The sequence below is a fragment of the Fusarium musae genome, chromosome 8, assembly GCF_019915245.1.
Source record: "Fusarium musae strain F31 chromosome 8, whole genome shotgun sequence".
NCBI classification, from domain to species: domain Eukaryota; kingdom Fungi; phylum Ascomycota; class Sordariomycetes; order Hypocreales; family Nectriaceae; genus Fusarium; species Fusarium musae.
In genome coordinates, this window is record NC_058394.1 from 2718859 (window position 1) to 2991528 (window position 272670).

The 272670-nt window shown below is 45.8% G+C and overlaps 89 protein-coding genes and 1 non-coding gene across 90 annotated transcripts in view; 43 read left to right on the forward strand and 47 right to left on the reverse strand.

The window, feature by feature from the left end:
- Positions 1-1666: 1666 nt before the first annotated feature.
- On the reverse strand, positions 1667-2899 carry J7337_011149 (uncharacterized protein; the record flags this gene model as incomplete). Its single annotated transcript, XM_044828699.1, has 1 exon — positions 1667-2899. The coding sequence occupies one exon, from the start codon at positions 2897-2899 to the stop codon at positions 1667-1669; it is 1233 nt and encodes a 410-aa protein (XP_044677253.1).
- Positions 2900-3755: 856 nt separating this feature from the next.
- Positions 3756-4820, forward strand: J7337_011150 (uncharacterized protein; the record flags this gene model as incomplete). Its single annotated transcript, XM_044828700.1, has 1 exon — positions 3756-4820. One exon carries the CDS (start codon positions 3756-3758, stop codon positions 4818-4820), a length of 1065 nt encoding a protein of 354 aa, XP_044677254.1.
- A 947-nt stretch (positions 4821-5767) lies between these two features.
- J7337_011151 (uncharacterized protein) lies at positions 5768-6118 on the forward strand (the record flags this gene model as incomplete). The annotated part of the gene is made up of 1 exon (XM_044828701.1): positions 5768-6118. One exon carries the CDS (start codon positions 5768-5770, stop codon positions 6116-6118), a length of 351 nt encoding a protein of 116 aa, XP_044677255.1.
- A 713-nt stretch (positions 6119-6831) lies between these two features.
- J7337_011152 (uncharacterized protein) lies at positions 6832-7447 on the forward strand (the record flags this gene model as incomplete). The annotated part of the gene is made up of 2 exons (XM_044828702.1): positions 6832-7259; positions 7438-7447. The coding sequence occupies 2 exons, from the start codon at positions 6832-6834 to the stop codon at positions 7445-7447; spliced, it is 438 nt and encodes a 145-aa protein (XP_044677256.1).
- Positions 7448-12161: 4714 nt separating this feature from the next.
- J7337_011153 (uncharacterized protein) lies at positions 12162-14386 on the reverse strand (the record flags this gene model as incomplete). Its single annotated transcript, XM_044828703.1, has 2 exons — positions 12162-14206; positions 14260-14386. The coding sequence occupies 2 exons, from the start codon at positions 14384-14386 to the stop codon at positions 12162-12164; spliced, it is 2172 nt and encodes a 723-aa protein (XP_044677257.1).
- A 2645-nt stretch (positions 14387-17031) lies between these two features.
- Positions 17032-17650, forward strand: J7337_011154 (uncharacterized protein; the record flags this gene model as incomplete). Its single annotated transcript, XM_044828704.1, has 3 exons — positions 17032-17166; positions 17227-17364; positions 17414-17650. 3 exons carry the CDS (start codon positions 17032-17034, stop codon positions 17648-17650), a joined length of 510 nt encoding a protein of 169 aa, XP_044677258.1.
- Positions 17651-18130: 480 nt separating this feature from the next.
- Positions 18131-21463, reverse strand: J7337_011155 (uncharacterized protein; the record flags this gene model as incomplete). The annotated part of the gene is made up of 4 exons (XM_044828705.1): positions 18131-19225; positions 19278-19565; positions 19615-21351; positions 21452-21463. 4 exons carry the CDS (start codon positions 21461-21463, stop codon positions 18131-18133), a joined length of 3132 nt encoding a protein of 1043 aa, XP_044677259.1.
- Positions 21464-24003: 2540 nt separating this feature from the next.
- J7337_011156 (uncharacterized protein) lies at positions 24004-24356 on the forward strand (the record flags this gene model as incomplete). Its single annotated transcript, XM_044828706.1, has 2 exons — positions 24004-24118; positions 24178-24356. 2 exons carry the CDS (start codon positions 24004-24006, stop codon positions 24354-24356), a joined length of 294 nt encoding a protein of 97 aa, XP_044677260.1.
- Positions 24357-32711: 8355 nt separating this feature from the next.
- Positions 32712-34045, forward strand: J7337_011157 (uncharacterized protein; the record flags this gene model as incomplete). Its single annotated transcript, XM_044828707.1, has 3 exons — positions 32712-32714; positions 32778-32815; positions 32875-34045. The coding sequence occupies 3 exons, from the start codon at positions 32712-32714 to the stop codon at positions 34043-34045; spliced, it is 1212 nt and encodes a 403-aa protein (XP_044677261.1).
- Positions 34046-34907: 862 nt separating this feature from the next.
- Positions 34908-38396, forward strand: J7337_011158 (uncharacterized protein; the record flags this gene model as incomplete). The annotated part of the gene is made up of 2 exons (XM_044828708.1): positions 34908-35940; positions 35989-38396. The coding sequence occupies 2 exons, from the start codon at positions 34908-34910 to the stop codon at positions 38394-38396; spliced, it is 3441 nt and encodes a 1146-aa protein (XP_044677262.1).
- Positions 38397-39037: 641 nt separating this feature from the next.
- J7337_011159 (uncharacterized protein) lies at positions 39038-39811 on the forward strand (the record flags this gene model as incomplete). The annotated part of the gene is made up of 1 exon (XM_044828709.1): positions 39038-39811. One exon carries the CDS (start codon positions 39038-39040, stop codon positions 39809-39811), a length of 774 nt encoding a protein of 257 aa, XP_044677263.1.
- Positions 39812-40216: 405 nt separating this feature from the next.
- On the forward strand, positions 40217-41281 carry J7337_011160 (uncharacterized protein; the record flags this gene model as incomplete). Its single annotated transcript, XM_044828710.1, has 4 exons — positions 40217-40321; positions 40377-40606; positions 40656-40990; positions 41040-41281. The coding sequence occupies 4 exons, from the start codon at positions 40217-40219 to the stop codon at positions 41279-41281; spliced, it is 912 nt and encodes a 303-aa protein (XP_044677264.1).
- A 615-nt stretch (positions 41282-41896) lies between these two features.
- J7337_011161 (uncharacterized protein) lies at positions 41897-43552 on the forward strand (the record flags this gene model as incomplete). Its single annotated transcript, XM_044828711.1, has 1 exon — positions 41897-43552. One exon carries the CDS (start codon positions 41897-41899, stop codon positions 43550-43552), a length of 1656 nt encoding a protein of 551 aa, XP_044677265.1.
- Positions 43553-43671: 119 nt separating this feature from the next.
- Positions 43672-44932, reverse strand: J7337_011162 (uncharacterized protein; the record flags this gene model as incomplete). Its single annotated transcript, XM_044828712.1, has 3 exons — positions 43672-44174; positions 44225-44760; positions 44808-44932. The coding sequence occupies 3 exons, from the start codon at positions 44930-44932 to the stop codon at positions 43672-43674; spliced, it is 1164 nt and encodes a 387-aa protein (XP_044677266.1).
- Positions 44933-45502: 570 nt separating this feature from the next.
- J7337_011163 (uncharacterized protein) lies at positions 45503-46484 on the forward strand (the record flags this gene model as incomplete). The annotated part of the gene is made up of 2 exons (XM_044828713.1): positions 45503-45982; positions 46035-46484. The coding sequence occupies 2 exons, from the start codon at positions 45503-45505 to the stop codon at positions 46482-46484; spliced, it is 930 nt and encodes a 309-aa protein (XP_044677267.1).
- A 370-nt stretch (positions 46485-46854) lies between these two features.
- Positions 46855-47970, reverse strand: J7337_011164 (uncharacterized protein; the record flags this gene model as incomplete). Its single annotated transcript, XM_044828714.1, has 2 exons — positions 46855-47860; positions 47888-47970. The coding sequence occupies 2 exons, from the start codon at positions 47968-47970 to the stop codon at positions 46855-46857; spliced, it is 1089 nt and encodes a 362-aa protein (XP_044677268.1).
- A 421-nt stretch (positions 47971-48391) lies between these two features.
- Positions 48392-49495, forward strand: J7337_011165 (uncharacterized protein; the record flags this gene model as incomplete). Its single annotated transcript, XM_044828715.1, has 3 exons — positions 48392-48474; positions 48524-49024; positions 49072-49495. 3 exons carry the CDS (start codon positions 48392-48394, stop codon positions 49493-49495), a joined length of 1008 nt encoding a protein of 335 aa, XP_044677269.1.
- Positions 49496-52629: 3134 nt separating this feature from the next.
- J7337_011166 (uncharacterized protein) lies at positions 52630-53765 on the forward strand (the record flags this gene model as incomplete). Its single annotated transcript, XM_044828716.1, is given in 3 exon segments — positions 52630-53159; positions 53179-53448; positions 53501-53765. The coding sequence occupies 3 exon segments, from the start codon at positions 52630-52632 to the stop codon at positions 53763-53765; spliced, it is 1065 nt and encodes a 354-aa protein (XP_044677270.1).
- A 1437-nt stretch (positions 53766-55202) lies between these two features.
- J7337_011167 (uncharacterized protein) lies at positions 55203-56533 on the reverse strand (the record flags this gene model as incomplete). The annotated part of the gene is made up of 3 exons (XM_044828717.1): positions 55203-55458; positions 55514-56186; positions 56326-56533. The coding sequence occupies 3 exons, from the start codon at positions 56531-56533 to the stop codon at positions 55203-55205; spliced, it is 1137 nt and encodes a 378-aa protein (XP_044677271.1).
- A 1848-nt stretch (positions 56534-58381) lies between these two features.
- Positions 58382-60106, reverse strand: J7337_011168 (uncharacterized protein; the record flags this gene model as incomplete). The annotated part of the gene is made up of 1 exon (XM_044828718.1): positions 58382-60106. The coding sequence occupies one exon, from the start codon at positions 60104-60106 to the stop codon at positions 58382-58384; it is 1725 nt and encodes a 574-aa protein (XP_044677272.1).
- A 7376-nt stretch (positions 60107-67482) lies between these two features.
- Positions 67483-70804, reverse strand: J7337_011169 (uncharacterized protein; the record flags this gene model as incomplete). The annotated part of the gene is made up of 2 exons (XM_044828719.1): positions 67483-69712; positions 69762-70804. The coding sequence occupies 2 exons, from the start codon at positions 70802-70804 to the stop codon at positions 67483-67485; spliced, it is 3273 nt and encodes a 1090-aa protein (XP_044677273.1).
- Positions 70805-73911: 3107 nt separating this feature from the next.
- Positions 73912-74337, reverse strand: J7337_011170 (uncharacterized protein; the record flags this gene model as incomplete). Its single annotated transcript, XM_044828720.1, has 1 exon — positions 73912-74337. One exon carries the CDS (start codon positions 74335-74337, stop codon positions 73912-73914), a length of 426 nt encoding a protein of 141 aa, XP_044677274.1.
- A 647-nt stretch (positions 74338-74984) lies between these two features.
- On the reverse strand, positions 74985-75332 carry J7337_011171 (uncharacterized protein; the record flags this gene model as incomplete). Its single annotated transcript, XM_044828721.1, has 2 exons — positions 74985-75180; positions 75268-75332. 2 exons carry the CDS (start codon positions 75330-75332, stop codon positions 74985-74987), a joined length of 261 nt encoding a protein of 86 aa, XP_044677275.1.
- Positions 75333-76740: 1408 nt separating this feature from the next.
- J7337_011172 (uncharacterized protein) lies at positions 76741-77070 on the forward strand (the record flags this gene model as incomplete). Its single annotated transcript, XM_044828722.1, is given in 2 exon segments — positions 76741-76747; positions 76766-77070. The coding sequence occupies 2 exon segments, from the start codon at positions 76741-76743 to the stop codon at positions 77068-77070; spliced, it is 312 nt and encodes a 103-aa protein (XP_044677276.1).
- Positions 77071-78250: 1180 nt separating this feature from the next.
- On the forward strand, positions 78251-78916 carry J7337_011173 (uncharacterized protein; the record flags this gene model as incomplete). The annotated part of the gene is made up of 2 exons (XM_044828723.1): positions 78251-78391; positions 78440-78916. 2 exons carry the CDS (start codon positions 78251-78253, stop codon positions 78914-78916), a joined length of 618 nt encoding a protein of 205 aa, XP_044677277.1.
- A 1053-nt stretch (positions 78917-79969) lies between these two features.
- Positions 79970-80959, reverse strand: J7337_011174 (uncharacterized protein; the record flags this gene model as incomplete). The annotated part of the gene is made up of 1 exon (XM_044828724.1): positions 79970-80959. The coding sequence occupies one exon, from the start codon at positions 80957-80959 to the stop codon at positions 79970-79972; it is 990 nt and encodes a 329-aa protein (XP_044677278.1).
- Positions 80960-82060: 1101 nt separating this feature from the next.
- On the reverse strand, positions 82061-83388 carry J7337_011175 (uncharacterized protein; the record flags this gene model as incomplete). Its single annotated transcript, XM_044828725.1, has 5 exons — positions 82061-82351; positions 82405-82861; positions 82909-83057; positions 83107-83271; positions 83326-83388. 5 exons carry the CDS (start codon positions 83386-83388, stop codon positions 82061-82063), a joined length of 1125 nt encoding a protein of 374 aa, XP_044677279.1.
- A 1961-nt stretch (positions 83389-85349) lies between these two features.
- On the reverse strand, positions 85350-86039 carry J7337_011176 (uncharacterized protein; the record flags this gene model as incomplete). Its single annotated transcript, XM_044828726.1, has 1 exon — positions 85350-86039. The coding sequence occupies one exon, from the start codon at positions 86037-86039 to the stop codon at positions 85350-85352; it is 690 nt and encodes a 229-aa protein (XP_044677280.1).
- Positions 86040-88517: 2478 nt separating this feature from the next.
- On the forward strand, positions 88518-89099 carry J7337_011177 (uncharacterized protein; the record flags this gene model as incomplete). Its single annotated transcript, XM_044828727.1, has 1 exon — positions 88518-89099. The coding sequence occupies one exon, from the start codon at positions 88518-88520 to the stop codon at positions 89097-89099; it is 582 nt and encodes a 193-aa protein (XP_044677281.1).
- Positions 89100-91538: 2439 nt separating this feature from the next.
- Positions 91539-92042, reverse strand: J7337_011178 (uncharacterized protein; the record flags this gene model as incomplete). Its single annotated transcript, XM_044828728.1, has 2 exons — positions 91539-91858; positions 91910-92042. The coding sequence occupies 2 exons, from the start codon at positions 92040-92042 to the stop codon at positions 91539-91541; spliced, it is 453 nt and encodes a 150-aa protein (XP_044677282.1).
- A 199-nt stretch (positions 92043-92241) lies between these two features.
- J7337_011179 (uncharacterized protein) lies at positions 92242-92861 on the reverse strand (the record flags this gene model as incomplete). Its single annotated transcript, XM_044828729.1, has 3 exons — positions 92242-92400; positions 92529-92774; positions 92829-92861. 3 exons carry the CDS (start codon positions 92859-92861, stop codon positions 92242-92244), a joined length of 438 nt encoding a protein of 145 aa, XP_044677283.1.
- A 3247-nt stretch (positions 92862-96108) lies between these two features.
- On the reverse strand, positions 96109-96813 carry J7337_011180 (uncharacterized protein; the record flags this gene model as incomplete). The annotated part of the gene is made up of 1 exon (XM_044828730.1): positions 96109-96813. The coding sequence occupies one exon, from the start codon at positions 96811-96813 to the stop codon at positions 96109-96111; it is 705 nt and encodes a 234-aa protein (XP_044677284.1).
- Positions 96814-98129: 1316 nt separating this feature from the next.
- J7337_011181 (uncharacterized protein) lies at positions 98130-99077 on the forward strand (the record flags this gene model as incomplete). Its single annotated transcript, XM_044828731.1, has 2 exons — positions 98130-98303; positions 98352-99077. The coding sequence occupies 2 exons, from the start codon at positions 98130-98132 to the stop codon at positions 99075-99077; spliced, it is 900 nt and encodes a 299-aa protein (XP_044677285.1).
- A 5334-nt stretch (positions 99078-104411) lies between these two features.
- Positions 104412-106047, forward strand: J7337_011182 (uncharacterized protein; the record flags this gene model as incomplete). Its single annotated transcript, XM_044828732.1, has 2 exons — positions 104412-104683; positions 105051-106047. The coding sequence occupies 2 exons, from the start codon at positions 104412-104414 to the stop codon at positions 106045-106047; spliced, it is 1269 nt and encodes a 422-aa protein (XP_044677286.1).
- Positions 106048-107612: 1565 nt separating this feature from the next.
- On the forward strand, positions 107613-108398 carry J7337_011183 (uncharacterized protein; the record flags this gene model as incomplete). The annotated part of the gene is made up of 2 exons (XM_044828733.1): positions 107613-107946; positions 108001-108398. The coding sequence occupies 2 exons, from the start codon at positions 107613-107615 to the stop codon at positions 108396-108398; spliced, it is 732 nt and encodes a 243-aa protein (XP_044677287.1).
- A 721-nt stretch (positions 108399-109119) lies between these two features.
- Positions 109120-109563, forward strand: J7337_011184 (uncharacterized protein; the record flags this gene model as incomplete). The annotated part of the gene is made up of 2 exons (XM_044828734.1): positions 109120-109376; positions 109419-109563. 2 exons carry the CDS (start codon positions 109120-109122, stop codon positions 109561-109563), a joined length of 402 nt encoding a protein of 133 aa, XP_044677288.1.
- An 848-nt stretch (positions 109564-110411) lies between these two features.
- Positions 110412-111548, forward strand: J7337_011185 (uncharacterized protein; the record flags this gene model as incomplete). The annotated part of the gene is made up of 2 exons (XM_044828735.1): positions 110412-110726; positions 110778-111548. The coding sequence occupies 2 exons, from the start codon at positions 110412-110414 to the stop codon at positions 111546-111548; spliced, it is 1086 nt and encodes a 361-aa protein (XP_044677289.1).
- Positions 111549-111677: 129 nt separating this feature from the next.
- J7337_011186 lies at positions 111678-111749 on the reverse strand. Its single transcript has one exon. It is a non-coding gene; the product is annotated as a tRNA-Thr (tRNA).
- A 3248-nt stretch (positions 111750-114997) lies between these two features.
- J7337_011187 (uncharacterized protein) lies at positions 114998-116644 on the reverse strand (the record flags this gene model as incomplete). Its single annotated transcript, XM_044828736.1, has 1 exon — positions 114998-116644. One exon carries the CDS (start codon positions 116642-116644, stop codon positions 114998-115000), a length of 1647 nt encoding a protein of 548 aa, XP_044677290.1.
- A 446-nt stretch (positions 116645-117090) lies between these two features.
- J7337_011188 (uncharacterized protein) lies at positions 117091-118879 on the reverse strand (the record flags this gene model as incomplete). The annotated part of the gene is made up of 2 exons (XM_044828737.1): positions 117091-117697; positions 117966-118879. The coding sequence occupies 2 exons, from the start codon at positions 118877-118879 to the stop codon at positions 117091-117093; spliced, it is 1521 nt and encodes a 506-aa protein (XP_044677291.1).
- Positions 118880-119444: 565 nt separating this feature from the next.
- Positions 119445-120767, forward strand: J7337_011189 (uncharacterized protein; the record flags this gene model as incomplete). The annotated part of the gene is made up of 1 exon (XM_044828738.1): positions 119445-120767. One exon carries the CDS (start codon positions 119445-119447, stop codon positions 120765-120767), a length of 1323 nt encoding a protein of 440 aa, XP_044677292.1.
- A 612-nt stretch (positions 120768-121379) lies between these two features.
- J7337_011190 (uncharacterized protein) lies at positions 121380-123042 on the reverse strand (the record flags this gene model as incomplete). The annotated part of the gene is made up of 4 exons (XM_044828739.1): positions 121380-121469; positions 121521-121627; positions 121680-122286; positions 122332-123042. The coding sequence occupies 4 exons, from the start codon at positions 123040-123042 to the stop codon at positions 121380-121382; spliced, it is 1515 nt and encodes a 504-aa protein (XP_044677293.1).
- A 1303-nt stretch (positions 123043-124345) lies between these two features.
- J7337_011191 (uncharacterized protein) lies at positions 124346-125047 on the forward strand (the record flags this gene model as incomplete). The annotated part of the gene is made up of 2 exons (XM_044828740.1): positions 124346-124610; positions 124707-125047. The coding sequence occupies 2 exons, from the start codon at positions 124346-124348 to the stop codon at positions 125045-125047; spliced, it is 606 nt and encodes a 201-aa protein (XP_044677294.1).
- Positions 125048-125774: 727 nt separating this feature from the next.
- On the forward strand, positions 125775-126490 carry J7337_011192 (uncharacterized protein; the record flags this gene model as incomplete). Its single annotated transcript, XM_044828741.1, has 2 exons — positions 125775-126158; positions 126368-126490. The coding sequence occupies 2 exons, from the start codon at positions 125775-125777 to the stop codon at positions 126488-126490; spliced, it is 507 nt and encodes a 168-aa protein (XP_044677295.1).
- A 1877-nt stretch (positions 126491-128367) lies between these two features.
- On the forward strand, positions 128368-128924 carry J7337_011193 (uncharacterized protein; the record flags this gene model as incomplete). Its single annotated transcript, XM_044828742.1, has 2 exons — positions 128368-128714; positions 128837-128924. The coding sequence occupies 2 exons, from the start codon at positions 128368-128370 to the stop codon at positions 128922-128924; spliced, it is 435 nt and encodes a 144-aa protein (XP_044677296.1).
- Positions 128925-134216: 5292 nt separating this feature from the next.
- Positions 134217-135644, forward strand: J7337_011194 (uncharacterized protein; the record flags this gene model as incomplete). The annotated part of the gene is made up of 3 exons (XM_044828743.1): positions 134217-134619; positions 134672-135106; positions 135163-135644. The coding sequence occupies 3 exons, from the start codon at positions 134217-134219 to the stop codon at positions 135642-135644; spliced, it is 1320 nt and encodes a 439-aa protein (XP_044677297.1).
- A 536-nt stretch (positions 135645-136180) lies between these two features.
- J7337_011195 (uncharacterized protein) lies at positions 136181-137117 on the reverse strand (the record flags this gene model as incomplete). Its single annotated transcript, XM_044828744.1, has 4 exons — positions 136181-136263; positions 136312-136406; positions 136453-136657; positions 136706-137117. 4 exons carry the CDS (start codon positions 137115-137117, stop codon positions 136181-136183), a joined length of 795 nt encoding a protein of 264 aa, XP_044677298.1.
- A 2123-nt stretch (positions 137118-139240) lies between these two features.
- On the forward strand, positions 139241-139909 carry J7337_011196 (uncharacterized protein; the record flags this gene model as incomplete). The annotated part of the gene is made up of 1 exon (XM_044828745.1): positions 139241-139909. The coding sequence occupies one exon, from the start codon at positions 139241-139243 to the stop codon at positions 139907-139909; it is 669 nt and encodes a 222-aa protein (XP_044677299.1).
- A 582-nt stretch (positions 139910-140491) lies between these two features.
- Positions 140492-140797, forward strand: J7337_011197 (uncharacterized protein; the record flags this gene model as incomplete). Its single annotated transcript, XM_044828746.1, has 1 exon — positions 140492-140797. The coding sequence occupies one exon, from the start codon at positions 140492-140494 to the stop codon at positions 140795-140797; it is 306 nt and encodes a 101-aa protein (XP_044677300.1).
- Positions 140798-141544: 747 nt separating this feature from the next.
- Positions 141545-143602, forward strand: J7337_011198 (uncharacterized protein; the record flags this gene model as incomplete). Its single annotated transcript, XM_044828747.1, has 2 exons — positions 141545-142326; positions 142675-143602. The coding sequence occupies 2 exons, from the start codon at positions 141545-141547 to the stop codon at positions 143600-143602; spliced, it is 1710 nt and encodes a 569-aa protein (XP_044677301.1).
- A 1702-nt stretch (positions 143603-145304) lies between these two features.
- Positions 145305-145619, reverse strand: J7337_011199 (uncharacterized protein; the record flags this gene model as incomplete). Its single annotated transcript, XM_044828748.1, has 1 exon — positions 145305-145619. One exon carries the CDS (start codon positions 145617-145619, stop codon positions 145305-145307), a length of 315 nt encoding a protein of 104 aa, XP_044677302.1.
- A 3627-nt stretch (positions 145620-149246) lies between these two features.
- J7337_011200 (uncharacterized protein) lies at positions 149247-150663 on the reverse strand (the record flags this gene model as incomplete). The annotated part of the gene is made up of 2 exons (XM_044828749.1): positions 149247-149625; positions 149678-150663. The coding sequence occupies 2 exons, from the start codon at positions 150661-150663 to the stop codon at positions 149247-149249; spliced, it is 1365 nt and encodes a 454-aa protein (XP_044677303.1).
- A 359-nt stretch (positions 150664-151022) lies between these two features.
- J7337_011201 (uncharacterized protein) lies at positions 151023-154936 on the reverse strand (the record flags this gene model as incomplete). The annotated part of the gene is made up of 5 exons (XM_044828750.1): positions 151023-151442; positions 151504-151605; positions 151668-151946; positions 152036-154713; positions 154915-154936. 5 exons carry the CDS (start codon positions 154934-154936, stop codon positions 151023-151025), a joined length of 3501 nt encoding a protein of 1166 aa, XP_044677304.1.
- Positions 154937-156416: 1480 nt separating this feature from the next.
- J7337_011202 (uncharacterized protein) lies at positions 156417-161503 on the forward strand (the record flags this gene model as incomplete). The annotated part of the gene is made up of 9 exons (XM_044828751.1): positions 156417-156981; positions 157045-157223; positions 157274-157339; positions 157480-157644; positions 157698-157765; positions 157828-157984; positions 158036-158789; positions 158848-159939; positions 159993-161503. The coding sequence occupies 9 exons, from the start codon at positions 156417-156419 to the stop codon at positions 161501-161503; spliced, it is 4557 nt and encodes a 1518-aa protein (XP_044677305.1).
- Positions 161504-162195: 692 nt separating this feature from the next.
- Positions 162196-163107, reverse strand: J7337_011203 (uncharacterized protein; the record flags this gene model as incomplete). Its single annotated transcript, XM_044828752.1, has 1 exon — positions 162196-163107. One exon carries the CDS (start codon positions 163105-163107, stop codon positions 162196-162198), a length of 912 nt encoding a protein of 303 aa, XP_044677306.1.
- Positions 163108-163985: 878 nt separating this feature from the next.
- Positions 163986-165411, reverse strand: J7337_011204 (uncharacterized protein; the record flags this gene model as incomplete). The annotated part of the gene is made up of 2 exons (XM_044828753.1): positions 163986-164952; positions 165014-165411. The coding sequence occupies 2 exons, from the start codon at positions 165409-165411 to the stop codon at positions 163986-163988; spliced, it is 1365 nt and encodes a 454-aa protein (XP_044677307.1).
- A 1613-nt stretch (positions 165412-167024) lies between these two features.
- On the forward strand, positions 167025-167741 carry J7337_011205 (uncharacterized protein; the record flags this gene model as incomplete). Its single annotated transcript, XM_044828754.1, has 1 exon — positions 167025-167741. One exon carries the CDS (start codon positions 167025-167027, stop codon positions 167739-167741), a length of 717 nt encoding a protein of 238 aa, XP_044677308.1.
- A 1025-nt stretch (positions 167742-168766) lies between these two features.
- On the forward strand, positions 168767-172133 carry J7337_011206 (uncharacterized protein; the record flags this gene model as incomplete). Its single annotated transcript, XM_044828755.1, has 8 exons — positions 168767-168844; positions 168900-169172; positions 169236-169383; positions 169435-169513; positions 169562-169697; positions 169749-169958; positions 170067-170309; positions 170358-172133. 8 exons carry the CDS (start codon positions 168767-168769, stop codon positions 172131-172133), a joined length of 2943 nt encoding a protein of 980 aa, XP_044677309.1.
- A 1265-nt stretch (positions 172134-173398) lies between these two features.
- J7337_011207 (uncharacterized protein) lies at positions 173399-175885 on the reverse strand (the record flags this gene model as incomplete). Its single annotated transcript, XM_044828756.1, has 1 exon — positions 173399-175885. One exon carries the CDS (start codon positions 175883-175885, stop codon positions 173399-173401), a length of 2487 nt encoding a protein of 828 aa, XP_044677310.1.
- A 607-nt stretch (positions 175886-176492) lies between these two features.
- Positions 176493-177575, reverse strand: J7337_011208 (uncharacterized protein; the record flags this gene model as incomplete). The annotated part of the gene is made up of 1 exon (XM_044828757.1): positions 176493-177575. One exon carries the CDS (start codon positions 177573-177575, stop codon positions 176493-176495), a length of 1083 nt encoding a protein of 360 aa, XP_044677311.1.
- A 957-nt stretch (positions 177576-178532) lies between these two features.
- J7337_011209 (uncharacterized protein) lies at positions 178533-180227 on the reverse strand (the record flags this gene model as incomplete). The annotated part of the gene is made up of 1 exon (XM_044828758.1): positions 178533-180227. The coding sequence occupies one exon, from the start codon at positions 180225-180227 to the stop codon at positions 178533-178535; it is 1695 nt and encodes a 564-aa protein (XP_044677312.1).
- A 15319-nt stretch (positions 180228-195546) lies between these two features.
- On the forward strand, positions 195547-197776 carry J7337_011210 (uncharacterized protein; the record flags this gene model as incomplete). Its single annotated transcript, XM_044828759.1, has 2 exons — positions 195547-197246; positions 197302-197776. The coding sequence occupies 2 exons, from the start codon at positions 195547-195549 to the stop codon at positions 197774-197776; spliced, it is 2175 nt and encodes a 724-aa protein (XP_044677313.1).
- A 518-nt stretch (positions 197777-198294) lies between these two features.
- Positions 198295-198948, forward strand: J7337_011211 (uncharacterized protein; the record flags this gene model as incomplete). Its single annotated transcript, XM_044828760.1, has 1 exon — positions 198295-198948. One exon carries the CDS (start codon positions 198295-198297, stop codon positions 198946-198948), a length of 654 nt encoding a protein of 217 aa, XP_044677314.1.
- Positions 198949-199199: 251 nt separating this feature from the next.
- J7337_011212 (uncharacterized protein) lies at positions 199200-200687 on the reverse strand (the record flags this gene model as incomplete). The annotated part of the gene is made up of 1 exon (XM_044828761.1): positions 199200-200687. One exon carries the CDS (start codon positions 200685-200687, stop codon positions 199200-199202), a length of 1488 nt encoding a protein of 495 aa, XP_044677315.1.
- Positions 200688-201934: 1247 nt separating this feature from the next.
- On the forward strand, positions 201935-203576 carry J7337_011213 (uncharacterized protein; the record flags this gene model as incomplete). The annotated part of the gene is made up of 4 exons (XM_044828762.1): positions 201935-202248; positions 202566-202775; positions 202831-203450; positions 203533-203576. 4 exons carry the CDS (start codon positions 201935-201937, stop codon positions 203574-203576), a joined length of 1188 nt encoding a protein of 395 aa, XP_044677316.1.
- A 1596-nt stretch (positions 203577-205172) lies between these two features.
- Positions 205173-205851, reverse strand: J7337_011214 (uncharacterized protein; the record flags this gene model as incomplete). The annotated part of the gene is made up of 2 exons (XM_044828763.1): positions 205173-205552; positions 205833-205851. 2 exons carry the CDS (start codon positions 205849-205851, stop codon positions 205173-205175), a joined length of 399 nt encoding a protein of 132 aa, XP_044677317.1.
- Positions 205852-206268: 417 nt separating this feature from the next.
- Positions 206269-207901, forward strand: J7337_011215 (uncharacterized protein; the record flags this gene model as incomplete). The annotated part of the gene is made up of 6 exons (XM_044828764.1): positions 206269-206503; positions 206693-207096; positions 207153-207375; positions 207428-207468; positions 207589-207846; positions 207893-207901. 6 exons carry the CDS (start codon positions 206269-206271, stop codon positions 207899-207901), a joined length of 1170 nt encoding a protein of 389 aa, XP_044677318.1.
- A 422-nt stretch (positions 207902-208323) lies between these two features.
- J7337_011216 (uncharacterized protein) lies at positions 208324-209244 on the reverse strand (the record flags this gene model as incomplete). The annotated part of the gene is made up of 1 exon (XM_044828765.1): positions 208324-209244. The coding sequence occupies one exon, from the start codon at positions 209242-209244 to the stop codon at positions 208324-208326; it is 921 nt and encodes a 306-aa protein (XP_044677319.1).
- A 1539-nt stretch (positions 209245-210783) lies between these two features.
- Positions 210784-211030, forward strand: J7337_011217 (uncharacterized protein; the record flags this gene model as incomplete). Its single annotated transcript, XM_044828766.1, has 2 exons — positions 210784-210955; positions 210981-211030. The coding sequence occupies 2 exons, from the start codon at positions 210784-210786 to the stop codon at positions 211028-211030; spliced, it is 222 nt and encodes a 73-aa protein (XP_044677320.1).
- A 4181-nt stretch (positions 211031-215211) lies between these two features.
- On the forward strand, positions 215212-215772 carry J7337_011218 (uncharacterized protein; the record flags this gene model as incomplete). The annotated part of the gene is made up of 1 exon (XM_044828767.1): positions 215212-215772. One exon carries the CDS (start codon positions 215212-215214, stop codon positions 215770-215772), a length of 561 nt encoding a protein of 186 aa, XP_044677321.1.
- A 385-nt stretch (positions 215773-216157) lies between these two features.
- Positions 216158-216688, reverse strand: J7337_011219 (uncharacterized protein; the record flags this gene model as incomplete). The annotated part of the gene is made up of 2 exons (XM_044828768.1): positions 216158-216474; positions 216646-216688. 2 exons carry the CDS (start codon positions 216686-216688, stop codon positions 216158-216160), a joined length of 360 nt encoding a protein of 119 aa, XP_044677322.1.
- A 1410-nt stretch (positions 216689-218098) lies between these two features.
- J7337_011220 (uncharacterized protein) lies at positions 218099-218599 on the reverse strand (the record flags this gene model as incomplete). Its single annotated transcript, XM_044828769.1, has 2 exons — positions 218099-218364; positions 218398-218599. The coding sequence occupies 2 exons, from the start codon at positions 218597-218599 to the stop codon at positions 218099-218101; spliced, it is 468 nt and encodes a 155-aa protein (XP_044677323.1).
- A 665-nt stretch (positions 218600-219264) lies between these two features.
- Positions 219265-219857, reverse strand: J7337_011221 (uncharacterized protein; the record flags this gene model as incomplete). Its single annotated transcript, XM_044828770.1, has 2 exons — positions 219265-219352; positions 219418-219857. 2 exons carry the CDS (start codon positions 219855-219857, stop codon positions 219265-219267), a joined length of 528 nt encoding a protein of 175 aa, XP_044677324.1.
- A 3245-nt stretch (positions 219858-223102) lies between these two features.
- J7337_011222 (uncharacterized protein) lies at positions 223103-224637 on the reverse strand (the record flags this gene model as incomplete). Its single annotated transcript, XM_044828771.1, has 2 exons — positions 223103-224393; positions 224465-224637. The coding sequence occupies 2 exons, from the start codon at positions 224635-224637 to the stop codon at positions 223103-223105; spliced, it is 1464 nt and encodes a 487-aa protein (XP_044677325.1).
- A 6541-nt stretch (positions 224638-231178) lies between these two features.
- On the forward strand, positions 231179-232255 carry J7337_011223 (uncharacterized protein; the record flags this gene model as incomplete). The annotated part of the gene is made up of 2 exons (XM_044828772.1): positions 231179-231557; positions 231804-232255. The coding sequence occupies 2 exons, from the start codon at positions 231179-231181 to the stop codon at positions 232253-232255; spliced, it is 831 nt and encodes a 276-aa protein (XP_044677326.1).
- A 2482-nt stretch (positions 232256-234737) lies between these two features.
- On the reverse strand, positions 234738-235864 carry J7337_011224 (uncharacterized protein; the record flags this gene model as incomplete). The annotated part of the gene is given in 3 exon segments (XM_044828773.1): positions 234738-235094; positions 235140-235812; positions 235824-235864. The coding sequence occupies 3 exon segments, from the start codon at positions 235862-235864 to the stop codon at positions 234738-234740; spliced, it is 1071 nt and encodes a 356-aa protein (XP_044677327.1).
- A 2641-nt stretch (positions 235865-238505) lies between these two features.
- On the reverse strand, positions 238506-239783 carry J7337_011225 (uncharacterized protein; the record flags this gene model as incomplete). Its single annotated transcript, XM_044828774.1, has 2 exons — positions 238506-239042; positions 239088-239783. 2 exons carry the CDS (start codon positions 239781-239783, stop codon positions 238506-238508), a joined length of 1233 nt encoding a protein of 410 aa, XP_044677328.1.
- A 633-nt stretch (positions 239784-240416) lies between these two features.
- J7337_011226 (uncharacterized protein) lies at positions 240417-241987 on the forward strand (the record flags this gene model as incomplete). Its single annotated transcript, XM_044828775.1, has 2 exons — positions 240417-240462; positions 240513-241987. 2 exons carry the CDS (start codon positions 240417-240419, stop codon positions 241985-241987), a joined length of 1521 nt encoding a protein of 506 aa, XP_044677329.1.
- A 1184-nt stretch (positions 241988-243171) lies between these two features.
- J7337_011227 (uncharacterized protein) lies at positions 243172-246614 on the reverse strand (the record flags this gene model as incomplete). Its single annotated transcript, XM_044828776.1, has 2 exons — positions 243172-244453; positions 244504-246614. The coding sequence occupies 2 exons, from the start codon at positions 246612-246614 to the stop codon at positions 243172-243174; spliced, it is 3393 nt and encodes a 1130-aa protein (XP_044677330.1).
- Positions 246615-247583: 969 nt separating this feature from the next.
- J7337_011228 (uncharacterized protein) lies at positions 247584-248906 on the reverse strand (the record flags this gene model as incomplete). The annotated part of the gene is made up of 2 exons (XM_044828777.1): positions 247584-248753; positions 248823-248906. 2 exons carry the CDS (start codon positions 248904-248906, stop codon positions 247584-247586), a joined length of 1254 nt encoding a protein of 417 aa, XP_044677331.1.
- Positions 248907-249340: 434 nt separating this feature from the next.
- On the reverse strand, positions 249341-251845 carry J7337_011229 (uncharacterized protein; the record flags this gene model as incomplete). The annotated part of the gene is made up of 1 exon (XM_044828778.1): positions 249341-251845. The coding sequence occupies one exon, from the start codon at positions 251843-251845 to the stop codon at positions 249341-249343; it is 2505 nt and encodes an 834-aa protein (XP_044677332.1).
- Positions 251846-252777: 932 nt separating this feature from the next.
- On the reverse strand, positions 252778-254391 carry J7337_011230 (uncharacterized protein; the record flags this gene model as incomplete). The annotated part of the gene is made up of 1 exon (XM_044828779.1): positions 252778-254391. The coding sequence occupies one exon, from the start codon at positions 254389-254391 to the stop codon at positions 252778-252780; it is 1614 nt and encodes a 537-aa protein (XP_044677333.1).
- A 1095-nt stretch (positions 254392-255486) lies between these two features.
- J7337_011231 (uncharacterized protein) lies at positions 255487-256944 on the forward strand (the record flags this gene model as incomplete). The annotated part of the gene is made up of 1 exon (XM_044828780.1): positions 255487-256944. One exon carries the CDS (start codon positions 255487-255489, stop codon positions 256942-256944), a length of 1458 nt encoding a protein of 485 aa, XP_044677334.1.
- A 1007-nt stretch (positions 256945-257951) lies between these two features.
- Positions 257952-258932, reverse strand: J7337_011232 (uncharacterized protein; the record flags this gene model as incomplete). The annotated part of the gene is made up of 1 exon (XM_044828781.1): positions 257952-258932. The coding sequence occupies one exon, from the start codon at positions 258930-258932 to the stop codon at positions 257952-257954; it is 981 nt and encodes a 326-aa protein (XP_044677335.1).
- A 1349-nt stretch (positions 258933-260281) lies between these two features.
- On the forward strand, positions 260282-261249 carry J7337_011233 (uncharacterized protein; the record flags this gene model as incomplete). Its single annotated transcript, XM_044828782.1, has 2 exons — positions 260282-260545; positions 260821-261249. The coding sequence occupies 2 exons, from the start codon at positions 260282-260284 to the stop codon at positions 261247-261249; spliced, it is 693 nt and encodes a 230-aa protein (XP_044677336.1).
- Positions 261250-261458: 209 nt separating this feature from the next.
- J7337_011234 (uncharacterized protein) lies at positions 261459-263762 on the reverse strand (the record flags this gene model as incomplete). The annotated part of the gene is made up of 1 exon (XM_044828783.1): positions 261459-263762. One exon carries the CDS (start codon positions 263760-263762, stop codon positions 261459-261461), a length of 2304 nt encoding a protein of 767 aa, XP_044677337.1.
- Positions 263763-264767: 1005 nt separating this feature from the next.
- On the reverse strand, positions 264768-265990 carry J7337_011235 (uncharacterized protein; the record flags this gene model as incomplete). The annotated part of the gene is made up of 2 exons (XM_044828784.1): positions 264768-264853; positions 264934-265990. 2 exons carry the CDS (start codon positions 265988-265990, stop codon positions 264768-264770), a joined length of 1143 nt encoding a protein of 380 aa, XP_044677338.1.
- A 583-nt stretch (positions 265991-266573) lies between these two features.
- On the reverse strand, positions 266574-268317 carry J7337_011236 (uncharacterized protein; the record flags this gene model as incomplete). Its single annotated transcript, XM_044828785.1, has 3 exons — positions 266574-267351; positions 267405-268218; positions 268272-268317. The coding sequence occupies 3 exons, from the start codon at positions 268315-268317 to the stop codon at positions 266574-266576; spliced, it is 1638 nt and encodes a 545-aa protein (XP_044677339.1).
- Positions 268318-269128: 811 nt separating this feature from the next.
- J7337_011237 (uncharacterized protein) lies at positions 269129-271081 on the reverse strand (the record flags this gene model as incomplete). The annotated part of the gene is made up of 2 exons (XM_044828786.1): positions 269129-270403; positions 270449-271081. 2 exons carry the CDS (start codon positions 271079-271081, stop codon positions 269129-269131), a joined length of 1908 nt encoding a protein of 635 aa, XP_044677340.1.
- A 1401-nt stretch (positions 271082-272482) lies between these two features.
- J7337_011238 (uncharacterized protein) overlaps positions 272483-272670 on the forward strand; it is a gene marked incomplete at both ends in the record, with an annotated part of 1519 nt that continues 1331 nt past the window's right edge. The window contains one exon of the mRNA XM_044828787.1: positions 272483-272670. This exon is cut by the window's right edge and continues 214 nt beyond it. Coding sequence (XP_044677341.1) covers positions 272483-272670 — 188 coding nt within the window.

Consider the following 272670-nt stretch of genomic DNA (forward strand, 5'->3'; position numbering starts at 1 on the left):
TTAACAATAACCCTAATAACTATATACTATTTACCTAAAATAAGCCAGAAAAAGGATCACAGATAGCAAGCAAGCTAAGATTAGTTTAAAAGACAGGGTCTACAGGTCTCCTTAATATCAGTATCTAGTAAAGTAAACAAGGGCTACTAGATATAACAGCTAATAGGATAACTACCTTTAAGTATAGCTCTCCTTTTAGAGATAAGACTATTATAGTCCTTAAAAGTAAGATTAAAATTAAAGAGTATAAAAATAGAAAGGTATATAGCTTTAAAGGTAGAGATATTTTTATACTACTATCCAGTTTAAAGGTTATATAGACTTCTATAAGGCTATTTATAAAGAAGTACTTTATAATAAGTACTTTATTATTATAAATAGCTAGAAAGCTAGCTAAATAGTTTATTTTTAAGTATATTAATAAAGAAATATAAATATTAATCCTTAGCTAAGATATAATAGATTAAAGCTTATAAAAAGTCTCAGTTAAATATAACAGTAGGCCTATTATAGGCTCTAATAAATGACATAATAGCGACTGGTTGATTGTCGGGCTAAGCGCGAGGGTTCCATATGAAATATCAGGATAAAACAACGGACGAGGACTTTCAGATAAACTGAGGATTAATTCTGGCAGACTACCTCAGTAACCTTCGCCGTCAGCCATTTGGGGGGTCTATAGTGCTCCAGTGAGCTGTGATCGAGGGTGCAGTAGAGCTAGTGAGAAAGTGCAAAACAGTACTTATGTTATCAGTCTGATCTTTTCAAGGGCTATACTACCTTTCTTAAAGAGACTAATACTAGAGAAAAGTTAACTCAAACACTAATAATAATTAGTTTTATTAAAAGAAACTCTTATTTTTCTAGCTCATCTTGTTAATGCTAGGCTTACTGAGTATATTTAAAAAGTTATAAAATATAAAGTCAAGAAGCCTCTTAATACCAAGCTATAAGTATTAAATTATTTATTATTACTAGATTGGATCGGGCCGCAAGGCAACGCAGAGCAGTATAAGGAATATAAATTAAAAGTAAACACAGCTAATAAATACTTGGGTTATTTTTACTATATCTATAAGCTTTTTCTTATACTTATTTTAAAAGATTTCTTCTTAGTCTTATCTAGGACTTATCTTATCTTATCTTATCTTACCTCTATCTTAAGTTTATCTTAACTTATTCTTAGCTGAACGTTGTCCTTGCTTAGTAGTTTACCTAATGTCTCGTGAACAAAACCAATCTTATCTCATCGACCGCCAAGGATAAGATAATTACTACATTAAAATTATCACCAAAGCGCGACCTACCTACCCTAGCTGCATTAAATTTCATCAACTTCACAAAGCCGACAGGCTTAGAAGTCATTCTCTTCAATGAACGTAATTAACTTTATCAAAATGGATCAAGAACAGTTTTTGATAAGTTACTTATCAATGATACTATACTCCAAATTACAAACACTACCAACTTCCTGGACCTCATTAACGGGATTCGTTATCACTTCTTATCATCAGCATCATCGAGTCATCAACAAAACCACTTGTCACGAAATGCAACCCCAGACGCCCCGAACCCCTGTTAAGCAAAACACAGACTGATGATAAAAGAAACCAACTCATTCGAAACTGACCTTCTGATTGAACATATTCCTGTCATTTCCAGCCTACTAACCGCCTAGCGAACACTTCGCATCCATAACAATCTTGTTAAGAGTCTCTTCAAGTCGTTTGCTCTTGTCAGCAAGGGCTGCATTCCGAATCGAAAGGTCATTATTATGAGCAGCTAAGAAATCCTTACTGCTGTCAAGGTCTTCGACCTGGGCGGCGCAGCGCTTGCTGTCGAGCTTCATGGCTGCAATTGCCTTCACGAGGGCTTTGCTTCTCCTCCTCAAGGCCTGGTTCTCTGCAACAAGAGTCTCCTCGTGCTTCTTCGTAGCCTCTGTCGAGAGTGCATGCTTATCCAGGAACTTCTGGGCCATAGTAATAAGAGTCTCGTGATCTGAACCCAGACGCTTGATTTCCGCATCAAAAGCTGCATTCTCAGTAAGGAGATCAAAATTACTCAACTCCAGCTTTTCAGTCTTCTTAACAAGATCTTTGTTCTCAGTGACGAGAGTCTTGTTACATGACTCCAACTGCGTATTCTTCTCAAGAAGCTCTTCGTTCTCCATAACGAGATCTGTGTTACATGACTTCAGCTCCTTGTTCTTCTCCACGAGGGACTCATTCTTACTGTTCACTACAGTAAGTGAACTTTGGAGTTGGCGAATCTCGCCATTGAGCTTCACCTTCACCTTCAGGTTATTCTCGTGGATTTTGCGTTTGGGGTCAAAAAGGGCACGGCGAAAAGACTGTGACTGGCGCTGAAGCGCTTCCACGTCGCGCTGAAGCTTGACATTCTCCCGGACAACAGACTCTTTTTCTTGCTCGGTTTGTCGGAGCTTCTTCTCAAGCTCCTTCATCTTCGCAACCCAGTGAGCTTCTCCCTTCATGGAGTGTGACAAGAATGACCCATTCGCATGAGCCTCAATGTCAGCCTCTGAGACCTCAGCCTCTGTGGGAGTGACTGTTGTCTGCGCAGGCTTCTCGTCCACAAGGGGTGTACTGCTCAGTTGCTTCGGGTCGATATCCCGTCTCCATTCACGAAGTGCAATGGCAAGGGCACCATCATCCTCAACCCACTCTCGGGGAAAGCCCAAGTCTGAGTGTCGGCGGTGGGATGTAACGTTGGTGACGAGGCTTAGCACACGCGCAACTTGGAGATCCTTTTCTGATACGCTAAGTCCTGGGACTGGATGGCCTTGGGACAAGAAATGGGCCAGATGCTGAAGTTGCTGTGCCATCTTCAGGATGTCAACGTTGGCCCCTGACTTGGGCTCCTCAAGAGATGCTGTAGTCATGATGAGATGCAGGCCAATCTCAAATGTCTCCAGTCTGGGGAAGGAAATCAGGGTCGTTGACAGTTATCAGAGTAAATTGGGAAGGTGTTGTAATGGGAAGGGTTGACGTGGGAAGCATGGCGGCAGAAAGTGTCTATTTATAACGTCAGTCTGCATGTTCAGAAATTAGATGTTCCAGCATTCACTTCGAGCTATCAAATAGGCAGCAGCCTTTCTGCCACTGTCATATCTACTGCCTCCCTTGTAGCGCACTAGAGGAAGCCATGATCCCGATACTTGTTACTCAACGGAAGTAATGGTTGCGTAGGTACAGTCAAGATCTTACTTCAGATCTGTTAATTTCCTTCTAGATGTAGACATTAATTTACGAATAAGATCAATTGATTAATACTCGGCTTGATGCTCCGTGGTTAAATTACTGTAGTAAGCTGGCCCACCAATATCATCATAAACCGAAGCTCGGGTTGTCTGCGCTTTATATCCTTTCCGACATATCCACCGCTGCACATCTTTGGTGTATGGAATCAAGAACATGCTGCCAGTGCATTTTGGTTAGATAGTCAAATTTCATTAAGCAGAACAGTATTCAAATTACTGAAATAAAAAATACAGAATTCACAGAACACGACGCGACTAAGCGGTCAAGGATCTGGACATGTATACTTACCTCACATCTCGAACAATCCATTGTCTTTACTAACACAAAACTTAAACATCCTCAGTTATAAATACATTCATGACCCCGGCAATGGTACTGCGTTTCAGCTTCTCGCTACAACACTACGTGACGTGACTCTTACCCTGATCACCCGAATCAGCAGGTGTCTGGTTTTAGTTCCTACGAGAACCCGTGATCATGGATTTTAATGAACTGGTAGACAGTAGGGCGGAGCTAGAAGTTGCAATTCGGGAGGTTCAGGGAAAGGTCACAGGTCTTTGGCGCATCAACCACGAGCAAGAGGAGAAGATCAAAGACTTGGAGAAGCAGAACGAAGATCGAAATGTCAAATATGAAGCCACGAAACACAAGCTCACACGGACGGAAATCACGATCCGAGCTCTCGAGTCGAAGGTTAAACTCCAAAAAGCCAATATTGAAGAGTTGAAAAAAAAGTCTCAACAGCAACGGGACGAGATCACGGCGCTCAAGACCCAGGAAAAGGCCGAAAAGCTAAAATATACTGCTCCTATCTCAGAGCTGAAGAAGCAGAATTTGATCCAAACGGCAAAGATCGCCGAGTTTCAGAAGTCAAAGTCTTGCGACGTCACAGGCGTCAAAGCCAACTTTTCCTTCCTCCAGTCCAAGCTTAGGCTCGCTGAATCAGAGCACAAAGATAAGATCAAAGAGCTGAACGACAAGCTTTTGAAGCAGAGAGTGAAAATGAGAGATTACATCAAGGAGTTACAAAGCCAGAAGGATGATCAAGTAGCTGAGATTGAAACTCTGAAGGATTTTCTTAAGGACAAGGAGGTTCTCATTTCTCAGCTACTACACGCCTCGCAAACAAAAGACTCATCATGCGAAACTCAATCGCATCGACTCGCCCTTCTGGAAATCCAAGTTGAAACTCTTGAGGCTGACAAACTACGCCAGGAATCCAGAAACCAAGAGCTTGAAACGAAATACAGTGTTGAGGCATTCCGACGTGAGAAACTACAAAAGCAACTCAAGCTCAACCAATATGATGTCGATCAGGTACATGATATTGCTCAGAGTCTGGAGTTCCATTTCAACAGCACCTATGTGAGGTTCTCTGGGGATAACAAGCTGCATACAAAAGCGGAATTGGAAGAAGCGTATATGGAATCGCAAAGACTGCAGGATAAGCGGAGAGCATTGGCTTTGGCGCGACGGATGCGTATGCAAGAGGAAGAGGACCGAGATAGAGATGCTTACGCGGAGGAAGAGCTATGTGGTTAGGGTATCTTGGGTAGGGATACATAGGTTTCTTTAGGTTATTGTACGATTGAACGATGATGTGGTACGAAGGGAGGGATGACTCACGATTACCCCTGGAGGGTATAACGAATTGCATGAAATAACAAATTTTGAGTATTGCCTTTAGCCGTCGAGTCTTGAGTTTTGAGAAGGGGTATGATTCGTGAATGTGAGCGGTGAATTTCGATGTGATCGACATCCTACAGCGTAATTATGCAACAACCCCTGTCAAGGCTGCTTACAGGTCGACATTTGAATACGCGCGGGATTGAATACGCGAAATATTCGATACGCCATTAAGGATTCAAGGGATTCAATTACGCCATGGACAAGTCGTTATGTTTACTTAGAATGGAGTCTTATTTAGCTGCCTGCGCTATCTAGGGTTACCACCCTCCACAATTTGATCTGACTCAATTCAATGTCATCTAACCCCTTACACTATTGCCGTTTAACCTTATAGGTAGGGAAAATCGGGCTTTATTTAATCCGGACTAATTACAGCTCTCTATTTCCTACACCCCTCTATAAATAACCTGCTGAATTAGCTACTAGTAGCTAATTAGACCCCCTATAACCCCTGGCATACTGTAGCTATAGCGGTAATGCTGAATTTTTTACCTTGGCCTCGGTTGGCGCGCTAGGCTACTTCCGGAGGCCTGCTCAACAAAAGGGTCAAACTGTGCCCCCTACGGGTTTCGAACCCGCTGCCTTCTGCGTTGCCGCAGGGCTTGCCTAGGTGCCTGACCACTGCACCAGAGGGCTTCGTTATGTTTACGTACCTACACTAAAGCCAAGATTGTTAGATAAATACACCTCTTTCCAGAATAAACCTTCAACTATCAGAACAGAACAGAATCAACAACATTGAACTACCTTTTCGAAAACGTAGTCATCGAACACGCCCAAAACTCCTCATTTCAGCCATCATGCATTTCTCTCAGCTCATCGCCACAGCCGCCCTCTTCACCCAGGGCACCCTAGCTGTTGGCATCAAGATCTACACTGGCCGCGACTGCACTGGCACGGAACAGACTCTCACTGTCGATCACAACGCAGCCTGCAATCCCAAAGTTCAACGTTTCCAGTCCTACAAGGAGAACGGATTCGGGCCCGGCAACGGGCAGAGAATTGCCTTCTACGCCCAGCCGAGTTGCTCTCAGGAGTCGTTCATCTATGACACATACTCTAACAATGGAGATTACTTCCATTCGAAGCAGTGCTACAATATCAATGGACACTCTCCTGTCAAGTACGCTCAGGGCGCTAAGCTCTATTAGCTAGGTACGTAGACGCAGTTGAACTAGACTCGCTGAAGACTGATGCTAACCTGGTCATGCAGATTACATCTTGACCCAGCCGCTGATGGCTCCAAGAGGGGGAGGTCCGGGCTGAACTAGCTCACTTTTGTCAGCAGTCGAGCCAGGATGAATCAAGGTCCATTCTTCGTGTTTAAAGACGCGCAACAAAGAACAAGAAGAAGCAGCAGAAGGGAGTTTAGAGAGGGAGGGAAGAACCCTTTAGGATAAAGATACATTTCTCTACTAAATTTCCACGAGAATACGCATTATTGCATGATTTCCAATCTATTTTTTTGATACCATCAAGGGACTGGATAACCTCTTGGTCCATCGTAACACTTCCAAGTATAGCCTAAACGTTACGCAATGGAGAACTTGCAAATAGACGTAGCATTGGGAGTTACTCCGTCTCTTTGATCACGTTTCTGGTTACATTCTTCTAGTATCATCAAGACACAGAGACTGGCTCCTTGACTCTTTGGATTTCAAGTACCTCATGCTCGCTTTCGGCTCTACACCCGGTTGGCTAGATGATGCTGCGGCGGAGCCGTCAAAATGGCTGCCAATTCTGACTCTCAATGGGCAATATCCACGTGACATAAGCCTGGGCGCCTAGGACTTGGGCATTCTTATGAGCGCAGAATCTTTTACCAATTCCTCCATTTCAACAGCGACAGACCTTTGCTAATAAAATGGCAGAAGTTGTTGGCTTAGTTGCTTCTATCGCCAGTTTACTTGACCTCGCTCTCAAGTCATCTAACGGATTATGTGACCTCCAGTTTCAGGTCAGAAACGCACCTCATCTTATCCAAGCGCTCGAAAACGAGACAGAGGCTATCAGGGCAGTTCTTGTTCACGTTGAGAACACGATACAATCTACAGCAACAGCTAGACTTCGAAACCCCTGCGGCTCTGCAATTCTCGGCGACTTGGCGATTGAACTTAGCAAAGGTGCCGCTGTCTTGAAGGATTTAGACTCATTCATCAGCGGTCTCAAGAATGAGACACCCACTTTGCAAAGAGTTAAATGGACTTGCAAAAAGGAGAAGGCAACAGAACTCATGAAACAGCTCAGAGAAGTGAGAATCCGTATCAGTGAGCTCCAGTTAGCTCATGGAAAGTATGTTCTTCAGAAGCATTTATTCAATCTGAGGCTGATACAAAGACCTAGCTCAAGCTTGACACGCATAGAACTTGTATTGCAGGATATCCAGACCACGCAGCGCAACCAATATGCCGCAACACAAAGTTTAACTACTTGTCTACTAGACACGAAGGACCAACTTACAGTTGATCAGAATGCGATAATTCAACGGCAAACAGACATCGTAGTAGCGCTAGAGGCTTTGCATACTACAACACCGAGGTTACCGACTGCTTGGGTAGAGACTATCAGCAATCAGCTGGTTGCTGCAGTAAACGATCTCCGACTTGAACCTGGAACGAACAATAACAAAACTGATTTGACCCAGTCCTCTCCCAGGCAGGAGAGGTTCCAAGCTTCATCTTTACCACTTCAGCAGCCTACACTAGGATTTCATCTAAGATTAGAGCAGTCCCAGTGCTCAAACAACTGTGTCTGCAGATGCCACGGTTCGCTATCTTTATACCGCCCTTTGAAGACACTTCCAAAAGCACTGCAAATGGTTTTGGGGTCAGTACTATTTGAGTACTCTAGCTTCCCTGTTTCCAGAATACCTTGTGACTTCGATTCATGTTACAAGTCACGTCTTACTCGCCTCAAACTTCGGTATGGCTTTCCATTCTGGTCTTTCAAGTACGCGATACATGTCTTCATGGAGAGACTATCTACCAGTTGTCTCACGTTGACGTTGGAAGTCAGACGAACGACGCCTCTGAAAGTATCCAAGGACAACATATTCTTCCAGATCTCATTTGGAAATCTCGATGCTATCAAACGGATCGTGTTTGAGAACCCAACTGCAGTACTGGACGTCGACTATAATGGTAATTCTGTCTTGCACGTCTCTGCTTACGGGTTTCATCCTTGGGAACTCTCGCTTCAAATATGGCAGGTCCTTCTCCAGGCGGGTGCAGACCCAGACCAGGTCGACGAACATGGCTTTTCATTTCGGCACAGAATCGCAAACCTGCTTCTTCGAAATAGCATACCATTAGACTTACAACCTCAAGTTGAAAGGCTGGTTCAGACTTCCCAGTGCTTAGAGGGCTTACACCTGAGCTTCATACATCAAATTGTTGTTAAACAATGCCCAATCGACATAGTTCCTGTCCTTGAGGCACACAAAGCAGAGATCCTGGCCCATGTCAATAGCGAGGACCGGTTCGGAATGACACCACTGATGTATGCTGTTTCCTTAGGGGATGCAAAAGCAGCCAGTGTTCACATCAAAGCCGGCGCCTCAGTTCACAAGCAAGGACCATCTGGTCGCAGCATTGTGGATTATGTTAGCCGCCTACTGGGGTAACGAAAGGACCTTCATAACACTGTCACAACTAAATATCAAAGGTTTAGATGTAGATCTCAAGGATGCGAAAGGGTTGACAGCAACCGATGTTTATGAAAACCGTGACGATAAGACGGACGAGCTGACGGTAGCATTCTACCATTTGAGAGATTCAATCAGATTGCAATTCTCACAGAGTTGTGAAGACGAAGACAAGTTTGAGGATATGGATGAATTCTTTGATGCATATGAGTTTTTGAATAATTACAGGGCTGCTTAGAATTATGATACGGAGCTTTGTGAGTAGGTTCGCAGAGCGATTGTGCAGATAGTCCATCCCGACAATTTCAAAAGCAGGGTGAACGAGACTTTACATCGTTTACAGCCTTAATTTCGCCTTTTCTCTAATGTGTGGCCTTAACGTGGGCGACTCTACTGTCAAGCCTTTGGCTTTGCCTTGGGCCTGGGACCAAGCAACATATTCCTCATTGGTCAAAGACAGAGTTCTCTTGCCTAAGTATTGTAAAGAATCAGGTAAATTTATCACATACTCGTAAAAGCTTTGATAATTTTTATGCCCTCCAGGATAAAGGCCCCAAGCTTTCACACCTGGCAGATGTCTGTGACTCGCGATGAGACAACCACCGGTTCCCTGAACTCGTTTTTACCAGCGCTAGAGCCCTTCAAAACAGCCGATGCAAATCTCGATGCCTACCAAAATGTCTCAACCGTCATCCTAACTACCACGCAAACGACCATCGCTTTTATAGCGATGATTATCGCCCTCTCGAGTTTGATCTGGATGATCTATTCCAAGAAGTAAGAATGGGAAATCGTAAAGGATGAAAGACACCGCCGCTGCGAAAGCAGTTACTAGAAAGGAGAGGAGCATGGGAATTTGAAGAATTGTTTGGGCAAGACTCTTGACGAGTTGAAACTGTATCCTCCCAGGACTACGCCGCCCTAAAGAATGCCCACGATCAATTGAGCAATTCACGCCCTTCATTATCTTATATTAAAGCAGTCAGAGAAGTCCCGATGTCAATGCAATGCTACCAAGCTCAAGGAACTCATCGATGACGTGTGTGGAAATCCAGATTCCAGACCCGCTCTGTACATCTTCTGATCCCAAGTCAACAGTTTAATACCGCTATCCTAAAAGTCTAAGTTTAGTCTAAGACTTGACAGATACTTACTAAATTTATCTGAGCTTCTATAATATTTAGGACATCGTACCTCAGGCTTCTTGTCTCTCACTCGGGATAAAGTGCCTTACTCAGGCAAAGTTATTGTCACTCTTTCCGTTATGACAGAACGACCAGACCTTCTGCAAATTATACGGCCCTCGAAAAGCACTACTAGAAGGATCCCAGACGTCTCACTAAAGAGAAAAAGATCATCAACGGTGGAGGAACCATCGACCCTGAGATCGAAGCAATCCACTCATTGCATCATTCAACGGCAGCAAGCTCAAAGTTCTCGTGTCGTCTCTGCAAAGTCAGGACTTCACTAACCAAGACTGCCTACAATGCCCATTGCCACACCCCAGGGCACCTCAAAAAGGTGGATTCTGAGAAAACTGTCGCTGTTACACGCCCCATCTCATCCTACTTCATCTCTGCGCCGAAGCCTACCATTTAATGACCAACTTTCATCATACATCACGAGGGTGGAATATGAGAACCTTTATATCGACATTAAATGTCTAACATTTTTGTCGACAAGAGAGTCCAAGAAGTGTGATCTCGCCCTCGGCTCATCAGGTCCACTCCAATAACTCTCATCCATAGTAACCATTGTATTGAACTTGATAAGCTCAGCTGTGGTTGCACAAGTTGGATCGCAGCACCAGGTAATGTGCATAGTTTCTGGATCCCGAAAGTGGCCATAGCTCTCTGGGTCCAAATTGTGAATCCAGTGCTTCGGAACAGGCCCATCGGCATCATTCGGCATGTACAGTACACGTCCCAGTTCCAAGCTGTCATTGTTGAATCCCAACACGTAGCCAACTGTACAATTGTCGGAGCATCTGCAATGTTCCCCTGATATCCCTGATATTGCCGCTTCAGGCTCCGCAAAGAACCTAGCTTGTAGCACACGACCTGGAGTTACATTGAATGCAGGACAGAAAGCTTGTGGATATGCTCTGTGTACCTCTTTTTTCTTGGCTATACATCGATCCATCAGAGGAGTATCACGGCTTGAGCCCTCGAGTGGTATGATCCAACTCACACAGACGGTACTATCAAGAAAAGAGAACTCCTCACTGATCCCTGTGTATCGGACCGCGATACCGCGACAGGGACAGGTTGTCTCTGTACAGTGTATCGATTGTGTCTCGACCACGTTTCGCCACAACCTAAGATCATCTAAGGAGATCTGCAAGTGGGGACAGACGGTAAGATGACCCTGGTGAGCAATGCAAAGTCTGGAAGAGGGATTTGCCCTTCGGGACGCGAAGGAGAATTGCACCGCGGGGTGTTCGGCTTCGCAGCCTGAGCACCACAGACGGCTCATCAGGTTTGCAACACGTTCATGATATCCTAGAGTATCTCTTGCATTGATACAATGGATACAATATGTGGTGCGAACAGGATCAACGGGGGGTTCTGCATCGTTTTCGTCCTGGTATATGTAGACTGTTGTTGAATCAATTCTGGGTGTACATGTTTTGCCCGATATTTGCGGCGATACAGCGTTCGCCTTCCTTCTCTTAAGAGTCTCAGGAAATTCAAGGGCGGAGCTGATCCCTGTTGCGACATAAGGGCTGCCCTTATTGCTCTCTCGACCGGCTGCGGAGATCATGTTCTAGTGGGCTGGGATGAATAAATCAGCTGGGTTAAATGCTCCGTTGGCGTGAGATTTTATGAGTGAAGTTGATAGATTTTATGTGGTTCGCGTACAGGGAATAAATGAGCAGGTGGGGATGAGTTGCATTTTATATGTTTGTCAACCAAACCTTGTCATTAGGGCTTACTTTAAGGTTCAACATTTCCCCCTCCTAGCTATCAGCTTCATGTAAAGCCATCAAGCATTTAACTTTCAATGTGGAGGCTTAAACAGTAAGGCTTCTTTAGTAGGCCAGCATCACAGCGGTCAATATCTTATAAGCTTCATCTGCCTTCGTGGCGCAATTGCTGCCTTGATTAAGTAGTATAGATATCACCCCTTGACAGCTGTGTTAATCTTCTTCCTTTACCGCAATGAGGGTTTGAAGGAATTGGGTTGAGTTTTGTGTAAGTTAGTCGGCGAAAGTCAAATTGATCTGAAGTTAATGACGACTCTCTCAATGGAATGCACGTTTCGGAGCATGTGGCCAATCGGCATCTGAGAACAGATAAACCAAAAGCAGTGTTTTAAACTGAGGAAGGTTCAACATACAAACATGTCAAAACTCAATGCACAGATCTACAACCAGGACGAACTTGCTAATGTGGATAAAATCATGAGCCTTGGTGAGACTTCAATGAGTTACATTCATTTTAACTGGCAGTACTATTGACAAAGGCTTACGTGGTATGAGGGAAACGGTGAAAATGTGCCTAATAACACAGAGCCGTTTCTGCCCAATTTACCCTCCCAAAGGTAGTTCCTTACCAGAGCTCACAAACAGGCTCCTTCTTAGGGCAGTTGAACGCCTTGTTAAATCCAACTGTGTTCTTCAGAGGCAGCTCGACTCTCGCAGGCGCTGGACTATGAATGTCATCCTGGAGCAGCGTCAAAGCCAACTTTGGCGGAACGTTAGAGCACCAAGTCTGGCCCCATTTGATGAAGAACAGTTGCTCGTGCGTAAAGTCTTGTAAACCAGGAAGATTCTTCGCCTTACCCTTTTCGCTTTCCCACTTCTTCCACGCCGCGTAGCTGGAAGTTACACCCCCAGCATCGGCGATGTTCTCGTCAAGCGTGAGGGTTCCATTGACAGGGACATCTGTACCATTGGGCGCTCGGATGGTGAAGTTGTTATACTGTTCGATGAAGCACTTGGTCTTTTCTTCAAAGGCCTTGATCGACTTCTCATCCCACCACACTGTCAAATTACCAGTCTCGTCAAAGTTACGGCCTGTGTTATCGAAACCGTGTGTGATCTCGTGTCCAACGACGCTGCCCATTCCACCGTAGAGGAGATAAGATGGGAATTCTACGTCGTAGATAGGGAATTGTTGGAAACCCGCGAATAGGACGATCTGGTTCAGAGAGCGCGCGTGATAAGCGTTGGCGGTGAGAGTGCTCAACACAAATTGACCCCTGTTGTACGGCTTTCCCAAAGTCATCCAGTTATTCTTAACCTTGGACTTGGCGAAGCTCAGCGCAGTTGAGGCTAGAGAAGGTTTGATCTCGACATCCAAGTAGTAGTCCTGGAGGGAAATTGGATCAACGGCATCAGGGAAGGTAGGAAGACCGATGATCTTCGCCATAGCTTCCACCTTCTCGATAGACGCCTTCTTGACCTCGTCCGTGGCCCAGTCGCGCGATTCGATGCGCTCTGAGAAGGAGTCTTTGATGTGTTGCACAAGATTAGATGTAAGCTCGCTAGCCTCAGGGCTGAAATGCTTGTCCACGAAGAACCGTGAGAGTATCCACGTCAGGCCCGTCGGGCCGATGTACTGCGACGTGTACTGGGAGCCCTGGGTCCAGGCAACGCCGTAATTCATCAAGTTGATGCAGCGCTTCCATCGTGGTATAGGGCTCTCAGGGTCTCTGTCCCTTATCTTGTTCACCAGGTCGTTGTACGCGTTGGTCAAATCGGACTCGACGTAGATGGAAATGGAAGTAATCGCCTTCCATACGAAGTATGCTTGGAGAATTGTAGTCGGAGTCTCAGATATAATCTGGGATGCATTGTTGAAGTAGGTGGGTGCAACGAGTTGGATGTCGCCTGTCCAATTGTTGGGAGCAAGCTGCTCGATCACATATTCATAGTTCAGCTCGGGGAATTGCTTCTGCACCTCATCAATCGAGACAATTTCAGATGGCGGTCCATTTTGTTGTGCCAAGGCATAAGCAGCTACTAATTTGCCTTCTAACTCAATCACTGCAGTGATGAGTTCAGTAGCTGCTGTCATGCTGATATTGGAAGGATGGACAGAGACGATAAGCTGAGATGCGATCTTGATGTACTCTTCGAGATGCTGCTCTGTAGCGGGAAGGACTACTTCTTCAGGCTGGAGAGGGAAAAGGTTCAGTTGGACCGCGTCAGGGTCAGTGTCCTTCTGTTTCTGTATGAACCGCTGGAAGGTCTGAATGCCGACGCTCTCGAAAAAGGTCAAAGTCTTGCCGAGTTCAACAGAATCGTCGGTTGTGTTTGTAGCTGTCCTGTTGCTCGATGGGGTAGTAGGATACAGCTCGACGACTGTCTTGACAACTTCTTGCAGAGTCTGAAGACCCTCTTCTTCCAGCGCTGTATAGTTAGTGCAGACCTGATACGTGTCTTGGATCTTAGAAAAGATCTCCCTGTCTGCCTTGGCCTGCTCCTTTGTCAAGTTGACAGTAATCCATCCAGCATCGTCGCCGGAAGGATATGGGCTCTCGAGGATCTGTCTCAAGGCACTCTCGACATTTTCCTGGGCAAGCGTGAGTCCATCTGTGGAGACTCCACCAGCGGGGATCTCGTGTCGAGCAGCCCAATTGCCGCAAACATCTGTGTTAGAGGTTAGACTTGAATGAAGGAGGTATGTGTGTGGTGAGCCTCACATTGTTCAAAGTCTTCGCAAGGGTCAATCTCGGTATAGTTTAATGCCAAACTTCCGAGAATCTCGGAAGCGATGTGTACGCAAGATGCTGATGTGCAGAGATTCGACCCCACAGCGCTTGGAGCCATGATGATGCTATGCAGCTACGAAACTGCGTAGACTTAGAGGCTTTAGAGAATAGATAGATAAAACGTCAAGAGGATAAGAAGAACAAGTAGGGGCTCTACAAATCGTGCAACTCCGCGTTTGGAATGGATGTAGACTGGAGAGATGATAGCACAACAGCGTTATCTTCTCTACACTTATATAAGTCCAGGCCAGGGGAAGAATAGCATAGCCATGATGACGTTCTGGTAAGGAGTAGACTCGAGGCACAGCTGTGCAGACGAGGCGGAGCTGAGCGGGCGATTTCACCCCAAGAATATGGTTAATTATGCTTACTGTACTAATATCATCCGTAGCGCTGACTTGCATGGTCTCCTAAAGATTTTAACCAATCGGACATCACAAGATGAGTTGAAGATCATCGCCAAGATGATGACACCCGAAAATATGCTTGGAACCCAACTGAGCTATGCCGTAAAGGGTATTTTCCACCGCTCTCACTCTCCTAGGCGTAAGATTACATCACTCTCAAGGAGTCAAGGGGCAAGAAAATACCAAGCCTCAAGATAGGGTGTCAAAATAAACTTAGTAAAGATTTACCTAAACTTAGACTAGACTTACCTAAATATTTTGATCTCTTAGGGTTAACATCCTGAGTTTTCTTTCCTCCCCTAGACAGTTTTTCTCAGCGCTGCAAAACCCCAAAGGTGGCAGGCGGTAAGTGCTTCTTGGCGATCGCAAAGTGGCTGTATAAAACACGCAGCCCGTGCTTTGTCTGACGTAGAACGAAAGTCCTCTGAATCAGTTATTCTATTGGCTGCAACACATCGTGCTTCTGTCCCTTCGTATCCGCCATGGGCCAGCAATACTCTCAGCCCCGACCAGGCACCAAGCTTCAAGTCATTGGCGCTGGCCTTCCCCGCACTGGAACTGCATCGATCAGCCGAGCGCTGGAGATCCTTCTCGATGGTCCTGTATATCACGGTGGGACACAAGCCTTCCTTGGTCCTGAAATCGAAATCAAGACATGAATTCAGGTGGTGAATCAATGGCGGCCAGAAGGCAATTCCATAACGCGCTCCAATCTAGATCTCATCAAAGAGCGCGTTGACGGGTTCGTCGCCATTACTGACTCACCCGGTTCAACGCTCGTACGAGAATTAATGGCAATCTACCCAGATGCCAAAGTCATCTGCACCGTGCGCGATGTTGAAGCGTGGGAACGAAGCATGGCGACCGTTAGTACCAAATCCACTCAATGGTTCCTACGCTTCGTCTTATTCCCTTTGCCCTCACTTCGATACTTTGTCAACTATATCAATGCGCTGCGTCAGCAGTGGTTCCTCAAGTTTGGAGAAACAGAGCCAGTGACGAGCAGTTCGTACAACCAGCACATCACCTGGCTGAAGGAAAATGTGCCAGAGAATCGGCTGGTGTTTATAGACGTTCGTGATGGTTGGGAGCCGTTGTGCAAGGCGTTGGATCTACCGGTCCCGAAGGATGTCCCCTTCCCGAAGATCAACGATAGTCAAGCTATTGATAGCTTTGCAAAGAAGCATATTAATAGAGGGTTGGTAAGATGGGGGGTAATACTGTGCGTTGCTGGGGCGAGCGCGTGGGCTTTTTTCTGGTGAAGTGTGGGGAGAGCACCACGTATGTATTTACCTCTTCGCCTTTCGCATTCTTTATGCCGCCATGAAAAAAGCTACCATGTATTCCATATCGACCTTTTGTCCTTAAACTCTGGTGCATCATCGTTGATGACAGGCTTCGGACCTGAAAGAGACCAGAAGACTAGATATTAGATAAGACGAAGATGCCGTTATGTGTGTAGATACCAGATATTATCCTACTTCTCGTTGGCGAGATACATAGACGTCCTTGTCGCATATGACAAACGAACTATAGCAGGAAGGAGACTAACTAAAACTCGCCTTAAGTCCTCTTCTTATCCCAGATATACTGCAAAGACACCGTGTTGCATTCCTACCTAGAAAACTCAGAGCTCTCTTAATCAGACGATCTGGCAAGTATCTGCCGGCTTGTATTGCACGAGGTGTACAACAAAGCCATGACAGTATTCAATGAGTCTGACGGAGGCCAACCGAGACAGTTGAGGATGATCAGTTGCATTAGGTTTCGCCCATGTTTAATCTAAATCAAACCGCAATTTCGGAACTCGGCTACCCGTGCATGAACATTTTGCCCTCCATCTACCGAGACACGACCGCATCCTCCATAGTCCTCGAGGTTCTAATTGGACCAAATTACGCCCGTGTGGACAAGAGAAATATTTAATGATTTATACTTCTCGCCGTAATTCCGGCAATCAGGTTAAACATGACTGACATGGAAAGCGGTGTGTTGACGTTGCATCAGGGTATTTAAACTTTTCGGCACCGAGGGACTGGTCCACGTCAATCGGCAGTTGTATACTTTCGGTCAATCCCAGTAGCTTGGAACTTTACCCCATAAGTGCATAATAATTCTTCCATATAACATACTTTTTAATTTCCCATAGACTCAACCTTTCTTTACCGCTATATGGGAAACGAGACTAACGTTCTCAAGTTAGAAGAGGACAGTATATATACCAAGCATATTCCATACATGAGCTCTGTACCCATAGACTCATTTCCATTACTGCACCAAGTCTACTGTCTCCAACATGAAGTTTATCACTCTCATCTCTGCCTTTGCGACTGCGACTCTCGTATCCGCGGACCAGAGGTCTCAACTTGAACATCCCAATTGGCCCCCGAGTCGCTTGAGTGCTCGGGGTAGCACTTGCCCCAGGCCCATGGTAAGAAATGTCCTGCTGGTAGTGCAGCTTCTATAGATACAATGCTCTAACACTCTCCAGTGCCAAACACCTGCTTCTCAGGGTCCAAATGACCCTCCCGCCTGCGGTGACTCTTACGCAGCGTGCAAGTTCGACCAGTTCCCTTGCGACGACTACATGACTCCCAAGGTCACCGACACTCATCACTGCTACTGCATCGTAAGTTCTACCCTCTCCAATACAAAAGATTCATCTGACTACTTTGTAGTTGGCCAACAAGCAGGCAATGGATGCGTACTGCCAGGAACGCGGATTCAAGAGTGGTAGCAACCCTTGGAAGTACTACTACGCCGTTGAGTGCCATGGCGCTGCCAACGATCAAATTTGCAACAAGGATTGTCATGATCAGGGCCGTGGCAATGGCCGGATCGACAAAGCTCATCCGAATGGAGCGTGTGCGTGCGACAAGCCTAACCCGCCTTATGATACATGCAAGCAGTCTTGAGGGACAACCTGTAACTAGCTAGTTTCAGCCAGTTCTGTCTTAGGGCTAGCGAGGAGGCTTGCGTTCATAGATTCCATTCTTTGCTCAATTTACAATTCTTTTGGTGCATTGATCAAGCTTCAAAGGTGATGGTGACCTGAACGCCCAATAAAAGTAGTTGACTTCAACGCTGGAGCATTTTTATCTCTTTCTCTGCCGTAGGTGGCTGAAGCGGTCTTGTACGCTGACTCGTCCGCCCTTACAAAGGGGCTTCCAAGTCTTATGGGTCATGAACCTTGAACTGATCTTGTTACTTGCCCATTAAGTATACGACCCTCCACTGTTCACAGTAGATTTTTATTGATGCGGAAGCTAGGCGCCACCAGGAGGTATCAAAAGCCTAGTCTCAGCTCTGATTACATCAATGTCCTTCTAAGAAAGCAAACCTCGCTACTCTTGCCCGAAGGCCTCCATTGACCCATACTCTGTACACAATCATCCTTAGTGAAGGATTGCCCACTCGGCGACCGTAGCGCCCGTACCGTTCCCAGCCTTGACATCAACCGCATCCAAAGCCTGGTTCCCCGCTATTAACAACGTGGCGTATCGAGACAAGGGAACAGGCTCTGGGAGAGTGACATTGGTAGTGTTCCCTGTGGGAATGACGACTGCATCTAGATTATCCGTCTTTGCGTTGTACGCATCCGAGAGTTTGACTTTCTTTATGGACACAACCACGTCATATCCCGAGTCGTGGCCTGATGTCCCATAGACCTTGGCCGGATCATCAATGGTCTTGTTGTGGAACAGAACTGTGACGTTGACAGGTGGCGCATCGGCCCAATCGAAGTAGAAGCCTTTGACTTTAGAACCAAAGTCCTCTTTCGCAAGGGAAACTGTCAGTGAGCTGATCTCAGCGGCCTTGGAGGGCTGCCACTTTGTCGAAGTAGCTCCGTCAACAGCCCCGAGAGGGAACTGTCCTGGCTCGTACGAGTTAGAAGACTTGACTGGTCGGCACTGAGCGAGGTTGCCATGCACTGTGTCGATGCTGCCTATCTGTCGGTTCCTGATAACAACAGGCTCGTCGAATGATAGATGATGAAGAGCAGAGCCTCCTTGCTTTCCAGCATAGACTGCAATGCTCTTATTTGCGTACCGAGAATCCGCAACATCAAGAGGCTTGGTCGTCGCATGTCGAGAAATAACAGTATGCGTGTAATTTGACCAAGCAGAGATAGGCCAGCCCCTCCAATAAAACGTTCGATACTTCAGATACGGAATCTGAGGAGGCAAGTTCGGATTTACGTGGAGGCCTTGATCAGGAATGAGTCGTAGGCCAAGGTATCCAAAGATAGTCACTTGGTTAGCGCCTCCATGGCCAGTGAGGAAGGGATATGCCGGATGCGTGCCACCATTTGTGGTCGCATTGTCGACCAACTGTTCAGAAAGCTGATAGAACGGGGGTCGTGTATAGGGCTTGTAGGAGTACTGTGCATAGGTGTACGCTGAGCAACCTGATGGTGAGAGCTCGTCGGCTACGATGGAGTAGATAGCCCAGGTCATGGCTGGTCCATCGGGAGACTGCTTGTTCGCGTACTAAGACATTCAAGTCAGTATTCTGTCGCTTTACTCATTTCAATAAGCTTACATAGTCGAGGTCATCCAGTCCGTTCTGGTCAGTGTAGTTATCGTTGTAACCCAACGGAAAGCTCATGAGCACCACATCAGCCTGCTTCACGATGGCGCTGCCATTCATGGTCGTAAACTCCAAGGTTATGCCGTTTTCTCTGATGAACAGTACATTAGAGGCTATTTCGTCCTGCGTCTTGTTCTCTGTCATTCCAAACTGTTGGCGGATCTTGTTGGCCTGGATTAAGGTCTCAGAAGCAAGGGCCATAGTGAAACCACCAGCGTCGATATGGTTCGCATACTCGTCCTATGTCACGTCAGTATTCGCAACAAAAGAAATACCAGATTGGACTTACGGGGTCAGTCATGTTCGTGATAGTCCACGATGATCCATTCGGCTTTAACAAATCCGCAAAGAGGTTCGCAACCGAGTCATAGATCGGCAGCAGTGTCTCCTTGAAGAAGTCGGTATCACCACTCGTAACCCACTGATTCACCAAAGAGATCCCAATATCGCCGTTTAAATGGTACTCATAGTCCCAACAAGGACCAGTCGCAGTACAATTCCCAAACCGGCCGCTAGTCCACGGGTACACAGCTGCCGAGTCAGAGAACTTGGTCTTGTTTTGAGACCCAGCATATGAAGTCGCGATGTTCTTCTTGGCTTGGTCATACTTAGCAACGCGGTAATTGGTTATACGCTGAGCAGCTTCGGGGTGTGATGTTGTGAGACCGGGTTGCATGAAGAGGTCTGCGTCCCAGAAGATTAGGCCGGCGTAGGAGTCGGATGTAAGCCCACCGACAGAGATACTGTCGACGTTGACGGGGGCTCCTGATACTTTTTTTTGTGCATTTTTGCCGACTGTGTTTTGGAGGAGGTAGTATGTGTTTGTGACTGCGATGATAGAAGAGTCGATGATGTACTCATCCTCAGAGAGCGTGTTGTTCTCGGGAGAGGCATAGCTATCCACAGAGTCACTCGGCATGACACTCTCCCATTCCTTTACATGCGACAAAAGAGACTTTTCGTATCCTTCCTCCATCGCTCGGCGTGAAGCCTCCTTCGCAATCTTTCCAGGGTCATCGAAGGCGTCGGAGGAAGCAGCTCCCACGTATTTGGTGATCTGAACGGGGACACCAGCTGAGAACTTGACAGGAATGGCTTGTGCAATAGATGATTCGTTGGTGTGCACATACGGCTTTCCATGGACCAATTGGCGCTTGGACAGGTCGAGAGATTTGGAACCGTTGACTTGTGCGTAGATGTAGGCGGTCACATTGGGGATTCCAACGGGTCGAACAGCTGAGAATACGGCGCCGTCGTCATCCTCGCCTGACTTGACAAAGTCTGAACGCACAGCCGAGTATCCATCAATTACGTTAACAATTGTCGCTTCGGAGTCGACGGATGGGACGACTGTTAGATCCACGATGGCCTGGTTGACGTGGAGTTTGTGCGCAAACAGGCGGTACTTGATCTTGTAAGAGTACTTCTGAGCCTTAGGCTTCCACGTATATGACCACTCCAAAACTCCGGCCTTGAAATCGTAGGTAGACGTAAAGTTATGAACAGCTCGATTATCCACCGTCGCATCAAGATAAACATCATCTCCCAAATCAAGAATAAGTCCGCTCCAATGCGGAACGCCACTGATGATACTCTCATAGCCATACTGCAAAAGCCAGGGAAAGTTTGTTCCATTCGTCTTGGGCTGCGCATCGTAAAAGCCAGCGATTGTTGCGAAGGTCTGGCGCCTCGAGAAGAGCGGCCAGCCGTTGATGACGCCACCTTTTTCGTCAAGGTCAATCTCGAAGAACGGGCCGACGGCAGCGACGTTGATGCCGAGATAGCCGTTTGCTACGGATCCGCGAGATTGGTAGTGGCCTTGGTCGAGATTGGTTGTGCTGAGGAGCCAATTATCGTTGTCCCATGTTACGCCGGGGAATGAGGTCTTGTAGATGTTGTTGCTGGCTTTGGCTGAGTGATTTGATGTGCTATGACGTTGATAGCAGTTCTTAACTCGGTCATGGCCGTGAGTGCTGGTTGCCACCTTTACTGAAGAGAGAAGTGCCAAAATGACATAATTAAGATACTAAATCAAAAGAATCAGCATTCAAGTGATGGAATGTTTTGAAAAGGAGTTATCTTGAGAACTTTAAGCCTGATAAATTTAAGAGTTTGTCTTGACGTACCGAGCAAAGCATCTTGTCAGTTACACCATTTGGTGGTTTACACTCAGTACCGGCAGACTTTACTAGATTTCTCTCACAGATGCACGGTACTATGAATAAACAATCTGTAAAAGAAGTCTTAAAGAATGAAAACAAGAGTTCAATGTTGTATTTGACATGGCGATCAAAACGAGCAAGAGATCGAAGACCGGGAATCAGACGATGCCAAAATCTTGGTTAACCCCGCAAATTAGCTCTGAGTTCGTGGAATTGCTAACGGAATTTGTTCAAGACTGCCAAGTCGGCCCGAGCTTGGCGCTCATCATTTCCTGATTGAGCTAAATTATGTCATTATTCAGTGGTTGATTGGTGACCCGGAGTAAGCGGCATTAATTCAATGCGGGGAGTGACGATGGCGGGGGAACGTTCTGGTGCATCAATGCTGGGCAGCCAGATGTTAATTCTTTAGAAAATCTTTACGACATTTCACAGAAGACAACGAATTTATATAACAGCATCGTAATAACAAAATATCTATACAATTTTTTACCTAATTCAATTCTCTCCTTCTGCTTCGCTAAGCTCTTTGTGCTTATGCCCAATGAGGCGGCCTAACAGTACAAGATTATAAAAAGTTGATCGGAACGCTTCATAAGATGATTACGTAACGAAGTTTAACGCGCTCAAATGCCTATCCCCAGGTCAATTTGTGAAGGAGAATCTTTTAATGCTGAATGAATAACACGTGATTTATTCAGCTACCATACCTGTGCCGTTGGGCGAGCTACCCTACACGATTGGGTTGAGATTCTAACAAATGACCGCTGGGGGTCAATTGACACGGCCCGCAGGTCTAAGTGAAGCCACGGAACAACAAGCAATGAATATCGAATGACCTCTTAATGAAGAAGATACTATAGACTGGTACAATCAAGATTCTAGGCCGAAATAATACTTTGTGGTCTCCCTGTAAAGGACGAAATCTGCATGACTTTACCTGATTGTTCAAGTGGCATGGTAATGAGCTTTGATGTTAGGAAACATGTGAAGTGAGGATCATCCTCGTGTCATTCTTAAACCCCTTGGACAGCCGAGGATAAATAAAATGGGTATTTGTGGACGTGAAGCAAATTTCAGGCAGGAGCTAAACGATAATCCAGGACAGGAAATGGCCAGAAGGGGAAGCTGCCAAAACCCCTTTTGCCTAATCCGTCGAAGCCAGAAAATGTCTGTGCCCGCCAAAGGGTCTAGATCTAGAATCTGTCTAGGACGGGTTCGCCCCGTCTTACCCGCTAGTTAGCCCGTCCAATGCGACATTTTCGCTTGACTCAACACAGACCGACAATTTACACAACCGTAATGGAAGAGCAAATAATCCTCCAGGCGTCATGGCCCGTTTCTAGAAAAACATGCGTCGTGTTGGCAGCAACCTGTTGATGAAACATGTTGAGAGAAATGAGTCGCCCTCGACGGTAACCCATCCAACTAACCCGGCTGTCGGCAAGGACCAAGCAGCTCGGAATATCGGCACATCAACTGCTGTAAAATAAATATACGATGCCACCAATCATATAAACGCTTATCGACAAGGGAACGAACCTAAATTGCCTCTAGCCATTTACAGATATGCTTAATGTAGTTAGGAAGAAACCCGTGTGGACAGGCATAGCGCGACTCCTGGCTAACGTGTTTGCAAAAAATGCGTCTTTTCCTCTAGACTGATTCTCAGAAATTATTACAAGAGCACGTACTCAGTAAGTAGCCACCGGGAAATTAAACTTCTATACGGAGTATAAAAGCAGCATTTCATTTTGAGAAGCTACTAGTCTTTGCTATGCTAATCTTCTAGGGTCAAGATCAGAGAGTTCTACCAAGAAATTACCGCATTGACTATTAAACTCAGACTTAAAAGACCCTTGTCCACCCTTAAAATGAGCTATAACAATCCACATTACTCTTGTTGACGACCAACAGTTGACCGTATCGTATGATTCTCAGTCGTGTGACTAACCGCTTGATGTTATGACCCTAGGAACTTTTGCCTTTGCGCTATGACTACTCCGTACTTCCCACATGAGTATGGAGTAAGCGAATTTTAAATAACAAAAGCGAACTTGCGGCTCACTTAGCAGCACACCTTGTTTTATTTCAGCATTGCGTCTTATTGCCATAGCTATAGCTTCATATAAATTTAGAAATAATCAGTTAATATTTTCTTACATTCTATTTAGAATTGCGATAGTAATTACTGTTCGGCCTCATATGTGTTCAGCCTACTACTAGCATACTAAACATCGACCTCCATAGTTACTTCATCCTGGAACTCTCGTGTATGCATGTTGGTTGTTGGTCGGAAGCTGTTGGTCGTTAGCCTGCTACTGGCATGGATACAAACAAGGGCAAACAAGTACGGAGGCTGCCGAATGACAGAGGAATTGATAAAGTTACACACAGACAGTTAATATCTCAATTGTTTATAAAAGCCATGTCCTGTCTCTGCTTAAACATTCTCATTCACTCCTCATCTTCCTCTTGAGCATCTCAATATTACTCAAACCCAATAAACCTTCAAAATGGTTAAGTTTACCGCGACCCTTGTTGCTGCTCTCGCTGTCTTCGCTCCCGCCGCCGAGGCCAAGACTTGCAAGAAGAGCTTGACCTACTGCGGTTACATTCTTCTTCAGAGAGGTAAAGCATAAGTTCCTCGAGTAGTAGTACTCTGTAAGAGTTAATAGCTAATTAATTAGGAAACTACTACGACCAGATCCGTGGGGCCCTCTCAGATGCTGGCAAGCCTAACAATGACCCCAACTGGATCAACCAATCCCGGTTCTATTGTGTTGGTGGCTCCGACGGATCCATCCGCTACGTTGACCATTGCTCCAACTGCAAGAATGGAGGAAACGGCCACAGCGACTTCTGCTAGATATCACGCAATGATAACAATCTGCAAGGGCAGCCAACGGGCCAATAAAGGATACTATTTATGTCCAGATAAACTCTTAAGATTATGTTAAATACTCAACTTGGAAACTTTTCTCGTTTCAATTCTATTCCCGCTTGATTCCCTCAATGTCCTATTGAGTCGCCGGGTTAAATGTCTCGCACAAGCTCAGGTCTCTCATATCCTTCAGGATATCGCTCATCAAGCCCTCTACTCGATGACTCATAATACTATCATTTCCACTGTCTCTGTTTCCTTTATCTAGTCTCGGGGTCTGAAATCTACTGGCGCAATATCGGTTTCATGGCCGATCCCACGGCGCAAGCGATTATTTTATTCGGCCTAACTGCTTTCATCAGTGTCTTCTGTATATTTGCTAGCTTGGGCGCACCGCTTCAGTTCCCTTGCTACACTTTATTCAGTTGGGGAGGAGACCTTGTCAATTGGCCCATTACTTTCATCTGTCGCCGATTGGGTCATCTATTTAGCTTCGATGCGGTATGACAACAAGAGGACCTGTCATGGCTCGACATCGAGAGCAGCGCATACCACGACAAGGAACTCAAGCGAAAGCTCAGCTCGCCCTCGGTCTCGCTGTTGAGTTCACCAAGAAGCTCCAGAGGAGGTTCACCTGTACGAAGATCTCGACTCGGCCGGTTTCTACACATACTGCCTTACCCGATTGTTACTCTTCTATTAACGGCACTTTTTATCCTTACTTTTATTCGACCAAAGGACCCTTCATTGATCGTCCTCTCTTGGACGACCGGGCTTTTACCTTTCGTCGACTTCGCCTTGTCACCATTCCTCAACAATCTCCCTTCGGTTTTCGGAATGGGAGTACAGCGAACCTGGGACGATCGAACCGCGCTTGTGCAACCTACCCCTTTCAGTTGGCTTCCGATGGACATCCCAGCTCTCGACGGGTTTAAAGATTGGTATCTCGAGCAACCGCACTACAGCGCCAAGTCAGACCCTATTATTAAAAGATAGGGTAGCCCTGATTAGTCTAGCTTACCTAACAAGGATCAGCACTCCTCTTATATATATATAGCATAGCTTCCCCTATTATATAAGAGAAATTAAGGCTCTTTTAACCCTTATATATACCTCTCTGCTATATATATTACAGTTATAAGCCTAGGTAGGTATAAGATTTAGTAACTTTATTATATTACTTAATATATATTTATTTATTTTATTTTATAAAATTAATATCTTTAAAAGGATTACTAAGCTTATAAAGTATAACTATTAATAAGTAAAGTGCTTTATATATTTCTATTAATATAATCTTTTATAATCTAGATAATTAAATTTTATAAATTTAGGAAATTAAATTATAGGCTAAAATATATAAAGTATAGCTATAAATTAACCCTAAGTATACTAATAAGGCTTTTAATAAGCTATAAGAACCTCTAGTTAAAGACTTTAATACTTTTATTAAAAGGAAGCTTATAAAGTATAAAATTAAAGTAACTATTACTAAAATTAAAGAAAAACTACTTTTTAAACTTTCTATAACTAATTTAAAGATCTTTTATAAAGTATCCTTTCTAGGATTATAATATATTTAAAGATAATATAAGTAATATATTAATAAATACTTATAAATCCTAGCTTATATTATAGAAAGTATTAACTCTAGTATTTTATTTTCTATACTTACTTAGGTTAAAGAAGATTACTTAAAGGGCTATATAATTTACTAGTTACTTTAAGGCTTAAAAAAAGATCTAGTATTAAGTATAATAACTATAATTAAGGAAATTACTTAAAAATATCTTAAAGTCTTTAATAATACTTCTAAAGCTTAATAGAGCCTTAAATAGTAGTTACTATAATAGTAAGAAGCTTATATATAAGCTAGATTTTATTATATCTTTAAGATCTTAAGAAACTTAGGAGTTAATTGCTTTTTAAAAGTAATTAAAAAAAAGATAGCCTTTTTATAAGTAAAAACTAAGTAAAATATACTCTTTAAAAAGGAAAAAACTAATAAAGAAATCTCTTTTATAAAGCTAGCTAGTAAGCTATATATAGTTATTAAGAAAAATATATTTAGTAAAAGCTATTTAGTTTATATAACCTTTAGTAATTATATAGATAAGCTAAAAAAGTATAATAACTGCCTTTATAAGTAAAATAACTATTAGTAAAAGGCTAAGGAATATACTTTCCTTATCTATATAGTTATTAGTATAGCTTTTTATTATATTAAAAAACCTTCTAATAGTAAGCTTAAGTAAATCTATAAGAAGCTTAATAAGCCTTTTTAAAAATAACTTAAGTTAAAAGTTATAAAAAATAGTAATAAAAGAAGCTTATAAGTTTAAGGAAACTAGAGTTTATTTACTTATTCTAGTAACCTAATAAACTTTATTTTATTACTTAATATTTTAGCTAAAGCTAAGTATAATATATAGCTTTATATTACTTATAAAAAACCCCTTTACTTACTTATATAAAGTACCTTATTAAATACCTATAGTATTACTTATTTAGTAAATATAATTACCTTATTTAAAAAAGGTTCTTTTATCTTAATAAATAGTAATTATATAAAAGTAGGAAATATAAGCTTCTTAATTTTAAAAAAAGGGATTAAGGTAATTTAAAAGATCTTAAATAGCTTAATAAAAGCAAAAACCTAGTTACTTACTTTAAATAATATTATTATTATTAAAAGATTCTATATAAATATTATATTAAAAGCTTTTTTATAATTATTAAAAGTATAGTATTTAGGGTTTAATTACTTTTTAAGATAAGGAAATCCTTTAAAAAGTATAATCTTTCTATAACTATAATATAAATATAATATTTTAATACTTTAATTTAAGCCTATTTTAGCTTATTTATCTATTAACTACTTAATACTTAAAAGTATAATTCTAATTAGTAATAAGGTAGTTTTCTAGTATAATAAAGTAAGTATAATGTATTTTTTTATTTTTAAAGTAAGAAGACTATTAAAAGATAAAAAGAAGGCCTATAATAGTAGTAGTGCCTTATAGTATATAAGATTAAGGCACTTAGGAAAAAAAATACTTAAAAAGCTTATAAATAAGGGAAAAAATATATAAATTATTAAAATAGTATATATTAACTATAAGACCTATACTTAAATATATATAATATAAGTTATTAGTTATTACCTATTAAAAGATTACTTCCTAAGACTTTTTTAAAGGATTTATTAAGACTTTTAAGAATATAAAATAGGGTATAATAGCTTAAATTACTTATTAGTAATAAAAGATAAATTTAGTAGCTAGCTATATACTATCTTATTAAAAAGTAAAAGAAAATTAGTAATCTTTAATATACTATTTTAATTTAAATACTAGGTAAAATGCTAGTTTAGACTAATTATTTATAAAATATATAATAATAATAAGCCTATTATAATTTATATATTAAGTAATATTAACTTCCTATAATAAGTATAATTTAAAGGTATAGATATAAAGCTTATATTACTTTATATAAAAAAACCTAATAGTAAGGTAGAATAAATAAGGAAGGAAGTATTAGAAAAGTTAAATATAATACTTAATAAAGTATAGTTACCTTATTTCTTATAGTTAGAGAGTATATAAACTATTACTTTCCTGCTTAATATAAGCCTAAAGGTAATTAAAGGATAGCAAATTCCTATAAAAGTATTATAAAATTGGTTTAGGTATAAAGCGCTATTATAGATAAAAGAGTATATAGTAGACCTTAGACTTAATTAGAGTAATATATAAGCTTATAGCTATTAAACTTATTTATTAAATTAAAATAGGGAAGCTAGGATATATAAAAAGGTATTTAAAATAAGCCTTAGAGGTTATATTAAGTATTTAATAGGCTATATAGTATATAATATATACTAAATATAAATACTTTAGCTTAAGAAAGTAGTAGTTATTTAAAATATTAGGTTTAATAAATATATCTTTTATTAACTAGAGAAAAAGTATATAAAAAAGCTCTTAAAAAGGGTATTTAAAGTATAAATCCTTAACTTAAAAGAAGATAATAATAAGGTTAACTTACTAAATAGACTTATCTAAATTATATATTTTAAGAGTCTAAACTTAAAGGTAAAAGTAACTAAAGAAAGTATAGTTACTTTTATAAAAAGCGCTAATAAATACTAAAACTAGTATATACTAATTTAAATTATTAATAGACTTTAGATCTTAAAAGTAATACTAAAGCTAAATAGGCCTAAAGCTAAAAGAGATAATAGAAATATTATAGATACTTATATAATATTTAAAAGCTTTATAATAACTAAAGTAAGTAAGTTACTAAGTATATAACTATAGATTAAGCTAGAAGCCTTTAAAAATATATAAAAAGTATCTTAAAGCCTAAAGTTATTACTATAATTACTAAAAATACTAATAGGTAATATAATTATTATAGCTAGCTATAAAAAAGAGGATATACTTATATTATCTCTTTAATAGTTTAAAAATAATAAAATAGATAACTAAAGTAATAATTAAAGATAGTAAATATAAAACTTAGTAATAAAGCTTAATAAAGTATTATAATTAGTAATATATAATAATTAAAATAGCTAAAATATAATACTACTACTACTACTTTTATAAAAAGCTCTTATACCTTAGATTAAAATAATAATATACTTAAAATTAAAAATAGTAACTTAAGTATAGTAATTTATAATATAAAATAATTAAAATATAGTAACTATAGGTCTAACTACCTATTTATACTTATAATAGGTATTTTATAGCTTTTTTATAACTAATTACTATAAAGATACTTAAAAGCCTAATAATAATACTAAAATAGCCTTTTTCTTTTTTATAAATATAATATATACCTATTAGTATATATACTAAGTATTTAGATTAGCTATTTATACTATATTAAAGCTAAAAACCTTAAAAAGAAATTTCTATAAAGATAAACTTTTGCCTCTATTAATAATATATAAAGAGTAGTAAAATTATATATTAAGTAATTAATTTTAACTAATAAAGTAGGTAAAAGTTAATAAGCTATACTTAAAGTATATATAAAGGCAGATTTAATAATTAATAGCTTAGTTAAAAATACTACCTTTAAAGTAAGTTTATACTTATAAATTTAATAAAAATAGTTACTTTAAGAAATATAAAATATATATTTATATAAAAAGTAATTTATAACCTATAATTATAATAAAAAATATATATATAGCTACCTTTATAGTATACTTTTTTTACTTAATTATAGCCCTAGCTACCTAATTTAACCTAGAAATTATATAACTAAATATAATAAATACTTTTATTAATACTAAATATAGTAAGTATAGTATACTAGTTATATATAAGCTTCCTCTAGGATTTAAAGTTACTAGAATATATATAAAGCTTAATTATATACTATATAGCCTTAGGGACTTACCTTAATTATAATTTAAGACCTTTATAGTAGTACTTAAAAAACTAGGTCTTAAAGCTAGTAAAAAAGAGCCTTGCTTCTATTACTTTATAAAGTAAGATATTTTCCTAGTTTTCTTTATAAATAATATTCTTATCTTATATTATAAAGATACTTTATTATAAGCTTTACTTATAGTAAATAGCCTTAAAAAGAGATTTAAGCTTAGTAAAAAAGGTAATATAAAGTAGTTTTTTAGTATAAGGATAGTTTATAATTACTAAGTATAGAAAATCTACCTTAATTATAATTTCTATATTAAGAAGATCTATATATAATTTAAAGTATATAATAAGGTCTTTTAACCTTTAATACTAATCCTAATTACCCTTTTTTATTAAAACCTAAGCTAAGCTATTAAAGGAAAGGTACTTTTATATTAAAAAAAGATTAAATTAATTCTTTATATAGTAATTATAATATACCCTAATATAGCTTTTATAGCTTCCCTCTTATTAAGATACCTTATAAACCCTTTAAAAAAGTACTATAGAGCTACTAACTAAATGCTATATTACTTATATCTTATAAAGCAATTTACGCTTTAATATAGAGATAGTAATAAGCTTTAAGTACTATAAATAGCTAGTAATATATCTTTTATAGATAATAAAAGTATAAAAAGGTCTTTATAAGGCTATTTAATTACTCTCTTTAAAGGACTAATTATTTAAAAGGCTTCTTACTAAGCTACAGTTACTATTTCTATAATAAAAGTAAAGCTACTCTCTTTAATATAAATAGCTAAGGAATTAATAGCTTTTAAATACCTTTTTAAGGAAATATACTTTAATCTAAAAGCCCTTTAAAATATATATTATAATAATTAATAAACTATATATTTAGTTATACTAAAAAGTATATAAATAGATACTTATCTATATTATATTAATATCTATAACCTTTAGCTAAAATAAGAATATTAAAAAGGATTATTTAAGATTACCTATCTTTTTATAAAGGATATACCTATAAATAGACTTATAAAAGCCCTATTAAAGTAATACTTTAAGTACTTTAAAGCCTTTCTAAATATAATAAGAATTAAGGTTATAAAAAATTAAATATAATAATAAATAGGTAAATATAATTTCTTTTATTTATATAGTAAAACTTAAATTATATACTATATTACTACCTTATAGTATTATTATACTTTATTACCTAGGAATTACTAGTACTTACTAGGTTTTAAAAGCTTAAATAAAGTAATAAGTAAAACTTAAAAATAATAGCTATAACTTATATTACTTAAGCTTAAAGTAAAGTACTAAATATATAAATAAGCTTATAAGTAGCTTCTTTTTAATTAGCTAAAGACTTACCTTAAGGCTAAGTATTAATATTAGCTTTAGCTAAACTTTACTCTAACTCTTAAGCTAATACTTTACTAATTATATAAAGGGGCTTTCTAGCCTAGTTATAAGTAAAAAAGAATCCTATAGTATCTTTATTATATAAAGAATCTAAAATAAAATATAATATAATATAAGTATTAGAGATTACTTATAATAAAAGTTAGTTAAGTATAAAAGTAATAAAAATATATAGTATAAAACTTATAGTTTTTTTATTATTTTAAAGATTTTTCTTTAAAATATATATAAAAAGTTTAATTATATTAAGACTATTTTAAAGTTAGCTAGCTACTAAAATTAATTATTATAAGGTATATATATAAGATTATAAATATAACTATTACTTTTATAAAAGGTATAGTATTTTATATAATAATCTAGATTAACTTTATAATACTTAAGTTTACTTTTATTAATAATATAAAAGTAAATATAATTAAGGTAAAAAAGCTTATAATAGTTATTAGTAAAAACTATAATAAGAGATAGATTAGATTTAATAATCTCTAAATAGTTATTATAATTATAAAAAGAAAGACTATTTTCTTTTTAACTTAAATAATTAGTTTTATAAAGATTATTTTATATAAGTTAAAGTATATTAAAAAGTAAAGGGAAAAGATAAGCTTACTTAAACCTATTATTTAATATAATAATAAATAAGCTTCTTTTTCTTAAGTATAGCTAAAGTAAAGGATAAAAATAGTAAAGGAAAGAAAAAGTAAAGTAAAGTATTTACCTTTAAGCTAAGTAGGCTTACTCCTTTTACTAGCTAATACTATAGCTATAGTAAATAACTTATCCCTATAAAGGGCTTAAAAGCTATTATAGGTTTTTACTTAATATTAATTAAGTTAAATATAAAGTATAAGAAAGGGTATTATATAATAAAAAGGAATATAGAAAAAGGGGTTATAGGCTAAAAAAGGTATTAGGGAATAAGGGTTAGAATACTTAAAAATTATATTAAGAAATAACTTACTATTTTAATAAAAAAATAAAGAAAAAAGGTCTTACTTTATAAGATAAAAAGGGAGTATTTATACTTTTTTAAAAGTAATTTAAAGGCTAAAAGGGTTTCTATAATTATTTTCTACTACTAAATACTATAATAGTACTTTTAATATTTACTTTATATTTTACTATATATAATATAATTACTTAAAGCCCTTTTTAAATATTATAGCTTTAACTAGGGGGTATATTAAAAGATAAGGTAGCCCTAATTAATCTAGCTTACTTAATAAGGATTAGCGCTCCTTTTATATATATATAGTATAGCTTCCCCTATTATACAAGAGAAATTAAGGCTCTTTTAACCCTTATATATGCCCCTCTACTATACGTGCCACACCTATAAGAGTGTCAAATCGAGACAAGCCCTTACGAGATTCTGTCCAAGGGAAGTTGGAAAAACTCAACATCCGACATGTAGTTCTATTCTTCCTGGAAAGTACCCGACACGATGTATTTCCTATCAAAAAAGATGGACTAGTCTGGAATCGCTTTGCTGAGACCTTTCCGCATGGTCTGCCACTAGAAGTTCAGGAGAAGCTTGCCAACTTAACACCAACAGCAAACTACATTACAGGCGATTATTCAGACGGTTTCGAGCACGCCAGTAAACCGGTACGAGGAGGGATTCGCTTCACCAACGCACATACATCAGGAACATACACCCTAAAAAGCCTAACAGGTTCAATCTGCGGTTTATCCCCTCTAGCAGCAGATTTCAACCTCGATTACAGCCATCATATCTACCAACCTTGCCTGCCGCATATCTTCAACGCACTCAACAAAGCAGAGGAGAAACAAGCCCGTACAAAGGAAGCTAGTCAGAAGGACAAGTGGAAGTCTTACTTTTTCCAAGCTGCGAAACTCAACTATGATAGTCATGGTGCTTTGATGTCTGCGATGGGATTCCCGGATGAGGGGATAATTGGCCAGGAATATCTTCGCAGTGCTAACGCGAGGCATGGAGCGGTCACGTTGGAGAACATTAATGACTTTGCTTTTGAGGAAGATCCGCTGGAGGACTATATTACCGATGTCTTCGAAAACGCCAACAAAGAGAACAACCGCGTATTTTTGAGCCATATTACATCGACCAGCCATCATCGGTTTCACATGCCCAAGAGAGAAAAGTATACACCTCTAGCCAACGGCGGCCACCTCGATATGATGTCAAGATATATCAACACAATCGGTTACGAAGACAGATGGATTCGAAAGGTGCTCGATATCTTGGACAAGCAAGGAGTTGCCAACGAAACCCTGGTCATCTTTCAAGGCGACCACGGTGTATCTCTCCCAGAGAATGATATCGCCTCGCCATATTACAACCCCAATGTCGGTGTTGAGCATGTCCCCCTCGTTCTCTCCCACCCGCAACTCCCAGCCTTCGACGTGGATGAAGGCGTGCACGCAACTCAAATCCTCCCCACAATTTTAGACATCCTTCTCGAAACAGGCTCCCTCAGCAAAACAAGCCGACAAGCAGCCCAGGACCTAATACGGAATTACGAAGGACAATCGCTCCTACGGCCTTTGGCTACAGGCGATGGACAATGGCAGTTCACCATCACCAATCCTGGGCGCGCTATGCTTAGCATCCGAGATGGTCGGTATCCAGAGCGTCATCTTGTTGTGCCGATAATAGAACACGTGGCTTGGAAACTGGCGGACTTGACGAAGGATCCTTATGAACAGAACCCTGTACAGGCGTTGGATTTTAAATCGTTCTTGGAGGAGGTGGAACAAAGGTTTGGGAGGGATGTTGCGGAGTGGGCGGAAGAAGGTGCTTTTATGACGAGATGGTTTGTCAAGGAAAACAGCAAGCGTTGGCGTTTTGATCTTTAATATTTGTGTATAATACTGTGCAGGGAGAATAGATAAAAATACATAGAAAGATATCTATACGATGGTAAACCATCTCTTGTCTGATCAGTAAGTGGCATACAAATATGGAAGAGAAGATCTCCTATGGTCTGATACACAAGGCATATTACCCAAGGCTTTCGAAACCGAATTGAATGGTTCTGCCTGTTGATTATAAATCTTGCACCGAGAAGCATCCTTGGTTCATCGTTGGCCATCCGTCAACGGACCGGGCCGGGCCTAGCATGCTAGGAACAACTTGCATAAAAGCGCAAATCTCATGTAACTCGTTACCTGCACCTTAAATTACTCACAGTCAACTTGAATCATTAACACCCGAGCTTCCCTGTGCCTTTTGTATCCTACATATCGCTGATCCAATAACATTTCAAGTCCTGACAATTTCGCGCACATGCTTTGTTTTCGCTCGGATCACGAGAACCCAGATACTGTATCAGACCAAAGTCTGACTGGTAGGGCGCCACCTTTGCGATGATTGGATGCAAATCACGAGTATTGGTTATTCTGCAAGGATCATGAGACTGTTGCCTGCAAAAGTGCACAACCAACAGACAGAGCTGAAAATTACCCCGCTCCATCATTTTCAACCGGATTCCTCTCTTGCAACACAACAGACAGACTTCGATGCATCAGAAAAGGACCTAGCAGCTATCAGCGCTCTTTTCCTGCTATTATACTGGCTCTGTTGCCTCCTTGAAGCATCAGATATCACCGTGGCTGACCGAGGGCTGATCGCCGAATCCTGCTTGCCAAGAGGGCAAAACAGAGCGTCTCTCTGCGCATCGCCGACTAGGCAGTCTAGCCTAGTCGACGACGTTCCAAAATGAACTCCCCAGACGATGCTACGGCCTCTGTCAACACCTCAGATACACACGCTAGCTCTACCAACTCCTACCCGCTTCGCCCCAGCGACCGCCGCGGCTTTGAGATAGCTATTATTTGTGCATTGACCCTCGAAGCAGATGCTATCGAAGCCTTGTTCGATCGTCACTGGGAAGATGACGGTCCGCCTTTTGATAAGGAGCCAGGCGACCCTAATGCATACTCAACGGGGGTGATCGGCCGTTTCAACGTTGTCCTCGCACATATGCCGGGAATGGGCAAAGTCAATGCCGCTACTGTCGCTGCCAACTGCGGGAAAAGCTTTCCAAGCATCAAGCTTGCTCTGGTGGTCGGTATCTGTGGTGTCGTTCCGTTCAGCCCTACCAAGGACGAGATCATCCTGGGCGATGTCATCATCAGCAACGGGGTCATCCAGTATGATTTTGGCCGACAGTTTCCCGAGTGCCTGGTCCGTAAGGATACGTTACTGGATGTCCCTGGCAGACCCAACCTGGAGATCCGGGGAATCTTAACAAAGCTGCAAGGTATCCGACACCGCCGCCAATTAAGCGCTAAGATCGAAAGCTTTCTAGATATTCTCCGTCAGGATCCGGAGCTTCACGCTGAGTATCCTGGATCTATCGAAGATATGCTCTTTGAGGCTACCTACCGCCACGCGGATGATCGGAGGTCATGTGAGCAGGCTAGATGCACAGGCGCCCTAGTCAAGAGAAACCGACTGTCGACTACAGATATTCATCCAAAACCTGCTGTCCATTTTGGTTTGATGGCTTCTGCAGATACAGTTATGAAGTCAGGCGAAGATCGTGACCGCATAGCCTCAACAGAAGACGTTATTGCCTTTGAGATGGAAGGCGCTGGCGTTTGGGATAGCTTCCCCTGTATTATTATCAAGGGCGGTTGTGATTATGCTGATAGTCACAAAAACAAGGTTTGGCAACGGTATGCAGCAGCCACAGCTGCAGCTTGCGCGAAGGCTTTTCTGGGCTTTTGGACCCCGTCAATTACTCAAGGTTCGTAGCAGTTAGCGTTTGATGGAATGGAATTAATTGTGTTTCAAGATGTCGCGTATCTGACTGCAAACCTCAAGAGACGCTGCTCATTAGCAGACCGAGAATATATTGAGCAGAGAAAAAGGCTCGCCGAAGAGCCCACGACAGAATCTAAGAGTCACTACCTACCGCTGCCGAGGAATAAGAACTTTACTGGTCGCGAGGGAACAATCGCTGAGCTTCAAAAACTTCTCTTCACTGACCCCAATGGCCAGCGAGTCGCTTTGGTCGGTTTGGGCGGCGTTGGTAAGACACAAATTGCTCTTCAGCTTGCACATCTTGTGAAGAAAGAAGAACAGGCAGACCGTAGCTACTCTGTCATATGGATGCCCGCGTTGAGCATGGCGAGTTTCGAACAAGCCTGTACCAAGATGATCAGCGAGTTTGGCATCGAGCAGACAAATGACGAGAACGCCAAGGAAACTTTTAGGAAGTTTCTAAGCTCAGAAAAAGCCGGCAATTGGTTTCTTATCATCGATAATGCAGATAACATCGAGACTCTGTACGGAACGGCCGAGGCCCCGGGAGGCATCGACGAGTTCATACCAGACTGCGAGCACGGTTGCATTTTGTACACAACCCGATCTCGTGAGGTTGCTGTTAGCGTGGCGCAGAATAATGTCGTTAAGCTATCAGAAATGGATGATGAGGATGCGAAGGCCCTCTTAAAGAGTTCATTGATTGAAAAGGGCCAGATGGAGGACACTGTTCTTATCGACAAGCTCCTACATAAGCTTGCCTATCTACCTCTTGCTATCACCCAAGCTTCAGCATATATGAAAGTTAATGAGATCTCAGTCAACGAATATCTCAACCTCCTCCAAAATACCAATCAGGATATGGTGGAACTGCTCAGTTGTGGGTTCCGTGATAAAACTCACTACGACTCTTCCCAAGGCGCGGTTGCTACCACCTGGATTGTGTCCTTCAAACAAATCCGCGCTCTCCACGAAGACGCCGCAACACTTCTATCAATCACGGCCTATCTTGAACCAAAGGCTATACCTCGTGCCTTATTACCGCCCCTTGGCTCAGATCAAAAGATGACTCGTGCTATTGGTACGCTTTGCGGATACAGCTTCTTGAGTAAACGAGAAGATGGAGAGACGTTTGACATGCATAGTCTCGTTCACCTTGCCATAAAAAGATGGAATGAAGGAGAGGGACTTGAGGCAGGAACACGACAGATGGCATTCGCACATATTGCTGAGACTTTCCCATACAACAACTGGGAGGATCGTGAGCTATGGCGACAGTATATGCCACATGCACTTAGACTCCTAACAAGCACAGATGATGCCAGTCCTGGAGACAGATGCCTACTCGGAGATAAGGTTGGCCGATGCTTGCTCATTGACGGACGGACAAAACAGGCAGTGCATATCCTTGAGTCTGTGGTTGAGATCGGCAGGGCAACTTTGGCAGAGAATGACAGTGACCGACTGACAGGAGAGCATCGTCTTGCAACGGCATATAGATTTAACGGGCAAACAAAACAGGCAACTGGACTGCTTGAACATGTGGTTGCAATGAGAGCAAACTTAGCAGAGAATGACCCGGATCGACTGGCATCACAACAACAGCTTGCAGCAGAGTATATGAGTAGCAGGCAGACTAAACAAGCAATTGAAATGCTTGAGCATGTGGTTGCAATGAGAGCAAACTTAGCAGAGAATGACTCGGATCGACTGGCATCACAACAACAGCTTGGACGCGCATATAGAGTTGACGGAAGAATAAAAGAGGCAATTGAAATGCTTGAGCATGTGGTTGCAGTTCATGGAGAGACATTGCCAGAGAATCATCCCTATCGGCTGGCATCAGAACAACAGCTTGCACGCGCATATAGAGTTGACGGAAGAATAAAAGAGGCAATTGAAATGCTTGAACATGTGGTTGCAGTTCATGCAGAGACATTGCCAGAGAATCACCCCTATCGGCTGGCATCAGAACATGAACTTGGGGTAGTATACCAAGAGAATGGGCAAGCAAAAGAGGCAATTGAACTGCTTGAACACGTGGTTGCGGTCCGCGCAGGTGTACTGTCAGGGGACAATCCTGATCGGCTGTCATCAGAACTTGCACTTGGAATAACATACCAACAGAACGGTCAAACAAAAGCGGCAATCGAACTGCTTGAGCATGTGGTTACAGTCAAGACGGCTGTACTGTCAGAGGACCATCCTGAACGGCTTTCATCAGAACACGCACTTGGAGTGTGTTACCAAAAGAATGGGCAAACAAAAGAGGCAGTTGAACTGCTTGAACATGTGGTTTCAGTTCGAAAGATTGTACTATCGGAGGACCATCCTAGTCGGCAGCTATCAATAAAGTGGCTGCAGTACTGCTATGATAGCTTAGAGGAGATTGGCGTTCCAGCAGAGTCAGACGGCTGGGAAATTGTTGATGAAATGTAATTAGCTCTCCAGGGCGTTACGAATATGGGAGTTTGCGCAATTGCTTTCAATAAATGCTCGGGATTTGTAGAGCAGCAGTCGATCATAGATTGGCTTTCATTATTCGCTAATCGTTCCAGCTGGGACCATCACTTATCATCCTAGCTGCTGTGGTTGCGAGACAAATACCATAGCAAATAAAGAGGGAAGATTATGGTATTGCAAAAGCCGTGTTCACGGCAATAATAACATCTTGAGATGGTGCAAATGTTGTCATCATCTTTGAACGGCAAAGACTGTTCCTTAGAGATGTTAGTTCGGAAAACAATAGGCATACTGTAGGGTCCAGAGAATGCCACCCAACCATCTTGCTAGACAACAGTTGTTAATACCTCTCTTGATACTACCATTTTTTCTTAAAATGGTCTCTTGGGAGGGGAACTCACCAAAAGAGGAATCATTTTGCTTCAAAAAGAGTTATACGGAACCTAGTGGACCGAATGAAACAGTCAGTTGCTGGCCATTTTGCCTATTATGGCTAATAGCCACCAAAGGGCTATTTAAGAGAGCCGTCCACTGATAGCAACAAGGAAAAACAACTTGACCAGTTTGTTTCGGCTCTCACGAATTAGCTTACTGCTATTCCAGAAGATCAACACAAAATGTTGTCCATGGCAGTTTGCTTCGCAGCTCTCAGTGCTCTTTTCGCATGCAAGGTTTCGGCTCATGGCCATGTATCCGAGGTTCTCATCAACGGCAAAAGCTACTACGGCCACGATCCCACTAAAGTCCCATATGTAACTCAGCCAGAGAGCATCAGTTGGACGAACGGCGCAAAAGACAACGGCTTTGTCACCTCCACCGCGAGCGCACTGGCGTCTCCAGACATCATCTGCCACCTCAACGCAACCAATGGGCTTCTGACAGCGGATGTCAACGCTGGTGCGACCATTACGGTTCGCTGGTCGGACTGGCCTCAAGCGCACTGGGGACCTGTCCTGGATTACATGGCGCGCTGTCCGAATGACGATTGCACAACGGTTGACAAGACTAAGCTGAAGTTCTTCAAGATCGATGAGTTGGGGCAGTTGACGAGGGGAACTGTCCCTGGACAGCCGGGGTATTGGGCAAATAACAAACTTCGCGATGAGGACTTCTCATGGAACATCACAATCCCGGCTAAGCTGGCACCAGGAAGCTATGTCCTGAGGCATGAGATCATCGCCCTCCACGCGGGAGGTGCAGAGGGGTCAACTCAAATGTATCCTCAATGTATCAATCTGATTGTGAAGGGGGATGGCACTGCAAAGCCTGACGGCGTGTTTGCGACTGATCTTTACTCTTCTAAGGACGCGGGGCTGCTGCACAATGTTTTTGTAGATGAGTGGAGTGATGCGAAGTACATCATTCCGGGACCTTCGGTAGTCACATTTTAGGGCAGATGCCGTGTTAACATTCATCAAGGGCTTTGCTGGGTCTGTTGCTTGTTTTGTGGAAGCCGATCAATTTAAGACTCCGTTTTGATTACTCTTGAACCCCGCGCGCTGCCCGATTAGGAAAACGCGCGCTTTCTGGCTGAAAGCCTAGCGATGTAAGGATATTTATCTACGGATCGTCTCGGACACCGACGTAGAAGCTATTGGTCCATGGCATGCGGTAACAAGTGTTCAAGGTTAGGAATTATCGGCCCAGACTGGTTGAACTAATGGGTATAAAGCCTGCTAGTCCCAGGCTACTTGTTTAGAAGGCCGTATCAGCATTTCAGTCAAAGACAGTTCCACATACGCCATACACAGTAGTGCAAAGACAAGTTCTCTTGCGTTCCTCCCTAGAAACTGAAAATGGTCGTTGTTGCTGTAGCTGGAGGAACCGGTGGCATAGGGGGCGCTATTGTCGACACACTTCGCCCAAGCCTTCACCATAAGATGATTATTCTAACTCGCAAGGTAAGATATCCAGCGTTAACTACTAACCCATACACAATCGTCTAAGCGCATATAGATCCCAAATACACCTCAGGCGACCGATACTTTTGTCACCTTATATTACAGTGATGTCGACGCAATGGCAAAGGCCCTCGACGACAATAATGTTCACACTGTCATCTCGGCCCTGCGTGTCTTTGATCCAGCTTCCTCCGAGGCAGAGAGTAACCTCGTGAAAGCGACAGCCAAAGCCAACACTCCGAAACGGTTTATCGCAAGCGCATGGGGTATCGAATATGCCGAGACGTAAGTTTTCTCCTTCCAGTTCCTGTGCCATGATGTTGACATAAGCTAGAACGCCAGTCGGCCAAGCGCGAGGCCGCACTTTAGTCGAACTCCGCAAGACAAACCTTGAGTGGACTCGTTTCGACAACGGGTTCTTTCTTGACTATTACGGTCCGCCGACGTTGAAATCATATATGCAGAGGGTTGCTTGGGCTATTGATATCGCGAACAAAAAGGCCGGAATTCCTGGGACGGGAAATGAACCGATGACGTTCACGTATACCTTCGACGTCGCCAAGTTTGTGGTTGCAGCTTTGGATCTGCCCCAGTGGGAGGAATTGATGTATTGCTACGGCGAAAAGACGACGTGGAATAAGTTCCTGAAGCAGGCAGAGGATGCTATAGGTAAGATAGGGACATAGGAGCACTGGTTTCAAAGCTGACAAGAAGATAGGCTCCAAGTTCGATGTCGCGTATGATCCTGCCGAGAAGCTAGAGAAGGGAGAGGTTACTGAACTTCCTTTCAACAAAAACGCGGCCGATCTTCCTCAGAAGGTGCTAGAAGGTCTTATGTCACTCTGGGGCCTCTATGTACTCGAGGGAAAGTATGATCTGCCGACGGACAAGGCTCTGAACAAGGCGTTCCCAGATATCCAGCCGTTGAAGGTGGAGGATGTACTGGGATTGTGGCAGTGATGCACTCGATCTTGGACCTATGTATCAGACATTGGGGATGAGCTATGTTGCTGGATCTTCATAGCAGTTGGATTGAGAACGTCTCTTTTGAGTGCTATTATGATGCGCCTTTCGCTAGACTCCAGAAGATCATGTGCTGGGGTCTCATGTAGCCTTAGATACTTCCTCCTACTGCACTGTGGTTATATTCAATTCCAAACTTGGCAGGATTCCTCTGAATGGCTCATGCACTGTCCATATCAAGTAAAGTGGTCAAAGCGCAGTTGGATCTTTGAAGCATAAAAGCGCTCAGATCACATGATCTGAACTAGAAAAGAATTATATTTATGGTACCCGCATAGGCTTACTTTGAGAACGTGTTCACCAATACTATCATCCCTTAATATCACATTTCACCGTTACTTTCAACATGGCATTTCAAGTGGAGAGCAGATCAAATGCTCCGCTGGACAACAAAGCTCAATACCACCATACTCTTTTAGGAAATCGCGCGGTCGCCATTTTCGACTTCATCCAGTAACCTTAGCGTACGTCACTTGGTCGAATTCCACTTCTCAACCAACGCACAGCAACCGAAACTGAAGGAATAATCCCGCAGGCTCTAGGTATACAGCAATGGCACGGATCAACAGCTGCTGGACATGTCGTCTTCGGCGCAAGAGGTGTGACCAGGGGCGACCGGCATGCCAAACGTGCTCAGCACTAAACATCCAGTGCCACTATAGCCCGGATCGACCGGACTGGATGGATGGCGGCGCAAAGCAGGATGAGATGACGCGGCGGCTCAAGGCGCAGGTGAAGCAGGGTAAAGAGCGACAATACGTCCAGGTTCTCAACATTGGAGGTACAGCCAAGGCGGCGAGTGCAGACAGATACAACGAGCACGATGACCCCCCGGTTTGGAAGTTTGAAGGAATCCCTGCTGTCGATGCCTTTCAGGAACTAGACGTGGACTTTACCATGATCTACATGGATCAGGCTTTCCCCTTTCTTTTCCCTTTCTACGCTCCTTCGATGATACAAGGAGGACGAGCGTGGGTGTTGGACATCCTACGGCATAACAAGACAATGTTCCACGCGGCAATGAGCCTCAGCACGTATTTCGTCACTCTCGTCTTATCAAGCGAAAACATGAGCGAGTACCACGTATGTAGACAGAATATCTGGACTCAGCTTGAAGGATATGCAGGCGATGCCATCAAGAACTTGCAGACGGAGGTTCTGGCAATGAATCAGCTGGAATCCATATCGTTGATGCAGAGGGCCCGTGCCATGCAGAGTATCGCGCAACAGATGTTTCTCGAAATGGCCATGGCAAAGACGAACGAATCGAGTATGCATTTGGCCGCTGCAATATCTATATTCGAGGATATTCTTGAAGCCAATAAGGCCAACGACAGAGTCCACATGATGAAGATCATGGCTCAGCTAGAGAAACCAACATGGGCACCTCTCGCAAACCAGCGCCCCGTCTGGAACACGGAACAAGCTGCCCTCCGCTTTTACTTTGCCATATTACTCTGGGCGGATGTCGTGTCCTCTACTTCTTTACAGACAGTACCTCGGCTACGGAAATACTACCCTGATCTGCTATCTCAAGATTACGGACATACGGCAACAGATGGTCTGTTAGGTATGGAGGAATACGTGGGCTGCGAGGGCTGGACACTTATCGCCATCGCTGAGACGGCGGCGCTCTATGTTTGGAAGCAGGAGGAACAGAGAAATGGCAACCTGCACGACGAACCCCTCATCGAGAAGAAAGAGTATATAGAGGGGATACTTCGAGATGGCCTGAGAAGCCTTGATGAGCGATGCAGCACTCAGGAGACACAGCCTCAGCACATCATTCAGAGCTTTTATCGATCCAGCGACCCCAAACACCTCGTCAAGCAAGCCACAGCAACTCGCATCTGGGCCCACGCCGCGCACATATACCTCTCCATAGCGACGCTCGGGTGGCAACCAGACAACCCAAGTGTCCGCGAGGGTGCAAGTGCAGTTCTCCGTCTGCTTCAAGAGCTTGATGACCCTGCGATTCTACGCAGCGCTGTGTGGCCGTTTTGCGTGGCTGGGTGCGTCGCTACTGTAAGCCAGGAGAAAGGATTCAGGGATCTGGTAGCGGCATCTGGGTCACTGCGGTGTTTCGGACGGGTAGGAGATGCGCTGGGGATTATGGAGTGTGTTTGGAGAAGAAGGGGACAACTTGGTGTAGAGTGGGACATGGCAGCGTGCTTTGAGATAATGGGCGCTCCTGTGTTGTTACTATAAGACCTTCTCGTCGAAGATAAATCTGTAATGGAATGATGAGGAAGTTTAACTATTAATAAATTCCTAAGGCATCCGGCGTCTCCCTCTCACAACACCAGTTGAGTAAACAAGACCAAATGTTAAACTTCCGGTAGACTGGTAGGTGTTACCACCTGTTCCTCCTGCTTCTTGCTCAAAGCTTGAGGGAAGGGCGTCAATACAGGAGAAATGTCGCCCCACCACTTATCACCATATCGCTTATACCAATCAATCGTCGTCTTAAGCCCCTCCTCAAAACTTGTCTTTTGTTTCCAACCTAACATCTTGAGTTTGGTAGCATCAACAGCGTATCTTTGATCATTGAACGGGCGGTCATGAGTATGTTTCACCCAGCGCTGAAAGTCGTTCGTATCCTCAACATCAATGTCCATCTCGGTAAGAATAATATGGCAGAGTTCGATATTGGAGATCTCGTCGCTGGAGCCAATGTTGTAGATTTGGCCGATCTCGCCTTTGTGGAGAATTGTATCAAAGGCATCGGCGGCATCTCCTGCGAAGAGGTAGCGTCGTGTTGGACTTCCGTCTCCATGAAGTATCACGGGTTCGCCGCGATGGAGTAGTGAGATGAACTTGGGTATGATTTCTACCACCATGATTAGAGTCAACTTAACAAAAGAAAAGATGGGTACTTACTCTCAGGGTACTGATGCGGCCCATAGACATTATTACTCCTCACAATAATAACAGGAAGTTTAAAGCTCTTCTGATACGAATTCACCAACATCTCTGCTGCAGCCTTACTCGCAGCATATGGATTTGTCGGCGATAGGATACTCGCTTCAGGAAGATCATAATTCCCATGCGCAACCTCTCCATAAACCTCATCGGTAGAAATGTGGATGAAGCGCTTGATTCCTACTGTTTTCGCACTCTCAAGAAGGACATGGGTGCCGTACACGTTTGTCTCTGTGAAACTGTATGAATTACCGAAACTGAGATCAACGTGCGATTGCGCTGCAAAGTGGAAGACTGTGTCAATGTTATAGCGATTAAGGCAGTCTAGGACTTCGCTTGGGCTTGTGATATCGCCTTGGTAGAAAGTGAAGTTGGGTTTCTCGCGGAGAGCGCGAGTGTTGTTAAGGGAGGAGCAGTAGTCTAGCTTGTCGAATGATATGACGTTGTAAACTCCGGGGTAAGTGAGGACGAGGTGCCGAACGAGCCATGATGCACTGGTTTATGTCAGACTCTGTCGGTTTTCTCGTTGATAATTGCCTACATGAAACCTTCACCTCCTGTGATCATGATGTTCTTGACATCTTGCTGCGGTTCGAATTTGGTGCTACCCGTTAAAATGGGCGCGTGCTGCCAGATATCCCGCTCGGGAAGAAAGCTGTAGCCCATGTTTCCGTGATCGAGATGATGAATTGATGTGATTGGTGGGCAAAGCCTAAAGAAAAACTTTTTTAACAGCTGCACCCAAGACTATTAAAACATTCATTTTCATTGCCGATTGAAAAGGTGTTCTATTCTCATATCTCCTCCTCGTGAATGCCGTCCCCGGCCGTCGTATTCCCGTGCAATTCCCAAGCCCTGCCAGGGTGAGGCCCCTCGGTGCACCAAACTCTATTCCCCCCTTGGCCCCTTATCCCTGTAGGGCGGAACTAGCATCCGCTCAACGCAGTTTAACGGCTGAGGCGATAGTCCCAAGCTTCGTCTTATCCACTCTCTCCCCCCCTGTCTCATTTCCCAACGCATCAGCTGACAAAATTGACCTCGAACTGCTGGTTGCTAGACTCCAAGCCTAGCACATGAAGCTTAGACTTATGAGACATAGCAAAGTGTATGTAATCCAGATCGTCTCTCAGCTCTACCCGTCGCTAAGATTCCGCTCTCCAAATCTTCAGTACACCACCGTCCTTCTTTCTACCTCATACTTCAACTCCTATCACATTACACAACACAGTCGTCACGATGCCTGGAATTGATCTCAACGGTTCAAATGGCACAAACGGCCTGCACCTCCGTAGACCAAACCGCTTCCTCATCTGGGGCGGTCGCGGCTGGATAGCCGGCCTTCTGAAAGATCTCCTCCTCCGCCAAGGCAAGGAAGTCTACACCACAACTATCCGCATGGAAGATCGCGAGAACGTCGCCAAAGCACTTGAGGTCTACAAACCGACGCACGTTCTTAACGCTGCGGGCTGTACAGGTCGACCTAACGTCGATTGGTGCGAAGACAACAAGGCGCAGACTGTCCTTTCGAATGTCATTGGGACTTTGACGGTTGCGGATGAGTGTTCTCGGCGAGGGATTCACTGTACTGTATTTGCGACGGGGTGTATTTATCAGTATGATGAGGAGCATCCTGTTGGGGGTAGGGGATTTAAGGAGACTGATGCTCCGAACTTTGATGGGAGCTTCTACTCTATGACGAAGGCTCACGTTGAACCAGTGAGTATTTCTGATCCCAGTACTATACGTGTCTAACATTATTTCATTACAGATCTTGGCAAGCTTTGACAACATCTTGATTCTCCGCCTTCGCATGCCAGTAAGCGACGATCTCAACCCCCGAAACTTCGTCACCAAGATCTCCCAGTACAAATTCGTAGTCGACATACCCAACAGCAACACCATTCTTCACGATCTACTCCCTGCATCAATCATCCTGGCTGAGAACAGAGATACTGGGGTTTACAACTTTACAAACCCCGGTGCCATCTCACACAATGAGGTGCTCGGCTTGTTCAAGGAGATTGTTCGACCGGTGTTCACGTGGAAGAACTTTAGTGTTGAGGAGCAGGCCAAGGTGATCAAGGCTGGACGGAGTAATTGTCAGTTGGATAGTACTAAGTTGGTGAAGAGGATGAAGGGGTATGGTTATGAGATTCCTGAGGTACACGAGGCGTACAGGCAGTGTTTTGAGAGGATGAAGGCTGCCGGCATCCAGTAATATTCTTATCATTCTCTTTGTGGCTGAGAGCAATATTGGCAGAGAGAACCTAGACTTATCATTCTCTGTAATCTAGTTGTAGCCTTGGCTTCAGAAATGCTCTATTTATACGATCCGGTTCACTTTGCTATCAATGCTCAATTCTTGTAACATCCCGTCCGAATTCCGAGCCAGATGTGTTGTTTCGAGGTGTCACTGGTGGCTCCCAGCTCTTGTCACCACTCAAAGTTTCCTATAGCACTTCAAGTTGTTAGATTCCTTTTATGTGAGCTCTCTTATCGAAAGCCACCTCAAGAAACATGATAAAGATGGCACCTTCTCATTATTTCTATGCTGACTAGTTGTTTCCAAATGCCAAACTCATCCTCATTTACCAATCCTGCGCACAATCCCCCGGCACAAACGGCGCCCAATCCATATCCAGAATCATCTTCGCCTCAGGGCAATAATTGTAGATATGCTCCCGTCTCTGCTTCGTCCCCCAGATAGCCCCATGCATCCACCCCGCTCCACCAATATGATATCCCATAGGCTCATAGGACCCATCCCGCCAATCATCAATCCCTTTCACCCACTGCCCCGGTCGTCCAGGTTGCTCCAGCTGCTTCATCATGTTCACATGCTCACACTCTTCATCATCATAGTCACCCTCGCATTCCGGCTGGGGTACTATCTCCCCAGGGCCGCCGTTCATCTCGCCTGAGAAAAGCTGGGATACAGAGCCATTTGCGACTCGACCATCGACATGATGGCCCAGGCGTGCAGAGAGCCAGACATCCTCTGGCTCGCTGTTATTGGCGCGCTGTTGGTTCTGCAGAATGCTGACGATACTGCTTACCCGACGAATCGATAGCCCGCCGTTCCCACCGTATCTTCCTCTTGTATCCCACGGCGCTCCAACATAGTCATACCCCAAAAACTCATCAATAGTGCGTTTATTATTCGCACAGAGTATCGAGTCCGTCTGAAAAACAAGAAGCATCTCCGCAGGCTGCAGCACAGTATCATACAGCCATAGATTCGTCAAGAAGCGAGAAATCATCTCTTGACCGGCAGTGCTCATATTCGAGGGTATATACGTCAAGTCCAATTTCCCAGACTTGACGTGCTCGCGCATTGCGGCGGAGGAGTTCACATGTGCTACTGACTCGTTGGAGCCCATGAAGCGGAACTTCCAGTCTGGCGGCATCTGGTACATGAATTTGAGGATCAGAGGGGCGATGATGGGTTGCGGTCTGTTTTCGATGAGGAGAGCGACTTTGGACTCGTTGTATATGGATTGATTGGCATAGTGAAGAGTGATTTTTGGGAGCGTTGGTAGCGGCACTTCTGTCAGGTTGAGGATGATGAGGATACTACAGTCGTCAGTCTCGTCGCTATCAATAGAAGAGGGGAATATTTACCCGGAAACGGTAATTAGTCCTAAGATGGCGATTCGCGATAGTGACGATAGCCGTCGCGGCGCTTGAAAGATTGAACTGATCATTGTGATGACATGTAGAGATTGATGGAGATGGTGGGTGCTGAAAGCAGCTGCGCGCCCAGAAAAAAGTTCGATTGCATAAATCGGGACAGTATTGCAAATCGTGCTGGACACTTAGCGTCCATGCTCGGAGTACCTTAAGTCTGACTAGGTCTTAGTGAAAGACCCTGCGAAGGGATTGCCAAAAAGAGTATGGACAAGTCCAAGTACGCCACCAACTCACCCCCATTCCTTTGCCCGTTGATAAAGACCATTAGAGATGAACATGGAGACACTTTGATCTTTTAGTGCATTGTCCTTGAGGGTCCTTTGTCCCCAAGCCAAGAGGGTTGCCGAACCAAACGCGATTCTAAGCCCCTCATTACTTTTCTTTCATGCACTTGATCATTCATGCCATTCCTCGTCAAATCTACAAGTCTGAGTAATGATGCCTTCCTTTATCAAGTCGAAGCTTCGGCGGGATGCTCTTCAGGCGCCTTTAATTGCCATCGTAGCATTACTCTTTGCGTAAGCGACACCTCCGCTTTCAACCGCTATTCATCTAACAGCTTCTCAGATGGTTCATCGCATTCGTCGTTCTCCCCCAATGCAAACCCGCTATCGCTTCAGCTCGCCAGAATCTCCCCTCAATCGCCATCGACTGGTCTCCCAACAACGACCCCCGAAAGAACTACAACGCCTCCAAAGTAGCTCTCATCATCGAACATGAGCCATTACCCCTTCTAGTCCCTCTGATCCTCCACATGATCGGTGTTGTGCCCCCAGACTGGCGCTTCATCTTTATCGGATCTCAAAAGAGCGTGTGGACTGTCGGTCGTGCTTTCGGGATACAGGTTCAGCAAGGTTTGGGCAAGATTGAGCTGATGCAGCTGCCACAGCCGTGGAAGATTAGGTCAAAGGAGGATAGAAATCGCCTTCTGACAGATACCAGGTTCTATGATGAGTTCCTGCCTGGAGTTGAGTGGCTCTTGAAGTTCAGCAGGGATAGTATTCTATGTGCCAACTCGGAGCTGAGCCTGAATGACTGGCTTGATTACACTTGGGCTGGCGCTACAGAGTAAGCTACCTCTTCCTCATTCTCCTCATCAACTAACAAAAATTCAGCAACAGACAAAACAAAGCCCTTGCAGTCTACGGTGATCTCTCCCTCCGTCGCATCTCAGTCATCAAGCAGATCCTCAGCTTCCAATCACGATACAACGACAGTGAAGCTGATGACTCATGGTTCGGCTCGCGTCTTGAAGTCCTCCCCGATGCGAAACTAGCCATGACTTCAGATCGGGCCTTTGCCGTTCAAAACAACATCACCTCAAGGCCGATGGGGTATAACCTCCAAGCACGTGGGAATCTGGTGGACCAGGAGGTCTGGAAGTATCCTGAGGCCAGGAAAGAGGCTTTGAAGTATTGTCCGGAGATACATATTATTCTCAATATGAAACTTGAGAAGGAGAGGTGTCCTGGAGATAATCTCATGGGTCAGATTAATCCTACGACGACTACGATGGAAGAAGCTTTAACTACGTCCTAGAATTGTTCTAGAAGTGTCTTATTATCCTATTCATGATTCAACTCTACTTCTAATGATGCTGTTTCTTTCGACTGTCTTACTGATATGGTTACCATTTGTTGCTAAGATCTCAGCGCTACAGAAGTGTGACCGATCAGGACTCTTAGAATCCCCAATCACTTTTGGACTAGTACACAACGCGCATCGCTCGCGAGATGCAGAAATGCAGGCCACTTGGCTATACGCTAGCTATTGGCGAGCATGCAGCCGTCCGGGGATTTAGATACCCCTCAATAACCCTTCAAGGGCCCGCTCTCCCCTTTGGTCTAGTTTTTGTCGTCAACAACTACTAGTCTGTCTCGTCGGGCGCTATCCCGTCCCGTGAAGGGATGAGACAAATCCGGCCGCGCTACTGACCCTTCCGCCCTTGCACTAAGCAAAGCTTTTTTTCTGGTCCAGAAACATAAATGAGATTGTCTTCCTTAGTTAGTAGGAAGCTAACGTAGGTGAGATAGATTTAGACCTTGACTTTAAGGGATGAAGATCTGTAGGTCGTTTAGCTCAAGTAGAGGTAATCTTTATTAGATTTAGGGGACATTCACTAACTTTGTTCAGAATGCTCTTTTCACAGTCTTGAGTTCTCGGCAAGCAAAAAGTAAACTCGACTGTGATTCTGTGCTAGAATTAGAGTTATCCTGCGAGAGGCAGTAGAATGTCAGCTCCCTCAGTGCACAGGGGATGAACCCTGGAATGGGGACGGAGAAAAGCGATGCCTGGCTTCTAAGTACTTGGCCCAATGGCAAGTCGGTGACCTTATCTTCTTCATCCATCTTGAGAATGATATGCTCCCAGAAAGTGATTTTGGACAAGCGTCATTCTGAGTTGAGTGCTGAGACTACACTTACATCACGCTCGTTACCTCTACCTCCTGCCTCGCATCTCACACAGTTCGACGACACCTTCTTTCTTTGCCCATATTCTCTGCCACTACACTCCTTTACCCCAACTATGTCTCTGAAAAGAGAATCCAAGCTGTACTTCTTTCCCGAGGAAGTATCTCCGTCTTCATCTGCAACAACAACAGACTCTTCATCTCAGACCTCCAATATTGACAATGAAGATTTCAGCAGACGACCAAGTGACTTTGAGCTCAATGATCTCTTTCATGATGACGAACCGCTTCTATCTGAACACAACGATTATTTGCGAGAGAAGGAACAGGAACAGCCTGTATCTAGAGCATCGAGCTCGGTGATGAAGTCAACATTTTGGACGTTGGTCAATGTCGTTGCTACAGTCTTGATTGTATATGCCCCTCTTCTCTTTCAACGCCGTGATGCTGACTCTGCTTCAGGTCTTCGCAAACAAAGCTATCCTCTCTGGCAATTCCCTCAAACACGCACAGCTCTCCTTCGCAGCGTTCCACTTCACTATCACGGGCCTCGTGCTCTTCATCCTCTCTCGCCCCAGATTCGCCTTCTTCACACCTAAACCCGTCACCATTCGACACATGATACCGCTCTCCACCGTCATGGCCCTTAACGTCATTTTTCCTAACCTCTCGCTTGCATACTCGTCCGTACCATTCTACCAGATCTCGCGTATCTTGATCACACCTTGTGTGGCTGCTATGAACTTTGTACTCTACAGAGCTACACTTCCTTTTTATGCGTGTATGGCGCTAGTTCCGGCATGTATTGGTGTCGGGATGGTCTCGTATTTTGACACCAAAGCCACGAGTGCGAGTGCGGCTACGACTGGGCTGCTGGGTGTTATCTTTGCATTTCTGGGTATTTTCTTTTCGTCGCTTTATACAGTCTGGCTTGAGAGTTACAGAAAGCAGCTGAGTATGACGAGTATGCAGTTGTTGCTCAACCAGGCTCCATTGTCTGCGTTCCTGCTGCTGTACTTTATTCCATTTGTTGATAAGGCTCCTGATCTGGAAGATTTATCTCTAGACCTTTGGGTATTGGTTCTTTTGGTACGCTCCTATCTGTTTGGTGGAATGTCCGCTAATGAGCCATACAGTCTGGCATCTTTGCAGCCTTGGTTAACGTCTCGTAATTCTTCATCATTGCGGAAATGGGTCCGGTGACTAGTACCGTTGTCGCTCACGGCAAGACCTGCATTATCGTTGCTATCGGCTGGTACATTTCCGGTAGAGACGTTGCTGATAAGTCTATCATCGGCCTCATGATGGCTTTGCTTGGAATAATCCTGTGAGTAAACTGTGTTATGTGCCGTGCTCTGGACTTGTCAGTTGACCTGTTACAGGTACTCGGCCGCTATTTTGAGACAGGGCCATAGGGCATAAAGCATAGACGGAGAGCGAGAGAAAACGTACATTGATCACAGAACACATAAATTCAGTTGCGTCACGTGTATGCAATTGCCGGGGTCTTATTCTGGGGGATGCTGCATGCCTGCGGGTGAAAAGATTAGTGGTCGAGTAAGACACAGACTGGAGGTGAGCATCACAACTAGGGCTCAGATAAATACTTAATTTTGGAGGGGCTTGGGGTTGACCCGCTGCAGCCGGCTTCTTTGTTCATGTCTGCCCAACGTGATGATAGCACATTACCCTGTATCTACATAGTAGCAGAAAGAATAATACCAAGACAGCTCAGGTAAAGCAGTAATAACATAAACACAAGATATTTATAAAAGGTTGAAATAGTTATGCGTCACCAAATCTTACTAGAGGTCCCAGCATTTGAGGCGCTTCTTTCGATTCTATCATGTCAATTGATGCTCTCCGGCTAATGTGTTTTTACTACCCACCCACTGTACTGACAGCGCAACGAGAACACTACAATTGGAACATGACCACTGAGTTGTGAACAATAAGCAGTTTTCTATAAAGGAACACCTTGAATTTTGAGATTCTTATTCACTCGGTTGTTTAGTGAAATGTAATTTTGTTCATTGTCGTAGCATGGGTTGGTTGTTGATTGAATTGAGCGCCCAGGAGCGGAAGATTCGTTCCCCTGAGGCTGCACTGAATCATTTTTGGTAGAACCGACCTTGAAAATGGCATTCTCGGGTTGCTCTGTCAACCAAAGCCAAGCATCACCAACTGCCTGCGCTTTTTCCTCAGCCTCAGATCCATTTCAGCAGCGCTTGTTACGATCTCACATTTCTCTCCCGCAGGCATCATGAATAGCATCAATCAACGCATTCTTTTTTGGCTAGACGACCTTCCTCCCCATTTCCCTCCTCCCGCGCAACCCAGGTCCAAGAAGCGCTCACTCTCCAACGGTGGTCTTCTTCCCTCCCCGCCTCACTCACCAGAGTCTGTTGCAGTGGAGATGCCAGCAGCCACTCCCGTTTCCAAGAAGCGTAAGACGCTGGGTGATGTCCCTCCGCTCGCGCCGCATGAGCGAGTTGACGATGATGACGAGGAGAGCGAGCAGACGCCGAGAGCTGAGGCTTCGCTGTCGGATGAACGTGCTTCTCAACGCACTGGTAGTACTGGTGCATCGGGTGCATCATCTCCCACCAAGGCTTTGCGGGCGCTCAAGTATCAGGACGATGGACTTGACCATGTGAAGCTCGACGTCTCGGACGAGACACTTCCAGCGTCTCTGCTGGAACTGGCGAACGACATGCAAGACTTTGACAATGGTGAAGGCGTTGTACCTGTTTATCCTACGGTTGGTCCCATTGATTCTGCTGGCATAGCTTGGTAAACTGACGCATGAAAGGATGAGATCAAAGACCTTGGCACAAAGACAACCCGCTCATGGCAAGTTCCAGCCTTATCGATTTGACGACGACGACAAGCGTTACCCGAAGACTACGCATCGACAACTCAAACTTGGCGATGTACTTCAAGTTGTTAGTGATGCTCGAGACTGCGACGAGTATCAGGCCGATGAGGCGTATTGGAACAACCATGTTCACACGCCCCTCCTCAACATCATCTTCCGCGGAACCAACCCTTGCCCAACACAGCTCGATGGCTTCACATCTTGGTACGTCAACCTCCTTCACCTCACCTTAATCATATCTGACATTCACAAACAGCACCACCGCCTCCATCCTCCCCGAGTACAAGATCCACGCCACCGCCGGCAAGAAAGTCGATTACGCCAGCTTCATCAACCCCGAGCAGGACAAGCTCCTCCCCAACGCCACCAAGCTCATCGACAAGGTTTGTGCGACTGCCACGGATAACAGCATCAACCACACCAGCTTCCAGCGCCTCCTCGAACGACTCATCTCTTTCAGCATTGAGACGAAACGCGGTGCGCAGACGGCGCAAAAGGCGGAACTTCATATGGGCGTATAGCATGCAGCCTAATGGAAGCATTTCAAGTCTCTTGCTGGTAGCGGTTTGGTGCATCTGCCGTTTATTCCTGGGATGATTGTCCGAGGGCACGTTTAGGAATTCGTGGCCTCTACTTTTGTCGATGGCAAGACTGTGTGTATCCATTGCTTTTGGCTGAGATTTATCGAACCAATCGGCTTGCAGACCCTTTTTACCGCACATGGCTCTTTTGGATCGACTGCGAGCTTGCTCTTGACTTTTCAGATCATTGCTGGCGTCCAGCGCCTGAGAATCTGGACACTTGAGGTCTTCTGGCCTTGGTATAAGACGTATGTACTTGACCCGAAGCCATCGCCGGTCGCCGCGGCGGGGATAGCATGATCGGATCTCTTTGCCGTTCATCATTTGCAAATGAGCTCCATGGCCATCTCACGCCCTAGACTAAGCTCCTAGTCCTTGTACCACCAACACGTCTGACTAGCGAAAAGCTACAGGGTGTGGTGCTCTTATCCCATCACTGTACTTGGTCCATCATAGCGACTTGGAAATAAAACTTGGATGGTCAGGCTACAATGGAAGCCTTGGTTGATCTTTGGATGATGAAGCTTGGGTGCTGAGACGAGGATCAATTTGCATATGGCATGTGTATAAAGCAGAAAGCGTGATTTCGCATCTGGTGCAACTCTATCCTGCATTTGGATCAGGTCATGAGCCGTTGAATAGCAAATTGATTAGGTCATGCAAGTCTGAGAAAGTTGCGTTTTAGTGATTTCCGCTCATGAATGTTCTATGCCAACCCACCGTATTTGTTCATGCCGCATGGTTACCAGCCATAGATAGTGTTCGGATTGAGAAAGGCTCTATTTACCTCAATGGTGTATTGCGTTAGATTGTTCCTCCATTATTTCCCGTCACCATTGCGGCTTTCCATATCTATTACTTTGCGCATGGTGGTCATTCCAAGTCGCGTGCGCATAGCCCTGAACATCTCAAAAGAGTAGAGACAAACGAGCGACATTGTTTTTAACAACTGAAGAACTTTATGCAAGACTCGCCCGTTCATATCCCTTAATCCAGTATTCCGATTGCAGGAAGACGCCAACATTGATGGACTGCCATGGTTTGATTGGATCAACGACAGCAAGATCAAAACGTCGAATCAGCTACAGATATACTCACGCATCAGCAAATGGGTCGAAAACAGAATGAATTGCGTCGTTCAAGACCTACCTCAACAAAAACCTTGTTCAGCTCCATCAGTGCAATGTTCTTCCCAAGACATTGCCACCGTCCGTATCCAAACACAAGCTCAAGAGTCCCTTCCATAAGACGAAGGCTATCAACAGAGGAATGCAGCCATCTTTCTGGACGAAACTCACCCGAGTCTTCACCCCAGATGTCGGTTCGGCGGAAGATACCCCAGGCGTAATAGCCGATCTTAGTACCTTCAGGCAGATACTATCCTTTGAAGGTATCGCCACCTTGAGGGATTTCCTTGCTCATGAGGCCGACGACCGGCGGGTGAATTCGAAGGCCTTCTTTGATAACGGCTTGGAGGTATGGCATTGCTCGTGCTTCGGCATCAGTGACGATAGGGTGACTTAGTTTGGAGTTGTCGATCTCTGCTCGCATTGCCTGAACCACACGAGGATTGGAGATGATGTAGAGTAGAGTTGCTCGGATGGCAGTGGCGGTGGTGTCAGCACCTGCTAGGCTTGTCGGTGTTAGCTACCCGTCGTACTAAGGCGAAGAGTAAGGCCTTGACTCACATTTGCATCAAAATCTCCGACTCAACCTCATGCTGGAGGAGCCCCCGCGAAACAAACGAGCCAATCATGTCTCTCTGAACCTTGGGATTTGGACCAAAGCGTTCGGCCGCAACCTTTTTCGCGATCGCCATGACTCTACCTACGCCAGCTTTGTCCTTGTCCGACGGCAGCATACTCCTGAAAATGGGAAGCTGCAGCAGTTTAATCATCCAGGGAATTACGGTGGTAGTGATGATTGTCGGCATGCTCTCTTCCATCGCAGTGATGTAACCATTCACATCCGAGTCGGTCTCCAAGTCGCCAAACGCCTCACCAAAAGCCAGCGCAGAAATGACATCGAGCGTGAAATACTGGGCTTTGTATCCAAAGTCAAAAGGTATATCTTTGAATATGTATTCAGCATCAAGCAAATCGAGCAAACGCTCGACGTTCTCATCTATTGTTGTTTCGATGTTGTCGACTTCCTTGCCGGAATATGCTGCTGCCATTTTCGAACGAGTGCTGGCGTGCAGATCATCGTTGCGCTGGGACAGGACGTTGTCTTTCGTTGGATCCAGGCGCATGGCGTCGTACCAGCTGGAGCGTTTATATCGTGTGCGCGCATTGAGCATGTGCTTCATCAGATCCGGGTCGGACGTGATGAGGTCGTTGGGTCCAACGCGGGCGATGCCGCCTGTCCACTGGTGTTAGTTGGCAAATCAAAGTGTTCCGATGAAGTCGATAGAATGACATAATTTACAACGAAACCACAATGTATGACGAAGTAACCCAGTGAAATTACGCATATAACCAGGCACCGCAGTTGTACTCACCATATTTCTTGCAAGCTTCCCAAAGTTCAAGATGTGTGCGACCACCACCGACTCGTGAGATGAGCCATAATTGACTGAAACCCGCAATCGCGGGGCCTTTGAAATGGCGCAGGCGGGCCCATTGACGAATCGTTGATATAACATACCACAGAACAAAGACAACTCCGACAAGAGCAGCAGCCCGACCATCAAGGGGAATAAGTCCCATGACAGAGCCAATATCCTCAAAGATATCTATTGGAACATGAGTGAGTTAAAATGTCTCTGCACAGCGACGTTACCCCGCTTCTTTATAGATCCACGGTTCGTCAAGCGATACGCCCCGTAACGTTGCAGTTGTCTCTGATTTGGAAATGCCCGAGTACTGTGCACAGACTTTTGCGTGATCTGCTTATTTCCAAAGGCCACTCGAGAAGAAAGACAACGATTGTATTTGCTAGAACATGTCATTCAGGATGCACAGTTCATCAAGGGCGACAGTTCGCCCAGTCGCTCAAGCGCCCACTGGCCTTACTCCTGAATTGGCTCAATGTCATATTCGCGATTGACCTAGCTCTAAGCAGACATCCAAGCTGTAGATACGCTACTAGGTTTTAGAAGACAAAAACTGTTAGTCTGGGTGAGCGGGAAGTGCATCGGCATGTCCGATGACTGCTCCTTTAACCTGATTCCCCTACGCCAATTCAACCCACTCAATTTCAAACTTCAATATGCGACAGCTTATGGGAAAACGGTTGCTCAAGACCAAGAACGACCAGAAACAGCAAAAGTTCTCACCTTCTATGCACTTCTGGGGGGTATCCCTCTAGGATGATTCCTGTCGACGCCTATCCATCGGTCACGCAGATGAGTAACACTGGCTCTTTTAAAGCGGCTCATTATACGGTGAATGTTCTAAAGTTTAGCGTACCGGCGTGTAACACCAGCCGCACGGGTGTATCAACGGTGAGGGATTGGAATAGATGACCCCCAAGATTTTTAATACCCTACTGAACCACATCTGGCCGACGCAGTCAAGATTCGGAAGCAAAATGTAAGATTTCATGCTATCAGAGTGGACAAAACCCGGCATTGGTGCAGTCATACCCAGCAAAGACGGTGACGAATTTCGCCTATCGCAGGCGACTCACTTTTGCACGGCCTTCGTAGTGGCGAATGAGTCCAATGCCAATGCCAGGTTAGGCGAGGAGCTCGACGACTCTTACTCAGATGCCCTGTCCCAACGAGCACAGGAGGTGCACTCCCGAAGACTCCACCCGTTGGCTACCTTTTGCCCTGGCTCAAAGGATATGTTTGGTTATGAGTGACTACGCGAGATGTGAGTTGAGATCTAAAAGCGTATGATGAGCACCACGGGTCCCCCACTGAGAGTGACAGGTACCATACAGTAGACACATGGTTTTAGTGGCCAGTATATGAATGCGCCACGCCTCAAGGTGCTGGCGCCGAAGGAATGAGGGCTATAGAGATGAACTCGACTGTTCAGTGAATGATCACGAGTTTCCATGATATGGATAATATTCTCGGTGAGTAAGTGACCCCGCGACTTGAAGCTACAGATTATGGTTTGGTAGACTCATAGACCACGAACGCTTAATGGCATAAGGCTTACGGAAGTTGGACGAGATTAGGAAGGTAATAAAACCGTTGCAGAATTTAGTCAGCTGCTGATCACCTTTGCCGCTAACATGGTTGGCTGAGAAGACTTCGTGGCTGCTACGCCGAAGTACAATGGGAATGAGTTTTCGATCCTTATGTTTACGAAAGCCCGCCGCTCGTCTGCATACGCTGAAGACCATCGCCCGGCCGCAATACGCAACCTTTAAATAGCAAAGTATATAACTACTGGACTATGGATAGATGCCTCTGTACTATCCGCACACCCTTCAAACAGTAGGGGAAAGACAAGGTCATAGTAGTACAGGGTTAGAAAATGACTAACAGAAAGAAAGCATCAAACGAATTGTAAACTAGCACGCATGATATGATTGACTTTAGCACCTCCCAATACAGCTTCACATAACTATTAACGAGAAACCGTGACGATGCGTCCTGATTATTCTGATAAAGATTCACCCGAGCCAAGTGCCTTAGTTTCTTCGCTTGGGATATCAGACAACAGTCGCATCTCAAAATACTCTCCTTTGATCTGCATCCAATCCACTGCACCTTTCGAGACATCGAGCTTATCAGAAAACTCTCCATTGCCTTCATTAGCAAATTGATGGATTTTGTCTAGTGTCTTCCAGCGATCAATGTTCTGGTTATTATCCCCTGCGATGTGTTTATAATCCCAAGGTTGGTCCAAAGTGAAATTGCATTGGATGATGGAACTTCTTCCTTGAACAGAAGTGTGTTCACTAGTTGAAGAGGTTGTCATGAATGGGTATTCACTGCTTGCTGGTGATGCAAGAAGACCTTCCGCCACGCAATCGGTGTGTGTCGTGATCCAGGCTATTGGGAGCTCCATGAGATATTTGAAGGTTTCCGTGGAATGATTCAGGTCGGGTTTTCCGTCAATAATAAATGAATACGAAGTAGCTGGTATTCCTTCTCTTAATGCTTCCATGGTGTGCAAAATGAAGTGGGAAATCTCCTTGCCGGCAAACTTAGAATATACCTGATGTGGAGAGGGCATGCCCTCAGGAACTTCCTCAATAGATTCATTTTCGGTGGGAAAACTACTGACATCTACCTTGGCAGCATTTCTGGGGAGGATATTTCGCCACAGGTTGATTTTATGCTCGATAAACAGGTTTGGGTTTTCCTCGAAAAATGGTATTAAGCCAATGATGTGACACTCAGGGTGTCCAACTGCCATCCGATCCTCGTTAAGAATAAGCTTAGTGATAAGCAGGCGCTGGGTCTGCGAGATATTCTCGAGGAACCTGATGGCCAGAGCGGCAGCTGAAAAGAAATGCTTGCGCTGGTAGCAGTACCTTGTACCAGTATAACCTTCTTTGCCGACGTCACTGTAGCGCCACTGATCTAGTCGGTTCCATCGTTCTGTCAACTGTAGCTGTTCCACCATATCCGTAACTTGGGATAAACAGGGTATGGCCCAAAGGTCGAAACCAAGACCGAAGAAATCTGAGGCACGGCGCGATTTACATTCCATCCAACCCGGTAAGAAGTTATCGACCGCTTCTTTGAACTTCTCGGGGTACTGGTGTGCAATCTTTCGCAAGAGGTAGGTATATGTGCGGTTGCGTGAGACGTTGTTGTCGTATATGGATATGGCTATGGGGTTGCCTGCCTTTGAGCCACTTCCGGGGTGCTCCATGAACTCACGTATGTGAACCGTTTCGAGTAACTCAGCATTGAACTTTGGATAGCGGCGCTCCCGGGCGATGATATCGGCTATGTCATTTATAACGAGCGGCATGTATTTGGAGTATTGCTTAATCGGTTGCTCGTACATGTCGGGAGTCAAACAATGTCTCAGTCGAATGAGCATCGCAAGCTGAAGATAATGGTGATATGTTGATATAAAGTCAACCGCCGCGGCCTGCTTTCTCCATTCTCGCTTGTAGGCTGTTGAGAAGGTGATATTGTTGAGAGTGAACGGGTAATGGTATGTCTCGAGTGCAATCGTGCGACAAACATGTCGCAGTGATAAGTCAATTGGAAAGCCGTTGGCCTGCACTAACTTGTCGGATTCGGCGTCGTAGATGTATCCACCTTCGGCGGTGAAGTATTGTAGGTAGATTAGCTGGCGCATTTCCAAGGGGAGACCAAGGAAGCTAGCCCTTGGCGGGTCAGGGAAGGTCTCGAGAGGCATGACGATGGATCTCTGTCCTGTATTGCAGGGTTATGTACGAGGATTGAGGAAGAAGCATGAAGAAGAGACGCGGTTGGTGAGAGATAGCGGGGTAATTTATAAGCGGCCGACCACTGACATGGCATGACTCACACAGCGATATCGGCGTGCGCCCGAAAGCTTAAGCGTATTGGCAACAATCAACTACACATCTCCACCAATCAATGATCATACAGATATGGATGCGAAGGGTATCATTTGAAACTAGGTTCTCTCTGCTGGAATAAGCTCACAGCCACAAATCTCAACTATAAATAACACTTCAAGCCCACAACTTAGACATCAATACCGTGATGACTGACCAATAGCTACAGCAAAATGCTGATATCATTAAAACCTAAAAGATGACTCATTTTCCCGCCATCACGGGCTATAAGAAGCTAATACTACTGTCAGCCGCGTATTGTAAATGCAATGGAAGACTTACGTGCCTCTGGTACATCTCCCGAGACGACCGAACGCGAGACAACAACAGAGCAATATGGCGGCACCTGATAAGGTCAGAGGGTCTCGAGTTGGGTAAGAAAAGGACAACTAACACACACCTAAACGAAAGCTCGTCTGTACGGCATATCCGGATGAATTCCAGCAGCAGTATATCAACTAAAAAGGAATCAGAGACTGGACATGGACTAGTTCATAAATACTTACTGGAATTCCCCTCAACCTCAACGATATCAGGGATCACCAACAGACTCTCAGGAAAGAGGATAGCTTCAGGGCCATCGAAGATGAAAAAGACGAAATTTTCAAGGCCATCAAGTTCGAGGAATGGAAAAGGCTCTCGGACGACCTTATCCGGCCTACGCGATGATGTAAGCATTGCAGATAGTAAGTTGAATAGGTGGCACTTACAGTTGGCTATTCTTGGCACACATGCTCTTACTTGCACCATCCAAGGACTTCCTCAGGAGGTTAAGAAAGCCATCAGGCAAGAGAGGGAGGCGCTAAAAGCCCTTCCCAATAACAAGGCCAGATGCAAGAAGACCATGAAGTCGATCAGAAGAAGACTATTGAAAATATCAATACCCATGGCCAGAGAGTGAAGACAAGATAGTACTCACAACCGGGAGTGGATCAAGTCCCTGATCGAGGTGTGGAAGGCGATTCGCTGACTTGTATTTAGCACAAGATAGATATGAAGCATGAATGGGTGATTAATACCTGAGAGGAACTTCCTGCTACCCCCACTTAGCTTCGAACACTTAGCAACAGATAGGCTTCTAGAAGAGGTACTGACCAGGTACGGCGCGAAGCTATCAGAATTGTCAAGAAATACTGACGTACGAGAAAAGCTTGACCTGACTGACTATAAGTCAACCCGTGAGTCACTCGAGAGATGAATGATGGAAAGAGGCTTACAGAAAGTTTCGTGATGACACGTATGTCGGTGCCATTGGGGCTGAGCTTGAACTGTCAGCAAAGGTCCAAGTCGACGGCTGGATGACTCATACACGAAGGTTGGACTGGCTGGACGTATTAGTCAGCCCGCTTCGCCGAGTCGGGATGATGCGATGAACTTACAGAAGGTTCGGGGCAATCAGAAGGTGGTGGCGGTATTGAGTTTATGAGTCAGTCATAAGGTTCTAGCATGAAGAGTCAGTATCAGACCAAAGCCTTGACGAACAATCGTGGACTCACAGAAAATACACTTCGGTTTTAACACAATGGTAAAGCTCTGCCTCAAGCAGAACTTCAAACTGGCAATCCGACCAGCGGATCGCCTCAGGTCATCATAGAGAGGAACTAAGCCTCAATATTATGATAGGAGAGGATCCAACTTCTCCAGGAAGATGGATGGGAACGGTATAGCCCAGCATACCAGGTAGTAGCAACAGCACCCACCATCAAGGGGGTAACTGCCAGAGAGAAAAGGAATGCAAGCTGCGCCGGGCAACTGTGCATTAATAGGGTAGTGGTGATGTCATGGTTTAATGTGTGCACCAGAGACTGCGCCAGGAATCTCGTGGTGGAAGGAAGTAAGTGAGGAGGGGCTCAATGACGCCATCTTCCCTGTCCAGCAGAGCGATGGGTCGTAGTGCTCGGAGCGTAAGGGTGATGTCGGCCTGGAGCCCGCGTGTTCCTCCCTCTGGTGGAGGAGCGATGTGTCGTAGTGCTTGGCGCGTTAGGGTGATGTCGGCCTGGAGCGTAGGAGTGATGCTGGCCTGGAGCCCGCGTGTTCCTCCCTCTAGTGGAGGAGCGATGGGATCGAGTCACTGGGGAGTCTTCATCGTCCAGTTGTCCGGGTCGAGGAGAGATGATACCGGGAATTAACTCAAATGTGTTATGTTTTGACCTAACCGAGTCAAACTGCTCAATGTCGAAGTACTTCAAGGCCCATTGGGTTGCAAACCAGCTGTCCACGGTGAGCAAGCGCTCATAGGTGGTATGACCGACTTTCTCCTCAAGTTCCTTGCGTGCGTCCTTGAGTCTCTCGCACTGGACGAATAGATGGAATGGCGTTTCCCTATCTTTCGCGCAGGCACAGCGGCCAGACCCTGCTTCCTTGATGCCAATCTTGGAAAGATGGGACTTGAGGGCGATGAACTCGGTCCGGCAGTGGAGGAGAATGGTGGTTTGGGCGCGAGACATGTTCTCGCCGTAGTAGCGAAGACACCTTTTACCCCAAGGCTCTAGGAGAGCAGCTGGTAGGGGAGCGCTGGTGTCCCCGCGAGATGTCAGGGCTCTATCAAGCCTTCGTTGCCAGACATACTTCTCCCATCTGACGATGCAGCTTCGGGCAGCTCGAATCTTGATGAACTTCTTCAGTTTGACGATGCGAGCCTTTGGATCCTCCAGGGCTGCCAATCCTTTCTCACGAGAACTTGGATCTTCTTGAAAGTTGATGGCTTCGTGTAGGTTTATGATGCATGCCCAAGCATCAAGGTTCAGATCGTCATATGGGTTGCGAACCCCAGACTTCAGAAAGTCGAAGGTCTTGTCTGATACAAATGAATCAGGAAGAGATAAGAATAACTTGGCGCGCTGTAGAGTTGCCTGGGAGTGAAGAACTGTCCATATGTTCTCGATGAACATTTCCTTCTCCAGAATCTGCGGAGCAGTGCGGTAGAAAGCTCCGGAAATCCTGCGAAGACAGAAGGTGTAGGCATCCTCAAGACGCTTCATCTGCTTGTTGTTGATCTGATAGCTGATTCTGTCTTCGTCCCGTTCCCTTCTGATGAACCACGCTCCGCAGGCATATGTAAAGACAGGTCGGATCTTGGATATGAAGAAGAGGCGCATTGTCTTCAGGTTTGGGCCCCAATGTGGCCCAGATATGAAGCTCAGATAGCCCATCCTCTGCTTCGCTTTGCCAATAATCATCGAAATATGTTTCTCCCAAGACAGATCGCTGCTGACAATAACGCCGAGGATTTTCATTTCCGGTACCGGCTTCTTACAAAAGTCAGGAATGTTTGGGATCACGTCGTTATGGCCCTTCTTGCTCTGTCGTTCCTTGAAGTGCATGATCTTGTACTTGTCGGCCCCGAAACGAAGATCTAGCTCGTCTGCTGTGTCCATGACTCCCTCGTGCAAGAACTCGAGACCTTTGCAGTTGGCCGCGTAGTTGTCTGATATGGCCATGAGGTAGATATCGTCCACGAAAGCAAACGCAAAGAGGTCGACCTTGCTCTTCTTGCCATCCACCTCGACAGGGTAATTTGTGAAAGTCTTTGCGCGTTGGAGAAGGGGAGCGGCGAAGAAGAGGAAAAGGACAGGTGAAAGCGGCGAACCCTGGGGAACGCCCGTGTTGAGATCGAATCGTTCGGATATGATACCAGGAAGGTTGAAGGTTGCTGTGCGATCTGAGAGAAAAGACTGAATCATGTTGACGATCCATCGTGGGAAACCCTTGTCAGCCAGAGTCTGGATGAGGGCCTGCCTCCAGACATTGTCATAAGCACCGCTTATGTCGAGTCCCATGATGGTTAAGACCTTGCCCATGGCCCAGGCGCTGTATACCTTGTCAAGCATGTACTCGAGGGCTTCCGAAGTGGTTCTCCAGCCAAACTGCCTTGCCGGTAGAAGATATGGATTTGCCTTGAGGGTCTCTTGCATCCTCGAAGCCACAATCTTCTCGAGAATCTTGCCGACGCACGACAGCAGGGCCAGAGGTCTCCAGCTGGTAGGCAGTTCAGCAGGCTTGGCTGACTTGCGTACCATGACGAGAATGGCGTCCTTGAAGTTGGCCGGGTGATAGCTCATTTGAAGGCAGACTTGGAAAACCCGTAAAAGATGGTTTCGCAAAACGCCGCCTCCGAGTTGAATGGCTTCGTATGGGACTTCATCGGGCCCGGTCGACTTCCATCTCGGCAAGCCTCTGATGATCTCCTCGAGTTCCTCGTCGGTCAAGTTCTGTCGAATATGGAGCTCCTTTCCGCGATCATTGAAATTTGCTGGGCCTGGTGCTCTACAGGACTTGGGGCCGTTGTTGGCACGAAAAATGACCTTTTTGAACAGATCGACCTTCTCTTCAGGAGTTGTGGCAACCTGAGTTTTGGCAACCTCCTCATCCTCCTTGCTGGTGTGAATCATTATGGGTAGCTGCGAGGACTCCACGGGTCGACAAATCTTCTGTCCCAAAGACGCCAAATGAAAGGTCTTACGTATAGATGGGGGCTCAGTCTCGGTGAATATGCGCCACAGCTCTCGCTTGTCCCTCCTGATGTACCGTCAAAGCTGCTTGATCCGTTCTTGCATCGCTGGTGTTATTACCGGGGACTCTTGAAGAGAAGTCACACGAGACATTCGGTCGTTCAACTGCTTCTCGAGGATGGTTTGTCGTTTCCTCTGGAACCCAATCTCAATCCTGGGAGCAACAAGACGAATGGTTTCACTCAAGGCTTGGATCAGCTTGGAGATGTAGCTGACGATCTGCTCACGAGTGCTGAGGGGATGGTTCTTTGGAGGGAGGTGCTCAACCAGCTTGTCCATAAAGGACTTTTGATTGACCCTGTCCAAACAGGCCTTTGTTCGGACTTTGGTTCCGATGACGCGACAGATCTTGGTCTCGATGATTCGGTGGTCGCTTCGGAACCCTGGAGCTGGATGTACTCGGCAGTAAACCACGTCAGGAACAATATCCTGATGCGCAAAGGTCAGGTCGATTGTCGAACTCCTTATAGACTCGTCCTGCGAATTGGAATATGTAATTGTTCCAGGGACTGTGAGGAGCTTCATGTCGGTGCTGCTGATTCTCTCGTAAAAGTCCCTGCTCTTGGCTGTTTCGTTCCTCACGTGGAGACTCCAGCTACGATGATGGAGGTTGAAATCACCAACGAGGACCGAATCCCCGTCGGTGTCGTCAAGACGTTCGAACAAGGCGCCAAGGTCAAGCCTGTTGTTACGGTCGTAGACGTTGTGAATTGTGAGAAGGCGGCTGGCAGTCAGGATCTGAAGTGTGGCCACGAGTCCATTGTTGTCTCCAGTATCCATTATCGCTCGCCATGAAGTTGTTGGAATGGATTTGTGGACGTAGAAGCAAACGCTGTGCATCAAGGGTTCAATGGCTGGAGGTTCAGTGCCAGCAGGCAGATTGGTAGCGCCTTGAGTGCCATGAGACGGGTTAGCCGTAGCGCTGGTGGTAGCATTGGTCGCTGTGTTGGCCGCACGGTTGTTCCCAGTAGCTGAGGCTCCATTGCGCCAGGTTGGGTATTGATCCTCAGTAATGGGATTATCGGAGGAGTAGAAGATGTTGTATCCTGGTATATTGTGGAAAGCGAGACGGTTCGGGGGGTCCTGGATGGCCAAGACAAGAGGGCGGTCATTCTCGGGCGCGAGTTTGAGTGCATTCTCGAGATGGCGGATTCTAAGAGGCGCCCCTTTGAGATTGACACTCCAAATAGTGATTTCCTTAAGCAGTGTCTCGTCCTCGCGGACCTCAGTACCACTGATGTGGTCATCGTCGAAGTCGCTGAAGCCGTCGTCGATGTCCATGTGTTCGAGTTCTTCGAAGGCTACAATGTCTTCGATCAGAGACCGGTCTTGGTTGGTGGCCTCCATGTTGAAGTGGTGCAATGATTTCAAGTAATAGGCGTTTAGGGGAGTAGATTGATAAGATGGTGGGTTGATGAGTATGATGGTAGATAGGCCGGTAGCAGCTAGTTTGATGATAGCTGAGCTGCGTACTACAGTTATCGGTGTTAGTTATGACTGAGAGAATAAAGAAGAATAAATGACCAAACATACATCCAAAGTTTGCAAGACGGTTGATAAATTCTGGGCAAGTAATGAGAACCTTTAAAACTTAGTATATTGACAATGGATTGATTAGTGCATCTACGAACTACTTACCGTACAGGGCGATATATAGTCGTCTCTCAGTATGTTTAACGTATGAGCTGGGCTATATCTTGGGACAGTGGCTGGGTAGAATGGTTCAAATGGCAAATGTCGTGGTGCGATGATACAGGTGAATAGGAAGATAGTCGCGGCCAATAGTAAGGATAATATAAAGATATTTCTTTTAAAGGCGCTTTAAAGGATATCCATGAAGGTTTTTGATGATGGTTGGGCAGAAGTAAAAGGATTTGACAGTAGATAGTAGAGAAGTGCTGAATGGGCAAGAATTGGTTGCAAAGAGTAGAGGTAAAAGTGGTAATGTAAGGTGATGGTGAGGAAGAATAATGGGAGAGAATTTGAGGGCCTTTTATGTTTAATCTGTATCGCTCAGCGCCAAGTCGGACAGGAATGCACCCGACTTTGTGGCTTCGACCCCTCTTCCAGCGATCATCATGGTGCCCACGACACACCGACTTCATTGGTCTTCACCGGCTCGCACGGAACGCTCCTGCCCCCTCTGAGTGACTACATGAGCACTTTAGAACAAGCTTCGGCGTCGATAGCGGGCGCAAGGGCGTGAAAAGCTCGCAAACGTGCATGATCATGATATCACGAAGTATCCGTGAGCCGGTATCTGATCCATCGCCATCGACGCCAAACGCAACCTCGAGCATGGCCTTCTCTTGATTTCATACCAAAACATGACTCTGGATTCTCGACATCACGATGGCGTTGCCGCAAGGGTGCTGTGAAGCATTGCTGATGAGGGCATTGCAAGTGTATTGAGGTTGTAACTGGGATAACAGTCAAAAGCGTAACTCTACGATTCTGCCACTGCTTCATCTGCAGGATACACCCTTCATCTGGGTTCTATCATGGCTTGAAGCTCTTCATCTGAGCTACAAAGCCATGCGGTGTTATTGAAGGCAGAAGAGTAAGCCGGCGATGCTAGTGTATGGAGAATGACGATGCTGACAACCGGAATACCTTCATATAACATCTACCAGACAGTTTACCGTGCTTCTCCTCTTCAACACAGAGACAGACCTTCAAAACTAAGGGAAATACCGGTCCAGCTTCGTTTGTTCGGGACCGGTGTCTGGTGCTTCTCTTGCAACCCCCTTGCCTTTCCATCTTGAACCAGTCCTGGACTTTCGCTTTGACCGAGGCTTAGGCTTCTTTCCGGGACGGTATTCATCATCAGATCCAGCCTTGTCCACCACCTCCTCCTCAGACTCGGGCCCGATCTCATACTCAAGCAACTCTTGGTCGGTAGGTGAAGCAGTAGAGACAGGCGCACAAGTAATGAAACCCTGCGCTTCACTGGCTATTCCAACTTCCTCAGCAGAACTGACCAGGCCTGCCCTTGATTGCTGATTCGTAGCTTGAGAAGCGTCCCGCTCCAGCTGGTCTGCTATCTCATCGTCATCTGTGATAAGTCTTCGTGGGCTATCGCGTGGAGAAATCTGAAGCGATCCCTGGGACGTCCCCGCTATGAGGCTGCTATCATCTACAGGCAGCTGACCAGATGAACCGCGGCTGGGGGTGGCGGGAGATTCCAACAACCTCGAGGTGTTGGAGCTAGAATCAACGGTGTAGAACGATGACCCAGAGCTATCGCTACTGGATGTAGACGCCGTTGAAGACCCAGGTGTAAAGGAAGGCCTTAAACCACGGGGAGACCTTCTGAGTGGAGGTGTGCTAGGGTTCACGGGCAAAGGCAAGGAGCTCCCGCTCTCGGTAAGGGAAGACCCATCAGGGAGAACTGTGCCAGTGACTGTAAGAGAATTGGAGCTTGGGCTGGATAGGGAGAGTGCCGCCAAAGCCGATTCGCCGTCGTCCTGACCTAGCGATTCCTCGACTCTCACTCTCTTGCCGCCACCTGGGGATGACAGGACGTCGACGTCGTCATCAGAACTGCAGCGCCGCTTCCTAGCAGTCAAAGGTCCAACGGACGAACTCTGCCCTGGAGGAGACTCGTGTGGAGGCTGCGAAGCGGCGTTGGGATCTGGGATGGAGCAAGGAATCACGGCTGATGAGGAGCCGACATCCGATGAAGAGGAAGAGAAAGCGAGTTGCTCCCATGATCCTTCTAGGCGGACCTCAGATGAGGATGCGCTAGAAGGCTGATCCGTGACAGTAGATGAGGATCGGCGACCCTTACTGGCAACTGAGGTCTCTGGGGAAGGATCACAGAGAGCATCTGCTGGATTGGGCTCGTCGGATGTAACAGTGCAAGTAAGAAGACCAGTAGGTGTCTCGGGGACGAATTCCCAGTCTACTTGGCTCTCCGTGTTGATAGGTGTAGAAGGGATGGAGATGATTCCAACAATCATATCCCTACTAATCTCAGGAAGGCCTTCCAGGGAGACATCTGGAGCAGAATCCGACGGCGCCATGCCACAGGCATCCCTAACCTCCCGTGCGATCGATGAAGACTCATGGTCTTGAGGATACAAAGGATGGTCTGCACCGAGCTCAAAGATTGACCCAACTGGGAAATCAGCAGAAAGCTCGAAGACCTCTTGCTGGGCCGGTTCCTCGTAGGTATCCATGAAAAGATCCCCTTCACTCAACTCAGAGATAGAGGAGAACGGGGGCTCCACAGATACTTGTCTTGAAGGGGAAGCGCCGTTGCTGTTCCAGCCAGATCCATACAGAGATTCATCAAAAGACGGAGTCTGCCAAGCAGGTGATTGGTTGGTATAGTCGTAAAGTACCCTTCCAGATGCTCTCGGACTGTTAGCTAGAGATAGGTCGCCAGTGACTGTACCAAGGCGGCTTCGAGCAGACAGGACGGAAGGCGACGGCGACGCTGTCCGTAACTCGGTCGGGTTGTCATGGGTTTTGGTTAAAGGAGCTTGAGCCAGATGAGGTGCAAAAGCCTGAAAACACGCCACAATAAGGCGAGCCAACATCCCTTCTCCTCCGCCGAGGGCAAGGGAAAGGAGAGGTTCATCAGCTGTTGCTGCGCCTTGATCTAGGGGCCGCTCAGAAGCCTCAGACTCCTGTCCCCTGGTATCCCAGTATGCCCGCCCTCTCCATAGACTACACCTGTGCAGAACGTCCCGAACCGTAGGGTGCCTGCAGATTCTAAGCCAGTAGCTGGGATGATTGCCCCCACAAAAGAAGCACTTGTCTGGCTTGCCATTAGGATCGCAATCCTGTGTCGAATGTGGTTCCAGGCACCGACCGCATCGAACCTGGTTAGGGCATTGCTTTGCCATATGACCGAAATCCTGGCAGTTGAAGCACTGCTTCGGTACATACTTGGGATCAAGGGAGCTAAGAGGATTAGGATATATCTTCGTATTGATCTGTCTGCTCTACTTACTCGAACGAGGTTTGCAATCCCTCCAAAGTATACATCTCCCCAGAAGAAGCATTCTGGGCTTCCTCGAGATTCTGCAAGACAAGCCAGATACGGCCATACTTCCAGTATGCCCTATCGATGTTGAGACCCGTCTCTCGTCTCCAGAACTCTAACCTCTCCGAGGGCTTCTTGAACCTAGCCCAGGTGTCCTTGTTTCCCTGAGCATTGTTGGTAGAAGTCTTCCTGAGATTCCTGTTATACTCGGTCCGGGTGATGTTGGCAGGGCTGATGTAGAACTCCTCTGGACACACACAGCATCCTGGGTCATTGACAATGGTTTGCAAGCTTTTCTCGTGCTTCCGAATCTCTCGAGCATCGAGGTCGTGATCAAGGATCAACAACATCCGATCCATCTCCAGAGGAGGGAACTGCACAGATTTAATAGCGTCGAAAGGGAAGCCATTGATTGCACACTTGGTAATGATGGCCTCCGGGCTCAATATCTGGCTGGAGCCGGCTGTTATCTTGACCTTGAGAACGGTCTTGCGAGATTCCTTCCAGGCTAAGTTCTTCTTGGCCCAAATGCTTGCCATGGCCAGTTGTTGCAACGTATATCCGGACTTGAGAGCGAGGTCATTGGCGACCCCGACCGCTTCAGCATCTGGAGTCTTGAACAGTTTGCGGGCAGCAACAGGGCGGTCACGATCATCTACTAGATAATCGTAAATAGATGATTGTTCGAGGTCTTTCCCAGCCTGGGCTTGCGGGGAATCGGGTTGTGGGGAAGCTTGATGAGAGCCAGAGCCATTGACCTGGCTAGTACCAGAATGGCTAGGGGCATTGTTGAAACAGCCCCGCTGGCCATTCCTGAGAGAGCTCGTCCGTCTTCCCCGACGAGACTCAAAATCATGGCTAGAAGCTTGGCTAGTACCAGGGAGGGACTGAAAATCTGCAGTGCCACCCAAGCCGTTGTCATCGGCCTGGCCACGATTCAAGCCTCCCGGGCCGTGATGGTTGGCTCCATAGGCTGTCGAATGGGTAGGCGAAGATGGAGAAGAAGACATGGTGAGACGAGATATGGTAAAGAAGAAGAATAAAGATATAGGCAAGAGATATAATTGTAAAGGCGATTTGGTAGAAGATAACAGTAGATAGCAAAGAGATAATGTTGAAGTTGAGGGGGGGGATAGGCTGGTGGTCGAAGTGATCGGGGGATAAGCGGGATTTATGGAGTTCGCGCCTAGATAACGATAAATCGGTCACAAAGCATTGAAGATGAAGAAGAGGATGGTTTTGAAGAGAGAAAAAGACGAGGGCATGGCAAACTCCCTGAAAGGTTCGGCTCGACGTTTCATAGAGAAGATGCCATCTTTAGTATCATCCTCCGACAATCGCTGCCGAGAACATTCGTCTCGGGGATGGCTTGGAGCGCATTCCAGATAGCTGCGTCACCGAATTGCAATTGAATGGCAGACTACGACAGGTACAAAGAGAAAGCCCCTCGATAGAACAGGTATCGAACTAAGCTTGAGGAGGCAAAGGATTTCCAAGCTACCCAAGTCATGGGACAAGACTCGGCATGAAGGCGCGCTAAAGCTGCAAGTCGAAATAACTCGTTTTGACCTTGGGAGCAGGTTGCCTTGAGATGAGTTGGGAGGAAGTGACTGGGACGGTCTGTGTCCGGTCGATATGAGTCCCCAGCACAGCGGACACAATGCTCCTCTCCTCGTCCCTCCTCTCACTGTTGCGTGGTTCTTGGCTGAGTTGCGATGGTCAGGTCGACCAAAAACAGCCATAAAGAGTCATCTGTGTCCTCCCATCTTTCTCTCAGAATCATCAATCTCAATCATCTACTTCTCTGACTTCCACCAGATCGTTGCTCCCTTTTCTATTTTTACGACGTCGCCATCCTCATTCTTACACTGTATTCAAGCAGCTTCGCATTGTCTATTCAAATTCATTTCCTCCTTCCTTCCTCGAGAGAACTGACCCTTACTCACCATCACAGGTAGCCAGAGTCCTCCATAATACAAGGATGGCGAGATTTAAGTTATACGCCATCAATCAGGGACACAATCCGGGGTACAGAACCAACTGGCCCGCGGCCCTAAAGGAAGTCCAAGGCTATGCAGGCGCTGAGTGTAAGTTGAAGGACTCCTTTATAGCGGTTTACAATCTGACACTCTCAAACTTCTAGTTAAAGGGTTCCACTCTCTTGAGGAGGCCAAGAGGTGGATGAATGAGCCGAGCCGTCGCAAGCGCCGCCTTCAGCGGCAAGTCCAGGACAGCGAGTCGATACACCTTCGTCGTGGGTTGGAAGATGAGGTCGCGACCTTGAACCAGGAACTTGTCTTGAACACGGCGGAACACGTCACAATTGACCAAAGCGAGCTTGACGCTATTTGCAAGGGAGCTTCGGAGCTGACTCTCGGGACGGCTATAACTATTGGTCGGCTTAAGTCTGGCCTTGACGTTCGCCCTCTGCCTCATTCCCTTTTTTCTGCCGTTTTTTCTTCCCCTACTCCCTCTTACCCCTCTTCCTCCGGCGATACTCTTCCGTCATCTCCTCTTTCCGCCGGGCCAGTCAAGAGGACTTTTTCAACCCCCTCAGATTGGAGTTATGCTTACGCTATATTGCTGGATTTGATTGGAAGGACGACAACGCATGGCAGCTCGCGGAGCTCGCGAACCTGAAGTTGTGTTACAACTTTGGCTCCCTGAAGGTCATGCTTGGGGGAATGGCAGGCTTTCGGAAATTATATCATCCCTCGTTTCAGTCGGTCTCTATCTTTTTAGTTGGTCGCTCTACTCACTCTTTGAATCAACTTCTTGCACCCCAAGCCCTGTCTCCGGTGATATAAATTATTTGCATACAACGGAGCCGATGGTGGATTTCAGGGTGCGATTCGGACAGTGGTCGGATCTGTGTTTTGGGCATCGTTGCTTTTGCTTGGTAAGTTTTAAAGAAGTATTCCTTAACTTTGAAAGTAGAGAATAATTAAGCGATACTTCATATGGATCCTCTTGTAAGGTCTTTTGTCTGAACTATCTCTCACGCTTTGGAATCTGTTCGAAATCTATAGAGGTGAGTATGTACTGTCCCTTGGAAAGGCTCTTGTTCTTGGCCAAGAAATAGCAATGCCAGTACTGAACATTGATTGACTTGCAATTTAACACCCTTTGTGCTTCCGTGATGTCCTGGGTGCAATGAAAATATCAATAAATATATTATTGTTTAAGTTCTTTGTTCAAGTCGGCTTGATATACCGCAAAAAGTACGAAGCTCAAGTTAATTAGAGTCTTACTGATCCGGGATCATCTGTATATTCACAGACTCTCTCACGATTTAGCCAATTTTTCAATCCACAAGTAAACTTGACAGCCTCAAACTAGCGTAGGGGTTCTTACAACAGTGCAGCTTCTACCCGCCTCTGACCAGACAGCTGTCCAACATAATAAATGCATATTTACATTCCTCGTCGTATCGTAGAGTTATGACATATTTCCTTGACTGGTAATGAAAGTCTGGACGTCCAATGGCGGGGATTCGTGCGTTGGTGTCAAACAAAGACTCTGTAAACAAAGAATGTTCTTCTTTTGCTAAGCAAACGAGTCGTCCATCTCTCGTGGATGTCTTCGCTGTTCATCTTTTGAGTCGATTCTGCAATACCTCTTGTCGGAAATGACATTCCACTTGAGGAAACCTCCATGGCGATGAGTCTCGATGTGATGGTCGCGCTGCAAAGGGGCCCACAACCTTGTCACAGCTCCCTTCTCTGCCAACAACTCTATCGAGGCTTGTTTACATGTTTAAAAGTTTTGGAGACCCCACGCCACAGTTTTGATTTACTAGATGGAGGTTAAAGCAGGATCTATGTTGCGCGAGTCTTGGGGTCTAAAGCTGTGGCTTTGGTTGCTGGCGACTTGATCACTTGATGAGGTATCTAAGGTTTATGTAATCTGAAAAGAGTTATCTTGTGTATGAACTCTGAGTATTTATGCGCAGGATTATTAATATAAGCAGTAGTTGCAGTAAATAAGCGCTCTTTCTAAATCTTTACATCTCACCCCCGTTATCCATCCCATTTCTCAAAGGTCCGATAGGGTTTCTGCTCTGTTAATAGGCCTTCACCTCGACCAAGTATCTCAAGTCCTTTGTCACAATTCTACCTCAGGGATCAGCCGCCGCCGGTATGTTCTGATTACCAACTCTTTGACTAGCCTTAAACTCATCTACCACATCCTTGGCAATCCTCTCTACCTTCTTTACGGTCTCCAAGGTTGTATCCTTATGTGTGTCCGAGTATCCCACCCATTGACAGTGGTAATACCACTGACCCTTCTTGAAAACTCTAGCCAGAACTTTGAAAACGTGGTAGTGTGTTAAATAGGTAGCAGGACCACGGCCACCGCATTTCCGCCAGTACCGATACACCGTGCGGCTAGCGGTTTCTTGCATGAGGGCCTCGGGTTCCCACGTTGGTTGATCGTAGCCTTTCCATTTGACGAGAAATTGGACCGTCTTTCTTCGTCTGTTGACTCTGTGGCGCACAAAGCGCTCGATTTCGTATTCTTGGTCATCCTGATTGGCGGCCATATTGTATGAGAATAAACAGAAGCGATTTTGAAACCTTGTTATTCCTTGAATATTAATCGTGTTAAGGTCTTCTGTTTTGATGTAGGCTCGTTTGATCCTGGAGATGCGTTTTATACAAACTGACAGATTGCGAACATGACATACAGTGGACAAAGGGGTGGAAGTGTTCCAGAGATAGGTCACTGTTCAGCAAGATCATTGATTCTATTCTTTGGCTCTTTTGAACATTCGTTCGAGGACAAGCTACGCCTTGAAGGCAAATGTAACATTCAAAGAAGTAAGTAGCTAGGGTTCTCTTACAACACTCTGGCGTTTACAGGTCTATTGGCATCTTGGCTATCACGCGGGACGGGGCAATGGGCAAAGATTCAGGTCAATTTCCTACGAAATTCAGCGATTTGAGTCTCTCAATCACTCCTACGCTATCTACCGAATGACTGCGAAGGATCCGAATTTCGCTACTCTCCCAGATCCAATGTCTAGTTCATGCAGTTGACCAAGAATTGCCTCCTACCAGAAACGAAATCACTCCCATCTCGACTTATACCCCAAGAATTCCCCTCGATCGTATTTTCGCCAGCCTCTCACTGGTTCGCTGACGCCTTTCTATCTGCTACTCTTGCTAGACGGGCAACTTCGCGGGCCTCCTAATCCGCGACAGCAGCAGGAGCGTTGCTCAAGATCTTGGCTTCGGGTTCCCAGGTATTTTGATCAGGCGGGCATCCAACCCACTGACAGTTGTAAGCCCATTCACCTTTCTTCCAGCCCTTTGATTTGACCTTGTAGACGTGGAACTCTTCCAGTCGTGTGACGTGGTCTCGGCCCCCGCGCTCTTCCCAGTAACTATAGAGCGCTTTGTGATCGATCTTTTGTAGATATTCCTCGGCTTCCTAAGATCGTGGAGTATCGTCGGTCCATGCAACAAGAAACTTGACAGTGCTCTTTTCGCGGTTGACTCTGTGTCGGACCAGGTACTCGATTTCACGGTTTGCCATGATGTCTAGGTGTGATCAATATCAAAATCGAAATAAGAAGTCTTCACTCACGTACCGGCAGTATTGATGTTTGGGAGTAGATTACAGATTTTCTTGGTCCTATGGATGGGTTGCAAGGAGATATGATAGGAACAGAAGGGAGGCCATGCCCCAGTGGTGAATCGATAATCAGTAAGATCATTACTGTTCTCTTGGTTCATATGAACATCTACCTAACAGCCTGCCACTGTCATCTGTCGAAGAGAAATAGACTATAGTACTCTTGCATCTACTGATTTGCGAAAATAGACCTCCTTAGCAGTGGGAGGTGCTGATGTCCAGCGTCCAGGTCGATCTTTTTCTGACGCTCGCCAGGGGGCTCTGGACAGAATAGCAGAGAAAGAAAGCTCGAACAGGAGTACAATAGACAACCAAGAGGCTTGCGGTGGAACACGACGGAGAACCAGCATTATTTTCATTTCCTATAGCTAAAAGAGCAGAAACAAGTCCTTTCCAGCCGGGGGACTACAGGTACACTGTACGCGGCCCAGGGCGACGACAAAGGGGCAACTTGAGACCCAAGAGGCAGAGCGTGACATCAGCGCAATACTCCGATCTACAAGGACATGAAGAATTATCCTTCAAGGAATCTGCACGGTAAGCCCCTATCATCAAGATCATAGAAGCACCATAGACACGGTGCTGATGCCAATGGTCTTAGTCCACGACCAATGAAACACTCTCTGTATTTTTGCCAAAGCTTATGATTCTCTAGGGTCTCGATGCCTTCAGTATTTACCCCTAGGTAAAATATTCATTGCGAGACTTCATTCATTTCACAAGCACAGCTAAGCCTATAAATCTAAACTTCAACGATCTCAAATTGAAGAAATGACAACTGCCACGAGAGTTGGTTAACTACAGTCTATGGAACTCAAAAACCTTGAGAGGCTTGCACCTAAGTAACAAACTTTCTAGATAAGTTCGTTCATCATGTTAATTAATATCGCCCCTTAGAGTCTCAGACTCTCTGACCCTCCGAGTGTAGGTTATGTGTTATCGTGGAACTGTGGGTCAAAGCACTTTTGTTTCGGAGGATCTCTTCGCGTAGACTGGAATTCTTGGCATGGTCTCGAACGGGAATAGACACGCCATCGCTTAAAGCAATTCATTTTATTACCGCTATTAATAGTCTGAAGGATCAGAGTGGAACAATTGTTCCAATCCTTTATCGTATAAGTGTCTGAGTTTGGCTGGATGATACATCGCGTTGTGACCGACGCATCAGCTCATCAGTTTAAATACCGATGAGTACCCGTAAAAGTACAAGACACGATAGTTACATTCTTTTGCATATGCAACTTCTTGACAAAGTCTCTCATTAATATTCGTTCCCCAACCGTCACTCGTTGTATCCGACAAAAACAAAATGGCACGTTCAATCGCTCTCGCAGCTCTTCTCCTCGCCCTCCCCATCGCAGCGCAGCCCGAGATCACTTCAACCCCAGCCTCTACCGCTGCTGCCCCAAAGACCACCGACAGCATTTCATCCGCTCCCGAGACAACTGAATACACGATTGTGTCGACCATTACGCGCAGTAACGGCATCGACTATTACGCCGTTCCGATGAGCCAATACAATGCAACTGCCACTGGAAGAGATCCCGCAGCGACTGTTGGCAATGCTGGGGCTGGATTGATGGTTGGCACTGCTGGTCTTGTTGCCGGAGTTTTGGGCGCGCTTGCAGTTGTGCTGTGAGAGGATGCGCTGTGAGGATGAGGGTGCTGGACTGAGGCTTAGGCAAGCGGTGGGAAGGTCGCGAGCTCGGTTGCGGCATCGTCATCCGGCTTAGGGGTCATGTTGATCTGTAGTTCTCAAGTACAATCTACAACAGAACGTCCAACCACGCACTCGTTTCACACAATTTCCACGGTATATCATTCTATGAACAACTAGAAACTGTGCTCCCAGTTCAAAATATGACTGTGCGTCTGAAACGATAACATGCAGCATTTCGCTTTCTGACATCCCGATACGCCAGCTTCTGTCGGCAGAGGTCACAGCTCTAGCTCTAGCGCAGTTTGGCGTTGCAACACGGCATGAGTATTGCACGACGCCACAAGACCGGTTCAAACGGAAAGACTGACCTCTCTGTTGCGATTTGATACATTGCGAACATGATACACAGTTTGATGAACAGGGCTAGCCGTGAGCCCACAGGGGCAGTACGCACCGCAGACCAAGTATTGCCGGATAATTGTCTAACTGTAACACTTTTTTTTCCGCAGGCAAGATCACATGATCCTTCTCTGATGGCGACGCCTCGGACACTGGGACGTTCAACGCTCTCGCGGCTTTGAGTGTCGCGGCGCCGATGCCCGTCAGCCCCGACTTCAGACACCTGGTTCTCAACGTAGGCAAATCAAATCAGAGTGATTTGCTGTATCTACAAGTGTTACTACGTGTTGATCTACTGTAAGAATGCGTAAAATCCAGTGCAAACCCAGCCAGTTTCATAGTAGAAAGCGTTCTGTGGTTAATCTCGGTTTCGTAGTCGTTTGGAACCTCCGCGCCCAGCAAACGTAACGTCAGCGCGCACTCGGCCATGCACCAGTGTCAGGGCACAGACGAAGACGCCCAGAATCCACTACCTCCAGTCACTGCCAGAACGCCATTGACAGTTTGACCAATGGCACATTGATCCTGGAACGCGTCCAGGTAGCAAACAAGGCACGTTTGACTAGACGTTCTGCCAGTGTCACTGCAACAGCTGTGGCTCCGTCATACCAAGCACCTCAAATAACAAGCAACATTTCGTCTTGTTCTCTTTCTTCTTCTTTCTTCATCCTCCACCATCACACCAGCAACTTCTTCCTTTATTATCCCAACAACTTCATCAACCTTGGCAAACAACAACCTCATTCCTCAAATCTTTTTAATGGCTTTGACTATAGAATTCGAGATGCCAGACGGCATCGAACTTGTCATTTCCGTTCTGATCATCATTGCTTCCCTTGTTATCTTCTGGAAGTTCTTCCTAAAAAACGCCCCTAAGAAAAATAAAGCTATTGTTTGTGATGTAAGTCCCCCCAACTCGATAACATATCACCCTCTAACTGATCTATAGGACAGATTCACTGACTATCTTCCACCTCTTGGCCATAGAGCATTCAAGGCTTCGGAGCTCGTTCCGCGCCGAGAACAAGAACTTCTTAGGCAACAGATCGACAGAATTGAGCGTAATAGACAGGCTGCTTTCGCCGAGATTGGAAGAGTTTACGCCCGCCGAGTCCAAATCGACAAAGCTCTGGATGAAACTGTCGAAGCGCTCAAGCGGGAATTCCCCCATGATTTCGGACCAGCACTTCCCCTCAAGAAGAAGATCCGGGACCTGTCCCAGGAAATGGAGCAGTGTTATGGGATGGCAGACGATATTTGCCATCAGATGCATCAGATGATGGTGCAGCGGTTGAGTCTTCGTCGAAAGATTGACCGCATTGACATGCAAATGGAGTCGGCGCGTCTCGCTGAAATCATGCACCCTCACATTATCCCGACTGAAGCTCTGGGTGACCCGGACCGGGAGGAAAAGAAGCGCGAGTGAGGAGCAACAGCGACTGAGTGGATATGATCGTTTGGGTGATGGATCGGGAGCCGTAACTGTATGAATGAAGAGTTGAAGGTATCTCTGTGGCGTTTTGCGGATTTTACTTTGCTGGTTTGTGGCATACACTTTGGTCAACCAGCAGCGATCTTGTTGTACCCTTTTTACTTTCTTTGTTGTATTAACAAAGACTTTTTCTGTAACTTGGTCCGAAACACCTGGTGAATCTCATAATGTGAAATTAGTATGCGACAATAGATGCTATTCACAGATGAGCAACCGTAGACACGAACATGGAACAAACATCGCTGTTCACCTACACAGGTGTCAGCCTTTGTCTTGGCTTACGTTCGACAAAGACATATTCAGGGTTACGGACAAGCCCAAAATTGGCCGTGCTCGAGTCTCCATTATCAGATGTAGCCGTTCAAGATTGCTGAATAGTCTTTGACCGAACTGAGTTCAAGGTCCAGTTCGGGGATATCGTGTCGTCTTGCCGGGTCTCACGATGCGGGGGATTCTTGAGACTTGCATCCTGTCACAGATGAACCACACTTGGCCTGACAAGACCCCAAATCCCTTGTATAAACACAGAAAAACATGTATTTGACGTAGGCTATCTCTCTTCTTCAGAAATTAAACCTAATCGTAAAACTGTGCTCATTTCCAGCAAGGTGGAAGGATTCATGTTCTGTGTCATTATGTTCCACTTCGTGCGACACTTTCTAGGGTCGATACTCCAGAAGACGTAACGACTCATCCACTTCTCACAGAACTGGAATCACCGACTTGAGTAAGTAATAGGTTGCGCATTCACATCTCGACGTTTCACAAGCCTACACGCCCAGCTCACGCTCTCTCTTTTGAGATTCAGGCGGTTTTATTGAGTGAAAACAAAGGCTGAGGATAATCTTTATTCTACAGCTTAGTACATGCCACCAACGCCTTCTGCAAAAGACTATATCATCAATCCTCCTCTCTTATGATGTCTCAAGCATCTGGGTAACCCTCAGAAACCATCCTCTATCCCCACATAAAGACAGCCCTGACTACTCATCTATACTCGCATTCATCAATGACATGCCCAAAGCGATCCATCCACTCATCCTCCCCATAGAATCTCCAAGCAACAACGCCTCCAAGACTCCAATGCAAGACACCCGCTTCACGATCCATCAAATCAAGCTTGCACCACTGGAGAAGAGGATGGGGAGGAAGGTCACGCTCCTCGTCGTACAGCTGGTTCGCATTTAGATGGGAGTTGAGTAGCTTCTTGGGTTCAATCATGATGACCTGAATAGCACCGCTCTCCCATTCCGGAACCAGCGCATCAGCCCATTCCTCTCGCTTTGCGGCCCACTCCCCTTTGTTACCCTCCCAAGTGAGCTTGACGGAAATAGCCTCGCGCTGGAGTGTCTTTTGGTAGTATCGGTAAAGGCAATCGGCAATGAACTGCATCGAGAACGGACGGCATACATAGCTCAGCACCTCTTCCTTGTCCAGGTTCTGTGTACCTGGATTGCCTAGGTTCTGTGAATCTAGATCATCCGCCTTGAGTTTGACAGCGGGATCAAGTTGCATGACAATACGACGATGGCGAAGCTTTAGATACTCCATCACAATGCCCTTGAACATTACAACGAGCTTTGTGAATGGTGCGATGCAGGCGTGCGTGCTAGGTCCAGCGTCAATGACGTGGTCGGCGAAGTACTGAATAGAGAGTTCCAGCGTCTTGAAGCGCTCCTCGCATTTGCTGGTTGTCATCCAGGGGTATTTGAAGGCCTCATCGCGGTCCATTTCCGAGAATGCAAGCTTGGCGTCAAATCCCGTGAGCTCAAGAAGCTTTTGATGGTCCGTAAGAAGGTTTGCGTCGTTGGGTTCCTCAGAAGTCGGTTCCTGAAATGTAGACGCGACTTTGTTCATGTCTTTCATGAGCTGGTTGACAAGATCAGTAAACTCATCCATGTCCCGCGACTTCAAGTCCTTGGTCAGGCCCTGAACTCCAATTTGGAGGCCGTCGAGCATGCTGATAAGTGACTTCATGATGAAGATTGATTCGGGGTATTGGTACGCTGCTGATGATGTAGAGAATTTGTCTTGATAGACAATATTGTTCTATTTATTAGAATGGCTGTTAGCTCTTCTGTTTCGTTGATGGCTGTTGGGAATATGAGATGCTTTACCTTCTCGCTGACAGTCGGCAGTGTATGCAGATATTCCAGGTCTTGAGATCACAAATGGTATATTCTGTGCTCAGACATGGGGCTGGATAAAAACTTCTTGATCTCGTGAAAGTAGTTCGGATGATGATGAAAGACACGAATCAGATATATCTGAAAGAAGTCCAACCGCGGAAGAAAGGATCAGAATACGGCTGATCAAGATCGAATGTTGTTGAATAGGTTGGAAGGGAAAAGGAAAAAGTCAAATTGGTTTGCAGGTGGAGAGGTAGGACACACTCGACAACCTACAGGACATTGTTCTTTACCAGTGGGACTTGACAAATTGAGGCTTCTGAGTCATGAACACACTCATTAGCAGACAATGAAAGTCGCGCCGCGGTGTCAAAGATCACAGCACACAGTAAAATGAACAATTGAACGACGAAGCCTAGGGCAGGGAGTTTTTCACCCGTGTGTGTTTATTAGGTGTCCTTTACTTTTATGCCTTGGGGGCTGAAGCTTCTTTTAAAACCTAAACCTTACCACAGAAAGATTAAGCCTCTGGACTCCAGGGCGATTACGAGACCAAATGTGAAGAAACCGAAGATGGTATGATCGATTAAACTCACGCTAAGCAATGATTACAGATTGCGGGCAGGGGTCAGTGTGTATCAAGTGATATCTTGGGCAGTTGTGTTGAGTAGCTGGTATACTGCCCAAAATAACTTTCTAAGAGTGTTATTTTGAATCGACAGTCCCCACAGCTGATGGCTCACATCACGTGCCTCACATACGTCACGACTAGACTAGGCATTTGGCTACTTCATGAGGTTAGCATAATTAGGGCTCAATAGACTGGTTCAATAAATAAAGTGTATTGCTAGGGTAATTGTGATAACTATACACCGACGTTCTCAGCTGTCAGCCTATGCGATCCAACACGACAACAGGAAACCCACTCTTCGGCTAAGATAAGCGCGATCTAGCTGGGGCAAGTGTTGCTAGGATAGTTGCAGCTGCTAGTCTTGCCGCCGCCGGTGATAGCATTTCCTGAAAAGGTAAATCCAGAGCAGCTACCATCACCACACAGAATATACCAGTTCTGAGCTGAGCTGGCCACGGTTCCAGTAACCTTGGTGAACTTGATATTGCTGATCTTGACTCCGTTGGTGGGCTTTCCAGTAGGACCGCCGTTGAGATAATCCTGCTGGACATCGACACCGTATTTGCTGATGTTGGTAAGAGCAATGTTCTGGTAGGTAACGTTGTTGATCTGATATTCAGTTAGTTTAGCCACAGGATTCTTTGAGTTAGGTCTTTACTGACTGTGCCAGTTGTTCCAGAGTTGGACTTGATGCGACATCCATTCTCACTGTTCACAATCTGCGAGTCCAAGAACTGAACACCATCAACGACATTATTGCTCTTTCCACCAACAGATCCGATACTAAGGCCATGACCGCCGGAGCAATACATGTTTGAAACAACGATATTGGTACCAGAAGTGACAGCAACGCAATCATCCTGGTTATAAACATGGTTATTATCCAGAGTGACATGATCGCTGGACGAAATGTCGAAACCGTCGCTGTTATGCGCAGCGGGCAAGCTACCGCTCTTGGCATTTGGCTTGTCACCGGCTCTGTTGTCAAGAATGAGCCCTGAGATGGTCAATTGTGAACTGCCGGTGATGTCGAAGCAGTGAACGGGCCAGTTCTGGATGTTGAGGTTTGTGATCTTTGAGTTGCCGGTGGTCTTCTTGACAACGATGAAGTGGTCAGGCCTTGTAAAGTCAGTATAGCCTCGGTGACAGGGGGTTGGGGGAAATACTTGGGGTTGTCCTTGTTGTTGGAACCTTCGCCGTCCCAGTACGCTTGACCGTTGCCGTCAATGACATGGCCAGATGCACCAGTTATGGTGATGCCACTTCCACTGATGACGATAGGATCAAAGTCGTTGTCAGCAGTGGTGGCAAAAGTCTATCACAATTAGCTTTAGCGCGTTAGATACAGGAGGCAAGTAACTTACAGTCTTGCCCTTGAAAGTGACGGTTGTGCCAGCCTTGAGCTTGGATAGATCAAGTTGCTTGCCTGTCGGGACTTGAAAGCCGGCGAGCACGATGTTCGTGCAGGATGAGACGGCGGTGGCGAGGCCGGAGTAGTCAGTCACGGTGCAAGCATCTCGTTCCTGGAGCTGCAGTTCAATTATTAGTGATTTGATCGTTGTCGACAGATCTGCTTTGCTTACAGAGCTTGACGGCAGAGCCCAGGCAGCTGGGAGCAAGGCCGCGATAGCGATGTTTCGAACCATTGTGCTATTTTTGTAAGTCAAGAACAAGAGGAAGCGAAGAGATGCTAAAGTGCTTGGCGATGATAAAATCTATCAAGTTGGCATGAGATGATGTTATATAGATCATCATCTATCCTATCCGACAACAAATCCACTCCCCAACCCCATTGAAGGAATATTCCAATTCCGTCTCGTCGTTCCAGAACATAGTCATTCACATTCCACTCATCAACCCCCTACTCATCACGTCCAAATCGGTATCGGCACTTCTGGGTATACGGCACGCTCGAAACATGCAAGTCGCGCCATAATGGGGAATTCTCCACGTCGGAAATATGTCGTCCAACGAGTTCTCGGCATTACGGCACTTCAAGGTCGGTGCGCTGTAGTGTGATTCGTGGGATAATGTCGCGAATTGCCTAAATGGGTTAAAGTGTTTCGTCAAGGCTAGACGAGGAACCCTGAAATTTGGTCTGAGTGACTCGTGTTTCTCGGAATGATTCGATGCACATTAGTGGCTGTTTCTGAAATCATTCTGTTTATGCCTTACGTCGCCGTTCTGGCTCATGCTGGTTCCTGATATCCGGCGGTTCGGCCCTTTTTTCTCCTCGTTAGGATGAAACTTGAAACCTGAGAATCTAGAGGGTTCCCTGTAAGGTCTCTTGTTTATCTCTTAACTAGTTTCTTTTCTCAATCTATTTAATTGGACTTTCACGCACCATAATTCTTCTCTTTGCGTGCACGAAACCAATTCGAGTGAACTCTGCCTCAGCAAGTAGACCAAGTAAACACGGATAAGCCACCCCCAATATTACCCCAGACTTCCCCAAACTCTATCATTCAAATTTCACTCAAGGTTACTCGAGATCTGTCTAACGAGCGGAGATAGTGTCACGCTAGTACGGTCAGCCAGAAGCCAGTCCAGATTGGTCTGCCAGATCGCGCATTGGGGGTTTCTCCAAGCAATTAACTTTACAATTTGCCCATGGGGACAAATTTGCGGGGTACGGGGTAATAGCATCCGCTAATCATGTTCGTGTCCCCCAAGGTCATGTCACTGATGTCCGGCAACTCTATTCCGATCTTGATGCAACGTCGTTAATTCGAACCCGCGTACTGACCATGGGAACCTTGAAGTCCTCGCGATCTAAAACTTGAACATAGGTCACCTGCGTCGTAGCCATGTTTTGGAGTTGTAGCTATAGAGAGATACTTGATGGGATACCTCATTTTGCAGGAATAATACTCCTTAACAAGGGAAAGCGAATTATCGCAAAGGCATATCATCGTCTTCATACATAACCTTGGACTTGTAACGAACAGAGTAACAGGTCGATCTTTTTCTGGCCTTGAAGTTCGCAATTTTGCCTCACATCTTCTATCCCAATTCAGCGACGCCAATGATATCAAAACCGGCTATGTTTCTGTTTCTGATTGCTTACAACTCGTTTCTTCCTTGAACCGTGCCTTTGAAACACTTCAAGTACACTCATCCTTGCTTGGCGATCAACAACGGCAAGGGAGGACTTTTCATAGAATACGAAACATTCTTGATAAACATACTCACGCTAAGGGAAGGATGCTACTTAGAGATTTCAGTGGATAGTGTTTAAGAATCTATAGCCTGGAAACACAGGCCGGCCTCTTTCGGAAACCCCATGTTTGTGCAAGCATTAGTCACATACCCTACATTATGGTAGAAGAGACGGCTCAAAACAAAACAGTCACCAAGCCATCAATAGTGTAAAATATAATTAAATATTCATTTCTCGATTATTTTTAGAATTCCCTCTGTGCTCTTTTGGCTATAAACACCAGACTCTTATAAATTGCACACCTATCAATAGGCTCCTTCGCGCTCTGAAGCTAAGTATTGCAGATCCCTGCTCTCATTTATATTATCTACCTATATGAATAATTTCTTACTGGGCATGATATCCCCAACATGCCACACACAGCCACTGTCGAAAAAGGACGGTATTCTAGACAGATTCATCCAACCAGTGATGGGCTGATACTACAGGCGATACACCCTCTTCAGACTCTTCGCGTGCACGTCTTGATGTATTGATCTGTCTAGCGCCGGTTGGGCATGCCGCAGCGTGACCTGGTTCTGAAGATCGTGGCCCAGCAGACTCTCCTCGTGACGCAACCTGGAGATCCTCCACACGATGCTCCAGCTGCTCCATAACCCGACGGCGAGGCAGCGGAGGCGAGTCCCACAGCACGCTTCCAGAAGTCGGTGCAAGGGTCTGTCCTCGGGGAGGAAGCAAGTTGTTGACAGAGCCTACTGCGGTGATTTCATCGTTGCTTGGAATACGTCGCGTAAGACGTCTAGTGGATGATATATATTGCTCAAAGCTCTCTGCTCGTTGGTGACCTCTTACAGCTGCGCGGCGCTTCTCAACTCGGTAAGGAAGAATGCAGTCGGTGACTTGTTGGTGGTGAGTCGGGGTTGAGAAGTGGCCACGGTAGGGGAGGGATGATGAAGAAGCAGCTCGTGGACGGTCACGGAGACTGGGGGCTGGCTTGAGAGGTTTGCCAAATCTCGTGCTGGGAGAGGCAGTGTCGTCTTCAGACTTCTTTGGTGTTCTAGGGGTCTCTGAGTTGGTTTCGGCGGTGGTTGGTGAAGTCTCAGGGTACGAAGGCATCTCGACGTCGGAATCTGACATCATTGATGTGGTGGGCCTTTGGTAGAGAGTTCAAAGATATCGCGAGTTGTCTGTAAGCTCTCAAGCAATTAACAGATCTGATTAAGGAACCCTGCTTTCTCACACGCTCTTCATGTTGGGCCAGAGGCGGGAATGGAGGGAAGAAGGGAAATCGACAAAGTTCTCAGTGACGGGAGCGTGGAAAACCCTCTCAACAGAAAAGCTAAGCGAGAGAATATTACTTGTATTATTTACTCTTCTCTCGTCCCTGGGCTGAGCTGTCCGCATGTCGGAAAGTGATATGTCATCGTGGCCAAGCCACTTTATGTCTATACGGCGGTGTAGCCAACGTGGTTCGTGTGCTCTGTATTATTACCAGGGCTACTGCCCCGAAAGTTAGGTATGCTGGCATATTATACATTAAAACTGTCGCCTAACTGGCGAATTCAGGTCGACCGCACAACGCCCGCAAAGTGAGAAGTTCGAAAAATGTTAATTCGCTGTCTTCACTGCGCTTGTTTGGTATGGTTACTTTGCCCTTGTCGCTCTGTCGCACTCGCTATGCACTCCGTCTGCGACACTTCTTGGCAAGGCCATGAAATGGGCTGTCGATCAGACACCGTGGGAGTGAGCCTTTCTGAATAGACACACTAGTGTGAATAGCTTGCGAAACACGGCAGACGAAGCGGGAGAGCGGCTTGCGCGTGACATCGCGGGCCATATCCATTCCGACAGCCAGGAAAATGCAAACACTAGAGCTTAAATCCGGGGAAACTTACTCCGTTAAAGAGGTCCAGCCTATAGCCGATTGTCGCGTTCAGTGATGGAGAGAAGGAACTTACTCTATCTTGGCTGAGATTTCCAGGCAAAGAGGGAAGACTTTTTCGCTAGAGAGAAAGAATCGCTTCTCTTACACGTCATGGTGGCTCGCAGGCTGAGAACAACACTTTGGGGCGGCTGCCTCAATATCACGGAGCTCAACTTAAGCCGTCTCTATCAGATATCAATCTGGTAGCTAGGTTGGTGAGTCAATGAGAAGTACTAGCCCCAGTACGGGAGTGTTGGCATGACCGAAATGGTAAAGTTTACTATTAGATCCTGACTGGGAACATGTTACGGTTTCCAAGAGTCAGACAGAAGTTGTTCATTCACCGCCATACAAATAAGTACTTCATATCCTATTGTCGCCCTATTCAAAGCAAGTTACTCACATGTATCACCGTTCAGCTCGGGAAATGGCAGCGACTAGCCCTGTTTGTAAGGCTAGGCAAAGTGACAGGTAGCACCATACTCAGCTGCTCAACGCCACTTACGCCAGCCTATCTTAGCGGCAATGACAGCGGGTTTGTTCACGAGAGCGCTTTTGATGCTGGATGTCGGCAGAAGAAAGTGCGTCTTCGTGTTCAGATATCGCAACTCCGCTATGTATCATTATCCAGAAGAGGACCCTAGCTTGCATGTGCTGTCACCAATGTTGGGAAGCGATCAGGAAAAGGGCTCGAGGCCAGACTGTGTAAGTCTATCAATAAGCTCTGCTGATCCCCGCCAGTAAAATGTTACAGGTCGGATTGACCGGCCGTCCCTACTGGACGCTGGCCCTTGTAGCGCCAACCAGTAGATTTCTGCACCACTTAAGGAGATCGTCATCCACAGTATGATTAACGAAGTTGGCACTGTATCCAGACGCAGTAGGAGGCGCTCGACATGAACCATCAAAGAACAGACTCTACCCACAGTAGGCTGTACTTTGCTCATCGACGTATTGTGTCTCGACGCGGATGAAAAGGTTAACCACGCCTGTGTTCCACTTTTCAAGATCCGATATATAAAACGCTAAACTTATCAAAGACTGCTCTAAGTTAAGGATAGTTTACTTAAACATTCTCATTATCTAGGATCGAGAGCCTGAGGTTACTCGTCGCACATGGCCTCCCAATTATACTAGTAAAATAAAGCTGCAATGTCAGCTTTCGACTTTTTGTATGAACAATCGGCCATTGACCTGTCCCTGTTTTTATCAAAGACCATTCACTGAACACCCACGCTATTCTTCCAAAATAAGGCGGGTAAAGAACGTTGAAGTGCATGCCCGTAGTTTGTGGTGAACAACGGCCTGCGAAGATGAACAAATGGTGAGCAAGCGTCGGGAGCGTCAACTTCCACGAGGAATTCGCAGTCCAGACCACGGTCAGTTTAGGATACAGAACACGCCACTCACTGAAACGGGTAATTAGTTCTGTGAACACAGACGGAGTGCATAATCTCTCACATAGAGTATGAGAATCAGAAGCAGGACATGGAATATCTTTTTAGAAAGACCTTGTTCAGGTTTTGAGGTATAAATATCCTGTAGATTTTGACCAACATTCAGTCAACAACCTCCCTCCAAGGTAAGAACCCTCTGACATTGAAGCAAAGTCTCACTTCAAAACAGATAAATTCAGAAACGAGTACTAACACTCCAGTCACACTAATACTAACAAAGTGTCACGGGTCAACATGGCGGACCTCGAAAGAAGGAATTCAAAGAAGAATTCCGAACTTATAAGACAAGGAATCGTACAGTGCCTCGCCCTCGAGGCAGAGTGCAAAGCCTTAAAGGGGAGTCTAGCAGACAGCCAAGACTATATCCGGAGGCTAGAGGTCCAGATGGATGAATTGACGGCGGAATATAAAGGGCTGATGAAGATCCTGGCGGAGAAAGATGCCCTTATTGAGAAGTACAGTGCTCTGATGTCGGTGACGCTGGACCGGACCGTACAACGAGAAAGACAGGATTTGAGAGACATTGAGGTCAAGGTCCTCTCCGCTTTGGACGAACTGGATCATGAGATGGGTGGGTTAGGTATTGAGAAGCAGGGGTCAAGTGACCCAAGTCAGCTCCGGGACAAAAGACCTGGGCTCGTTCGCCAGGGAGCCATTGTCCCTGGCACCTCAAATTCAGGTCGAAGTCGTCCGCGAATCTCTCGAGAGACTACTCCCAGACTCTTGAGACAAGACGCGGAGATGCATGAGCGAGAGGACGGTGAGGGATCGTCTGCGGGTGACGGCCTGTTGCAAATGGCACGCCAGGTGAACTAGTGATACGAAGCTATGGCAAGCATGATGTCGGTAGGACAGAAGATTATTGCTAGACCAGTACTCTTAGACCTGAATAAAATGCTTGTAAGAGAAATGTATAAAGATCTGTTGACTATGGCGGATATGTGGATGGACTTGGGAGAATATCGATGAGCAACCAGTCTTGAACAAGCTGACATGTGCAGTCTCTGAACACGCGTACAAAGCAGGATGTTGTAGGAGGGTGGCCTAGCTATGAGAGCTGTATGTCCTTTCACAATGTTCCCAATCCACTTTGTCATATATTCCCCCATTCTAATTACAAGCAGTCATGCAGTAGGTAGAATCACGTTGTGATGTTTCTTTTATCAACTGGTTGAGTGTGAAATACGCATTATGAACAAAACATCTAACCCCATGCATGTAGGACTCATTGCCTACTTCTCACCTCTAGTTTCCGACATACTTCTCCACCTCGTTGTAAAGAGGATCACCATAAGTCGTGTTAAGAGCCTCCCAGATCAAGTTGTGAACCATGTTATATCCATTAGCCTTGAAATGCTCCCAATTATAGGGGTCATTAGCGCTTCTGGTGGATGGGTAAAGGATGTCCTTGGTTGATGTCTCTATTGCTACTCTCGCCCCGTGCGATCTTATAATAATGGTTGTGGTTATTGAGGCTTGGTTGCAGCCGGAGTGACTTGTCGGTTGTACTGGAACCCTTGAGGGACTACTTGACCATACTGCGGTGTTTCAACCGAAACATTAGCCAGACAAATAACCATAGCATCAAGACAGGGGACAGGCTTATCTGCGCCCATCTAAGCTTTGTATAAGACGCTGATGTCTCTAAGAACCTTTATTTTAAAGGATGAAAAGACTTAGTTAAGTTTAGTACACTTGAGTTGAATACTTTGACTAATTTATCCTAATATCCTGAACTTCTCCTCGTAGTTGCATATCCTATCGGTACAGGGCGAACTGCATAGTTAATAAATCGAGGATTTTCGATTTGTGCAAACCATGCTTCTCAAATCCCTAGATAGCAAGGGTTGTCGCTATGATGTTGACGAAGAACTATACCTCCCTATGTCCTCTAGTTTTATCCTGAACCATGTTCATAACATGAATGCTCTCATAGAATCGGAAATGCATTGCTAAAACGTCACGTTCATCAAGTAAGACCTTGATCATGTCTTATAGCGTCTTGTTCTCAGTTCCTCAAAGCAGCTCCTCAACATTCGATGATAACACATATGGGCTATTCTGTTCGGTACGAACAAAGCCACCTTGCCGGTTTAACAATACATATAAGTAAGGTCCTATGTCACCCTATACCTTGTACCACATTAGCAGTTGTCAATTCCGTCACAGCAGCTCAAGATACTAACCGACAGGCTTACCTTTCCACCGACAGCTAAAATGGCACCCTTCATGGAGCTCTATGCCCAAGTCCACTTTATCTTGAGTCATCTCGAAGAGTCTATATGAGAGAAAAAGTCCACATATCCATGAGTCTTTGGGTCTCGTCCGTATGACAACAGTGGCATGATCATTCCTACTCCAGAAGAGACAGCCGTGCTTGTGGAGCATGTGCATCACGTTGGCCTGCTAGTCGACGCCTTGGTGTTCCTAATTATTGATGAATGGCACCAGCAGCTGGCTGAGTGTCATAAGGAACGATTCGAGTTGTCCCAGAACGAGGTGCTCCAGATACTCCAGGATCTGAAGATGCTGGATGGTGTGAAGTAGAAGCACCATGGACCATCGGCCGGGACTACTGCTAAGTGGCCATGCTCCGCGAATTAGGGTGAACGATAGTGGGAAAGGACAAGATCAAGTTCTTGAGGTACTGAATAATCAGTTTAGTAAAGGAACCTGAATATAGATTGGTCTACTAGGTTCTCTCTACTAGAATAAGCTTATAGCTATAAATCTTAACTATAAATAACACTTCTAGCCTATAATTTAAATATTAATACTATAATAACTTGGGACGACCTCCAGGGCTTCTGCTCATTCGTAGCGACGGGTGATATGTAGCCTTGTAATTGGTTCGTTCACCCTTAGTTATCCTTCTGCAGTTAACAGCGCTCGATGCTGGCTCAAAAAGGGAGAGGGTTCGTAAGCTTTGACGGGATTTGGGGCGATGAACTTTGGATGTGATGAAATTTAATATCACGAATTTTGATGCGATGAGCTTATGCGTGATGAGTTTAAGACCGTTCAAAACGTGATGGTATTTGACACAGTTTAATCATGCCTCTTTGTGATTTTGATTCGGCGATGACTTGACGTTCTGTCCCTTCTCCATCACAGTGCAGATGAAAGCAAATACCATTTCTTTTAACGCTATTGAGGCGGCGGCTACATAAGAACCTTGACTTGACTTGACTGGAGGGATAAGCCATCAATGCTCTATTCAATTGCTGCGGTTCTATCTCGTTGGATATCTATAGCCTACACATTACTCTTACTGATCTCAATACTGACGAGCTCGATATCACTCCCATTTTGCTTTTTATCACTCATCTCTGCTGTAATCTCGCAAGAATGGGATCCAGACCATGAATCATCTTGACCATCGCCCCTGATGCCTGACCCCTCAATTATCTCTTCAAATCCGCTCTGGCCTGTCCGACGTATCGCATGACCAGACTTCGAAGGACGTCCTGATTCCTGGTAGTTGTAGTTGACTCCCTTCCTGTGAAGATATGGTCGGAGAGCTGGGATGCAGCAGATTACAAGACCGATGTACACATCGAGAGAACACCAGAGTTCTGAAAGCGGATTAGCATATCCTTCTCAATCATATCGTCTAATGTACTTACCAATTATCGTAAAAGATCGAAAGTCTTCGCTATCACCCAGTTGGATTGTCAAGAATCGCGTGAGAGAAAATGCAATGTCGATGATGCCCAAGAGAAAGATGCAGTAAACACCGACTTTGACTTTCCTGCGCATGTTCAGATTATGGATGATGAGAAATGGGAGGCAGAAAACTATGAAGGTATCAGTCCTGTCTCTGGCCAAAACTAGCGGGTGAACTTGCGAGCGATGCTTCCGACGAAATGCAACACCCAATTGATTTGGAACATCAGAAGCGTCGTTCTGAAGCTGCATGCTTCTTCTGGATTTGTGACCGCCCTAAAGACAAAGTTAGTTATATAATATCGCGGGCGATTGTGCTGTAATACCAGTTTTGTTCGATCGGGTAGCAGAGAAACAGCTGGAGAGAAATGGTGACGATGTAAGCGCAGACACAATACACAACCACGATCCAAACCATGAGTCTCCTCATGACCATGAATGGCGGAAATAGCTGTAGATAAATAACAAGCAGGGATGCCTTGCATAGATAAAACGTCGTGTAGAATGGGAAAGGATTGACCCAATTGTACTGCAACCGTTAATCAGCTCAATCTCCATCGATGTAATTACAGAACCTACCTTGCGCATTCTGATCTGTTGTTCCAACGGGGCATCCCAATTAGACAAAGTATAATTGATCCCAGGATGCAAAACGCCCTCTTTCGCATAGAGTATATCGAAGAAGCCGGTAACGAACGCGGTGCACCATGCTGATATGCGCAGCCAGTCTGCTGCCACGAGGCGCTGCTTCTGGATTGCCAATCGTAGATAAATTCGGGCGCCGATGATTATCGCGGATACTACGATGAGGACGTAGATAACGGTCTGAGCATGCGATTGTTAGATGATGATTCAGATGGCTAGCGATTGAGCGCATACCAAGACAACAACACCGGACGGCCCTGCAGGCATTTTGGCGAGTAATCAGGCCAACGCTCCAACTCAATCTCGCGGGATGTCGATCCGCTGGGGACATGGAGGAAGGAAAGCACTTAAGCAAAAGACAAGACTAAACGCTATTCCACAAACGACCAGCAGACGCGCCACTGGTTCTTCAACACCATACCAAAGATCAAGTGGTGGCTATCTTGGTGTGCGCCAGTTTCGTGTATCTATTCTCTGCGCTACGTGAGTGGCTAAAAGCAGATTACCATGCACACCAGCGCTTTGACGGTGGCTAAGAGGTTCGGGAATAGACTCGGCACTAATGAATTTCTTGGGTTGAAGAATTGCGATAGAGTTTGCGCTATGCTCCTCGATCACTCTAGATAAGCCATGGCTGATGGATCTTGTCCTGATACAATCTTGGGTCAGGGAGTATTTAAGAGAGAATCATTTCGCCGATGGGCCGAGAACTAGGGGAGTCCGATGTGATCTGATGGGACATGAATCGCGAACGCAGCCACGATAGCAAATGTCAAGGTTCGGGAAATCCTGCAATTATTGAGACGGATGTTCGGACAGACATTTTGTTTCCAAGGGGAATATTACTTCAACAGATACGCTGACACATGGGAATACCTCTACCAAGTTCTGGATGACAAGAGGGAGACGTTGGGTATCTAACCCCCTGAACTAGTGCCCAAATTGTGTCTATCACAGACTCTGGAGTAGGGCGCCAGCGCTAAGATATCCTCAATCGAGCTTAGACTCTGCACATCATCTTCACTAGCGGTCTTTTGACTTTTGAGCTTTTCCCCGATGCATACCAGTGGTTACGCGCTAAAGCAGCCTGGGACGACGCTAATCGGAAATGTTGAACAGTTGCCGACTCGTCGACAACGTGGTATACCACGGCTCTTCAAGTTACTCGCTCTTCGATAGCCTCCCATAGAAGAGCTATTGGTAATCGGCCTCGCGATAAACCACGATAGTAAAGGCCATGGATACAAAACTTGCCTCCACCAACATTAACATGCATATTATCAGTTTACATTTGCTCTATGCATACCCATCCCTGCTAAGAACGAACGCATTGACAATTGACTGGCGGTCACAGCAGTTCATGAAGCTGAGAGTTGTCTACAACTGTGTTGCTTGTCCATCGCGGGGCTACATCTTATTTATTTTGATCATCTGCCTAGTAATATCTTTCTCAATCAGCCAGAATCGTCAATCCTCCTTGTTCCAATCCCGAACTCGATCTTACTTCAGAGGGCAATACCACATGGCTGGCTGGAATTTCGCCTAAATCGGAGAGTTTGCTCCACCTGATTCCATGGGGCCGTGTCGGCCATTGTGTCTTCTGGCCTCGACAAGGGTCCTTCTGACGGCGGGTTCGTATCCTGTAAGAATTGTCAATCGGTCCAATCATCTTACATGGAACAAGTCCATCACTCAGCTGGCAGGGGGTAAGACTCGCCTCACGATGCGAAGAGTGGACCATGACCGAAGCCTGCACCATAAAATAAATTTGTTTCCGCCAATAAAGCAGTTTTTGTTCTCTTATCTAGCTTTGAGTTATTTATTTGCGCTTTGTCAAGCCGGTTTGCAAAAAGCCGACCGGTGCTCAAACTCTAACGAGCCCAGAGGATGCATCCTCGACGATCAAATCATGAAATTGCCTTCATTGAGAGCGCTTCCTGATCCATCAAAAGCAAGTGTCTTTTTCGGGCCTCCAATCTTATCACAGAAGCAGGGCTGCCAGTAGTTTTCGTAGTCCTTTCGTGCTTGGGGCCTCGCTATGGTAAGATTTCAAGACGTGTACGGAGTAGGGTTAGCTGAGTTCTTCAGGGTAGCTCATTGGCAGCACCAGCCCCACTACCAAATAAGCCATTTTGATTATTGCTATATTTACACAGTTATTTATAGTAGGCAGCGAAGCTAAGAGGAATTGCAGAAGGCAAGCATGCATCGGCAGATCTATATGAAGAACACTCTTCGAGCTCGGTTCGACAAAGTATTAATAAAATGCTAAGAAGCCTGACAGATTAATCTGTATAGTTAAAAGAAATACTCTATGTTTTATGCTATGGACACCCAAGTTCTCTAGAAAACTAATAGAGAAAAATGTCTTGACAACTTCAAAACAGACATAATCTCAACCTGTAGTGATGCGATTACCTCCCCTGCTTAGCTCCCATCGAAGACTCATACATGTACAACTCCAGTAATCGAATCGCAATTCCCAATGGAATAGCATATAGAACCGCTAGGCAGAACGGATTTAAATACAGTGTCCATACAAAGGACAACAGCTTCTTGGCCAAGAGTACCGCACCCCGAATGACGTAATCCAAGATGACATATGTGAATATCATCATAAACAAGATTATCGTAAGGCCCATGAACAGGGTGCGGAATGGCGTGAGTTGGCCGGGTACGACGCCGAAGAAAGGCAGGATGTAGCTGAGTGGGTTGTGATAAAAGTCGTATACTGCAAGAAGGCCACTTATGATTCTGGGAAGAGTGTTAAGGAGTGCGATGGCGGACCAGATGGTGAACATGATGGCGGCGTTAGTGATTTGTGGAACTTGGTGAAGCTCTGTTGTTGTTGCTATTGTTGAAGAATATGGACTGCTGATGTTATTGGGACATAAAAACTGCGGGATATTAGTTCTTATTATAAATCCCCCATCAGAGAGACCAAACTGGTAGAGACATACCAACTGGCCTTGACCATATAAAGAACCCTTGTTATGCAATTGCATGTTCATTTACACGTTTGTCTACTTCTAGAAATAGCCACTTGAGTCTTTGTCTTGTGAGAATCTATTTAAAGATTCTTTCACTGTCTGGTCAGCGAACAAGAAGGCATTGTCTTTCAACCCAGACTTGCCTAGATAGTGTTCACCTATTTGAAAAATCCGTGTTTCACTCCTTAATTACAGTTGCAACGAGAATGACCACACGAATTAGTACCGCTTTTAGAGTTGGAGAATTCTCTATAGAGTAATGGATAATTGATAGTGCCCCTGATGAACATCAACGATACGTGAGAATCTATACTGTCCTACTGATGGTCTAGTATGAGAATATTCACGTTTCAAGATCGCAACATAGCGCATTTCACGATGTCAAGACAAAGATGAAAACAGTTCAGAAGCGCAATTTTCAGGACTGATGATATTCGAAAGCTATCGAGAGGAGTATCCCAGATCAAAGTCTACCTAATACGTCCTCCATATCTACTTCAAGCTATCGCTAGGTGATATTACCGTCACATTCTCGATATCAGTCGCCCAAACTGGTCTAACCACTTCCACTCATCTCCATCCTCCTCCACCGTCTTACCATAATCAAGCACAAGACAATGAAGGACCGCATACCCTTGATCCCATATAGCACCAAAGTCAGGGAACAAATCACAGAAGATGCGACAGGGCTGAACAGTGATACGGTTAGCGACAGGCTCCTCCTCATCAAACATATTGATCCCCTCGCATCCACTATCCCCCTCTTCGACTGACTGATTGTCTATACAGAGGAGCAGAACGTATATATCCTCTTTCTCGTGAGGTTCAGTGCCATCGACAATTTCCCAGTGCTGGCAGTAAGTTCGGATGGGGCAAAAGTCGGCATTTCGGTGCCGAAGTCTAAACGCAGTGACACGTGAATCCATGTCATCCAGCGTCCATTGTAGATAGGCCTTTGAGAAGGCTCGGTGGAGGGTGTGTGGAGACCGTCTTCCTGTGAGGTATCGCCGATCGAACTTCGAAGCTTCGGAAGGACAGGTCAGGAGCTCTGCCTTAGTGATCAGCTCCTCAGTCTCCGGCCGCTTGACTACTTTCTTGCGTGCTGGTGCCGTAGCCGCTTCCGGTAGATTTCTCTTCTTTCCCGGTAGTACCGTGTCCGAGGACCTTGTCGTTTGGATTTGGGCTAGCTTTTCTTCAAGAATAGTCACTCGGGCTTTGAGCCGAGCCATCTCTGCATCGCAGGTACAACTGGAAGGGAGACGATTCATAGTGTATAAAGTTTGCGGTTTTTAGTAAGCGTGAACCTCTTAGTAGCCAGACTAATCCTCTGAGAAGTCGCATAGGGGAGATACTGGTGAACTGGAGGTGTAAGTAACCTTACCTGATGTGATAGCCCGATGGAAAGTAGATTCTTTGGACTTTTACAATAAATAGCTCGCGTCTTTGTTCAAAGATCATGGAAAGTAAGAGGATTGTCATTAATGAACATAAGAGGGAGGATGTGAAAGAACCGAGAACATTGATCACTTAGCTGGCCAATTACGACAAGGTTCAAAGAACAATCCAAATGAAAGAAGTTCAGTCTGGAACAGCGTCCGGCAACGGAGAACAACTGCGCATTATTGACCGTAGTTTGACAGATCTCGTCGTATCATAATTATTCTGCCATGTCCATAGCACACGGCCAGTGACTTGGCCTGCAAATCTTGACGCAGCACCTGGCGAAGATGGAAAATCAATAACCCTGTCCACCGCCGAACTGTCCGCACGTCGAGAAAATATTGCCCTTACCCTTCTCTAAGCCTATCGAATTGGATCGTTTAGAGTCAGGGATCGCCTGTTCTGGCTTCAATGCCCAACACCTTTAGCCATGGACACTTCGAGGACGCTTCTTGTGATTTGTCGGCCTATGCTTTCGTCAAAGACAGCTCAAAAGTTGCATCAGTTCTTGACCAGATTACGACAAGTCGACTAACTACGGTCCAAAAGGAACGAGGTCAGATAGTATAGTATGAAGGCCAGCAGCTGCGAAGAACACAGTCGAAACTAAGCACGGGTTCCTGTTCTTTTCCTGTTCTTGGCGGTGACGGAGCGTAATCATCCGTGTGTCGCCCAATTTATCCAGAACATCCCTAGTCAGGAACCAATTACTATTTCCGGTAATTGCGGAGAGCCATCCTCCGTGACCACCGGCATACCCGTTTCCATACATATGACGCCAAATATGCGGGGTAAACGAGACTACCTCGGATGGATAAGTTGGAGATGGAAATAGCCTCTTGAAACAATACTCGTTTCATCCATGCATGCGACGCTGTCTACCATCTGATCTTCTCCGCGATGGGCATGCAGTATTTATTATTTTTTCCAGCTGCGGGGTCTCGCTTCGGACATGCTGCCTCCGGATCTCGCGGTATTTGACACCGGCACTTGCGCCGACAATAGAATCATGAGTTGGGTCAAGTATAAAGCTGAGATCCACCGCGGCTGGGCAATTGATACAACAGACACCAGCAATTAAGCAGAATCGGAGAATTTGTTGACCATGCTTGGACTCCCCTCTCCCCGCAAGCTGCTCGCACAGCTGAGCCTGGGCGCTAGCCTTGTTGCGGCTCAGCTCCAGACCATCAACAACTTTGGAAATACCTACGGCACGCAGCTAACCATGCAGGCCTATATCCCCAACAACCTCCCTTCTAGCCCAGCAGTCATGCTCGCTGTAAGTCATCCCTATCATATCGCCCGAGATTTTTGATCTGACCCGCAGATAAAGCTTCACGGCTGCGGTGGCAACGGACCAGGCTATTTCCAGCAGACAAAGTACAAGTCCCTCGCCGACCAAAAGGGCGTCATCCTCATCTTCCCCTCATCCCAAAAGGACTCTAACTGCTGGGATGTCGCGAGCACCAAGACCCTCAAGCACGACGGTCAGGGCGACAGCCAAGTTCTTGTCAGCATGGTCGACTATGTCATCCAGACATACAAAGCCGATCCCAAGAAGGTCTACGTCACAGGTACCAGCTCCGGATGTATGATGACCAATGTCCTCGCGGCGACGTACCCAGACCGTTTCGCCGCTGCGACATGCTACTCTGGCGTTGCGGCCGGATGCATGGCTGGATCTCCTGGCTCGAGCCCCATCAGTTCGGACCGTGTTTGCTCTGATGGGAAGATCATCAAGACGGGACAGCAGTGGGCTGATCAGGTCAAGGCGATGTATCCTGGATATAGCGGGGCGTACCCGCGCTTCAAGACCTGGCACGGCACTGCGGATAATCTTGTTTATTACAGGAACCTTCTTGAGCAGATTAAGGAGTGGTCGACTATTCAGGGTGTTTCGTTTAGTCGTAACGAGACTAACACTCCTCAGTCGGGCTATACCACTATGATTTATGGAGATGGAACCAAGTTTGTTGCCGTTTCTGCTGCTGGAGTCGGGCATGTAGTGCCCACTCATGAGGATCTTGACTTCAAGTGGTTCGGTCTTTCTTAAAAGGTCTCTGTTATCAGAAACCTAGAGAAGAGCGATGCTGCTGTCAGCTGCGACTTTGATGTTGGGGAGGGATGATCTTAGGATCTAAGTGGAGGAGAGACAGGAGCAACAAGAAGGGAGGAGGGGGGGCAAATTGTGTACATAGCTTTTCTACTACATTCTTCTCAGTACATAACAAGTTCATTCATTCAGCCAGGTCGCTACTGGCTTTGAAACTGCCGAGATCTCCTTTCCTCTCTCCACGATCGTATTATAGTTCCCCACGCTTGATACCTGAGGGAATCAACGCCAAGGCGGCTTATCGTCAAAGCAATGCCTCCGGGCTATAGTCTCGATGACAAGAAAAGTCAATTGGAATAACAATACCCTGTTTTATTAATAGATCATGCCATTGGAATGGTCTCCACTCTTCTTGTTTCATCTTCATTCCCCAGGCGCACTAGCAGGTCAAAGTTCGAAGCGCGCCAAAACTCAAAATCTTCTGAAACTCAAGACTCAGCGCACCCGGTCAATTTAGCGTAGTCTAAATCAGTCTTAAAATCTAGAAACGTGGGATAAGATTCGTGCGTGCATAAGCCAGCACAGCATGTCATCATAATGTTTAATTTCATTATCAAGCTCAGCATGAGTAAACAAAATGCTTGCTTAAATTGGCTACATTTTTTGCCTAAGCGTACAGACACCAAACGTGATATAACGGGCCATTTCATCATGATCTATTCCGATGGCCAAACTCCAACATCTCTACACAAGCCACAATCTTTACTATGGTGCCTCAACCTCTCAACCTTGCCAAGAGCTCCTCTCTCTCAGCTCCAGCTGCACGAGCCTTTGGACCCAAAACACCAACAGATATACCCAACTTCACCCAGACCTCAAGTCCCCCACGCATCATGGCCCCAAGACAGCGTCGCCGCGCTACAGTCATTGCACTCAATGGCAGAACGCCGCCCCACTTTGCATTACAATCTCCGCCACGCAGGCGTAAAAGCGCAAATGATCGTCGCAAGAGCTTACAGTCGCATCTCTGCTCAGCCCGGACTCTCACTCTGCGCAATCCAAGCAATGGACTCCTGCAAGATGGCTCTGCGAAATGTGACAGTTTGTGTGATTGCACTTCGGGTTTGGATATACAATTGACCGAGCTGTACGTCGAGAAGCCAGATCGCGGGGCGTTGCGGTCCCCGGCTCTGTTTGCGCCTTGTCGGTGGAGTATTCCTTCACCGACTCCAGGGAGCTCTTTTGAGAGCAGTGATCAGGTCTATCAGTTTGAGGGTCAATGTAGTGGGAGTCGTAAGAGCAGGCGGGCTACATGGGCATTTGATTTAGACGGGGGTCTTGACAAGTCGCACTCCTGTGCGTTCTGGACATGTCCTGGGTATCGATAGGTGCAGGCGTCTCGACTATAATGGACTGTTAGGCCGAGAGTTTTTAGTTCCTTGTTGACTTTGAGCTATCTGATCTGCGATCGGTGGCTCGGTATGTATTATTTACCAATTTCTATGTGCAAAGCGGTTGGGAGATATCTTTGCAGGCAATATGATTTATTCAATTTGACATTTATACAAATTAAAAGTGTCATATCGTATCGCGCTATGTTGACTAGCTGGCCGGGTTGTGTCGGCGGTCTGAGTCATACGGTATACGAGCTAATTCTTGAGTCAGCCTTACCAAAATGTGACAAACACCATCTCATATATATCATCACACTTCATAATTATATTTTTCCCTCCTCCTCTTTTTTTTTTTTTTTTTTTTTTGCCTGTCATTTATTTATTATTTTTTTTACGAGGTCAATCACTATGCGGCCGTCACCACTTGAGAGATCGCGTCTATGCGACGCATGCACCCACGCATGCTCAATGTCCATCGTCGGCTGTACACAATATACATGTCAAACCCACCGATCCCAATTCCTAAAAAACAATCCAAATCATTATATCAGTACTTGGGATGCGATGAACGATACATCACGCTGGGCAAAATGGTCAAAGACAAAGCGAGATTTTCTTTCCGAAACGACTTCATCAGGCTGCCATCTCTGCATAATAATCGCACACGCCTTTGATGAAAAGTCAAAAGAGGTTTTTCAGAACCTGGGTAGTGATGAGGTTGTACGGCTTTGCTTGAAATATCGCACTGTTGAGCGAGATCCGAGCGGGAAGTTGGGTTGGGATGAGAGGACGAATATGGCTATTACTGACATTGCGTTGGGAATTGATCTTCCTGATGAGTTCTGGCTGGCGATTAGGTCGGATAAAGGTTCGGCGTTGGAAGAGGTGTCGTTCGACCTGCGAATGCGGCCACTTGAAGGTAAATTTACGAGGGCTTGCGCGCAAAGAACATGACTGACTTGAGCACAGAAACGGAGACGAGCCATGTTATCAAGACTATACCGGGCAAACATGCCTCGACGATGAATGAGCAGAACTTACAGCTTGCAAGAAAGTGGATCAAAGGTTGCAATCGCTCACACCCAATTTGTAAAGAATTCCAATCGCGGCAGCCCAATTGGCGTCCAACGAGACTTATCCACATCGGGTCAAAAGCCCAACAACCTCGACTAGTCGCTCCATCAAAACCAGTGTCTTACCTTGCGCTGAGCTACTGCTGGGGAACCGACAACACCTTAACTCTCACAGAAGCAACCCTCACTCCATTCCAAAACGAACTCCCTTTGTCAAGTTTACCAAGCACTATCCGTGATGCAATCACCACAACAAGAGATCTCGGCTATGAATATCTATGGGTCGATGCACTCTGTATTATCCAAGATTGCAAACCCGACTGGATCAAAGAGTCTGCTCAGATGGGCAGCATCTATGGTTCAGCTGCTCTGACCCTCGCAGCAGCTGGTACATCAACCGTACAAGACTCAATATTCTGCCGTCGCGATCCCCGCGCAGTGAGACCATGCGTCGCAAACATAATCCAAAGCTCGGTATATCACCGAGTAAGTTACCCATGGGCTATATACCCGCACCAACCTGAACGTCTACTATTCGATACCATCAACGAGAGTCCTTTGAGCCGTCGAGCGTGGGCGTTGCAGGAACTTTTGGTATCACCGCGGACTTTGGTCTTTGGATCGAAACAAATGGTCTGGTCGTGTGCGACGACAGAAGCAAGTGAGACTTTCCCGATTGGCTTGGATCCAAAGTTTAGCTCTGTGGTGAGCGAGAGTGCAAGTTTGTCATATCTCCGCCAAAAGCTCATGAGGGCTTCCAAGTTGGAGGAAGAACCATCAGAGTTTTGGAACAACTTTATTAGCAGGTACACTAAAGCTCGGCTCACTTTCAGTTCTGACATGCTGGTGGCGCTACAAGGCATCGTCGAAAGAATCACTGAAGCAAGGCGTGGGTCGAACAAATGTACACCGGAGCTGGAATATGTCGCTGGTCTCTGGCGTGATTCGAATTTCCAGCAGAGTCTCTTATGGCGTCCAAAGGATGGATCATCACCTACCCGACCAGATTACTATCGCGCTCCATCATGGAGTTGGGCGTCGTTGGATGGTGAAGTTGATTTTTTTGAGCAATACATCCCGTGGATTTGGAACGGGAAGAAAACGGAGCTTGCGAGTATCGTGGATGTTTGTGTTGAGCCGCAGACTGGGTACTCGCTTTCGACGACTGGGCAGATTAAGTCGGGGCTTATTGAGATGGAGTGCCATTTGCGGGAGTGCTACCTGATGAAGAAACCACGATCGGAAGACTCATCGAATGATCAAGGGGATGACGCATATCTAGTCATTTCCTCCGATGAGTACAAGAGGATGTCTGAAAGGTCTTCAATTGAGGACGCCGCGGGAGGAAACAAAGAAGCACACAAATTCGCCAACTCCTATACTATCGATCTCCCAGAAGAAATACCCTCAGCGCAGTGGGTTCAGGTTTATTGCGTACCTCTGCAATTAGGTTGGTGTCAAACCGATCGCTACGAACAGGCCGTCTGGGAAAGCTACGAAGGCTTGATCCTTATGCCTCATGACGCCGAAGAGGAAGATCTATTGACGTCTGAAGGCTTCTGTGTTCTGTCTCAGACTTTCCGCCGTGTTGGAACATTTACATTTGATCTTCATGATGAGAATAGGGAAGGGCGAGAAAATGAACTTTTGGGTCCTGTGGTGTTTGATAGAGAGGGGAATTGGGAAAGAAAGAGGGAGACTGTTTGTATTATATAAAAATGGTCGGCAATAACTACTATGGATGGTTGGGGTGTCTATCTTGTTCCTCCTTGAAAACTGTTTGCACATTCCGACTTGTAGTTGATGAGGGCTAGATGTGGCGACGAAGGAGTAGAGTGTATGTTTATAGACCATGCTGGGCGACCATTCGAGCACATACGACCATACCTGCAGGAAAATACGGGATCCCGTCCGCTCTCCCATAGTCAAGCCTGTAAGGGGCGGATTAGTAGTTGGGTCGGTGACGACCAGCGAATCCCCGCTGTTGTATGTTTTTTGCACTTCTTGAGAGGTGGGCAAGAAAGACCCTTTCTTTTTGCCAAACATGTACTAGAAGCTTTGGTTCTATGATGGCATTGACCCGGCCAGCGATCGTGAGCGTAGCTGGCGTTTTTTCTCACGCGAGACTGAGCGTTTGCGCTATAGGTCTAGATGCGCGACTACTGTCTGTTGTGACAGGACGCTCCGTCAGATCGATTTGACGCTGAACAATAAAAAACGCGATTACTGGCTATGTCGGTATCTCCAACTCTTAGTGCGTTGTTCTGATTATTAAAGATTTTTATATAGTGGTTGGCGCAGGTCTATGAGCACGGTCGCATTATCTCAGGTTGGATGACGTAGGGTAGGACAAAGGTCGAGAACAATAGACGCTCTACAGCAACTGTAAGAAGCATTTTCTCTCAAGATAGCTTCTCGCATTACGTTCCAAATACAACACACCTTCCTCCTAATCTTTTTACCTACTCTTTATTTCTCTCTCTTCTCAGTCGAGTTGTTTGGCTTTTTGGTCAACAAAGCCAGCGTACATGTGATTGCCAGTAACCAGTCTGACTAAAACCACTTTTGAGCTTAGCGCAGCGTCACAGCTTCATTGCCAACCTCTTCTGTTCTTATTGTCCGCGCCGCCATCACTCAAACGGTGATTTAATTTGCTCATCTTGACAAACAAAAGCTGCATTGACCTGGAAGCTCAGCGCTCGATCTTGGCTCACTCACCGTCGTCATTTGGGTATTCATGTGATCATCCGGCCTTTGTCTCTGCTTCGCTCATCACGACTTTCTTACTCTTTTCAGCACACTCATGAACCCAGTCAATCAATCATTGCTCAGAATGCCGTTTTTACCTTCCAGGCAGCCTCACCACCATGGTCGTCCAAAACCGCTATACTCGAGCTTGCGAGTCTCCTTCACCATCACGGTCTCCTTCTGAGGATTCACCTTCCAGTTCCGATGATTTGAGTCCCGGGCCACCACCACCAGATGAAGATATGTACCCTGACCAGCCTGAATATACCTTCTTCGAAATCATCGTCGGTGTCACTCCCCATACAGTTCAGTGTATTCGACTTTATTTTCATCGTCTGTGGCAAATTGAGGCGCCTATCTCATTCCGCTTTCAAGATGCCCAGATTGTCACGTTCGATGACTCTATTACCCCTGTCCATGGGTTGTCTCGAGCTCTCGCTAAGAGAGACCTCTATCCAGATGACAATCGTGATACTGATTTTGATGACCAAGGTCCCTAGAATTTGCCCCGAGGTCGCGACAATCGTGGACCTGGTCAACAGCGAGACACCCGCAGCATGACTTCCAACTGGAAGCAAGCTATTTTGGCTATGCTTGCAATCCTTCTTATCATTCCGTAATGGAGGCGCTTTTTCTCATCGTCCAGCACCTCGCGTAGCCCAACGTTTCCTATCCACCGTCCTGTAGTTGAAGTTGCGAATACTGTCAATTCAATGCCTGGCATCTTGGCAGACATCACTGAAACTAGAGGACTACAGAGGGAACTTGTCGTCTATGATCACTGTTTCTGAACGATGGGCACTTGCCTGCTTGCATAAGGACGAAGAAGCAGGGATGCCCTTGTTCAGTAAGAACAGGCTGAACAAGGCTGTATGTGACGCGGGGCTTAAAGAATACGAAAAGGCAACTGAGATTGACGCTCGAGATTTCATTTCTCATTTGAAGGACCTGAGAAACGCAATCCAAGATGTATCTTATCGAATCGAGGATGTTGCAAGAGTTATAAAGCAGGACCTTGAGCCTTGCCGAACGGTCTTGAACTCTTGCATAGAGAATTTGATCAAGGATTGGTACCATGGCCAAGGGCCATCGATCGATTCTGCATCTGTCTATCTCAAGGTACTTGGTAACGAGAAGAGAGGCCACTGGAAATGCGCCTCAGACTCCTCAATCAACGCAAAGGACACATATTTGAGACCTGCTGACCTTGTTACCATGAACCTACCGGATGCTATTCGGAACCTCGAACATTACTTGACTATCGCGCTCTTCTCACTCGAGAAGATGCTTGAGTTGGATTTCCAGCTTTTCCCCATCCTCCGGAAACTCAATCTCACAGGCGAAAAGTACGCCATCAATCGCACGGAGCTATTGTGGGCACGGCTATCTTTGCGTCATCTTCAGGGAGAAGCTCAGCGTCGTAGCGAGGAGCTTGAGGCTTTTCAAGTACTCCTCAAATGTCGGCTTTGGAGGCGTTACGGACGGGCAGGGCGGGAATACGTGGCCAAGCTGTTTCCTGATCTGCCTGAAACTTTCATCGACACTCTTGACGTGCCGGCTTTGATCTCGATTGCGCTAGGGATTGAGGACAGCGAGACAGCGCGCAGACACATGGGGGGCCTATGGCAACAAATTGGGCGAAGCAACGGCGGACGTGACTTTGATGTTAGCTTCCCATGTAGAGAAAAACAGCGCGAAGCCTTGAGGTTTGCGGCAGGAGGCCGTTTCAGAGGTTTAGACTCGAGAGACATTTAGTTTATGCTGCGAAGAGGTTTCTTGAGGGTCTTTTGTTTCCGATGGGGTGCGATTTGAGAGTACAGCTGTTTATTCTTTGTTCTTTGGTTCTGAAATTGTATCGTTCTAGTTCCCTTTCTTGTTCGCTTGAACTTTGCTCTCGGACACTTTTTAGTGCTATGGATCTCTCTGCGAACAAACAGATTTGCATGTTCTATTTTGTTACTAAATACCTTGACTTCTTGCCTCTCATCGTCTCTGTCTAACTTTGCAACTACCCTCTTCCTGTATTTACCTGACGACACATTAACAAAACCCTCAATCTAACTCAACCAGCAATACCAACATGTCTAGCAACTCCCGTTCCAAGATCTTAAGGAGACGAGCTCCTCCACCATCTCGTCTTCCCAACCCGGCCTTCTTCCTGACCTGGTACGCCATCGCATCTTTATCTCTCTTTCTTCCCAAAAGTTTGAGTAAGACAGGAACCGATGGCCGGCAGCTACTTACCACAGCCCTCAAAGCAGAAATGGCCAAAATATGCAGTGTCCTTCCCCAGACCGACCGTGAGTTCAAGCAAGAGCTCGCGTACTTCACTACTGTCCAGCGCTGCATCGAAATTGCCAACCTAACGCCGCGTCTCATGGCAGCTTATGAAAAGCGAACAAAATCACACGTGCTCTCCTTAAGACGACGAAACAGGCTAGCTGTACAAGCAAGCTTGTATCTGGACCTACTACTGTACACCAAGAAGATTGCCTTCTTGAAGAAAACAGCTGGAATAAAAAGCCTGTGGAACTGTGACAAAATATCGGCATTATGTGTTTCTGTATACGCTCTTCTGACCCTGGTACAGTATGTCTGCTATTCCTGTTTTTGGAGAGTGGAGTGCATCTCGGGGCTGTTTCCACCAAGGTCCTTTTTATTGTTATGCTGTGTATCCCCGGTATAGTCCTTTCTGAACTCCATTGGATGTTTCATCTGAGTCTGGAGTCTCATTTGTGTGTGTCGGACTGACTATTGTATCTCTCATTCTACGCATATCCCTTCCTTATGTTAATCTCGATAATTCAATACTTCAGTTCCTAGATCTTTATAATGAATTAAATTGAATTGCTGTTATATTGTGTTTTGGATGTTCCTGAAGGTATTCAAGTGAATTTCCTTGCTTTTTGCAACTGTTGGCGTCAAACAAGCTGGGGATGCAAGACGCGTAAAGCTACAGTGAATTTGCATGAAAAATGAAAAGGCAGGTGAATTGATATCGGCAATTGATATTCTTTGAAGTAAGAGCGCAAGAGGTGTTTTATACATGATTGAATGAAGGTAAGTCATGGGTCAATGACAGCTTTGTTAATACGGATTCTAGGCTCTAAAGTTTGTCAATCTGCATGTTGGACCTCAGCTTTGTTTAGCACCATCATTAACAGATCCCATCTCATATTCAATACAGCATGTCAAATTGAAAGTTGTCTAAACTGCTTCCATCTTATTCAGCTTTTACACTTCCCTCTCTTCTCTTCCATCTCATCATCAACATTTACATTTGCCCTTAATCCTACCACCGTCTTCAAATTCCTTCCACCATGGGCACGAAAGGTCGAGGATCCGAGCTGGATCATGAAGCGAAGAGGATCAAATCTGACGACGGCAAGGGCGGTGATGAAGTCTCATCCAGCAACTGTGTGCAGACTGCCCCAGCTTTGCCTCGTCAACCTATCACCCATTTGAGCAAGTTGTCCCAAGTGGCTCGTCAGCAAATCGACTATCTTCTACAAGCTCTCAGTGAGATATACCCTGAGAGTCTGCACCAAGTGGATATATTGGATCAGATCAATGCCATCAACGCTGATAGACGCCGGCCAATCTTTCCGTACAAGCCGCCTAAGATGGTAATGACTATTTGCCGTGGTCCGCGTGGTATGTTCCCCACCACCTTACTTCCAGGAATCCAACATGCTGATTAGTCTGAAGAAATTGATGTTACCCAGAACAGCGAGAAAATAGGCGGCGGCAGACTTATTTCCTTGATCAGCGCCGTGCCTTACGGCGATGAATGTTACTTTACAGTCGAAATTGAGCACCCGCGACTATACATGGGCGAATTTGCCATGCCATGCGAAGACGATTGGGAGTCAAAGTATGAAGAAATGCCATGGAAGGATGACTATCTACGTCAAGTCAAGCGCCTCGCCAGAAATGCTGTATTTTCTCACAACCGAAACGTACTGGGTTGGGCAATGCGTGAGATTGCGCATGCTGAAACCCCATTAGCTTGTTTCAATGGAATTGAAAAGGTTAGGGGACAGTTTCTTTCGGGTAATGTAGTATGGACTACAGAATCTCGGGATGCCTGGGGCTTTCACGGATAATTACTGGGAAATGGTCTTGCCGCTTTGGTTTGTCTTCAATGAGTGTTCGTAAACTAAGATCCTTATTGTGCAGAGTGAGAATGCACAACAAAGATAGAGGTTGCGGGAGATGATCAGAAGTCTGTACTTAGTGTCAGGAGAAGAATTTCGTTCAGTCTGAACAGGTCAGCTGTTCCTTTAACGTCAGTAAACATGATAATGTGTACAATATACTCGGAATAACGCATTAAGATGTGAGCCTATCTGTTGTCGAGCTACTGCGCCGCCCCTACTCGAGAAAGGGAAGAAGATCTTGCTGTTATGCACAATTCGGATGAACAACTCGTTTCTCGCTCTTACAGGGTCACATTGGCAGTGGCAGCAACACCAACTTTGCGTTGCGAGTGCGAACATGCCATAAGAACCAATGATGGCAGTGTAACTTTACAATCGTTTGCTCGTCGAAGTTTAGACCGCCGGCGAGTGCCACTGTCAATTTAATTCATCAAGTAACCAAGGTCTTGGCATCTGAAAGGTAACCACGCAGAACATCAACACTGCTTGCGAACCTCAAACATTCACCCAACTTCTCCCAACTCTTGCGCTATCTCTCCCTCTTCCAAACACACACCTCTCCATCACAACACCACTTTCACGCAACCCCCATCACTTATAAACGTCTCTGACATCGCAAACCACTGCACTCCTTCTGCTCCTTTCCGCGCCTTGACCCAACGTCAACATGGCGGATCTCATCGACCCCGGCACCGCCAAATTGGTCATCATCGTCTCCCTCCTGTGGATCATCTCATTCACTCTCTACAACCTCTACGAGATCAACGACATCATCTTCTATTCTATCGCCATCGGGACTGCATTCATTTTCACCTCCGCGAGCTGCGTTTGCCTCGGAGGTCTTGCCGTCATGGCCGTCTACTTTGCGGTCCTGGCCAACGCCGCGATTCTTTGCATTATCGTCATGCTCATTCCTGTTCTTCAGTATATCATTCAGTGCATTTCATCTATCTTTAATCGTATCAGAAATGTTTGTGATCGAGTAATCGGATTCTTCAATGCGGTGTCGTTTTTCTTGGACAACATTACTACGGCAGTGCAGTTGTTCCCCCCGTCATTCGAAAGATTCCTCTACGGACCTGAAGGTCTTGAGCCTCTTACTGACGATTGATTGCTCCTCCAGTGGATTTGAGGTATGAACAGGCAGTTACGGCGCAGTGGAAGGAAATGGGCTTGGTTTTGCTGGTCGCACATTGGCAAAAGTTCTACACGAGCATCGCGTTTAGGCGTCTTCACCTCGGTAGTCGCTACACGTTTGAGATGTATACAGAATGAGAAAATAGACTGTATGTAGTGCACTGTAGAATAACAAAGGCCTTGCTGTGCACTCTCAAGTCGCATTCGCCTAGTGATGCTGTCAAGTTCGGCTAAATGCCTTTTCCCGCCATCGTATTTCTGAGAGACGTTCCAGTTTTACTGGAGTCAGCGATGTCAATCAGCTTATATACTTATTCTGATGTCAGCCGCTGCCAACATGATCAAAGGAGGTAGTCGCCGTTTGATTCTGAGGGATTGATGACCACGACTTGACCATTACGATGTCACGTGCTCTGACGGTCAAGTCTCCTCAGTCCGCATGCAGCAACAAGTGAAGCCATTGCTTGTGGGGTAACTTAAGTGTGGAGAAGTGGGCGTGATAAGGACGTGGTGGCGTTTCAATTGCCGGGCCTATTTTTGGTGTCTTATCTGACACGAAGCGTCAGATGATAAGCCCAGCGATGTAGTCAGGATACCATTACCAGAATAGGAAATGTTATAAGAAGAGACTAACATGACGCCCCTCCCCCCTTCAGCAAGTGACGCCGATAAAGAGTCATTCACGAGGTTGGTAATGATGATAAAAGGCTCAATTGGCCCTGTAACAATGTTGTTGGTGTTCAAGACTTGCAAATTCGCAGGGAATATCTTGCTTCAGAATCAACAAAACCAAATTAACATACCACTTACCAGCTCGTCGACATGTCTGCAAAGGTAGCTCCGGCCCCGGCGACCATTTCCCCTCCATCCCTCACCGCTCTTGACGACCTTGACCTCCCGGACTTTGATCCGGCCATCCACCTCGCCTTCCAGCCCCCTACTCGACGCCATACCTTCCAGGACCTTGGTCTGCCGCAGCCAGAAAATGCGCCTGATCTCTGCGTCACAGAACCTTTCCAACTCTTCTCGGAAGAAGGTGTGCGCATGTTGCGCCGTGAGATGCTGAGCAAGCCGATTCTCGACAAGTATCTCCGTTCATGGGATCGGGCGCCGGCTTACATCGCAGGTCATGAAAAGGTCAGTTCAGCGGCACTGTAGCGGTACCGAAACTAAATTGATTGTGAAAAGACTGCAAAATTTACCCTTCAAGCGTGGCAGCATCCCGCGACGCAAGCTGCCATCGATCACGCAGCTGGCTTCGGCCTCCGTCTCTTACGACGCGAAGCCGATCTCGGACTCGTAAACATCCAACTCGGCCCTGAGGGTCTGCCCGGCGTCTACAAACTCACCGAAGTACCATCAGCACCACTCTCACCCCAGGAGATGCAAAAGTCAAGCTACGATGATATACCAATTGACGCCTGGCACAAAGACCAAGTCCCAGTTGTGTGCGTCGTCATGCTCAGCGACACAAGCAGCATGCAAGGCGGCGAAACAGCTATACGCACAGGAGATGGCTCCATCGTCAAAGTGAAGAGTCCAAGAGTGGGAGGCGCTGTCATCATGCAGGGTGGATGTACTGAGCATGCTGCTTTGCGCGCGACGAATGTACCTGAGAGATTGAGCATGGTTAGTAGCTATGCGTTTGCGGATCCGAACTTGGATGATCAGTACACGTCACTTCGAAGTGTAGATTTAGGAAATGATGATATACCGACGTTTTGCAATATTTTCTTGCAGGAGAAGTTGTTGAGGTTGAGAGGGCGGATTGATGCTGTTTTGGAGACGCTGGTTGAGAAGGAGAAGAGGGGCGAGATGGTTGAGAGGAGTGAGTTTGAGGGCTGGGTTAGGGAGCAGACGAATTTTATGAAGAGGAGTGCTTGGGAGATGTATGAGAGGGTGCCGAATTACTTGGGAAAGGATGTACCTGAGGATGTTATCCGAGATTACCTAAGGTGAGATAGCAGGAAGAATGCAGGCTGTCCTTCAACTCTCATGGTCAGAACCCTGCTTCTAATCGAACACTGTTGTCCTATTACCAGTTTCAATAAAATGCAAAAAGAAATGATGCGCGAGGTGATACTCGTTTGCCTCGACACGGGATCGAACCGTGGACCTTGTCATTACTAGTGACACGCTCTACCACTGAGCCATCGAGGCGTGATCTGATTGGTTGAGAGTCTTCTGCGTTGTGCGGCTCCACGATCTTTTCACGATCAGAGCGACGAGTGTTGCCCGCCTGTTTACCCGACACTCAGCGATGATTGCAAACCTTGGAAGAGATTACGTTTGTATCTCATAATTAAGAGCGCTTGATCTGAAACAGTCTATTTTCAGAGCATTGTTAAACACACAGTCATGCACTTAAAAAAGTCGAGCTTTTACTTAGGAAACATTCTTATTTCCCAACTATGGATGCCCCCAAAATAACCAGAACGTAGCCATTCTCTCCTAGAGTTACTGCATTATCCACCACCCTCCTGTCTGGCCCTATGCTTCATTTCTCGGGGACATTCTATTGCCCTGGCCTTGGGCAAAGGTAAAGGTTGAGGTATTGGCCTAGGCGTAAGACCACGGCCGGGACTCAGAACGATCCGGAGCCAGAGGAGGTCGAGGTCTGGGCTTAGGACGGGGCTGGGGTTGAGGTTGAGACATGATGCAGAACGTGGGTGTTTAAACTGTTTTGAGTTTGAAGTTGTATAAGTTAGAAATTTTTGAAAGACTGGTTGACTTTGTCTTGGGAAAGGAAGGTGACTGGAGCGATCGAGGTTTATATAGGAGCGTTTTTGCTTGAAAGTGATGCGCAGAGCGTTGACTTGCCTGATGATCACTCACAACATTCTCATGATTGAAGTGAAGCGACACGAGGGATCTCAGTTACAGACAGACAGCTTTGCTGTTAGTAACACTAAGTGCCTCGACAATGCGTGGCTCACTGTCGGAAAAGTTGACGCGAGGGGTGGTAGGTATGAAGTACGATGGATCAAGGATGCGAATCACTGCAAACTGGTAGTACAACTCTGTCAAACCTCCAGCCTTCAACAGATGATTACATACCTGGTCAAACAACCGATTCGCTGGTGTTTTCACTGATCTGTAGCTGTTCATCTGGAACCGTGTTCGCTGATGTCGCACGTGCATCTTCAAAACAATAACTTCAAGGCACTCTTTTGTTCAAGGTGAACTCAATTCCATTTCGATCAAGCAATAGTAAACTACCTTACACAGGAGAGCGTAAAAGATGTTGGTGTAGTTTAAGCTTTGTAGTAGTCCATAATAGGTGCCATCAAATAGAAATGCCCTGGCAGTCAGTAGCAGACCCCTTTTCGTCACTTTCATGATAGTTGAGAGAAGTCGTGAAGCATTGTAGAAGGCTGCTCGACGGCTGGCCAATATGTTTATTGGCAACCTCGACGACTGCACCCATCAGGAGCCGAAGGCCATGCCCAGCTGTCGAGGTTTGCCCATACACGCAGTGGTAGCCGGTGCTGTCATCCTACTCATGCTCACGTCGATGATTGTTCTTCTCTATGGTCTGCACGGCTGTACGACACTGGTAGGATCTGTTGACAGTCTCAGGCTCGCACTCAATGTCTCCTCTGCCAGTGGTATAGCCATCTTCAGTTGACAGTGGCATCCCGAAATCCCTCCCTTATATTCGATTCCGAGCGTCCAGAGTTCCTCTTTCTCTTCTTTCCTTCCCATCAACCAACACTCAACTCTTCAACTGAAAGCCAAATACTTCCCAACCAAGAACACTCTACTACCAACAACCCCTTCCTTCATTACCTTCTATCACTCTCTGTGAGCTACCTTCTACTTCACCAACTACTACCAACCTTCCGTTGTTGTCGCAACCATGTGCTCCATTGTGACCATCAACTTCCGCTGCAAACGCTGCGGCAAGTATCTCGGAAACACCGTCGACGAGCGTAAATGCGCTGAGGCACGACGACGTGGCAATCCTTTCCATCGACGCCCTGACCGTCGGACTGAGACTTATGACATGAAGTGGCAGGAATGCGATGATTGCCAATACGAGTACGAGATGTACCTCCATGCCCTTCAAACCGGCATTCGTTACCCAGCCCCTAACCCACCATTCAACTGAATACGAATGGCCAGTATCCTATCGGCATATGACCGCGACACTGTATCAAGAACCAAACACTGCTGAGCCTTGGGCGACGACCCGATGGGAATCAAGCACGCACGAATGACGAGTTAATACAAGAAAACGAAAAGAAAAGCACAAAAACAAATGAAAACTACAAAACCTGACAAAAAAAAAGAAACCAACACCAGAGGCATCAGAAGATGGTGCACATTCGGAGAAGACCTGATACAAATGCAGGCATGAACAACAAGTGGCTACGATAAAATTAAAACACCTAAAAAAAGACGAAAAACACAAAACCTGACCAAAAAAAAAGCATTAACACAAAAAAAAAGGTACCGGCAGTGGGGGAAGTATATGATAACCTAGAAAATTACAAAATACAAAAAAAAACTTTAAAATAAAAAAGTAAATCATGTGCTGATGAAAGTGATAACTGTGCCCTGTGTAGACGAGTGCTGTGTCGAAAAACCATTATTGCTTGTGTGATCTCTGTTACTGTTCGTTGTGTCGTGTTCATTAAAACACACAGCAGCTTTGCCTTCAAATTCCTAGTAGAGTTTGCATCACACTGATACGCTAGATCAGTTGAGGATCTGAAGTGCTAATTGTTTTGATATATAGGAACTAATTGAGGCTACAGTGAGACCCGCGCAAGATGGCACATTGACCATACTTGGCGGATTATTCCGTTTTTGTCTTTTGCTGGTGCGGCTCTCACTCTGTAGTCCCTGTTTGACCGAAGCATCGAAGCTTCTCCATAAGAAAAATGTTGAAATACCGCTACATTAGGTTTGCACATTCCACTGATGAAAGCATGAAACAGAAGCGTGGAAGTGACCCGTTGCTGTGAGGACTTCAATTAGCGACTACGCTGGCGGTAGCTGTAGGGGCGGGCCACTAGGGTAAATTTGGCTCTTGAACCCGTCTCCATGCGGTGAGACTTAGGGTCTGATGACAAGATCGAGACATGAGACACTTGCGCGAGAACTTTTGCTCTAGTTCCTACCACTGGAAAGATTCATTCTAGGCATGCTACAGACCTATCGCATGTGTTGCCGGGTAGTATGCTGGCAGCCGACTTGCTCAATCCTTTCAGTCACAACGCGCAATCAACTTCCAAGGGGAGAGATATGGTTTGTAGAGAGCTTGGAGATAGTTTAAGCCTCATGATACAAAATCGCGGTTTCGTCTAGGATCATGATCGGCTGTAGTCTTTATGAGCAGAGATACAGTGTTTGACCCGCAGCTTTACAAATCTTACAAACATAACTAGTCGGACAAAGCATGGCTAATATGAAGCCGTGACAGGGAGAACCAATCTCGAGGCAGCGTCTTTAGAATGGTGAATCGTATGAATTGCCGGCGCACTGCTCACCCCATATGCCTGATTCTCACCCCTTCCCAGATTTCGCATGTACGCTGGATGTGCACCACCAGCGATGATCAATCGGATCTTGTTCCCCTTGCGGAAAACATGGGCGCAATCCACCAATGCAAGATTCAGCGGCTCAGGACCTCTTGCAGGATCCAGTCGCCTGTAAACATCGCTTATACGTCTAGACTTTCCCCTGCTGTTGACTTCGCTAAGTCGGACTAGAATATCCGCGTGTGGATTGTCGGTGGTGTGATGAAGTTCAATCAATGGTTTGCCGCAGACTTCTACATCCCTGTCTAGTGGCGTGGTATCGAAAACTGCAACATCTGAGCGTTTTGGGAGTTCAGTGTCGTTGTAGTTTGTAGGTTGGACATCGTCGAATGGTCGGGGCATACCGATTGAAGGAGTCGCCTCATTGGGGTAGAATCTGAACGTTGAGATTGACACTTGCTCAAGCGGCTGTTCTTTGCTGAGGGTTTCTAGGGATAAGTAGAAGGTTTGCGTGGACGAAGGGGATGGAGGCCAGCTGGCCATATCTCGCCACTCATTCGAACCTGTAACGAAGACTCGACAAGATGATGTTCTAGGAGCGGTCCCCTGGCCGGCAAGATAGTGATTGAAGAACTTTAAGCCCTCAACCAATGTTGGGCCTTGTTGTGAACCAAGATGTGACCATGGACCGATGGTCAGAAAGGCGGGTGCTCCTTGTTCCACCAGAACACGGTGCTGGTCCAGAACCATGGGCAGAACGCTATCGTTCCAGCCTGTAGACTGCAAGATTGGAATCTTTGCCCTTTTCAGCGCAGCACTCTGATTAGCCCGCGACCAAAAAGGAGTCGATGTGTCAGGTTGACTGATCAATTCTTCCAGCCAAGGCGGCTCCTTATTCTGCATATGATCCTTGATACCGTCCATCAGAGGCAGAGAATCATAAACAGGCTGCAGTATTTTCGGCAATTTCCTGATATACGGCAAGCCAGGGGTGATACCCCGCTTTGGAGCAGTCATCAAAGCCGCCCACGCAATCATATGTGTTTCCATCGCCCCAGTGCCCCAGGTAAAAGCACCAAAGTCCACTGGACCAGTACTTATAACAGCAGCTTTCATATCCGGCGGTGGATCCGTCAGAATAGCCCACTGCGTATGTCCAAGGTACGATCCTCCATACGTAGCGAAAGATCCAGTGTACCACGTCTGTTCACGCATCCAAACAACGGTCGCAAGACCATCTTGTGCTTCATGAACTGCTGGGACGATTTCCTGCCCGTCGGAGGGATGTGTACCTCTGCAGGCGGCGAGGAGGACTTGATAGCCTCTTGAAGCGAACATGCGTGCGTTGCTGAGAGCCATGAGCGGTGCGATGCCGTAGGATGTGCGGATAAGGATGGTGCCGAGGGGGGGAGTTGTTGGTTGGTAGAGGGTTGCAGCGAGTTTTACATCGTTGGTTGGGATTTGGATGAAGGTGGTTGTGTAGCTGCTCGTTTCTGCGGGTAAGCCGGACCACCAACCGTAGATGCGGTCGACGAAGAAGGTGATCAAGCCGCGTTCAACAGGCGCCATGGTGTAGTAGTTTGAGTGAAGGCTATAGGGCTCACTCCGCCTTTATGAAGATGAACGTGGTGTTTTTATATAATCAAACGAAGATTCGGAGCTTACGGATTTATAGGCAACAGTTATCAATGGCAGAATTGTCAGAGTCGCATTGGAGTTAGTGCTGACGGTCGCTGCTTAACCAATGGTTGGAGTCTCAAACCCCGCATTCGCGAACCATGACCTTCCGACTCCGAGCTTATCCATATAAGGCATCACGGTGATTTACTTAAGAACGACGGGGAATTATTGGATGACTCGGTCTATTTCCTATTGTGTCGGCTTATCTAGTCTTTCCGTCTCCGATCTTGTAAATGACTCTTGGTAAAAAGGAAGAACGAGTCTGACTTGTGAAGATTTCCTTCTGATCAAAATATAAAGGTTGTAGTATCGGCTAGTGGATTGCATGTCAAGAATCACAGACTGCCATTAAGTAAGAACTCATTAATCCTCTTCAAGCCCTGTAAATCACCCTCTACAGTTCCCGCTAGTTCCTTGGGCACCCAGCCATTTGTATAGCCTCCACCAAAATCAATCAGCCATGCATCGTTCTTTCTGTCAACAAGGACATTATCCGGCTTCGCATCGCCCCAAACAATACCAGCAGCATGCAGTTGCTGAACTGCGTCGTGGACCTGCTGAGCCCAGGATTGTTTGAGCTCCCTCGGTATATCCGGTCCTGCTGCGCACAGCAAGGTCTTGCGACCGCAATCGATATAGGTCAAGAGCAAGCCAAAGACCGGACCAGTTCCATCTCGTACCAGGCCAATCAGGCGTGAGATTCGAAGCGATTCGTCAAGGTGGGCGTCGCGAATGTTCTTGTATTTCTCAAGCTCGTTCATGAACGTTTTCTGGTCTCCCCACCTCATGGGCTTGAAAAAGGCGGCATTTCCGTCCTTCAAAAGAACTCTGGAAGGCAGATATGATGGTGGCTCGTGCTCGTTCTTCTTCCTGGGCAGCTGGATATCCTTGGGGTCGAAATGATGCCAAGGCGCGCATGAACAAATGGAATTTCTTTTCTTCCTGATTGGTTTATTTGTCAGCATACAAGTAAGACCCTTTACCAAACCACGGTTCAATTGAACACTTCGATTCCCAATCAACAACGTGTAGTTCTACCTCTCACAATAGACAAAGGCAATCTCGAATAATATGCTAGCTATCAAATCAACATACCATCCTCCCACGTCCAACAGATCTGCTCAAATACAATCTCTCCCACCAGCAATTTACCCTCGCGGTGTTTCATCTCATCACCGACACGTCGCTGTTCCATCAGCCAAGCACTTACTTCTCCTTCACCTCATCATTCTGAATCGCATTAATAGCAGCGAAAAAAGTCCGCAGAAAAACCTCATAGTCATACTTTGTAAGCGGTCTCGTCGCCTCCTCATCCTTATCATAGGTCATCTCCTCCGCCATGCTATCAACGTGCTTCTCTGTGGCCAGCCTAACAATCTTCTGCGGCTTACCGCGTGTCTTCTGCGCCTGCTCAAATCTCTTTGCAATGCAGTTCTTGATTATCTCGGTGGTACGTCTATCGGTGACTTGGTCTTCGCAGTGATAAATGGTCACTAACCACTTCGCTTGCATGTATTCCTTGAGGATTCTGTTGTTCAGCGCCTCGGCTTTTGCTTGGCCTAGCTCGAGTCGAAGAGTCTTGATTTCAGCTGCTTCATTGCTCTCAGGCTGTAGAGGCGAAGGAGATCGACGACGCTGCAGGGATGGATAAGATAGATCTGGGTGGGTATTACCTCTCAGAGGCAACACTTGACCCTGGCGATCCATGAAAGGAGAATCATCAACGCCGTAGAATCTCCAGGCCAGAACGACAGTCCCGGCTTTCTCAATCAAGTCAAATGAATCCTTGTACATTGAAAAGATCGACAAGGAAGCTGATCGTGGCTGGCCATCTTCGGGATTGCTCCTGAGTAGCTTGTAATACTCCACTTCCGATGTGACCACCAGGGCCACCATACCAGCCTCAATTCTCTCAATCGGAGCAACGGCGCAGAGACAAGGGGTGATGTCTGTGAGAGCCATGAGGCGCACCTTGATGTTGTTTTTGTAAGCGTCAAAGATGCATTTGACAAGTGTGTCGGTTGAAAGAGCCGGAAGAGGACGCGGGACTGCAAAAATGCCGTCATAGTCCTGGATGATGAGATTGTCGTCTCTATAGGAGTCGAGGCTTCGAGGGAGCTCCATCGCAGCGGCTGAAAGTTGCAAGGTTTGTAGATGAGATGACTGTCTTTTCTTTGAAATTTGCGGTACGGTTTGGTTGCGATTGAGCGTGATAGCTGCATCCAAGCTTTGCGTGTTTCTTTGATACTTATAATCTTAAAAGTCTCTTGCCAGTTATGAGAACTCATTCCATGTTCCACTATAGAATCGGGGATGGAATGAGCTTAGAATGAAAGAACTGACAACTGGTGAGCGTAGAACACGCATGAACGTATTGGTCAATGCATGGCGGCCAGAACAAGACTACATTGACACTGCCAGACTGCGTTCGGTATACCCTTTGTGTCAGAAGTAGCGAACAACATGAAATGTCAGTGGAACAAAAGGATTGCAAGTGCGATTGAAGAAAAGAATGAACACATGTTCTACTTCATATATAATGTTTTCATTCAGGACTGAAACTCTTCGATTCAACATCTTGTCAAACCGAGAAACACCATTAACACTACCTCACTTTGACCATCAAGACCCTCCCAACCGTATTCTTCACCAAAGATCACCCAACCTTCATCCCATCTTCCTGTCCATCATGGCTCCCTCCACACCAATCATCTACCCAACCAAGATGTCCCCCAGCATCCAAGCCACCTTCAAGCACCACAACGCCCTCCCCCTCTCAGACCGCGAAAAGCCCCTCTTCGTAATCGACGTCGCAACCGTCAAAGACACCGTCCGCGACTTTATCGCCTCCATGCCAGCCACCGCCAACATCGACGTCGTCCACTTCGGCGCCGTCAAAGCCTGCGCCGCTAAACCCGTGACTGACGTGTACGACCAGCTCCGATGTGGTTTTGACTGTGCTTCCAAGGGTGAAGCTAGGCCCCTTGTTGACCAAGGTATCAATCCTGCTCGTATTTCGCTCGGGAACTGTAATCTTCTTACTAATGAGCTTGAGTGGGGTATTGATGTTGGTATTCAGTACTTTGCTGTTGATAGCACTTCACAGGTGCATCGTATGCTTGAGGCAGCTGGTCGTGTTGCTAAGCGCAAGGGTTGTGGGGTGGCTACTATTCTCGCTAATATTAAGCCCTTTTGTCGTCTTCTCTGTTCTGGAAAAGGTTCTGACAAGCCCTTCTCTGCCAAGTTTGGTGTCGATCCTGAAATGGCCTTCACTATCATCGAGGAAGCTCAGGCGCATGGCCTCACTTTCATCGGTCTCTCTGGTCACCCCGGGACCCAGAACCTGGCTACCGACGCTTTCGTCCAGTTCGCGCAGCTTTTCCGTGGTGTCTTTGACCGTGTCAAGACTGAACTCGGTATCACCATGACTCTGGCCAACATTGGTGGTGGGTGGGCTGGTATCTCTACCAAGACTGCCCCTTCTTTCGCTGACTACAATAAACCCACCATCGACATCTTCTCTTCCGTCTTTGCAGACTGGCCTGTCAAGCTTATCATGATGACTGAGCCAGGGCGCGCTTTCATCTCCAAGGCTGGATGGCTTCAGACCCATGTCATCAACGTCTCCAAGCACACGGCTAGTGCATCCGTCTCTCGAGTCTTTCTCTCCGTCGGTACTCTCCACGGACTGAACGAGGCCAACAAGATTTCCTTCGAGTGGCACACTTCTGTTCCTTCAGAGAAGACCAAGTCTTGTGTTTTGTATGGTGCTAGCTGTGACAGCTCTGACATCATCCTTGGAAAGGACGCCAACGGTAGGGAGAAGACTGTTGATCTTCCTGATGACCTTGCGCCGGATCACCTCGTCTGGGTCTATGGTCCTGCTGCCTATGGACCTGACTACTCGACTTCCTTCAACGGCGTCCCTCCCCCCAAGGTTGTCTACATCAACTCCAAGAAGGGAATCACCTACTCAACTCGCCAAGCTGGGAGCCGCACTTGGGTGATGTAATACAGTATTTGGCGTTTGAACTTGCGAGACATTAAGATTAGATACCCCAACCTAGAAGAATAGGAAACGCCGCTTTGGAGTTTTTCCGTGCAGCGATGGCGCACTAGCCTACAGAAATGATATATTGTCTCTAAAACACTTTACTCCCTTGAAACAGTGACGTGAGCATGACAGTGTGATGTTTATTGGAGTTGCTGAGCAAATGAATGAGTGAGTCGGCCATCCCTGTATTTGTATTTCGCCGTGAGGAAGGGTGGGTCCGTTGCGGAAGCAAGCAATATGATTGGTTAAATCGATGCGGCCCTTAGAGTAACAGCGTAGCAGTAGAATTATTATTGTTGTTCTGACATTAGCCAATTGCAAATAGTTCTCTACACGTAGCACCGAGTAACAAGATCATTGACGGATGATATCTAAAAGAAACTTAAAGCCAGAGCTGCAGTGACCGCAACAGACTCATGGGACCGAGCAGCAGAAATAGCCTTTTTGCTGCATGAAGCTAGATCAAACGCTAACGACAGGTCCTACAGGTTGGGTGTATAAATAGCTACGGGAAAGAAATCAAATGTCAGGCCTCAGAAACCATTAGGCATTTATCCAAGACACAAGTCCTCAATATACGCCAATCGCCTCACCAACAACACTGCGAAAGATACCATCTGGGTCAAACTTCTCTCGAACTGCCTTGAAACGAGCAATATGCTACAAACAAATATCAGCATACTGATCTCAGCTATCAGGAAACAAACTTACATCAGGGTCGAGATTCTTGGCAGAGCGCTCAAATACCTCTCTTGTATTCTTGGTCCAATGCGGACGACACGGGAATTCATCAATGAGTGTTTCCGCGAGCTTGTGATCTGTTCACCTGTCAGCTAAAACACAATCTACTAATGCATGGGGCCAACTCACAAAATGGTTCGTTGTATCGCAGTCCATCGCCAATGCTCGGTTTATAAGACGGGAAGTCCAACATAATAGCACCTTTATCCCAGTCTGCACCATCAGAAGTTCCGTAGGTAACTTGACCGAGGAGATCGAAATACGGTCTGCCAAACTTGATGTTGATGCCGCTTCTATAAGTCGATGCCATAAACTTCAGTTTCTTAGCCTCGTTGTCAAAAAGCTGACGAACACGTTTGAGCATTGCATTCGCTTGAGTCACGGGGAACGCAAGTTCAAGAGTATACCCGTGGATACCATATTCCCAAACAGGCTTTTGGTCAGGATACAAACCGCCGATGAGAACGTCGTAGTTCCATCCGTAGACGGGCCACTTGGTGATAGGCTCGTTGGTCGTCTTTTCGCGAAAGTTGGGGTTTTCCCATTGTCCGAAGAGGATCTCTTCTGCGAGGAGATTGGAGAGAGCGACGCCTTTTCCGGTGTTCCATAGTGCTGTGATGGCGCCGGCTTCGAGTTTGGTGATTGAGAATGTATTCTGGAAACCTTCTTGGTCGCTCTGGTTGGTGGGAATGACGTCATAGTACCGCCAGTGGAATTTCTTCTTGTGAGGCCACCACTAATATCATTTAGTTCTGGTCAAAAGGTGTAAGTGAGTACTCACCCAAAGATTAGCTGTGGCATACGGCGAAATCATACCGTAGATATCTCCGTCAAGAACATCAGCCTCATCGAGAGTCTTCTGATCAGCGTAGACCTTGAAATCGGGATAGATCTTGAACTTCATTCTCACAATGACACCGAGGAGACCAAGAGATGTCGAGGCAGCAAGCCACTCATCACTATCATCACGCTCCAAGTGTCTCAACTCTCCATTACCATCGATGATATCCAGGGCCAAAACACCAGCCGCAACCATAGAATCTTCACGAATAGAAGACCTATGCGCACCCATGGCTACACAGCCGGCAAGAGTGATGTTCCAATTGACAAGGGTATATCCCGCAGACGCACCGCGCTGGTGCAGGTAATCTGCGAGCTGCAGGAATGTCACGCCAGCTTCGATCATCACAGTACCTGCGTCGAGGTCTAGATCGTAGATCTTGTTGACATTCTCTGTACGAATGATGACGGTGTTGGGATCGTCGGAACACATTGTGTCGTACCACATGTGTGCTTTTCCAGACGCGCGAACTCGCTGGCCTGCTTTGATGGCATTTTGAACGGTGTTTTGGATGTCCTTGACACTAGTGGCGTCATGAACGGTTGAAACGTTATTACAGGCTGGGAAGCCGGGACCGTCGAAGGTGTTGTACGTGAGAGCGTTAGCCCCAACGGCCAAAGTCAATGCAGCCAAGCATCGAAGAACTGCCATGGCGAGAATACAATTGATGAACCACTGGCGATAAAGTGGCAACTATCTGCCAACTATCTGCTAGTTTAGAAGTAATCCTATCGTATTTAAGCTTATTCCAAATAACTAAGACATAGAGTTAATTGCTCTCCGATAAGCGAGTTCCATGTGAAAGTCTAGCACGAGCGCCGAGCAAAAGCTAAATCCCCGCGTAAGGTTGCATTCACTAAACCTCGAGTTGGGCGATCGACATCATCAGATGATGGGTCGTAGTCTCCCTTCAGGCAGGTCCCCTGCCCAGAATGGCACTTTACGCGGGGAACTCATAGTGTTCCTGGTTTATTACCCCAGAATGGGCAGTTCCGTGATCTGCTGATGTCTGAATATGGTAGGGTTTGCATAGAACCCTCGTCGTATATGCCGCTCTCATAACGTTACCCCGCGTTTTGAGCTTGTTTATCGATGGGGCACAGCAAACGACATCCTGATCATTGCCAAGTTCAACTCGGCTTCAACGAGGATTTCGAGGCCAGCTTTTGAGAAGTGTAAGTCCAATAGACAACGCGTTCCAGATATCAGCATGACCAGATCGCAATATCGAGGTAAAGTCTCGGTTATCAACTGAAGAGTCTCGATGAAGCCAAGTTGACTTTTAGGCTCAATGAAAGTCATTTGTGGGACATGACAAGCGTTACTTTTTATCCAGTAATGTCTTCGTGTGGCTGTTTAATTAGTTCTTATATCATGCATTCTCTATGAAATTTCATTCGACCAAACCCGACAGTTTAAACTTTCATCAGCGTTGAAAACGACTGCCTACCCAATGACAGGCTCCTCAGCCAAGCGGTCAAGAGATGCGGGGTCGGATGCGGGACAACAATATTCCATTGCAGCCTCTTTCATCATAGCAAAAGTACAACCCCACTCAAGCTCTCCCTTCATCATGACGACGGTGATAGTACAGAAGAGTAAGCATTGAGATACCAAAAGAAACGGCCTCAATTGAGACACAACTGCCCAAAATGCCGCGCATGAATCTCGGCCTCCCCTACAACCACTGCAGCCACTCCCCCTGCCCCGCTGGCTTCCAAAGCCCCAACCTTCTCCGCTGCGGAGCTTGTCAAACCGTCAAGTACTGCGGCAAGCCTCACCAAAAGACAGACCGGCCAAGGCACAAGATCTAATGCATTCCTATCTAGCAAATCAAAGACAAACTCACAGAGGAAGAAGCCAAACTACGCGCCAATCCCGGCGACGACACTGATGGCAACCCCTTGACAATTCCGTTGGCTTTTTCTGGTTCTTAAAGAGTACTCGGCCTTACATGCAAGCTCGTCACGATTACATCACTGCTATTCTTAACGTCCGCACCGGTGAAGCCGTTGAGATTGCCCTTGAGGAATCTCTTGACATGCTACGTCTCTGCCGAGGCGACAATCTTGGTGTTCGCTCACAAATTCCTGCGCTGTATCTTCGACTTGGAAGGGATCAGGAAGCTTATGGTTTCATCAAGTGGTATGCTGCCAAAGGTGACTCTATGTATAACTGGAGCGACATGAGCTTGCCGTTCCTTGATCTCGAAGGTGAAGGTGCATTTGAGGCTGTTGTTGAGAGACCTCATTAGTACGACGTTTCATTCAAAATGGCCTTAACGCTGATTAAAATTCGTCTGATAAAGGATCTAGAGTCGCTGCAGAAGTTTCTGCAGAAGAAACCTAATGCAACTGGGGAGGAGAGGTATGATTATTTAGAGGAGGAGGCTATGAGTGACATTCTTCAACAGCGGGCGGATATCGTTGCGCGAGATGACTACAAGGACTTGATTGCTGAGCTAAAGCGTCAGGTACTGCAGTTGTACAAGATGGTCAAGAAGGACAACAAGCATATATGGCCGGGCATTGAGAACCCGAACTTGTATGCATACGATGTGACGAGCGCTTATTGTCCCGGGTCGCGGCAGGAGGCGGTTCTTATTTTCCGCCAGTCGTGGTACTCTTGGTCAGAGACGGAGCCGGCGATACAGTAAGTATATCAGGGGGATAATCAGTGCTGATAGGTAATGAATCTGGCGTGTGTACAAGCTCCGTGCCCATCGCAAACATAAACAAAATCGTATCTCAATTGACTGCCGAGAGAGCTGCCTTATTCGAGAATGAAGTGTCGGGCCGAGTTTTCATCGACAGTATTCGCAGCTAAAACACGGGGCTAGCCATTTTATGGGGTGCGCTTTGACTTTACGTCCGGTGAGCCTGACACAGACGATCCCGGAACAAAATCCCATAAACAACCATGATCGACAACGAATCCGGCTAGCGAGAGTGATTTCCGGTTAGACATCGCGTGTTAGCTGAAACACGAGTCAGTCCCGACACCGTGGCCAAACTTGAATTCGTAGTTCAGCCAATACATCTGGCCCCCACTGCAGAAAGGGGAAAATATGGAGTCGTCGCGGCATTGAAACGGAACAAACCGAGATGATGTGCCGAGAGGGATTGGCCACGTGCGGTCGGATGAGTGTGCCGAAGAGAAACGGAGGGATTGGGACTAATACAACTTGGGGGATTCTTGCGAGGGAGTTGTCTGAGATTGTGGATTATAGGAGCGATCATAGATGATGGTGCTGACTGTTGAGGCTGTGGCTGCGACCTTAAATCAGCAGAGAGAACTCTGTATAAGTATCCAGCTGCAAAACCCTCAGTTTCAACTCTCCCCAGCATTCGTCACATACCTTGAACATCACTCAAGTCTTCACCATGCTTTCCCAAATCATCACCTTCCTCGCCCTCACAGGCGTCGCAACCGCAGCTCCCAACCCCAGAGCAACAAAGTGCACATCCTACACGATTATCAACACCCGCGGCACAGGCGAAATCCAAGGCCCCTCCGCTGGCTTCCGCACCATGAACTCCCAAATCACATCCCAACTCCCTGGCGGCAAGATCTACAACACCGTGTACCCCGCGGGCTACGACCAAAACTCCGCGTCAGGAACACAAGACATCATCCGCGAGGTCAAGAGCGTTCTCGCGTCTAACCCTAGTGAATGCTTCATTCTGGAGGGGTACTCCCAGGGTGCTGCGGCGACGGTGAATGCGCTGTCGCAGTTGACTGGTAGTGCTGGGGATGCTGTGAAGGGAGTGTTTTTGATAGGTGATCCGTTGCATAGGAGCGGGTTGGCGTGTAACGTTGATAATAATGGGGGGACGACGACGAGGAATGTTAATGGGCTTGAGGTGCTCGCGGGAGGGAGTGTTCCGCAGAACTGGATCTCTCGCACGCTTGATGTTTGCATCTTTGTAAGTTTTTGTGAAAGCTTGGTTTTGGGAGATGTTACTAATGTGATTAGGGTGATGGAGTTTGTGATACGACACATGGCTATGGGATCAACGCTCAGCACCTTATGTATCCTAATGATGCGGCGACTCAGAAGCTTGGAACGACTTTTGTTGTTAAGCAGTTGAGCGGGTAAGGGAGTCGATTTGTCGGAAAATTTTTGTTTTTGTGTATCTGGTATCGAGAATGGCGATGTACATAGTAATTTAACAGTCAAAGTTGAAGTCTCAACGGCCCCCACACGATAACAACAAGCTCTCTCCGAGGTCCACTGACGCATATAAATTGAGTTTCACTTCTAACTGCACGAAGTAGGCTTAGGGTCTCCAATCCATCCAATCAGGCTGGCGTACCATATGGCCTCGACAACTTACAATGGGGCTACAGACTAGTTTGCATATCTGTTCTTCAATCAAAGCACTGGAAAGATGATAGCTAAATGTTTTAGGAAACACAGGCGAGCCGCCCGTCTATCCCGTTGCAGGTTGATGACATCTCGCACGATGGATTGCACTTCTAACGAAGGTATTGAAAGGTTACATAAATTATACACGAAATACAACTCAGGATAATCTTGTAAATTCAAGTCTCTGAATTCAAATTATTTGCTTATTTCTTTGGAAAGAAATAAAATACGTGTGATTGTAGACTGGCCGTCCTGTGCAATAACCTTTCCATGTCGAGGTTGGATGCAAATTGCCACCTTCAATTCGCTCTAGGGTGAGGCAATTACGTGCATGGTACAGCCTCTGCCCCGCCTCTTGTGCGGCCGATGTGGTTAGAAACATCTGTTAAAACTGGGCTACTTGACAAAATAAACTGGACAGATCTAAACATTATAGCTCGAAATACGCTCCGTTATTTTTGACCTGTCTCTAGCGCTATCCCCCCAACAAATTTTTTTTCTGTGGCCGTGTCATGCGACTCTTCGGAGACTAGTTGATCCGTTTCTTGGAGCCAGATGGGCGTTCCCCTCATGCAAGTCTCAGAATTGCTTTGCTCAAACCCCACCATTCATTCATTCATTCATATCGTCATATCAGCGCAACATCGCAACCACGTGCTACGTCTCAGTGTGTCCCAATAAGACATTGACTCTTCTCTTCATCCCAAACCGTTCAAACTCTCTGCCATCTGACCGCTGAAATCACTGAACCAAGAGGCCCCTCCAAATACCGTCTCCATCATCATGCCACCAAAAGCACCAAAAGCACCAAAAGGAGGTGAAACCCTAGGCGGCATCCTCTTCGGCGGCACACTCTACGCCATTGCGGTGTCAGGTATGGCAAGTCTACTTGAGAACACAAACGACAACAAAAAAGATAGTAAAGAAGAGGCCAAGCAAGCAGAGCCCAAGGAAGAGTCCAAGCCAGCAGAGCGAAACTGGATACAAAGACATCTAAAGGAACCCGGCTATTACACTAAACAAGTTGAAGAGGAATTTAAGAGGAATGCAGAACCACTAAAATATTATACTAGTCCGATTCTTGAATTAAGTGAGCAAGATCGCTTGCAAGCAGAAAGAATGCTGAAGCCTTGAATAGTTAGGAGAGGCAATACAATAATGCAACTTGATCCCTGATTGCTTTCGGATACCGCAGTCTCTTAGGCGTGTGTGATGTCTTGGCGAATTGATTCGTGAGTGAAAATCATAAGTTCGATGCATTCGGGCGAGAACCCGGCGCTGTGACAGTAGTGGATAGGCCGTTGAGGTGGTAGAGTTCGCGATCAAACCTGCCAACATGTCATGGTATTTTCATTTTCTCATAATGAGAGGCCATAACAGCTGGCTTGATACCCCTTGCTGATCCATGTACAATGAACACGCACCTACGCACTATTGTCTGGCTCCCAATGCACTGTCACAGAACAATTGATGAGAGACAAAGGAACATACACCGCGTACTTCATGAACAGACGAAACAAGAGCAGGAGCGCTGGTAAGAGTGATAAAGATGGCAATCTCAGTCCCCAACCAATTCTCAACCTTCCAACTTGTCATCCAACACCATCATGAATTGCAATACAGATCCCTATCAGCTAGGCCGACAGTTCCAGCGCTTCCGCCAAGATAACCCAGATGACACCCGCGCCATCTGGACCGAGTACGACCTCTACTACTTCACCCTCTGCCCTGTCTCCGCTTCCGAAGAGGGATATCCTCTTGAATGGCGATACGATGCCGTGCGCTTACGATCCAGCCGAGCCCAGTGGAGGACTCTGATAGCGGGCCGACATCCTTATGATGATGTCATGGAAGAGTGGCTTTCGAGCTGGCGACAGCCAATCATTGAGAAGTGGCGTCAGGACAGAGCTGCGGGGAGGGGGTTTTGGAAGCGGTTCTGGGGGCCTTTTTCAAGGTGAGTGATATGACTTGGTAAGTTACTGTGATAGCCAAAAAGGTACCTGGGGTAATTCGGAGACGGGAACGGTGGATTTAATATGACCAGGAGGTGATTAAGATACTGCGCATCATTCTTAGGTTTATCGCAGAGTTGGGTGTAATCAAGAGCACCAGACAAATTCACAAGATTGAGGAGCGCCTGTGGAACCAAACTGCAGTCGATTGACCAATTGCGAGGCTTCTTCATGCGTTTTGACCAATCACCTACCTATTTTACCCAGTGCCAGAAAGGTCCACAGACGGTGCTTCATTTTGTGAGTATGTTTACTATATATGGTAAGCTTTAAGAAGCAGGTAATAGATAAAAGAAGTCAGAATAATTTTAATAAGATCTAGATATATATTCTCTATACGTATACCGTAAATCCAATTTATATAAGATAATTAAATGTAAATAAGATAATACAAATATTCAAATCACAGTTACAGCGACCTGAGCAGCAGCATTTCAAACGAACAGGGCCGCGCTTTTAGCAAAATATAAATAACAGGGAATTAATCACAACTCCCAACAAGATTCGCCCAGCTCCACAGATAACTATACAAGGTACAACACACATAGAAATAACCCATCCCATGTCGATATTGCCTGAGTCTCCGATTCTTGGCATATTGTTCGTCGAAGCCTTTCACCGGGCTATCTCGAAATAACCCTGCAGGAACAATTTACTGAGCCTGAAATGAAGAGAAAGAACAAAATCATCGCGATGCCACCAAGCTAGTATCCTCACGATGTCGACACTGCTGGTGGCGCTGATCGCGATGTAGAGGAGTACGATGATTATCCAGATTAAACAGACAAGATATCGGCGGCGGCAAGGCTTGGAGGATTGGGTAGACAAAGTTGTGATGAACGGTGGTGGCGAGGACGGCGAGAGCGGGATAGTAGTGCAGAGATCGATGTCCATTTTATCTGGGTCGGTAAAGGATTCGGGTTGGTTGCCGTTTCGGCGGGGGTTTGAGTTTTAGAACAATAACATCTTGAGTGTTGATGAAATATTCGAGGATGGCGATGGATAGTATCGCGAATGGGGTTGGCTGCGTTGTTGACTACGAGATGTAGATGTTGATTGAAGTCCAGGTGTTGTGATTGTTTCTAATGTTGTTCTACATGGAACTGGGTTTTATCTCCAAGCAAGTACGGAGTGTTGGTTGGCGTATGAACAGACATGGTGTTCACAATCGTCCAAAGCCCTTTGACGTGAGCACTACCATTCCGAACAATAGTCCTTTGAATGGGAAAAGTCATAGTGAAGATTGCTTTTGGCTGACAAACAGGCACAACGTCGTTTTACAGGTTGGCCGCAATGAACAATGTGTCTCTTGAGCGGCAGATATCCGCGCTTGCGGAATGATTCCACAGTCATGTTAAGGTCGGAAAATAACTCCTGCCCAGAGAATTGATTGAAACCAAATGCCACAGGCTCAAAGACAAAGACTTATTAAATACAGAAATTCTCTGATGGGAATCTATACATATCTATCTTGATGTTTTCTTTATGTTTGTCTGCGATAACTGTTTCTCAAAAGTGCGATGTGCAGTTCTCATTATGTGCCAGAACCTCGGGTTTCTCAGAGCGCTTATAGAAGCGTTGACCAAGATTGGTGACTCGGTTGATTGATGGGAACTGGCTTATGATGAATTTGAATTGAATTTGGTCTAATTGAATGGTGATAAGTAGATCTGCGCCTCGAATATTAATTGAAGACGGGTTCGCTCGCGACATGCTGCAAGATCGTACTTCCTGCCATGCTAGACTTGATATCTCTGTCATCAATAGTGTCCAGCGTATTCAAGTATCTCCAAAAGACTTGAGACCGCCATTAGACATCCAGAAGATATGTCAAGGTATGTAATAGTGGCGCGGCCTGTGCCTCTCTGTAAGCAAGATCTGATCTCAGCTGCTATAGGGTAAGCGATATTCACTACTGCAGGAGACGGGACAGACACAGTGTTATTCCAATCAAACCTGGGCAATTCAATCCGGGACAATGAGGCGATCTCTAGCCTTTCAGAAATTGCCGTCGCGCATGTCGCACGACATGCATACTGCAGTTGAATATTGTCGCGGAGCGAAGTACCTCAGATAATCGCTTAATGCAATAACGGGTCTTTCGCTCGCTTGAATTGCCTGATTGAGATTGGAGCATGCATTTAAACAAGAAAAAGATACATTGCCCAAAATGCAGTCTACTGCAGGCACGAAAGCTTAAAATTTACTTAGCCCTACAGCGCGCTCAGGTCAATTCTACAGTCCCGCATAAAAGTCCCGATACATTTCAGGTCTACCCCCGCTTTTTATAAAACAATAACATTAATACATTAACTTTATTACATTATTTTAATAGATTAAAATGCCCTAAGTAAGGCGAAATATATATTATTCTCCTTATAAAAAAATAAGGTTTATAATAATATATAAATTAGGAGTTTAGGTCTAAGATATTATAGATAGCACAGGGTTAAGTCATTATATAATCTATAGGATTATTTAATATAATTAAACCTAAGAGTTAGCTAAAAATAATCTACAGTCTGGCAGACCCTATACCTTATTAGGTTAAGATAAAATTTATATTAAAATACTTATTAGAACTTAGCTTTTTATTTTATATAGAGATATTATTAATTAGGCGTGATTATATTATATAAGAATAATAATTTATTATTACCTTATAGATAAAAGTATATAATATAAGCTTATACTTTAATACCTATTTTTTAGTAAAGAAAACGCTTAATTAAGAAAAGAATTCTATAATAGATACTATTATAAAGATAAGTTATTTTAGTATAGTTAGTGGTTTTTTAATAAGGTTTTAATTAACTATATAGATAGTAATTATATTAAGTAGTTATTTTATAGAACTATATATCCTGACCCTCTTTTTATAGAAGCTTATTTTAATAATATTATAAGGTAAGAGACTTTATAAGGATAAGGTATAGCCTTATAGATAACTTTTAAGATACTTATAGATATTCTTTAGTATAATTAACTATAATAAACTATCCTAGGTTATCCCTTTACTTAGTAATCTTAAGTCTAAGAAGGGGGAAGTAATAGGCTAATATATTCTAACTTATCTATAGTCCTATCTTCCTAACCTTATTAAAGAAAGAAAGACTTTTTAATATAATAATACCTATACCTTTACTTACTAAAAAGTTTAAAATTAGCTATATCCTTAGGTATAGAGATATAAGGTATTTTTAGTAAACTAGCTGCTATATAGCCCTAATCTTAACCCTATTAAAAATCTATAGAAAGTCTTAAAAGCCTAGATTTATAAATAATATCCTAAAATTATAGCTTATCTAAAGTTAAATAAAGCTATTATAAGACTAATAGTAGCTATAGAGAAGTTATAGTTTAAGATTAAAGATAATATAATTAAAAATATAATTAAATTAATACTTAATAGGCTAAATAAGTATTATAATATAAATAGCTATTATACTAAGTATTAAGTTATATAGCTAGAATCTCCTTTTAATTCTTTATAGATTAATATATATATTATTATAATTAAATAAATATCGCTTAGTTAATTATAGAGTGAAATAGCAGGGTGTGATTGAGGTGGTTAGGGTAGTATTGAAATGTGTCGGGACTTTTGTCGGCCCACTGTAGCTTGACATTACCCCTCAGCTCAGCTTCTCCGCACAGTGCATTTCACACGGCTGCAGATCAACACCACCTGGAAATTCGATTGACACCAAGCGGGGTCATGTAGCGAACAAGCCAGCAATCCCCTATCGGACTGCCTATAGCTGAGAAAGACTGTGATGAGTTTGTAAGGATAAAAGAAGCTCCAGCTTTGAGAGAATGGCTTGATACAGATCTGAGCTTTGACCTATAAAAGAAGAGCCAGAATGCTGCTTTGTTCGAATGTGTCCATTTCATCAGTATTGTATAAATGACTATGTGATTTATGCTCGTTGAGTGACATTTATGGCCGTGCTATTTTCTTTACTTGACTAGACCTTACCCAGTCTTATTATAGAGTTGTTAATTTGTGCTTTTGGGGCCATTTTTAGATTGTTAGTTTTTCGATATGCTGATTCTGGGTGGTTGGTGCAGGGTAGGCGAGTCAGACTTGGTGGGATTCTCATTAACGAAGATGAAGTCATATAATTGTGTCCCGTATGATCCCGCCGCTTAATAAAATCACTACGGAACACTTGCAGCCTCTTACGGCACGGTTGCAGTATCAAGAAGTCAAGCCTACTTACTTGAAGTCACCGTCTTGCTTGACTTAACATCCCCCCCTTGGCCGAGACACCTCGGTCGTCAGGAGAGGCCACGATTTAATAGTGATACGGTTAACAGCAAGCAAGTTTATAACGAAGGTTGGCTAATATATCGCATAGTGACAATCCTTATGCCATAACATGCCGTGAACATTAAATCATTGGTGCTTGTCGACTTGTGGGAAGGTGCATTTCTTACCAACTCTCATCTACTGCTTTCCTGTAATGTTGCCAACGCATGATATTTGTCATCTAACTAGGCTGGCTTATAAAAGGAGAATCGGAGGCAGGCGTCAATAAGGTTACTGTAGCTTATGCGATAAGATCAGGAGACACGAACTTTAACATATTCTGCTGATGCTTTCGATGGTCCTGACATTTGATAGGACTACGTCGTGGAGTTCGCAACCATTCCAGAACCCTTAAGTCTCAGAGTGTGAGGTGAAAGGATATGGCGGAAAGGGATTGGGAATTTTATTCAGAATGGAGACACGACTGGGCCTGCAAAAGTAATCTCAATTCATCATTATAACATGCCAGAACACAAACGAGTTGCGCTTCTATCAAGGTAAGTGGCTGCATACAGGAATAATCAACCGATCCTACACATTCTTACGATCTGATTTGGAGAAATATGAATATCTGGGCTTTGTTCCTTATCTTGGCTTGGCCTCGGTTGGCATTGCACGATCTGCTGTGCCGACAACGGTTGGAAACATTACAGCTCGCTGGACCGAGGACCTCTATGCACGAGGTCAACCTGATGTGTTACGACCCAAGGGAAAAATAATAGGCATTAAGCATCGAAAGTAATTAAACACAAGCCACTTAGACCTAGCAGGATGTCCGTCAATTGATAGTTGCCTATTTGATCCCCTGACCTCGGTCGAGGCAGTAACTGGAATTCTAGACTGACTGCAAACCGCGTTAATAAAATGTGTCGCGTCTGTTTGTAATCAAGAATGCAAGTGGTGACGAACTGACCGCTTCTTCGTAGTTCTCGCTTGTTGTCCGCAGACACGTATGATTGCATGAAAGTGGATGTGGGGATGGTATTGATTGGTGGTCGAGTGCGCCATGTGGTGATGGTGGGGTCCTTGAACTTGATACCCGAGATGCCAACGGGCATCAACCTCAAAATCATGTCCTTTGACTTTCCTTCTCATAATAATTCTTCCAACTTATCCTTCACAGTCTGCGAGCATGGAAAGTTCGCCCCGGCTGCCCCCCCAACGGCGCCATGACCTCGCCGTTGTAAAACAACAACTCGTGGTCGTCGTCTCCGTCGCATCAACACTCTTCGTCCTATGCCCAGAATGGCTACAGTTCTACAGAAATCTCGCCGTCATTCCGCTTCTAGCTTGGCTCACGGCCAAAGGCTTCGATCTGGTTATCATGCTGAATGATAAATGGGACAATGCGCCTGCCATGGTCAAGTACTTTGTTCCTGTCGAATTTCCCCAGATCACGCCTCCGTTTGAGAAGATGCGAAGTTTAGGGAATAAACAGTTGGCGGTTGCGAGGACCAAATTTCGGCATTTGTCTTCAGAGGTTAGGGCTGTGGTTTTGATGATGGTGAATTGGGTCTTGGAGCAGATTAGTGGCGGTGAGTCGGATTGAGTGTCAAAGCAGAGTCAGAATTTAACTTATGTTTCTAGGTCGACCTGGAGTCGAGTCGCCAGTTTCGGAGGAGAAGAAAGCGAAGCCTGCACCGAAACCAGACGAATGGGTGGCGGTCTTAGTAACAACACCACTTATCAACGACGACGCCGGTATCGATTTCGGTACAAACACCATCATCGAAATCGGCGAAGTGATTACCTGGAACCATACGCAAACAGCATCTCTTCCAGCCATTCTCCCACCGTCCACTTTCCAGGTTCAAATGACACTTTGTCTGGTCCCTAAGGGCATATGGAATTCCCGCAAGACCGTCCTGGATAAGTTCACAACAGGGCTCTACTGGAGTCACCAGCCAGGGCAACCTGCATGTCAAGGGGAGCAATGGGATGAGGATAGAATTCGAAGTATCTCGAAAGTGCAGTTCATTGGACACGTCGAAAAGCACAGCAACATTGACAAGGTCAACAAATGTAAGTCATTAACCTCTTTAGGCTGCTTGGGAATGCCCCTGACCGCGTGAATGCAGGCTTCGAGTCCCTTCGCGAAGAATGGAACGATGTCAACATTTACTGGAGTGACATTGACTTTGCCATAATTCTCGCCTTCCTCCTCGTCGGCACGTCCTCAACCGATATATGCAAGAAACTCTTCGACCAATTCTCCAACCTACGAGTGGAAAAGGCCAGCCGGAATAAAGAACTCAACCGCACGCGCTTGGGTGCTGGTGCAGCCGTCTTGACATTGTTGACAGGAGGATTGGCTGCTCCTATCACGATACCGATGATGATGGGCGCTGAGATGACGACGTCGACACATGATCGGTATTTATGGAGTGAGAGGATGAGAATGTGCAAAGAGCTCTTGGGTAGACATGAAAAATTGGAGGCCATCATTGAGGTTGAAGAGACAAAGGCTCCAAAGGCTATGGATCCGAGGGCTATTGACCCGACACCGTTCTTTTCACCCAAGACTATGGAGTCGAGCTGGTTTGTTGATGATAGTTGGTGATGGGAAGTTTATGGCATTTACAGGCGTTATGGATGGGGAAGCATAGAGACACAGATACAGATACAGAGAGGTTAAGTGCTTAGATTGTTTGGACATTTACTTTAGGGTAACCAGGTTAGAGCCACTGAATGAAATCGATGCTACGTCAGATGCATTACCTGGAGCGCTGTGGCTGTACAATTCTCATATAGAGCCACTCGAGGAGTTGTTCTAACTTCGCTGAGGGTAGGTGTTCTTGGGCACTTGTTGCAACTGTTACTCACATCATCGCATATGTAAAACTTGCGCCAAACCCAACCTCTATTACATGCTATGAGATCTATTCTATCAAGTTCTGAGACAGGGTTCAAGAGAAGACGAAAGAGAAAAAAAAGGACACACAAAAATGACCGGCTTAGCCAAGGAGGTCCACCACTCTAACGGTAACCCCAAGCTTACATCGAACAACACATTTTGTCTTCATCTTCCCTCCCCACACCAACGAACCATTGTTCACCCTCTATTATTTGTGGCACATCACTCACTTGGGTGCCGGACTAAGGTTTGCGTGTATGGACCATGTTGTTAGCGTCGCAGTCAATGAATCTAGGTTGCAAGCTGAACCGAGCGCCTTCAGCAGCTACAACAGGTCAGCAAGGCAATTCCATGGAGAGTGCAGGTAACATACCAGGAGATTGATAGTAGAAGAAGAAGTTTCCGATGTGCACCTCACGATCAACAGCGACATACTCCATCTCGGGATTTTCGGCTGCTCTGGCGTAGCTGTAGCATGTTAGCCAAGTTCATGTCATTTAAAGTAGAAACTTACATGGTTCCATGAATTTGGCCGGAGCCATAGCGATGAAGGGCGTCGCTGTCAATGGAGAGAGGCTCTCGCTTGTCGTCATTGAACTCATCGGAGGCCACCTCGCCAGGGCCGCGGTCCCGCGCAACCGTAATAGCGACTTGGATGCTCCCCAAGGCCTTGATGCTGTCGGGATCACTGATCCCAGAGCCGTCGTCTGTCTGGAATGCTGCGTTGACGTTAGTCATGTTATCCATAAGTGCCGTGTTAGACTTACCAGGGTGTCTAATGTCTTGAAAGATAGGGTTGTAAGTCTCACAGGAGCCAGCCGAATATTCGCGGTGACAGTACGTAATGTAATCTGCGCACTCTTTGCCACCGCGAGTTGCGCTGACGATGAAACGTTTTTGGAAGAGCCTAGCATCGAAAGGCTTGCCGTCGACATAGATGGAGATGATGAGAATGGTTTTTCCCCAGGGGAACTTGAAGTCAGATGAGATTCTGAAGCGAATGGCGAAGTGGGAGTCAGCACGAGACTCAATGTAGCATTGATTGTGCTCGATGCGTTGATGCCCGGTTGCGTCGATGAGAGGAGGGAAATACGAGGGCTGGGGGATGTGCTCTGTGGCCAGCTCACCGTCCACGAGAACGGAGATGTTCAGGCCTGGGAGAACAGGAAGGACTGCCATTGTGGGAAACAAGAAAGTGAAAGAAAGATGTATACGTTGAGGAGATGCGTCTTGAAAAGAAGTAAATGGGTGTAAAGACGACGTATCAGTAGGCAAGAGAAGACAAGAAGAACGACAGCTGGTGAGTAGACTGATGTCTAAGTGCAACGCTTTCTAGAACGGGTAAGTTTCTGGAAGGGATGGAAGAACCTTAAAAGAGGGAACGGCTAGCCCGGTCTCATGGGATACAGAGAACCGTTACGTCAGATACTGTCCCCTGCTCCATTTGGCTTCCCTGCATGGAACATTTCTAGAAGCCTGGGACACGCAGAAGCAATACGTGGCTTGCTGCGACACTTGACGATAGCATCGCAGCAGATTCAACAGAAAGCGATGGCTTTCATTGGAGGAACGGGTGGTTTGTGGCGTGTGTATTGGTTTCGGTAACAGTTGAAGAATCCAATTCAACGGTCTTGGCGTAACATTGAATGCGCGTGGCTTGTATTTGAAGACGGTGAACTGTGGTTTAGACGGTCACGTTTGAGCTTATGATTGGCTATCTCAGAGGAAAAGAAGAAGTGGCTTGCAGCAGACATGCTTTTACAGGGTCAGGGTCAGGGGTCAAAGGACTGATTTGTGTGAAAGAAGAGATGCTCTGTTTTGTTTATTACATCTGATCGTGGGGACAGTTGAAATGAGAGCATTCAGGAAGTTTGTGTGCAACTTACTGGGTAGTGTTTAAAGTCTAACCTGGGGAGTGGTGACTTTGAACTTGCTGTCACCACAACTACCGTAAACACGTAAGGAAGCGTGCTCAGATTCAATCATCCTAAGCTACTGAATGCGATATCCTCCCAGGGAGGGGAGGACTACAAAAATAGGCTAGGACTGTTTATCAGGCGCTAGCATGTTGGTCAACGTGTTCCTCACGGTACCATTGTGAGAAACAGTGCAGTTGAAGTACCATGTCTACTGTATATCCCTGAAATCCGGAAACCAGCCAATCATGTACACATCCACACAGTTCAAGCCAGTAGGTCGTTTGGATGTACAGTGCGACAACAATAACAGACTGCGAAAACTGATATATCAGAAACGGCCCGGCGAACAGCAGTCAACACACTATGGCTGTCTCGCTTAGCTCGACAAAAGCAACCACAATAGCAAGCGATCCCTTGATCTCCGCAGTGAATGACATTAGATGCAGGGCCCTGAAGACCAGCGAGCCAATGCGGTCTGAGAATCTTGTTGCACAGACTCTCCCAAGAAACGAAAGTGTCAAACGTGCAATTATCGTCAACAGACTGTTTGGAGGTAGTAAATGTGGCTGAATATGAAGAAAAGGAGAGCTACGCTATTTAAGAATGACCCTTTTTGATAGAAAATCGGGGTAAAATGGAGTGAAATACAGGATAGGAAAGCTCAAGACTCCCTTATGAACTCCGACATGCTGATGGCTGGACCGGTAAACGAATTGCTATGCCACCTTTACTGATTGTGAGATCCATCCAAATTGCCACGGTATGAGCAACAAGGCCATGTCGCTCTCTTACTCTGGGTTTCTTTGTTCCAAACTGCAATACAGTTTCTTTGCCATTTTCCACCCCACTGCTCGGATGTTTCATGCAACGCAGGGTTGGAGACTGATGTCATGGGGAAGACTTCCCATTGAATCAATTCATTTAATGAATGAATGTGAATATATTCCTCTTTGTTCAATTTCTGTGACTTTCCATCATGCACGAAGAAATGGATCATTGTCTCTGCCAACTGTGGAGTTCTTTGTAGCTTCTGCGCGCGGCAACTCTGTCAATGGCTTTATAAATAGATTCAACCAAGAGTTCTTTGTGCTTAGTCGAAGAAAATAGCCTGTGTACCCTGACAATGGCGCGGGTCGTACATTTGTCATTGATGTCTTTGTTTCAAGGTACGACCTGGCCCTTCGCCTCAATCACACATTGCGACTTCCTGACGAGGTCCAGTGCGGTATCAAAGATTCGTCAACAACTCATAAATCGCATCGCTACCCTAATTTACTTTGGTCCCAATTTAATCATCACAAGAGTCAGCTGTTCCATTCGTATCAACCAGCCATTTTACGTACTCAGTATCGCTATACATGCCGCTATAATTACACTAGCAATATGCATACTTCCAACCAGCCTATTGCCTTACTTCCTCCGACTTGTGAAGGTCTCCCTTCCACCTCAATAAGACCCAGTGCTCGCCAAGCCGAGCCTGGCCACGATGAGGGGCTCACCACCGATAACGAGCCCCCGCGCCACCATCTCATCAACCGCTATTGGAAAGTTGTATTCATCCTGACAATACTCCTCTTCGTATTCACCCCTGCACGTCCTGCCATCCCAAAGAAGCTCGATGAGGATATCCTGCTCCAAATGGCCCGTCGCATGAACAGCCTAGCCGTTCCCTGCCCCAGGGATCTACCACGAAATATCAAAGACTATCCCCCTCCTGATCAACAAACTATTGCGACACTCGCAGAGTTTGAGAAGCTACCTCAGGAGTATTTACGACAAGGCCACGGACTATACTGCCGTCTGATGAATCCAGATTCTCCCTGGTCCAGCGACTTTCGTTATATCTACGCACTGCCCGAGGACATTGTCAGATACCTTTTGATCGAGACCAACACGTCAATATTTGATGAACCTATCGTTGCCCCAATCTTTGAGCGAAGCAGACGCATCGTGCTTGTCGAGAAGGAAAGGAGGCGCAGATTGGCGAGGATCATTGAACGAAAGATTGAGGAGTTGTATATCCAGAAGGGCCTTGGCTCGATGAACGAATAAGTGGCAAGGGTGAAGTGCCTTGGAATAATTGTTTTTTTGGTGACTCCGATTAGATACAGTGTGATATGTTTTTATTCGAGGTTTAGATAACAATAGCAGAAAGTAAACATTGTAGCTAATTGGAAATACAGAGCTAAGATGACCTTTAGCATTGTGAATTAACTGTCTCAGAAATTGCAGCTTTTCGGTCAATTATTATAGTTGTTTCTGCTGTACCAATTTGTGAATTATGCATCCGAACAAAGAGAACTCCAAGTAAAATACAGGTCTGATTGATGGGGTATAAATTAACATTAGGCATGCGTTTAGAGTCTTCACGGGACACAAGGACACTTCACCACTTGACAAAGAGTATGGTCCACGTAAGGGAAGTCAATTCATGAGCCCAAGGCACCGCCTTTGTCGAGTATGGGACTACCATTCACCTGCCTTAGTGAAAGAGAATATATTCACACAGAGACAAGGACAGGTCGATATAAACTCATAGTATATAAAATGCAATTTAAATGGTCTTACAGCTCAATCTCTTCCACCGTAACAACGCCGACGACATCTCTGACTCATCTGGACCAACACTCAGTCATGCCTTACAACTCGGAAAAGAACACTCGCCTTCGCGCTCGACAGCTACAGCTTCTCTATGTGCTGCACAAGGACATCCCATATCCCTACGCAGACCAGATCACAAGTGAGGACATTGCTCTGGCCAATGCTCTTGAGCCCTGCTGGACGCATAGCCTCGCCTCACCGAAGCACGTTCTCACCTACCCTTGGGAGTGGGTTATGAAGAAGGGGTCTCTTGCTGCTGTACTTCGCAGGTTCCGTGTGAAGGCCAAGAAACTGCTCGATGCTCAGCCGCTGCTTGATAAATCAGATTTCGAGATCTAAACAGTGACACGTGACGTTTTCAGAAGAAGAAATTGCATCAATTTGCGATGAGTCAAACGGGGATATAGGATAAAACAAAGTTTGACGAGATTATTGAGAAGCGAAGGCATAACTCTGTCTCCTATCTGAGTGAGCCCAACTAAGTCTCGGAATGGATTCTAACTAACCAGTTTTAAGACAGTGATTAAATCAATTCCTTCCATTACATGGACTGGGAAGGTTGAGGACGGAGAGCATCAGGTTGGTAAATATATTGAGGTTGCCTTTCAAGGCCATGGGATTAGTTGAGGCTAGAGAATATCTGTGCATAGTGTAACTCAGAGCCAGGAAAGGATTATTGAATTGTCTAAGCTATTTCGCCCTTCCTGAAAACAGTCATACAGAATTAAGTATTGCAATGACCCTTTTGATAGGGGAGCACAGCATAGATATGCATACTCCATGCAGCCAAGATAAGCAATGAGATGCCGAGTAAAGGCTCTGGTGACATACCACCACAACCTGAATCTCTACGACCCATTTTCAACCCAAAAGCCAACAAATAATTTATCCTCAAACCAAACAAAGACAAGGTAAAAGATGTGAATTGACGAGAGAACTGTAGTCTCTGCATGCTTCCCCGCATCCGTGAGAATTGGCCACCAACTTCTGTCTAACCAATCACTGCCCGCAAAACAAACAAGGATGATATCCCTCATACTAACCCCCATCACCAATCCCCACTCCACTCCTTGCACATCATCAGCCATGCGCCTCGTCAACACCAAAAGCATCCAACTCGAGTTCCTCGCCGACGACAATGTGCCCGACTACGCCATCCTATCCCACACCTGGGAGCAGGAAGAGGTCCTCTTCCAAGACATGGGAAGCGATAGCGCCAAGTTGAAAAAGGGCTACGCTAAGCTCGAGAGCTGCTGTCGCGTGGCGCGAGAGAATGGGTTTGAGTATATCTGGGACGATACCTGCTGCATCGACAAGACGAGCAGTGCAGAACTGAGTGAAGCTATCAACTCGATGTATCGGTACTATCAAGAGGCTAGCATTTGTTATGGATACCTCGCGGATATTTCTACCGTTTCCGAAATCCCGAATAGTAGATGGTTTACCAGAGGTTGGATGCTACAGGAGCTCATTGCGCCAAGATCAATGATCTTCTTCGACAAACATTGGCGTGAGTTGGGCACCAAGAGCAGCTTGGTGCAGGTACTATCGCAGAGAACAAGCATACCTGAATCTATTCTCTGTGACAGCGAAGAGCTAGAGACGACTAGCATCGCGCAGAGAATGTCGTGGGCTGCTGATAGAGTCACAACAAGAAAGGAAGACAGGGCATATTCCCTCATGGGTATCTTTGGCATTAACATGCCCCTCCTCTACGGAGAAGGTGACAAGGCCTTCTATCGTCTTCAAGAAGAGATCATGCGCGTATCAGACGACCACAGCCTCTTCGCCTGGAAAGCCACCACTTCTCGCGGCGGTTTACTTGCCCCGACACCAGCTGCGTTCAAGCACTCGGGTGACATCATCCCGTGGAATCCATTCACGCCGTATAATAGTCCATTCACGATTACTAATAAAGGGGTGCACATGCAGGCGCCGTTTATTGCGCAGGATACCTCGGGGAGGGGCCTTTTTGTTCTTCATTGTACGAGGATTGGGACGAGGGATAAGTTGATTGCGGTGCATTTGAGGGATGTGTTTTTAACCATGGAGCATTTTGAGAGATGCAGGACTGATGAGTTGGAGTGGATTGACTTGAACAGCTTCAATCTCACTCAATACCCCGTGAAGTCTCTGTGTATACGGCTCCACCTCCCATCAATCTCCCGAATGGCACGACAAAAGGGAGGGCAGGCTGATACACTATCCGAATCTAGTACAGTCGTTGAGCGCAATACCCTGTCATCACTTGCAGAAGCCGCGTCAGCAGGCGATGCTGGGTCAGTCTGGTACCTCCTAGCTCAAGATCCATCCGGGACGATGCACGATGAGGCCCGGTCCACGATATGTCTTGCAGCTCGTGGTGGCCATGAGCGCCTCGTCAGCCAGCTTTTGGCAAGAAGAGACACAGCACATCTTATCATAGACGACCAAGCCCGAACTGCACTGTCCCACGCTGCAGAGTGCGGCCAGGAAGCTATTGTTAGATTCATCCTGTCCAGCGCTACAATCCATCCTGATACAAGGGATGTACATGGATTAAGTGCGTTGTGGTACGCGGTGTATCACAAACAATCTGCTTGTGCAAAACTGCTTCTCCAGAAAGGTTTGGTATCTGGCCATGTCGGCGGCGACGGCAACACCCAAACCGCACTTTGGCACGCTGTCTCATACGGCGATCTCGACCTCGTGAAACTCCTCCTGCAGAACAAAGCACTCCAATCTACTGGCGGCGAACCAGCCCTCTGCGCAGCAGTCTCAAACCAACACTTCGCCATAACCGACCTCCTTCTCCAGCACGGCGCCGACCCCGACGAACGAGATTCCAAGCGCCGATCCCCACTGCAGATCGCCTGCAGACAGGACAACCACGAGATAGTAGCCCTGCTGATGAGACACGGCGTCAACGCTGACGTGCTGGACACTGCGGGTAAGACAGAACTGGCGTTTGCGACGTTGATTGGTAATAAGACGCTGGTCAAAGTTTTGTTGGAGAATGGGGCGAATCCGAGGGCCAAGTGTGCGAATGGCAAGACGGCGGCGGCTTATGCGACGGGGCAGGAGATGAAGAGCTTGATTGGGAATCAGAGGTGGTATAAGACTTTGCTTGATAGGACGAGTACGAATCGGTCGGCGATGTCGTGATGGTGGTGTGTTTGTGCGTTTGGATGGAAGCAGAGGGCTCTTGGGATATGTGAGATGATGCCTAAATCGAGCCGTCGTCAGTCCAGTTGAGAAAAGAAGGACGATGCATTTAGCAGAAAGCCGTAAAAGAGGGATCGCATCTTAGACCGCTCAAGGTCACGAAGCACGTCTGAATGACTCTCTGACTCTGTAGATGCGGTCTTGACTCTGGTGATGGAATGGCTCTTGAGAAGCATGCAAGAAGAGGATGAGCGTGATCGACCTTGCGCATGGATACTCAGAGAAGCGAGTGCAGAAGCAGATGAAGTGGACTGGATGAGTGCAGAAACGGAATGTGCCGAGTAGCGTCAATACTCATTGGGTCATGGAATGGGTATTACATGACCCGTAGCAATGACCAGCTCGCGCAGGATAATAGTGGGAAATAGGGAATTATCAGGGCGTGGCGTTCTCCATGTGCCTGGAGAGAAACATCCCGCGAGCAACCACGTACACAAGTCAATCAAGTCCGCTTGGGCGCCGACTTGGCTCAGGTTCCCAAGAGACTGCGACCTTCTCAGTTTGAAGTTTCCTTCTTGTTCGATCGGTGCAGAGCTCGGGTGTCGTATCTCCGCTCGTTTTGATTCGGTCCGCTTTGAAGCACTTCGATGTCTCGGCTCGTGTTCGTGGCAAACTGTTGAAGATATCGATCAGCATTGTCTGTTGATATCAACGGCGGATGGCGCTTTGGGGGCGCGTACTAAGATATGTCAAGTCACTGAACTCATTGTCTGAAGTCGAGCCCGCTGCTCAGTTGCTTCTTCTACGTCCTCCGCCTTTTCGATGTCCCTGGATCTGTCAACCCTTGCAATGCTGTAGTTTCTCTTTGCTTGAGAGGCCCTGGCAAGAGCCGACAAGTTTTTGTGCATCGCGCGCCTTACCTCGTTGCTAAACTCCGCCCTGCGTTTCAGCATCCTCTCTCTGCCGCGGAGATCTCCTCAGCCTCGTCACGCGAAGCGCTCTGCGAGAGAAGTTACTTTACTTACTAATCTTCACCGCCGTGATGGGCGAGCTAGCGGGTGAGACTATTCGCAGAGGGGAGCGTTCGGGACCGAGGTGTTTGTCAGGAAACTTGGGGTCAAGAAGGCGGTCTTTCGGTCGGCAGGCGTTGTGAAGGGAAACGAAAATGCGTTGCTACGGCATCAGATCTGGGACGCAAGCTCTGCCTCACCACACCCTTGACCTCGAATCCTTCAACACTGAACCACCATCTACTTTAGTGCGACGTTTGAGTCTGGCCGTGATCACAGTGACAAGAAATTTATTGCAAGACGCAGAATGTCCACGATGGTCATGTTCTGGGGTGCTTGTGCATTCAAGAGGTTACAACTACAAACACACTTCACAATTTCACTAGGAACTTTTGTCTGGCTTCAACGCTGATTTATTCAGAACCACAGGAAACCACATGTGATTAACAGACTGTATACAGAACATTCCATTTTCCCAACCATCTTTGTCTTGCCCTGGTACTACACCCATGTAACCGGAATAATAAATTTGGTCCCCCCAAGTTCCTCATCCGTATGGTGGTGGTGGTGCTTGTTGAATCATGGCTGGTATTTCGCGATCATTTGGGTGGCTTGGGAAAATGTTAGCAGTCAGGTCATCAACGTCCAGCGAACCAAGTAGTGACTTACTGTGGTAGGGAAGACCGCTGGCTCTAGTTGGAGCTTTCTTTGGCTTCAGGTTCCCCCGCCTTAGCGGCCTCAAGCTGTTGCTTGAGCTTCTCATTCAGCTCCAGCTGTTTGGTAAGCTCCTCCTCAGCTGAGCGCCAGAAGTCAAAGTACCTCTCCGCCCGCTCCTCTGCCAAGGAGAGCTTCTTCTTCAAGTCCTCATTGTCAATGGCGAGGTGGCCATTGGTTTCCACAAGCGCGTCATTCTGGTCATTTAGATACTTGTTCTCGTCAGAAATGATCGCCACCTTCTCCCGAAGGGCGTCAAGCTCAAGGCGATCAACTGGTAGGTCCACGGACATGATCGCAGTGCTGAAAGTTTGAGTTGGCGTGAAAGGGGTATAGAGTTGGATTGTGTTTTGTGGATGATACGACGGATAGAGGATTTGAGTGTGAATGTTGGAAGAAGAGAAAATGTGGAAAATTGGTTGAGGGCTGTGGGGTCTCAATATTTGGGCATTCTGGCTGACACTGTCAGGACCAGATTGGATTGCTTAGCGAGCTTTGACACTGTCAGGAACTGGCAGCTTTAGTAGGCCCCTTCCCTAAAGTTGAGAACTGAAGCCACCGAGACTACCCAGGCGGTACTCTTCATAGAGGTTCTGGTGTACGCGGAAGAGGATGCAACCGAAGCTAAATGCACTCTCCGGCGAAGTCTTGAGCCCCCAAATATACTCGTCAGTCGGAGATGGCTGCGTCACTTCGACAAAGCACCAAAGGTCTCAACCAAAAAGCCCAATTTTCACTACTTTTTGTTCAGCCATTGCTTTACGATGTACTCGAGAACCGCTTGTTGTTGTCCGCTAGAGGTGGAACATGATGATGTCGAGAACGAACAAGCCAGCCCTCTCATCGTTGAGAAGCTGAAGAACAAACGCCCAGGTGGTGAACAAAGAGTCAGTATGTTTACTGGAACCTCTATGTAGGCCAGCCGCCATCCTTTTCCATCTGACAACTGCGAACATGACTGACCTCTGATGTTCAAGCAGTATCCTCCACCGAAATGAATCCAAACCTTGGAGCGACATCACAATACCACGAAGATGTCACCCTCTTTCCCGATACCTCTACCATCCGCTCATCCTCATCTCCAATCGCTCAGTAAACGCGAAGTGCCCAAGCACCAATACCAATACCTTGGAAGTGTAGAACGAAATCGCGAGAAGCCCTCAGGGGATCATCCAGCACCTGGTTTGCGAACAGCGGCTCCTGTCAACAAGTCTACGTTGTATCCTTAAGGTGCTGAACCTCTATATTTGCTTCATCGGCATTATGATTTCTTCTGGATCGAGTCCCTGCGCAAAACTTCCCACAAAGCATTCTGTTTTGTAACAGATTCCGCCTCTCATCTCCCAGCGATTAAGCTGCATGCTTCTCAGCGCATCATCTGGGGGTCCATCTGCCCGAAGTGACTGTGTGTGCCGGCTTATGAACAACGCGTCGACCGTGAGGGTAATATGAAAAGAGACGTCTTTGTTACTTCCACTACGCTTCTCAAATATATCCATAGTGCTTCAGGTGGCAGTGCAGGGGAGTTCAAGACTCAGTAGGCGATCGATGTCCTGGCTTGGATTGGGCGTCTCTCCTCCACTCGAAGTAGATTCGTAGAAGATGCCAACCGGCCCGGAAAGATCAACCCTTATCTACTCCTTTCAGCTCAACCACATATAATGGTTGAAATGATCCCATCGCAATGCCCTTGGTGTAAATTTCAATGCTCAATTGTTAAAAGAACTCACGAACTACCGAGCTGTCTAAGGTTGCCTCTCTATCACACATAATGTAGAGTTAGAATGGCCCTCGACATCGTTATTCTGTCGCAGATCCCGGTAGCAGCACAAGACCAGAACGCAAACCTGGGAACAGATCACACAGTTAAGACAACGCACTGAATCTGCAAATGTCTATGGTCGTGACAAAGCTGTCTTCTTGACATAAGACCTGGATGGACAATGTAAAAGTTATTTATGATAAGCTCCAGATGTCCCGCAACCTGTTTGCCCTTTTGTCGTTGCCTGAGTCGCTGCCCGTCGCTCAGGAACTTCTTCCCCTTTTGATGGACTGATGCAGTTGAGCGACGTCGCTTGGTCCAGACTTTCAGTTGGACATAAAAGACTACATGAGAGCTTGTTGGCTGACTGGATTCTATCGCTGTATTGAAGCTATGTTCATGTCGGGAGCGTTGGTAACTGATCTCAATTGCTGTGCAGTCAGTAATGTCATTTTCAATGAACAGCCAACCCAACCGGCGCTCAACAGTGCACCTAGTTACAGGGCCCTTTAGTGGATTCGCTGGTGGTCATTCCCTGAAGCATCAGGATTGGCTTAGCGCTTGGCGATTGACCAACCATTCCTCGTCTTGACTTCTTGGCACACCTCGCACCTCGATGTTGTAGCCCTCGATTCAAGTGATCTTTAACAATGCGTTGACCCAGTTTCCCGCTCCATCTAATTTTGCCGGTCTTTGACTCTTACCTTTTTTTCTTGTCTCTCCGCCTGCTCAATTGTTCTTGACAATGAAAAGAGTGCTGACCTATCTGTCTTGGGTTGTTTCTGGGCTTGACGCTCCGCAGTTCGGAGCCATTTGTGGCAAAACTTAGCTTCACACCATCTGCATGATCTGCACTAACCAAGATCATTTTTGCATGCCATCGTGATCGCTGTTCCTGAAGCTAAACCGTTTTGTACAATGGACTACATATAGTGCATAAAGCTTATCATAACTACATTGAAGCAAGTGTTGAGAGATATTTATATCCATGTCATTGAGAGTATGACGGGGATGGTCCATATTGACGTTGCGCGCATTCAGCCGCTCCTAGGTTGGCAGCCGCAGGGTTCCCAACCTAGCCGATAGAGATGTCGTGTCTGGATCTTGTCTCGGTTCATCTGCGCAAAGGAGAAAGTCGCTATCATTCAGCAAAGTTATCGAGATAAAATGAAGTGAGGGCGTCGTGAAGTCGCCATAAGGTTGGCCTTGGAGTCAATTACCATGTAACGGATCACGTCAAAAAGACATAGATCATCACCCATGAAGCCATTGACACTGTTGGACTTTTGGAGCCGATGAATTGACTTTGAATAGAAACCATAGAAGTAAACGAGTGAAGGCCCCTGCAAATAAACCTCTTCATCAATTGAGCTTATGCCCCATCCGCCGTTCTGACCTCGCCTTTCGAACCCCGGATAAAATAAACAGAAAGGCCCGGGTCGACCTTCACCCAACCTCCCTCCTTAGGCATGCCCAGCCAAACGCCGCCTTGACATTTCTTCTGGAACGCACGATCACAATTGGTCCAGTGTATGGTTTGACCAGTGCCCTTGATTTCATCAGTACTCTCTTCTATCGCGGCGGCGTCAAAGGCTTCTTGATTAAATGGCTGAACCTCCTGTCAATTACAATTAGCTTCACTCCGAACCAATGATCATGGAATAGTTTACCATGGCTGGTTGTCGATGCTTATTCATTGCAAGACCAAGAGTAGCAGGCAGGTGAATGGATACGAGTTTTCAAGGTACAGCTCCGCACTCAATGCACGTGACCGATCACGTGAGGAATGATGATATGGCCGACTAGGTATCGGGTAACCTTCTGTTGAACTGGAACATGGTGAATCTTCAATCGTCAACCAGCGATGATATAAGCACCAAAATAGGTACATTCAAGAGTGCGTTTGCCTATTTGGGCATTTAATATGATTAATCTAGTCTTCTGTCATAACTATAGCAAGAGGTTGCCAATCAAGCAAGGTAGCCAATAATCAACGTGTGCTGCAAGATCAAACGTTTTGGTTTAATCCTTTTATAAAAAAAGAAAACAGTTTTGCTGAGTTATATAACCAAAGTCTATGGATACTTAGAGATGCCTGCCTACCTGTCTGAGTAATAACTCGAGTATAATTAAAACCCGGTCCTCCACGAGCCCAAAGCTAAACATATGGCTCGTGATCCCACTCTTCTAATTCCTTTGTATAACAGATCCAGCACTTATCAGGATGCTGCTGCGCTTTGAGCCACATGTCCCGGAGACTCACTCCTTCCCAGCGAGCAGCATAGAACCAGGAGTTAAGCGACCAAATAGCCACCTTGACACGACCTTGGTACTTCTCCCCTTCAAAGACGGTTTCTTCTTCCGAACTATCCCAGTCTGCGTCATATGCCCAAACCCAGTAAGGATCAAGAAGTTCACCTTGTGTGCGCTTGCAATTTTCCTCGGAAACCAATTCAATAGGAATGGCGATAAAGGTATTCCGTAGAATTCCCGAAGGCAGAAGATCGTCATTCTCTTCTCTGTATTCTTGGAAGTGTCTGTTGCATAGTTAGTACATGAATTCTTTACTATAGGCATATTTTAACTTACTTTCGCAAGTCGTCATCTTCTGCCATGCTCTCGTTAGGATTAAACGTAGGCCACTTCTCAGTTTCTAACCGATGCAACGCCAACCAGTTGTCTCTGCCTTGGCAATGGATACTGTGCCAGGTTACTCTATGTGGCAGAGAGTGTTCGTTAATTCCACCCCAGACTGAGCGCCAGTCATAGCCATGCTTCTGCTCGACCTCTCTGGCCATATAGTAGACAAAACCAAACTGTTGTTGAGCTTCGAGAATCTTCTGTATCCAAGCTGGCGGCGCCGGAGATACCCGCTTCCAGATTCGTTCCAGGGTCTTGTCGTATCCCTGCGGTGCCAAGATGGTTTCCCTCATTCGCTCGTCTTGGCAAAGCTGTAAGAAGGGTTCCATAGATTGCCTGTATTCCCGATCCACTTGTGCTTGTACCTCATCTGAAAAACGTTCGATAGCAGGAATCATCCATTTAGCATTCCTCCGAGCTTTCCTGAGTGTATTACAACGCACAAGCTCTCTGGCCCGGGCGGCAGAGGTTTGGAGGTCTTCTTCTCGAAGGCGTTCTTCGTAGATCTCCTGTAGTGTAGCACTGCCTCCATCGACATAATACACGTCGCAATAGACTAGCTTCCAGGCATCTAGGCGTAAAGGCTGAGGGCTTTGATCAAAATGTGCGATGTAACTGACCAAGGTCGAACTCGCTCTTGCGACGTCGTTGGTGATGTGTTCAACCATCCTGTCCTCGTCGTACTGGTAGGTGGTTCGGCCAAGCAGGGCATATTTCAGCGGTGTACAGGCAATAATCTGGGAGGGATCATTCAAGGCCACTTGGACGAGGTCCCGGCCTGCAATGAGTTCCTCCAGCTTCTGGGCCTCCAGCTCTCTTTCGCCGATTACCCTGACCCTGGCGTATTCCTCTGGGGGAAGATGCTGGAAACGTTGACTGCGCGCGGTTGATGAAAGATGCATCAAGCTCCTATAGAGCTCCAAATTCGGGTCCATTTTGGTGATGAACAGGGCGCTTAGCCGTGCCGTGTTGGTATAGATGAGGCTATGAGTGCGTGAGTGAGTGAATTGTGAGAGATGGGGAGGTTTTATTTCAGTGGATAAAAACCCCACCATGTGATGTGGATCAATGCCTAGGCAAATAGGAAGTTCTGACTCATGCATGCATTGATGGTGAATTTGATTCAATTTTCCATTACCCACTTTTGTACGTACTCCATTCAATCAGGCCAGAAAATTCTTGCCTACTCGTCTCCGAATTTCTAGACTACCTAGACTAATGACTGTGCCTGAGAGGCAGCACGCAAAGCTGATGACCATGTACTCTATGTACTCTATGTACAAAAGACTGGAAACTACTCTTTGAAAATACTGGGCTGGAATTGATCAACCAGGCCAGCGTAACTGTTCTGATGCAGGACGATCGAGAACCAGTGGGCGTGCATTGTGTTCTGGGCAACGACAGCGGCCGCATGAGCTGGCGTACCCACCAACTGCAGAGCAGTATGCGCTACCCTACTTCTGTACTCACCTTCTATGTTTTCCCTGAGTATCTCGATCCGGTACTCCAACCATGTTTTGGCCCATTTTTGCATCTTTTCCAGTAGCTCAGTCATGAAGTTGCGCCACATGTTGGATAGACCCAAAGCCCCAGCGTTATGTGTCGTTCGGTAGAGGGTCTCAAATTCGTCTAGCAATGCTATCACTTCTTTATTGGCGGCCTTGAGCTTGTCGTTTATGTCTTGCCTTCTGAGATAAGGAAAGATTTGTTCAACCTGGCAAGCGTGTCAGTATGCCGCGCATCTAGCTTCACAACCAATCAATATGTTAACTTACCAGCATCAGCTGTTCCATAGCGTGTTTGACAGTATCGTCGTCGGTGGCAGAGTAATTATCTCTCCAGTTCCTCGGACCGACAGGCTCATCGAATTCCCAAAGCTATGGATTGATAAGTTAGAAAAATGAAAGCACAAGCCAAGTTAAAAGAGAAAAGAACCTACCGAGCCCTTCAAGCCGTTGAACTTGGACTCGCAATTAACCATGTACTTGGCGTTGGAAGTTGAGCCCAGTAGTTTGAACAAAGATGTCTGTGGAGTGTCCTTATGTCTGTTGTTCCATGCCAAAAACCCATACTGGAAGTCATTGATCCAAACGCCACAAGATAGATGCGATTGAGAATTTGTGTTGTACGGTGTTTCCTTGATAAGCCCGGAAGAACTTGGCTTGCCGTGAAGTTTATTTCGGACGCCCATTGTGTATTCCATGAACATTTGGACCGTCTGGAGCTCGATAATATGTTCAGCTGTTTGCATCTGGTCAGCATGTCTGGGGAAAGATGGATCAGAGAGGGCCCTTGCTACTCACAAACCCATTTGGCAGGGAGGGGGTCGGGTAGAGGGGTGCCTTCATCCCTCACAATGGCATTAACACAATCACCGCCGATGTTGTCAACCCAATACCTCTTGTTATCGCCGGTTTTCTTTGCGAAGAAGTCTCCATTGTCTCCATTAGGGTATGGTTCTGACGTGATTAACCACTTGGTTGTCATATCTGGACACATAGGGAAGAATTCACGCCTCTTGCCAGATCCTCTCTTGTCAAGACTCTTCTCGGTCCATTCGGATGGCCATTGCATCTCACTGAATGGCCATGTAAATTTTCCATTAGGGCCAAGAGGACCAATAGGTCCGAAGATCTTTTCGAGGTCATCGTCGTCTGGCTTGTCGCGTGGATCTTGAAGCGACGAGGGATCGTAAGCGTCGAGCGATGGGATGGAGCAGTAGGTCCCATTCAGCGCTATGTGAGTTGAATTGGCCTCAGCCTTTCTTTCTTCCCATTCCTCCTCTTCATCAATACCGCAGACCCAGATCCAGGCTACTTCCAAAGTCGAGACTGTGTCTTTGAGGAGAAGAAGCGTCCCCGCGAAGGTGGCGCTGACAAGATGCTTCCATTTCTTGGGCAAGTTTTTGTCCAGCAGCGCCCGATACTCCCTGGTCGCGCGAGAGTCCTTTTGAGCCTGCATAACTTGTTGGACTACAAGTACCATGGCCATTCCCGCTGACATCTTATGAAGGCTCTCTCGTTTAGTCATGTCAAGCAACTGCCCATCAGGACCCAAGGCCATGGCATCCAAAGAGCGCGACGAGAGCTTGCCCTTTTCGAAGTCAGAGAATTTGATATTGGGACACGTTGGACTCTTGACCCATTCTTTGATCAAGTCTTCCAAGTTGTCCTGGTCGATATCTCTGTCGTCGTAGGACGCTGTGACATCGCAGCAATAGGCCGAGGTGCCTTTCCCGCAGTCGTTGTCTTTGGAGTTCAGGGCCACCTTGACCTTGCCATTTGGGCAGCTGCTACGGCAGGTCCCTGTCGTGACTGTCTCGGTGACACCCAATCTGTAATCGTCAGACCAGTAGCAGTTGCTGAAGTGTGGGTTGTCTTCGTCTCTGGTGTTTTCACAGAAGGGTCTCTTTCCTCTGTGCCCCTTTTTGTCATAGCAGGTCTGGTCACCACTACCATCCCAGCTTTCAACGAGGAGTGAGTCGTAGTGAGCGTCCCATCCACATGGCTTATCGCCTTTATCCCTGGCGCAGTCTGTCTCCGACTCATACCACTTGTACTGGCGGTAGACATCTAGACCTTTCGTGTCGCCCTTGCAGCACGCGGTTTGAGCATACCCGCTACTGCACGATCTCTTGGACGAGGCAACTTCGAACCCTGACGTTGGGCCACACCCAGGGATGCAGTGTCCAACATTGTAGAATTGCCACTCGCAGGTCGGATGCTTGACTCCGTCCGGGCAACAGAATGTTCGCTCCTCGTCGTCATCACATCCAGTATCATCAGTCATGAGGTCCGTCAACTTTTCAGAAGATTGGTTTTCAACCGCGCTCCAATTTTCAGCGCAACCCTTACCCCTTTTCTGACAATTGGTCCATTTGCATTGAACACCGCTAACATCACTGTTGGCTTCGCTTTCGCTGGTCTCAATAAAGACGCCACCACCGAGAGATGTAGTTCTGTTGAACGTTGATACACCCTTAGACTTGTAGCCGGTAGCCTCCTGCAGTTGCTTGGAGAACTTGCCATCCGAAGTGTCTTGGCTGATAGCCCAGACCATGGCACCTCCAAGACATTGACTGCGAGCAAAATCCAGCTTGAGCTTCCAGGTATCGACATCGTCGTAGGTCAACCACGTACTACCAAACTTGAGAGTCTTGATGGCTGCAGTCTTGTCCAGGTCCCCCGAACCAATCTTGCCGCCAAGCTTGCGCATGATTTCGGGGTTGGACATGACACCAACAGCGTCAGTACAAGGCTCTGCAGGACCACCGGCATCGAAGAGACAGCCAGGAGACATGCAGCCGGTGCTGGAGACAGTGAAGGTGCGTGCATAGAATGCGAGTCCCATGTTGACTTGATCAGGGTCGACATTATTACGCCAAAGAAGGTCAAAGGCATCCTTGATCTCCGTCAAATTGGTGTGAGAGTTGAGATGGTTACCGAGCCATGACTTTGGAGTGTCCCAAGCGCCATGGAAGTCATAGGTCATGACATTGAAGTGGTCGACGTACTTTGAGATCTTCTCAAGATCGAAGTGCTGAAGATACCAGTATGATGCAGGAATAGCGATACTGAGACCGCTACGACCACCGCTTTGTTTCAGCGCACTCTTGATCTTGCTGAGGAACTTGGGAAGATTATCGAAATCTTCCTCTCGTCCTTCACGATCATCAGCAGCGGGATATTCCCAGTCAATATCAACACCATCAAAGTCATAAGTAGACATAAAGGAGATGAGCGATTTAATGAAAGCCCTCGTGTTCGCATCAGAACGAGCAATGTCAGAGAAGGTTGTAATAGTCGGACCTGGGTCATTGAAGGCCCAACCCCCAATGGCGATAAAAACCTTTAAATTAGGGTCATTCTTCTTTTTGCTCACTAATTCACGGTATAGTTGAGGGTCTTTGCTAGATGCGGGAACGACTTCGAAGGTCTTAGGGTCGATGCTGGCAAAAGCGAAGTTGATGTGGGTATAAACTCCGTCTGGGATGTTGGAGGGGCTATATTTGTCGCAGGATCTGGTAGAAGCCCATCCTTCGATGTAGCCAACTACTCTATGCATAGGACCTTTAGCAGAGCAAGATGGGCGATTGACCGTCTTTTTCCCGCAGAAATCCTTGGTAGTGCCACAATAACTGGTGATGTTAGCTTCGAGGCAACTGCAAGCCGTCTGTATCAACTTACCCATGCTTCGAACAACAGACATTGAGTGGACACTTGGTATGGTTGGCAAACTTTGAGCCAAAGCCGCCTGGATCACACTCACCCTTGGCGTCACAGCCAGCAACGCAGTCCTTTCCACAAACTTGCTAAGGTTAACAATACGATATGGCCATCACAACAGTTGCACTTACAGTCTGGGCCTAGTCCACAGTGACCATACTTGGAACAGCATGCATTGCCTTTGCACGGGTTGCTCTTGTCGCACTCGAGCTTGAAGTCGCAAGTGCTCAGACAGCCTTTGCCGCAATGGTCCTTTGTAGTACCGCAGTAGCCTGCACTACTACAGCAACCAGTTGCACAGAGCTTCGTCTTGCTGCATTCGGCTGCAGATACAGCGACTGAGAAGAGTAGAGTAGTGAAAAATAACAGCGTTAAAAGCCGGTAAGAACGTTTCGTCAACGTCATGGTTGCCAGAATATTGACCAGTCTGGTCGGGTGACGGATGATCGTAGATTGAAGCAACAATGATTGTAGTTGGTAAACTAAAAAGCCAGTAACACGATCAGGGCATGCAATCTGTTGGGCGACTTGAAGTCGAAAAGATAGAAGCTTCCTTGTTCACATGCAGTTCGGTCCATCGGAGTTTGTTGGTATTTCGGAGATTTCCCTTTGAGACTCTCCGCCAACAACGAGCCACTTTTTGTCATATCACTGGCCTCGCTTCACGGCTGACTTGGACTCTGGCTCGTATTCTAACTTGAAACAGACTCAACGAGGTTGATCCGGCGGTAAGAGCGGTCTTTTCTGCCAAGGCCCGGGCCGTTTATGGACCCTTAATTTTAAAGCAGTAGGCAGTCGGATGTTATAATAGGACAAACTCCTTTTTGGATGGTAAACTGTGTTGGTTCTGTATGCTATTCAGTCTTGGCAGCCTAATTGGGTTTGGATTCTCAGGGTCCAGGGCCAAAATTCTTTCAGCTCATCCACTTTTGATGCACGTCCTGATCCACCCTTCTCCGTATCCTCACGTAGAAACCCTGCAAAGTACGGCGGGAGCCGAGAGTCAAGGGACAATTCTGGAGAACGGAATGCATCCGAGGTGATAATTCGGCAACTGAATCTTCCACTTGGACACTTGGACCTTTTGCAAAAGTCAGTCGGTGACCTACTCGGGATGTTCGCAAGGGGAAATCTCCGCGTAGCATTGCCCAAGCTCCGTATCCCTGACGTCTCGCTCTAGAGGTAGTTCAAGGTTACCTGCTTTAATCTTGGTCCTTATTCACCCTACAAGGCTCTTCTTTACATGAGAATATAGCCAAAATCTGCCATTCGTTCTTCAAAACTATCTCACGATGTGGTTACGATTCTTTTTATTGTTGCTTTACATGCCCTTTTCGGTCCTTTCCGTGGGCCATCATCACTCTCATTTGCATTCTCACCATAAACGCGCCTCCAACAGCTCATCTCACGACAACTCGGGCCTTGATGCTGCACGGAAGCTTTTGGCCGCTGGTCAGGCTGCCATGGCCCATGCCAACCGCGCCATCATTGCCAACCCTCGCCCAAACCGTCTGGAAGTGCTCAACTCTACAGAGCTTAGAAAGACTGAGAAGGCACCTCCACCGCTTGATTATCGCAACGGTACTTCAAAGTCACTCAATGCAAGAGATTCAGGAAATGGAACGTCTAAAGATCTTCGCTATTCCGTTCCTGAGGAACTCATCAAGGCTGCCCGCCTTCTTTCAGAGAACTGGAAGCCATCCTCCAACGACCTCGACGGTGGCTACGCAGCCGACGTTCAGCACTTGAAGGACACCTTCTTGTACAAGAACAATGACACCAATATGATGCCTCCCATGCTTCAATACGACTCAGGATTGATCAAGCCTGTCCTCGAGCCGCCGTCTGCATTTCGATACAGTGAAAATGATACTGATGTCCCTGAACATGTAGTTGACAAGGACAAGGACCTGTACAAGAGGGCCAGCTCAGACTGGTGGATGGCTACTATCTCTCAGAGAGGTTCTAGCCCCTTTGCTCCGTCTGGATATCAAGTCTGGCGCGATGTCAAAGACTTTGGTGCCAAAGGTAAGTGGACCTCAACATAGATTGAGCCTGTGAGCTGCATGTATTCTTCTAACCGCGAGATAGGCGATGGAGTTGCTGACGATACGGATGCTATTAACAAAGCCATCTCTAGTGGTGGTCGATGTGGTGGCGGCAAATGTACAGGAAGCACAATCTACCCAGCAACTGTATACTTCCCTCCAGGTACATACAAAGTCAGTTCTTCTATCATCCAGTACTACAACACTGAAATGATTGGCAATGTAAGTTATGTACTTGGCTCATTCGCTACCGACCTATCTCACAAGTACAGCCACTTGACCTTCCGACCATCATCGCGGCACCGAGTTTCGTCGGTCTTGGTGTTATCACTTCCAACGTAAGTGCAAGAGGTGTTTTTATCAATTCATCGAGTTTGACCAAATACACAGGTTTATACAGGAGAGACCTCTGAATGGTAATATTTCCTACAGGCAAGTGCGTCACAAGCTAACATGGATCTCTAGGTACCTGAATCAGAACAACTTTCTTCGGAGTGTCCGCAACTTCATCATTGATGTCCGCCCAACACCTGCAAACGCGCAAGTCTGTGCGATTCACTGGCAAGTTGCGCAAGGTACTTCACTCGAGAACATCCACTTTTACATGACAAAGTTCAAGGATGATCCCAAGACAACGCAGCAGGTAAGTGCTTCCACGAAGCTTTGGCAATAGCAATTAGCTGACGGTAACTGCAGGGTATCTACATGGAGAACGGTAGCGGTGGCTTCCTTTCCGACTTATACTTCGTCGGAGGAAAGTTCGGGTGAGTTGATTAAACCAGTCTACACGACTTTGATCCCTCTTCACTAACATTTGGATTACTAGAGCGTACATGGGCAATCAACAGTTCACGGCCAGTGGTCTTTACTTCGAAGAGGCCGAGACAGCTATTCAGATCCATTGGGATTGGGGATGGACCATGCAGAACATTGTCGTTGACAACTGCAACACCGGTCTTACCATTGTTGGTGGCGCAGGAGGGGTAAGCTCTCTTGACTATAACCTCGCTTACAGATAGATACTAATAATCTAGCCTATGAGTACTGGTCAGGGAATCGGCTCTCTTCACTTGACCGACCTACGCTTCCATTACGTCAAAGTCGCAGTCTCAACCTCTGTCATGTCCGACAACTCCACCGCTTTGCTACTCAGTAATTCTGGCTTCTACAACGTCGACACAATCGTTCAAGACACTTTCAAGAACCAAGTCCTTCTTCGGGGCGGTAAAGGAACTGTGAATGTCGACACTTGGGGTTTCGGCAGAGTCACCAGCGCCAACGGTACAACGGCCTTCCACAATGGCGCCAATCTCGACAGCCCAGTGAGAAACGACTCTCTCGTCACTGGAGGACGAAAGCAGTTCTTCACTAGGCGCCGTCCAAAGTATGACGACCTAGGCTTCAGTCAGATTCTCGATGCGAAGGCGTACGGTGCCAAGGGTGATGGCAAGACTGATGACACAGCTGTTCTGAAACACCTCTTTTCGGCTGCCGCCAACATGTCTGCGATTGTATATGTTCCATTTGGTGTATATATCATCACAGACACCGTTGAAATTCCAGTTGGTTCTCGGGTTATCGGGCAGGCTTGGCCTCAGATCATGGCTACTGGCTCCAAATTTGCCGACGCCCTCAAGCCTCGTGTCGCTGTTCGTGTAGGCCTTCCAGGCCAGGTCGGTGTTGTCGAGATCCAAAACATGATGATGACGGTCAAGGGAGCTACGGCTGGTGCCATCATGATGGAGTGGAATGTACACGAGTCTGGCCAAGGCTCGGCAGGTCTATGGGGTACGTTTCATTTCCTATAACGAAGTGCTTGAATATCTCGGCTAACATTCTGTTCTAGATACCCACTTCAGAGTTGGAGGCGCCGCGGGAACAGATCTCACAGTCAAGGACTGCCCCAAGCTATCTGGCAAGGTCAATCCAAACTGTGTCGCCGCGTCTCTTATGCTTCACCTGACCCCCGACTCTTCTGGTTATTTTGAGAACGTCTGGATGTGGACAGCAGATCATGATTTCGATACTGCCGACCAGACCCAAGTTGACATCTACGTTGGTCGAGGGATGCTCATCGAGAGCCAGGGTCCAACATGGCTATGGGGTACATCAGTTGAACACTGCATACTATACCAATACCAACTATCTAGTGCTCAGAATGTTGTGATGGGCCTGATTCAGACCGAAACTCCCTACTTCCAGTCTTTTCCAGAAGCACCGGCGCCTTTCAAACCAGGCGCTTTCCCTAACGATCCTGAGTTCCACAACTGTACCAAGACCTCCAAGTCTTGTGCTATGGCCTGGGCTCTACGTATCATTGACTCGTCGGCAGTCCACGTTCTGAGTGCCGGTCTTTACTCCTTCTTCAACCGTTACGATCAGACATGTCTCAACTCTGGGAGGCACGACTGCCAGGACAAGATCTTCTATACGGAGCAGAGCTATGATATCTGGGTTCAGAATCTCGTCACGCTCGGCAGTATCGAGATGGTCAGTCCCCTCAACGGAGTTCCCACGCTGGGCAAGCCAAACAGAAACGGCTTCGCTTCTTCGATTCTGGCCTGGCTTGGAGGTTCCAAGAATATCACCGGCCAGCGTACTTTTGAAGGCTACAGGATCCATACTGAGAAGACGCTTGACATTGATCGTTTCCCCGAGGCGTGTCAGAATGCTCTTACATCTCTTATACGTTGTGACAACTATACAGAGGAGTGGACAACGGCTTCATACCACGGAGTTCTCCCTAGGGAGGTTGACGTCGAGTCTGTTTGCGACAAGGGCTGTGCACAGGCTATCTCAGATTGGCGATCAGCCGTCGATACCTACTGCGGTAATGCGACGTGGCATAATGGTGCTGGTGCCGGTGTCTTGGGGTCTTTTGTTTCACAAGGTATCAACGAGACATGTCAAACAGACAAGACTGGAAAATACTGCAATGGTAAGCAACTTGAACATCTCAATCTATTTGTTTCTATTCTAACGTCTATTCAGATATCATCAACAAGTTCACCGTTGTCAACAGTATCGACAAGATGCCAACCAACGAACTCTGTTCCGACTGCTACGTCGGTCGACTCAAGATGATGCAGGCTAGTCCCTTCTCGTATTACAACCGAAATTCTTTCTTTGAGAGTGCTCTGAAGCAAGCAGTGAAGCGTTGCTCACTGTCGAATCAACCCACCGCCGCCAAAGATTCGCCTTTCCCCCCAGAGCCTTCCGAGCCCGCCTTCTGTCTCTCTGAAGTCACGTACACCACCAAGGCTGGCGATACCTGCGACTCTTTAGCCACCAAGTACAGCGTCTCTTCAGCAGCATTATTCATGGGTAACCCCGGTATTATCAACTGCACCAACATCGTCGAAGGGGTTAATCTGTGTCTACCGCTCCAGTGCAACACCTTTACGCTCGAGAAGGGCGACAGCTGCATGTCTGTCGCCGCAGTCACAGGACTTGATCAGGGAGACATTCGCTCTTTGAACCCTTGGGTCCATCCACTTTGCAACAATCTTCAGGACGGCACCGAGACTCTCGGTCGAGTCATTTGCATTACACCGCTTGGTGGCAAGTACGAGCACGACGTGAACACCACCAACTCAGACCCGGCATATTCTGAGTATGCTGACAAGGCTGTTTCACCACCCAGTGGAGCGACTCTGGCTGATAAGACCATCAAAGACTGTGGCCGATGGTATACCGTTCAAAAGGGAGATACCTGCGCTGTAGTTCTGGTCCAGTATCACATCAGTCTTCCCCTCTTTGTACAAGCCAACCCTTCAGTTTCGGAGGGTACTTGTACCACCGATCTTGTCCCAGGCCGAACTTACTGTGTCGGTCCAACGAAGGGAGCTTTCGCGGCGAAGCCTCAGCCAGTTCCTCCTTTCCATCGCTTCGGATGCTTTGCCCGTGCGGCGGACACGACGAATCGCTCTGTCCTGACTCTAGCCGACGCGCAGCACGTCAAGCCCATGTCCATCGTAGCTTGTCAGTCCTACTGTTTGCAACGTGGCTGGACCGTCTGGGGAATCCAGAACGGCGACTCGTGTTTCTGCGACAATCAGCTTCGTATGGATAGTCAGATCATTGACGATTCCAAATGCAACATGCACTGTAACGGTAACACCACAAACGTCTGCGGCGGTAAGGATGCTATCGAAGTGTTTGGCGATCAAGATATGTTACGTATTCAGTACGAGAGTCTTGGTTGCTACTCGTGGAGCAAGCAAGCCATACGTGGTACCACAGGTGGCGACACTATAGAGTCTTCTGATGAGATGTCTGTCGATGCGTGCGCAAGTCTGTGCACTGTGACCAAGAAATCCGACTTCTTTGCTCTCTGGGAGGGCAATCTCTGCACTTGCGGAAGGGAAATGACACCAGGAGCTAAGACGACTAGTATGGATGAATGCAATGTAGCTTGTAGCGGTCAGCTTGGAGATATTTGTGGTGGAAAAGGAGTGGCAGAGGTCTTTACAACCAAGACTAAGAATGTTGTAGCTAGCTAAGAACATTAAAGCTTCCTTTTTCGTGCTGCTTGGCTCCTGGGGTCGTCACTCTTACCTTGTCACATACTATTAGACTTGGCAGTTATGAAAGCATTCAATACAAAAGAGACCGCCCTTATACAATATCTATCCACACTCTCCCTTATCTTAAGGTTAGAATGACAGTATTGGTTGCCGGCTGATACTTCCATCACTCACTCATCTTGCCTCATTCCTGAAGCATGATCAACTGGTGACAACAGTCTCTTGCATTCAATGCTCTCATGTCTAACTGGGTCTCATATTAGACATATGGCTCATGATCCCACTCCTCCAGTTCCTTTGAATCGCAAATCCACAAATTGTCCTGGTGTGTCTGCGCCTTGAGCCACATATCTCGAAGACTTACGCCCCCGCCCTCCCAACGCGCGGCATAAAACCAAGCTCCGAGTGCAACAATAGGTACTTTACGCGGCCTCTATATTTCTCGCCGTTAAACATAGTTTCGTCTGAATCCCTATCCAAATCCGCATCATATGCCCAGACCCAGCAGGGATCCAACTCTTCATCGTCGGGATCATTAGGAATTAGCTCAATTGGAATAACGATAAATGTATTCTGTAACATTCCAGGGGACGAGAGAGATTTTCTGTGCTCACTGAAATGTCTGTCAAACGATCAGTACGATGTATCGTCCAACTGCTCCCCACCACTTACTTGCGAAAGGCATCTTCTTTGTTCAAGCCTTCATACGTAGGCGGAGTAGCCCAATCTTCTGTTTTCAACGCCATGAGCTCATCTGCCCTCCCTTGGCAATGAATACTCGGCCACGATAGCCGGGGCATATCAATGACCATGACCCACGTGTCCTTCCATGTATGGCCATACATCTCTTCGACTTCTTGTGTTTTGTAATAGGTGAACCGCCACGGCTGTTGGACATTGAGTATATGCTGAACCCAGTTTGGTGGCTTGTGGGATACCTGCTTCCAGATCTCATGTAAGGTGTCGCTGAAGTCGTACTCTGACTGAGACAATTCATTATCAGAGAGTTGCTCAAGGGCAGGAATCAACCACTTAGCATTCCTGCGAGCCGCTTTCATTTCGCTGCGTCGGGCGACCTCTCTAGCCTGCTCACTTCGAGTCTGCAGCGCGTCTTCTTGAAACCGTGACCTGTACACTTCATCCAACGTCATATTGTTGCCATCAACATAGAACAAGTCGCAATAGACCAAGACCCAAGCGTCCTTAGTTATAGCAGGATATGGAATACCATCAAAGCCTGCAACACTGGTGATAAGAGACTCGCCATGCTTGCTCAGACCTTTCGTAATCCTCCTCACCATGTTGCTCTCGTCATCAGGATAGCAGGCTCGTCCAAGTAGGGCCTTTTGGAGAGGTGGGTTCTTCTCAATCTCCAGAGGATTAGTAAGAGCCAGCTCAACAAGATCCCGGCCTGCGACCGCTTCCTCAAGACGTCGGGTCCATCGCTCCCTTTCAACTAGAGTCTTGACTCTGATCAACTCCTCTCTCGGAAGATGTTGTATGCGTTGGCGGCGATCTTTGGGCTCAAGGTGTAATACACTCCTGTAAAGCTCGAGGTTTGGGTCCATAATCGCGGCCATGGTGAGGCGTGAATGACAAGTTAACAATGATTATGAGGGGTTTCAGGCTGTGTTTTTCTTCTTGTCTGAGCGACGGCCCCAGTTACTGCCAGAGACTTGGAGGTCCTCGACGCAAAGCGCCCCATCGCTTCTCTGCTCAGTCTTGATTCGGATGTGAAATGCACTCGCAGATGTGACGATCTCGAAGTATCTAGCTGACATCCTGGTCTTGAATGTGTAAATCGTCTGAACTTAGGAAGACTGTTAGTCTAAACTCATAAAAGGGCGCCCCAAACTTAGGATAATTTAGCTTAATCTCTTCATCGCTTAGGTTCAAGATGTTACGTTTTCCCATGGCGCATCAACGGTTCCGGGTTACAGATGAAAGCAATCGGCGTTCTTGGTAAAGCACGCAATTTATAAGTCGATGGCAGCTGAGGCTGGTCAAATGGTCTGCTTGATGTTTTTCTAAGAAAAGTGAAGTTGAAGTAAGGAAAAGAAATATCACAGAAGAAGAATCCAGAACGTAAAGCAAAATGCAATAGTTGTGTTGATGGGGCCGCCAATGTGGAGCGTGAATCAATGTGAACGAACGTCATGGCGCTTCCCGTCGGTTTTCCAGCCAGTGCCTAAGCCTCAGGCCGATAAGATAAGCGAGGTGGGCCCGCCATCAATTTGCAGGATAGCCATTTGACCATGTCAAACTTGTCCACCTAAAGAAGTGTTCCACGGTTAATAATGACAACCCTTGAGCCTCGACACCTTGCGCGAAATTGCGGCATCGATTGTACCGTGATTAGAACTACAAAGGACTTACTTACCAAGCACTTTACGTACGCGTCGGTCAATTAAGTAGTACAAGTTGTGCATGGAGGAAATAATTAATTAAACATCTTGATCTAACTCGATGTGAAATGTGACAAGTCAGTAGCAGCACGATCACACTGCTGCCACATAGAAACCCTCTTAATCGCCATCTCCCCGCCATCATGCTTTTCCCACGTCGGATACCACTTATCCTTGGCCTTCCAGAAATCCGTCCTCGGGGAATTCGCATCGTTCACCCACGGCTTACCATCCACATCATCCGGAAACCAACCCGACGTTCCCCCAACAGCCAGCGCAATGATCAGGTAGAACGGCCGATCAAAGGGCGTCGCGTTGCTGGTGCCAGGGCCGGTCCACGGATTGGAGATCTGGGACCCGTTGAGAAGGGCTTGATGGAAACCGCCGTGCTGGTAGAATGGGTGATTGAACTTGACGTACGTGACTTGTGCGATGCGGTGGTCTAGCCATGTGAAGAGATACTTGTCCGACCACTCCAGTCCAAAGGTATGAAAGTCTTTATGGAATGTCGTGCGTAGCGTATTTCTCGCCCCAGAAGTGCTCTGCCACCGATCAGTGGAGGTATCCAGCCCCCAGTGCAACTGCGTCGAAACCTGCTGGTTCCCGCGCCCATTATCATAAGTGTAATTATTCCCCCTCACCATCCCGATATCGATCTCGCCAGACGCAGGCCACGCGCCGTAGTAGTCCTTTGCTGGAAACATCATGAGCTGAGAGAGGAGCCAATCTCCCGCTGCCAGCTTAGCGACGATCTCGACGCGGCCGTAACGGATGACGCCAAAGTTCTTGGTTGTAATCCTGCCGGATTTCACGGGCGCAACGATTTCGCCGGCGGTGAGGTTTGCGACTTGAACGCAGTCTTGGGTTGTTGTGGCGGAGCAGGTTCCGTGGGCTGTGAGGTTTATCTTTGTTGTTTCGGAGAGGTATTTGTCGGTTTGGAGGGTGGGTTTGATGATGAGTTGACCGTCGCGGACGAAGACGTTTTCATCCGTGTCTGTCGTCAGCGAAAACTCGCCGTTTCTAGAGTCGGACATGCTTGTTAGTACTTGTCACCATCGCCAGGCGGGGAGTTTCAACGTACCCGTATCCTCCGACCTCTACCTGCTTATTCCATATCGTAGAGTTGAAGCCATTCGAAAAGTCATCCGTAAAGACTGTGCAGTATTGATGTTTATCAACTGACTTATAGCCACTCCATGTCAGAAGTCCTATTGCTAACAGTCCGACAGCGATGCCGAAAGCTGGGATGATTGTGATCCATATGGCGCGAGGGTCCTTTACCGCGAGGTATGGTCTCTCGACAGTGCCCTTTTTCACTCGGCGGGAATGGAAGTAGGGACGCTGGGGGAATCTCTTCTTGAGTGAAGACTCTGTTGAGCTTTGAGCTGCGAGGCTCGGTCTGACCAAGTCTTCCGTGGAGTTGGCATGGCTTGTAGAGGCGATGTATGATCCAGAGGATCTAATGGCAGTACTCGACATAGTGGCAGAGACTTGCAATATCCAGTGTATTACCCGAGACAGGAATGACAAGGCAGGGCGCTAGATGTGCAGGATGTGCTTGGCATCATGGGCAGCATGGTTATTGCCAGGCATATAAGAATCAAGGATATGTTACTTTCACAAGTAGAAACCATCAAAATTAGCAAATTTCTACAGTACCGGCTTTCCTTGATAATATCCAAGGCTCACACGCCAGACTGAATCATATCTGCATTCAAACTCAAGTACACCCCCCTTCCTTGAAACTTACGACATTCCTTCATTTTCCAAAAACTTCTATCGCCGTAGACAGACCGAAGGGTACTTTTAACAAGAACCAACCAACAAACCCCCAAAACTCGCATCCGTCCAAAGGTCCATGAGTGCGAACCTCCGTAAATTGAGAATGCTCCGCTGGTTGGTGGGCCTCCTCGATTATTTGGTCACGATACCTTGGCACTGCTAAGCGATGTAGCATTGAAGCGGATCTGGAGGAATAGAGTGCATATGTCAAAAACTTGGCTAGCCCGGCGCTTGTCCTATAGAGGTATGATGCCAATTAAAAACCCTGCTTCGTTTAAGGCTACCGTTTATCTGGCCGTGTCCACTACAGCAACTTATTACTGATAACGCCTCTTCCGTACTTACGTAGGCTACGTCACCAAATGCCCGCGGGAGTCGACCCCCACTGTCTGAGTCACGGTGACAGCGGACATAACATACATATTGGGAGGTGAGAATTCCACTGATGTTACAACGGTCAAGATTGGAACTTGAATTTATCGCAACAATATGATTAATCGGTTTACAAGAATAGCAAAATATGATCCTGAGAATTGATTCACGGACCTCTCCATGGTCAAAACATCGAGTGTAAAGTGCCGATCAAATGCATCGCGGGGTAGCGACCTACCAAAAATCCCCGTAGTCAGCGCCACAAACCAGATTCATTTGAACACAGACCAACAACATGTCACCAAGTCCCCGTGACTCAAGCAAACAGCCTAAAAGCGCACAATTAATCCTTTCGGCCGACGGAGCCGAATCACTTCCCTGGCAGGGGAGGAATCACATTCCAGCGACCAAAATCAACATGATCGGATGAAGAAAACATCGCTTCTCCCAGATCGGCAGTGAGTATCGGGCATCGATAATCAGTTCTCACAATGCAAGGTACGCGAGATGGCATGCATGTCATGAAATCCAATAGCTAAAAACAGCGCTATTGCGGAATTGGCCAATCGCATTACACGATGACCCGCCTTTTTGTGGTCAAGGAGAATTTGAGCGGGCCGACTGTTCCGCACTTGCTTGTGGTTTGTTGTGAGTGCGCGAGTCAGGGCTGCGAGAGCGGGGATTCGGATTGTTCTCAGTAAACAGATGTTGGTCTGAGGATATCACGGTTTGTGCCGCAAACGGCAACGACTTGAACTTACGCGTGGGATCATGCTGTAGACACAAAGACTTGTCGGCAGTTGTAACATGGCTACCTAAACGAACCTAAACGACTTGACTTTCTGCAACAGTCTCTCCTTACCCGTTGAACGTCCTGCTGCGCAGATCCCGCTCCATTCGTTTCCCAAACCTCATCCCTCGCTGATCTTCACCTCAGAATGATGTTCCTACAATCCTCACTCGTGGCCCTGGCCCTCTTCACATCCTCATGCATCGCCATATCCAAAAACTTCTACCCTTCCTCAAAACGAGGCCTCATCTACATCCCCAACTCCGACTTCCCCCAGGACGATAAAGTCTGGGTCCAAAAACACTCCGACCTAACATGGTACTACAACTACAAACCGTACCCCAGCTCCGTCTACGAGAACATCACTTCCCTCCAGTTCGTCCCCATGCTCTGGGGCGCCCCCGACGGCTTCGATGACACTTCCTTTCTAGAAAACGTCACGGCGCAAATTATCGGCGGCCGAAACATCACGTATGTGATGGGCTTCAACGAGCCAGATAACTCAATGGCCAACGGCGGCAGTGACATTAAGCCCAAAGACGCAGCGAAGTACTGGATCAAGCAGCTTGAGCCGTTGAGAAAACTAGGTGTTTCGCTCGGTGCGCCTGGGGTGACGGGTGCGCCGTCGGGGTTTACGTGGCTTGCGGACTTTGTAGAGGCTTGCAAGGGGAACTGCACGTTTGACTTTATTCCTATACATTGGTACGGAAGCTTTGATGGTATGGCGAGTCATATCGCTGGTGTGCTGGATGTGTTTCCGGGGAAGAAGATCTGGGTCACTGAGTTTGCGCTGGACTTTTCGTCTTTGGTTGCGACGCAGGATTATTTCCAGACGTCGGTCAAGTATCTTGACGGAAACAAGTAAGTCATGTTCATCCCTGATGAGTACGATGATTAACGTGGTTGTTTAGGAACATAACTCATTATTCGTACTTTGGGTCTTTCCGCTCATTCACGTCGAATGTCGGATACAATGTGTCAATGCTTAATTCATATGGGCAGTTGACGGATATAGGAAGTTGGTACCTTGGGGGTGATGCGACTGGTGTTATACCGGGCGACAATGTTGTCAAGCCTAATGTGACAGCTGCCAAGCCGTCTACGCCTACGTATGTGGTTCCGTCGTTAGTAACGGAGGACAGTGACTCGTTGGGTGTTGTGAATCGGCCTCGTGTATCTTATCTTGGGCTACTATTTCCGCTTCTTGCTTTATATGCTAGACTATAGAATTAGATACCAAAACGTCTGGGTGACCAGCTTCTTTGACATGTTGCGTGTTTCGTGTTGTATGAATTTCTATGTAGTGATTTTAAGCTCTCAGCCACGAACGTAAGACTTGAATAAACGTCTGGCTCTAGATCTAGACATTGGCAAATAACGAGGAACTAATCACCTTTGCTGTAGTCTCTTAGCTCCGGGCCCGTGTCCAAGAATGTCACTCACTTCCGATTACAAAGGGCACTATCACACTAAATTCATCAGGCCATGATGTAACACCATTGTTCGTCGAAAATATGTCTCGTGCGATCCACAGCACACCTTCCGGTTTCAGCCACTTTGTATCTGCCGTGGAATGCAGCGATTACCAACGGCACAAATATGCCCGCGTGCACGACTCGCGTACCACGACCCTACCAATCACAAGTCTTTGACTCCTGCTCGTTTCGGTCTATCAGAACTAACGAAGGTTTTCTTTTTCGTCGGCGAATTGGTCAAGAGGGGGTATGCGTAACCATGACAATTGCCATGCAGTGCGGTGTCTGCCGATCTCCCGTTGCCGAAGGCCGTTGCTACATAACAAAGACTGATGCACTCTTTTAACGCGAGGGATGGTCAAAGAGAGAAATGATAGACATGATGGATTCTGGAACGAGTAGGCGATCAGTCAGCATGTCAGGGGCTGTGATTAATGGGTCGATTCGCCATGTCACTGGCCTGTCACTGGGCGCCTCAACACCCGTCCCAGTAGTAAGCACTCACATACCTAGTGCTTCGAGGATGAATACTAACAGTATATACTTAGGTAGCCATTATTGGAGACAAAGGCTCTGGCAAGACATCTTTGTTCGAAGCTCTCTCTGGTCTCTCTCTTCATGGCTCTCGTCTCTCATCAACGAAATTCCCTATCCATGCCTACTTTACGCACAGCAACCGAACGGGGACGACGCTCAGGGCACGGATAAGGCCAGGGAAAGTCGACGGACAAAATGAGGAGCTTTCAGACCATTTGCAGAGTTTCGAGGTGAACTATGAGGGTGATCTTGCTGCTGTCAATCTTCCGCAAATTGTGAATCAGGTTCGTGCAGTCTTTTATCCCGATGCCCTCACACGTTTTGCTAATTGCGGGATAACTATGCAGGCAACGAATCACATGCAGATTGCAACCGCATTCTCGGACGAAAAGGAACAGGAAGAACAACAAGTATCCGGCAATGTACTTGTCATTGAGATTTCAGGTCCAGACTTTTTCAACATGGAAATCGTCGATACACCTGGGCTATCATCTAGTGAGTGACATCTTGATGCCAGATGTCTAGTAACAAAGCTTACATGTATAGGCCCGGCAGTTGATGACACACAAGAGGTAACAAGATCTCTCATAATGGATCTCGTCAGGCAACCCAACACTCTCATCCTGTCAGTCTTACCTCTTACTGTCCTCAGGAGAATACTAACAAAGGTTAGATCTGTCGTTGACGCAACAAGTGATATGAGCACTCAAGAAGGTCCGAGGCTCGCGCGAGCAGCTGACGTGACGGGCAATCGCATCGTCGCTGCAGTGACCAAGTGCGACCTCGTACCCCCAGAAGAGCGAAGATTCGTAAGCATACACCCCTCTAAGAATGTTTGTATCTCAGACTGACTGATCCAGGTGTTGAGGGCTATGCGTAACAAGGAACGCCATCTCGGCCATCCCTGGTTCGCTATCAGAAGTCTCTCAAGCAATGAACGCGATCAAGACTGTACCCTCGAGACGAGGAACTCCGTCGAAGACGCATTCTTTTCAGAAATGGAATGGTCTGTCCTGAAACGTAGACGGCGTGTAGGCGCTCCTTCTTTGAAAGACTACCTAAAGACTAGGGTAAATGTCCTGCTTCGGGGGAGTATAGAACTGCTGACGACTATACTCAACACACCATCACATTCCGTGGCCCCATCGCATGCCCCAAGCATCACAGAAAAGGTACAGCAAACCAATATCTACGCAGTATCGCAGGAGACTGTGGTCGCAGATGTTGATCTAGAATTCGCTTCCGATGCTCCGCGTCCAACACCGCTCCTCAACGCTGTCGGCGTCGGGTTGACAGTTGCCATTTGTCTCTGCCTCATAGGGCTTGGTTGTAGCTCGATGGCAGTGGAGATTGCGAGTGAGGGACACTGGTATCGTTTGTTTCTCCTGGTGACAGCTCCTCCTCAGGTTATCTTGAGCTTGGTAAGAACACCCCGCAACTGCTGGAGACTTCTACTGACTTAGGAATAGTTCTTCTGTCAAGCTATTGTCGTTACCATCTTTCAGATGATTGGTCCTGTCTCGCAACTAAAAGTTAATTCCAAGTTTTACTCCGCAAAGAGAACGAAGCGCCTTGATGGGACGAAAGTACTATTACCTCATGTCACCATTCAATGCCCAGTGTACAAAGAAGGTCTCGAGGGCGTAATTCGTCCAACAGTACAGTCGCTATCTGCTGCCATCCGCAACTATGAGTCTTTCGGCGGCACAGCTAGCATATTCATCAACGATGATGGTATGCAACTGGTGTCAGAAGAAGAAGCCGAGGAACGACGCATGTTCTATAAGGAGAACAATATTGGCTGGGTTGCTCGACCAGGCCACAACGTAAACGGCGAAGGTATCAAGAGGTTCATACGCCGCGGCAAGTTCAAGAAAGCATCAAACATGAACTATGCACTCGGTATTAGCCTAAAGGTGGAGGACAAGCTGGTGCAGATCGACCGCCATGAGAAGTGGACACAAGTCGACGAGGATGCAGCATATCAGAAGTGCCTCGATGAAGTCCTCTCTGAAGAACTAGGCCGCGCGTGGGTAGGCGGCAACATCAGAGTCGGCGACTATCTCCTGCTTGTGGACTCCGACACTCGTGTCCCGAAAGACTGTCTGATCGACGCCGTCAGCGAACTCGAAGCCTCACCCCAAGTTGCGATCCTCCAGTTCACATCTGGCGTCATGAACGTAACGACGAGCTACTTCGAAAGCGGCATCACATTTTTCACCAACCTCATCTACACGGCCATCACCTACGCAGTAGCCAATGGCGATGTCTCACCCTTTGTCGGGCATAATGCGTTTATTCGCTGGTCTGCGCTACAAGAAGTTGGGTCGCAGGACGGTGGCATTATAAACGGCGAGCAAGATCCAAACGCCACAACACCATATGAGAAGTTCTGGTCCGAGTCTCACGTCTCAGAAGACTTTGATATTTCTCTGCGGTTGCAAACACTGGGTTATCATATCCGCCTAGGGGCTTATTGCGGCGACGGCTTCAAAGAGGGTGTTTCACTCACCGTTTACGATGAGTTGGCCCGGTGGGAAAAGTATGCGTATGGGTGCAGCGAGCTTCTCTTCTGGCCTATCAAAGACTGGTGGAGACATGGTATCTTTACACCGTTGTTCAAACGCTTCATCATGTCGAATATGCCGCTTGGGTCCAAGATCACTATCATGTCTTACATCGGCACATACTACGCCATTGGTTATTCGTGGATTGGCTCGCTGCTGAACTACTTCCTCATCGGATGGCTCAATGGAGAGCTTGATCACTACTACATGAGCAGTTGGCGTGTTTGGGTTGCTCTTGTGGTTGTCTTCTCTATAGCGGGAAACATCACCCTCGCGCTGATCCGATACCGCTCTCAGCAGGTCAGCTTGCTCAAGGAGCTCTGGACATGCTTCAAGTGGGTGGCTCTCATGTTCATTTTCCTGGGCGGTATATCGATACATGTCTGCAAGGCAATCATGTGTCACATGCTGTCAATTGATATCAGCTGGGGCGCTACGTCGAAGGAGGTGGAAGACACCAATTTCTTCCAAGAGATCAGTATCATCATCGGGGGCTTCAAGTATGTCTTCATCTTTTGCCTTGCGGTGACAGCGTTGATGATATGTGGTGTCTACGCCTTCCCGTATTTATGGAGGATCGATGAGCTCGTTGCAATCTTTCCTCTTGGAACTGTCATCTTCTGTCACTTTTTCCTCCCCATTGCTCTGAATCCGAACTTGATGAAGTTCACTTGGTAAATAGATAGATGTTAGAATTTATAGAATAGATCTTACATATGAATAGAAAGCATTAATATTTACATAGATACAAATGGAAGAAATTAATATGCAATAGAGATACAAACAAAGTAATCATGCAGGCCACTGACATCTCAAGAACCGTAAGCTTCTGTTCCTCCATCTCACCCGTCAGAATTAGCCTAGCCGCGCTACCAAGAGATCCAGGCAAGCAATCAATCAGTGTGATCATTGCAATGAAAATTCTATCGCGTGAGAATTGACAAGAGTGTGTCAATGTGCCCAAGAGTATCGTAATGGCGGCGATGTTGGTTTTGATGAAAATGAATGACTCTGTCTCGTGGGCAAGTGCACCAGCTGTGGCTCAATCATGATACGATATCAAATAATAGTAATAGAGTAATTAACTTCTTGAATGTCATGCTTTGTAATCGACTGAGGAACGTGCTAGGCTCTCTCTGCTGGAATAAGCTCACAGCCACAAATCTCAACTGCAAATAACACTTCTAGCCCACAACTTAGACATCAATAGAGGAACGTGCAATTGATTCATAAATAGGTTTCTCTCAGCGGTGGCCATTAAAGTAATGTTCTGAGGCACTGATCACTGAATACATGTTGAACAAAACTGATTCAACAAGGGAGGAAGTAACGAAGCAGTGAAAATTTGTCTCGAGAATTCTGTGAAACAGGAATGTTCATTCTAAACAATTGCCAAACCAAGCACCTAATCCAGTACATAAGCCTCGCTCAACTCGCATCAATCATTCTCATCTCTATCTCATCTTCCACACACATCAAACATCATATACTACGACATCACACACTAGTGGACCTACAGACAACCAAAAAGTCTTCAAAATGCACTCTCAGCTTCAGCCTCTGACCGCCAGCGCCATGCCTGGCACTCGATGCCCGACATGCTCTACAGAGGAGAAAGATGTCTGGGTCATTCCTGGTCGCTATTGCGGACATTGCGGCACCTATTGCGAATAGAGAGCACACTACGAAGCTCGAAGGTTGGTCTTCAGAGGCAAAAGTATGCCTTGGAGTGCCTTGATCTTAAATGAGAATTCCGTTGGGTGACGGCGGTCAGGTCTGTTGGTGGACACAGCGATCGGGCTCGAAGTTGATACCACTCGAAGAGAATGATGTCAGCACAATGACATCAGGTAGAAAGCGTGGACCAGAATTTACAGAACTCTAACATTATTATTCGTCGCTACCCTTTACGTGATGCCATACTCCGTGATTAACGATACGCTCTATCCCTGGACACCCGAGGTCTCCTTGCCCTCTAGAGCGAAAAGCTCCCGCTTCCAACCAAACCACTTCGCCATTCTCTTGCCCATGATCCTCAAGAGGATCGGATCAATCTTGTCAGAAGGATGCGGCTTGTGAAAGACAATTCTTCCTCCCTCTCCAGACACCTGCTTAAAAGCCACCGCCGAACCAGTGTTGTTCCTTGCTGTGAAGCCCGCCTTGTTCATCGTGTTGACGAATGGATTCCAGGTGATTTCCTTGGCAGTGTCGTCCTTGCTGGGAAACATGAGGTGAATGACTCCAAGTGAATCCTCAGGCAATACGATGACCGTGTCTTCAGTCACCTCACCTGCGTCTTCAGCTCGTGGCTCTGTGGCATCACTGGCAGAAGACCCCTGGTCCCCTCGTGTCTTGACCTTCTCTCGACCCTGAACTGTCGCAGTCAACGCGGGACCCGGTTGAGAAACGTCGCTGAAGGTACTGGTGATGGGCTGAAGCTCTGGGGTCTGGATCGTGGCAAGGATCTCAGCCTCAGCGCGTTGCTCATCCTGGATGTACTGCTCACTGAGGTGCGCTGAAATGATACCAAGAAGGCTGTTCACCTCATCTGCAGTGAAGACAGGATCGTTCTGTCTGATGTGCTCTCTCATGACTCCCGTAATCGATGTCCAAAACCTCTCCATTGCAGCACGAAGGGCGCGAGACTGCGAAATCCAGGCGGCGTTCTTGGGACCTGTTGGTGGCTTCACGTGGTAGAAATCCCTGATAAGTGCTGTCCCAGCGCGTTCCAACTGAAGGCCATAGGTATTGGTAGAATCGCGCATCTTCCAAGACTCGCGGCGTTCTGTGTCGTAGACGTCGGGCAATGTTCGCGCAACATTGCGGGGCCTGTGCGACCGAACAGCCATGAGCATTTCGTGACATGTTGATAGGTCAGAGAGTATCTGGTAGGTGATTTCATCCAGCCTCTTCCCCTCGGACGGGTTGCTGGATAAATGATCCTGAAGCATGGCGAATAGCATGGCATGGTCGAAGTGCCTCTGGTCATCGGGCTGACCCTGTAACTGCACAAGACACCAGTCGAGGGTGTCATCATCAAGAGACTCTTGGGTATTGGGAAGCGTTGTTCGTTTCAGTAAGCCGAGGCTCTTGGACGTAGCTTGGCTAAGATCGATTGCCCAGTGTTTCTGCATACCTGGGATATGCGGCAATACTCGCTCCAGGAGAGTGGTCCTGTATATGACCTGGTTGACGAGCAGAAGTTCAAGAGCACCCAGGGCCTTGTCGTATTTCGGCGGCAAGGGCATACCGGGATAAATACTGTCGCTGAACCGTTTGCGCACCGCCTCGACATGCTTGCACTCCATCTCAATCCATCGCCACCAACAATGGCTCTGGAATTCGACACCAATACGCTGGGCAAGCATCTGAGCTCTTTGCGTTTCTGACGCCTTCTTGAAGATTTCTGTCGCGAAAATGATCTTGACGTGTCTTCTCATGTACGCGCCGTCGCATTGTAGGTACCAGAGATGATCGCCCGTCTCATCGAGGCGAGACTTTGCGAGGTTGAGAAGGTAGTCGCAGTTGAACACGGGAGGACGGTAGAAGGCTTGGTTGGTGTAAGGGGACCAGAACTCGACTGCGCCCGTCTCTCGGAAGGCTTCGTGGCTGACAAGCTGGTGCCAGTTCTCGGCTCGTGGGGGTTGTAGAGGGTCGACTCCTTCGAGGATCTTGTCGACGATGTTGCATAGAACCTTGAGAAGGTAGGACTGGGCTTCGAGAACCAGCATGGCTCTGGGATACCCGATAGTATCAGCGCGGTGTGCAGTCTTTGCCTCCCAATCCACCAGCGAACCATATCGGCCTCCGTACATGACGACGCATTTGGCAGAGAAGTCGACGTCAAAGAAGCCAGCGGCCCAGCCGAGAGTGAGCTGTCTGCTGTCGAAAGGTGCCCACGACTGGGGAGGGTAGGCAGTTCGGTAGTGGAGAAGAGCGAAAAGCACAGCGGGGTTGGTCTTGAGGACATGAACGTTAAGCCAGGGCAGAAGCAGTTGACGTCTGCGAGTCGGGCTTCTGGCGTGGGTGTAGAACTTCTCGCGCATGTACGCGTATCGCGGAAGAAGCCACTGCTGCTCCTCAAGGTCGGGCGCTACCTCTTTCAGCAATGCCGCTCGCTTCGCCTGGCTTCGCTTCTTCCACCGACTCAGCAAGACATCCCCAGAGACTTGGATCTGCTTGGCCAAGTGGTTCTGGCTGCGATGGAGACTCTGCACGAGGGAGCTCGCGTTGCGCTCTGCTTCGGCATCGGAGAGTCTGAGGTGGTAGGAATGTTCGGGGCTGCGTTGCTCCGAGGTGGCGAAGAAATCCTCCTGGCAGTCGCCGCATGGGCAAGGCGGTGGGCGAATGGACTCTTCGACGGCATCAAGAGTGACGCTGTATTGGGGGGGATCTGGCGGCTTGTCGCGGTGGAGTGTGAACGGGTTCATCGCGTCGATATTGCTTGCTTCCGTAAGATGCTGCGAAAGCTGAGTTGAGTTGAGTTGAGTTGAGTTGAGGTTTTGATTGGAATTTTCAATTTTCGCAGATGCAGCCTCACGCGCCAGCTGCATCAAGGCGGGGGCCAATGAATCAGCTGCTATGGCGACGCAGTGTAACGCAGTGCTAACACGCTTGTAGCTAACGCTTTACTGAGGCACATATTGGACATGTCTCTTGTAATAGAGAACTCGACCCTATGTTCGCCATATGTGCAAAGTGCTGGAAGCTACTGAGATTTAGTGCAATTGCGTCTGAAATACTGTCAGAAACTGAAGTAGGGAGGGGGAGATCGAATTGCTTTATCGCAAGGCATTCAGGTCTGTATCCCAGGTTGAAAGCATCTAAACACTTTAAGCATTCCCTCATAGCCACGGATGATGTGTTACGCCAATTTGTTACAGGTCGCGTTGTTATTTTATTATCATATAACACTCTTGAATATGTGTACCCACATCCTTTCCTGGAGCTGGAGTTAGGGTGATACAGGCCCTGATGTAAACAAATGCATCGCATCAGAGAAATAACCAAGTATCCAGCCGTTGTACAGTGCACCAGTCAAGCCGTATTGGCAAAGGCCTTCTGGATACCTTCCAGCTCCTCCAAAGTCAGGGGGATGATGGTGCCGTGACGAGGAGACTCGGGGTACTTGTACCCCGTGCGGAGTGTCCACTTCCCACCAGCGAGATCAGTCGACTCTAGTGGCACATAACCATTGCCGCCAAATTCATCAGCCAGAAGGATATATCTTGCACCATTGACATCCTTGCAGTTTGTCTTGAAGATTGAAGGGCCCTCTACCTCTTGCGTTCCCGCGTTCTTTCCGATACAACTTGCTATCTGATGCCAATCGTCTAACCCTGCAGTCAGCGACGGACTACTTTCCTGTACGATATCCGCACAGCCATTGATGGTAGCCTTTGTGAAACGATAATAGAGGCCGTCCTCCTTGATAACGGTGGAGTCAATCCGGCCATTCGGCGGTTCATCTTGCCAGATCTTCGGCTCGCTGAACGTTACAAAGTCATCCGTTGTAGCATATACCATACGCTGGTACTCAATCGGATCATGATTGGGATTTGCTTCATTGTCATAGATTCCAGACGCCCAGTATACAACATAGGTTTTGAGGTCGTCATCATAGTAAGCCTCAGGTGCCCAGGTATTGCCGTAGTTATCTAGAGAAACCTCAACATGGCGCTGGGCACTCCACGTGATGAGGTCCTTTGACTCCCAGATCTCGAGATATCGGCTACCAAAGCGTTGAGCATCTCCCCAGCTCGTGCCGCAGCCGATGCAAAGATCAGTCGCGAGGATGTAGAATTTGTCTCCCTCGTGTGACCTCAAGATGAAGGGATCTCGAACTCCACCGTCTCCTTTTGTGGATGTCAATATGGGCTTGCCATTGTTTAACTCGGTGAAGGACAAGGCGTCGTTTCCGTTACTGGCAGCAAGATAAATGTTTTCATCTCGGTTGCTAAAGTATAGAAAGGCGTAGCCTTCATAGTTGGAATTGCAAGTAATCTCCCTCTTGGTAAATTGCGGTGCAGCTGGTATTAGACCGGTAGGAGACGCAGAGGTGAGGATTGGCAACGCCGCCAAAGCGCTAAGAATGATGGATGGGCTCGGCAAAGATAACATTGTGAAAGAATATAGTAAGATGGTTTGCTTAGATGAACTGGAATTGGATGTTGAAGTGAAGAGTTCGTGGCTTCTTGTAGTTGGACCTGCAGAAACGTTCCACTTTCGCCATGACCTCGCTGTGGAAGATCATTTCTCAATCAGAGTATAAGGTTATCATGTTATGCTTAGAAGAACGCTTCGCGCTAAGCTTCAGCTGAGTGATTGGGTCGGGTAACTCGATCGGCATGACCCCAGATTCCACTTCCCCGCATTGACCTCTTTCTTCGAATTCTAGGACATTTTCGCTGTAGCCGAGCGAATAGCATGTCTTCTCTTTCGGCTTACTGGGACTATAAGTCCTATGATCTATGAACGCGTGCCAGTCTTGAAGACTTTTATAAAATGCTCCGTGCAATTATACAGCCGCGCCAATAAATTGCTGTAACACATACGGCCAGCGCCTCCCCTGGAATCGTTTTGATCAACGTTTCAGGCTGTACTTCAAGATGTATCTGGACAGTTTTGGCATCACCTTTAATGCCACTTTTTATATCGTAGAGAAAGGGTTTGTAGAGATACTAGATGATTCCGTGAGATTGATCATTATTAATTCTACTGTTTGCCTCTGGAGCTAAGAGTCCATCGTAGCAATGGCGATTGATTGCCCGATAGGCACTTGTGTCGTTCACAAGTCACTTCACATGTAGGTGCTTTAACAATGAACAGGTTTATCGTAGACTAGTGATAGATGTATGGGCTATCAAGCCAATCATACATCCAGAACAAATAGCTAGCTACTCGTCTTGACCGGCCAGCACAAGACACATATTTCCAGGCGCATCCCAGGCGCAGACTATAAGTACAAGTGAAACGAAATTGTGGAAAATAACTTTACAGCTTAAGAAATGGCTTGAATGTTACTCAATAGTGCAATCTGGCAATCCCTTTGCTGAAACTAACGGCTATTTGCTATGATTATTTGGTGCAGTGGCCACGACGGTAACTTCCATGGCGGCATCGACGATGAGTAGCACTATGCGCCTTGTGCGATTGGTGGGAGCCCTTCTTCGTAGTGGTCTTCTTGGTACCCTTCTTGGAAACACTCTTCGAGGATCCCTTGGATGCTACAGGGGGGACAGGGTATTTCACCGCCTTGGCTGACTCAACTACAGAGGCAGTCTGAGTGGAGGTTGGGGCCTTGGCGGTCGAGAGTGTTGTTGAAGAAGTCTTCTGGTGAGCCAAGGTGTGCTTAACACTAGTTGGAGTGGGAGCAGATTGCGCAGAAACAGCAGTTGAGACCGGTTTGGAGCTCTTTGCTGTTGTGAGCTTCACAGTGACGACACCGTGCACCGGGACCGTAACCTTGACACGACCGTCGGACAGAGTCACCTTGGTATCGACCATCTGCGCCTCAGCATCCGAAGTGAAAGCCTGAGCTGTTGAGAAGCTACTTCCCGAAACACCCAGGTCCACAGTCTGAGCAGCAGTGCCAGAGTTGGTGAGCACCATGACGACACTGCCATCAACGTTCTCAAACGCACCAACAATCGTATCTTGCACAACACCTGAAGTCGAAAGTCTATGCGCCCCAGGGCGAATATGGCGCGACCAGTGAGCAATGGCCCAGAGAATCGAGGATATGGTAAACTTGGTACCGTCCGTGTCGATGACGTGAGATAGAGACCCCTTGTTGTTGGTCTCAACGCCCTCCCAGTAGATATACGCTGAGAGGTCGGCATTGACGATGCCTTGTGCGATCTTGACTGCCCATGTGAAACCTTCGTTGGAACCGCCGTTGACGTACCACGCTGTGGCAAATGCCTGGTCATTGGCAGCTCCCTCGGACATCCAGGTTGGCAATGTAGTGTTCATAGGCTGGTCGGGGCTGCTGGAGTACTCGTGGGATGTGATGACAGATAGATACTTCTCCACCTCAAGCTCAGCCAGCTTGGCGGTATAGTCCATCTGTGACTTCCAACCGATGTTATCACAGCACGTCATCTTGATATCGCCAAGGCCCTTGGACTGCAAAGCGCTGTGTAGAAGAGGAATGACATCTGCAGCCTGTTCGGCAGTTGAGAGCATAAAGTCCGAGCCGTCACCCTCATTGAGGAATCCAACGTGCGACACTGGGATGCCAGCCTGCTTGTAGTAGGAGAGGTACTCAGCTATCATCTCAACGTAACGATGTCTCCAATCTCCAGAGGAGCACGACACACCAGGTGTACCGCAGAGACGGCCCATACTCTGGGCTGACTTCATGTATACAGGCGCAGACCAAGCATTAGCGTAGATAGTATCTACACCATAGCTCATGGCCTGTTTGCTAAACCATACCTGACCATCATCATCGCCGTCAAAATGGTAAACAGCCTGCTTATCTGGGTTGTCGGTGTTGGTGCTGGTGATGGAGTTGGAGGCGTCGCAGCCGATCTTGTTTCGGATGATGGATAAGCCTGCGCCGGTTGTAGTGTTGAAGAGAAGATCGAGGCCCTCTTTCTGTGGTCCAGGACCGAGGTTTTGGAATTGTTTGGCGTGGCCGTAGGCTTCTGAGACACCAAAGCCATCGATGACCTGGAGTTTCTGGCTGGTGTTGACAGTAACGGATGTATCGCCGAGCGCCAGGCTGGCTTGAAAGGCAAGGGTAGGAAGAACGAGCGAGAAGAGCATATTGCCGACTAATGAGTGAATAATAGATTGTGAAATGAAAGGTGATTTTTATCCAAGTAAGGGAATTCGAGAGATCCTCGGCTGAATCGAAATGAATGTATGAAAGAAGCAATAGTGAACGAAAGATGAACGAATGAAGAGTCAAGCAGTCCTGCTCTGTACAGCTGCATGTAAAAGAAAGAACTCGGCTTCTTTAAAGTATTGAATTAGAGTCAGGCTCTTGACCACAAAGGTAATTCGACCTCTCGTCAAGCGGGTGATTACTTCCCAGCTCCCCAGACATCCCAGGAGCAAACAGGGGTGTCGGGAAGCCGGCACAGCTGGACACAGCGCATGTTGGTCGTTTTGAGGCTCTTGTTAAATTCGAGGGGCTTAGAATAACGCAACGCAAAGGACTGCCGTTGCCGCCTGCTCCGGCAAGAATGGCGAGACTTTGCTGCAAAATGGAAGCTGTAATATTCCAGGGCGCAGTTGGGAACAGAGGCGCATTTTGAGAGATAAGGCTCTGATTACTTTTGATCTACCCAGCTCTTCCATGGAAACCCACAGATAAACATCGAGTTCTATTATGACTGCTACACATATTTACACTCACCTTACCTGATTACCATAAACGTGCCACTAAGCGAGAATAGATGTTTCCTTCGTTTTGGTTCGTTTAGATGATGTCTGGCCATTCTTGAGCCCCTTATTCGCATCAATCATCGCTTACAAAAAGACTGGAAAGCTTATTTTGCCGCTAACACTACGTGGGTCGTTTCAGGTTCGCCAAAGGCTACTTTACCAAACCGCGCTAGAATGTTTTGACAGGTGGGAAAGTAACGATAAGGCGGCTTGTGTTCGGATAACCGGCAGTATCTGAAACGCCTGGCTGCCTACCAATCATTTCCAGGGTGCTTGTCATCAGGACATCAAACTCTGTGCTTTTACAGAGTAGTTCAGATCGCATTGGAAGTGGGCGGAGTTGAAATTGTAGTCTTTGTCTGGAAGGTTATTGATTCATGGCTAGAAAATGAATTACTGTGTACTTGCGGCGGCATTACACTTTGTTAAGTCGTAATTGTTATAAGGAGCGGGGGCCGGGGGTTTCCTTTAAAAACAGTGTTAACAGTGCTGTCATCATGTCCAGGTATATAGTCTTTCCTAATCTAAAAATTGCAGATAGTTTCCCTTCTCCACAAGGTTATCTACATACCTTCCGCTTAGAGTGGCCAATATGTTCTTTTTCTCTAGCTAACATGATTCTGTATACCATCTGTGCCAGGCAATTATCTAATACTATAGGGCAGGTGGACGGGCTTTAGGTAAGCTGCATTAATACCCGGGCGGCTTATACCTGCACAGCCAGCTATGCGATTAGTGTTATATACTTATTATATAGCTGGCTATATAGATAAGGCTATATAACCTTTTTCCTTAATTATATATAGCTAATAAACTATTAGTTAATCTATCTTCTTATTATATTTATATTATTAATAAAATAATTATTAACTTTCTATTTTATAATTAAACTTTCTTTATATAATATTTACTTAATTAAATAATATTAAGTCTTTAATCTTTATTATTATAATTAAATTAGTAAAATAGTAATTTAATAATATTTTTCTTTTAAAGGTAATATATTTATTATAAAAAGCCTTTTTTAAAGATATTAATAAGTAAGTAAAGGCTTAAAGGTATACTTTTATAATAAGGCACTTAACTTATATAGCTAATAGAAGAGTATATATTTACTTTAGCTATAACTATAGTAAAGGTAAATATATACTAATTCCTAATTTTAAAAGAAAGAAAAAGTATATTACTTAATATATAAAATATAAGGTCTTTATAATAAGAAAAAAAAGTTTTTATAAAAGTAAATAAAGTCTTTAATATTACTTTAATAACTATTACTTTTATTATAATTATAAGCTTATAGTTAAAAGTAATATTATATATATAACTTATTAAAAGCTTTATAATAAAAATACCTTTATAATTAAAAAGCTTACTTTTACTAATATTAAATAATAGTAAATTAAGACTTACTTATTATAGAATTTAGATATATTATTTATTAACTTAAATCTTATAAACTATATCTTTTAAGTAAAGTAAGACCTTATTAATAGACAGAGTTATATAATTACTTTACTTTAATATCTTAATTTAAAGGGCTTTTAAAGTTATTATTTTATTAAAAAGGACTTTTTATTATAGTTAGTTATATTTACTTATTAAAACTTAATCTAGTTTACTAAATTATACTTTAAGGTCTTTATAGTTAATTATACTTATAAAACTAATAAATATAAAATACCTATTTTTAATATAATTAAAGTTAATACTATAAGAAATACTTTTTATATTATATTTATATATTTTAATAATAAAAAAAAAGAAGACTTTACTTAGGCTTTTAAAGTATTATAAGATTTATATAATATTAATAGTATTTCTTACTTTTTAATTATATTAATAGATTAATACTTTACTTATATAAATACTATTATATTTATTTTCTACTTTCTAGTAATAAAAGTTATATTTTACTTTTAATATATTAATAGAGCTATCTTAACTTTTTATATATATAGCTTTATAAAAGGTAAAGATAATAAAAAGGGGTAGGAGATATAAAGTAAGCTCTTTAGTAATTAATATAACCTTATAGCCTTAAAGTTATATACTATTTATAATAAGAGGCTTAAGACCTTTTTATATTAATATATTTATTTATATTTAAAGGAAGTAGATTACTTTCTTTTAATTTAATTAAACCCTTGTTAAGGCTTGAATAAAATAGCCTATAAATTCACTATAAGTAGTAGGATATACTATAGTGACTGATAAGGTAGAAGAGGAGGAATTAGGTAGATAAAAGGTTGTAACTGCTGAATAATAAGGCATAGGGTAGAATTTATAAGATAAAAGTGGGTCTGTTAAATAGAGCGAATTTTTCCGAATTTAATAATATATATTATATAATAGAAAAGTTGATAAGTCTCTAAGGAAGAAGGAGTTCCAGAAGTGGGAAATCCGGAGTCTTATATAGACTCTATAAAGAGCGGGGATTGTGATTCCCAAAGAGGGGTAGCTTTAATGATAATGAGAAGACTATCACAAAAACCGCCAAAATTCGGAGAAAAATAAGATATACTTTCTTCCCAGTTTGGAAGGCGCTAGGCTTAGCTAGGCTTATAAAGCTAAAATGGAAAAGTAAGGTTTCTGTTTAACCGAATTCCGTGTATTCCTCATTCTATCTGACTTCTGGTATTTTATTACCCCTCTTTTAGTCTTCCTTTAGTTATATAATTAGTATTCTTAATATCTAAAGCTTGTTTAGGTTAAACTATTTGCAGGCTTATATAATCCCTTTTAATTATATAGTACTACTAGTTTAATACACCCCCCTAGAGTAGAATTACTATAACACTCTAATAGCTTAGAGTACTATCTTCTAGGTTCCCTTTATTAGTATACTAGAAGTTATTTAAAGTTATTAGTTATATCTTATTATATAATGCTTCCTATTATAGTCTAAATCATTCTCTACTTTTTTAAATAGTTAATTAATAATTAAACTATTATTATATATTAATAATAGATAGGTCTTGTAGATAATAGATAGATCTTTTAATTAATTTAAATAATAAGCCTTTTATTTTTAAGATATATAAGCCTCTCTTTACTATAAAATCTAATCTCTTTTTCTTTTCCTTAAGCATTAATACTATATTTAGTATATGCCTCTCTTTCTTAGCTATTTAACTGCCTCTTTAAGCTTCATTTTCTACTTTTATAGTATATTAGCTAATTGTTTTTCTTTATAGAACCTGATATAAATTTTTAAATTTTTCTATATTGTTTTTAGCACTATATTATATATCCTTTTATATTTTAAAATATTTATTTAATGCTTATTAGCTAACTTTAAATAGTAAATCTCCTCTCTTTATGCCCCCTTTAGTTAAGTAAGTTACCTTTCCTTTTAAGCCTTAAATTATTAAAACGCTTTATTAACTTATATTTAGTAAGGAAGATACCCCCTTTTACTTATTCTATACTAAGGTCTAATATACTAAGTAAGTAATATAAGTCGCTACTATTAATATAGTAAATTATTAAATATAAGTCTTTTAGCACTTTACTTTTTTATTTTAAGCTATATTCTAATTTTCTAATTTTCTTAATAACTCTAAGCAGCGCTATATCCTATACTTAGCCTGCCTTAATAGTACTACTGCTAGTTAGAGTATTAGTAAGTGTTAGGCTAAGCCAGGGGTCTTTTATTATAAGTAATATAACCCTAATAGCTCTTATTATCTAATATAAGTAATATATATTATAACTTTAAGCTGTATTTAGCTAATTTAAACTATATAGTCTTCTTAATATATTACTTACTACCCTCTTTTTCCTAGACTATATTTAGTAAGATAAGTCTTTTATTAAAAAATTAGTAAGTACTTTTATAGCTTATTTTATTATTTTAAATTACGCTAATATTTTAGGAAATTTTTAAGAGAAGAATAAGCGCTATATTATAATTAAGGTTATCTTAAAAGGCATCTAGTCTTATACCTTCCTTTTATCTAGTAATTCCTATCTAGCCTCTGCCTAGGCAAGGCTTGTTTTCTTCTTTTATATTATAGCTAGTAGTTTTTGTTTTCTTTATAGAGAAAAGTTTTACTTTCTAGGCTTTTATTTACTAATTTTAAATTATTTATTTCCTTCCTAAAATATTTTCTATATTCTAAAGTGACTTTATATATTCTAAAGTATAAAATATATAAATAAAGCTTAGAATATATAAATAAAGTCTAGAATATATAAATAAAGTCTAAGGCATCTTAAGTAATATTAAAAGAGATCTTGTATTTAGTATATTAAAAAAGATCTTATATTTAGTATATTAAAAGAGATCTTATATTTAAAATAACTTAAAGGAGTTATAAAATAGTAAAAAGTAACTTATTTATTAAATATCTAACTTATCTAGGATCTCTTTAATTAATCTTTTTATAAGATCTATATTTTAATAATCTTAAATACGTTCTTTAATATCTATAAGGCTGAATAGCTTATAACTTTCCTTTAGCTTTATGCCTTATAATGCTTTTATAAGCGTATCTATTAGTAGCTTTAAGCTTACTTTATAGCTTAGAGAAATTGTTTTTTTCTAGATATATTCTTATAACTAATAGTTATAGACATTAATATATTAGAGTTTAGTCTTTAGCTTTTATAGAAGACTCTTTAGAAGACAAATTGTCTATTAGTTATTATAAACGAGATATAAATTAATATTTTAAAGCTTATCCTATAGGCTCTGGAATAGCCTTTATTAAAATAGCCTTTCCTTTATAACTTATAAGAGAGTAAGTAGCTCTACCTTAGTTATTAATATAGTTACTATATCTTACTTATTTACTTACTATCTTATAAGTCTTTTATAGATCTTTATTATATAACTTTATAAGCTTTTTTAATTAAAGGTATTATTAGTAAACGATATATTGCTATATACTATAAATTCTCTTTTAAGATTAAACTATAAACTATAAAAATAAGTTATATATAGGTAGTTAAGTATATAGTTAGTAGCTTCTATATATATCTTACTTAGATTATTTATAAATTAAAATAGTCTTAAGATTATAAATATAATATCTAGTTAACTAATAATACTTATATATAAGATTAATTTAATTACCTTCTTATACTAGTTAACTATATATTTATCTGCTTTTCTTTAATTAAGAAGGAGTTCTTCCTTTCCTATTAGAGAGGCATTTATAGTATCTATAGTATATATCTTATATATTTTCTTAAGATATATAGTTTAAGTTACTTAAATCTGTTTTAATATATAATCTTATATAACCTATATATTAAGAAACTACTATAACTTGTTTCCTCTAGTTAATTTATATTTCTCCTAAAGAGATTGTATAAGTTATAATATAGATTCTTTATTTTCTTTTTTAAATATAAAGACTATATTATTTATATAAAAGATAATTAGTAGGTTTCCTTTTTAGTAGTAGTAGCTCTTATTTAATACTAGCTTGTAGTTTAAGGTTTATAGTATGCTTTTAAGCTCCTTTTGCTATAAAAGCAGTGCATTTTATAATCTATATAACGCCTTATATAGAAGTAATACTTAGTCTTCTTTCTTGCTCTTTCTAAAGCCTAAAGGCAATTTTATAAATATATTACTTAGCAGTTTTGTATTTATAAATACATTAACTGTATTATATTATACTAGCTTAAGATTATACTTTATAGTAATTATAAGTAAGGTTTTAAATAACTTTCTAGTAAAGGTTATAGTATATATTTTATTAGTAGTTAATCTTATTTATTAATCTCCTTAAATAATAAGTCTTACCTTATACCTTTATAAGTAGCTATATTTATTAAATTTATAAGTAAATACCTATATATAGTTAAGTATTTCTAAGTTATTAATATATAGATTATATCTTATAATCTTAGTTTAAGATCCTATCTACTTATAACTTTTTAAGTAATCTTCCTACGCTTTTCTAAACTCTGTTTTTAACCTATATCCTAATAGACTACTATAGGAACTTGGAGCCAGAGGCAGATTCTTTCTATAATATTTTTATTTATTAGAAAAGAGGCTTATTTAAGTTATTTATATCTTATACCTAGGCTTTAGTCTTCTGCTAATATATTTACTTTTTATTGCTTTTATTATTAGCTTCCCTTCCTTCTTTATAATAGAGGCAGCTATTAAGCTAGCGCTAAAAGCTTAGTTTAGTATATAAAGATCTTTTTCTATTACTTTTCTAGCCTTTATGCCTTAACTTATTTAAATCCCTAATTTAGTAAAGAAGCTTAAAGGTAGGCTTTCTAGTAGTATTAGGAGTAGTTTAAATCTTACTTAAGTATACTTTACTAGTATTATACTTTCTTTATCTTTTAACTCTACTTCTTAAGTAAGTAAGTCTTTAATTAGGCTTTTAAGGTATATTTCCTATATCTCCTCCTTATTAATGCTTTAAACCAGGTCTATTACTTAATTAATTTACTTAAAGCTTAGGAGAGCTTATAATTACTATTATAATTCTTTAAAGGTCTATTCCTTAATAGTATTTCTTATCTATACTTTATTAATACTAAAGAATTCCTCTTTATTAAAGATAATATCTTAAGTTATATAGACCTTATTTATAATAGGGTTTTACACTTTAAAGATATTTAAGGAATTATATTTAACTAGATATCCTATTTATACTTTTAGACTTATTCTTAATTAGAGGTACTTTTCCTTTTTCTATACCTCTTTTATTAATAAGAATGCCTTATATCTAATATTTCTTATATAGCTAATTTAAGGCTAGTTGCCTTTTTTTATAGTTAAAATATTTAAAAAGAAGCTTTTATATAGGGTTTTCTACTTAAGGTATTGCTTTAGTATTTGATTTAAGATATATACTGCTATTCTTACTATCTTAGGCTAAAGACCTAAAGGGAGATTACTATTAATTATTAGTAGTCTTACTTTCTCTTTTACTACCCCTCTAAAACGCTTTCTAGAGCTATTCTATTATTAAGTTTTTAATATACTTTTATTTACTTTAATCCCCTTTCTTAAGAGCTATATATAGGTTAAATGCCCCTTTTAAAGCTTATTATCTATTTCTATAACTTATAGTTTAACTTTATATATTATCTTAAGTATTTAAGTAAAATACTTAAGTATTATTAGTAGATTATTATTATAGCAGTTTATAAAGTAGTAATCCTAATATATTCCTAAATAGCAGTTTATAATAATTATATATAATATATAACTGTTAATTCTAACTAGATAGTTATAGAAATCTATTAAGACTTTTTCCCTAGCTTTTAAGGGTTATTTTTAGGGTTTATAGTGCTCTTAATGCTTTAACTTAGCTAATCTATATATATTACATTTTACTATTATTAAACCCTTAATCTTAGCTCTAAAGGTATAGTTTATTAAGTGTTTTAGGCTCCTTAGTCTTAGATATTTTAGTTAGTAGTGCTATATTCTAGCTAGAGCCTTATTAGGCTTGTTTATAGTCTAGGAGTTATAATATAAGTGCCTTATAGTAAATAAGGCTTATTTGCCTATTTTAATAAGGTAATTAAATATATATTAATTATATTCCTATCTAAGCTTATATAATGCTTAGCTATTTATATGTCTTAATATATTAGCCCTATTTTATTAGTCTTACTAATACCCTATTTATTGCAATTTTTATAGTAATACTAGGTTAGTGCCTATTTCTAGGTAATAGGCTATATAATTTAGAATTATTATTTAAGGCTTATTTTATAGATTTATAACTTAGATTTCTATATCCTTATATTTAAGTATTAGTAGCTATTTAGACCCTGTAAATACTCTTTCTTTATATTATATAGTCTTTATTAACTAAAACTATTTTAAGTTATTAAATATATAAATTATAGTTCTAGAGTCTAGGATAGATAAGTTATATAATAGGTATTTATTACTTAAGGCTAGGAAGGTAGTTACCTTTTCTAAGATTAAGGGCCTTACTAAGGATAGTTAACTTAACTTCTCTTTTAAGGCTTTATTATTAGTTTAAAGTCTTTAGTATAGTTCCTTAATCTCTTTATTTCCTTTTAAGTATTATTTAAATAGGTCTAGTTATTTTTAATATAACTAGAACTTCTTAAGTGCTAATTCAGGAAATGCTACTTAATATAATATACTATTAGGATGTTTATAACTTTTCTTATATAATATATATATCTCTAGAGTCTTAATACTTAGTTAGGCTCGCTTTGCTAAGCCTTCCCTGGATTTATTAGTGGCTAACTTGCTTTATTTCTTATTTCCTAATAATAAGCTTTAATTCTCTAAGTTTAAGGCTTTAAATATTAGTCTAAAGCTTCCCTTTATAACCCAATTAGTTTATAATCTATTGCCTCTTCTTTTACTATTTTAAATTTCTTATTTAAACTGTATAGAGAAGTTTAATAGAAAATAGGATCTATTTTTAATTTCCCTCTTATTTTAACTTTATTTAATTTATAAGAAAATCTTAAAGTATTAATCTAGAGCCTGTTATAGGTCTTTAAACCAGGTATTTAGATATTAAGCCTTAGCAATACCTCTAAGCTTTTTAACTTAGATTGTCATTTCCTATTTTATAATCTACTCTTCCTAGTTAGTTCTAGGGTTTAAAGCGCTTTTTAGTACTTTAAAATAGTATTTTTAAGCTTATTTCTTTTTTATAGTATTATTAATACTATATATAGCTTTAAGATTAAGAAAGAATTATAATATATTATTATATTTACTTAATTTATTTATATTAGGCAAATATATTTTAATATAATAAGGGCTTATTTTCTTAATTATTTAATTTAATATATTATAGATACTATTTACTTATTTATTATATTAGTTAAAGTCTATATAATAGATATTTATTTTAGCCTTATAGGCCTCTTATTATATAGGGAGCAGGTTGCTATATTTATTTATATATTATTTTTTATATTTAGTGCTTAAGCTATCTAGGAGTGACTTAGTATATAGTATTACTTAGTAGTCTTTAATCTTAAGCCTTTATAGCTCTTTAATTTATAGATTTATAAAATATCTTAGATCTAAAAGTCAGCCTAGCTTATATACCCTTTCTATAGTTATTTTTATAATATATAACTATTTAAAGGAATCCTAGTTATTAAGGTTATTAAGCAGGTAGGACTTTATATTTATATTATAAGATATTATACTATATATAAGAGGTAATACTTAAGGTTTATTTTAGTAATTTGCTCTTCTTTCTTATAGTTACAGCTGCCTTTAAGAAGTACAGCTCTAAGACTTTTAATTATTTAACTGAATTCTATATATTCCTTATTTTATTTAACTTCTAGTATTCTATTACCCTTCTTTTAGTCTTCCTTTAGTTATATAATTAGCATTCTTAATATCTAAGGCTTATTTAGGTTAAACCATTTGCAGGCTTATATAATCCCTTTTAATTATATAGTACTACTAGTTTAACAGTTTCTTATAGTATGTCATGAATTATCTAACTAAGGGGTAAAAATCTAATATACGTAATCCTTATTATATAATCATCACGTGACCTTAGTCACGTGACTTTCTTACTGATATTTCCTTAGTAAGAAATTATTAAAGTTTATAGAAAAACTTTAATATGTAGAACTTGCTCAATTCTCCACATTTTGCTTAGGTAAGCACACCAATCGAAAGCCCTGAATTTTCTCATTATTTTAGTATATAATATGCCTTGATTAGTCATCGGGATTATAATATATTCCTTAGTTATATAATAAAACCTTTATATAAAGTCAGGTCTTAATATTATAGTTAGTAAAAGAGGTATTAAAAGGTTACTAGTTAAATTATATTTTATAAAACTCTTTATACTTTATATATACTTTATATATAGGCTTTTAAGTATAGTAAATAGTTAAGGTTAGAGTTATTTATAATAATATAGCTATAGTAATAGTAAGAGATATAGACTTACTTTATATATCTTTAGCCTTAATAAAACCTTATTCTCTTTCTATAGTATTAAGCTTTATAACTATATTAATATATCTCTAAAGGTATACTTTTAACTTTTTATTATAACTTTACTTATAATATTAAAAATAGGTCTATAGCTTTCTTAATACTAAAAGAAGTAATACCTTTTTAACTTCTTTAAATATATATAAATCTTACTTTATACTTAATACTAGCTATAACTTTAAAGCTATATAGTAATTATTAACTTTATAAAGCTTAAATATAAGTAATAATATTATAAATTACTATAAATACTAATATAAGTAAAAGTACTTTATTAATAAGGGCTTATTAGCCTATATTAATACTATAAGCTTATAAGTATAAGGTATACTTATAGTCTTTTTAAAACTTTTAATATAGTAAAAAAGACTTTTTTTTATCTATTTTTATTATATATTAACTATAATTAGTACTTTATATAATATCTAACTTTAAACTTAGCTATATAAGGCTCTTAATAATATATATATATACTAAGTAAGTCTTATTACCTATTCTAGAGCTTATATAGACTTTAGTAAAGCTAATTAATTTATAAATACTAGCTTAATAATTTAAAAAGCCTTAAATAAGTTAACTTTAAAGCTTTTTATATAAGACTTAAGTAAAGAATAAATACCTTTTATTTAAAATATAATAAATTAATTTAAATATAAATACTTATTTATAAATGCCTTTATAAACTTTCCTTTATAAGGGTTGTTAAGACCTGACTTTATATAAAGGTCTTATTATATAACTAAGGAATATATTATAATCCCGATAACTAATCAGGGCATATTATATACCAAAATAATGAGAAAATTCAGGGCTTTCGATTGGTGTGCTTACCTAAGCAAAATGTGGAGAATTGAGCAAGTTCTACATATTAAAGTTTTTCTATAAACTTTAATAATTTCTTACTAAGGAAATATCAGTAATAAAGTCATGTAACTAAGGTCACGTGATGATTATATAATGAGGATTACGTATATCAGATTTTTACCCCTCAGTTGGATGATTCATGACATACCACGAGAAACCTTACTTTCCTATTTTAGCTTTATAAATCTAGCTAAGCCTAGCGCCTTCTAAATTGGGTAAAAAGTATATTATATTTTTCTCCGAATTTCGGCGGTTTTTGTGATAATCTTTTTATTATTATTAAGGCTACCCCTCTTTGGGAATCACAATGCCCGCTCTTTTATAAAGTCTATATAAGACTCCGGATTTCCTACTTCTGGAACTCCTTCTTTCTTAAAGACTTATTAACTTTTCTATTATATAATATATATTATTAAATTCGGAAAATTTCGCTCTATTTAACAGACCCACTTTTATCTTATAAATCCTACCCTATGCCTTATTATTCAGCAGTTACAACCTTTTATCTACCTAATTCCTTCTCTTTTACCTTATCAGTTACTATAGTATATCCTACTACTTATAGTAAATTTATAGGCTATTTTATTTAAGCCTTAATATATAATTACTAAAAAGCTATAGGACTTTTTTTAAAGTATAATAAAAGCTAGTATTAGTAGTACTATAAATTAAAGTAAATAAGGCCTTTTATTAAGCTTTATAATATTAAAAGATTAAAAGATTAAATATTAAAGGAAATATATAGTTAAGTTAATATATATTTTAAAGGGAATTATAAAGCTAATAAACTTAAAAATTAGCTTTTTAAAAAAAAGGGTTATAACTATATAATTTAATAAGGCTTTATAGCTTATATATTCTTATAAATAAGGGAAAAAGGTAATATAATTATTTTAGTAAGATAACCTTATAGTTAATTAGCCTAATACTAAATAAGATATAAAGAGATAATAGTTAATTAAGTAATATATATAAATAAAGTAAAGTTAGGTAAATTAAATAATATACTCTTTATTACTTAATTATAGTTTTATATAATTAAAGTGCTTTTTTTTATTATATAGTATTTATAATATTAAGTAGTTAGTATAAGTAAAGTATATAAAATTAGCATTACTTATAAATTAATTATTTTAATTAAAATGCCTATACTTATAACTAGCTATAAGTATTAAAGTAAAATAATATATATATTATTAAATTAAAAAGAAAAAGCTAAACTAATTAATATATACCTTATTACTTTAATTTACTAAGTTTTAATATTATTAAATAGTAATAAAATAGTATAAAGTTAAATATAAAGAATTAAAATATATATATATAAGTAAATAGATTAAGTAAAGGGATTATATATTTCTCTTTAATTAAATTATAACTTTAATATAGTAAATAATATTAATATAATAAGAGATTTAAATTAGTATATATTTTACTAAATATATATAAGAAAGTAACTTTAAATATCTTTAATTCCTTTTACTATTTACCTTATTAAGTCTATATAATATACCCTTATAAATTAATTAAATTAATATATATACTATTTTATTAGGCTATTTATAAAGTTAAAGTATATATAGTTATTTTAACTATAGGTATAAGCTATATTATAGTAAGAATTAAAGGCCTTACTTAATATACTATATCTTACTATTATAGTATTTAAACTATTTAAAGAAATATAGTATTAAAAATTAGTTAAGCTAACTATTAGTTAATTATATTATAAAGCTAGCTAGTATACTAATTTTTATTAATAATATACCTATAGTTTACTAATACTATAATTACTAAAGCCTTAATAAAAATAAAGCTAGTATTATATATTATATATAGCTAAGCTAGTATTAAAAAACTAATATTTATATTAGCTTTTAAGGAAATATATTAGGCTATTTAACTATTAGTATTAAATATATTTTATATTAGCTATATTACTTTTAAATTCTTTTAGCTATAAAGAATAGGTTAAGGGATAGGTAGAAAGAAGCCTATTACTTTATATACTTTATTACTATTCTTTAAGTAAAAAGGAAAGTTATTTATAACTATAGTAAGCTATAAGATAAACTAGTTATTTTAGTTTAAAGGAATAAAGTAAAAGATAGTTTAAGTATTATCTTTAAAGATCTTAAAGTTATTATTATTAAGAGCTATTATAAAGAGATAGAGATATTATAAGCTAAAATATTTATTAAATTACTTAATATTTTAAAGAAAGATATTATATTAAAAAAAGAGAAAAAGGATTTTATTTTTTAATTTATATACTTATTTATTAATTAACTTACTACTATATTAAATACTTATTATATAAATTAAAAGTAATAAAAAACTTACTTTTATAATATTATTAAAGAAATAATAATAGATATCTTATATATAATACTTTTTTTAGTTAATTTAAGTTATAAAGAAAAGATTATATATTATTAAGTTAATTATATTATAGTTAAAGTAAAAAAAGCTTTTATATCTTAGTATTAGTAATCTTTTTAATATAATAAAGCTTTTTTTTTATTATTAATATTATAAATAAATAATTATTTTTATATAATACTATAAGTTAGAAAGTAATATTACTTTTATATTATTTATAATAATTAAAAGCCAGGTAATAGATTAATAATATAAAATATAAAGGGATAAGTAATTATAAAGATAAAAAATACCTCTAAATAGCTATTTTAATTATAAATAGTATTATTATTAAATAGTAGCTATACATTTAATCTAAAGTTAGAGATTTAGCCTTATTTATATAGCCGGCTGTGTAATAAGCATGTAATACTAATTGCATAGCCGGCTGTGCGGGTATGAGCCGCCTAATACCCGTTTAATGGGGCAGAGAAAAGTCTATGCGCATGTCGGGTTAACAATTTTCCGGTCTCTGCTTGAAGAAATCACGACCTGTACCGCATTATACAGGGTAGCGCATTATCCAGGACAAGACTGGCCACTATGCCATCCTGACAAAGCAGACTTGTCGAGCAACGATGAGGTACATGGAGTTTGACTCTGTAATTACTTATGACCAGACCAAATGCGCTCCTCGATGGCCTTAGGTGAACAGTTAGCGCTGTCATACGGCAAGGAAGGAAACTGATTATTTTTATCCAAAGTTAGCAGCAGCGTGGGCCAGTGAGACTGATTTCATTTTACTGCTGCCTATACTAAGTTGCTATTCAAAGTACCAATTACCTGCTTAATCCCCCCTTTCAGCAATACGTAAGGATTCTTATTACTTCGATTTTGAACAATTTGCCCCTTCTGACTTTCTCTCACAGAGACACGTGGTTCAGACCTTGGCCCTCAACCTCGGATCTAGCAATCTAATCTCAGCTCGGATGAGATAAGATAAGCTTGTCCAAAGATCAATCGAGACCCAATTGTGGCTGGCTGACATTCCAATACCATATCGATAGTCATCTCGGGCGCATACAAGGGAGACCTTCGCCAACGTAAACGAACTAATCAGACAGCGATATTCGCTGCCACTCCAATACTTGCCGCTGTGACAAGCCATAACGGGAATCTGTCACCAGCTGCTATACCCAAATTGGCGTGCTATACCCAGATCAGTGAAGGCGCGGGGTTGTCCCGTCGTTCCGTGCCGAGTTGAAGATCATTTTTGGAATTGAGTGGCACCAATAGCGTATACTTCAGTAGCAAATCAATTGATGAAAATACAAACAGACATGTTCTCGTTGGTCAAGGGAACCAAGTGGCTGGCACTACTCAATTCCACGAGTTCATAGCGTGGCAAGCTGCTTTGGCTGCTATTAAAGCATAATTAGCCTTGGCTGCTCAATCCAACGCTCTCTTGATCAATTGCTCTTGTCTTCTGGAGGTGCCATACCGAAGTCTCAATCAAAAATGAGGTCGACACATTTCTTCGCAGGTGCTTTCGCTGCACTTGCTCAAGCAGCACCAACTGTCGACGAGACATACCCATATAATGGACCTGATATCCCCATCGGCGACTGGGTTGACCATACGATTAATGGCAACGCCAACCACACTGGATTCATCCGTCTGGTTGAACCCCCAGCTGTACGTCCTGGCTATGCCAATGCTACCAACAACGTCAATGTCATCTCACTATCATACATACCTGCCCAGAATGGAGGGGACACTGTTGGCATCAATATCCATTACCAAACGCCCTTTGGTCTTGGTCAGGCACCCTTGGTGAATTGGGGTACCAGTGCTTCGTATTTAAACAACGTGGCTATCGGCTCAACCGCAACATACGACCGCACTCCTCCCTGCTCTCTCGTGCACATGACTCAATGCAGTCAATTCTTTCACAACGTGCAGATAGAGCATCTTCAACCGGGTACAACCTATTTCTACCAGATCCCTGCTGCGAATGGTACAACCGAGTCTACTGTTTTGAGTTTTACAACGGCCCAGGCTGCAGGCGACCCATCGCAATTCAGTATCGCTATCAACAATGATATGGGATATACCAATGCCAATGGATCGTACTTTTACATGAACAAAAGCATGTATGATGAGGAAGGCCTCGCTTTTGTGTGGCACGGCGGAGATCTCAGCTACGCGGATGACTGGTACTCTGGCATCGTACAGTGCAACTTGTCAGCTTGGCCCGTCTGCTATAACGGCAGCTTTAGTAGCTTGCCCAACAACGACACCAACCCCGATTATTTCAACACGTCTCTTCCGGCAGGTGAGATTCCAAATCAAGGCAGCCCTCGGGGCGGCGATGTCGGTGTCCTCTATGAAACCAACTGGGATCTTTGGCAGCAGTGGATGAACAACATCACCATGAAGATCCCGTACATTGTCCTCCCTGGCAATCATGAGGTCACATGTGCCGACCATGATAACCCTCCATATGTCCTATCGTCATATCTCAATGAGAACAAAACAAACACTACAATGCATGGCAATAACCCCAACGCCACGCTCACGTATTATTCATGTCCGCCTTCCCAACGCAATTTCACAGCTTTCCAGAACCGCTTCTCTATGGCAGGTGACAAGTCCGGAGGCGTCGGGAATTTCTGGCATTCATTCGACTACGGCCTTGTTCATTTCGTATCTATCGATACGGAAACGGACTACGCTAACAGTCCCGACAAGACATTCCGTGAGGATATTGAGAAGGCCAAGAAAGAAGAAGACTGTAAAGGCAAGGATCAGGATGAGCCCAAGTGCAAGACTAGGACGGAATCGGCTACGTCTACGTCTACGTCCTCGTGGAGCTGTACCCCGCTTCCGACAGATGATGTCTATGATACAGATGATCTGGAGGAGGAGACATATCTTGAGTCTGGGAAAGCTCATCCTTTGCGAAACGAGACGTATGTCACTGATGCTGGGCCTTTTGGATACATTGAGGGTTCCATCCATGACAACAAGGCTTATCAGCAATATCAGTGGTTGAGGGAAGATCTTAAAAACGTTGATCGGTGCAAAACACCCTGGGTTATCATTATGGGTCATCGTCCCATGTACAGCTCCCACGATAACGCCAGCTATCATCTGCACCTTCGTGAGGCCTTCGAGGGGTTGTTCCTGAAGAACAAGGTTGATTTGTACATCGCCGGGTAAGTCATCCCCTCCAACTTTGTCAAGTATGCCAGGCTGACTAGTTGCTCATAGACACGTTCACTGGTATGAGCGTCTCAAGCCTATAGGAAACTGCCACGTCGACATTCATGCGATCAAGAACCATAGTAAGACGAATGGTGTTTACGAGGTGAGGCCTGGACAATCTATGGTCCATCTCATCAACGGCGCTGCTGGAAACATCGAGAGCCACGCGACCATTAACAAGTCCTTGCCCATCCCCGACATAACAGCTCACCGTAACTTGACCAGTTTTGGCTTTTCCAAGCTGACTGTTTTCAACGCAACAACTCTGTCTTGGAAGTTCATCCAGGGTCATGATGGTCTCGTCGGTGACAAACTCACTGTTCACAAGGATCCGAAGTTGACTTGCAAGGATTACAAGACTTATAGCCCATCTAGCTCGTTTGGTTCCTCTTGTTCTTCTGAGTGCTCTGGATCTGGTGTGCTGGCCTGGCTCTACTGCAATATCTATTGTGCCAGCTTTGGGGAGGCGCTTAAGGTTTAAACCTGGTATATGTAACGACATATAGTCACCAATTCATATATGAGGCTATAATTGAGAAAATGTTACAAAGCAACCTTCTACAGATACCTTCGAGAGCTGGCATTGTTGTGTTTTTAAGTGCTGTAACTGAATTGCCCATCCAATTGGTCAATGATAGTCCAATTGGGCCAGTAAAATGATTACTGGGTATTGTGGCGTACACTTCCCCAAGGACGGCCTTAGTGCTTAAAGCTATTGACGTTAGTGCCGCGATACCTGGACTATTGAACCATAAGCTCCGTTCTGTCGCTCAAAATAGGGTTAATCTATGAAGAAGAGCCTCCCATTACCGAGACCTTCCGTTAATAATTATATGAACACAACTACCCAGCCATTTATTCCCAAGATTCTTCGCAGTCTCCGACTCTCTGTTCTTTCAAGCCACGTTGAATTGTCACTCGTTTATTGTTTCACCGAACCAGTCACTCCTTATCTCTCATTCTTTTACCTAGACTTCAGACCCTTGCAAGTCATATACGATGGTCCAGTGCAAATCCCTCCTGGTGACGTTGGCGGCCGCATCGGTTGTTGTTGCTGGTCCTTGCAAGCCCAGTACCACCAGCCCAGTCCTCAGCACCACAACAGCAATCGAAGAGACTGGCAGCATTGAAACATCAACTGTTAGCAGTACCACCGCCGTTGATACTACCACCATTGCGACCACTACAACGATAGAGGCCGACACCACTACAAATGCAATTGAACAGACTTCCAGCACCGAAGCTTCCCCGGTCGTGGACACCACTATTGTTGATACTTCTACCGTCGAGGCCACTACAACTGCTGCCCTCACGAAAACGACTGCAGAGGCTGATGCCACGACTACAACCACAGTCGCAGAGACAACTACTACTGCGCCCTGCGCCGCGGCGCCGACAGCCTGCGGTATCTACGGGTACTTCGTCACTGGCAATACGCTGCAGTACATCACGAGCCCAGGGACAAAGGATACTGCCAAAGATTGCGTGCAGGCCTGTGCTGATTATCCTGGGTGCGATGTCGCCAACTTCTACTACCAAGTCGCCCCAGGATACGAGAAGGGCGTTTGCGAGTTTTACAAGGGTACAGTTAAGACGGATGGCCAGGTGACTCCATACCAATGGTATCAGGTCTGCTGCTTGGCCGATATGTAATGGGGGTTGATGCTTCTCTCATCATTGTCGCTGAGAGCTTGAACCAGCGCAGAGAACTCAGCTTCTCTTCACCTGAGTATCAAACAGGAATAGATCCATAGTATCGTCCCTTGGTGTTTTATGAGGAGCTTGATACATTCTTAAGATAAAGCTGCCTGCTCAAAATAATATGCTAGCCTTGCAATTTGCCAGAGATTACCAACCCAAAGTACCAGATAGAATACACAGCAATCCCAACTATGGTTTGCGACTTACAACTTGCTCTTCAGCCCCGCACTAGCAGCAAGAAGAGCTCGCTGCTTCTCCCCTCCATGCTCAACCTTGACAGGAGCGTCAAAGACCGTAGCATCAGGCTTCTCCTTTCGGTCCTTAGTATCGACATACTCCCTCTCTCCCTCCCCAACATAAAGCTGTCTCGGCCTCCAGATCTTGACACCCGACTTATTCAGCATCATCTGTCTCCAGTGCGCCAACCAACCAACACATCGAGGCACGGCAAACAAAACAGGATAGAAATCAAGCGGGAATCCCATCGCTTGGTAGATCAGGCCAGAGTAAAAGTCCACGTTGGGGTACAAGTTCCTGCTGCGCATGAATTCGCTCTTGCGCGCGTAGTCGGCGAGCGTGAGGGCTGTGTCGAGGAGCTTGTTGCGGCCGGTGACTTCGAATACTTCTTCGGCGAGCTTGCGGATGGCTGTTGAGCGGGGATCGACGTTTTTGTAGACGCGGTGGCCGAAACCTACGAGGACGCGCTCTCTTCTCTCAACGGCTTGCATGAATGCGGGGACGTTCTCGGGGGATCCAATCTCGATGAGCATTCTGATTGCTGACTCGGAAGCTCCTCCGTGAGATGGGCCATAGAGTGCGGCGCATCCTGCAGCAACGACGCTATAAGGATCGACTAGAGAACTTCCAACTTGCAGGACTGTGGCGGTGGAGCAGTTGACTTCATGGTCGGCGTGGAGAATGAAGAGCTTGTCCAAGGCCTTGGCGAGAACAGGATGAGGCTGGTATTCTGGCTCAGATAGGTTGTCGAGGAGATAAAGGAAGTTTCCTGTGTACGACAAGCCTTGCGCAGGGCGGTTGAATGGTCGGCCCTGTCGCATTCTGTATGACGCAGCTGCCAAAGTAGGCGCCTTTCCAAGAATTCGAAGGATCTGCTTATCCAGCATCTTGAGGGAATCCATATTGCCCGACGCAGCGTTGGTGTACAGCTTCTGTCCTGCAAGCGAGGGATTAGCCTCCGGAGCAAACGCTCCGAGTGTTGCAAACGCCGCGCTCAGCATGGACATGGGGTGAGAGTCGTAGCGGAACGACTTGAACATGTTCTCAATATCGCTGTGGATGTACGTGTGATGCATCACCTCTCCCTGCCATTCGTCATACTGCGCCTTGGTAGGAAGGTCTCCATAGATGAGAAGATACGCTGACTCGAGAAAATTGCTCTTCTCGACTAACTGCTCAATCGGATATCCGCGGTACCGAAGAACGCCATCTAGGCCGTTGATGTATGTGATTTTGCTCTGCACGACAGCAGTATTCATGTACGCGGGATCATACACCCTAAGACCCTGCGTGGTCTCATCTTCTGGGCGATCATTGCCTTGCTCGGCTTTGATCTTCTTGAATTCTGTCGCTGGGATGGAATTGTGAATGATGGGGATCTCGTAGGTCTGGTTTGTTCTGTTATCCACGACCGTGAGCGTCTCGCGACGGCCCTTGTTCTGAGACAGCACCATGATGAAGAAAAAATACAATATGAGCGAAAAAAAGATGCAGTGATTATGTCGAGTTGATGAGGATAAGCGATGAGTCTTGATCATTTGAACTGGTTTTCAGAAGCGAACGCGTCGATGACACGTCACGTGGATGCATACCTCGGCACGATAAGATAAGTGGAACTTGGAGAGGCCGAGGTCTCAGAATGGTTGGCGGCATTTAAAGCGGGAGTGGGACAACATCAGCGCTAACACCAATGGTAGTGTTTTGTGACATTTCGCGATAGCAAATAAGTCCCTTCCTTTCTTCTGTAACTGGGGGATCGCTCACTACCCTACACCTACACACTGACATGAGAAATCTAATTGAAACAGAATACGTCAACGTTACTTCAAGACAAATACCTATTAAGTGCTTTATCTACCCAATTGCATGGCTGACTTATGAAATTCTTTGTTTCTGTCTTTCAATTCCAACGTTTAACTGAATGAGCTTCCGCGTCTAACAGTGAGGGCAATTAGTACTTTGCCCGTCTGTGTTTGTTGGTGTTTTTACCTCTGCGTGCTGGAGGGTCAGGCAAGCCTGTTTGTGACCTCCCACAACTGTCTCACAAAGCTTCCACGTCGTACTCTCAGTAGATTCAGCTTTTGAATCGACCATACAAAAGGAGTATCAATTTTCGATTGGTTAAAGCTATGATAAACAAGGACCCAGTGCAGAGGCCACGTGCTGATAAATTCACCGGGTCCGGGGAAGGTATGGGCTCCCGTAACAAGCCTCAACTGTCAATCATAACTAACTAACAATTTAGACGAAATGCTAACTATATTAGGAAGGTACCTACTATAGTGTAAACTGATAATGTCTTCACTCTGTTTAATCGGCCGGTGCACGATTTCCCTATCCCTTAAGATACAACATGGCAGAATTAATTTATTGCATCAGGATAGATAATCCAGAGGGCTCATTACATCGCTTTGGTGACCATGTCTTATCGCAACGATCTGAATGATAGACCTATTACGATCTCACGAGTCGCCGGTGCGCTGTTTCTGCCACAGGGATACTAGGTGGCGTCCCTCCAACTCATGCTAGCGCAGTGGCGTAGAAGTCGAAGATAAGGAAATCATTCCACTACTCAGGGGTAAAGCTAAGAATTGCAAGGCAGGGGCCGCAGATATGCCTCTTATGGTAGGGTATATTTGCTCCCCGCCGTCGTTTATCAGGTTACCATTTGCCAACGTTCTCAACCATCGCAAACGGAACAATGGGTAACGGCCATATTGTGCTCACTCACGATGTCGAGGTTATCGAAATGAAAAACGTGGGCGTTGGTACTTCGTGGGATGTCTCAACCAAACCTCCGGAGGAGCCTGCCAGTTGGTTCGAAGGCTTCCAGCGTGCCAAGCGTCGACGTGACAAGACCTATGACCACGGGTACCATCCCAATCCGAAACCTGTCGCAGAACTCGGACAGTATGATATCGTAGCGGCCAACGCCAAAACAGTAACAACGCCTCTGGCAAGAGAGCTCAAGGGAAGACATCTTCAGATGATTGCATTTGGAGGCTCGATTGGCAAGTTTCTCGAACCTGCAATTGGGAAGAATAAATTCTAATAAATCATAGGAACCGGACTTTTTGTCGCTTCAGGTGCCGCCCTGTATCGAAGTGGTCCGGTCGGCCTGCTACTCGCATACATCGTGGTTGGCGTCTTGCAATATTGCACTATGCAGTCGTTGTGCGAACTTTCAGTCATGTTCCCTGTTGCGGGATCCTTTACAGCTTTTTCTACTCGCTTCATTGACCCATCTTGGGGATTTGCTCTAGGATGGATGTGAGTTACCCTGTTCAACACCGCACCCCTCAATTGAATACTGATACAATACTATGGCGCAGCTACTTTTTACAATGGCTATTTGTTCTGCCCCTCGAAATAATTGCCGCCGTGCTTACCATCACCTACTGGAACGACTCTATACCCAAGGCCGTCTTCGTGACTATTTTTCTTGTTCTCATCATCGGTATCAATCTTTCTAATATCAGGATCTACGGCGAGGCAGAGTTCATATTTTCTATCATCAAGGTCATTGCAGTCGTTGGCTTCATGTGGGTTTTTCTCTTACATTCATATGATAGTACAGTGCTCACAATGAAAATTTAGTCTGCTGGGCATCGTTATTCATATAGGCGGCCCGCCAAAGAGCGGCTATATTGGCGGACAATATTGGTCACACCCAGGTCCTTTCAACAACGGTTTCAAGGGCTTCAGCAGTGCAATAATCACGGCAGTCTTCTCCTATGGTGGTACCGAAATCGTCGGGCTTGCCGCGGCCGAGACGCGTAGCCCACTCAAGTCGATTCCCAATGCCATCAAGCATATCTTCTGGCGCATTGCCATCTTTTATCTCGTCACTATTCTACTTGTCGGACTACTTGTACCCTCCGACAATTCATCTCTTATCAGTGGCAAGAGTTCTGCAGATGCATCCGCTAGTGCCTTCGTTATCGCCATCGAGAGCGCTGGCACGACCATTCTACCAAGCGTCATGAACAGTGTTATCCTTATCGCAGTGCTCTCCGTCGGTAACTCAGCAATTTATGCGTCTTCTCGCACGCTTGCAGCTATGGCAGAGCTTTCACATGCACCTCGTGTTTTCACGTATGTCGATAAGAAAGGTCGACCACTTCTCACGCTCTTGATCGCAGGGTGTTTCGGTCTTCTAGCCTATTTGGTTAACTTGGAAGCACACGATACGATTTTCCAATGGCTGCTCTCCATCAGTGCGTTTGGGATGCTCTTCACATGGTCTAGTATCTGCTTCTGTCATATACGTTTTCGCATGGCTTGGATACATGCGGCTAGACCCGTCGATCGCCTTCCATTTCGTTCAGCCTTTGGTATTGTAGGTTCTTGGTTTACAATAGCAGGGTACGTGATAGTGATGGCCTTGCACATGTGGGTGTCTATTTCACCTCTTCAGTTGTCAGGCGTGGAGATGAGCCTGCCGGACCGGGTACAATACTTTTTCCTCCAAACCATGGCTCTTCCACTTATGGCTGTGCTCTTCATTTACCACAAAGTTCGCTTTAGAACGCACTTCATAAGCGTTGCTGAGATGGATTTGGATACGGGGCGGCGATCATATCGATTCGATGTTGATCGAGAGCAGGATGCCGACTTGAGGCGTACTTGGCCGATCTGGAAGAAAGTTTTTGACTTCCTTTGTTAGACAATGAGAGCACTCAATCCTACAATATGAACCCGTTTCTCGTATGCAAGTGTCTCAAAAGAAGAAACACTCCACGAACCACCTTCCCACTAGGCTGATTGATCCTTAACTAATGTGGCCTGAATGGGAGACGTTGGTGGTATCGGCGTTAGTAATAGAGAAGCCTTGCGCACGGCCATGAGGCAGCTACACGCGACGATCGCCTGCTTCTGAAACAGCACGGGAAAGGGAACAGATATCATCCTCCATCAGCTCTGGGGAGATAACGGACGGGAGACAAGGTGAGCCAGCGCCGATTATTGGTCTTGGTGGATGTAATCAGAGAAGATGTTAGCGAAAGCGCTTATCTGGGATTTTTCGAAAATGATTCATGTACCCCACCTGGTATCCCGGAATGTTTAGAACTCTAGGGGGGGAACATAAAAACGACCCCTGGACGGCTGGAACACTAGCGAATTTTGGTGTAGTTTGGGCCGTACAATTTCCCCAATGGAGGGTGCTCCAGGCACTCTCTGTAAGTCCAATCGGCCCGACAGGACTTAGGGTTAGGACTGAAGTATCGTATGTTTTTCTTAAGTTTATTCTTATCATAAGATAATCAATTAATATCTCTAGTATCGCTTTTTAACTTTGATATTAACTTTGATAAGCTTTCGTGTTGTTCCCCCAGCAGACTCAACCTTCGAATCAACCATACAGAAGGAATACCTTTTTGTCAACGTCGCTGCTACAATCTTCATCTCAACTTCTGCGGTATTAAGCCCAACGCATGCTGCGGGACCGTGGCCAAATGGGATAAAAGATGTTCTTTTCTCGCATCGTTCAGGGAGGTAAAGAACAATGCATTCATGGACCCAACGCTATCGCACGCATAGCCCGTCAGAATTCGGCCTAGTGACATACAAGCCAAAAGACAAGCGAGCGTGGCGATGGATGTAGAGTTTGAGAAGCCAAGAGCGTTGTTGATGTAGTGCAGGAAGAATGTTGGTGCGTATATGGGGAATATTCCGACCGCACCAGCAGCGAAATGCCACGAGAAGCAGGCATCTCTGAAGACAGACCATTTGAAAGGGTACTCTGGGGGAGCGCCGCGATCCTTGACGAGTAGAGCGGTGGCTATGCCCGTGACAAGCGACGCGATGCCCAATATGCGAAAGGTCCAAGCGACTCCTACACCTTCAGTCAGATAGCCAACAGAAACAGCGCCAATGAGTGCCCCAAAGCTTTCACCAAGCTTGACGATGCCATTCGCCAATCCATGCTTCTTCTTGAACTACAAGACTGGAAGTGTGTTGTACAAGGTGTCTGTGAAGGCTGATCCAATGCCGTATGACACTCCACAGGCAAAGAACAAGCCGACGAGACTGCCGACAGCCCAGCTGTTCGCCAGGCAGCCAAGGCCGTAGATGGAAATGCCGAGGGTCATGCCTACACGAGCTCCGATGACACGGACGATTCGGATAGCCGGTATTCCGAGTGCAGGACCCAAGACTACACCGAGACTGCCGACGAATGACAGGGCGCTGAGCGAGGAGTCCTTGAGGGTTGTCCGAAGCAGAGCTGCTTGGAGGATACCCCATGATCCAACCCAGAGATTGATCCAGAATGTGTGGACGAAGCAGACAAAGATGATGACCCAGCCGTAACCGCCATCTGGAGGCGTTAGTCGGGCTCTTCCTCGGTGATGATTGGATCCGGGATGGCGATTTGTTCTAGTTCCATGGTTTTAGAATTGGTGTTGTTGATGGCTTGGGGGAAGACAATGGGATGCCAGGTATGAATGACCTAACCTTTTGTTACTGTGCTGAGATGGATCCCTGGGAGAAAGGAACTGATGTTAGGTAGGCTTCGAGGTATACGTGGCTTCAGTTTTTATCAGATACATTGCCTATTAGAAGACATGTGAACACGAATTGCACGTTGAGTCACTGACCCTCAACCAGCGACAACATGATTGATAAGTAATTCGAGTTCTGCATTGCCAAATGGAGGCTCCATGGGGACTAACATGAAAGGTTCAGTTGAAACCTCCCAGGCTCCATCACCGCACATACCAATCCCTGTGCAACAACTGCCGTGCTCCGCATGCTTGCCGCCGGCCGAAAACTTTATTCGAGGCGCCATTATAAGCGTAAACACTCTCAATCGGAGGTTTGCAGGCTCTTGCATAATGCAACTACCCACATGAAGTCGGCGATGTTGCTAATGCGGCCACGCCCGTCGGTGCATTGAGACAACATGCGAGTTGAGTAATCACCCCTCTAACCTGGATGTTTTAAAGCCTGTGCTCGGTGTTGTTCCCCCATTTAGAAAAGCGTCACCGAAACTAAACGACTCTTTGCTTTACTTACGCCATAATCTCAGCAGCCATGATACCCATCGCAGAACTCGGCAGGAGGCTCATTCCTCGTATCCTGGATGACATGTCTAGAGATGAACCGGATCGAGTTATCTACTCCATCGCCAAGTCTGCTGATATCTCTGAGGGTTTTGACGAGATCACGGCTCGCGACTTTGCTGACGCGGTGAACAAGACCGCCTGGTGGCTGGAAGGCCTTGTTGGCAAGAGCGAATCGTTTCAGACGATTGGCTATATTGGACTACGTAAGTTGCTTTGACTTGTGCAGTAGAGGACGGATGTTGACCACACAAGATGACATCCGCTATTTTCTGCTGAACTTGGCATGTGTCAAAGTCGGATACCAAGTAAGTCACACTGCCCTATCAGTATAATGTCTTGAAAGTCTGTTTAGACGACTCATGACGCCGCTTAGGTCATCTTTCTGTCGCCAGGTAACAGCATTGAAGCTGCGCTGGGTCTTCTCGAAGCGACAAAATGTGCCCTTTGGGTTCATCCCGTCGACTACCCACCGTATCCTCTGGTCGAAAAGATCCAACAGACCCGGGAACTGCGTATTCTAGAGATCCCCACTGTCGCTGAACTCCTCGAAGCGTCTAGCTCACCTAATTATCCTTACATCAAGACCTACGACGAAGCTATGGGTGACCCGTTCTGCATCCTCCATACATCTGGTACCACAGGACTGCCGAAGCCTATTTACCTCAGCAACGGCTTGCTTGCTACCATGGACGCCGCTCGCATTTTACCACCGTTTGAGGGTGACAATGGGACTCGTCCGTGGGCAACCTTGTATGAAAAGGGCGATAGACTGTATTCCCCTTGTGTACTTCTTCATGTAAGTCTTGGTAGGCACAATGGTTTGGGAAGCAGTGCATCTGACATCAAAGACAGGGTCCCGGGATCTTCATGAACCTGTTTGCGACGTTCCTTTTTGACACGCATAGCGTCATGGGTCCCGTCGGCGTTCACCCTGACATGAATCTGCTTGCGTCACTTGCAGACCATGGCAACATTGATATTTGGCACTTCATGCCTGTGTACGTCAATGAACTGGGCCAACGCCCAGAAGTACTAGAAAAGTTCAGATCATCCAAGTTTATCGGAGCTGGTGGAGGTACGTTCCAAACTCATCACGCTAAGCTCCCAGTTGACAAAATCTCTTCTAGGTCCTGTTAGCGCAGAGCTCGCCGCCAAGGTGAACGAAGTCGTACGTGTTCACAATCTATTTGGCACCACTTAAGGACTCTTCATGAGTGACATGTTGGTGGACAAGGAGGATTTCCTGTAGGTTTCGTTTTACCCGTACGCTGCGCTTGAGTATACGGAGATCGAGAAGGGTTTGTTTAAGCAGCGTGCTATCAAGAATGAGCACTTGGCTCTGCATCAGGGAATCTTTCATACATTTCCTGATGTTGATGAATTCAACTTCAAAGACTTAATCATCAAACACCCGAGGAAGCCTAATCTCTGGCTTTACATGGGTAGAAGTAACGACATCATCTGTTTGGAAGATGCGCAGAAGCTGTCTCCCATTGAGACGGAGAACATGATCTGTGCTCATCCCAGTGTCAAAGGATGTGTCATGGTAAGTGACCTTGGGTTTGTGCAGCATGATCTTGTATGGCTTACAGGCTCTATAGATTGGGAACGGGCAGAAGTTTGCGTGTCTGATGGTAGAGCTGAGAGAAGACACGCCAAGAGATACCAAAACCATTCAAGGGCTGAGGGAAAGTCTTGGGGATATTGTTGATCAAGCAGATCAAAATCAGTTGCTGAGGGGCTACTTGAGAAGAGATTATATTATCATCGCGGTTCCCAAGCGCCCTCTTCCACGGACTGAGAAGGGGACTATTTCGCGTCGAGCTGCTTTAAAGCTCTACGAAGAAGACATCGATATGTTTTATCGCTTAAAGGGAGAAGCGACTGTAGGTGTTGGCCAACGTGTAGCTGGAGGGGCATAGAGTATATCATGAGCCATCAACTTAGATATAGCTTCGGTCCTTTGACGCGTCTGCCAATTTCCTCATATAGGCCAAGGTCATTCTAAAAAGCTGTCTGGGAACTATATAGTAACATTGAGTGGATTATCCAACGTTCTTCCCATTGCATAACACTCAGCCTTTGTGCCCTCTTGCGTGTATTGAGAGTTAAAGGTTGACTCGATTTGGTCATGTGAGAGATTCCGAATTTCACCGCCCATCGGATGTCTGATAGAAACCGACCGCGGATCACGTAGCCCTTCTCTCAATGTCTGGAGAGCATCTCGCCACAAGCCAACTCTGATGTGAACCATAAAGAGCGAAATCTCTGACTCAATGTCGAGAGCCGCAGCTAATGCTCCAAATTCTGTAGTAGTGACCGAGATCTCGGTGAGATGAATGGAGCGCAAGTTAGAGCTCGGTGGCCACATAAATCCGATGCCAACTGAGGTCGGAGCAGCGAGCATGGACTCGACCCCCAGGCTGTACCAAAACTCGCCGAGATTAATATCAGCATGTGCGATGCATCCAGCGTTGAAGATTGCACCCAAGTACTCGTTTATGACCTCCATCTCACTTACTGTCCTGACCGTGTCGTTATCCTCTTCACTTTTAACCCATGGGCCACAACCGCTGCGGCACCGCGGCTGGAAGCTGAACTGTATTGGATCAAGCCGTTTGATGGCATCTGATAACTTGTCTCTTTCCTCTCTGCTAAGTTGCAGAGTCATGTAATCCGGCGCAGCTGATACATGAATAGAGAGTTGGTCGATCAGCAGTGAATCTGCGGCGCCCAGTGCTAGAGGAATATCCACGAGTAATTTCGTCGGAACCACAGGCCAGATAAATTCGGTTGGCTGTATCCAGCGTGCTTCCTCCCATAACATTGGTCGAGAAAGGACCTTCATTAGGACATCGGCTTGGGCCAAGGTGTCTTGCTCGTCGACTGGATCGAACTTGCGGCCGAGGTCATAGTTGTTTGTGAGAATGCCATCATGGAGCATGACGTGTCGAATGTTTGGCAATCTCGTCAAGATCTCGGCTATTCCTAATGCGAATGCGCCGTCGCCGTGGGAAAGCACCTGTGCATCATATCTCTCTTTGTATTTTCGATAAGCAACTTGAAGGATACCGTTGTGATACCTTGTTTGGTTTCCCGTGTTGCGTGATGTAGGTAGCTCTATAAAAGCATCATTATGAATGCGTAACTCGTGGACGAATCGTTGCATCAGACTCTCAAATGTAATTTGGCCGCCTCGACTTATGCCAATTGCATCTAAAGTTTGAGTTCGTTGACCCCATTCGGATAAAATGGCTCTGGTGAAATTATGAAGACTGGCCGCAATCCATGGATGGTAGAAATGCAACTGAACATTAACTTCGCGAACTCCTTCTGCGATTCGAGGATTTCCAAGCATTTGGCGAAATAGCTCAACACTCTCTGGACGGCTGAAATCCAATGTGACGCAGCGACGAACAGCATAATCGCTGCAGAGCAGGCAAAACCTCTTACAGGTTAATCTCAGGCTAGAGATAGTATCATTCTGATGCTTTCGCTCTGTGCTTCTGCAGAGTCCCAATATAGTAAGCAAGATCTCATTAGATAAGTTAAAAAAGTGTGGGATGCTGTGATGGAATGCAGTCATGGTCGTGCTGTGAGGTGCAAATAGCATTTAGTGTTTGCTCGTACGATGCGGAGTAATTGAGATGCCGTGTTCTCCGTGGCTGGGAAAACTGTGGACTCCTATTTTAGGTGACAAAAGAATATGGACAATTGTCGGCGGAATTACTACATTATAAGACCATTTAAATTTAGCACCCTAATGACCAGCCACCGCTTATTGGACAGAGCTAAATTGCGATGACTTCTCCTGGGTACAGACAATTTCGCACTCAGTTCAGCACAGATTGGTTATTTGATTCAGCATTAGTGTTCAAGAAAGCCAGATTAGCTTGTTCACGCATGAGTATCCAATTCGCGGGTTGAACACCAGGCTAGTTCTTGAATTGCCCTTTGCTTTAGCTTCTAGTCCTTTGCAGGGTAAAGTGATGGTTGTTCAGGAACCGACTATATAAAGAGAATCAGCATCTACGAATAGCCAATACATTATTCTGTCTACAGCAAGGCAAACCGTCAAATTCAGCACCACATGAAAGTACAGTTTTAGCACATATAACATCTACGAAAAGTGATCCTGAACGGAACCTCGCGCAAACCCCTCTCGAGTCAATGCATTACCAAATGCATAATTGATGGGTACGCCTATGAGGGTGATTCGCTTGTCGTGCAGATAATACCTGAAGTCCCCAAGTCCGGCTGAGTTGTGAGCTTGCCGTGCAGTGAGGCACCCGGATGCCCTAAGAGTGGCTATGAATTCGTTGTAATTGGCCCATGGAAATATGAGTCGCTCCTTCACGGGACAGTCCGAGAAAATGTAGAAGAGCTCAAATTTCTGCGTGAGAATGTGAAGGAACTGGAGGTTGCTAACAACAGAAACAAAGATCAACACTTGTCCCAGCTTTTGGAAGGGTTACTTGATAAGATGGCCCTTTCTGCTGAGAGAAGGAGGTCCAAGTATCTCGAGCTAAAGGCCGCTGTGCTACAAAAGGAGCTCGACAAGACAGAGACATTGAGCGACTTTGATAAAGCATTCGACCTTCGTGAAGAGGAGCGGGCTCGCAACGACCAATCTCGACGTCTTGTACAGATTGCTAGTGATTTTAAAGATGCATGCGATAGGTAAAGCCGAGGAGGAAATGGAGACAGCAGAGCAGAACCTTTTGCAGTAGGTAGTTAGGACTGATCAGGCTAAGATCTGAAACGATAGCTTGAGGATGCAATAGCCATTGTTTTCTCAGAATACAGATTCGATCTACTTCTCAATTGACTAATATTTCTCCGCAATGACGCACATGATTTGTGCTTCGGAGCATTTCCCACGTGAAGTATCATCGTCATGACTCGAGCAAATCCCATTAGCGTAGATCTAGCGATCCAAGTGCAAACTCAAGCAACGCCCGGACTCAGTTTCATCGGCAGTGCAACTTTCTCGACCAATCGCAACTGGGAATTCGAACCATCGGCGGGAGACTGTTCCTGAGCTAACAATCGTAGTTGAATCCTTTTGGACTCGCAGCTCCAATAGCCATTCTGTTGCGGATGCGCTCAGACATTTGGATACCTGCTAGCTATGGCACTTTACCGGATCGACAACTGGGAAAATCCACTGCCGAAGCATTATTTCCGTCACATGCACGACGATTGTCTCACTAAAATAATGTGCATCGCCCGTCTCTCCTTTTTTGTGTCCCTGTTCCCAGGCCCTGGTCCTCTGAACTTCCCTGTTCTCTTTCAACTCCATGTCGGTTTTGAGATGCGCCTCTTGCGATGAGGCCAGGCGTTCTAATTGCGCTGCTTAGTTTGCCCACCTTTACGGGCTAAATATCGACACGAGTCTTCCAGATTGCGCGGTTTGTGAACAGTCGGACTTGTTGTAATTGTTGCTGACTTTAGTAGCAAATATGCTTTGGCACGTCGGTCAGCCCCGATTGCAGTGAGCCGAGTTGCTTTTGTGCCTACGCTACCTTTCAAAATGATTTGATACCCTGCCTGAAGAGCCATTGCGAGATTCCGCAAGTCTTTGGTACGTAATGGTTTCAATAAGATTCTGGCTATCATAGGTTGACCCATTGTCACAGCTTCGTTGCGATATCTCGACCAAATATGCGAGCGAGCACGACGCGATCGACGGAATGACGCCTGGCCGTACCTTTCGATACATATCCTTTGCATTCTTTGTGCAGTCATTCGAGTTTACACAAAGCTGTTCATTGTCAGGAAGATTTCGCCTGAAGATTGGCTGTCGTTTACTTCTCTTGTTATTTACATCGTGTACTTTGGCATTGGACACCATGGTAAGGTCTAATTTAACCACTCCGATGCGCCGAGGAACTGGCTGATGCAATGCAGCGTTGATGTCGGCATTTGGGCAAGATATTTGGTGGGTCAATGCCGATGACCTATCCCATGCACTCAAGGTATTGCGCACAGCCTGCTCGTCTCGATCGTTTGAAGCTAACTTGAAAAGCTGTTCTGGATCGACTGTCCTGTCTACACTCTCCTTCTCGGAATGACAAAAGTCACAATAATCCTGTTCTATATCCGTCTGTGTCATGTCTATACACTATTTTGCCACCTGTGTTGGGCTTGCATTCTTATCATCAGTCTAAGCACAGGCGTTTTTATGTCACTGAATATCTTCCAATGCACGCCGATACGATGGAACTGGGACCGATTTAGTGGGGAAGATGCCGACTTTTGGTGCATGGACTTGAACAAGTTGCAGTGGTCAATTAACATCACCAATATCGTTTTTGATGTCGTGGTGCTGGTGCTTCCGATTCCGCTCATATGGAAAAGTATGTCCAGCCGCAATTTTAGAAGATATAAGTTAACATCGATAGCGAAATCAACTTTTCGTCGAAAGCTCGGCATCGTCTTGATGTTCAGCCTCGGAGTCGTCGTTCTTGTCGCGGGCTGTCTCAAAATGCGCTACAACGTTCTCTACGGCCACTCCAACAACATCACATGGGACTACATGGACCTAATGGTATGGGCCGGAATAGAAAGCTCCGTCAGTATCGCAGCGCCTTGCTTGCCAACAGTTCGATTGTTCCTGCACAAAGTGTTCCCTACCTCGTTCGGGCGAATATTCGCATTTGGGTCGCACGTTGAGAGGACACTGGATCAAGAGATAAAGGAGGAGGAGGAAGAGGTTGCGCAGTGGGCGGCTGATGTTGAGATGACCGGCATCTCGGGGGTTGGTGTTGCAAGACCGAGACGAGCAGCGATAAGTTTGGGGGAAGGATTTGGAGACGGGAGGAGGACGAAAAAGAAGAGGGCTATGACGGAAGCAAGTCGGATCTCGAGGAGCGTAGATGAGATACCCCTGTCACCGTAGTCACCCGTAGAATATGGATTAACTTTCTTGTATTGCAGTGGCCTGACTCTTAAGCTGATTAGGCAAGTTCATGGCGCTTGGACACAGTCAGGTTATCGTAACGCCCGGGCTATCAAATGACAGAGCTAAGTCGTTGCTATTATAGGTTCTTAATAATCCCATTTACGGCATCTGATCCAATCGTGGCACCTGCGCCGAAGGTAATTGCGTGGCCTGCCCTTTTTGCAAAGTCTTTGCCGTGGTGATGCTGTACAGACTGTTACCTATGCGTTGGGAAAACAACCTCGTGTAGTAGAATGACAAACCTCTTCATGTTCATGCGCATCTTTAGGTTGAGGCGGGGGCGCCGATTGATTCTTCTTTTCCTGTAGTAAATTAATCAGGCGAATGCTGACTTTTGAGTATACTACTGAGAATTCTTACTCCTTTGTCTTTTGTTTCGGGCATTATGACTGTCGCTGAGTTCTTATATTGCTGGAATGGCGTACGGTTAATCGCTTGGTCTTATGTTGGTGAAGAGCAAGTGAATCAGAAGACGCTGTGCAAAGTATTATATACAGCCCTCACTACTAATATTGGGGACTTTTCAGCTAGGGACTGTCAGCAATGACGTGCATACGGTAATTATGACGAGCACTATGTCATAGGCAAGAGGATTAGGTTTTGCGCAACGGCTAATCGGCACGGATTACATAAAGCACAGCACCAAGATGTGTTAGTACAAAGTATGTTATAGAGGACTATGTCATCACTTTCTAATACACCCCAGAACTGGGCTTTGTTATCTCCGCTACAATGAAGAAAAAGTCGCAAGCTAACCAATCACGAAGTCGATGCGTGATGAACCCACTGAGAGATCTGTCACTCGAGAGAGGCGGCACCAGGACGCTGTTAAAACAAGACGGTTGAGGAGTTACACGATTATTATTTCACTGAGTCATTTGCCATTCAGTTAGAATACGAGTAATAGCTCCATCTTTGCCGCCTTTGGCAACCTTTATACTCTCACATACTAAGGGTCATTACTTCTGTGATTTCTGGACTATGTCCACACAAAGATCATGTAGCAGAGTTATAAAGCCATGATAACAATGTAATTGTATTCATCTTTATTGCCTTCGCCATCATTGCTGTTTTCGTCTAGGGGCCCATTGGCATCGTTCTCATTATCCTTGAGAGGCGCGAACATGTTCGGAAGGACGTCGAGTTGTTTAGCAGGACAAGAAGACACGCGCGCAACTTCAATCTCCTCTTCTCGGCCGCAACCATCCCACTTAGCGGTGGGTGATAGAAAGTGTTGTTCGTACTCTATGATTAGCGAAAGTAGTACCATCCTGGTGCACAATCCGCCTCAGGACAAAGGCTCCCGTCAGCGTAAGACTCCTCTGCACAAGTATGGTATTGCAAGGGGACCGACATGAAGAGCACAGGATCATGGCACAATCATACACTCAACGGGACTGAGTTAGGTTAGTTAAAATTCTGCAGGGCGGGGACCCTAGATTTAGCGCAGGTAGCTAATCATGAATCCATTCACAGGGACACTCAATGAAACAAGGGAACAGAAACAACATAATGGCGTTCTTTCAAACACACAGAAATAGGGCTCTTTACTGTTCGCCGACAACCTGAAGCCTTTACATACAATGTTTAGCTATTGGGGCAAAGACTAAATTCGAACACAACTGGTAAACGCATGTTGGACCGTACATTGCGACTTTATTTGCTGCTAAATAGTAGGTGTGTTCTTGCAATCTCATTTAGCAATTTTGAACACCGGATGTATCCTTCAGTATTTCTTGGCGAAGGGTTTACTATATAATGGGATATGTCCACCTCCCATTAACAGTTCCATCATCCATCATCCAAGACCTCAAACCCCTAAAACACCATACTAACCATTAAGACGCAGTACCTCATCACTTCAATCAACGACAATTCATCAAGAGCACCCAAGTTCCTACGCCCAAGGTAAAGCTGACCTCTGCTGCTCTGGAATCTCTCGACGGCATGTCTTACATTCACGTCCTACATGGATTCCGGGTGTGTTATCAAATCTTCTGGGATGTTGCCCGGGACTCCTTTAGTGAGCAGGATAAAGTTCGAGGTCTCCAGGAAGCACTTGCCAAGCTTCAAGACTTTGACTATGGACTAGGGTCTTCCAATGGCTGGTCCGTTGATCAGAAAATCTGGGGAATCGGCGTTGCTATCGCCGTCCTCGAGGACATTCTTTCTTCGCCCGATGTGGCCAAAGCATTCCGTCTCGCCAAGATGAATGTGGAAGATTGGATGGAGCACGATAATCTCCTGGAGCCTAATATGAATGTGTCAAGGTACTTGTCCCCCATGCAGGATCCCTTGCTACGCCAGGAGATACTGGCGAGACATTATCACTGGCTCGAGTTCAATTTACCCGCGGCTCCTGAACATCTGCAGAAGTTTTTACCTAAGCTAGAACGACACGAATCGGTCGAGGAGCCTGAGGAGAAGCAGACTGATTCTAGGGAGGGAACTGAGAGCGGACCTGTCGACGAGATCGCGGATTCTTTCTGCAATATCAAGATCGATTGATTCTCCAACGCCCAGATAAATTTTGATGGTTGGATACTTTCTTCAATGCAATTCCATACTTACCATAGCCTCACACGTTCCAAATATTGCTTATAGTAGACTTTCTGTGTTGGTACTGCGTATTTTCTCTGCTTGATTATGTTTAATTTTAATGCTTGGTATTACAGTGCATCTCTACTTTCCTTGTCTTCTGAGGGCTCGAGCATGGAGCCGATGATACGTCAACGGAATCATAAAGGCGGTGGTTATCATTTGCTCATCATACTCTCTTTATCCTCTGAATACAACTTGAATTCATAAGTACCAAAGATATGATTCAAACTCCCTCCTGCCCCCTCTCCCAAACCTCATCACTAACCACAGCGTCCCTTAGTCCCATTACCACTCAATCGTCCCCAACCGTGTAGATAGCAGTGGCAAAGTACTCAGATTGAATGCTCAACCCAGTCTCACCGTAACATTTCAGGTAAAAGCCACTCTCGTCAACAGCCTGGTCTCCGGAAGGAGCGAGGTGATAAATCCAGAATTGCTTGGATGCTGACTTTGGATCAATGAAGAGTGGTGTGATCTGGAGCCTTGGGGGGCGATCAAACTTTGTCTTGAAGGTGAAGCGGGTCGGTCGGCCATCAGCGTATCTGGTGATGACACCTTTGCCGGCTTCGACTTCACCGATGCTGCCGTGCTTGGTGTCCCAGACTGTGCCTAATATCAGAGGTTAGTATCTATGAGTATAGGGTTGGATGTAATGCTTGTTGTACCTGTGCGCTCATGGTTTCTGTTTGTACGGGTTGAACTTGGTTGAAGTGAATTCGGTATTTGATGAAAGATAATCTATAGAGTCAGAGAAGATGGGCGGTTCAAGCCTTATATAACCCTCGAAATGACCTTGGCTGTAGGTCTTGGCGTTTACCTCCATGGCGGTTTCGTCCCTATGGTGGCATATTTTGTTTCAGCTGAAAATTTAGTGACATCATGTGAATGTCCCAGTGTGATGCAAGAGTGTCTCATGCGGCAGACAAATCTCCCAAATACGACAGCATCCCGTCGGAAGTTTCTGGTAGGGTCTATCGGAAGGAGGGACGCAACCCAAGAGACATCTTTCCAGCATCCATGACGAGCAGAGACGGTGTAAAGTACAGTTTCATCTTGCTCTGCTTAAAATCGGAGCTACGCCCGTCGCGCCCCGAGACACGGCACGATGAGACACTGTCTGGATCTCAACTTTCATCCCTAGCTTGTAGAGTTTCTATGACCTGTCACCTCGTCGGCCGAAGATCATTCGACTTCTCAGTTGTCGCCAGCCACTATTTGAAAGAACACAAGAAGATTTCTACAGAATACCATGACAGGGCTTACCATTATCTGATCTTCTGTGTTCACATCTTGCTCCTTCCTCAGATGACGAAGTTTCCGTGTCTCACTGCCCCTCTCGACCGCCATCATGCACACCTCCAAATATGTGATAGGGCTTTCAGCTGTCGGGCCTCAAACACTCAAGACTTTTCGATCACCAACCACTCCGTCGAGAGCGCGACTTCCCTGTTTTCATGATTCGGGATGCCAACACGATGGTAAAAGTCGCGTATGCAAGGGGTCCCCGGTAATGTAAATTCTGAAAACTGAGATGTTAGCAACACGAGTTCGAAGCGATGCGTTGTCCGACACGTGTATGAGGCGCGTGATGCGAGCCATCAGCTGTGGGGACTATCAACTTCAAATAACACTCTCAATGCAATCTGCGAACTTGAAATGAATTCACTATTGCGCGTTCTGACCTTTCAGCTATCTTCGGCTTGTTTCTCCCTGATATGTTGGATCGAACAGGGGAAGGAATGCGGAGAATAGCGCAAAGACAATCCTATCGGCATTTGCTCCCATGTCTTTGATACAGTGCGCTTGTTTCGTTCCTGTGATCTCCCTAAATGCACCTTTTGTCTCAGAATGATACATCGATGGCAGTCATCTTGCAGAGCAAGAGACGTGATATTTTCAGTAACCTAATAACATCGAGGCAATCTGGGTCAGATAATCTAAGCATTCGTGATCTTCATCACAGAATTCAAAACCTCGTTCATAGGGGTCGTCTCTGAATATGATGCAGGTTCTTACTTCTTACCACTTTCTGAAACACTGCTCTTTTCATGCCTAATCGTGCAGCTATACTTTGTGCTTTCTCCCGTCTCCCTCTTAAAATTCCTGCATGGTTAGGTCGAAGCGGGACGGGGAAACGAGTAGAGGAAACTAGCAAGAAGTGAAATCAAGTGTGAAGTTGAGTGGAAGGGCAGAGCTCTCGCATTCCAGGTGAGATTGTCAACTTTCCCTCGCTCTACAAATTGACTTGCATCTGTGGAATCCCTGAATCAAACAGCGCACCTGACCTAAAGGGGTGAGTTTGTTGACTCAGCTGCAGGATGCTCATACGGTCCATCTTTCTCTCAAACTCTTCGCACAATGTCCTGGCTTCGTCATCACTCGGCGAATCGCGAGTATGATTCTCAGCGTCATGCTGGGATGACTGAATGTTGCTTTCTTGCTTCTCAAGCTGGGTTAGGTCGGTATTCTCCTTCTTCTCGGAGACATCGGTAGACTTACCTTTATGCTCAAGTGAGGGGTTAGTAGACTCACCTTCATGATTCCCAGCCTGCCATTTCAGAAAGGCGGCGTACTGTTTGGTGTCAACAAGTACCATTTCTTTGATATCCCCAATGGGTTCCTCCCAAGCGGTTTCCCAAATACCATCGAGCTGAAAGATTTCATTGAGCTCGTCATCAACTCGCCCAACGCTACTGCGACTCTCGGGACAACGCTTAAAGTTAGAAGACTCCATTTCTTTGGTATGATGTCGATTGTCTGGGATATTTGTGATCTTTGTTTGGTGAGGGAAGTCGGTGGACAATGTGTTAAAAGGGTCCTTGATGTACTGAATTGGGAGGTGAGAAGATGACTGCAAGGCGATCGAGACGGTTCTTATACTTAGACTTCCAGGGGTTTCATCTTATGCTTAACGCTCTGAGAACAGCATTGAGGGCGTTTTGAACGGGCGTTCAACGTGTGAGTAAATGAACAGAATGGAGACGAAGACTGGAGTGCATGTGAACATAAGGCCAATGGCAGATCTACGCAATTTTCCAAGCAAAAGCTTATTCGTCCTTCGACCAGTACTCAGATTTGAATGCACGTGCTGTTCTATTGGTTGTGCAGTTATACTTCAATCTGTGATTCCATGTCAGCCTCGTTCTCGGCCAAGCTATACCGAACAAGGCGTTGCCTACTGTTCCCACTTCAGTCACGTTCACCATGGACAAGTTCACAATTGTTCAATAAGATCAGAACTAGAGAGCATAATTACACAGCAGCGTATCTGGATATAATCTTTTGAAGTAGTAAAGCGAGGTTTGAAAACAGGTTAGTAATTGCGATAGTACAAATAACCCATACAACAAGCTCTTCTATTTTGATAGTCCAACTCAAAGGAAGTTATTCCAGGAATATCTAGCTAGGGCAGTCACGGGCCGAATGGAGCAAGGTAGCTGCAAGTGACAGCCCACTATCACCATGGCAGGTGCCAGTACCACCATAGCTAGAAACGCAGCCAATAGGTTAGAGATGGTTCTTGATAGGTAGAGTTAATAAACATAGACTTACCACTGAGAGTTGCCACCACAGCAAGAGTCCTTAATATAACCAGTGACCCATCCTGCTTCCCATCGCTTGATGTGAGTATTGTCGAAGAAATATTGGTTGAAGACACAGATCTTGGCGTCGCCGAGAGACCATTCAAGGATGGTTCGAGCAGGGAGATAGGACAGTTGGTCAGGGTTGCTATTTTGCAGGTTGTTTTTCAGTTTGATCGCATCGTTGGAGGGGAAGTTTGCGCCAGTGTTGCAGCCTCGCTTCTCAAGTTTGGGTGCCTGCTCAGGGGCGTCGGTTACATTGTCCGGAGCGTAGGCTCGGAAAAGAACACCACCTTCCTGGACCTCTTCGATGATCACCTCCCGAGGTGAGGCCTCCTTGGCCACGGCTGCGGAGAGGACACCGAGAGGCATTAGAGCCAAGAGGGCGGTGGATAGAGTTGAAGCCCGCATGACAGTGGGATATGAACGACGGAATGGGAATGAAACTTGATAGAAGATGAGAGCTGTTACATATCCGTTATAAGAGGGAGGATCCTTGGCTACTTATACCCAAAATCCACTGCGTTTCCCTCTAAAGTTTTCAATCAGGCAGGTAAAAATAAAAGTTTAACAAAGGTTCCAGTCCTAAATAGGACACAAAAGCGTACCGGGATAGCTAGTGGCAAGCATATCCATTCTTCGAGTCTGCTAGGTCTTATTGGCGAGACTAACCTCTAAACTCAAGCATTCGGGCCGGGCCGATGTCACTTTAAACTGCATGATATTTAGCCTATTATCAGTTTTATTCGACGGGTTGACTTGTACACCGCATTTTTCATTTAGCTGAGCAGCCATAGGCTTTTGTGATTGGCTCATGGACATGGGCGGCCGACCTGCATAATGTGACCGGAGAATTTCAACTGACTGAAGACTGTATAGACAAAAAAGCAGCAAAACACAAGTCATTAAGGTAGCTACTTTTAATGAAATTAATTAATTTAAGCTAGCTTGGCTTCTCTTTCTTATTTGTTTTATTTAATATACAATTCATAGCAAGCTTGATATATAAGTACAAAAGCTACGCCCCGCGCATTGGCACTCTATATCCCATGTTTAAGATCCCCCGTATTTGAAAATTTTTATTTTACACTTCTGGTCCATTTATACAACGTGACCTTCCTAAATGGCATGCGAGAACGGCCGCTTCAGCAATCTGTAAGGTGGTTATATGGCTTAGTCAACTTCAAAGCGGATGCAAGAGCGGCCGCCTCTAAGAACAACCCACATTTTCCATCGATAACTTCTTCCTAAAAGACGCTTTACATATCGCAGGAATATAGTAGACGTACTCGCAAACATACAGCACTCAGTAAAGATAATGACTTAATAATACGATCACGGAATCAGAGACTCGGCAGCAGATAAATGGTGCAGGGCACTGTTGTTGTGAACCAGGAGATCGCCGATGAGGCCAGTGAGCACGTTCCCAACACCCTTGCCGAACTTGAGCGGGCCAAAGACGACCGGCCCGGCTGTAGCGTCGTCTGTAATAGCTGTCCGTAATAGTCGTGCTCATCCTTGCCCAAATAGCAGTGAAGCCGGCACCAAGAAAACCATACAGGATGGCATAACCGATTGGGACGGGGAAAGATTCCGCTAGCCTCCACATAGTAACAGTCGTCACGGCAGCCACCAGCGTAGAGGTACTAGCAAGTACATTGAGTAGTATTTTCCGGTCCGAGAGATATCCGAAGGCAAACTGCCCTGTGACCTGCGATGCGCTCGTGACGGCGAGAAGCACGGGCCCAAACCTTTCAATCAGATCGAGAGAAGTCGCGAAGGATGGGAGGTAAAATGAAGGGAAGAAGTATCTAAAGCCCTGAAATAGCCTGGATATAGAGTATAGCCAGAAGAGAGGGTTCTTAAAGAGGACCAATTTGTCTTCGGCGTATTGACGTGCGCGGAGGGAGGCAATCGACCGTAAAGGAACGGGATCAGAGGCCCTGTAAGAACAGCTGAGCCAACAGCAACGGCGGAGGACGTAGTCTGATAGTCATACTTGGAGAGGAGAGCATACACTACGAACGGCATGACAGTACCAGAAACTCCAGATGCGCCACAAAGTAATTCGTATGCCATTCCGCGACGAGTGATCCAATACTCATGTACCATTACGAGCATAGGGTAGTAAAGGATAAGGAACCCAACACCATAAGCGACAACTTGCGTGAGGATAAGAGTCTCGAGCGTGTTGGCAAAAGAGCCAGCAACAAGTCCGCTGATACAAATCGGCCCTGTTCAACGACGCGTTAGTCAAAGGATGACAATAGAAGTGATTGACGTACAGCCAACCCAGACCATCTGCCGTTGCCACTGTTGGTATTTCTGGATAACAGACATCATGAACGGGGTACCTACATAACCGAGGCCAGAGGCTGTGGTTCTGACGACACCAATGTACGGACTGTTGGCCAAAGCTGGGATTCTCGAGTAGTAGTCTCTCGAAACACACCAAAAGACAAGGGAAACCTTACACATGGTCAATTGGGGTAATTTTGTCAAGGGAGAAAGATTTACCTTATAGGAGAGTTTCAAATCCGAATGCTGCACCAAGGGGCCGCTATATTGCAATGTATTCGTCTGCGAGAGCCAATTGTGATATCTTCGTGATCACTTTCAGCGAATACCTCATGGTCGACCTCAGGGTTCTGCGGCAACGTCCGAGTGGCAGGTTCAGAGACTGCTGGTTGCGGTATTCGGGCTGGCCAAGAACGGAGCTCGTGGGTCTCGAGTTGGCTGGGACTTCCAGGATCTCTGGATTGCTCATAGCGATATATGATCCTCGATATGAGGAAGATGGGATGAGCCGTAGCCAGCGATGTGAGAAATCCGTATATATGTAAGCCTCAGGGATCAAGAAACACTGAACCCTAAGGTACAGTGATTTAAGAAACTTAGTAGAGAGTTCCCTAAACTTGGGCTAAATTTATCTAAGTATTTTAATCCTTTAGGGTTCAGGTCCTGGGTTTTCTTTTCTCCCCTAACCATCATGGTTAGCCTAGGCTGGCACAACCAATAGAAATGTGCATGGCATCCTGATCGCGGGGATAGGAAACCGAGGCTTAGCGGGCTCAACAAGTGAAATAACACCTGGAGAGTAGCCAGAGCAGAATCCCTCCAGACTCTGGAGACCAGAGCACTAAGGTTTAGGTGAACTACGGGCCAGGCTTATTGGCCCGCAGAAGACCCAACAGGTAACGGAGTACAACCACTTGAAAGTTCGGATCACTTGTTGTTGAGAGGCTTAATCGTAGGAGGGACAACTAGTTGGCGAGGGCCTCCCTGTCGCGTTCTTCTTCTGTAATGAAGAACATTATTGACATTCACAGAGGTGAGCCATCATAGCCTTTTAAGAACGTAAGCTTCTTCATGGGTAATACATACGATATCCTGCCATGCCTGGTTTCTTACCTTCTAGCATGACAGACTGTGATGTTACGTCCTTTTGTTGTCAACCTCTGCCAATGGAACTAGCAACGAGTGAGACGACGGTGACACGCCGCGTAAGGTAAATATAGCATAGTAGATGAGCAAGATCAAGATGTTTCCCTCCCTAGAACAAGTATTATTTTTCAATTGGGTTACGTTGTTCGACCCTCCTTCCCAACTTACCTCCAATATGGTGCGGAGAATATACTGAGCTATATTGGAAGTCCTCAAGCAGCCTTCGCTTCTCCATTCTCTATAACTTGCACAATATTGTTCTCCTCTCCCTGGTCAGTGATGCCTCGCTGCATGCGAACCGCTCGCCAGTCTGGCCCAAATTGAGTCAATGCAATGAAAAAGGGAACAATTATCAGAAGGAAGCCCGCAAAGATGGTGTATGTCCAACCAGGCTGAACCGCATCGGTCAAAGGTTGGATAGCAGCAGTTATGGCAGCGCCCAAACTGCAGCGTATTAAGTTATTGGCCGCACTTGCAGTGGCCGCGTCTTGCGGAAAGAGATCAACCATGAGAGCATTCAGAGCTTGCGCGACGGCCGTGGTGGTGTAGCCGATGATAAAGAGGAAGATCATGGGCCCGGCGAGATGGGTTGGTTTGTTCAACGTCCATCCGTACCCAAGGAGACCAGCGATAGCGGCGGCGATGTGTGGCCATGTTACTTGCAGGCGGGCGTGCTCTACTGGCATATTTGGGTCCCGACGGGCGAGCTTGAGCGGGATATTATGCTTAGCAGCTGTTCTTCGGTAGGCCTTGTCCATGAGTCGGCCCGTGATGACGGTACAGACAGCGCTACCAATACCAAAAGCCAAGAAGCAGAGAGATGTCTGTACTTCTGAAAGATCGTAGAGGGTCATCATAAGCGGCGGAAGGCCTGTGTTGACACCGGCTATCAGTATGTTGATCACGCCATTTCCAGCAAGCACCACTGCACCTTCCTTGTCCAAGACCACCTTCAAGATAGCGAAAGGATTAGGAAAAGACATGGGCCTCCGTTCCGTCGCCTCTCCCTGCTGCTGCTTGTTCCTCTGAGTGAAGAACAAGTAAAATGGCTGACTGAGTCGTGGTGGCGCGCGTGATCCGTTGCCAACAAGCTTACGGTTCGTCTCGGGAAAGAAGAAGAGAAACAAGACACCCAGCACGATGCATCCGATAGCTAGGAACCAAAAGATGGAATGCCATCCAAGATAGCGAGTAAAGACACCGCCTAGCACAGGTGCCAGAGCAGGACCAAGAACAGGAGCAACGGTAGCCCAGGCCATGTATGATCCTCGCTCAGCTGGCTCGACAATATCGGCAATAACACCACTGGCGAGAGGAATCAATCCACCGGCGCCTGCACTCTGAACACACCGTAGCGCAAGAAGCCCACCATAGGTGTTCTGCAGTGCCAGTGTAATGTTGGCGACAAGGAAAACTGAGAAACATGCGATGTAAGCGAGACGGCGGCCACTTGAGTCTGAAAAGCTGCCGACGAAGGTGGGGGCGATGCCTTGGAGGATCTGGCTTTACATAAGCATTTATGGCAAGTAAGAGCCAACGACGGAGATAACTTTACCATGAATGTTGTTACTGACAGATTGACATCCGTGATGGATACGCCAAGATCACGAGCCACAGTGGGTAGCGCAGGATAATACATGCTGGTAGACATGGTACCGAGGAGCGCGAATAGCGACACAGATACTATCATCAGACGTTTCGACCAGAGACCGTACACGGAGAAGGCTTCGTCTGGTGTGGCAGACATACTGGCAAAGAGGCGGGTTGCGTAGAGGGACCTAAGTAACGAAGGGATCAAACATATGTAGTAAGTGAAGGAGTTTCGAGAGCTGGGTATTTCTTAAGCTTTAGTGCTGAGAAATAAAGGATCAGATCAGCAATGGGGGATCTACAATTCCCGTATAAGCGATGCCGTATACCCGTAAGCTTATCAGATTCGTGTCAGACTGTTGATATAATTAGCATTGGGCTAACCTAGTTTGGCAGCTCGTTTTACGGACAGTCACATCATAATCAAAAGTGCTTGTCTGACAGTCGTATTTCGCCAAAGGCTTTGTCAGTAGCATAATATCTTTCTATGCCGGCTTCTCGTTATAACATCAATGGCTCAATGAAGGCCAGAGGCTTGACGAAAACAAAGGCAGGCCATCCACGACTTGCTGCACATAAATAATATTGGACCAGGCGTGTTATTGTCCTGAATTAGATGGACTTTAATATAAAGCTGCCGGATTTCCTAATACACCGGTAATGGTAAGTATGGCCACAGGTGAATGAGTAAGTATGTGGGCAATTCATCGTGCAGTTCATCATATGACGATCTTCACGAAAATTTATCGAGCAAACCTCATCAAGCTGGCTTTGTTCTTCTCAATCCTACAGTGGCATACATTTTCTAACTTCTGTGTGCTAATTAATGTTCTTATCTATAAGTTTACAGAGTAGATAACCCATCTGGCAAAGACTTGATGCTTGAAAAGCCAGCACGAGGCCACTTCCACTGTCAGCACATCCTTCTTGTTATCTGTCCCCTCCTCCTCTAAACTGACACAAGAAGAAACTTCTCCCTACCTTCTCTCTCATATTCCTATTGCTCTTGCAGACGTCTTTACATTTCTAACACTTCACGAGTCTTGGCAGCTTCACCGTGGCTCCATTCCGTGAAGGGTGCCTTTTGGGCAAGTGAGTGATTGAATTTCTCTATATAAGATTGTGCTGGTTATAACATCAAAGTAAGTCCTCAGGAGCGACTAAACATTAATATAAAAGCAGGACAATTATACTTATCCTTTTCATTTAAAGAAGACAAAGGAGAATACAAGTTTATATAGTAAGAAAATCGATTATTTTAATTTAATAAATCAACTACACACATTGACTTGGTTCAGCTATTTAAGAATTATTAAATTTAATAATATTAGTCCTTTCCTTTATTTTTCTTTTAGTCGCAAATGTACTTGCACCCCTTGTTTACCTTCTTTATTGTTGTCACCATCGCCGGAATCAAGGCTCAGGGCCCACTTTGTTGGCAACCGCCGTATATTTGGACTTTCTAATAATCTTGAAACGCCGTGGACGCTCCCCATTGCTGTCATCTTCTCGGGCCCTCTTCGTCCCTTGACCAATTTCCTGTTATGTAGCTACAGGTTCGTTAGTGGCGAAAGGCCAGAGAACCCAAGACCAAAACCATGCGAACAATTGACAATGCTGGCTTCCAGATCGGCGCAGAACTGTAGCTGCAGCTGTCTAAACTCTATGATGTTTTGCTGACCCTGTTTTGGGAATTCCTCAAAGTGCGAGTTAGACTGGACTCTTCGCTTTAAAGAATTTATTTTGAGGATACTGCGTTTATATTAAACGGAATTAGTTAAGTTTGATAAACGGAGTTAAGTAATAATTGCAGCTTTGCATATAGTGTGTTACTAAAGAGTTAATATAAATGAAATAAAGTAAAACTCCTTTATAATAAAGGCCGATAGCTATTAATAGGACAATTATTATAACTATACCTTAGATAAATGAGGTTATATAACGCTATTAATAGATGTCTAGTTATAATATTTAGTAATAATAAATAAGCTCTATTAATGCTATAGTATTTGTCTACTATATTAACATAGTTCTAGATATACTTTTTGTAAATATATAAGATTCCCTTATAAACTAGAATAAAACCTTTACTATACTAACTAAAGTAAATATTCTAATTATATCCAGTTTGCTATTACTTTATATTCTGTCTTTCAACTCATCCTAGTCTGGTCAGCTGGCATAGGGAGGAGGAACATAACTCGGTTATTGAGCAATTGCAGAAATACTGAAGCGACGTGGATGACCATCGTTAACAATCTCATCTGAGGAAATCAGCTCTTTGTCCGCAAGTCTTGACCTGCAAATCGAGCTTCTTACCAACGAGCATGCTCATCACGCCGAGTCACATCCAGTGGACTAACTGTCTGCTGAGTCTTGGGTGTATGAGAGCCGTTGTGGGCATCTGACGCCATAGTCAATTTTGAGGAGAGCCGACATGTGTGTAATTAGCTACGCGATCGTATGAAACAGTACCTGGAGTCAGAGCACATCGCCAGAGCATAAAACCAGGCCTACTCTCCACTGAGAGTGGTTGTATCACCCCACTGACCTGGAAAGCTTTGGCTTCGAGGTCGACGCCGATGTAAAAGTCTCTGCAGATCAGTACAAGTTTACGCCCAGCTCTAACACTAACAACACACTTTGGCCGTTCGCTGAACATCTTCACGCGAACAAGACCTCCATGTTCAAAGCAAACTTCCGAAATTGGAGCGATGAGAGCGATGTGATTTATGAGGCTTTGAGTGGGGAGTATTCTGTTGTTGGATTGGATAAAGTGACCAAAGTTGGGAAGGTTGTTAGACTGGACTGGGGACTTGTGGGCGGAGGTCTTGCGGCGGCCAGTTTATTTATTATTTGAGACGTATGATCAATACAACGAATATAGCTTGAATGAAACGAACAGATCTAGTAAAGACATGGTGCGCTGTATCAAAGCCATAGTATGCTTACAGGTAACATCCTATCCCCGCCAAGTCACAAGCATATACTGTTTGCCTCTACTCTCTGATAGTTGTAATATAGTAGTCTTTAGCATATTTAGAACAGACTATCCGTATCTTCTAATCCGGATTGCATGACATTAAACAGCCCAGAGAATATTCAGGTGACAGGTCTAGGCTGGCAGCTCATGCATATTCCTTGGCTGGACAGGCCGTGCATCTGACTCCACTAATACACTATGCGGTCCACCATCAACTTCGGCTTGCAAAGGTCGGATGATCCGGCTTCCTTTAGAGTCCTTCTCACCTCGAGCAGGAGTACCAATCACAAGGTTCATAACCCCAGTCGCTCTCCTCCTCCGCTGGGAAGCCCGCCATGCAAGACCTAATGCAATTGCAACAACGAAAGCTCCCCCTATGGCACCAGCAGCTATGGCTCCCACTGGCGTCTTTTTGAGAGCTGGAAATTCTTTGAGCGCAAAAGGGGGTTCCAGAAGTGAGAATAGAGGTTCTCGATCGTCTTCTCCTTTACAGCAGTTATAGGAGCTCTACACGTGACAACAGTATTGGCCATCGCTACACTGCCTTATATATACCACTGTGTGATTTTGTCCTTGGATGCTAGTTAGTCTCGAGACGGCATGCGCTCACTCACAAAGATCAACTCACTCATAGGGCAGACTTCCTGGCAGCCAGGCGACGCTGGGTCAATGCTGCTGAGGATAGAACAGATAAGAACATGAACAGAAAGTGGAAATGAATCTGAGCCTTCCGTTCAAGATCATGCTACCCAAGATGCGGTGCATTACCTTTGTTTGTTGTCATGACGTCAATAGGGAGGTTGCCAAGGACAAAGTTGGGGGCCATCACTGATCTTTCCATTACAGGTTATCGCAGGAAATCCCTCCAGTTATCTTGCAACTATCATTAGTCAAGAGACATTTCGAAAGCACTTATGTGCATTTGTGAATACGCAAATACATCCAATCATATACATCAATGCTGGCTGCAAGATTGATCAACGACAGCTTGACCTCCTAGGAGATTTCGTGGTTTAATCCTAAGCACTTTCAGGCATAAAAAGAAAGACCAGCCGGCAATCTGAGGCGAGCTAAAACACGAGAGACTCGCTTAGTAAATATCTAAACGAAGCAGGGAAATCTGTTTATCTCATCGCTATATTGCTGAGCTTATTTAGTCGAGGGGCTGCAGTGTAGCTACATCCAGCTCATTGAGAGATATGTTGATTTTGTTCACTCAGATTTGCTGACCAGGATTTGCTTACGAGGTTCGGCCAACCCTTTCGTGTGACAGGCCATTGAGGCAGAATGCCTGTTATAACAGTTCTTGCTAAAAGCATCAACGCCTGCACTTATCGTGAGAAGCGACCAGATGCCGCGCCCAGGACGAGGTCCCCTATAAAGGAGCTCTGATAGCCTGATCCAGGAAGGACCTGATTATCATTTAATATAGTAAGCTTATTTCAGACATGGTCGGTGTCGTGCATGGTACTGAACAAGCGGGACTGCTTGTAGATGTTCAAAGTCGGGGGGGAAACGATTACGCCCTGTCATGCGATGTTTGCAGCTCGATATAGGTCACGAACAGGCTTCAGCAGGTACATACGACCATAGGTAGTGGAAAATACGGGATCCCGTCTGCTCTCCCATAGTCAAGCCACTAACCGGCGGATTAGTAGTTGGGTCGGTGACGACCAGCGAATCCCCGCTGTTGTATGTTTTTGCCGATTTCATTTTTGCCACTAGCCACTGCAGATTAATCAAATAGGTTTCGTATGCTTTTCGCGTTGTCCATTATCGGGGTTGACCCATTCTTATTGCGCCAGCTCGATGGGGCTGTATGTGAGTTTAGCATGACCTTACAAGTTATTGCGTTGAATGTTGTGAATATGTCTCTGTAGTAGAAAGGGCACAATTGGCCTGATGACAACACTGTTCAGTGGGACACCGGTCTTGGGGAGTCTTTCCTATTAGCTGATAGGCGCATGCTTTAGGTGCCTCTGCCAATCTCTCTAATGCTTGGACCAGTGGCTATATATCAGATTGACCAAGCGCCAGCAGATAGTAATCTTTAACCAAGGGCCATAGTTCAAGAGTTCTTACTGAATTGGCTTGACTTTGTGACTAATTATTAAGGGAGATAGGGGGAAGATCAAGGGCTAAAGAGCACAAGGATGATGTGGTGGATCCAAGCTTGCACACTTAAGGCAGCTACCAGCAACGAACATTCAGGATATGAGGGTATAAAAATTTCGGAAGTATCACCTTTTGATAGCTCACCAGGGTCAGAGTCGAATGCGAAGGCTGCTTTAGAATCAATGAGACACTGAACACAAGAGAGAATACTGTCTTTCGCACAACTAGCAGTATCCCTTAAGTGAGAAAACTGTTACAGCTGGTAATAGGCGTTCTGCGTTCTTCCGCAAGCCCTCTCCAGCATCGGAGCCTACCATTTTCTTACCGCTTCTGCCAGGAGACCTAATGGTCTTCCTAACAATATAGATAGTCGCTCCTTGCCGCTAAAAAATTAGACTGTTGGCAAGAAGCCTTACTGTTATAAGTTTAACAACTAGGTGCGATGTTTCTGTCTGGGAATAGATAGATATCTAAAAACCTAGCGCAGTGTACATCAGTTAGTTCTGAAGCCGTCGCGGAGCAAGCCTGAGTAAGCCTTATTCTTCAGTATGACGGATTTCCTTGGATGGCTACGTTTCTTTAGCGTTCCTAGGACTATGGATCATTAGAGAGCATAAGGAGGCGCGTGATGTAAGTGTTAGCTATTAGGTCTACTAACTTAAAATAACACTTTTATAAAGTCAGTCCAGGCAGTATACTATAAGTAGATATAGCGAAATAAGATCCTCCTAAATGACTGCTAAATCTTAAACAATCTCGTAAGCTGACTACACTAACGCTTTAAGCGCGTAACTATTGAACTGTAGTTGGGTTACGACATCTCCACTTAGTCGTTATCTGACAATCCATGCTTCGATCTCATACATTCTAGGGTCAGTCGTCGGATTATGTCTAACGAGTTCCAGAAATGACTGGGGTAAGACAGAGAAAAATGCCATTTTGAGTCTAATTTGTGTAAAATCTCCGACAAACTGGGACATCAGCTGACAGCGAATAATTTTCCGGCCTTTATTATTTTACCACTACCTCAATCCAAAAGTCTAAAATATGACACCGACATGGTATGGTACAAAGTGCTTAGCGCTTGTGTTTAAGCCCGAGACACAGACGACAAGTATACATATAATAAGCATGGCCCTAGAAGTTTAAGCTTATGGCTTGTTTTCATCGCAACTCACATTCGTTTATTCACTCTGCTTGGGACAGAGTCCTGTTTCTGTTTCTTTTCTGTACATTCTTATTCATTCTTTTGTCAAGTCTCTCATTTACTCATTCAAAGAGCTATCAATATGCGCGTCTCCACTATCTCCGCGATCTTCACCGGCCTCGCCATCTCTGTCAACGCATAGTCGGATCTCGACGATTCTGTCTGGAATACTCTTCTCGCGGAGCCCCAGAGCAAGCGTGGCTTTCCCGATATTTCTCGTAACCGTCCCGTCAAGTGACAGTCGGGCTGGAACCCGCCTGCAGACTTGAAAGCTCCCCTCCAGGAGGTCTGGGAGCACTATGAGAAGACCTACGATGGCGGAGTTGATGCCAACGTCAACACTGGCTTCCACCAGATCATGGCTAACAAGGGTTACCTTAACATTTGCGTCCGATGGGACTATCTAGCGCCAGCATCACCGCGGCCGAACGAACCAAGATCGCCAGTGCGTATAACGCTCAGTGCCAGAAGTGGTTCAAGTGGCTCTACGGTTATAATGGCTTCCCTTACGACGAGGTTAAGGTCAATGTTGTTACATATGCCGTCAAGGACAAGAGCCAGCTTCAGGGCTCCACAGATGGCTACGAGGTCTACACTGAGCTCGATGCCGACGGTGTCCCTATGTGCCCTGTCGCTTATGCTCGTGATGCTCATCTCGATGGTGACTATAGTAACTGCGAGGCTGGTACTGACCGCCACTATGACCACTCCCTCTGGTTGAAGGATGGTCTTGAGGGTGGTTTTGGTCATAACTGGGGTCAGGAGGTTGGTCGTGAGTAGTTCATGAACAACCTTGACTCTGACAACATCCACATTCTTTTGCATGAGATGGTATGTCTCCAAAGACCTTGATTCATGGATAAGGCTGACGCGCTATGTAGGGTCATACCTTTGCTCTCGATGATTGTAAGTGATCTCTCCCTAAAATCAAAAGACGCCTGCTAACAGATTCTAGTCTATGGTACTTTCCATCCACTACCGACTCTAACTTAACTGCGAGAAGTACTGACTTCAACAGACTGGACCCCTATCGGCGTCACCAAGTTCATCATGCTTGCTGGTGCCTCTATGGAAATCACTGACTTCGACGGCTCGATGTACCGCAATTGGTGGTACTACCTCTCTCAGAAGAACAACTGGAGTTCCAGCAAATCGAGCACTGATGCTGCACCTGCTTCATCCGAATCAAAGCCTACGACTAACACTGCCGCACCCACAACCAAGACCACTACTCCCAAGCCCAGCACCACCAGCACCAAGGCCATCACCGCTAAGCTTGCCTCTAGCAAGAAGGCCACTGCTGCCAAGGCTCCCGTCACTCAGGTTACTTCGACCGAAAACGCTGCTAGTGCCGAGGTTGCTGCTTGGGGTCAATGTGGCGGTAACAACTGGGCTGGTGCCACCAAGTGTGCTTCTGGTACCAAGTGCATCAAGCAAAACGACTACTACTCTCAGTGTGTTGCGAACTAGTGGGTATGTAGCTGACAGTGTGATGTTGGGATATCGAGCGGGTGGTTGGAGCTGAACTAGTAAGGATAGTTGATCGAAGCAGATATGAGCCTTGGAAGTTGCTGGAGAACGGCTTTGTTTCACTACGATTTAATACATAAAACCTTATCGCTTTACATGGTAGAAACACGCCACATCCATGCCTACATATTATTTCTTGTAACATGGTTGAGCGACATGGAGATTATGTACGATGGCCCGCGGTTGTGCTATTGGACAGTCAAATAGGCTTGTGTGACGGTCCCAAATGAGGATCAGATGATAAGTACTAGCCATATTACGTCTCGAACTCGAAAGTGGGAGTCTATTGCGGACAAAGGTCACCGGTCTAAAATTTGAGTATTAAGACATAGTCATAGGCTTTAAGACTTGGAAGTATATTCCCTAATAGACTTAGTGAACTCTTGACGTTCGTCAGCGCTAAGTTCCCAACTAGTTTTTATCGCGTGGCTCCAGTCAGTCCTTGCATCCGTCCTTCGCTATTTGATCGAAGGCTGCGGTACTTCTCCTATCGCTCGAGTCGCATCCGGCCACTTGAACTAATTGATAGCGTAGACATCCCCAGAGGCCACCATTCCTAACCAGACCTTACCAGGTGCCATCTCACTGCACCAATCTGTATAATCAACCTGACAGTTCATAAAGGCCTTCTTATCAGGAAACGATCTTCCATGAAGAAACATAAGACTCAAGACCGAGAGAACAGTTAAAAAGAAAGCCTTCAGCTTGTTGAGCTTTTGGGTGAGTGCTTGGTTGGTGCGTTCATGGCGACGACTGACGTCTGAGCCCCACGCGATATATGCACAGACTGTGAGGCCGAGAATAAGGTAGAACTCAGGGTCGCATAGGTAAGCAGTGAGAAAGTCGTACTGGTCCTGGAAGACCCAGAGTCCGCGTCCTCTAGTGGGCATTGTTTGTTATGTTTTTGGGAGTATTGGTTATGTAGATGCCTAGATGGTCAAAGAGGTTGCTATGTGGGTAGGTTCTCGGAAAAAATGCTGGGAAAGGGATTGATGATGAGAAAAGGTTCTGAAAGCGGAAAAGGAGGAGCGGAATCTCATGTTAGGCGTTCAGAAACGTGGAAACGCCCGTGACTGACGAACAATATGACACTGTCTGTCTTTGTCCCTATAGTTGCTCTTATTGAACACTGACACAAATACTTTCAACGGCTGCCTCGCCGATAATTCACTGATTACAAGAATCGCTTTGTCACCCAATGCTAGCTTAGTAACTCAACTTGGCTGGCAGCGTGGGGCAAATCTCTTGTTAAGGTCGACGATCCAATATCAGAATATGGAAGTAAATCGGAAAATGACTGTCCCTAGACCTGCTGGTGGTATAATTACAAATCCTCCTGACATACTGATGGATTCCTGTCGTGTTCATAAAGTCTGATCAAGATATGTATGGTGTGATCATGTACATGGTATCGGTTCGAGTTGGAGTTATCGTGTGTTCGGCGGCTCCTCCAAGTTCTGTTACCAACAGAGCGCTCGGAAGAGCTGGTGATTAGTCGGTGAATTAAATGACTTCCCAGCGTTCATATCCAGCAACGATAGATAGATCAAAAGATGATTAGAATTTCTATGCCTGTGAAGTAAAGTCTTTCACCAAAGACTGGATAGGATAAAAAAGTTCGTGCATTACAACCTCGTCAGGTTGTTACGCCTCGCGAAACGGCCACACTACCAATAAGCCATCCTCTTCGTGAAATCGAACGCTGGAAACCGGAGACTCTTGAGCAATCCATGCCCTGCTGTTGAGATGGGTCTCGTTAACAGTAATTCCAACATTGGCTACACTGTTACGCCATTGCCCGCTGTGTCCGAAGCAAGATCCGCCCAGGATTGGGGGATTTGTGGCTGGTCTCTGGACAGACTCGGCCAGAATTCACTAAAGCCTAGCATTGAAAATTTCCAAGAGATCTATTTTGGTTTCCCAATCAAAGAAATGTCTTAGATGCAGATAATATACACTATCTTGAGCAAAAACTCACCCTGTCATAGTGCGAAAAAGAACTCCTTCACATCAGCAGTCCAATCATCAGGCCTTATCCAGGCAGGATAGAGACCTCCACCGGAATGCTTATTATAGTAAACAAGGTTAACGAATGGCTCCAACCAAGGCTTGGGCTACAATTAGCAAGACAGAGCTGCGGCTAATGGTCAGTAATTAAGACAGTGAGATCTGACACTCTGTATTTAATTACGCGATAGACTTTTAGCCACCGGCACCACAGGTTGCACTACACGAGAACAAAAGGATCGGTAAGACCAGTTGTAATATTCATTATGCCCATGCCAGTAAGGATTTACTCTCCCGCACAGGGGAGTACATGAGTGATACTCACCATGTGATGCAGACGTTCTGGATCAAAGAACAAAGAGCTAGGCTACCCAGAATCTTAAATGAGTTGGCAAAATGGCTTGGCAACTCTAAACTAAGCCCGCAATTCAAGAGCGCTATTTGATGGATCCGACAGCAATTCGTGTTCCTTCCTCTTCATCTGAACCATCTTATGGACAGCGCCAGCAGCGTAAATAGCAGAGACAAGAATGCCGACAATACTGTATCCAACAATCAAGCCTGTTGATGTACCAGATAATTGCAGCCCAATGCCTCCGTTGATGATACCGACAATCATAATACCTCTGCCGTACCAAATATGTCCATAGCTTATTGTCGTTCGACGTTGGTATTTAACGTAGTTTCTATGGTGCATCCATCCCAACACAGGTTGTACGATCATCAGGATGCACACTATCGTGCCAAGGACAACATGAGGTTCGTGAAACCACTATAGAATGTTAGTTATTGTTGATAAATGATGCATACGACTTACATCGCCGTCACGATCTGCAGCGATCTTCCCAATCCCAAAGCCAATCCACATTCCTACGAAGGCGACGATCTGCCACGAGGCATGGATGAGCCATTTCCCGAGTAGAGGCATGAGAACGGAGCCGATAGGGAACCCGACGAGGAAAACAACTGCCATGATAACACCGTGCGCTGAGCCAGTATTATCTTCACCTCCACCACCACCAGAGACAGCATTGTCGCTTGGAGTTGTGTTGGACGAGTTGAGGAAAGGGTTGGAGGTGCCGCTGACGGTAGCCTTAGAGAGATCAACAGAGAAACTGTCCGTTCCATCATGCTCATCGAAGTCACTGCTTGCATCGCTCGTGTCAAGTGGGCTACCCTTCTTCCAGGCACTGATCCACTGAGCAGTCCCTGATATGCCTGCATCTTTCCAGTAGATGTTGGCCACCATTGTACCATTCGACACGCCGCTTCCCTCGATAAGCTTGATACCGCTCACGGCCTGATACGCCGGCATATCATGACCGTGTCCCTTGCGAGGGCTCAGCGTGACATTTCCCGAGCCGTCTTGGTATATGACAAGCATCGTCGAGCCGCTCATGCGGGATCCGGTGCCGATGGCGACCCATTGGTACGTGGTAGGGGCTTCGAGACGAATATAGAGAGAGGAGGTTGACGATGGTACAGCCCAACTGTAGCATACTTTGCTTGACGATGCGTCGCAGTAGGACGCCGGGGAGGCATGTACGATGGTGGCGACTGAAGGGAGTAAATGTAAGTCTCTAGTCATTGAACAAGGGGTCCTTACTCACAGAGTGCCAATACAAAGGCAAACACGATGTCTAGAGAACTATTCATTTTGAACATAAAGTAGACAAATTGCAGCAGAAATAACGAGTCAAAACACGCCTGAAATGCTTGGCAATCTGGGATACCCTTTCTCTGGGCCAATTTCCTCCTTATACCCCAAGCCACCTCCCTCGAACCGAGGATAAACATCCTCTCACTGTGAAAAGCATTCCAAGCCACAAAAGCCAAGCCTACGTAACCCTCCCAGCACGGTGGTTCCAAAACAAGCCAATCACAGCACTTGCAATTGTGATGACCAGCGTCTAGACCCAGCCTAAATTAAGCATTCGCCGATTAACAACGGGAGATCGTGGCCCGTGCCTGCCAAGAGATCTCTTTTCCTTGGCGTTGAGATACGAGTTTTATTGTTTTAGGGCTGGCGACTTACGTGGCTCTAGAACAATGCGACTTTGATCTGACGATGGCTGTGCTAGCCATGCGTTTCAGAAGCTGGGCTGCGCAGTTCAACTCAAGACGGCGAGGGCAAATGAGGTATGTGTACCGTCAGCAACATTTTGCTTGCAATTAAGTCTAAAGGCAAGTCTAAATGACAATGTCCTAGACAGTATATAGAACGAATCTCTTCACGGCTGTCACGTATTTAATCCATTAACTACTTTGAGATCATGGCGCAGTAAATTAGTTGCCTGTGAAACAACAAAGCTCCAGATATTGTTATTGTCGTCATCAAGAGTGCCAGGTATGTCTCTTTGTCTTCCAGTCTCTAATTGCCGAATGCACGGGTCATTTGCGCAAAATGGTGATCTTACGACGCACGTCACATCGCAGATTTGATTGGTTGTGTCAGCGATGGTCTAGACCCTCTTCATCCCTCAGGGCTTGGGCTATGCCAGCTTGCGTGTCCATCACATCATTCATTGTTCTATTTCTCCTAATTATTCTTCACCGTGGCTGAGGTTACAGGAGTCCCCTCACACTGACTTCCCCAGGCTTTCCCGTCTATGGTTCGCCCTGGCCCAATTGGAAGTCCATCCCACCATATCCACGCAGTAGGTCCTCTATGTTTTCCTCTCTCGGTTCGCTTTTTTCCCTATCATCCGCCGCCAAAGAAACAATATCACCACTTCTGAAAATGCGAAGAGGCGACATACCGTGGAACTGGTCAAAGCTGGCCATTACGCTATTTGTTGGCCAAGCATTACCTAGTGTATCGCCAATATAATTTGGATCAGCCCCGAAATGCAGTAGCAAACGAACTCCTTCAACGTTTCTGGCCGCAACAGCTATCTGCAGTGGTGTCATGGGATATCCTAGGAGATTGGGTTGAGCTCCAGCTTCCAATAGATGCCGCAGTGGGCAAAAGGAAGGACCATCATCCTCGGCATTGCTAGGGGGATATGACTTATGATGGCCTATAAAATAGACGAGAGTTGTGGAAGGATTGTAAAGTCCAGTGTAGCTAACCAGCAAACTTTCCAGGCGCCTCGAGTTCGGTTCAAAGAATTGAACTACTATTTGAATTAGTGGTCCATCAAACTCGAATAGTCCAAGAGCCGCGTCCCAACCTCTGTTCTTCTTGTAACTGTAAGTGTAACCCTCTATTCTTAGGCGTATCTTGTTGCTGAAGACTGCCTCAATCTGTGCCTCGTTGATAAATCTGGATAATAGAGGTGATTCTCGATTGTCAATCATAAGAAGCAGGCTCAGTAGCAACGACGCATCGCGGTCTGTTAAATGCTAGTTCCAGTCGATAGTCCAAGAATTTTTATCTCTGCTAAATCCAATTCCTGAGAGTAGATGAATCCATTTCCCACCTTCTTCATTATAGCGCAGCTTATTAAGGCATGTTAAATACTGTGTTGAGGGATGTAGGAGACTCTTCATCCGTGCATAAACGTCATCGCTCTCAGATATCTCTTCGCCCCATACGAGGAGTGATTCCATTGCATAATAAACAGAATGAAAGCTAGGGCTGCTCCAAAGATCCAGCTCATTCAATTGCAAATAGGCACCTGCTTCGAGGTCTTTAAGATCCTGTAGTGTATATGTTTGTGCCTGGAGAAACAAGACATCCAAGCATGTGGACAAAACCTTGTGCTTTTCAGTGGAAAAGGTGAAGAGAGGGCCTTGTCGTATGCGATCTGAGTCCAGATACTCCTTGACCGTGTAGTGGGCGAATGATATGGAGTCTTCCAGACTACTGATAAGACATCCACAAAGCTCCCGTAGTCTCTCTGAGTTATAAAGAACATGACTATTGTGATTTTCTGTCCGCCATGTACTGCTTTTGATTGCATCCAAGAGAAGAACTGATGGAGTACCGTTCTCTGGGGGGCCGAGCTGGCCGTAGAACCAAAGCCATTGAAAAGCATGAGATACAAATTGCCAATCCTCTCGTGGTATCCGGAGAAAAATTCGGTCGTAAGTTTCATCTAGATCTTTAGGAAGTCGCTCCAAAGCTTTGCTAACCACCTCGCGATCGCCCTTCAAACGCTGCAATTCGTGTAGTTGGCAAACGGCCCACCGAAACCTATATATGTTGTTAACCGAGCAATAGTCTGAGCGCAAACGACACTTACATTCCCTTCGCCTTGGTACTAATAGCATTTTCAGCCTCAACGAGAAGATCATTGGGCCAGCATCGAAACTTTCGGTTTGATCGTAGGATTGACTGAACATGGAGACGAATATCCTGTTCGACTAATTCATTTGCCATTGGGACTGAAACGGATACGTTCTCCATCACTCGCTCAATATCGATGTACTCGCGACTCGTCACAAGGATCTGAATATTGCAAAGCCTTTGGTCGGTAACGAGAGTCTGAATGACCTCAAGGAGTTCTTCACGAGGGTCGCTCTCATCCACAGCATCAATCACAATGTACACTCTGCTAAACACTTGGAGAATCTGTTCTAGCGTATCAAGAAGTTCAGGAGTGCTCGGTTCTCCACCTCGTCTGTAAAGATCATGTGTTAAAGTCGAAAACACGTCTGCCTGGCGTGAGAGCTGAGTGATGACCCATCTAAGAAACGGGGCGGACTCGTCTTGATGATGGCCGAAGTAACAGTAGTAGTAAACATTCACGCAAGGCGATTTTCTTGTTGAAACCCTCTTGCAATGGCTTTGGACGTTTTCAATCAACTAAGATGCGAGAACGGTCTTGCCAGAACCTGGGATACTGTGGACCCAAAGACATCGAGTACTCGAAGCCAGCCAGCCAGCCCAGTGCTGTGAGCGAAGCATCCAGCTTCCAGTTCCATCTTCATATAGTTTGCGCGATCGATTGTGAATTGGTGAGGGATCGGTTGATGTGAGCCAGTTGCACACTCTATAGCGTTGCTCCTCTGTCAAGATGGAGCGGATCTCTCCAGAAGCTGCTTTGATATCTTTTATATCCTTCGTGACCTCTGTCGTCAGAGCGAGCTTGATATTCTCTTTATGACGGCTGATCTGCTGGAGAAGGTCCTGTACCTGGCCCTGCTTCAGAGGCCATGCCAATGTTGCAAATGTTGCTTGGACTTTCTGCCGTTTTGAAGCGTTCTGTCCGTTGTGGAGTGATTGTTTCGGAAACAGCTTCTCTAGCGCTACCATTGCGACCCTACAGCCCTCGATAGGACCATCAGAAGCTGCTAGTCCGTTTTGCAAGGTGGTTGTGAAGGTTTCGCATCTCGATATGAACTCCAGGTTCTCAAGAACGGACTTGAGTGTGGACACTTCAATCAAAATGGTGCGTAAGCTGGTAGGTGCATCGGAGCGTAGTGCTTCAATGTAGAATTTGCACGCGTTAATTACTTCCTTGGAGATCTGGATGACCGCAATCGCGCTGGCGACAACACCTAGTGCTTCAGCCATAAGTTAGGATCGCTTGGTGCAAGGAACGAGATTTGTTGATGCGCTCGACAATTGAGAGCAGTTCTGCATGTCTGGTGTTATAGGCAAGCCTGCTGATAATAAAAAAAAAAAAAAAAAGGTAAGTAGACAGAAAGTGCTTAGTCTTCTTCATAATGCAATTCGAGGAATGATTAGGCGTGGGTGATCTGTATTGCATGCGGCTATGTCCAGGGTAGCGAATGTGGCTAGAAAACTTGTTGTCTTCGTTCTCTTTGCAAAACGCTAAGCCCACTTTGCTCTTATTCGGGCTGGAAACTATGGCCTTAATCTCTCCTAACACAACATGACGCCATCGTCAGAACCGAGCCACCCTCATTCTTATATCATGTTCATTTCGTTTCACTACATTTATCATCAGCTCAATGTCCGAACGTACGCTTCTCTGTCGCGTCTTCATAACGCGACGCGCCAAGAAGCCCAAACTATTCCAAGTCCGTCTTAGTTCGACTTCGGCATAATTTGCTTCCGCACGCATTTCGAGCAAGGGTAAGTCTTCACAGCCCTCAAGGCTATGAGCTCCACTTATTTTCCAACAGTGCTTACAACAAACATCAAACATAATTACGGTACCTCGTCTTGACAAAATAGCTCAAAATGGATAGAAAACCTCCTGGTGCATATACTTTGGTGAAAGGAACAGGTATGGTTCGAGCAAGAATTATTCATTGAACAAACTAACCTCAGCTGCAGGTTCTCTACAGCGTACGTGGTATCTTTACCATCGCCTAGGTATATGGTCAAACATCCTGGTTTCTGCGCGATATACCTGCGTCGATGGACAAGAACTTAGCAAAAGCGTCATCATTGAAGCACTGCGCCATGTTGTGCAAGCTCATCCTGCCTTATGGCACGTCTTTGTTCAGAAACCATCTCCTAATCGAGGTAATCACGAGCTGCACACCGCCCGGCTGCCCACTATCGACTTGGAGAAATGCATCGAAGTCTTAGACTGTGACCAAAACAATAATGAGGTCACTTCGGATGATCTTGAGAGAGCCCACAATGCGTGTTGGTGGCCTGATGATGAACCCGATCGCCCCTTGTGGAAGCTTCTTGTGAAAGGGAACAATGTTATCTTTGTCTATCATCATTCCTTGGGTGATGGTATATCCGGGATGGTCTTTCATCGCGAATTTCTTGCCTCACTCAATTCCCCCACAGTTGCAAAGACCATGCATGTGTCTCATCCTGATACCCTCATGCATGCAGACGAGAATGTACAATCCCCCATCGAACCGGAAGATGTTTGGGAAGGGAAAGACAGCATCTTAGAGTTGATTTGGACGCAGCTAGTTTGGCTGTTTGTCAAGCTCTTTTACAGCAACAATCGCATTTATGGCGATCTTCCCCCTTCAAAGCCTCACCTCAAGTCCGCAACTGCAGTGGCAAAGCCAGAGGATAGAACCGTCCCGCGCATTTCGTCGTATCGTATACCAGCAGAAAACATGTCGACGATACTCACCGCATGTCGTAATCATCACACCACCTTCACACCTCTACTCATTACAATGTTTACCATCGTCCTTGCCAACGAGTTTTACCCGAACGCAAAGATAGGAGCAACACGCTTCAATTTTGACTTGAGACCCAGCCTTCCCATGGCTCGTGTTGGTGGAGGAACAGAGAATGGAACGTTTGTGAATGCAGCAGGAAGCTGGCAGCTCTGGCACAAACTTAGACCATTCCGCCAAGTCCTGGTTACGAAAAGCAATGGCAAAGAGACATCGCTCGACTGCCACTCTGTATGGGACCTGGTCAAGGATTATAAGAATGAGATGACACGTGCTATTTCTGGCAAAGCTATAAGAAACTGGATCGGGGTGAAGCGATTGGGGACAGATCTAGAGAACGTGGTTGACAACGGATTTCCCTCTATATCTCTCCTTCTCAAGCCTACTTTCAGCGTTTCTAACATTGGTTCATTCGATAATGCGAAAGTAGAGTACGACGGGAAGAGCACAGGGCTTTGGCGGATCGATGATATGCAATTCTCAGCTGGAGCCGTAAATGGCAACCAGGGCACACACGGGGCTATCTTCCATGTTTGCGGTGTTAAAGGGGGGGATACAGTTGTCACTGCGACTTATGAAGATGGAATTGTCCCGCAGGAGATGGCCGATGAGATCCTGGAGCGTACCGTCACAAGAATACTCGAGATAGTCTGATGTGATAAACGTTCTTGTAGTAGAATAGCTTTCGGTACCTCATGACTTGATGCGCATTTTCTTAGCCCCTTGACCTGGTGTCAATTTATTTGTCAACGCGCCGACATGAACGAACCATTTCTATCGTCGAAATCATCTTTTGGGCTGATTCGGATGTAAGATGCTTGGTATGCCGGTTTTGATGTTCAGGGCTGTTTGAATCTGGCAACCTGGACTTGACAGCTGAAGGTGCCCCAAACATTCGGCAAAGTTTACACAATCAGTGAAGAAGTCCCGGCAACACTTTGCTTCAACTTGATACTTACGGTGAATGGCAAACTGGATTTGGATACCATAGTTCTTTACGCAAGGGGCGCTTTTATCACCATCAGTATGAAGCTAAGCAAAATTCCTTCTTAATAACTCATATCACGCGCCTCGCACGTAGATCCTCTCTTCCATTGTAACACTCGTGCTCACCCATGGCTTCTATCTTAACCCCCATATACTAGTTTATCTATTCTTTTCAAGGACTTGGAAGGTCACATGCTTCGGTATCGGTGCAGTCACAGTAGCGCATGAGGCTGGGGGAGCGATGTAGGCCATCACGTGCTTTCGTTTGTGTTGTCCCACTGAGAACAATTAAGCAGTAGTTCTCACGCATCTTCTCGAGTCAGTAGTTAAGCATTTTCTTTCAATTCTCTTTCATCCTTGTTAATCCAGTTGACTGGGTATGGTTCGTTATGATGATCAGGAAATCTCTGTTCGCACACTGCAAAATAGTCATCGCCACACAAGAGGCTTTTGAGTAGTGCATGCCCAATTTCGGCAAGGCGTTGACGTTGACCCCCAACACCCGCGTTGATATGTCTATACAGAGAGGTAAAATTGATGGTTGTCAGTGCACAGTAGGTTAATGATTGTGGAGAGAGTTCTAGACGGATGAAAGACAGAATGTCTGATATGAAGAGGTATCAGTTAAATATAAATGGTATAAATTTAGAGAGTCTATATGTATGATGTTGCTAATACTGATACTCTCATAGTGTATAAAGAGGCAGAAGAACCGCAAGCCCAGCTAGAGCAAGAAAAGCGGAATAGAAGTGAAGTATAACAGTATGTAAGACAATAGGTGCATGGTAGTAAACCGCATCTTGCTGCAGGCACTGCTGGTAGATATCTTGAAAGACAAGAGTAGATAGCTATTAGAAGAGGGAAGCGATAACAGCGATAGCAGCGACGAGTGCCATAGAAGTGCTAGTCTGCTTGACGGCACCAGCAGTAACGGGAACGCCAGAGGGGCTAGCAGTATTAACAGTAGAGCTAGAGGCACCAGAAGAATAGCCAGAACCAGAACCAGAACCAGAGCCAGAGCCAGAGCCAGAGCCAGAGCCAGAGCCAGAGCCAGAGCCAGAGCCACTACTGCTAGATCCTGAGGTGCCAGAAGCAGAGGGAGAATCAGAGCTACCGCTACCAGAACCGGAACTGCCAGATCCTGAGTTTCCAGAACCAGAGGGTGATCCGGAGCTACCGCTGCCAGTCTCAGAGCTACCGCTGCCCGAACCAGAGCTTCCAGAACCAGAACCGGAACTTGCAGAGCCAGAGGGAGATCCAGAGCTACCGCTGCCAGAACCAGAACCAGAAGTGCCGGGTCCTGATCTTCCAGAACCAGAGCTACCACTTCCAGAACCGGAACTGCCGGAACCAGAGGGAGACCCAGAGCTGCCGCTGTCGGTTTCAGAGCTACTGCTACCAGAGCCAGAGTTGCCGTTGGAACCAGAGGTGGTGCTGTTGCCCATGGCGTAGTGAGTTGCGTAGGTGCAGTCAGAGCAGACAGGAACCTCTTGCTCGTTGCACTCCTCGGGTGTACCCCACTTATTCTCCCAAGGAATGAACTTAATAGCAGCCTCACCCTGCTTACCGCAGCCGCAGTCAGCAGGGATAAAGAAGTTCTCGTAGTTGTACCAGTCGTGGCACTCAGAGGCCTTATAGACAGTCTCGCCAATGCAGCTGCCACCAGAGCAGAAGATAGCGGTATACTCCTGTCCACCCTGGCATGAGCAAGCGGAAGAGATATACACCCACTCGTTATCACACTCGGCGCCATTGGCCTCAATCATAACGTAGACAACACGGGAGCCAGAGTTAGACTCCGCAGTGCACTTGCCATTGATGCAGATGTAGATCTCCTCAATGACAGTGGTAGTAGGGTTGGGGCCAGGAACTGTCTTGGTAACTTCAGTGGTGATAGTGGTGGTGCCAGAGACAGTCGCAGTAATGGTAGCCAACTTAGTGACAGTGCTAGCAACAGCGTGAACGTAGACAGTGAGGAGGATGTTGCTTGGGATTGCACGGCGCATGATACGGCTGGAAGCGGCTTTACCACCACAGAACTCAGAGCTGTCGCCAGGGCACTTGGTATCGCAGAGATCAATGGCAACACGGGTAACGCTTGAGGAGCCAACCTCCTCACCACAGTAGCAGTCACTAAGTTTTGTTAGGGAGGTGTTTATCGACAGAGGTCAAATGGGACTTACGTGTTGTAAACACCAAAGTAGGCCTTGTCGGAGCAGAGGGAAGCACAAACGTCAAGGTCCATGGAATCGCTAGAACTAGCGAGCTCAAAGGTGGGAAAACCAGCAGAAGAGCGGGCGCAGCCGAAGAGAGTAAAGTTTCCAACCGCAAGGGGGTTGACCACGCTGCTGGCAGAGCTAGAGGGAGCGGAAGTCGAATGGGTAATGGAACCAGCAACAGAGCCAGTGGTAGTAGAACCAGTAGTAAGGCCAGTGACAGAACCTGTAGTAATAGACTTAATAGCAGAGCCAGTAATAGACTCAGTAGTAAGACCAGTAGCGGACTTGATGGCAGAGCTAGTAGCAGACTCAGTTGTAAAACTAGCTGACTCAGTAGCTGACTCGGTAGTAGAGACAGTAGAAGAACCAGTAGCAGACTCAGTAGGAGACTTAGTGGCAGACTCTGAAGCAGACTCGGAAGTAGACTCAGTAGCAGACTCGGAAGTAGACTCAGAAGCAGCCTGGGTAACAGATTCGGTAGCAGCCTGGGTAACGGACTCAGTAACAGACTCGGTAGCAGACTCGGTAGCAGACTCGGAAGTAGACTCAGAAGCAGCTTGGGTAACAGATTCGGTAGCAGACTCGGTAGCAGACTCGGTAGCAGACTCAGTAGCAGACTCAGTAGCAGACTCAGTGGCAGACTCAGTGGCAGATTCAATAGATGTCTCACTTGCAGTCTGAGTTACGTCGACAGAACCAGTCGTAGCGATAGGAACCGCAGCAGTGACAAGGGCAAGTTTCTTAACAGCCAGGTTTACGGGACTAGTACCGCAAGTCTGTGTAAACTTAATGCTCGGGTTGCTTTCCGCGACAAACGGCTGACTAGCCTCGCTGTAAGTAGCAGGTGTCGACGCAACAGGTCCGGAGTAAACCACATTGCCGTCAACCGTGATGGTCAGAGTGCAGCCCTCGAAAGCGCGCTTGGCACGCAGGCGTTTGAAAGCACTGACAGTGTATTCGAATGAGAGGGTTGTGGAGCTGCCACTGGGGGAAGAGGAGGCTTGAACAGCGACATCGAATGTCGCCTCACCGTTCGCGCCAGCTACCAAGTCAACGGCGACAACGTTACCATTGGAGTCTGTCTGGGGTGAGGCACCTTGTCCATAGGAGACACCTGAGTCGAGGGATACAGATTGAGAGCTAATAATGGATGCCGAGGTGGTGGTGACAGATGTAGAGGTGGTAGAGGTAGAGAAGCTTGTAGACTGAGGAGCAGTGGCAGAGCTCGAGGCCGGGGCACTAGAGCTAGCAGGAGCACCAGAGCTGGTAGAGACATCAGAGCTGGCGGGAGTACCAGAGTTAGCAGGAGTACCAGAGCTGGTAGAGACATCAGAGCTGGTAGAGGCACCGGAGATAGAGGCCGATGAACTGATGCTGCTGGAGCTAGCCGAAGATGCTAAGCTGGCAGAAGAGCTGATAGAAGCACTAGAGCTGGCAGGGACAGAAGAGCTAGAGGTCGATGTACTGATGCCGGTGGAACTGGCAGAAGAGGGGCTAGCAGAGGTAGAGCTGGTAGAAGCAGATAAGGAGCTCGAAGAGGAGCTAACAGAGCTAGAGCTTGGAGAGGCAGATGAGGAGCTAGCTAAAGGTGTCGAGCTGGCGGAAGTGGAGCTTATAGATGAGGAGCTAGCCGACGAGGAGCTGACAGATGAAGAGATTATAGTGCTGGAGCTAGCAGATGCCGATACAGATGAGGAACTAGCAGAGCTGGAGCTAGCAGATGCTGATGTAGGTGAGGAGCTGACAGAGCTGGAGCTGGGAGAGGCAGATGAGGAGCTAGCTGATGAGGAGCTGATAGACGAAGAGCTAATAGTGCCGGAGCTAGCAGATGCCGATACAGATGAGGAACTAGCAAAGCTGGAACTAGCAGAGCTGGAGCTAGTAGACGCAGATACTGAAGAGGAGCTGATAGAGCTAGAGCTAGCAGATTCAGACGAGGAGCTGACAGAGCTGGAGCTGGGAGAGGCAGATGATGAGCTGGCAGAGACTGATGAAGATGAGGTACTAGTTATAGTTGAAGAGTCACCTATAACTCCCAGGCCAAGGCCCAGGAGAATGAAGGGTGTTAAACGCATTAGTATTTTAGTTCCGGGGTTATAAAACGAATGTAAAGGTAGACTGAGGTAGGAAGCTTGAACGAATGATGAGAATAATCTACAGAGAGAGTATTACAAGAGGCGCATTTGAATAGATATATATATTGGAATTTTCACATAACGTTGTTTATGATCACGATTTTAATACTACCTCTCACTGTTATGGCAATCTCCTGCAAAGCGTGGCAGATAAGGTTTTTTTTACATACTTAGCATAAAGAATGACAGCTACGTAATCTTCCACGACGACACAACGAGCTATTGCCATCGGGATTCCTATAACGGTGACTTGAATACGAGCAAACTGCCGTTGACCCGTATCTCACTATCTATAACGGTTTACTTCAGGGCCATGGATCTTCTCTTATTGGTTAAAAAAGCTAGTGTCTTAATTTTACCGAGATGCCGAGATCTCTATCTCTAAGTAGCAAGAAGTGGAGGGTTTCCAATCAATTAATTGATAGCAACTAAGCGGCGATCTCTGAAAAAGGGAAAGTTTTAAGGGCTGCTGCAGACAACTCCATAGTTGGACCATTTCTCTGGATAGTTAAATGTAAATCTTGTATACGTAATCAAGACTACAAAAGAGTTGAAGGAACTTTTTAAACTAATGGAAGCGCTAGTCCTCCTATTCACTTCCGATATACCCGGCAGGTTACCTTCAATTGGAATCTGAACCCGCTGGGTACGAGCTGGCCTTTTATAGCTCATCTGGCAGGAATGTGACTTGTGATATAGTATCAAGACTGCTTTATTGCAGCATACTTAGACTTTTGGTGTTATGAGGAATTGAGTTTTCACCGGCTCTGGGCACTTTCTACATGCCTGCTACTAACGCGAGAGATAAGGAGTGGCTAAGGGATTTGAGATTCATGTCAGGCCAGGAAATAGGATTCTTCAATCTGAAGAAGAGCTCATACAGACTCTAAAGCTATCGTTGGAATATCTTCAAGCACTGCGTGGTATAAGCTCACAGCCAGAAGCCTCAATTGGGCCAAACTGCGCAAAAACATCCAATGGAAAGGAAGCTGCCATTGCTCCGAACGCTGCAACGTTTGGGTGCAACTGGTCTCCGGAGTTGTACTCTTCCTTCAGTCGACTAGCATCCTTAGTAGATCGCAGGACGTAGTCAAAGTCTACCACGGCATCAAATATGCCAGACTTCCGGATCCATTCGTTAACGTCCTGGCGCGCCCTTTCACGTAATTCACAGGTTCCATAAGGCTTGTTACCACCCATTGGCCCAATAGTGGCTCCCAAGACGTACAAGCCGTGCGCATGGCAGCGCGAAACAATCTGGCGATATGCCTTTTTCAGAGCTTTTGTGACCTCTTGTAAAGAGACGAGGTTAGACTCTGCCGTCCCAATGTCATTCACCCCATGAAAAACCAAGATGTAGCGTCGACCTGGCTGAGAGATCGCGTCACGATCTACACGACTCAAAAGGCTTGGTCCTTTGCCATCTTGCAGAACCCTTCCGCCCCCCACGGCCTGGTTGATAATGGCAATATTCTGCGCGAATGGATGTTGCTGCATACGGTCGAATAGAAGGTCTGGCCAGCGGTCGTTTGCGTTATCTGTGCTACAGCGCCCGTCAGTTATGCTGTCGCCCAGGAGAACCAGGGTTCCGTGATGAGCAGCATCGAGACACATTTCGACTCCAGAGAGGAAATACCAATGTGTCGACGACTGTAAATCAGGCCCAGAGAGTTCAGATGCCATCGACTGGTCGCCATGACAGAGCCAGGAGTCTGTGCGACTGCCTGGGTGGGAGGTGATCTGTCGAGAATGATGGCCTTTCTGGAGAAAGATGGTAATCGATAAGACCTGTCCCGCTTGGATTGGGAAATTGAAGCTGTCTGATACCACGTGGGAGCCTCCAGGCACTGAGATCTGTTGTTCGCCATCAAACAGGACCCACTGTGCTGTTTCCTTGAAGATCGAGGGAGAACCACCAGGAGCGAGCGGGTCGTGTGGCCGAGGAACAGCAATCACAGCTCTTGAGATGTGCAATGTCTCCAATCCAAACAAGTTGGACAGGCGAACCCGGATACAGTCACCGCTGGCTGTCACTCTCAACGTCTGTCGGATGGTGGTATTCTGAAAAGCGACCCCACGCTGCGTCTAGTCAAGCAACAATGGTCAGAAAGCCCTTTGTTAGGAACCATGGAACTTGGCTGGCCTTACAAACGGATAAGGCGGCATATCTGCCTCCTCAGTAGGTTGAGGAGTTGGTGCCCATACTGTTACCCACTTGAAGGGAGACCTCATCTCGAGGGAGTGACTGGCTCAGCTATGTGTCGAGGGTCGTACATACACTCGTCGCTTATTAGTTGGGAGGGTTATGTCACTTGTGAACGAAGGTTTGATTGCGAGGAAAGAAGGTCAGGGCCGTGCTAAAGGTGTCACTTTAACTAAATGCAGCAAACCCCTCAAGTGATGAACGTTAGTGCCGGTTAAATACAGAACCGTCTTACAAGTGGAGAAATCACCCGTCGGAGCTCGGATTATACGAGGCATTACGACATCAATTGTCCCCCTTTTCATGGCACCGTAATTGAACGGTAGACGTAATCAAAGTGTCCGGTATTGGACAACAAGATGGAATGATTTTCAAAGCTAAATTTACTAAGGGGACTTCTGCGTACCGTTTCAAGGAAACGTTTGACTGTTGCCAATGGGAATTTACTAACCTTACTAAATACTTAATCCACCACGCCTTCCGGCAAAACTGAGATATAATCCAGTGATGCCATGTCCTTTCCATCTGGGTAACCAATCACAGTCAGCTCGGCACCCTCCCTGGTATCGACACCACGGAAGTAAACTCTCGTGGCCGAGTGTCCGTCTAGATACTCTGAGAAGTCATGGCCGAGCCGCGTATCGAGGTCACTAGTCCACTCTCCGACAATCTTTCCATCCAGGAGAAGCTCGTACCGTGCATGCCCACCGGTGTGATCAAAATAGTTGACAGCGATGTCATGCCTCCTCGAGGGGAATGTTAGTTTGGTGGTTGCAACGGCCTTTTCCATCGATGATGCTACGATGGCACGGCCACGGGACGCCGCTTCAGTGGGCGCCACGTCAACAATGATATAGCCACTCAACTGCATGTTTTCGGCCTCTATACGCCAGGGATAGTTCCCGACACGGTCCTTGGCATCTGGGATGCCACACTTGGCAAGATAGAAGTTGTTCACCGAGTCACGCCAAACGATTGAATGGCCTGCTTGATACGCAAGCTTGAAGGCGACGTGCTCAAAGCGAGCGTCGTCAATGAGGCCCTTTAGAGAAGCCCACCTTGTTACAAACGTCTGTGCGTTTGCTGATCCTTCGTAGTGGGCATCGTATATGTGTTGTATTACAGTTTTACCAGACTTGAGCTTGTGCGTATAAGGAACGTGATGAAACCATAAAAGAAGGTCATCCGGCGTTGTTTCGATCCTCTCAAACTGAGCAGCAACCTGGGGTGGATATTGAGCTGCATAGCCCGTGCCAGTGGCAGCGGTACGGTCCATGCCAAGGGCCTTGCTATCGGCGCGAGTCCATTGGCCCCAGCCGTTTCCGTCTTGTGAACCCGGGTTGGGGCCGTAATGTGTGTAGAGGATGTCACACAGAGTTTGGATCCCGAGATTGCCGCTGTAGGCTTCATATGTAGGCCAGGACTCCATTCCGATGTCGCGGATGGTGTCTATCACCTTTTGGTTCTCTGCGTTGAATGTCAGGCGAATCCAATCGAGCAGGATATCCTGCGCTGGAGCGGCTGCATCCCAACACAATCGACCGTAGGCATAGAGGTTTGACATAGATAGATGGTGTCCCAGCCATGTAGGGTCATTCCCGATGTTGGTCACTGCAGCATAACCGCCCTTGTTCAGACCGTGGACCTTGCCAGAGGCAATATCTCTGACAAGAGAAGGCTTGTCATCAATTCGCATATCAAAGCCGAGAATAGTCTCCCATTCTGGAGCCATGTACACGTAGTGTGACTGTTGGCCCAGATACTCTTGACACACCATGAACTCACAGATGACGGGCGTCTTCCTAAGATGGGCGAACAGAGTCGAAGGGGGCTCACGAATCTGGAAGTCTATTGGCCCGAACTTGATCTGGATGATCACGTTATCTTCGAACTCCCCATCAAGGTGAGCGAAGTACTCAACTGCTGCATTGGCTCGGTCATTTTTGAGATCAGATTCGTCCAGGTGATGGTTGTAGACAAAAGCACGATACATGACGATACCGTCACCGTGAGGTTTCAAGGCACGAGCAAACATATTTGCTCCTTGCGCAAGTGTTCGCCCATATGTCAGAGGACCCGGTTGGCCTTCCGAGTTGGCCTTGATGGTGTATCCAAGCATATCTGGGACACGCTCGTATAACTTGGCCGTGATATCCTCCCAGAACTTGATGACATCGGGATCGAGAGGATCTGATGTTGGCAAACCAGCGAGGCCTCGGGGAGTATCAAAAAATAATGAAACACCAATGCGTACTCCGTAGGGTCGCATTATATCGGCGATTCGACCAAGCCCATCGAGGTTTGTTTCGTTGAGAAGATTGTGGCTCGAGTTGACGTTGTTCACAATGCAGCCATTGATGCGAATTGAGGCTAATAACCGGGCATATTGGCGGACGCGAGACAAGTCCGTCAAAACCTTGCCGTCGCAGAAGAAGATGGACTTGCCGCCGTAACCTCTTTCTATGCTGCCGTCAAGGTTGTCCCATTCGTTGACATATCTGATATTTGCTCCGGGATTGTATGCCTGCTGGACATTGGTGTTGACCAATTTACCCTGTGTAAGAAGAGACAGGTATTCGAATGCCCCATAAAGAGCTCCTCGCTCATTTTGGCCGACAATGTGAACGTCATGGCTCCCGTTGACATTTGTGTCGAGCCAAAATCCGTCTTCATCAAGGGCAGGGATCGACTGAAGGAGAGGGTTGCCCTCATTCGTCTTCAAAGATGACAGAGTGCCGACTATAATTGAACCCCTCGTGTCAGTGTGAAGGTGAGAGTCAACCTGTACACTTTGTCCGAGGATACGTTCGAGGCCACGTTGAAGCTCCTCTCCGGCGATAAAAACGGGACTTGTAGGGTTGATGCTTAGGGCAATGATGCTGGAGAGTGGCTTATGAAGGCTCCGCAAGCTCTCGGATAGAGGGGCATAGCGGAGCCAAGCGTCGATTCCGCTCTCTGGGGAAAGCATCTTTATGGCTTTTGTGATGATGGTTACTAGATGTAGACCTCTGTATTAAAAGCGTGATTCATGGAGAAAACTGAGGAATTCCAGCTCTTAAGAGTATAAGCAGCATCCGATTGATTGTGAGAAGCGATTTCAGCGGATAAATTTGGGCTATTTCGCTGTCACGCTTGGAGCACATGTAAACGCAAGCCATCCATAGACACATGGAGAATATCGCATGTCGGCTGACGAATCAGGGTCCAATGGCAACATACGCACCCCATTAGTTGAGCAGGCCCTGTGCAGCGGGTCTCACTCGGCATCTGGCAGCCGATTCTTACGCTAAGACGGATAAAAGCCCACAATACGTGTGACGCTTCAATCCACCACGCAGTCTCGTTCGGCATTTCGTAGCCGATTCCTATACTAGGCCCGGTTAAATACGCTGGCTTGCATTACCCCAACCCCCACACACATTCCAAAGATCACTATGATAGGTCGAGGCTAAGATTGTAGATCTTGACTTTAGCCAAGACTACCCTGCAGGTCGGCATTCTCTCCATGAAATAGATCCCAGGGCCGATAAACAGCCATCATTGAGTACTCAATTTCTAGAAGGAATAGCTTCGCGTTTGTGGTGTGGATGACAATGCATGTTGAGCCTGAAGTATATGCTATATTTAACACAGTTTATGAGTTGACCGCAGGGAAGCAGTTGTCTCTACTGTATGAAAGAAGAATCTCAAATTCATCATTCTTTACTAAGGGACTTGAAGGGTTGGCTCAAGGTGGAAACATTAAAGATTATTCATAAAGTGAGGAACTTATGTAAAACTAAAAGAATGGATTCGTAAACTCGCAGCTAAACTAACGCTTCCTCTCTTAAGTTAAATAAACAATAGTGGCTAGCAAGGTACTTCTCAAAGCCTCAACCCCTTACTATCAACTACATGAGTTCATTCCTTATGCTCAACACCAAGTTTCTCATCAATATCAATGCTATTATCGAATTCATAGCCCTTGAACTCCCGAGCAGCGAGATCTTTTGTAAATAGTATGTCGAGCTCCTCGTACGTGCGGCCCTTCAGCTCAGGAAGACGGAACCAAGCCCAAATGGCGCAGAGGATACAAAAACCTGCAGCTAAAAAAGCAGACTTGCCCTTCCAGTTTGCAGCGGTGGGGTTAAGTATATGAGGTACAACGCATGTGGCAGCAATATTGATGACGTTGTAGGCATTACGAGCCAGACCAATTGTCTTGGAGCGCAGGCGCGTAGATGAGACCTCGGCAACAATGATGTAGGCGATTGGACCGATGGTCATCTCGTAGGTAGAGTACCACACGTAGTAGAAGGCTGCAGAGACGCCTCCTGTGGCACTGCTTTGGCTTGGGATAGCTACAAAGCCAATCACAAACATAGCAGCCGACATCAAGAGGCAGCCCCAAATGTAAATCGATCGCCGTCCATGTCGCGCGACGATGAAAACGGACAGAAGGACGGTAACAAAGTGAAGACCACCTTGGCCCACTGTCAACTTGTAAGCGTTCTTGGTCGACATTCCGGCTTGTTCGAAAAAGTAGGTGGCATAGGAGGAGACACCGAAGCCAACAAGAACTTGACTGGCCCAGGCAACACATGCGATTTCCGTGCGCCAAAGGTTAGAGCCCCTGACGCAGTCGAGATACGAAGCTCCCTCTGTGATGCTGCGCTCCAACTCCGTGGTTTCCACCATGAGAGACAGCTGGTTCTGGAGCTCTTGGTCTGACATCGATGTAAGCCTCTTCAGAGATTTCTTGGCTTCTTCCAATCTTCCACTGCGGACCAGCCACCAAGGAGACTCGGGGCAGAAGAACATCAGAGGTGCGATGATAACAGGCCATACCCATTGGACGGCAAAAGGAATCCTCCAGGCCCAGATACTCTTGTTACCAATAAGTGAGTCCAGAACAGCGTAAGAAAGGAGCTGGCCAATGCCCCAGCATAGGACAACGTAGGTTTCAAGGTACGCACGAAGGACAACCGGCGCGACTTCAGAGGCATACGCGGGTCCCATTGTGGTGAAGACACCCCATCCCAGGCCACAAAGCAGTTGACCAACGAACAGGACCTCGACGGAGGGGGCAAAGAATGAGATGAAGATGGTACCAGTCAACCAGAAGAGAGAAATCAGAAGAGTCTTCTTGTGTCCGATCCTCTCTGTCATCCACGTATTGAAGAAAATACCAACAATGCCTCCCAGGGAGCTGGCCAAGCCCAGAGCCGTCTGCCACTTGGGCTCGAGCTGATAGGTCCCTGGCTTGGCAGGATTGGGGATGCCGAAGCGCTCTTGGAAGTCGGGAAAAGCGAAAAGGGATCCGAGCAGGGCCGTGTCGTAACCATCCATGATGATCACAAGCGACACAACGCAGGACCAAAAACAGGCCTTAGGGTATTTCTGGATGGCCTGGCGGATGCTGAGGGAATGTTCTGCCTCGGTGGCAGCGCGAGCCTCAGCAGAGGTGTCGCCTGTCCAGCCATGATGACCATCTGGTGGCGCCGCCTCGATGGTTTCGGTGCGCTTTTCTGCCATACTGATTCTATCGGTTCAGTACTTTTGGCGAATTGACTTGCAGTGTGTGCAGGACAGTGAAGTCGAAACTATAAAAGTCTGTGAAATTGATCGACAAGCAAAGACTATCTGCAACGATCCAGATGAATGAAGTAGGATCTTCATCGTCTTCATATACAAGGCTGCTCCAAGAGTCAGCTGGCTCCACTCAAACGTGGTAGCAGAAGAGGCTACAGGGTTATTCTAGATATGGTCTACCCATGGGGAAGTGGACTGCTCGCTGCTCGGAAAAGACGGCACGGAACCGAAGACTGACTCTGAGCATGCAGGGATTAAAACGGTCAGGCTTTTAAATGGCAACAACTTTGGTTCGATTTAGCCTATTAACCATATCAGAGCCAAAAGAATACATGTTAGAGCCAACAACGAGGCGCTTACATGATGAGCGGTTATTTGATAGGAGAGTTGGCAGTTATCGGCGCAAGAGAAGTCATCCGAGCCAAGTCCGGGGGAAAGTGGAGATGTTTGCGGGGGTGGAGCCCGTCAAGGAACGGCAAACTCGGCACTGGAGAAGCACATACTGAAGACTAAAATGTTCCCCCACACTTGCAATTGATGAAGATTGACTTTGATTCTGGTCTGGGGGAGGTTGGCCATCGTGCGGGGTATTGGATAGACGAAAGGCGACCTCGAATTTAACCAGAACTCTGGTTAAACTCATCAAGCTATGCTTGCGGTTACTGATCACCCAACTACCAGGTAATACAAGGCTTTGACGGCTAATTATAAGACTATTGGTATAGCCTATGTATGACTGTCTAAGGCGTATTGTAGTTGAGGGGATGACGACGCTGTATCAGGTGGTCCGGCGAGCATGCCGATACCAGACGCCGTGGATTATCTTAACGTCCGTCCAGGGGTCGATCAGGCAATGAATCTACGCGAAGGTAGGCAAGGCTCAGAAGTCTGATTAACTATAAATATTGTAGCGGAATCAGTATTCTTGCTGATTGGCAGAATAGCAACCCAGTTCATGGCAGGCTCCTCTGCGAAGTCAAGCAGAGCTGGTTCTTCCATATCTTTCCTTCCTACCATTTGAGCTCATCTTGAACAGCCATGAATCCTTTATCTCTCGGCCTTGCCGCCTTGAGCCTTCTGGGCTACGTGGGTGTCAACTTTGTTGCAGCCTTCCCCACGGATTCAAATTCAGGCTCCGAAGTCTTGATTTCTGTCAATGGCCACGTTAAACACCAAGAGCTTGACGGATTTGGTGCTTCACAAGCATTCCAACGGGCCGAAGACATTCTTGGAAAAGACGGTCTGTCCAAAGAAGGGACTCAGCATGTACTGGACTTGCTGTTCAGCAAGGATATCGGTGCGGGCTTCTCTATCCTGCGTAATGGCATTGGCTCAAGCAACAGTTCTGACAAGAACTTCATGAATTCAATCGAGCCATTCTCGCCAGGCTCACCCGGAGCAAAGCCACACTACGTCTGGGATGGCTATGATAGCGGACAACTCACCGTCGCTCAAGAAGCATTCAAGAGAGGATTGAAGTTCCTCTATGGCGATGCTTGGTCCGCTCCTGGTTACATGAAGACAAACCACGATGAGAATAACGGGGGGTATTTGTGTGGTGTTACAGGTGCTGCCTGCGCTTCTGGCGACTGGAAGCAGGCTTACGCAGACTACTTGCTGCAGTGGGTTGAGTTCTACCGCAAGTCAGGCGTCAAGGTCACCAACCTAGGATTCCTTAACGAGCCTCAGTTCGCCGCTCCCTACGCCGGCATGCTGTCTAACGGCACACAGGCTGCCGACTTCATACGTGTACTGGGCAAGACAATCAGAAAACGAGGTATTCACGACCTTACAATCGCCTGCTGTGATGGCGAGGGCTGGGATCTCCAAGAAGATATGATGGCTGGTTTGACTGCTGGACCTGATCCGGCAATCAACTACCTCAGTGTCGTTACTGGGCACGGCTACGTTTCACCACCGAACCATCCGCTTTCAACAACAAAGAAGACGTGGCTCACCGAGTGGGCTGATCTCACAGGCCAGTTCACGCCCTACACGTTCTACAACAATAGCGGTCAGGGCGAAGGTATGACCTGGGCTGGCCGCATCCAGACGGCGCTTGTAGATGCCAACGTCAGCGGATTTCTCTATTGGATCGGAGCCGAGAACTCGACCACCAACAGTGCTCTGATCAACATGATCGGCGACAAGGTCATCCCTTCCAAGAGGTTCTGGGCCTTTGCATCCTTCAGTCGGTTTGCTAGACCTGGTGCTCGTCGCATTGAAGCCACGAGCTCCGTTCCTCTGGTCACAGTCAGTGCATTTCTGAATACCGACGGTACTGTCGCGACGCAGGTGCTGAACAACGACACGGTTGCTCACAGTGTGCAACTCGTTGTCTCTGGCACAGGTCGAAACCCTCATAGCTTGAGGCCGTTTTTGACTGATAATTCTAATGATTTGACTGCCTTGGAGCACTTGAAGGCTACTGGAAAGGGTTCATTTCAGACTACAATTCCTCCTCGATCTCTTGTTAGCTTTGTTACAGATTCCTAACAAAGATAATATTACTTGAAGAAGACGACTATGATGGCTGCTTTGATCAAGTTGACTATGTCTGGTATGTTGGTGTGAATCTTCTAACAGTCTTGTTGGGCTGCTTATTTCGGCTTAGTTACGCAACGTCATGTTCAGTGTGCCGAAAGCCGAACCACGAAAATAGCTCACAAGACCATTCTGGATTTTGACACGATAAGATCCTGCCTGTTTTTTTTTTTTTTTCATACTTGTTCCTCTCTTTCACTTGGCGAAATATGCTGTTTTACGTATCTATGCTCTCCCGCCGTATACTAGAATTATAATGGCCTCCCGTATTCTCCTTATTATTACAGCCTTTCCACTGGTCTTAGCGGCTTCTACTGCTACCACAGAAACTACCAGCGCAACTACCTCCACCAACCCTTCTGTCATTGCTTCCGATATTTCTTCGCTGCCAGACTGCGGTTTGAAGTGTATCTCGATAGCCGGAAAGAGGATTGGCTGTGCCAGTACTGACTTAGACTGTATGTGCTCGCACAGCGACGCGTTTGCAGACCATTTCAATCGATGTCTGGGAAACGAGTGCACTATTAAGATATTTAAAAGTGAGTAAGCAATAGATTTGTGAAGCGTCATCTGACGGGTAATTGTAACAGACCTCTGGGACGTGCGCCAGCAGATTTGCGATGCGGTGGAAAGTAGTTCACATTCTGCTGCCTTGGCATCAGCCTCAGCTGTGATTGCATCCGATATGTCCCAAGAAACGAGGAGCGGTGCCGATCGTTTGGCCTGTGTAGGTGTATTTGGTGCTATTACCTGGGGAGCTCTGGTTATATAGAAACTTGGGTATCTACTGGAACACACAGAGGTAGACAAGTCAAAGGCAGCATATTAACGTCACTATTCACTGGCCACGAGGCTACTGACTTCTGAATACCCGTACAGCTCAACGACATTAGCACAGACATATACCTTCACCTACCATAGATTGTGTTCTGTCTGTCACCTTACTTCTTGATGCACTCCTACGTCAAAATTACCCTGGCACCAAGACTCTTCATGGCTTCTCTCCATCCGAAATATTGACCAGGGTGCATTCTTCGGAGTCTCCAACATTCCTCCATCACAATAAGACCTTTCCACGTTATTCCAGGGGCTTGCGCTTCTTGCAGCACCCGATCAAGGATTTGGCGAAACCGGTGATGTTGCGACTCGCTCATAGCCATGCATCCGGTGATCGTATACGGCCAGGCTGTACGCATCACCAGACGTGTAGGGAGAGCCTCCAGTTTCTCGAGGCAAATGTTAACAAAGGTCTGGTCGATACTCCTTTGCTCGGACATAATTGGAGCAATTACAACTTGCAACAAGACTCTGGCACCATAAGCCCAGATGAGACTTATCATTGCAGCGTCGAGGTCTAGACCTGAATGTACACTTTCAAGGCCCTCAATGTCTTCTCCAAGAGCCCGGCAGACAAACCCAAGCTGCTTTTCTAGTTCGCTGTGTTGTTGTTGTAATTCCGGTCCTGTAAACTCCTGGTGCTTTTCACCTTGGTGCATCAGCTGCAATTGCTCAAGTCTTGTAATTCTGGTGACAATGGCAAAGACTTGGCTCTGACAACCCATAAAGTCCTGCGACCTGATTATATCAGAATCTAGAAGAGGCAGATAGTCGAAGGCGCAAGGGCAGTATGACACCGCACCAAAGGTAGACATAGCCAGAACATCAATCCAAATAAAGTTAAAGATGGAAAGTTGCAGCGATCGTCGTCGCACATCACCTTCTGGCAAGTTAGACAATACTTCCGCTATCGCCGATGTTGAACTGCGGTTTCCAAGTGGAACAGTTGTCTCGACATGGTCCAAGACCTTCCTTGCAGCCTGGTGATGGACCTCCCATTGGCCCTGGAGCATACTGAAGATCTCGAGCGTCTCCAAATGGGCGATGACATCAACAAGGTGAATACCAGCCCAAACGAAATCTTCCAGTGGTAACGGCTTCATGTGAGAAAAGCGCTCGACCTCTTCCCTAAGTATCGAAATGGACCGGCTCTGGAGCCTGCTCACTTTTGGCGACAGTCCAATTTCATTCACAGTGGCCCTTTGAGTCAACGAGTGCTCGAAGCAAGCGCTGACACTGAGAGCTGAGCTGAATAAGTCGTTTCGGCTGATGAGCCGATTCAGCATCCAGTTACGTTCAGTGTTGTTATCCAGCTTACAGAATGTGTGCGTGATTGGATGTATAACGTCGAGGAACAACATGAGTAATCTCGTTTCTTCTCGTGAGGAATTCTCAGGTCCCGGCTGTAGACTTCGCATCCTGCTGTCCCACCATATAGTGTCGGGTTGTCTCTGCCAAATATTGATCCCATTTGTCAATTGAACAAGGGATTGTGTTGAGAATATGTCGCAATTGAAGGCGCCCAATAAGGTTCCATAGGCTCTGGGGAAGTGGTGAAACGCGTGCTGTTGGCTGTTGCTCCCTGAGTCGGGCGGCAAGAGTCCAACCACGGCAGAAGCAGTGTCTCTGGACTCCAGCTTTCTCGAGACCCTGTACCGCAGCTCCGCGACAGTCCGTAGAGCTCTTGCTTCATTGGACTCCAGGACATCTTTCCATGAGGCCTTGTTGCCAATCCAGGGCGGTGGCGGCACGTTAAACCCGTAGCAAGCAAGGTCTCTTAACCGACAGGCACTGCATGCTGGGCGCTTTTCATCGCACTTCTTCTTGCGGATTCTGCAGGTAAGACATCCGTTGCGACTGCGCGTCCCGTCTGAGACTGTTTGTTGCTGCTCCCTGTGGGCCATGATGTCTCATTGCTGATGAGAGACCACGAGGGAGATAGTTTGAGATGCCTCTATTTTCAGTTGGGTACGCTTGTCTTTCTATGCAAGACGTCATGCTGGCCTTCAATCTGCTGGGAGCAGAGATTCTATGAAGCATAAGCTACTACGTAGTGTCATGCAGTAAGCGTGTTGTGAATAGCGCGTATTGCAGCGCTGGGGCCCTGATGACAAGAACCAATGAGAATTACGCACTTCATATCGGACTAACTACCATGCCGAGATAAGCGTCGGTCCTAAGTCATGCCATTGGCTACTCTAGATGTGATCGTCATCTGCTGGTTTAGCTCAATCGACTGCGCTTAAGCTAAACCCTTTAGGGTCTCATTCTTATATTGCATGGGGGACCTGCCAGTGATACTCTTGTCACTACGCAGTCTAGCAGTCAACTCAGCTCATCAGTAGCAATATAAGTATCCAGTTATTCCACTGGGCAATAGATCAAACACTTCTCATTTCCAATTCGTATTCAGGGTGCGGCGTCTCACGCGTCTGTCAAAGGTAGCGATATCATGTCATGCCCTCAGTGCTTTTCTGGCCATGTCAATCCAGGCGCTCCTACTGGTCGTTGGGATACCGTTCATGGCCTTCGAACCTACATTGCAACACCCCCGGCTGGCAAAAGCCCAAAAGCTATTATTGTCATAATTCCCGACGCGTTCGGTGTTGACTTTGTTAACAATCAGATCCTGGCAGATCATTATGCTTCGGCCGCAGATTATCTGGTTTACCTACCTGATTTCATGAATGGTAGGCGTGGCATGGGCTCAGTACTGGTAAGCAAAACAGCTAACGAGATTCGTTGTAGGTAGTGCTGCACCAGTCAGAACCATGATCAACATGGCACACCTTTGGGATGAGACTGGATCCTGGTTGTCCAAACCGTGAGCTTCATCACTTCCTACCCTAAGGCTCAGAGTTTGCATCACTCGACTGACCCACAATTAGGTACTATCTCCTTGCTACCATGCTGGACTTTGTACCATTTCTGATTCGAAATCGCTTCGGTGTTTGTTGGCCAAGGGTAACTGGGTTCCTAAAAGACCTACAGCAGCATAAAGACGCAGCTCTTCCTGTTGGAATTGCAGGTTTCTGTTGGGGAGGACTACATACTGTCAGACTGACCCACAACACAGTGGAGACCAAAACTGATAGCGGTCGCGCCCTAGCAGACGCGTTTTTTACTGCCCACCCAAGTAGTGTCGACGTCGCACAGGACATTGGTAATGTCGCGCGTCCTCTCTCCATTGCAATTGGCGATGATGATGCCGTGATGGGAATGAAGCAAGTGCGACAAGCCGAATCAATCTTGGAGGGCAAGGATGTCGATACAAGCGTGGTTATTTACCCCGGAGCGAAGCATGGGTTCTCAATTCGCGCAAGCAGGGCGGAGCCAGATTCTAAGGAGACGCGACAGGCAGAGGAAGCAGAAGAACAGGCCATTGCCTGGTTCAAGAGGCAATTTAGTATGATCGAATAGCTTATATTTGACTGAGAAATGTAACTTGCCCACGCAAATCGATGTATCAAAGCCATTTAAGCGGTAGTTAGAGCGGAGTATCCATTTCTGAGGTTTGGAATAAAAAGGTATTTTCTTCAAGAGTCACACTCATTGTAATAAGCTTAAACGCAAGGAGAGGTGATCCTTTATGCTAGAACTATCCATCGATAATAATACGATTAATGCCTCTAAGTTGAACACCCAGGGCATTCGAAGCATGAAGGGTCGTCCCAGACAAGATCGTAATTATGCCTATCCAGAAAATCACCTGGCGCGAGCGTTGTGCTTGTAAACATGCACCGGCCATCCCGATAACCAGAGCCCATACAATCTTTCATCTTCCGGCAGATAGCAGCACATTTTCCAGATGAGCTCTGGTCAGGATAGCTGCCAAGAGCGCCAAAAGTCCCAGGCAACATTCCCAAATAATTGCAGAGAACGCCATCCGCACTTACGCGCGTGCAAGAGTCACCAGGCTTGTAGTTGCACGTTGGACTCTTGGGAAGAGGTGCGTTGCTAAGGACGCAGGTCGGACACGTGTAGCAGGATCTATGACTCCAAACACTGTTCTTGGGGTCCAGACCAAAGTCGTCGTAGTTCGGATCGGGTTCAGCAAAGTCGGAGTCTGTTATCTTGGTTGTTGTAAAGAGACAGTGGTTCTCCATGCCGAAGTACCCAGAGGATTCACAGTTCTCCAGAGTGTCGCAGATGGCTGCGCACTGCTCTCCGTTCTCCTGCATAGGATACAGTGAGCGAGGAACTGTCCAGGCCTCTCCCAGAAAGACGCCTCCACCAATGCAGACATAGGGGTTGTTCTCGACGCTTGATGGGTTGATCTCACACTCTTGGCCGCGGTTGTTGTGGCAAACACCTGTTGGCTGAGTAGCTTTAGTGGTAGTGGTGAAGCTGGTAGGTTCGGAAACTACTGTAGTCGTAGGAATCGCCGATGTCGATGTGCCACCGGTACTGCAGCCGCATGTGAAGCACTCCATACCAAACCAATGAACCATTTGACTGTCTCTTCCATCGCGTATTTCGTCTCGAGTAACCAAGGTGTTGGAGAAGAAACACTTGCCAGAGAGTGTCTGGAATCCAGCTGACAAGCATCCTGGAAGAGTCTTGCAGATCTCGGCACACTCAGCATTGGTGCTGTACGAGTGTGTTTGTGGCGCACCCACTTCTTCACCAGGAAGGGTATAAATAGCACCACTATTCGTGAAAACGCCATTAAGATCGCAGCCAAAGTCATCGAGGTGTGCGTAATAGTCGCTGATAATCTCACATGTTTGCTTGCAGGCAGAGCTGGTGGTATGAGAAGGCTCTGCTGTAGTGACAGATTGAGATGTCAAGCCAATTTCCACTGATGTTGAGCTAGTTGTTTCGGCCACGCTTGTCTCTCCAGCAGCTGGTGACGTCGAAGATACGCTGATGGACGTAGTATCAGTGGCTCCTCCTGAAGGAGGCTCAGTCGAAGATGTTAAATTCTCACTGCTCTCCGATGCGGCACTGGCGATTTCGGAATCAGAGCTATTGGACTGTGCCTCAGTGGTAGCCGACGAAGCGACTTCTAGAGAGGTCGTCGAGATGGATGTCGCAGCGCTCGTACTCTCCAAGCCGCCGATGTCGATTGACTCGCTTTGACTTGTGAGAGTAGGGGACTCTTGAGCCCTGATCGCTGTCGTAGTCTCGACAGGATCGATCGGAGCGCTCCCACCCAAGTCAAGATGAAAGTTGTCAATAGTCTCTGGAGTTATTTGGTCCGAGATGAAGATGGAGTCGACCAGGATTGAAGATGTACCACCACCAGAGCATGTCAGTGAGATAGCAAAGGTTGTCAAATCGGAAAATGCCTCAACCTGCCTCAGTACCCTAGCCCACGATGGTCCTGAGCTAGAAGCAGGCTGAGAATAGAACTCTGCATTGCCAAATGCCGCGCTTGCAATACAGCCCTGGCCCCCAGCTGACCTGATGAGATAAAAAAACTGGATAGTGTACTTCTTTCTCGGGACCGATCGTACAGTCTGGAAGATGCTAGCAAAAGAGCCAAAGAAGCTTCGCTTGGTGACGTCTCCATTAGCACTCAAAGCCGCGCAGCCATCATCGAGACTACCATCGACACGGTAGCATCCGCCTTGGTGGAACTCGGCATTACCCGAGGCGCCGAAGTTGGTGAGGCCACTTGGGCTGTTGGGGTCGCGACTGGCGAAAGAGCCACCTGAAATAGCGTTGGTGATGATGATGTCTTCCTCTTGGGTCGTTGTTGATGACTGGCGAAGAGTAGAACTGGGAACTTCGGTGGTACCAGCAGATAGCGTGATGGTCAGGCTGTTGATGTTCGTTTGGCTGTCCGTCGAACTCTCGGAAACATCGATTGTCGCAACAGATGAGGTGGTAGGAGGGCTGCTCGCTGTGACTCGGCTGCTCGGCTTGCAAGGGCCACAGGCAGCAAAGCCAGCCAGAGCCAAACTCACGAGAACAATTTTGGACTGCATTATAAATGGCAACTGTTTATAGACTCATGGAGTACTTCCTAGATTGAGAATTATATGGCGGGTTAAACTATCTATACATGGCCCCTGAAGTTGAAAAACCTCTCTGAGTCACTCGAATCGTTTGTGCAAGCTATTTCGCACTTGGCGGTCAATAGCCATTTCTTTCATCAGCATTTGGGATGGTGAGCTATCACTATTGCTAACTATTGACAGCCTCAGTGACTTCTACCCATGCAGGAACAGAGTCTAGACCGTAGAGCACTAGCCACATCAGTCAATGGTTCAAGCTCAATGCCAATCAAGATTGGAGTTTCCCTCCACTTGTGACCTCTTTTCGCGTTAGTGGACGTAGTTCAAAGTGGCGCCAGATAAACACTCAGCCTCCAAGCATTCTCAGCTGCGACTAATAAAATACTGTTCTCGATGTCTTCCATCCGACGTACATAATTTTACTTGTACCTAGCTTGTGCATGCGCAATAAACAGCAGGAGTCCAGAGTCACTCCCGGTAGTGCTGCAGACAATCTCATCCGATGTTAATTAGCGGAAGATGGCCAACGGCTCCAGTTTACGGCCATCACCCTCCATCCCGGTGAACTCGTTTTTGTGCTTAATAAAGATAAACCTGCGATAGATGAACTCATTAATTCGGTAGCCAAAAGAGCAACCATATGCAGTCGTCCAATGGCTTCGCAGATCTGACCGTATCTACCATGACAACATCAAGCTGTTTTACGGAAAGCATTTAAGCTATTCATCAACGGACAAGTCTCTTGATATGTATCAAAGGTTAACGAAGGATTCGCTACTAATTAAGTTTATTGGCATCGCGGCCTTTTGGCAATGAACGCCGGGTATAATCCTAAATACAGCCATCGCTCAATCATCTCATTGCTCAACATAAAAAATCTTTAGCATATCCTTCCGAAAAGCAGGCCAATACCTGTCCTTGACCCACGCACCCAAGCATTGCAGTGATATGAGCAACTTGTACAAGTCAAATGCATTATACGTGCTTCCAAGCGGCAACCGATGGTAAGTCGTCGACTTTCCGTCCTGCAGCGTCGACGCCACGAAAAACCAGTCGTGATCCTGCACAATAATCCCAGCCAAGAATTCAATCGCCTCAATGTTCCCTCGGAGGGACCGCCATTGCGCAGCATGCCAGGTACCTATCTGAAGAAGCGCCTTCTCCCAACTAACCTGACGCTTAGTCTCGATCGAAAGTGCGATAGGGTTCTTGCAGAGGTCGCCCCAGTCTGTATGGTTGATTGACAGGCCTGGCCGCGTTTTGATTGCATCGTCGATCTTCTGGCGTTCGAGGCTTTCCTTTGGAGTCTCGACGCAAATGCAAAAGTCAACGCATTTGGATGATGTGCCGAAAGGTTTGTACTCGGGTATGATGTGCGCAGTGGTGCAGTATCTGTAATCACCAACGGAAGCATCGTTTGCTGCACGGAAAGCAAAGTCGAGAACGCATCGGTGAACTTCCATGTTCCAAGAAGCTTCACTGTGGCGACCAAACTCGCATTTGGTAGCGCTCTGCAGAACCTGGCGGATGAATGAAGGCTGTGGAATTCGCCAATTGCTTGCATTCTTATCGGGATCGTAAAAGGCAAACTCGGGTATATTGCGTAAGCCCTGCAGCTGAGGCTTCAAAGTTTGAGGGATAAGCCCAAATCCGTAACCGATGGTAAGAAGCTGCTGATGTAAATCTTGGAGAGACGGCGGTAACTGATCCATAAAGTCATCGAATTTGAAGTCGTCAAATCCGGTCTTTTGCGTCGCAGCATAGCGCAGTTGTTTGGTGGGTGATGATGTGCCAGAGACTCCAGATGAAGCGTATGAGGTTGAAGAATCGCGGTCCAGACCCGGAGCTCCCTGCCTCAAGCCTCTTGATGATGCTCTGGGGGTGTCCTCAACAGCGCCATCTTCGTCTGAGTGAATAAGACCTTGATCGTGGGTCGACCTTCTTCGCTTTCTTGGCATTGAATGAAGCCTCTGTGCATTTGCCTCGATTTCGAAGTGGCTGGCTTGAGACGATCCCGGAGGCGTTGGGATGCGATGCAATTGACTGTCACGGTCTGATTTGGCGTTTATTATTTTACGTCGCTTGCGTTGATGTTCTGACTCTTCGATCGGAAAGGATTGTTGTTCGATTGAATTGAGCCACGACCATACACGACCGTACTTGCGAGCGCGAGTGTTTGGGTCTCCAAGGCTGGTCATTTCTCAATTGCGCATGCTGATTGAAGTGATGATGTATTGTTGATGGTCAAAACAATTCTGAGCAGGCCTAACTTATTTGGTCACCATGGTGGGGTTGCGTTGTTGGAGGGGTAACGTCGCGAAATGGCGAAAGTGGTTTAGCGTCTTCTACTCACCCTTATCTGATATACTTCACCAGCGCCGGATGTTAGCGCAGGCTCCAAGTACCTACGATAGGTTAACATGACATGCGCTCGCTGACATCCCGCATGGCCTACGTCTGATTCTGCAGCGAATTAAAGATGATTGGGCTTGGGGGAGTCTGTCAGTTTTTACAGAGAATCTAGGGGCTGTAAGTTGAATCTTTTCTAGCAAGTAATGCCACGGTATGGAAATGTTTCATCCTGATTACTTTATCTGGAGCCACACAGCAATCAGCCCGCAATGCACAACGACATCATCCATTAAACTAGAGACTCTAGGTTAGGCTTCAATTGACAAGAGCTTGTCTGGAACCAATAAGATAAACCAATCTGTAAAGGTTTGCACCCGTAACAGGTAAGGAGACTTGGATTGACTTAGAACCAGTTACCATCGAGAGCTGCTAGGATATACAGACTCTGCACTCAGGCTTGCCAAAGTCAATCCAACTCCCTAATAACCTGCCAACACCAACCCTTCGGTAGGAACCATCGCTGGGATCAGCAGAGGGGGCAACGAGCAGAACATAATAACCCAGGTCCTGCATCGTGCATTCTTCATCGTTTGGCTTTTCGTGTCCAACGATAACGCATAGCTTCTGTGCACCTGGAGGCAACATCCCTTCGTCATATATGACCTTTTCCTGCGCCTCTCCTGATTCCAGATCTAGCATCTCCCTTGCTTGGGCAGTAAGATCAATTCTTCCGTCTAGTTCTCCTGTATGCAATGAGAACGAGGTACATTCAGATTCCATACTCGTCCATGGAGATTGAATTTTTCCTTCTGCAGTGTTGTAGGTCCATCGAACATGGTTAAAAGGTATGTCAAAGTATGTGATGGGTCCTTCGTACGCTGTCCATGACCACGTCGGAACCCTGAACTTCTGATCCCGGGGAAAGTCAATCAATTTGAGGCCATCACTTCGTTTTGTATCCCTTGTCCATAAAAGGCTGCGCCCGAAGAATGCTCCGTTGAACACACCGTATCCTCCTTCGGTCTTGAAAGCACTCACTAGTCGTTGTTCTAGCCCGGCTATTGCTATGGGCCGGTCGTGGATCTTTGTGAAATCGAGGTTTGAGTATTGTCTGTACAGTGATTCATAAAAGCGGATCTTCGCTCCTCTGGTCGAGCTCATAGCCAACTTGGGAAAGTTGGGGTCCCCAAGGAACGAAGCCTGGCTACTACAAGGCCAAGGTCAGCAACGCGGATCGTAGAGATTTTGGGTACAACTTACTTGGTCAACCTTGCCAATGTCTCGCAGCGCACGCCCTGGCCACACTCCCAGTACGTCTGGTTCTCCGTGAAATATATGGTCCTTGGTGCAAGAGCCCGCTCTTGCAGGACCCATCCGCGTTTGTTCAGCGCCCCTTCAATCACATCATGCTGAAAGTTGTCAATTGCTTCACAGACATAAACTGGATCATGGGCAAGATATCCATCCAGTCTCACTACTTCACGTTCTGACCTTTCCCACAAAAACCCACTTGATGTTCCGTTGGCGCGACTTGCGGCAATGACACAGTATGCGGAGCTGAAGACGGTCTCCATCCTTTTGGCTTCCGTGTCGAAGTCCCCGCCTGGTCCTTGCACTATACATAACGAATCGATCCAGAGGTATGGGATACCAAGTGCTCGAGTCACCTCGATTGCATGTCTGAAAGTGTTCGGGAAATCCTTTAGATCAATACCGGCACTTAGTCGACTGCCAAGGTTGTCTTTCGTGGTGCAGAAGTGATCGTGCTGTTCTCCATTGCCCCAAGGGTGTGACAGTGCGATATATCTCAACTCCCCTCCTGTTAGGCACACGGCGTCCACTGCGTTGCGAAGGAAGACCCTCGAACTTCCACCGTCAACCTGACTCACTTCAATAAGGCGAGTCGGCACCTGGAAGCGTGATCTGTCTGCGGGACGACATTGGGGATGATGCATGTCACAATCTTGAATCCATGTCCGGAGGAGGTCGTAGAACAACGCAGTGTTGGGCTGAAAAAGCTTGGGTAGCCCAAAGTGGATATCATCAGAGTGTAGATGGTTCCTTTTTGTGTTTTCTACTCCCCATTAGTGATTAAAATTCTGTTGCATCTGCAAAAGCTTTACGCACCTGAGATTTTGGAAAGTGAGAGTAAGGGTATTTTCAATTTGTCCATGACAAGTAAGGAGTCAGATCTCCGAATATGCACAACCTCCAGCTCGTTACAAGTAGATGGGGGAATGGAACGGTAAATAAGGCTGTGCAACGCACATTGTTGAATCTTGAATCTCATAGTCGCCAGAGTCTCCCTTAATACGGGTTCGTCGCTTTGATAGTCAAGCTTTCTGCACTCGTCACATAGCTTCTGTAATCCTTGTGACCTAGATATGCTGTCCATGATCGCTGTTTCATGGCGCTTCAGAACTCCAAGAGAGATAGCTTGGTCTTCCATCAGTATCCAAGTATTATTGAACTGTCCAAGTCAGGATAATACTGGTATATCAGTGAGTGCTCTTGTGCTTACTGCCTTTGTGGTGAAGTCACAATTAGTAAGTGATGTGAGGACTTTATTTAAACCTAGGGTTATCATGCAACCTTACAATCTTATTCAATCAGCTCTCTGGTCAGTTTCGAAAAAGAAATGTATCAGAGCATGATCAAATATTGCTTACGTGCTGAATCTGCATTAGCTATTTCATTTCTCATTACAAAGGCACACTTTATAGGTACTTCTTACTTACACTCTATAAGATACGACAATGGATAGTGAGCTGTGTTTTGAGGCAATATTGCAGTAGGGATGTAACTCACATACTAAATTCAATATTAGCTATCATTCATTCATTGCTGGCGAAATCGTCTCTTATAGTCTAACTTACAGTCTATAATACAGGGTGGGATCAAACCCAGTTAGCCATCTAATGTCACCTCCGATTTGCCACCAATTTACCTACATCCTATTTCATGTCAGCCTTTGTAACATTCAATCAGACCAGAGCTCGTACCAGATTTGATGGTTTCGATGCTGAGCCCGAGCTGGTCGACAGGAAGCTCTGCCTACGAACCTTTTGCGGACGAGGAGCCGAAATTCCGTTGCGTCCTGTACCCGAAGATAGATATTTGCCTCCTCTATGTTCATCATCAAGGGCCCTTCTCTTCATCCTTTGTAAGATGCTGTCCAACTCATCCGCACTGGCGCGACATCGCTTGATGTCGGCCTCACTCATGCTTTCCTTTGGTAGATCAATTACAAGAAGCTTATCCCTGACCAATACGACGAGATCCTTGATCACGCTTGGTGTGGCACGATTACATTCCGGGTCGACTTCCAAGATGTGGTTGATCCATCTTCGCGCCGCGTCACTCACTTGAGCTTGCCTTGTGCTGAGATCAGCCGTAAAGTACAACGTTTCTCGATGGGCATCCATGTTATTCTCCTCATTGTAGAAGCTCTTCAGTCCCTCTTCATAACCGTATAAGAGCCAGATCGTATACTCGAATATGATGCATCCCATGGACCATATGTCGTAGCGGCGTGAGCGAGGCACTCGAGAGTTCATGGTGGTGATAACTTCAGGTGCCTCGTAATGAGAAGTTGTATATTTCTGCTTGGTTGGGTCCTGTCTCTGGGTTGTAGCAAATGCGTGTTGCTTGGCTAGACCGAGGTCAGCAATCTTGAGAGTTCCAAGCCACGAAGACTTGTCATCTATAAATTGGAGGATGTTATCAGGCTTGAGATCCCCGTGGCGCCAATGCTGCTCTTCACCGTAGTCGCTGGAGTCATAATCATCGTCTGAGCTTACTCCCTCGAAGCGTATCTTTGGAACGGTTAAACGATCACCTTGACCCTGTGAGAGAATCGTTTTGGATCTCGACATAGGGTTCTTCCTTCTGCGGTCTGCAGACATTGCCATTGCAGTTCTTGTCTTGGTGTTAGTGCCGTGTAATCTTGAGAGCGCACTTGCGATCCCAGTTAGTTCTTCAAGGACTCTCATGACCTTGCCACCGTCTAGCACAGATCCGTCGTGAGGCTCTTTCTGCCATATATCTCGCAGAGTGCCTCCGTTCGCCCACTCGAGCATAATGAACCTTCTCTCTCCTTGTTTGAAGGCAGTTGCCTGACTGATGAGATGTTTGTGACGAAGCTCGGCAATCTGGAAGAGTGCATTTGCCTCATTCAGCCATGATACATGTACGTTGTAATTTGGCTCGCTCAGGCTTTTTAACTCTTTGAGAGCGACCTTGGTCTGATCTATGCCTGACTATTAAGGTGTGAGCGATGGCCTTTATCATAACGAGATGCTTACCTTCAATGGCCCGCGGCCAATTTGATGGCTAGGATGGATTACAGCCTCAACGACAGTACTGAAATGGCCATCCTTCTGGGTGGTACCTTTCTGTATAAACGGCAGTATGTGCTTAGGGTGGAATTCTTGGGAGGAGCATTCCATGTTGAGTATTGGTGCACAAAACTTCCATTGATCATTGTAAAAGTTCCAGACATCATGAGCATCCCAGCAATGAAAGGCCTCCAAAGCCTTTTCGTGGCTGCAAACTCGCTGAAGTCCTTCAGTATGAACGTCGCAGTACCTATCTTCTGAGGTAAGATCGCGGATTGGAAGGTACTTGTCTGTCATGCCATGATGTCTAAAAGTGCCCATGATGTCCTGAAGGTTGCCGTGATGCAATGATGCAATCAAGAAGAGCTTTTTTGCATCCTTGCAGATAAAGTCTATCAATTCTGGCTTGGAGTTCGGCAGTAACAGCTTTGTCTTGTCAGACGTCACAAGGTTGTTGATGTCGCTTTCTGGAAGAAAGCATGTTTCGTTAATTACGCTATTCTGGAGAGAATGGCGAATGGTGTTGCGCAATCGATTGAGTTTCGTCTTGTCGACCTCGGGTGAGGAGAACCCAGTGAGGAAGTTCCAAACAGTAGTCATAGCTTCTAAGATCATAGGTTCTGTAAAATGCAATTGTTTCGATCTTACTAGCGTACGTGTAGAATTGAGGTATACTATACAGTTATGAATGTGCGAAGGGCTGCCCCGTGAGACAGGAAACGATGCAGGCAATGAGTGATGGCATGACTACTCCTTTTGGCCGTAAGAATTGATCAGCCTCACTTTTCTTCATGGTTGCATCACCTACAGCCAATGCATATGCAAGTACTATAAGCTGTGATATGACTGACATGGACGCACATATGTGTGACTGCTGCCTGATGTTGACCATGTATGCCCATGGCTCCAATGTGCTTTATACTAATGTGTTTCTAATAGAAATCGTTCTCCACAAGAGTTAAAAGTGATTGGGAGCCAATATTTGAGATTTTAGAGGTCTCAATCTGCAATTTACACCATATTCAAATTGCTGAGTCCGTGGACTTGCGACACGGCCTTTCGATGTACTCACATGGTCAATGGCACCCGACATTGGAGGAGTGTTCTGTAGTGTTTATTGCATTATCACACCTTAATTGACGAATAGGGCTTGTCTTCTCGTTGGCTGGCCCAGCCACAATTTGGCTGAGAAGCGAGATTACATCATTGAGCAATCACAATTGCTGAATTATGTTGGCATGGCGGTAGGTTGGTTCTGCCTGAAATCTGCCTGAAATCTGCCTTGAAATACGTTTTGATGGTTACCATTTTCGTCCATGGTTCTGTTCATTGACTGCGGTTGTTTGCCTTCCCCATGACTGGATCAACAGAAGCCTCTCAATCAAGATCAGGCCCCCGGGAACAAGAAAACAGCAAACACTAAACAAACGGTATCAAAATAAACTTAGCAAAAGTTATTCTAAGCTTAGGCTATATTACCCAAGTCTTTTTGTCATCTAGGATCGAGTTCCTGGGTTTTTTTCTCCTCCTCTAGTCAGGCTGTGAGAATGCCATTTCATGACTGAGGTGGTGTTGTGCTGCTGACGGGCGGCAAGGGTATTCTCAGTCAAGTGGTGTCATGTTGGCGCATTCGCTTACATTGAGGCCTGCCACATTCTGTACCCGGTGTACGATACAGGCTACGACCCCGACGCTCTCACTAACCCAATTCGTCCATTTTGGCTGCTTCCCCCCTCATCTTCGATAATGAACAGTTTACTCAATCTGGCTTGTATGATAAGCAGCTTAGAAGTCTGTCCGCCTTATGAGGCCGCCGAACCGCAGAGCCTCACAGTTCGCAAAGAAACCCACTCAGGTCCTGCATCCTTAGACCGTGACTAAAAGAAGCACTTTTGACCCCTGCTGATCTTTCGATCGGGAAAGCTGATGCTCTCGGCAAAAGGGAAAGCATCAATTGCGCTGCCAACCAAAGCCGAATAAAAGAGACATTCTAAGATCATAATGTCTCTCTACAAGCAATTGAACAAATGCCTCATCCCTTGTCACGAAGACTCAGAGTTCCTCCCACTAAGCGAAATCAATGCTAGAGTAACCGAAGCCAACATCAAAGTGGAAATCCCTGTCAGGAAGCGATGCTTCTCGAATCGCAGTCTGCCAAGAACGATATCAAACCAGGCCAGAATCGTATT